The sequence below is a fragment of the Zea mays genome, chromosome 3 (genome assembly GCF_902167145.1).
Source record: "Zea mays cultivar B73 chromosome 3, Zm-B73-REFERENCE-NAM-5.0, whole genome shotgun sequence".
Lineage (NCBI taxonomy): Eukaryota > Viridiplantae > Streptophyta > Magnoliopsida > Poales > Poaceae > Zea > Zea mays.
Window position 1 is genome coordinate 30,452,936 of NC_050098.1, and position 288,358 is coordinate 30,741,293.

At 46.4% G+C, this 288,358-nt stretch overlaps 1 protein-coding gene and 1 pseudogene across 8 annotated transcripts; both read right to left on the bottom strand.

Annotated features, from left to right (window-relative positions):
* Positions 1–93,109: 93,109 nt before the first annotated feature.
* Positions 93,110–219,721, bottom strand: LOC103651852 (serine/threonine-protein kinase ATM). 8 transcript variants are annotated; one of them, XM_020550150.1, is made up of 79 exons: positions 219,505–219,721; positions 219,309–219,423; positions 218,980–219,123; positions 218,252–218,413; positions 217,979–218,174; positions 217,450–217,606; positions 217,213–217,343; positions 217,055–217,142; positions 216,796–216,899; positions 216,027–216,125; positions 207,445–207,501; positions 207,086–207,161; positions 204,547–204,630; positions 203,832–203,873; positions 203,637–203,707; positions 201,498–201,546; positions 198,237–198,308; positions 195,743–195,880; positions 195,551–195,643; positions 194,387–194,574; positions 193,234–193,840; positions 193,082–193,150; positions 192,804–192,965; positions 192,357–192,482; positions 192,139–192,266; positions 189,812–189,968; positions 181,211–181,257; positions 181,031–181,094; positions 180,785–180,859; positions 179,221–179,343; positions 178,702–178,887; positions 177,849–177,973; positions 177,344–177,413; positions 175,335–175,462; positions 170,519–170,660; positions 170,295–170,435; positions 170,082–170,180; positions 169,953–169,999; positions 167,698–167,896; positions 167,384–167,602; positions 155,149–155,220; positions 154,984–155,053; positions 154,161–154,269; positions 153,926–154,049; positions 153,707–153,838; positions 153,104–153,169; positions 148,917–148,964; positions 145,074–145,178; positions 144,880–144,966; positions 139,844–140,146; positions 139,643–139,755; positions 131,497–131,563; positions 131,336–131,410; positions 131,137–131,256; positions 123,829–123,993; positions 123,649–123,750; positions 118,826–118,977; positions 118,525–118,726; positions 118,400–118,447; positions 118,237–118,311; positions 114,921–115,004; positions 114,699–114,779; positions 106,161–106,250; positions 105,764–105,829; positions 104,680–104,820; positions 104,526–104,582; positions 104,387–104,446; positions 99,601–99,695; positions 99,398–99,506; positions 98,122–98,211; positions 96,087–96,166; positions 95,921–95,999; positions 95,784–95,830; positions 95,570–95,669; positions 95,354–95,485; positions 95,138–95,272; positions 94,988–95,053; positions 93,926–94,066; positions 93,110–93,842 (listed from the first exon to the last, which is right to left on the bottom strand). In XM_020550150.1, the coding sequence occupies exons 1-79, from the start codon at positions 219,580–219,582 to the stop codon at positions 93,765–93,767; spliced, it is 9,024 nt and encodes a 3,007-aa protein (XP_020405739.1). In that variant the 5' UTR covers positions 219,583–219,721; the 3' UTR covers positions 93,110–93,764. The 8 variants fall into 8 exon arrangements, with proteins under 8 accessions (XP_020405739.1, XP_020405738.1, XP_020405737.1 ...); XM_020550149.1 differs by having other exon boundaries at positions 105,764–105,826; positions 118,237–118,320; XM_020550148.1 differs by having other exon boundaries at positions 118,237–118,320.
* On the bottom strand, positions 219,600–221,523 carry LOC103651853 (2,3-bisphosphoglycerate-dependent phosphoglycerate mutase-like; annotated as a pseudogene).
* Positions 221,524–288,358: the final 66,835 nt, after the last annotated feature.

The window sequence follows — 288,358 nt, forward strand, 5'->3', positions numbered from 1 at the left end:
TAAACACACGACATGTTAGGGTACTCCAACCCCACACATGACAACCGTCCCCATCGATTCCCCGTTCGCGTCCAGGCCTCACCGCCTTGGCATACAATGCTCCACTGACCCCGGCTGCCGCCGTGCAGTGACCGCACTTGTACCCACCATAACTAGCATGGGAGACCCAGTCTCAGGTCGCATGAGGGATAAAGTCTGCGACCGGCTTCACTCAGGTACTAGGTTTACCGGTTACCATTTTTCCCGGCATGTGCTTAGTATGTTCAAAAGCTTGACTCAGGTATCCACACATTAATCCTTAATTCCTTTTTCCCGTCTCATGGACAAGGCATCCTCCCTAGATCCAAGTCCATAGACTAACATATATCCCGTTATCAAGATGAATACAATCAATTCCTGACCCCGCGCGAGTGCTAGAAAAATCACTCGACTTCTACCGAGATCCTGATTAGCAAGCAGCTACTCGACCTAGCATACTAGTATTCATCTCAAAAAGGAATCCTAAGTTCATGCAACTAGAGGTTTCAAGCAAATCCTACACTTAAGTGCACATTACAATCCTACAAGCATTAAGTGTAGTAAAGTAGCATAATAATACGGTTATGCATAAAACCAGGACTTGCCTTCAATTGCTGGGGCTGCGGGGAGATCCTCAATAGCAGCCTCTGAAGCCTGCTCCTGGTCCTCCTCTAGGACAGGTCCTTGCTCGAGGATGAGCACGTACTCTCCGTCGGCAAGATTACAATCTAATGAATGCAATGCGTAAGATATGTGCATGATATGATAGGTGCTTTAGAAATTACAACTTTTGACGGTGTATGATCTACTTGAGTTAAACAAGGTTAACTTTACTTATGTAAGACTCTTGGGTGGTATACTTGGTAAATTGGGTCAAGCTTTATCTAAGGTAAGTGGTAGGTTTATTTTTGGGGTTCCACTGAATTTTTTTTAAACCTTAGTGAGAATTGATAAGTACTCAAGTTAGACTTATTGGGGTGAGGTTTATTTCTTCTTTCCTTTTCTTTTATTCTCTTAAATGTTTTGGAGTGGGTTTGAACTACAAGTTGCTTTTATAAAATTCTAAAAATTCTGCAAAAATTACAGTGGCTTGGTACTGGTGTATGTTTCTCTGTATCAAAATTTGGGGATCAGAAAGCGAATGGTTTTCTCTGGACAAAATTATCAACTTTTAGGGCAGAAGGGGTGCCTTGAACTACAACTATTATTTAATAGTGGGTAATTCTCTAAAACTTATTTTTGCTGGCTTTTAGGTGCTATAACATGACTTGATACAAATTTCTAGCCATTAATACCTTTTAGCTATTTTACTATGGTTTTCTCAAATTTCTAGCCAAATAGGTGCTCTCTACTACCACTATATTTGAAAAATATCAAACAACAAAGTTCTTATTTTTCTTAGTCATTGTTTTGTGCAAGAGCAATCATTCTGAAGTTTGGCATCTTTTTGCTTAAGGTAAGAGGTGGTATGCATTATTTGAATTAAGTGGCCTTTCTCTTAAATCATTAGCAATAGGTATGAGTTTGCTCCTTTTTCATAGGTTTGCATTTTTCACTGGTGGTTTATCTCATTATGGACTTAGCAAATTTTTGGTTGCCCATTATTGAATCATTAGGGGTTGTTCATGATTTATTTGGAAAATACCTCATTATCATTTTATATTTATTTTCTTTACTTAAAATGTTGGGCTGAGGTGTTCATTATTTTTGTAGTGGGGCTCTAGTGGTTGTAAGTCCACTGGATTTTTATTATCCATTTTGAGTATAGTTTTGTAACTCTAATAATTGATTTTCAGTTCAAATAAGGCTAAATAAAATATTTTAATTTAAAACTGATCTGGACTAATGGTCTCTTTATTTTTCCTAGGTTCTCTGTTACATAAGCAAACTAGGAAAAATAATTTCACTCACTATTCATTAACTTCTAATGCCTTTCTGATTTTTTCTAAGTTTTGGGCAAAATAGCTTTAAATGAATATCTACATCATATTTTTCAATGTTAGGGTTCCTACTATTTTTAAACAGTGTCTAAATGAAGTTTGAATACCTACAAATTTTCTTAGGTTCAGTACAGAAGAAAAACTAATTTTCCTTAATTAAACAAGGTTTGGTAGGTTTCTGTTTTTAATTTTAAACTCAAAAATTCAGAACAGAAACATAGGGTTTATCATTTTTAAATGATAGTTCATAATATTCAAAATCTAGCAAAATTAATTTGACAACTTTTTATTAAGAATTCATCAAGTTATGAATTTTCTAAGTTCTCTGGTCATTTTAAAAAGATTACAGAATTGATTAAATGGAAAACCACTTTGCACTGGGGTCCCTGGCGGGTGTTTTAAGTTTTCTTCGCGGATCAGTCCCTAGGCTACTATTCACATGGGTCACTGACGTTACAGAAAACCCCTCGGGTTCTTCTAATCCTAACCCGAGGTCCTTCTCCTAACTTAAACAGTAACTGCGGCGGAAGAAAGGGCGGAGGGGCTTACCGGCGGCGAGATTGCTCCGGTGAAGTGGTCGAGGACGTAGGGGAGGTCTCGGGGATCACAACGGTGTGCGGGTCGCTGTAGGGGATGGCCGGAGTTGGTCAGTCCACGTGCGCAGGCGGGGGTGCTCGTCGGCGGCGAGGAGTCCGGCCTGCTCACGGCGAGATAGTTCAATTGGACGGGTCAGAGAGATTCACGGGATGCCAGAGAAGATATGGGTGCAAGGAATTGGACGGAGACTCACCGGTTAGTTCTACCCACGCGCGGCGGCGAAAGACCGAAGTCCGGTGAGGTCGATCTCGGGCCTCCGGTGAAGTCCGGCCTGGTCCGAGGGCTTGGAAAGCTTTACGGGCCACTGGCGGAGCTAGCCGAAGCACTGGCTCGACTTGGGGGTGGCTGGAGTGGGCTGGCCACGGTGGCCGAAGCTCTGGCGGCAATGGCGGGCGGAATTGAGCTCGCTGGAGCTAAGGAGAGGTGGTTGGCCGGTGAAGGTGAGCGCGGGGTGAAGTGAGGCGCGCCCGGGGAGGCTTTATAGGCGCGGGCGAGCACGACCGAGGGCGGGGCTCTGACATGCGCTCGGGGCGTGCGCGGCGAACGCCAGTGCGCGCTCTGGCGCCTGGCACAGCGTCGAGCACGAGGCAGCGCAGAGAGAGGTCAAGTTCAAACGCGGATTGGGCCCAAATATTTGAGATTAAGGCAGGATCCCGTTGAGAGATCTCTTCCTCTCAGGTCCCTTTGTCGTTTGTGTGTGGAGGCTAGCAAGTTTCGCTGACTGGATTAAGAGATAGAGAGGGGAGAAATCCTGTTTGTCTCACTGCCACACACAGGGAGAAGATCTCTGGTTTGACGTGTCCGAGGCACGCGTCCCAATGCCATCTCCTGGCACATGACAGAGGGGTTAATTAGGCACATTTTTGTCAATGGGGCCATTAGGATTCGAGTTAGGGATCAAGGTGAACATCCTTGATCTTTGGCTCAAGGTCTGAATTTTAGAATTCTGAAATTCAGAATTCCCATTAAGTCCCCACATGAGAAGCTTGATTTGGGGTTTTATTTGAGTTATTTTGGCCAAGCTTTCTCAACCTTTCTTGTTGCTCATGGGGCTCAAGTCATATACTTCAATTTTCTTGAATTTTTATAATTGGCTCAAGTCATAATTTTCTTGAATGGGGCTCAACCTTTCTTGAATGTTGCTCATGGGGCTCAACCTTTCTGAAATATACTTCAATTTTTATAATTGGCTCAAGTCATAATTTTAAAATTTTCATACCCTTTTCCTTATTTTCTTGAATTTTGCTCATGGGGCTCACTTAGGGTTTTTATTAGGGTTGCAACATTCTTACCTTTTGAAAGACCCATTTGTTTGATCATGATACTTTTAAGTATATGCTTGGTGAATTCTATATTCTTAGGTTAATTTGATGCTCATGCTTACTTTGGTTCACATAAAATGATGGTTCTTGGTTTGGCATTTTAAGAGAAACCCTAGGTGACACTGGGTTGTCACAGCTCCCATTGATCTGAGTTGTAAAGCGATCAAGAGCCTCCGAGGTGTTGTCACACCCGGGTTTTAGGGGCACCAAGACCCGGGCGCGAACATAAACACCAGATATGCTGGGACCAAGTCTCACACATATGATGTATAGTGGCACAGGATCGAATGTCACATCTTTATATATAACAGGAGTTCTATACAAAATAAATAATTACATTATAAGGAGACAACGGTCCAGCAACCCAAAGTTGACTGGGAGACGACGACCTAGACCTCTCACGAACACATCGCAGCATCCTCCAAGCGCCTCATCCTGTGGTACCTGCTCTTGACCTGTGTGGGGGGGGGGGGGTGTGAGACAGCAAGAGTGAGCTCACATACGTTCATCGCTCAACAAGTTGTGGGGAATAATGTGCATGAACTCGCCAAAGGTGGGAGCTCACGTGAAGTGTAAGGCTTACCAAAGAGGATGGTTAGAGCTGAGCATTGCTTTTAAAGTTGGTCAAAATTTTATTAGCAATTACTAAGTATAAGTAAATACCAACCCAATTAAATAGTAGAACAAAATTAACAACCTCACCTGCGATGCAATGCATATGACAAATTGAGTTTAAGTTCCATAGATTAATCATGTGAGTGTCCGAGCTGCTCCTGACCGTGAGCACGGCTAGTATACCAGTTTTACACTCTGCAGAGGTTGCGCATCTTTACCCACAAGTCATGTTACCCATCTGCCAAGGGATCGCGACTTCCCATACACCTCTACCGAGGAGGCGAGGCAGGGTAACACTACGAGGCCTTTACAAAGTTCCACTAGCTTCAGAAAACCCGCTACAGTTTATAGGAAGCTCCAATGCAGGAATCCCTTGCAGGACCGCCATCGCAGCAAAATCCTCCCGAGGGCCTCCCTACACTGACCACTCCCCTACTGCCCTTGCCCCTTTCGGGTAAGGTAGTCTTCCACTAGCTTTCCTAATTAATCGGCCAAGGGCGTCCCATTAAACCCTTGTGGTAGCACTGTTTTCCCGGGTGGTTCTCCATGTTCCAATTAACATAATGATCTTAACATGAACAATAAATAACAACTGATAACAAAAGTATAATCATGAATAGTGTATCTTCATACCCAAAACCACATAAAGCACTAGCAAGTACTACCCAAAAAGTTCAGTGGTAACAAGGTATAAAGATAATCAAACTAGGGTAACCTATTGGGTCCCATCAAAATTAACCTATGTAGATCATTATGATTAATCAGAATATGGCTGGGTAAAAAGAAGTGATCAAGGGCACAACTTGCCTGGCACTTGAGATTCCAGTTACCAACTTGCTTTTCAGATGACACGTGTCCTCACGCTAGTCGTAGCATTACAAACAAACAGTGTATAGGCAAAATTAACATTACATCAAACATAAGTACAAACTGAATAATAATGATCTACGCGTCGTAACTTTATCCTCGGTTCGAGAACCACTAATATCGGAGTTACATTTAAAAAGATATGATTTTCCGAAGTCATAGGTGATTAAAGAATAAAACTATATTTTATTAATATAAGTTATGTGGGAAAAGACATAACTAACTCAACTTTTAATCTAAGTTACAACATAATCCTATTTAAGAAGCTGATCTATACTGAAATCCCATATTAACTCAGATTAAACATGTTAACCTTATTTAGTAAAATAGATCTACTATTCTTAGGGTACATGAATGTCTAATTATAAAAGTATGTGATATAACAAAATAAGGTTCGCCACCGTGTAGACAATTTTATTACAAAGCCAACGCAACTTGAACGGGCTAAATCGGAGTTAAAATGCACAAGTTATGAATTATCTAAGTTTATAGATTTATTTTTTTATATTTAAAATCGATTTTCCATTTTTATTTTCTATATTCTGACCTCTCTGGACCGCGCACAACATTTGCACAAAGATCAGGGGCTAACCCGCAAGATTCCTAAGACTCATTACATAGTGAATATGGACGGCGGGTTAATTTGTAAAAATTACGGGGTCTCTTTAGCAAATAGGCCAGGGCAAAGGGGTATGAGACAATCAAGACCGTCAGATCTGACCCAGATGGTCCAGATTAGATCTCCACTTTTAAAGAAGTAGTCCGCGACCACGACCCCAGGATCAAATTTCCACGGTGCAGATCTTGCACCCGAGGCGGTATGCCAAGGATGCAATCCTAGCCATCCGATCCCATATCAACGATTTAGGGTTGATCTCGCGAAGGGAGTAGCTTTGATCAATCGAAGCTGTTCATCCGTAGATCGAGGGCTCCCGCGCGTCTTCATCCCCAAGCCAGCACATGGTGGCCAGGGAGACGGCTCCCGCGGCGGCATCTCACCGGAGAGCGGCGCCCCAGAGCCCCAAGCCCTCACTGGAAGCGAGCTACGCGCAGAGGAGGTGTTAATGCGAACAGGGTGGGGAGAATTTTACCGGTCGATCAAGACGGCAAGGCTGAACCGCAGCGCCCTTCGAAGCACGCCCAGGTCCGCGACTCGACGGCGTCCGCGCAGACTTCAAGCCCGGCGAGGAGGCCCGGTCTGCTCCACGCCGCATGCACAGGGATGTCCTAGACGTCCAGTGCGCGGCTTCGTTGAACTCCCTCCCGACGGCAACACACCCATTCTCTCGCTCTTGCGGCCCTTCTCTCTCCCGTCAGTCGGCCATGGTGGATGCCCTTCGCCGGCGAAGAACCCGACGGGACCTGGCACCAGGCGTAGGGCGTCGGCGTCGGTCGTATTCGTCGCCACGAGAGGAAGAGGGATGAACGCTTGAACGGGAGAAGAATCCCAAGAAATAGGAATCGGCAATTCTTCCTCCGTCGATCTCTCTGTCTCATGGCAGTGGACATCTCCCTGGCGCACGTGAAGACCCAACGTCCTATGCATCTGGGTGCGGTAGTATGAGGGCACACTTATATGCAGGTTTGAATCGAATTCCGATGGGATTAGCTAGGCCGTGATGCTCGGATTTCTGTTGCGCGCGCGCGATTCCTGCGGAGTCCGTGCTTTGCGGCTTGGTGAGGACGACGTACCTGAAGCGTGGTCCCACGGGTCAGTCGGTGAGGGCGGCGTGTGTGAGAATGAGAACAAGGCCCCAGGATGACCACGACGGCGCGACAAGGAACGACCTTGCACGATGATTAGTAGGGAGATGGGCCGGCTAAGTTCAATTTGGTCCAATGAACAGATTAGTGTTCTTTTTTTTTCTTTTCTTTTCCTATTTTATATTTTCATTTCTCATTTCAACCCTAAGTTTGATTCTGAATTTCAAACATGTATTAGATGCATCAAACAGAAATCTCAGCATGACAATGCAGGTATATTTATTTATACTGATTCCTTTGTTCATGCCACAAAACATATAATTCAATAAAGTATAGTTTATGTATAATGTCTCATCACATATATGCTTTAATGAAATGATTTGTATTGCACAAATTTATTAATATTTATTTCAGATAACATTTCTAAACATTTTTTTAAACAAATAATAACTTATTTTATATAATATTATTAAATCTTTTAGTATTTAGCTGTATTTATTTAAGAAGATGTGACTTAAAAGATGATATAATTTGCATAAAAGAATATCATGATTCAAATCTTCATATTATCCTACTAGAAATCCATAATACTATTTTGGGTGCTACAAATTTTACCCCCCTTAACAGAAATCTCGTCCTCGAGATTTGTAAGAAGGAAGATATAGGAAGAGTGATTTGTAATTTAGCTTTTAGTTTCTAATTAGTTTAAAAATCAAGAGTCTCTCTTTTTTCCATTAGTGAGTGATTTAAAAGAGCATGGGTATATATATGTATGTCCACTTTATTATGTAGGATAGAAGATGTCTTTAGAGCATAGATAGGTTTGGTTAAGAAAGGGTAGGGCTAGGAAAGACTCTATCCAAGATTGTGAATCCTGATTCCTTTGAAGATCTATCTTGAATCTTAACCTTCCTTGATTTGATGAGGTCGATCATCTTCGATATTTGTTCTTGAAGTCTTTATCCGAATTAGGGGCATGTACTTAGGATAACTTGTAGGTAAGGACAGATGGTTAACAGGTTGGTGGCATAAGATAAGTGTATTATGGCAACATCTAGGATGGGATGGATGGTCACCATGAATATGCTGGTATTTATTTGTTCATGGGTGGTTTGGTTTGATGTACTAATTTAAGTTAAAACATGGCCAGCAGGGTATAATCTATTTCACTAGTATTAACTGGTCCGTTAAGTATTTCACTTTAGATTAGACCATATTAGATTAGATGGGATCTAGATTAGATTGGTATAACTAGATTAGACTAGATAATATCTAATTACTTTGGATTAGATCATGGTTGTTATTCTAGAGTGGGATAAATATGCTAATTAGGGCATGATGAATCCATAAGGATAAGGTACCCAATCTTTTGTGGTCAGTTAGATCTATTAGGATGACATAAAAATCTTTTTAAGATAAGATGAATCTATTAAGATAAGAGAGAATCTGTTAAAATGAGATGGATCTATTAAGTTAAGAGAGAGTCTTTTAAGATAGCGTGGATCTATTAAGCTAGATACATTTTTTTAATGACGGACAATCTAAGTTTGATTAGTTATCTTATATATATTTTTTATGCCTAAGTATATGTAGATGCAATTGTGGACACTACTCCACAACTCATCACACTCAATCAAAGATCCAAATCAGACAAGTATCATAAGAACAAACATTCAAGTTCATAGATATCTATATAAAAATAGTTTTGTTTTTGTTCCTAAGAGTAGGTCTCCTATTTCTAGGGTCACTTTAGGTGTAGGATTTCAAAGTGTGAAATCCACTTTTGTCTTTAGAAGGAACATGTAAGAATAATCAGAGTGAAGCGGAAATAGATGAGAAAAGATTGAGATAAGTTTAGATAAGAATCAGAGTAGCAAAGGTAAGTAAGTATTGGTTGTCCAGTTCTATCTAGGTTTCGTCCTACAGTCAACATTCCTCTGATACCACTTCTGTCAAACCCGGGTTTTAGGGGCACCAAGACCCGGGCGCGAACATAAACACCAGATATGTTGGGACCAAGTCTCACACATATGATGTATAGTGGCACATGATCGAATGTCACATCTTTATATATAACAGGAGTTCTATACAAAATAAATAATTACATTATAAGGAGACAACGGTCCAGCAACCCAAAGTTGACTGGGAGACGACGACCTAGACCTCTCACGAACACATCGTAGCATCCTCCAAGCGCCTCATCCTGTGGTACCTGCTCTTGACCTGTGTGGGGGGTGTGAGACAGCAAGAGTGAGCTCACATACGTTCATCGCTCAACAAGTTGTGGGGAATAATGTGCATGAACTCGCCAAAGGTGGGAGCTCACGTGAAGTGTAAGGCTTACCAAAGAGGATGGTTAGAGCTGAGCATTGCTTTTAAAGTTGGTCAAAATTTTATTAGCAATTACTAAGTATAAGTAAATACCAACCCAATTAAATAGTAGAACAAAATTAACAACCTCACCTGCGATGCAATGCATATGACAAATTGAGTTTAAGTTCCATAGATTAATCATGTGAGTGTCCGAGCTGCTCCTGACCGTGAGCACGGCTAGTATACCAGTTTTACACTCTGCAGAGGTTGCGTATCTTTACCCACAAGTCATGTTACCCATCTGCCAAGGGATCGCGACTTCCCATACACCTCTACCGAGGAGGCGAGGCAGGGTAACACTACGAGGCCTTTACAAAGTTCCACTAGCTTCAGAAAACCCGCTACAGTTTATAGGAAGCTCCAATGCAGGAATCCCTTGCAGGACTGCCATCGCAGCAAAATCCTCCCGAGGGCCTCCCTACACTGACCACTCCCCTACTGCCCTTGCCCCTTTCGGGTAAGGTAGTCTTCCACTAGCTTTCCTAATTAATCGGCCAAGGGCGTCCCATTAAACCCTTGTGGTAGCACTGTTTTCCCGGGTGGTTCTCCATGTTCCAATTAACATAATGATTTTAACATGAACAATAAATAACAACTGATAACAAAAGTATAATCATGAATAGTGTATCTTCATACCCAAAACCACATAAAGCACTAGCAAGTACTACCCAAAAAGTTCAGTGGTAACAAGGTATAAAGATAATCAAACTAGGGTAACCTATTGGGTCCCATCAAAATTAACCTATGTAGATCATTATGATTAATCAGAATATGGCTAGGTAAAAAGAAGTGATCAAGGGCACAACTTGCCTGGCACTTGAGATTCCAGTTACCAACTTGCTTTTCAGATGACACGTGTCCTCACGCTAGTCGTAGCATTACAAACAAACAGTGTATAGGCAAAATTAACATTACATCAAACATAAGTACAAACTGAATAATAATGATCTACGCGTCGTAACTTTATCCTCGGTTCGAGAACCACTAATATCGGAGTTACATTTAAAAAATATGATTTTCCGAAGTCATAGGTGATTAAAGAATAAAACTATATTTTATTAATATAAGTTATGTGGGAAAAGACATAACTAACTCAACTTTTAATCTAAGTTACAACATAATCCTATTTAAGAAGCTGATCTATACTGAAATCCCATATTAACTCAGATTAAACATGTTAACCTTATTTAGTAAAATAGATCTACTATTCTTAGGGTACATGAATGTCTAATTATAAAAGTATGTGATATAACAAAATAAGGTTCGCCACCGTGTAGACAATTTTATTACAAAGCCAACGCAACTTGAACGGGCTAAATCGGAGTTAAAATGCACAAGTTATGAATTATCTAAGTTTATAGATTTATTTTTTTATATTTAAAATCGATTTTCCATTTTTATTTTCTATATTCTGACCTCTCTGGACCGCGCACAACATTTGCACAAAGATCAGGGGCTAACCCGCAAGATTCCTAAGACTCATTACATAGTGAATATGGACGGCGGGTTAATTTGTAAAAATTACGGGGTCTCTTTAGCAAATAGGCCAGGGCAAAGGGGTATGAGACAATCAAGACCGTCAGATCTGACCCAGATGGTCCAGATTAGATCTCCACTTTTAAAGAAGTAGTCCGCGACCACGACCCCAGGATCAAATTTCCACGGTGCAGATCTTGCACCCGAGGCGGTATGCCAAGGATGCAATCCTAGCCATCCGATCCCATATCAACGATTTAGGGTTGATCTCGCGAAGGGAGTAGCTTTGATCAATCGAAGCTGTTCATCCGTAGATCGAGGGCTCCCGCGCGTCTTCATCCCCAAGCCAGCACATGGTGGCCAGGGAGACGGCTCCCGCGGCGGCATCTCACCGGAGAGCGGCGCCCCAGAGCCCCAAGCCCTCACTGGAAGCGAGCTACGCGCAGAGGAGGTGTTAATGCAAACAGGGTGGGGAGAATTTTACCGGTCGATCAAGACGGCAAGGCTGAACCGCAGCGCCCTTCGAAGCACGCCCAGGTCCGCGACTCGACGGCGTCCGCGCAGACTTCAAGCCCGGCGAGGAGGCCCGGTCTGCTCCACGCCGCACGCACAGGGATGTCCTAGACGTCCAGTGCGCGGCTTCGTTGAACTCCCTCCCGACGGCAACACACCCGTTCTCTCGCTCTTGCGGCCCTTCTCTCTCCCGTCAGTCGGCCATGGTGGATGCCCTTCGCCGGCGAAGAACCCGACGGGACCTGGCACCAGGCGTAGGGCGTCGGCGTCGGTCGTATTCGTCGCCACGAGAGGAAGAGGGATGAATGCTTGAACGGGAGAAGAATCCCAAGAAATAGGAATCAGCAATTCTTCCTCCGTCGATCTCTCTGTCTCATGGCAGTGGACATCTCCCTGGCGCACGTGAAGACCCAACGTCCTATGCATCTGGGTGCGGTAGTATGAGGGCACACTTATATGCAGGTTTGAATCGAATTCCGATGGGATTAGCTAGGCCGTGATGCTCAGATTTCTGTTGCGCGCGCGCGATTCCTGCGGAGTCCGTGCTTTGCGGCTTGGTGAGGACGACGTACCTGAAGCGTGGTCCCACGGGTCAGTCGGTGAGGGCGGCGTGTGTGAGAATGAGAACAAGGCCCCAGGATGACCACGACGGCGTGACAAGGAACGACCTTGCACGATGATTAGTAGGGAGATGGGCCGGCTAAGTTCAATTTGGTCCAATGAACAGATTAGTGTTCTTTTTTTTTCTTTTCTTTTCCTATTTTATATTTTCATTTCTCATTTCAACCCTAAGTTTGATTCTGAATTTCAAACATGTATTAGATGCATCAAACAGAAATCTCAGCATGACAATGCAGGTATATTTATTTATACTGATTCCTTTGTTCATGCCACAAAACATATAATTCAATAAAGTATAGTTTATGTATAATGTCTCATCACATATATGCTTTAATGAAATGATTTGTATTGCACAAATTTATTAATATTTATTTCAGATAACATTTCTAAACATTTTTTAAAACAAATAATAACTTATTTTATATAATATTATTAAATCTTTTAGTATTTAGCTATATTTATTTAAGAAGATGTGACTTAAAAGATGATATAATTTGCATAAAAGAATATCATGATTCAAATCTTCATATTATCCTACTAGAAATCCATAATACTATTTTGGGTGCTACAGGTGTGGAGTGCCTTGCAAGACTCGGTCTCACACTTGAGAAAGGAAAAGGGGACTCAAAGTTTGATCTTACTTAAGTGAGGAAGGGTTGAAAGAGACCTGGTCCTTAGTGACTCCTCAATGGAGACATAGGTTTCGTTGTAAAATCGGACTCCGGTAAATAAATTGCCATGTTCTTGTGTTCATTTGTTTACAATTTGTTTTCTCCTTTCCTCCCTAAGTTCTATAGCACCAATCTTCATCTAAATCATTATCTGTTGCTCTAAGTCTTGATTCCGCACATTCATAAGAGCAACACAACGTAAGTTGAGCTTGTCCCTTACTCCAGTTGACTTACATCTTGTTCTAACCATTTATATTGGGATCAAGTTTTTGTTTCACCTATTCATCCCTATCTAGGTGACTTTCATTCTTGTGCTTAGAAAATATTTTGTTGAAAAAAGTTTAGGTCATCTTATTCGATGAACCCTGACCAATTTTACAAAATCACATGGGATACCCTAAGAATAACACAAAAGTCTATTGCTTTGCATGATCTAGGATGACCTCCAATCATAGAGACCACAATCCGACAACCCCAATTAGGGTAAGACTGGTCACCCCGATCTAATATCCCTGACCTAAATTTTAGAACTAGCCACCATGACCAAAACCAGGTCCGACCAGGGGCAGAGCTAGCTAACATTCCCAGGCCAGGTTACCATTGGACCCGATCATGACATACCCAACATACCCGACCACCTAACCACAATGAAGCCTACCTATTTCCCTGACCAAATCACCCTGACTAGGTCAGGACCAAGAAAACATTACCAATGAGTTCCTCAAAATGGGTTCCCCAACTAGGCTTCCTCAGCAAATCCCAACTTAAGTCTCCTTGGTCAATCGGTCTAGACCTTGGTTGTGTCAGACCTGGTCAGTCTAGACCATACGCCCCTAATAGGACATCACATCCCAGAGGTGTCGTAAGCCTCTAGAAAGGGATACCACATTTATAGTCCCCTGACCGTTCGATGCATCTGCATGGTCGAGGTATGCGGCTGCAAAGAAAGGCACATTACACAAGGCCCTAAAGTCTCCCTATCTCCCCTCTAACAAAGGCCCTGCTAGTCATGGAGGGCCTCACTTCAAGAAAAAGAAAGTCAACAAGGACATACATGATGAAGACAAATAGGAGTTCCGAGGCGAACTGCTCATAGGAAAGTGTACCCAGGGGTAAGGCTTTAGACGCCTATATGACTCAACCACCCCCTTGGCCAGATCAGTTCAAGGATGACAAAGCATACACACGTGCGGTGACATACCAGAAAGATCGTACACCCAAAGATAGGAATGAAGTAACCCATAAAATTCTTCATGTAACAAGGGCTGCTCGTTCCTCTACCTATATAAGGAATGAGAGCCAAGCTGTAATAAAGGCAAACTCAGTTTGCATACTTCTCACATAAGTATGATAGTCAAATGCTCTATGTCGTGGTTTCTAGAACCGGGGGACAATAAGATTTGTCTTCGGCAGGGGTGTTAGTGCGGACTCACTCCGAATGGTGAGCTACGAGGGCTTGAAGGTGGATTTGAGGCGAAAGGGTTATACTGGTTCAGGCTAGAGCCCTAGTCTAGTGCAGCGCTGATAGTAGTATTGCTTGAAGCGTGTTATAGTTGGGTGTTTGTGTGAAGCTGTGGGATATGGGGTGTGTCTGGATGGGGGATGTCTTGCCCTTTTATAGCTCAAGGGTAGACGTTACAATGAGAACTTGTATTCTACTGGGGTGGAGTTCGGCCTCCTGCTTCTAGGCCTCGTAGCCCCTATGGTCTCGTCTATTGGGTCATGCTCCTGGGCCTCGTAGCCCCTATGCAGTCATGTGCCGAGGCATGCGCCATGGTACCTCTAGTATGGCATTGTGTCTTGTACGCCTTCCTGTAGCTACTCCGATTTAGACGTGGCGGTGCTTGGTGGGTTCTGTTGAGTTAGTTCAAGGTGTGGTTTAGGGATGACTTTAGTACAACTTCATCTTCTGTCATCCCCTTAGCGTCATCTTTGATCATGCGTAGGCATATGCCTGATATGTCATATTGCCCTGTCCCCTCTAGCGTAGGGGTCACTGTAGAGACCCTGATGCCGAGGTCTCTGCGGCTGGGGTTGTCCGATCCCACTAGTCAGCGGGGATACGTATCCGGCGTCGTGCCTGACATAAACTCTTTGGTATCTGTCGGGGGTGATAATTAGGGATACCCGAATTATTCCTCCAAAGAGCGCACTTAGGAGAAGTAAAGACGTAACTCCCGAGGGGAAACAACCGAGGTACTTATGAAACGAGGCTTCTCCCCGAGAGTCTCCCACCTCGGGCAGAACTCCACCTCGCCCGAGGTCGCCTCGCTCCATCCATCTCGCCCGAGCTAATCCTAGACAGATAAGACAAAAGCACCCAAAAAGAGGAGGGGAACACCCACATTTAATGCGCATACCTACCCCACGCCGCGACGATAGGAGCACAGTGGCTAACAAGACATCAGTCATATCTGGGCACAACAACATGATTACGCCCCCGCTACAGTATGCGCACTCCGCCTGCCATCCCTTGATGGGACATCTAATACGATAGGCAAAGCAGACCGGCCCTTGGGCACAAATCTCTAGCTCGCCCAACGCCGAGACTAGCCCTCGGGCGCAATCTTCACCTTGCCCGACGCCGAGTCCGGCCCTCAGGTGATTTCTCTGCTTCGCCCGACACTAAGTTCGGCCTTGGGTAAATTCTCCGCCTCGCCCGAGCTCGGCCTCGGTTACCTACTCCGCCGCAAATCCCGCGGGCGGCCACTCCACTAACTGTGGCACACATCAAGGGATGGCTCATCCAACACCTCGGGAAGACTTCCACCTAGCCCAAATAGGGCTCTGACCTCGATAAACACTGTGAAAGGGAAATAGGGTCAAACCTTTTCCTAAATGATTTTGGTGGTTGAATTGCCCAACACAAATAATTGGACTAACTAGTTTGCTCTAGTTTATAAGTTCTACAGGTGCCAAAGGTTCAACACAAACCAATAAAAAGTCCAAGATTGGGTTCAAAAGAAAGGAGCAAAAGAAAACCGAAGGCTGCCCTGGTCTGGCGCACCAGATTGTCCGGTGTGCCACCGGACAGTGTCCGGTGCACCCGGGTAGATCAACTCCAACTCGCTACCTTCGGTTTCTGGAAATGCCACTCTACTATAATTCACCGGACTGTCCGGTGTGCCAGTGGAGCAACGGCTTCCAAGCAGAATGGTCGACTTCAACGGTCGGCTGACAGGTGCACAGTGCGTGGACAGAGCGCATAGAGTCAGAGCAGCGCTAGAAGGCACACCGGACAGTGTACAGTGGCTGTCCGGTGCACCACCGGACTGTCCGGTGGCCCCACCTGTCAGAGCTCCAACGGTCGAACCCTAACGGTTGGGTGACGTGGCTGGCGCACCGGACTGTCTGGTGCGCCCATCGACATTAGCCCCTCCCAATGGCCATTTTGGTGGTTGGGGCTATAAATACCCCCCAACCACCACACTTCAAGGCATCCAAGTTTTCAGCCATCACATTCAATATAAGAGCTCTAGACTTCACTCCAAGACATAAAAGCAAAGATCAAATCCTCTCCAAGTCCCAAACACATTCCAAAGATTTAGTGGCTTGTGAGAGAGAGACATTTGTGTTCATTTGAGTTCTTGTTGCTTGGATCGCTTTTCTTCTTCCCCATTTCTTGTTCTCAACACCGTTGTAATCAAAGAAAGAGACACCAATTGTGTGGTGGTCCTTGTGGGGACTAAGTGTCCCAATTGATTGAGGACAAAAGCTCACTCGATCTAAGTGACCGTTTGAGAGAGGGAAAGGGTTGAAAGAGACCCGGTCTTTGTGACCACCTCAACGGGGAGTAGGTTTGCAAGAACCGAACCTCGGTAAAACAAATCACCGTGTCACACTCTTCATTTGCTTGTGATTTGTTTTCGCCCTCCCTTTCGGACTCACTTTTATTTCTAACGTTAACCCTGGCTTATAGTTGTGCTTAAAGTTTATAGATTTCAGATTTGCCTATTCACCCCCCTCTAGGCGACTTTCACACTCCAAAGGAATCACGACATCACTCCAAGCAAGGACGATGACACACCCCATAAGCAGGCTTTTTACCCATACCGAAGCCCTATTACAACAACTACGGTATGGGCATCCCCTCCCCTGGGGGCTCGGGCGTATGGCCAGCCCCTCGGCCTCAGCTCTCAGTGGGAAAACAGCAAGCCCAAGTCAACAATGCAGTGCATCGTCATGTCACCCATAGGACGCCAAGACTTCTCCTCTAGAAACACGATGGCCCCTGGTTCAACAACGTGCATCTCCTAGGTGTATAAATAAGGCAGTCATAGCTCCTCCAAGGGATAGGCGAACATTTAGTAGTTTTCCTCCAAGTCTTTTGGTATTGGCAATTGCCTCAATCAGTTCTAGGGACTTGGGGACTTCCCCTCTCCCGTTGTGCTTGTAATCCCTACTGCAGGCACCTTGGTGCGAGTAATATAAGCCTCATCCCCCTCTACTGGAAGTAGGGCTTTGCGTTGCCCGAACCAGGATAAATTTCTTATGTCAACTCGCACACCATCTAGACTCTGGCCACGCGACATTATTTACTAGTTGGTTAGTACCCTTAGTCCAAACACCGACAGTTGGCGCGCCAGGTAGGGGCTTGTCACGTGAAACACTTCCAGTTCCCGCCAAGACTCTAGATGGCAGGCTTTCATCATCCACTTAGGCTTGGGACGGTGACCAGGTTCGGGAGCCTAGAGTTCATGTCACTCGACATCGAGTATGACATGATACTCCTCTCGCCTCTCCCTCTTGAGCGCCCAAGCTCCCGTCGCCGCCCTTCTCGTCGCAGGAGGCAGAGATAGAACAACCGTGGCCATGCCACTCATGGCACCTTGTGCCCTGACAGAGCCCTCGAGAACCAGTTTCCCATGCCGTTGAGCGAGCGATACCAGCCGCACCGGTCCTCCCACTCGTGGGTCAGGAGGAGCCGGTCGTTCCTTGGAGAGACATGGCAAGGGTCGGGGGAGAACCCTCCGTGTTCAACCCCATCCCCTTCTAGCCAAGTTTTGACCCAGCTCCGTCACCAGAATGTATGCCGGGCTTCCTTTCCCCTCGGGGTGCTTGGACTCCGAGGAAGAAGACGGTTCGAGCTTTGGCTTAGACTTCTCCGGGCTGCGAGATCCTGAGTCCATGCTGCAGTTCTTGTATACATGCGATGAAATGCTCTTTGAGAGCTCGGAGGATTATAGCTCTAGAGAAGAAGGCTATGACCTGACCCGGGAATGCCTCCACATTGACTCGAAGATCCCAGACGAAGGAGATCACCTTGGCATGCCACAGGAAGGTAACCAGCCTCCGCCACGCGTTTAGGAAGCAGTGGAACCAAGCGGGGCCCAGACTCTTCCTAGGAGCCACATGGCTCACCTCGAGCAACTCCGAGAGCTGTACAACAAGCTTGGGGAGGAACAACAACGGCTGCAGCAGCTACGAAAAGCTCTGGAGAGGGAAGCCCCTGGCAAAGCCCTCGATGGAGGCACGCGAGCGAAGGCACATGATGTCCAACGTCACATCATGGAAGACGCCGATGCCGCCGCGCCACCCGTCCTCAACCAAGCTAGTCAAAGCCTCGCAGCGGCAACACTCTTACTCCACACCATGCTGGAACCCTCCACCACCGAGGGACGCCGCATCCACAATGAACTTTGGGAGCTCTTGGAATGCGCCGCAGTCCAGCAACTCGAGAGCTCTACCTCTCGGCTCCAAGAACCTGCCTCAAGTCATCAGGCGGGGCCCTCTCGCTTAGAGAGGGAAGCCTCGGTGCACCCTGCACCTACCAGAGAGAGGGCACCCATGGTGCGCGATCGTCTCTAGGACAACCGCCAGCCCCAAGCGGTTCATGACCGTCTCGGCGGACACGTTTGACATCACGTGACATATGGCTACCGCCCTCGATGGAGTGGCTGTTACGACAACAAAGAGGATTGAAGCCCCTCCCCCAAGCCACCAGGTCCTCAGGTCTTCAGTAAGGCCATTCGTGGAGCACTGTTCCTGCCTCAGTTCAAAGCCCCGACCACTATCACTAAGTATTCGAGGGGAAACTAAGCTAGAACTCTGGCTTGCTGACTATTGACTTGCCTGTCAGCTTGGGGGGACGAACGATGATAACCTCGTCATTCGTAACCTCCCCCTCTTTCTATCCGACTCTGTCCGAGCTTGGCTCAAGCACCTTCCGCTAGCACAGATCCATGACTGGGAAGACCTGGTCAGGGTCTTTGGGGGAACTTCCAGGGCACGTACATTCGTCCAGGGAACTCCTAGGACCTCTGAAGCTGCCGACAGAAGCACGATAAAGGCCTCCATGATTACATTCATCAGTTTTCGAAACAGCACACTGAGCTCCCCAACAACACCGACTTCGACGTCATTGGGGGCATTCCTTGATGGAACCTCTTGTCGGGATCTGGTCAGCAAGCTGGGTCGCAAGACCCCGACCAAGGCCAATAAATTGATGGACATCGCCAGGAAGTTCGCTTTGGGGCAGGAGGCGGTCGAGGCTCTCTTCCACAAAGACAAGGGTGACAGGAAGCGAAAGGAAGGCACCCCTGAGGCGTCCACCCAACGTAACCCGAAGAAGGGCAAGAAGAAGAAGATGCAGCAGGGTCCGTCTGAGGCCCTTGCCGCCGAACTCGTCACCGCGACTGAGAAGCACAACCCCCGAGCTCCTCAAGGGGGGTTGGGGGTCTTCGACAAAATGCTGAAGGAGTCGTGCCCTTACCACAAGGGCCCAGTCAAACACACCCTCGGTGAGTGCGACATGCTACGTTGCTTCTACAACAAGCCCGGTCCCTCAGCAGAAGGGGGAAATAAGAAGGCTCTCGACAACAGAGAGGACGACAAGGGTGATGGATTCCCTGATGTTCATAATTGCTACATGATCTTTTGGGGGGACACCGTAAACCTCTCTTCGAGGCAGTGCAAGCAAGAACGCGGGAGGTTTTCTCAGTCGAGGTAGCAACCCCAGTCTACCTAGATTGGTCGGACCACACCATCACCTTTGACCGAGATGACCACCTGGACCATATCCCAAACCCTGGGAGATATCCACTTGTTGTTGATCCCATCATCGGCAACACGCGCCTCATGAAGGTGCTCATGGATGGAGGCAACAACCTTAATACCATCTATGCAGACACCTTGGATCTTCTAGGGGTTAGGCGATCGCAGATCTGGCCCGGGGCCGCGCCATTCCACGGGATCACCCTCGGCAAGAGGGTGCATCCCCTCGGGCAGATCGACCTGCCCGTCTGCTTCAGGACCCTCATCAATTTCCGAAAGGAAATCCTCACGTTCGAAGTTTTGGGGTTCTGAGGCACGTATCATGCTGTGCTCGGGCGGCCATGCTATGCCAAGTCCATGGACGTTCTGATCTATACGTACCTGAAGTTGAAGATGTCGGGGCCAGTGGGCGTCATCACCGTCGACGCCACATACCGTCATGCCTACGAGTGGACGTCGAGCACGTGGAATACGCCGTGGCGGTCGTCAACTCTGAGGCACTCATCGTCGATTTGGAGAACCTAGCTGGAGAGGTACTCGACCCAAGAAGCACGCTGGCAACTTTGAGCTGGCCGAAGCCACGAAGACCATCCCCTTCGATGAGAAGGTGATGCGGATTGGCTCTCAGCTCGAGCCTAAATAGGAAGCAGTGCTCATTGACATTCTCCGTGCGAATGTCGAGGTATTTGTGTGGAGTCCCTCGAACATTCTGGGTATACCGAGGGAAGTCGCCGAGCACTGGTTGTACATCCAAGCCAACTCCAGGCCGGTGAGGCAGCACCTGCACCGATTCGACGAGGAAAAGCGCAGGGTCACCGGGAGGAGATCCACAAGCTGTTGGTGGTCAGATTCATCAAGGAGGTGTTCCATCCTGAATGGTTAGCTAATCCTGTACTAGTTAGGAAAAAGGGAGGGAAATGGAGGATGTGTGTAGACTACACTTGTTTAAATAAAGCATGTCCAAAAGTTCCTTACCCTCTTCCTCGAATAGATCAAATTATAGACTTCACTGCAGGATGCGAAACCCTTTCCTTCCTTGATGCGTACTCAAGCTACCATCAGATCCAGATGAAAGAGTCCGACTAGCTCGCGACTTCTTTCATCACACCGCAGGGCATGTACTGCTACACGACCGTGCCCTTCGGGTTGCGCAATACAGGGACCACGTATCAACGTTGCATGAACCACATGTTCGGCGACCACAAAGGTTCAACGGTTAAGGCCTATGTTGATGATATAGTGGTTAAAACCAGAAAGGCTAACAACCTCGTCGCTGACCTGGAAACTGCCTTCGTGTGTCTTCGAGCTAAAAGTGTCAGACTCAACCCCGAGAAGTGTGTCTTCATCATCCCCCGAGGCATGCTTTTAGGGTTCATAGTCTCAGATCGAGGAATCGAGGCCAACCTAGAGAAGGTCTCGGCAATCACAAGCATGGGGCCTATAAAGGATGTCAAGGGAGTTCAACGGGTTATGGGATCCCTTGTGACCCTGAGCCGCTTCATCTCACACCTCGGCGAGAAGGGTCTGCCCCTATATCGTCTCTTGAGGAAGACCGAGCGCTTCACTTGGATGCCCGAGGCTGAAGAAGCCCTCAAAAACCTCAAGAAGCTCCTCTCCAACGCGCCAATCATGGTGCCTCCTGCCAAAGGGGAGTCCCTCTTACTCTATGTAGCCGCAACCACCCAGGTGGTCAGCGCCGTGATCGTAGTAGATAGAAAGGGGGAAGGACATGCCTTGTAGGTTCAGAGTCCTATGTACTTCATCAGCGAGGTACTGTCCGAGACAAAGATATGCTTCCCGCAAGTCTAGAAGCTATTGTATGCGGTAGTCCTAGCTCGTCGGAAGTTGCATCACTATTTCGAATCTCATCATGTGATGGTGGTGTTGTCCTTCCCTCTAGGGGAAATAATCCAGAGTAGGGAAGCCTCGGGTAGGGTGGCCAAGTGGGCGGTCGAAATCATGGGAGAAACTCTCTCGTTCGCCCCTAAGACGACAATCAAATCCCATGCCCTAATGACTTTCTAGCCGAATGGACCGATACCCAGTTGCCAACAACTCCAATCCAAGCCAAGCTATGGACCATGTACTTCGACGGATCATTGATGAAAACTAGGGCGGGCGCCGAATTGCTCTTCATCTCGCCCCTTGTCTTACATCTGCGATACGTTGTGTGGCTCCACTTCACCATGTCTAACCACACCTAGTACGAGGCCCTGGTAAATGGTCTGTGCATCGCCATCGAACTAGGAGTCAGGCGCCTCGACGTCCGAGGAGACTCCCAACTCGTCATTGACCAGGTGATAAAGAACTCGAGCTACCATGACGCAAGGATGGAAGCCTACTGTGAAGAAGTTCGGTGCCTTGAATATAAATTCTTCGGCCTAGAGCTCAACCACGTCGCATGCCGATACAACGAGGTAGCAGACGAACTAGCGAAGATCGCCTCAGAACAGACCATGGTCCCCCCGAATGTTTTTTCCAGTGACATCTACAAGTCCTCAGTGATGCCCAAGGAGGTGTCCGAGCTCGCCCCCCATGACGATACACCCCCGGCTGATGGGCCCGAGGTCATGTAGATCGATGGTGACAGCGACAGGGCAGCACTAGCCATGGACTGGAGGACGCCTTACCTAAAGTTCCTCCTCCGAGGGGAGCTCCCTCTATGGAATGCCGAGGCCCGACACCTCGCTCGCCGAGCAAAAACCTTTGTGCTGATAGGATATGAGAAGGAGTTGTACCGACGCAGCCCTTCGGGAATACTCCAATGATGTATACCCATCAGCCAGGGGCAGGATTTACTAGGAGGAATCCACTCGGGGGCTTGCGGGCACCACGCGGCGCCCTAGACCCTCGTCGGCAATGCCTTCAGGCAAGGGTTTTACTGGCCAATCGCGGTAGCTAATGCTATCAGGATTGTGTGGTCCTGCCGAGGATGCCAGTTCTACACGAAGCAAACACATATGCCAGCCTAGGCCCTACAGATGATCCCAATAACGTGGTCGTTCGTGGTGTGGGGGTTAAACCTCGTCGATCCTCTGCAAAAGACACCCGGGGGCTTTACACACCTAATGGTTGCCATCGACAAATTCTCCAAGTGGATCGAGGTCTAGCCCCTCGCCAATATTAAATCCGAGCAGGCGGTCGCATTCTTCATGGACATCATTCATCGCTTCAGAGTCCCCAATTAAATCATCACCGACAATGACACCCAATTCACAGGGAAAAAGTTCCTCGGCTTCTGCAGCGACCATCACATCCGTGTAGATTGGTCGGTGGTGGTTCATCCAAGATCCAACGGGCAGGTGGAACATGCCAACGACATGATCCTGTAGGGCCTGAAGCCGAGGATCTTCAATGATCTGAACAAGTTTAGTAGGCGGTGGCTCGCAGAGCTCCCCTCAGTGATCTAGAGCCTAAGGACTACTCTGAGCCAAGCCACAGGGTTCACACCGTTCTTCCTAGTCTATGGGGTCGAGACTGTCTTACCCACCGACCTAGAGTATGGTTCCCCGAGGCTTCAAGCATATAGCAAACACAACAATCAAGTCAGCCGTGAAGATTCGCTTGACCAGCTGGAGGAAGCTCGAGACATAGCACTCCTTCATTCGGCAAAATATCAATAGTCCCTTTGGCGCTACCACGAAAGGCGTGTCCGACCCCGAGGGTTCCAAGAAGGCGACCTAGTGCCTCGGATACGACAATACAACTGAGGGCATCACAAGCTCACTCCTCGTTGGGAAGGACCCTTCATCATCACCAAGGTGCTAAAGCCAGGAACATACAAGCTCTGTAACGAGGAAGGAGAAGCCTACGACAATGCGTGGAATATAGAATAGTTACGTCGCTTTTATCCCTAGGAATACATGCCTATTTGTACTACGTTCTCTATGATTAATAAAGAATAGCTCTCAAGAGAGGCTCGGCCTTGCTTTCAAAACCGAGCCTCCCTCGGGGGCTAGCAGGGGAAACCCCTCCTCTGTGTTGTTTTTCCTTGCAGTTTTGAAAAACGAACACGTTTCGTAGCCTCACCCTAGTCATAGTGTGAAAACCCTTAGGAACAGAGGACGTCCCGACTAAGGAAAAATAGCCGAGCCGCAGGAACACCTACGCATCAGGGATACGGTTTCCTCACTCACTATTCCCTCCCAAAAGGGTAACTCACGTTCTGACGGGAACACTGCAGTAGGACTAAAGCAACAGGCACAAAACAACAGAAAAAATCACACAGCAAACAACAAAAGCTTGATATCCAGAGTCAACTGAGTTCTTATCATATATTAAAAAAATCCCAAAAATCTCCGAAGGGTGATGACACGGTTCATGCGGTCGGAGGAGGTACGACAGCGGGTACGGCAGCAGTTGCCAACAAGGGAAGAGGAACCGCCTCGACCTCGAAGTGGCAGGCCAGCGAAGTCCCTGACCCCTCGACGGCGTCGTTCATGTGGCGGAACTACCCGAATTATTCCAACTTAAGTGCCTAAGTCCCGCCTTAGAGGCTAGACCACACTTAAATGGGAATAACCCGTCAATCCCTCGGATCTAGTCCGACAAGGCCACTGACAGGATCAAGTACCACAATCTCACTCGATGGTGAGTCACAGAGCAAATACAATAAAGCATAAAACCATGCATTAAAGAGTATTAATTTATTACATCATCATCGGAGTTTTGCAAAAGTAGTCATCATTGTTCGAAGTGCAGCGGAATAAAACTAACGGTAAATAAACAGAGAGATGGGGAAGCCTGTCCCATCACTCCTCATGCTCCTCCTCAGCCGAGGTAGGGTCCCACTCGACAGTCCAACCCGGTGGCAAGATGGACGGCCAAGTCACTCCAGCAACCATGTCCTCCAGAGAACCTGTAAAATTATGCCACAAGCAAGGCTGAGTATACTAATACTCATCTAGACTTACCCGGTGTGAGGAGTCTACTCCTCTACCTCGAGACATGCAGCTGTTTGGCTGTGGGGTTTGGTTGCCAAAAGCACTAGCTGAGTTTCTAAATCAAGTTTTAACTTTGTCAAATTAAGTGTGACTCTCTTAAGGCTAAAGATGTACTATCTACTCATACATAGTAGCAAACATTTTTAGCAATCAACATCTTGTATCATCTCATCACAATTTCACTCGTTACTCAATGTAGCAGCATGGATCAAGCAGTCTCATTAGCTGCGAGAAGCAGACGATTCGAATCGAGTTTCAACCTTGCAAGGTAAACCTAAACACACGACATGTAGGGGCACTCCGTCCCCACACACATCAACCGTCCCCATTGATTCCCAGGCAACAGATCAGGGCTCACCGCCTTGGCGTACAATGCCTCACTGACCCCGACTGCCGTCGTGCAGTGACCACACTTGTACCCACCATAACCGGAATGGGAGACCACATCTCAGGTCGCGTGAGGGGTAAAGTCTGCGGGCAGGTTCACTTAGATACTAGGCTTACCGATTTACCATATTTCTCGGTATGTGTTTAGTACGTTCAAACGCTTGACACACGGTACCACACCTTAATCCTTATTCCAATTTTTATCCCGTGGACAACCAATCCCCATGGATTGTTGTCCACAACCAGCATCATTATGAGAAGAAAGTGGATACAACCAATTTCCTGACCTCGCGCGAGTGCTAGAAAAAATCACTCGACTTCTACCGAGGTCCTAATTAAATAAGCAGCTACTCGACCCTAGCATACTAGTATCCATCTCAAAAAGGAATCCTGAGTTCATGCAACTAAGGTTTCAATCAACTTCTACACTTAAGTGCACAGTACAAGCCTACAAACATTAAGTGCAGTAAAATAGCATATATAACGGTTATGCATAAAACCGGGGCTTGCCTTCGAAAGCAGTGGCAGGCAGATCCTTTGGTGCAGGCTCGGGTGCTGGATCCGGGGCTACCTCCTGAGCAGCTCCTTGCTCCGGCACGAGGACGTACTCTCCATCAGCAAGGTTACAGTCTATCGAAATGTAATGAACATGTATGTCATGATTATGCAGGATTTAATAACATTACGCTAAGAGAAGAAAAACTAAGTTAATGAGTAACTTAGGGTTTCTAGGTTGTACGCGGCTTTTAGTGGTTTATGCTTATCACTCTAGGTTTAGGTTTTGTTAGGGCTAGGCATAGTGAATTGGTATTGCCTTTATATATTTTAGTGGACAGGTTATAAAGGGTTTTAGGATGACACTAATTCCTATTATTCATTTTTCCCTTTCTTTATTTTCTATTTATGGTTTCTAGTGTAGGTTTGAACTACAACAGTGGTTTAACTTTTTCCAAAAATTCTGTAAAAATTACAGTGGGTTGCCATTGGTCATTATACCCTGTTCTAGGAATTTGAGGTTAAAAATAAAAAGGCTATGCTTTAGACAAAAATAACAAAAGTTGTGTAAAGTGGGCCACTTTGCACTACATCTCTTAATTAGGGGTGGGTTCTGTCCTAAGGGTTATTTTTGTTGGCATTTTACAGTAATAATAAGCTTCTGTGCCAAAGATCACAAAAAGCTAAGGGATGGTTATTTAGTTATGATTTTCTAAAGTTTAATGCCAAAAAGGCACTTTCTACTACATTGTTATTTGAAAAATGTCAAACAGCAGATTTCATATTTTTCCTAAGTTCTTAATAACAAAACATTAATTATCACAAGGGTTGGGGTGTTTTCACCTTGGGGTCATTTTTGTAGGGTTTTTCTAGTTTTCCTTATTTTTCCTAAAATAAAAGGGATCCTACTTATTTTATACTAAACCAGGGTATAATAGATTTTTCTAGTGAACTACATTGAATAAGTACTCTAACAAAAATAGGAGTGCCCTCTGGTTCATCATTTTAATCACCTTTTCTATTTCTCTAAATCTTAAGCATATTGTAAAATAAATGGCAAAAACTAACTTAATGGGTTGGACAGATAAGTTTAGCATTTTTAAACAGGTCAGTAGGTGGACATAAGCTTCTCCAAATTTTTTCTAACCTTAGTCAAATAGTACAACCATTTTTAATCCTATTATTTAGCTTTTGGTCAAAACAATAATTAAATCAGAACCCTAAAGTTTTCTGTAGTACATAGGGGTTTTATATTTTTCCTAAGTAGTTCACATTATTTAAAGTCTAACAAAATTGGTTTGACTAAATTTGGATGAATAAAACAGAAGTTATGAATTATTCAAGTTCTGTTCAAAATTTAAATCAGATTTAATAAAGGTTTCCTGGAAAACTACTTTGCGCCGAGGACCCTGGGTTTAATCCAAATCAATCCACTCAAATCTACCCCTGCGCCACTATTCATTTGAGTCACTGACACTTCACAAAACCCCCCAGACTTCTTTCCTTCTCCCCCGCGGTCCTTCCCTAGGTTTAAACAGTACCCGCAAGGAAGAAAAGGGTGGCGCGGCTTACCGGCGGCGAGGGGCAGGGTTGGCTCGGGGAGGCTCTGGCGGTCACAGCGATGTATGGCTCGACGGCGGGGATGGCCGGAATCGCTCGGTCCACGTGCGCAGGCGGGTGTCCTCGTCGGCGGCGGGTGTGCCGGCCAAATCACGGCGACCTAGTTCAATCCAATGGCACGGTGAGCTTCACGGGGTGACGTAGAGACTGTGTGCACAAGGAATCGGAAAATGGTTCAGTGGATTACCCTGTCCACGCACTCCGGCGGGGTTGTGAACTCCGGCGACCGTGGACTGGCCTCTTCGGCGAAGCAGACTTCAATTCCTCGCTCGGGGAGCTTCACCAAGGTGTGCTCAGTCGTCTCCGAGGGTCGGATGGGGTTGGGAAAGGCTGGGCTGGCCGGTCTACGGCAGCAGGGGCTCGGGTGGCCGCGGACACGCCGTGCACGGGCAAACGACGGTGAGTTTGAGCTCCGGTGAGGTTGAGCGCGTGCGGAGGGGTGTGGTCGACGCCTGAGTGGGCTTTATAGGCGCGGGCGCGGGCCATGGCATCGGCTGGCCTTTGGCGCGATGTGGGGCGCGCGCGGGCGTGCTCTGGCGTGCACAGAGCGCGTCGAACACGTGGAGCTTTTCTTCTGCCCGTGTTCCACAGCTCGCCCAAGTTGCAAACGTGCGAATCTTGGCAAAAATCCGGCGCGAGTCTTTTCCTGGCACCTAGGGCTGTCTCTCATCCGTGAGTCGCCATGGCAGATATGCCCTAGGTAGGGAGATCTTTGGACACCAAATCAGGTATGTCTCTCTGCCCACCTCGCGACAAAAACAATGCCAAGGCATGTCAAACGTCAAGGTCTCGGGCTCAACTTTTTCCAGTGGGTGCCCTAGGTGGTATGCCACATTTTTGGTATAGAACTTAGGTGGTTTTGATGCCATCTTCAAGGTGAACACGGTTGATCTTTAGATTAGGTGTAGTTTTTGACTTAGAGAGAATTTGAGAGCTCTAGCTCTTTCTCTACTTAAGGAAGGGATTTGGGGTTTCTCAAGGGGTCTTTTTGCAACATTACCTTCCCATATTTGCTAGTTATAAAGTTACTTAAAGTTTGGTTAAAGATTAACTCATGATTTGCACATTTGCTTAATCTCTCCCCCTCTCCACCATGGTTTTGGGAGATAGGGTTCAAGAGGGGCCTAGGGTTTACTCTCCTCTTGCCCAAGGTAGTAAGTGCACAAAAGCTTGAGTGATGCTCTTAGGTCATTAAAAATCTTGATTAACACATGGTCTCCAAGGTTCTTATGTTCTCCTCAAGTTACTACCACATGTGATCACAGTCAGCAGTGCATAGATGTGCTCTAGCCATGGTAACACCTGAGGTGTTACAGCCCTCCCCCCTTAAAGGAATCTCGTCCTGCGATTTTAGGCAGAGTCCTCTAGAGGGTGCTACAAGGGCACGTTGATGGGCTACTCTTTCTTATACTCAAGTTTCTCTAGTTAACTGCTCTTCGAATGTCATTCTCTTTGCAACTTCAGAAGGAAGCCCTTTTTAAGTTAAATTCACAACTTAGACTATCCTTGTTATCTAAGTTTTTCTTATAATTGTATTCAAAGGACAGGTGGGGGTGGGGTTTTGGGGTTACGTACCGACTCCTTTGGGCAGAAAGTCAGGGAAGCGAGAGCGTAGAAAATCCTCAGTCTCCCATGTAGCTTCTTCTGCTGAATGGTGACTCCACTGAACCTTATACATTCGGATTGACCTTGCCCGCGTTGACCTTTCTTTCTGATCTAATACCTTGACGGGGTACTCTTGATAGGACAAGTCTGGCTCTATCTCAATGTCTGGCTCAGGTAGCACTTCAGTGGGTAGGCGGACACATTTCCGCAGCTGAGATACATGAAATACATTGTGAACTGCTGACATGTGAGGTGGCAATTCCAATTGATAGGCTACGGGTCCACAAGCTTCCTTGATCTCGTAGGGTCCAATGTAGCGAGGAGTTAACTTGCCCCTAATTCCAAATCTCTGGACACCCTTGGTGGGTGATACCTTAAGATAAACATGATCTCCACCTCGAACTGTAGAGGCTTCCGCCTGTTGTCATGATAGCTCTTTTGCCTGGCCTGAGCAGCTTCTAAGTTCTTTGTAATAACCCTGACCTTTTCCTCTGCCTCAAGTACCAAATCTGGCCCAAATATTTCCCTTTCTCCTGCTTGAGACCAATTCATCGGGGTCCTACACCTTCTCCCATATAAGGCTTCAAAAGGTGCCATCTTTAGACTGGACTGGTAGTTGTTATTATAAGAAAATTCTGCCAAGGAAAGACACTTGTCCCAATCTTTTCCGTAGTGCAGTACACATGCCCTTAACATATCTTCCAAAACCTGGTTTACCCTTTCTGTCTGGCCATCTGTTTGGGGATGGTATGCTGAGCTTCGTATTACATGGGTCCCAAGTGATTCCTGCAATTGTTCCCAAAATCGTGCCACAAATGGTGCTCCTCTATCTGAGACTATAGTCCTTGGTATCCCATGCAGACGAACTATCTGGTCAATGTAGATCTCTGCATACTTCTCTGTCCTGTGGGTGGTGTGTACCGGCAAGAAGTGAGCGGTCTTGGTCAACCTGTCCACAATAACCCAAATGGAATCATGGTGCCTGGAGGTATTGGACAATCCCACGATAAAGTCCATGCAAATGTCCTCCCATTTCCAAGATGGTATGGGAAGGGGTTGCAAAGGGCCTGCTGCCTTCAAATGACTAGCTTTGATCCTCTGGCAGGTGTCACACTCGGATATGTACTTGGCAATTTCTCTCTTCATTCTGGTCCACCAATATAAAGATCTGAGATCATGATACATTTTGTTGCTACCAGGGTGCATGGAGAATTTGGAAAGGTGAGCTTCATCCAGTATCTTCTTTCTGAGCTCAGGGTCCTTGGGAACAACCAATCGATCTCCAAACCATAGAATTCCCTTGCTGTCCTGACGGAAGCACTTGTATTTCTCTGCTTTCTGCTTGATCATTTCTTTGATAACCTGAACACCCTTATCCTCAATCTGTGCCCTGACTATTTGCTCTTGCAATGTGGGCTCTACCGAGATATAACCTAAGTCACCTGAAGGAACAACTTCCAGATTCAGCTTGCACAATTCATCGCACAGGGTGGTAACTCTTGCATCCATGCTCATACAATTGCACTGGGCCTTTCTGCTCAAGGCATCTGCCACAACATTGGCTTTACCAGGATGGTAATGCACCTCTAAATCATAATCCTTGATTAACTCCAACCATCTCCTCTGCCTCATGTTCAGATCTGCCTGAGTGAAGATGTATTTGAGACTCTTGTGATCAGTGTAGATGTTATAGTGAGCTCCCATCAAGTAGTTCTCCATATCTTAAGAGCATGAACCACAGCTGCCAACTCCAGATCATGTGTAGGGTAGTTCTGCTCATGGGGTCTGAGTGCTCGGGAAGCATAAGCAATGACTCTGTTATCTTGCATTAAGACACATCCCAATCCCGTACCAGAAGCATCACAATATACTTCAAATGGCTTGGTGTTATCAGGTTGAGCCAGCACTGGGGCTGTTGTCAAATGCTGCCTCAAAGTATGGAAGGCATCTTCGCACTTCTGGCTCCAATCATACTTGACTCCCTTCTTCAACAGTTCAGTCATTGGTTTGGCAATTCTGGAGAAATCCGGAATAAATCGTCGATAATACCCTGCTAATCCCAGAAAACTCCGAATCTGCCTCACTGTAGTCGGGGGTTTCCAATCCATCACCTCTTGTACCTTCTCAGGATCAACTGATATCCCATCCTGAGAAATTGTGTGACCCAAGAATTTAATCTCCTTAAGCCAGAATTCACATTTAGACAATTTAGCATACAACTGATGGTCACGCAACCTCTGAAGTACAGTATGCAAATGTTTGGTGTGCTCGGCTTCATTCTTGGAATAAACCAGAATATCATCAATGAAAACGACCACGAATTTATCCAACTCTGGCATAAATACTGAGTTCATTAGGTACATGAAATAAGCCGGGGCATTGGTCAGCCCAAACGACATCACCAAAAACTCATAAAGCCCATATCTGGTTGAGAAAGCAGTCTTGGGAATATCACTGGCACGGATCTTGATTTGATGGTAACCTGAGCGAAGATCTATCTTGGAGAATACCTTGGCTCCTACCAACTGATCAAACAGAACATCAATGCGGGGCAGTGGGTATTTGTTCTTGATAGTCACCGCATTGAGAGGGCGGTAGTCAACACACATTCTCAAACTCTCATCCTTTTTCTTCACAAATAAGGCAGGACATCCCCATGGTGAAGTACTTGGGCGAATAAACCCCTTGTCCAACAATTCTTGCAATTGCTTTTTCAATTCTGCCAATTCCGCGGGAGGCATCCTATAGGGTCTCTTGGAGATAGGAGCGGTACCGGGTTGCAATTCGATGGCGAACTCAATGTCTCGGTCAGGGGGCATCCCTGGCAATTCATCCGGAAACACATCCGGGTAGTCACAGACCACTGGGATCTTTTCCACTGGGGACTCTATCATAACGAAGGCACAAGAACGGGTGCATCCCTGGTCGGGCAAATATTGTGTAGTTTCACCACAAGTTGGTGAATGCACCTCAATGGCCCTAGCTGCAATGTCAATAACTACCTGATGCCTGGTTAACCAGTCAGTTCCCAATATAATATCCACGCTATCCAAACCCAAAATGAGGAGGGTGGTTTTAATTATTAGACTACCAAACTTTATGGGCACATGTCTGTTGATTTGATAGGTGGCAACCCTGCCTCCTGGTGTTGAAATTGTAATGCCCCCATCGGTGTGGTGAAAGGGCAACTGGCACTTGGCACTAAATTTGGTACTGATAAAACTATGCGATGCGCCAGAATCAAAAAGAATAATAGCAGGATAATTCAAAACTGTAAAGATACCAGTCATGACGGGTGCTCCCTCTAGAATATCAGCCATGGTAGTGAAGTTCAGCCTGCCCTGCCTCACTTGCACCTTCTGTCTCTTGCCTTGATTTTGATTAACATTCTGCCCCTGCCTCTGCTGGTTCCTGGGGCAATTCTTGGCATAATGTCCGGTGTTGCCGCATGTGAAACACCTGTTGTCATTTGCCTAGCGATACTGCTGCTGCTGCTGATTGTTCCTCTAAGCTGGAAACTGGGTGCGGTTGGGTGCCTGCTGCTGCTGCTGCTGTGGTCGGATCACCCATCGCCCTTGCTGCTGCTGAGGTCCCCTGTTCTGAGTGTCAGACACAATCCTGAAGTGTTGTGGCTGAGCTGAGGGTCCTGCCACAGGGGCCTTTCTTTTCTTCTCTGCCTGACGAGCTGTGATACAGTCCTCCTGGGAGATGGCCATGTTGACCAACTCATTGTAGCTGTTGGCCCTGACGGTGTTGAGACGGTCATGGAGCTTAGTGCTGAGCCCCCTCCTGAACATGTCTCTCTTCTTCTCGTCTGTATCAGCATGATACCCAGCATACTGACACAGGTGATTAAAAGCCTGAGCATACTGCAATACTGTCCTGTTGCCCTGGGTGAGTGCCAGAAACTCGTTGAGCTTTCGGTCCATAATCCTGGCTGGTATGTGGTGTCCCCTAAAAGCTTCCTTGAACTCTCTCCATTCCACCTCTCGGTCCTCTGGCTGCATGGCAAGAAAATGGTCCCACCAAGTCCTTGCGGGTCCGCGAAGCTGCTGGGTGGCGAACCTGACTTTAGTGACCTCTGAACAAGCTCCATGGAGTAGCGGGAATTTGGATTCCACTACTCTCAACCACACATCTGCATCAAGTGGGTCCTCTGCCCTTGTGAACAACGGAGGCTGGGTACTGAGGAACTCCTGGTAGGTAGCTGCCGCGGGGTGATGCTGATGGTCTCCACCACCATAATGCTGAGGTGGTGGCTGACGCTGAGCTAGCTGCCTCAAGATCTCATTCTGTTGAGCCATTAGCTCCTGCAGGGTGGGAGGCGGTGGCGGCGGTGGAGGAACGCGCTCATTCTGGCCACGACGCTGTCTCCCGGCCATCTGAAAAATCACATATATACTTAATACCATATCTCCAAGTTCAAGGTTTAATCGCGGTGAAGGAGTCAAAGGCGAATTGATAGATTCCGACATAACAAAAAGAATTTCAAAAGGCATAAACTTTCCTTCCAAATTTAACTAACAGCATCCATCAATCATGCTTCTAAAAGAGTTTATCATGATTACATCAATGGTCCCAAAAAGACTCAACTCTACCTAGCCTAGTACCCTATGGGTGCAAAAGCTAAGCTAGCTGCGAGGAGTCCTACCATCACCGACTTCTAACTCTATCCCTGCCACCTAGTGAGCGAACGAGGCAACACTCGACTCGGAGGAAGGTGGTCTCCCGGAGCCAGCAGTGTCCACGCTGGAGGCAGGCTCCTCTCCTCCCTCAATGTCGACATCCTCGTTGGCCTCCATGTCCTGGATCTCCTGGTGATGCATATCCAGGTGCTCATTAGCCTCGGCAAGCTGCTGCTAGGTGTTAATGAGCTGATCCTCGAGAACCTCGATGGTGTTCTCCCTGGTACCCACTAATTCCTCCAGCTCTTGGATCTCATTGGATAGTTGCTCCACCTGCAAGTCCTTTTCCACCATCTCAGTGGACAAATCAACCACAAGCTCCTCTCTGTTGTCCAAGGTGATCTTTGTTGCCTCCAATAGTGCCATCAGATGAGACATTGCCTCACCACGCATCACTTGCAGACGGTACAGAGCATTCATGCACCATACGGTCAAGTGCGCAGTCTGACCTGGGTAGATAGCCCAGATGTCCTTGGCATGCTCCACCCGATCCTTCCACATTGGGTCATCCTCCCTTTCCGCGGGGAACAAGCTAATGGGGTGGGTAGACAGCTCCAAGGGATGGAATCCGCAGAAAGTGGTAAACCCGTGCAGAGCAATCGCCTCGATCGTGTCCTCAGCCTGGTATCCAAAGGACTCAGAGTCCAGTGAACGCCAGCCTGGCTGTAGGGGATGAGGCTCCAAGGTCATCCTCACCCTACAGCGGGGCACTCGGTGCTTCTCGAACTGCTGCACCGCGTACTGAGGAGGCGTTGTGTATCTGGCCCCCTGAAGTACCTCCCACAAAATACGGGGAAAGCCCTCTCGTGCAAGCCCGTCAGTGTGGGACAGTGCATTTCCGTCGTCTGAGGATCCGTGGGAAGTCATCTGTGTACGGTTAAGCGTAAGTAAAAGAAAAAGAATTATAAAAAGAACAAGAAAATAAGACTCAGCTTCTCTCTAATAAAAATAAAAAAATGGTACTGGGGTACTTAGTTGGTCATCATTTTGTATTTAAATCTTTACTCAATTATCCATTTATTTAATTTAAGAATGCATGCATGCTTGTCCTGAACGACCTCACAACAATGTAAAGGGAAATAGGGAAGAACTCCCATCCCTTATAGTAGCATGTAGGGCTTAGTCACTTAGCCACCTAGCTACCCTTCTACCATCCTAAGGCTTCACGTCCTAGGTCTATCCTGATCGGCCTACGATCTATCCAACATTTGTTTCTATCAAGTTTTACTTTGGAAAAGGATGGTATTTATAGTTTATTGATTCCTCTGTGGTGGTACAAGCTCCGATACCAGCTGTGGCGGAACTGCCCGAATTATTCCAACTTAAGTGCCTAAGTCCCGCCTTAGAGGCTAGACCACACTTAAATGGGAATAACCCGTCAATCCCTCGGATCTAGTCCGACAAGGCCACTGACAGGATCAAGTACCACAATCTCACTCGATGGTGAGTCACAGAGCAAATACAATAAAGCATAAAACCATGCATTAAAGAGTATTAATTTATTACATCATCATCGGAGTTTTGCAAAAGTAGTCATCATTGTTCGAAGTACAGTGGAATAAAACTAACGGTAAATAAACAGAGAGAGGGGAAGCCTGTCCCATCACTCCTCACGCTCCTCCTCAGCCGAGGTAGGGTCCCACTCGACACTCCAACCCGGTGGCAAGATGGACGGCCAAGTCACTCCAGCAACCATGTCCTCCAGAGAACCTGTAAAATTATGCCACAAGCAAGGCTGAGTATACTAATACTCAGCTAGACTTACCCGGTGTGAGGAGTCTACTCCTCTACCTCTAGACATGCAGTTGTTTGGCTGTGGGGTTTGGTTGCCAAAAGCACTAGCTGAGTTTCTAAATCAAGTTTTAACTTTGTCAAATTAAGTGTGACTCTCTTAAGGCTAAAGATGTACTATCTACTCATACATAGTAGCAAACATTTTTAGCAATCAACATCTTGTATCATCTCATCACAATTCCACTCGTTACTCAATGTAGCAGCATGGATCAAGCAGTCTCATTAGCTACGAGAAGCAGATGATTCGAATCGAGTTTCAACCTTGCAAGGTAAACCTAAACACACGACATGTAGGGGCACTCCGTCCCCACACACATCAACCGTCCCCATTGATTCCCTGGCAATAGATCAGGGCTCACCGCCTTGGCGTACAATGCCTCACTGACCCCGACTGCCGTCGTGCAGTGACCGCACTTGTACCCACCATAACCGGAATGGGAGACTACGTCTCAGGTCGCGTGAGGGGTAAAGTCTGCGGGCAGGTTCACTCAGGTACTAGGCTTACCGATTTACCATATTTCTCGGTATGTGTTTAGTACGTTCAAACGCTTGACACACGGTACCACACCTTAATCCTTATTCCAATTTTTATCCCGTGGACAACCAATCCCCATGGATTGTTGTCCACAACCAGCATCATTATGAGAAGAAAGTGGATACAACCAATTTCCTGACCTCGCGCGAGTGCTAGAAAAAATCACTCGACTTCTACCGAGGTCCTAATTAAATAAGCAGCTACTCGACCCTAGCATACTAGTATCCATCTCAAAAAGGAATCCTGAGTTCATGCAACTAAGGTTTCAATCAACTCCTACACTTAAGTGCACAGTACAAGCCTACAAACATTAAGTGCAGTAAAATAGCATATATACGGTTATGCATAAAACCGGGGCTTGCCTTCCAAAGCAGTGGCAGACATATCCTCTGGTGCAGGCTCGGGTGCTGGATCCGGGGCTACCTCCTGAGCAGCTCCTTGCTCCGGCACGAGGACGTACTCTCCGTCAGCAAGGTTACAGTCTATCGAAATGCAATGAACATGTATGTCATGATTATGCAGGATTTAATAACATTACGCTAAGAGAAGAAAAACTAAGTTAATGAGTAACTTAGGGTTTCTAGGTTATACGCGGCTTTTAGTGGTTTATGCTTATCACTCTAGGTTTAGGTTTTGTTAGGGCTAGGCATAGTGAATTGGTATTGCCTTTATATATTTCAGTGGACAGGTTATAAAGGGTTTTAGGATGACACTAATTCCTATTATTCATTTTCCCTTTCTTTATTTTCTATTTATGGTTTCTAGTGTAGGTTTGAACTACAACAGTGGTTTAACTTTTTCCAAAAATTCTGTAAAAATTACAGTGGGTTGCCATTGGTCATTATACCCTGTTCTAGGAATTTGAGGTTAAAAATAAAAAGGCTATGCTTTAGACAAAAATAACAAAAGTTGTGTAAAGTGGGCCACTTTGCACTACATCTCTTAATTAGGGTGGGTTCTATCCTAAGGGTTATTTTTGTTGGCATCTAACAGTAATAATAAGCTTCTGTGCCAAAGATCACAAAAAGCTAAGGGATGGTTATTTAGTTATGATTTTCTAAAGTTTAATGCCAAAAAGGCACTTTCTACTACATTGTTATTTGAAAAATGTCAAACAGCAGATTTCATATTTTTCCTAAGTTCTTAATAACAAAACATTAATTATCCCAAGGGTTGGGGTGTTTTCACCTTGGGGTCATTTTTGTAGGGTTTTTCTAGTTTTCCTTATTTTCCTAAAATAAAAGGGATCCTACTTATTTTATACTAAACTAGGGTATAATAGATTTTTCTAGTGAACTACATTGAATAAGTACTCTAACAAAAATAGGAGTGCCCTCTGGTTCATCATTTTAATCACCTTTTCTATTTCTCTAAATCTTAAGCATATTGTAAAATAAATGGCAAAAACTAACTTAATGGGTTGGACAGATAAGTTTAGCATTTTTAAACAGGTCAATAGGTGGACATAAGCTTCTCCAAATTTTTTCTAACCTTAGTCAAATAGTACAACCATTTTTAATCCTATTATTTAGCTTTTGGTCAAAACAATAATTAAATCAGAACCCTAAAGTTTTCTGTAGTACATAGGGGTTTTATATTTTTCCTAAGTAGTTCACATTATTTAAAGTCTAACAAAATTGGTTTGACTAAATTTGGATGAATAAAACAGAAGTTATGAATTATTCAAGTTCTGTTCAAAATTTAAATCAGATTTAATAAAGGTTTCCTGGAAAACTACTTTGCGCCGAGGACCCTGGGTTTAATCCAAATCAATCCACTCAAATCTACCCCTGCGCCACTATTCATTTGAGTCACTGACACTTCACAAAACCCCCCAGACTTCTTTCCTTCTCCCCCGCGGTCCTTCCCTAGGTTTAAACAGTACCCGCAAGGAAGAAAAGGGTGGCGCGGCTTACCGGTGGCGAGGGAGGTCCGGCGAGGGGCAGGGTTGGCTCGGGGAGGCTCTGGCGGTCACAACGATGTACGGCTCGACGGCGGGGATGGCCGGAATCGCTCGGTCCACGTGCGCAGGCGGGTGTCCTCGTCGGCGGCGGGTGTGCCGGCCAAATCACGGCGACCTAGTTCAATCCAATGGCACGGTGAGCTTCACGGGGTGACGTAGAGACTATGTGCACAAGGAATCGGAAAATGGTTCAGTGGATTACCCTGTCCACGCACTCCGGCGGGGTTGTGAACTCCGGCGACCGTGGACTGGCCTCTCCGGCGAAGCAGACTTCGATTCCTCGCTCGGGGAGCTTCACCGAGGTGTGCTCAGTCGTCTCCGAGGGTCGGACGGGGTTGGGAAAGGCTGGGTTGGCCGGTCTACGGCGGCAGGGGCTCGGGTGGCCGCGGACACGCCGTGCACGGGCAAACGACGGTGAGTTTGAGCTCCGGTGAGGTTGAGCGCGTGCGGAGGGGTGTGGTCGACGCCTGAGTGGGCTTTATAGGCGCGGGCGCGGGCCATGGCGTCGGCTGGCCTTTGGCGCGACGCGGGGCGCGCGCGGGCGTGCTCTGGCGTGCACAGAGCGCGTCGAACACGTGGACCTTTTCTTCTGCCCGTGTTCCACAGCTCGCCAAGTCGCAAACGTGCGAATCTTGGCAAAAATCCAGCGCGAGTCTTTTCCTGGCACCTAGGGCTGTCTCTCATCCGTGAGTCGCCATGGCAGATATGCCCTAGGTAGGGAGATCTTTGGACGCCAAATCAGGTATGTCTCTCTACCCACCTCGCGACAAAAACAATGCCAAGGCATGTCAAACGTCAAGGTCTCGGGCTCAACTTTTTCCAGTGGGTGCCCTAGGTGGTATGCCACATTTTTGGTATAGAACTTAGGTGGTTTTGATGCCATCTTCAAGGTGAACACGATTGATCTTTAGATTAGGTGTAGTTTTTGACTTAGAGAGAATTTGAGAGCTCTAGCTCTTTCTCTACTTAAGGAAGGGATTTGGGGTTTCTCAAGGGGTCTTTTTGCAACATTACCTTCCCATATTTGCTGGTTATAAAGTTACTTAAAGTTTGGTTAAAGATTAACTCATGATTTGCACATTTGCTTAATCTCTCCCCCTCTCCACCATGGTTTTGGGAGATAGGGTTCAAGAGGGGCCTAGGGTTTACTCTCCTCTTGCCCAAGGTAGTAAGTGCACAAAAGCTTGAGTGATGCTCTTAGGTCATTAAAAATCTTGATTAACACATGGTCTCCAAGGTTCTTATGTTCTCCTCAAGTTTCTACCACATGTGATCACAGTCAGCAGTGCATAGATGTGCTCTAGCCATGGTAACACCTGAGGTGTTACAGTTCAGCCTCCGCATCTCGGCGGCGGCAAGCTCGGGCTCGTTGGGGAGAACATAGCCCTCGCACACCCGCTCGAGGTCGATCTTGTAGTGGGAGGAAACCATGTAAAGCCCAAAATTGGTAGCAGGGGATAGTAATAAAATAAATAAATAAATATATATTTATAATGGTGTTTTGAGAATTTTTGAAGCCTTTGGAAATTTATTAGGACCCTTCCTTTTCACAACCAATTAATGGAGTAAAATTAGTCAATTAACACCTAAAAAAATAAAGAAATGTGCATCTCATGCTTATGATATTGATGTGATGCATTTTATTTGACCTCAAATTATAAATGAAAATATAAAATAGAATATGAGAAAGGAAATTATAATAATAATCTATTATTGTTAGAATTAAATAATGGAAGGAGAATAAATAATAATATTAAAACTAGTGGGATTAATATTCATGTTGGGATGATATTTAGTATTTGGAAATCTGAAATTTAAACCAGGAATTTAAAAGTTAGTTTGAATCTTTAAATTTGGAACTTGAAAAGAAATAGAAAAGAAAAAAAAGAACAAAAGCCGCCGTTGGGCCAAAACCCTGAATTCAGCCCAGTCTTCTCTTCCCACGCACGCGCACAGCCCACCCGTGCCGGGCCCACGCGTCATCCACAGTGGCGTTTGCCTCGCGTCCTCGTTCTCACTAATTGTGGGCCACTTTTGTCAGCGAATGCAACCTCGCGCTCGGACTTGCTCCCTATCACTGGTGGGTGGGCGCAGTCAGCCACTCACCCGCGCCTGCATGATCGTCGCTATCGACTGACTCATGGGACCGCGCATCAGGATCGTCTCCCCAATATTGTCGCTGCAACAGACTGCCGACCCCCGTCTTGAGATCCTGCTTCCACCTCAACCACCCTGGTCTTCTAGCTCAGACTTCACCGTTGGGTTATAAATCGCAAGCGCTGCAGCCTCCTCGTCCTCCCAACCCTAGAGTTCTAGACGTCGAGCTCACCCAGGACCTGACTCGTGGAAAAGCAGAGAGGAGCATTGCCACCTGGTTACTCGCCCATGCTGTCGTTCTGAGCGCATGGTCGAGTCAAGGTGCATCGCGGGTGGTTGGTGAAGTCGTTCATGGGCTCGACGGCAAGGATTGACCATTGGGGCGGTGGAGATTGCTCACCGGAACCACTGCGCCGTCGTGGAGCTGCGTTCCATCATGGGCGATTGTCTCTACGCCCGAATCCGCGGTAAGGACCTTCTTATTATCTTAGGGGCATCTCCAATTCGATTTTGCATCATTCGGGGGTGAGATTTACGCTGGGGGGTCCGGTGCGGGTTGGTCATGGCGCCGCCGCGAGGGGGGTGGGGGGGGGGGGGGTGGGGGGGGGGGGGGGGGGTGGTACGCCGTCGGCGCCGGTGTCGCCTCGGGTGGGGGACGCCAGGAAGTGTTGATCTGGCAATGGACAACTAGGATTAGATTGTCACATACCAGTTCGTCTGGGTGATCGACAACCGTTGGATCTTGAGCTGATGTGTGAGATTAGGAACGCTTACACCGTCGCGCTTCATTAAACTAGGATCGTCCGATCGGCGATCTGAGGGCTGTGGGATGGCTTGGGTGTTGATCCTGGATCCAAGGGTCTGGGTCGCGTACCGGTTTGGGCGCGGATGGATCTAATCGTGACCGTAGGTTTTAATCCGTCGGTAGAGAAACACTCATACCGCTTCGCCGTGGCTGAAAGTCGCCTAGAAGGGGGGTGAATAGGCGAAACCTGAAATTTATAAACTTAAACACACACTAAGGTCGGAGGTTAGCGTTAGAATTAAATTTAAGTCCAAACGAATATCTCTCTTGCTAGAAGTTGCTCAAGGATTGCAGATAACGTATGTGAGCCAACTCAAATTCACAATAGCAAGGAAATGTTAGAGAGGGAAAACAAATCAAACAAGAATCAAGGCGAGTGAACACAGTGATTTGTTTTACCGAGGTTCGGTTCCAAAGAACCTAGTCCCCGTTGAAGAGGTCACAAAGACCGGTTCTATTTCAACCCTTTCCCTCTCTCAAACGGTCACTTAGACCGAGTGAGCCTTGTGGCGGAACTGCCCGAATTATTCCAACTTAAGTGCCTAAGTCCCGCCTCAGAGGCTAGACCACACTTAAATGGGAATAACCCGTCAATCCCTCGGATCTAGTCCGACACGGCCACTGACAGGATCAAGTACCACAATCTCACTCGATGGTGAGTCACAGAGCAAATACAATAAAGCATAAAACCATGCATAAAAGAGTATTAAATTATTACATCATCAAAGAAGTTTTGCAAAAGTAGTTGTCATTGTTCGAAGTGCAGCGGAATAAAACTAATGGTAATTAAACAGAGAGATGGGGAAGCCTGTCCCATCACTCCTTATGCTCCTCCTCAGCCGAGGCGGGGTCCCACTCGACAGTCCAACCCGGTGGCAAGATGGACGGCCAAGTCACTCCAGCAACCATTTCCTCCAGAGAACCTGTAAAAATTATGCCACAAGCAAGGCTGAGTATACTAATACTCAGCTAGACTTACCCGGTGTGAGGAGTCTACTCCTCTACCTCTAGACATGCAGCTGTTTGGCTGTGGGGTTTGGTTGCCAAAAGCACTAGCTGAGTTTCTAAGTCAAGTTTTAACTTTGTCAATTTAAGTGTGACTCTCTTAAGGCTAAAAGTGGACTATCTATTCATACATGGTAGCAAGCATTATTAGCAATCAACATCTTATATCAACTCATCATATTTTCACTTGTTACTCAATGCAGTACAATGGATCAAGCAGTCTCATTAGCTGCGAGAAGCAGACGATTCGAATCGAGTTTTTATCCTTGCAAGGTAAACCTAAACACACGACATGCAGGGGCACTCCGTCCCCACACACATCAACCGTCCCCATCGATTCCCTGGCAACAGAAAGGGGCTCACCGCCTTGGCGTACAATGCCTCACTGACCCCGACTGTCGTCGTGCAGTGACCGCACTTGTACCCACCATAACCGGAATGGGAGACCACGTCTCAGGTCGCGTGAGGAGGGCAATCTGCGGGCAGGTTCACTCAGGTACTAGGCTTACCGATTTACCATATTTCTCGGTATGTGTTTAGTACGTTCAAACGCTTGACACAGGTATCCGCACGTTAATCCTTATTCCATTTTCCCATCTCGTAGACAACCAATCCCCATGGATTGTTGTCTACCACTAGTATCATAATAGTATGAAGGTGGTTACAACCAAATCCTGATCTCGCGCGAGTGCTAGAAAAATTACTCGTCTTCTACCGAGATCCTAATAAAGCAACTACTCGATTTATCATACTAGTATTCATCTCAAAAGGATTCCTGAGATCATGCAACTAGGGTTTCAACCAATTCCTACACCTAAGTGCACAATCAATCCTACAATCATTAAGTGAAGTAAAATAGCATAATTAACAGGTTATGCATAAAACCGGGGCTTGCCTTCCAAAGCAGTGGCAGGCAGGTCTTCTGGTGCAGGCTCTGGTGCTGGATCTGGGGCTACCTCCTGAGCAGCTCCTTGCTCCGGCACGAGGACGTACTCTCCGTCAGCAAGGTTACAGTCTATCGAATGCAATGAACATGAATGTCATGATGATGTAGGATTTAATAACATTATGCTGAGAAGAAAACTAAGTTAAGGAGTAACTTAGGGTTTCTTGGTCATGCGGGGCTTTTAGTGGGTTGTGCTTATCACTTTTGAGGTTTGGGTTTTTGTTGAGGGTAAACATAGTGGATTTGTATTGTCTTTATACATTTCAGTGGGCAATTTACAAAGGTTTTAGGATGACATTAATTTACATTATTCATTTTCCTTTCTTTAATTTCTACTTAGGGTTTCTAGTGTAGGTGTGAACTACGACAGTGGTTTAATATTTTCCAAAAATTCTGTAAAAATTACAGTGGGTTGCCATTTGCTATTCTAGCATGTTTTAAGAATTTGAGGCTTAAAATATAAAGGCTATGATTTTAGACAAAAATAGCAAGAGTGGTGTAAAATGGGCCACTTACACTACATCTCCTAATTAAGGGTGGGTCCTGCCCTAAAGGTTATTTTTGCTAGCATCTAACAGTAATAATAGGCTTCTGTGCCAAAAATCACAGAAAGCTAAGGGGTGGTTATTTAGTTATGATTTTCTAAAGTTTAATGTCAAAAAGGCACTTTCTACTACATTGTTATTTGAAAAATGTCAAACAGCAGATTTCATATTTTTCCTAAGTTCTTAATAACAAAACATTAGCTATCCCAAGGGTGGGGGTGTTTTCACCTTGGGGTTATTTTTTGTAGGGTTTTTCTAAGTTTCCCTTGTTTTATTAGAATAAAAGGTATCCTACTTATTTAATACTAAAACAGGGTATGATAGATTTTTCCAGTGAACTACATTAAATAAGTATCCTAACAAAAATAGGGGTGTCCTCTGGTTCACTATTTAACTCACTTTTTCTATTTTCTTTAACCTTAAGCATATTGCAAATAAAGGGGCAAAAACTAACTTAATGGGGTGGACAGAAAGGTTTAGCATTTTTATTTGGGTTAGTAGGTAGATATAAACTTCTCCAAATTTTTCTAGCCCTAGTCAAATAGTGCAACTAATTTTTGCCCTATTATTGAGCTTTTGGCCAAAATTATAATTAAATCAGAGCTTTAAAGTTTTCTATAGTACATAGGGGGTTTTATATTTTTCTTAAGTGGGTTACATTATTTAGAGTCTGACAAAATTAGTTTGACCAAATTTGGATGAACTAAACAGAAGTTATGAATTTTTGAAGTCTCTGTTCAAATTAAAAACAGATTTAATAAGAGTTTCCTGGAAAAAATAGTTTGCACCGAGATCCCTGGGTTAAGGCTAAATCAATCTTCGCAGTTCTACCCTTGCGCCACTATTCCCCTAGGTCGCTGACAGTTCAAAAAGCCCCTGACCTTTTCTTCCTCTCACCCGCAGTCCTTCCCCCAATGTACACAGTACCCGCGGGAAAGAAAAGGGTGGCGCGGCTTCCCGGCGGCGAGATAGGTCCGGCGAAGGGCAGGGTTGGCTCGGGGAGGCTCTGGCGGTCACAGCGAGGTGCGGCTTGACGGCGGGGATGGCCGGAATCGCCCGGTCCACGAACGCAGGCGGGTGTTCTCGTCGGCGGCGAGTATACCGGCCAAACCACGGCGATCTGGTTCAATCCAAGGGCACGGTGAGCTTCCTGGGGTGACGTATAGGCTATCTGTGCAGTGAATCGAGAAATGGCTCAGTGATTTACCCGGTCCACGTACTCCGGCGGGGTTGAGAGCTCCGGCGATCGTGGGCTGGCCTCTCCGGCGAGGCAGGCTTCGATTCCTCGCTCGGGGAGCTTCACTGGGGCGTGTACACTCGTCTCAGAGGGTTGGATGGGGCTGGGGAAAGCTGGACTGGCCGGTCTACGGCGGCAGTGGCTCGGTGGCCGCAGACACGCCGCGCATGGGCAAACGGCGGTGAACTGAGCTCCGGTGAGGCTTGAGTGTGCGCGGAAGAGTGTAACAGACGCTCGAGCGGGCTTTATAGGCGCGGGCGCGGGACAGGGCGCCGGCTGGCCGTTGGCGCGACGCGGGGCGCGCGCGGGCGTGCTCTGGCAAGCTCAGGGCGCGTTGAACACGTGGAGCTTACAATCTGCCCGTGTTCCACAGCTCACCCAAGTCGCAAACGTGCGAATCTTGGCAAAAATCCGACGCGAGTCTTTTCCTGGCACCTAGGGCTGTCTCTCATCCGTGAGCTGCCATGGCAGATATGGCCTAGGTAGGGAGATCTCTGGTCGCCAAATCGGGTGTGTCACACTGCCCACCTCGCGACAAAAACCATGCCAAGGCATGTCAAACGTCCAAGTCTCGGGCTCAGCTTTTTCCAGTGGGTGCCTTGGGTGGTATGCCACATTTTTGGTATAGGACATAGGTGGATTTGATGCCAGCTTCGAGGTGAACACAACTGATCTTTAGTGTAGGTGTGGTTTTTAACTTAGAGAGAGATAGAGAGCTCTAGCTCTCTCTCCACTTGGAGATTTGAATTGGGGTTTCTCCAGGGGTCTTTTTGCAATATTTCCTTCCCCTAATTGCTGGTTATAAGGTTACTTAAGGTTTGGGTAAATATTACTCATGTTTTGCACACTTGCTCACTCTTCTTTCTCTCTTATCTAGGGTTTTGGGAGATAGGGTTTAAGAGAGGTCTAGGGTTCTTCTCCCCTCTTATCCAAGGTAGTAAGTGTGCAAGGATTAGAGTAATGCTTTTGGTTACTCACAATCCTTGGTTAAAACCTAGTTTCCAAAGCCCTTATACCTTTGCTCCTTAAGTTCTTCCACATGTGATCATAGTCTTTAGTGCCAAGGTGTGCTCTAGCCATGGTAACACCTGGGGTGTTACAGCCCTCCCCCTTAAAGGAATCTCGTCCCGAGATTTTAGGTAGAGTCCCATGGAGGGTGCTTGAAGGTGTGTTGGTGCTATTTTTTCTTTATACTCAAGTTTCTTTTGTTAACTGCTCTTCGAATGTCATTCTCTTTGCAACTTCAGAAGGAAGCCCTTCTTAAGTTAAATCCACAACTTAGACTATCCTTGTTATCTAAGTTTTTCTTATAATTGAATTCAAAGGGCAGGTGGGGGTGGGGTTTTGGGGTTACTTACCAACTCCTTTGGGTAGAAAGTCGGGGAAGCGAGAGCGTAGAAAATCCTCAGTCTCCCATCTGGCTTCTTCTGCTGAATGGTGACTCCACTGAACTTTATACATTCTGATTGACCTTGCCCGAGTTGATCTTTCCTTTTGATCTAATACCTTGACGGGGTACTCTTGGTAGGACAAGTCTGGTTCAATCTCAATGTCCGGTTCCGGTAGCATTTCAGTGGGTAGGCGAACACATTTCCGCAGCTGAGATACATGGAACACATTGTGAACTGCTGACATGTGAGGTGGCAATTCCAATTGGTAGGCCACGGGTCCACAACTTGCTTTGATCTCATAGGGCCCGATGTAGCGAGGAGCTAACTTGCCCTTGATCCCGAATCTCTAGACACCCTTGGTTGGTGATACCTTGAGATAAACATGATCTCCCACCTCAAACTGTAGAGGCTTCCGCCTCTTGTCATGATAGCTCTTTTGCCTGGCCTGAGCAGCTTCTAAGTTCTTGGTAATAACCCTGACCTTTGCCTCTGCCTCAAGTACCAAGTCTGGCCCAAAAATTTCCCTCTCTCCTGCTTGAGACCAATTCAGTGGGGTCCTACACCTTCTCCCATATAAGGCTTCAAAAGGTGCCATCTTCAGACTGGACTGATAGTTGTTATTGTAAGAAAACTCTGCCAAAGACAGACACTTGTCCCAATCCTTTCCGTAGTGTAGTGCACAAGCTCGCAACATGTCTTCCAAAATCTGATTCACCCTTTCTGTCTGGCCATCTGTTTGAGGGTGATATGCTGAGCTTCGGATTACTTGGGTCCCAAGTGATTCTTGCAGCTGTTCCCAAAAGCGTGCCACAAACAGTGCTCCTCTGCCAGATATAATGGTCTTTGGAATACCATGCAATCGCACTATTTGATCAACGTAAATTTCCGCGTACTTCTCTGTCTTGTGGGTGGTGTGCACTGGCAAGAAATGAGCGGTCTTGGTCAACCTGTCCACGATAACCCAAATGGAATCATGGTGCCTGGAGGTATTGGGCAATCCTATGATAAAATCCATGCAAATGTCCTCCCATTTCCAAGATGGTATGGGAAGGGGTTGCAAAGGGCCTGCTGCCTTTAAGTGACTGGCCTTGATTCTCTGGCAGGTGTCACACTCGGATATGTACTTGGCAATTTCCCTCTTCATTCTGGTCCACCAATATAGAGATCTGAGATCATGGTACATCTTGTTGCTACCAGGGTGCATGGAGAATTTGGAAAGGTGAGCTTCATCTAGTATCTTCTTTCTGAGCTCAGGGTCCTTGGGAACAACCAATCGATCTCCAAACCATAGAATTCCCTTGCTGTCCTGTCGGAAACACTTGTATTTCTCTGCCTTTTGCTTGATCATTTCCTTAATCATTTGAACACCCTTATCCTCAATCTGTGCCCTCACTATTTGCTCTTGCAATGTGGGTTCCACCGAGATATAACTTAAGTCACCCGAAGAAACAACTTCCAGGTTCAGCTTGCACAACTCATCGCACAGGGTGGTGACTCTTGCATCCATGCTCATACAATTGCACTGGGCTTTTCTGCTCAAGGCATCTGCCACAACATTTGCTTTGCCAGGATGGTAATGCACTTCCAAATCATAGTCCTTGATTAACTCCAACCATCTCCTTTGCCTCATGTTCAGATCTGCTTGAGTGAAGATGTACTTGAGACTCTTGTGATCAGTGTAGATGTTACAGTGAGCTCCCATCAAGTAGTGTCTCCATATCTTAAGAGCATGAACTACAGCTGCCAATTCCAGGTCATGTGTAGGGTAGTTCTGCTCATGGGGCCTGAGTGCTCGGGAAGCATAAGCAATGACTCTGTTCTCTTGCATCAAGACACACCCCAATCCTGTACCAGAAGCATCACAATAAACTTCAAATGGCTTGGTGTTGTCAGGTTGAGCCAGCACTGGGGTTGTCAAATGCTGCCTCAAAGTATGAAAGGCATCTTCACACCTTTGGCCCCAATCATACTTGACTCCTTTCTTCAACAGTTCCGTCATTGGTTTGGCAATCCTGGAGAAGTCCGGAATAAATCGTCGATAATACCCTGCCAATCCCAGAAAACTTCGAATCTGCCTCACTGTAGTCGGGGGTTTCCAATCCATCACCTCTTGTACCTTCTCAGGATCAACTGATATCCCATCCTGAGAAATTGTGTGACCCAAGAATTTGATCTCCTTCAGCTAGAATTCGCATTTAGATAACTTAGCATACAACTGATGGTCACGCAGTCTCTGAAGTACAGTATGCAAATGTTTGGTGTGCTCGGCTTCATTCTCGGAATAAACCAGAATATCATCAATGAAAACGACCACGAACTTGTCTAACTCTGGCATAAATACTGAGTTCATCAAGTACATGAAATAAGCCGGGGCATTGGTCAGCCCGAAAGACATCACCAAAAACTCATACAGCCCATATCTGGTTGAGAAGGCCATCTTGGGAATATCACTGGCACGGATCTTGATTTGATGGTAACCTGAGCGAAGGTCTATCTTGGAGAATACCTTGGCTCCTACCAACTAATCGAACAGAACATCAATGTGGGGCAGTGGGTATTTGTTCTTGATAGTCACCGCATTGAGAGGGCGGTAGTCAACACACATCCTCAAACTGTCATCCTTTTTCTTCACAAATAATGCTGGACATCCCCATGGTGAAGTACTTGGGCGAATAAACCCCTTGTCCAACAACTCTTGCAATTGCTTCTTCAATTCTGCCAATTCTGCGGGAGGCATCCTATAGGGTCTCTTGGAGATAGGAGCAGTCCCGGGTTGCAATTCGATAGCGAACTCAATGTCTCGGTCAGGTGGCATCCATGGTAATTCATCCGGAAAAACATCCGGGTAGTCACGGACCACTGGGATCTTTTCCACTTGGGACTCTATCATAACAAAGGCACAAGAACGGGTGCATCCCTGGCCAGGTAAATATAAAACAGTCTCGCCATAAGCAGGGGAATGAATTTCAATGGCCCTGGCTGCAATATCCAATACTGCCTGATGCCTGGTCAACCAGTCAGCTCCCAATATAATATCCACTCTATCCAATCCTAAGATGAGAAGGGTGGTTCTAATCACAAGGCTACCAAATTTTATAGGCACTTGCCTGTTGATTTGATAAGTGGCAACCCTGCCTCCTGGTGTTGAAATGGTAATGCCCCCATCGGTGTGGTGAAAGGGCAACTGGCACTTGGCACTAAATTTGGCACTGATAAAACTATGCGATGCACCAGAATCAAAAAGAATAATAGCAGGATAATTCAAAACTGTAAAGATACCAGTCATGACGGGTGCTCCCTCTGGAATATCAGCCATGGTGGTGAAGTTTAGCCTGCCTTGCCTCACTTGCACCTTCTGCCTCTTGCCTTGGTTCTGATTGACATTCTGCCCCTGCCTCTGCTGGTTCCTGGGGCAATTTTTGGCATAATGCCCGGTGTTGCCACATGTGAAACACCTGTTGTCATTTGCCTGATGGTACTGCTGCTGCTGCTGATTGTTCCTCTGAGCTGGAAACTGGGTGCGGTTGGGTGCCTGCTGCTGCTGCTGCTGTGGTCGGATCACCCATCGCCCTTGCTGCTGCTGTGGTCCCCTGTTCTGAGTGTCGGACACAATCCTAAAGCGCTGTGGCTGAGCTGAGGGTCCTGCCACAGGGGTCTTCCTCTTCTTCTCTGCCTGTCGAGCTGTAATGCAGTCCTCCTGGGAGATAGCCATGTTGACCAACTCATTGTAGCTGTTGGCCCTGACGGTGTTGAGACGGTCACGAAGCTTAGTGCTGAGCCCCCTCCTGAACCTGTCTCTCTTCTTCTCATCCGTGTCTGCGTGATATCCAGCATACTGGCACAAGTCATTAAAAGCCTGGGCATACTGCAACACTGTCCTGTTGCCCTGAGTGAGTGCCAAAAACTCATTGAGCTTCCGGTCCATAATCCCGGCTGGTATATGGTGCCCCCTGAAAGCTGCCTTGAACTCCCTCCATTCCACCTCTCGATCCTCTGGCTGCATGGCAAGAAAATGGTCCCACCAAGTCCTTGCAGGTCCGCGAAGCTGCTGGGTGGCGAACCTGACTTTAGTGACCTCAGAACAAGCTCCATGGAGTAGTGGGAATTTGGATTCCACCACTCGCAACCACACATCTGCATCCAGTGGATCCTCTGCCCTTGTGAACAATGGTGGCTGGGTGCTGAGGAACTCCTGGTAGGTAGCTGCTGCGGGGTGACGCTGATGGTCTCCACCACCATAATGCTGAGGTGGTGGCTGACGCTAAGCTAGCTGCCTCAAGATCTCATTCTGCTGAGCCATGAGCTCCTGCAAAGTGGGAGGTGGTGGAGGCGGTGGAGGAACGCGCTCGTTCTGGCCACGACGCTGCCTCCCGGCCATCTGAAAAACCACATATATACTTAACACCATAACTCCAAGTTCAAGGTTTAATTGCGGCGAAAAGAGTCAAAAGCAAAATGATAGACTCCAACTTCAACAAAAGGATTTAAAAAGGCATAAATTTCTCCTTCCAAATTTAAAACTGATAACAGCATTCATCAAGCATGTTTCCAAAAGAGTTTATCACGGTTACATCATTTGTCTCAAAAAGACTCAACTCTATCTAGCCTAGTACCCCAAGGGTGCAAAAGCTAAGCTAGCTGCGAGGAGTCCTACCATCCAACTTCTAACTCTGTCCTGAACATCTAGTGAGCAAACGAGGCAACACTCGACTCGGGGGAAGGTGGTCTCCCCGAGCCAGCAGTGTCCACACTGGAGGCAGACTCATCTCCTCCCTCGATGTCGACGTCCTCGTTGGCCTCCAGGTCCTGGATCTCCTGGTGATGCATATCCAGGTGCTCGTTAGCCTCAGCAAGCTGCTGCTGAGTGTTAATCAGTTGATCCTCGAGAACCTCGATGGTGTTCTCCCTGGTGCCCACTAGTTCCTCCAACTCTTGGATATCAGTGGATAGCTGCTCCACCTGCAAGTCCTTCTCCACCATTTCAGTGGATAAATCAACCACAAGCTCATCCCTGTTGTCCAAGGTAATATTTGTTGCCTCCAATAGTGCCATCAGATGGGACATCGTCTCACCGCGCATCACTTGCAGACGGTACAGAGCATTCATGCACCGTACGGTCAAGTGCGCAGTCTGTCCTGGGTAGATGGCCCAGATATCCTTGGCATGCTCCACCCGATCCTTCCACATTGGGTCGTCCTCCCTTTCGGCGGGAACAAGCCAATGGGGTGGGTAGCCAGCTCCAAAGGATGGAATCCGCAGAAAGTGGTCAATCCATGCAGAGCAATCGCCTCGATCGTGTCCTCAGCTCGGTATCCAAAAGACTCGGAGTCCAATGAGCGCCAGCCTGGCTGCAGGGGATGAGGCTCCAAGGTCATCCTCACCCTACAGCGGGGCACTCGGTGCTTCTCGAACTGCTGCACCGCGTACTGAGGGGGTGTCGTGTATCCGGCCCCCTGAAGTACCTCCCACAAAATGCGGGGAAAGCCCTCTCGTGCAAGCCCGTCAGTGTGGGACAGTGCATTTCCGTCCTCTGAGGATCCGTGGGAAGTCATCTGTGTACGGTTAAGCGTAAGTAAAAGAAAAAGAATTATAAAAAGAACAAGAAAAATAAAACTCAGCCTTTCTCTAGTTAAATAAAAAGGCACTGGGGACCTAGTTGGTTATTATCTTGTTTTTAAGTCCTTACTCAGTTATCCATTTGCTTAATTAAAAATGCACGCATGCTCGTCCTGAACGACCTCACAACAAGATAAAAGGAACAGGGAAGAACTCCCATCCTGTAAAAGTGGCCTGTAGGGCCTAATTACTTAGCCACCTAGCTACCCTTCTATTACCCTAAGGCTTCACGTCCTAGGTCTATCCTGCTCGTCCTACTATCTATCCAACATTGTTTCTATCAAGTTTTACTTTGGAAAATGATGGTATTCACATTTTATTGATTCCTCTGTGGTGGTACAAGCTCCGATACCAGCTGTGGCGGAACTGCCCGAATTATTCCAACTTAAGTGCCTAAGTCCCGCCTCAGAGGCTAGACCACACTTAAATGGGAATAACCCGTCAATCCCTCGGATCTAGTCCGACACGGCCACTGACAGGATCAAGTACCACAATCTCACTCGATGGTGAGTCACAGAGCAAATACAATAAAGCATAAAACCATGCATAAAAGAGTATTAAATTATTACATCATCAAAGAAGTTTTGCAAAAGTAGTTGTCATTGTTCGAAGTGCAGTGGAATAAAACTAATGGTAATTAAACAGAGAGATGGGGAAGCCTGTCCCATCACTCCTCATGCTCCTCCTCAGCCGATGCGGGGTCCCACTCGACAGTCCAACCCGGTGGCAAGATGGACGACCAAGTCACTCCAGCAACCATTTCCTCCAGAGAACCTGTAAAAATTATGCCACAAGCAAGGCTGAGTATACTAATACTCAGCTTGACTTACCCGGTGTGAGGAGTCTACTCCTCTACCTCTAGACATGCAGCTGTTTGGCTGTGGGGTTTGGTTGCCAAATGCACTAGCTGAGTTTCTAAGTCAAGTTTTAACTTTGTCAATTTAAGTGTGACTCTCTTAAGGCTAAAAGTGGACTATCTATTCATACATGGTAGCAAGCATTATTAGCAATCAACATCTTATATCAACTCATCATATTTCCACTTGTTACTCAATGCAGTACAATGGATCAAGCAGTCTCATTAGCTGCGAGAAGCAGACGATTCGAATCGAGTTTTTATCCTTGCAAGGTAAACCTAAACACACGACATGCAGGGGCACTCCGTCCCCACACACATCAACCGTCCCCATCGATTCCCTGGCAACAGAAAGGGGCTCACCGCCTTGGCGTACAATGCCTCACTGACCCCGACTGCCGTCGTGCAGTGACCGCACTTGTACCCACCATAACCGGAATGGGAGACCACGTCTCAGGTCGCATGAGGAGGGCAATCTGCGGGCAGGTTCACTCAGGTACTAGGCTTACCGATTTACCATATTTCTCGGTATGTGTTTAGTACATTCAAACGCTTGACACAGGTATCCGCACGTTAATCCTTATTCCATTTTCCCATCTCGTAGACAACCAATCCCCATGGATTGTTGTCTACCACTAGTATCATAATAGTATGAAGGTGGGTACAACCAAATCCTGATCTCGCGCGAGTGCTAGAAAAATCACTCGTCTTCTACCGAGATCCTAATAAAGCAACTACTCGACCGATCATACTAGTATTCATCTCAAAAGGATTCCTGAGATCATGCAACTAGGGTTTCAACCAATTCCTACACCTAAGTGCACAATCAATCCTACAATCATTAAGTGAAGTAAAATAGCATAATTAACAGGTTATGCATAAAACCGGGGCTTGCCTTCCAAAGCAGTGGCAGGCAGGTCTTCTGGTGCAGGCTCTGGTGCTGGATCTGGGGCTACCTCCTGAGCAGCTCCTTGCCCCGACACGAGGACATACTCTCCGTCAGCAAGGTTACAGTCTATCGAATGCAATGAACATGAATGTCATGATGATGTAGGATTTAATAACATTATGCTGAGAAGAAAACTAAGTTAAGGAGTAACTTAGGGTTTCTTGGTCATGCGGGGCTTTTAGTGGGTTGTGCTTATCACTTTTGAGGTTTGGGTTTTTGTTGAGGGTAAACATAGTGGATTTGTATTGTCTTTATACATTTCAGTGGGCAATTTACAAAGGTTTTAGGATGACATTAATTTACATTATTCATTTTCCTTTCTTTAATTTCTACTTAGGGTTTCTAGTGTAGGTGTGAACTACGACAGTGGTTTAATATTTTCCAAAAATTCTGTAAAAATTACAGTGGGTTGCCATTTGCTATTCTAGCATGTTTTAAGAATTTGAGGCTTAAAATATAAAGGCTATGCTTTTAGACAAAAATAGCAAGAGTGGTGTAAAATGGGCCACTTACACTACATCTCCTAATTAAGGGTGGGTTCTGCCCTAAAGGTTATTTTTGCTAGCATCTAACAGTAATAATAGGCTTCTGTGCCAAAAATCACAGAAAGCTAAGGGGTGGTTATTTAGTTATGATTTTCTAAAGTTTAATGTCAAAAAGGCACTTTCTACTACATTGTTATTTGAAAAATGTCAAACAGCAGATTTCATATTTTTCCTAAGTTCTTAATAACAAAACATTAGCTATCCCAAGGGTGGGGGTGTTTTCACCTTGGGGTTATTTTTTGTAGGGGTTTTCTAAGTTTCCCTTGTTTTATTAGAATAAAAGGTATCCTACTTATTTTATACTAAAACAGGGTATGATAGATTTTTCCAGTGAACTACATTAAATAAGTATCCTAACAAAAATAGGGGTGTCCTCTGGTTCACTATTTAACTCACTTTTTCTATTTTCTTTAACCTTAAACATATTGCAAATAAAGGAGCAAAAACTAACTTAATGGGGTGGACAGAAAGGTTTAGCATTTTTATTTGGGTTAGTAGGTAGATATAAACTTCTCCAAATTTTTCTAGCCCTAGTCAAATAGTGCAACTAATTTTTGCCTTATTATTGAGCTTTTGGCCAAAACTATAATTAAATCAGAGCTTTAAAGTTTTCTATAGTACATAGGGGGTTTTATATTTTTCTTAAGTGGGTTACATTATTTAGAGTCTGACAAAATTGGTTTGACCAAATTTGGATGAACTAAACAGAAGTTATGAATTTTTGAAGTCTCTGTTCAAATTAAAAACAGATTTAATAAGAGTTTCCTGGAAAAAACACTTTGCACCGAGGTCCCTGGGTTAAGGCTAAATCAATCTTCGCAGTTCTACCCTTGCGCCACTATTCCCCTGGGTCGCTGACAGTTCAAAAAGCCCCCTGACCTTTTCTTCCTCTCACCCGCAGTCCTTCCCCCAATGTACACAGTACCTGCGGGAAAGAAAAGGGTGGCGCGGCTTACCGGCGGCGAGATAGGTCCGGCGAAGGGCAGGGTTGGCTCGGGGAGGCTCTGGCGGTCACAGCGAGGTGCGGCTTGATGGCGGGGATGGCCGGAATCGCCCGGTCCACGAACGCAGGCGGGTGTTCTCGTCGGCGGCGAGTATACCGGCCAAACCACAGCGATCTGGTTCAATCCAAGGGCACGATGAGCTTCCTGGGGTGACGTATAGGCTATATGTGCAGTGAATCGAGAAATGGCTCAGTGATTTACCCGGTCCACGTACTCCGGCGGGGTTGAGAGCTCCGGCGGTCGTGGGCTGGCCTCTCCGGCGAGGCAGGCTTCGATTCCTCGCTCGGGGAGCTTCACTGGGGCGTATACACTCGTCTCAGAGGGTTGGATGGGGCTGGGGAAAGCTGGACTGGCTGGTCTACGACGGCAGTGGCTCGGTGGCCGCGGACACGCCGCGCACGGGCAAACGGCGGTGAACTGAGCTCCGGTGAGGCTTGAGTGTGCGCGGAAGAGTGTAACCGACGCTCGAGCGGGCTTTATAGGCGCGGGCGCGGGACAGGGCGCCGGCTGGCCATTGGCGCGACGCGGGGCGCGCGCGGGCGTGCTCTGGCAAGCTCAGGGCGCGTTGAACACGTGGAGCTTACAATCTGCCCGTGTTCCACAGCTCACCCAAGTCGCAAACGTGCGAATCTTGGCAAAAATCCGGCGCGAGTCTTTTCCTGGCACCTAGGGCTGTCTCTCATCCAGTGGGTGCCTTGGGTGGTATGCCACATTTTTGGTATAGGACATAGGTGGATTTGATGCCAGCTTCGAGGTGAACACAACTGATCTTTAGTGTAGGTGTGGTTTTTAACTTAGAGAGAGATAGAGAGCTCTAGCTCTCTCTCCACTTGGAGATTTGAATTGGGGTTTCTCCAGGGGTCTTTTTGCAATATTTCCTTCCCCTAATTGCTGGTTATAAGGTTACTTAAGGTTTGGGTAAATATTACTCATGTTTTGCACACTTGCTCACTCTTCTTTCTCTCTTATCTAGGGTTTTGGGAGATAGGGTTTAAGAGAGGTCTAGGGTTCTTCTCCCCTCTTATCCAAGGTAGTAAGTGTGCAAGGATTAGAGTAATGCTTTTGGTTACTCACAATCCTTGGTTAAAACCCAGTTTCCAAAGCCCTTATACCTTTGCTCCTTAAGTTCTTCCACATGTGATCATAGTCTTTAGTGCCAAGGTGTGCTCTAGCCATGGTAACACCTAGGGTGTTACAAGCCTTTTCCTTAATCTCACGGATCACTTAGACCCCGCAAGGACCACCACACACTTAGGTGTCTCTTGCTTCAATTACAAGTCTCTTGAGAATAAGAAGGAAAAAAGAAAAGGCCAAACCAAGCGACAAGAGCAACAAAAGAACACAAGACACCCTCTCTCAAGTCCCTAATGGAATTGAGTTGATTTGGAGGCTTGAAGAGGATTTGATCTATTGAATGTGTCTAGGAGTGAAGTCTTTTGCTCTTGCAATGAATGGGATGTTTGGAATGCTTGGATGAATATGAATGAGGTGGTTGGGGGTATTTATAGCCCCCAACCACTTCCATAGCCGTTGGTGATGGCTGCTGGTGATGGGCGCACAGGACAGTCCGGTGCGCCACTGGACATCCATTGTGCACTGTCCGGTGCGCGCCATGTCAGCGCAACTGTTAGGGTTAGGAGCTGGTCAACCGTTGGAGCCTTTGTCGTCTTGCTGCACCGGACAGTCCGGTGCCACACCGAACAGTCCGGTGCCACACCGAACAGTCCGGTGCCTTCTGACTTCTGCGCTATGACTTCTGCCGCGGTACTGTAGCTCACTATAGCTTTTGCAAAGTCGATCGTTGGCGCAGGGAGTCTTTGCTCTGCTGGCTCACCGGACAGTCCGGTGAATTATAGCGGAGCGCGTCTCCATTTTCCCGAGAGTGGCTGGTTTAAGTCTGTACGGTCCTGGTACATCGGACAGTCTGGTGCGCCATTTTTCAGCACACTCAAGGTTTTGCTCTGGTTTTTGATTGAGTCCCTAACTTGATTTCTTTCTCGGTTTGTGTTGAACCTTATGCACTTGTAATACATGAAATCTAGACAAACTAGTTAGTCCACGTGTTTGCGTTGGTCATCAACCACCAAAATTAATTATAGGAAATAGTTAACCCAATTTCCCTTTCAATCTCCCCCTTTTTGGTGATTGATGCCAAAACAAACCAAAGCAAATAACAAGTGTAGAAATATAACTAGTTTGCGATTGAGATGATTGTGCATATGCTACTTGGAATTAAACCAATTGAAAGTATTACTAAGAATGAATAAGAGTGAATGGTTTGGCTTTCTTTTATTTGATATTTTGGACCACATTTGCACCACAGGTTTTGTTTTTGCAAATCTTTTGGAAATCTATTCAAAAAACTTTTGCAAATAGTCAAAGGTATAGAAATATGATTGCAAGAAGCATTTTAGGATTTGAAATTCCTTCCCCTGTTTCAAATGCTTTTCCTTTGACTAAATAAAAGCTCCCCCTGAATGAAGTTCTCCTCTTAGCTTTCAAGAGGGTTTTGAGATAGATACCAATTTGAAATTTTACTTTTACATATCAATTGTAAATTAGATACTAATTGAAAAATACACCAATTGATTTTTACTAATTAAAACTTCATTTCAAATTTTTTTGAAATGGTGGTGCGGTCCTTTTGCTTTGGGCTTAATATTTTCTCCCCCTTTGGTATTAAGCGCCAAAAACGGAGAACTTGAGAGCCCTTTTGCACTTTTCTCCCCCTTTGGGGCCTAACAATTTTTCCCAAATGGTAAAGTAAATATGGGTGAAGAGTCATACCATTGAGAGTTGTTGGAGTAACGACAAAGGGTAAATGATACCGTCAGAGTTGGAGTGGAAGCCTTGTCTTTGCCAAAAAAACTCCATTTCCCTTTCAATCTACGACTTAGTGTAGAAATATACTTGAAAACACATTAGTCATAGTCTTGGCACAAGAATAATAAGAAATATGTATTTGCACCAAATGAAAGGGATATGATCAAAGGTATATGAAATAGCTATGTGTGCATTGTTTCAATCAAAATTCTGAGAATCAAGTATATTTAGCTCATTCCTAAGTTTGTTAAAGGTTTTCTCATCTAGTGGCTTGGTAAATATATCGGCTAATTGGTTGTGGGTGTTAACATAAGCAATTTCGATATCCCCCTTTTGTTGGTGATCTCTCAGAAAGTGATACCGGATGTCTATGTGCTTAGTGCGGCTGTGTTCAATGGGATTATCCGACATGCGGATTGCACTCTCATTATCACATAGGAGAGGGACTTTGCTCAATTTGTAGCCATAGTCCCTGAGGGTTTGCCTCATCCAAAGTAATTGCGCACAACAATGGCCTGCGACAATGTACTCGGCTTCGACGGTGGAAAGAGCTACATAGTTTTGTTTCTTTGAAGCCCATGACACCAGGGATCTTCCCAGAAACTGACAAGTCCCTGATGTGCTCTTTCTATCAATTTTACACCCTACATAATCGGCATCAGAATATCCAATTGAATCAAATGTAGATCCCCTGGGGTACCAAAGCCCAAACTTAAGAGTGTAAACTAAATATCTCATGATTCTTTTTACGACCCTAAGGTGAACTTCCTTAGGATTTGCCTGAAATCTTGCACACATGCATACTGAAAGCATAATATCCGGTCGAGATGACACAAGTAAAGTAAAGATCTTATCATCGATCGGTATACCTTTTGATCTACAGATTTACCTCCCGTGTCGAGGTCGAGATGCCCATTGGTTCCCATAGGTGTCTTAATGGGTTTGCCGTTCTTCATCCCAAACTTTTTAAGTATATCTTGAATGTACTTGGTTTGGCTGATGAAGGTGCCCTCTTGGAGTTGCTTGATTTGAAATCCAAGGAAATACTTCAACTCCCCCATCATAGACATCTCGAATTTCTGTATCATTATCCTACTAAACTATTCACAAGATGACTTGTTAGTAGACCCAAATATAATATCATCAACATAGATTTGGCATATAAACAAGTCTTTTGCAATAGTTTTAGTGAAGAGAGTAGGATCTGCTTTACCGACTTTGAAGCCATTAGTGATAAGGAAATCTCGCAGGCATTCATACCATGCTCTTGGGGCTTGCTTAAGCCCATAAAGCGCCTTGAGAGCTTATACACATGGTTAGGGTACTCACTATCTTTAAAGCCGGGAGGTTGCTCAACATAGACCTCTTCCTTGATAGGACCATTGAGGAAAGCACTTTTCACGTCCATTTGATAAAGCTTTAAGCCATGGTAAGTAGCATAGGCAAGTAATATACAAATTGACTCAAGCCTAGCTACGGGTGCATAAGTTTCATCAAAGTCCAAACCTTCGACTTGTGAATAATCTTTGGCCACAAGTCAGGCTTTGTTCCTTGTCACCACACCATGCTCATCTTGCTTGTTGCAGAATACCCATTTGGTACCTACAACATTTTGATTAGGACGTGGAACTAAATGCCATACCTTATTTCTCGTGAAGTTGTTGAGCTCCTCTTGCATAGCCACCACCCAATCCGGATCTCTTAGTGCATCCTCCACCCTGTATGGCTCAATAGAGGACACTAAAGAGTAATGTTCACAGAAATAAGCAACTCGAGATCTAGTGGTTACCCCCTTTTGAATGTCACCAAGGATGGAGTTGACAGGGTGATCTCGTTGAATTGCTTGGTGGACTCTTGGGTGTGGCGGTCTTTGATCCCTTATTTCTTGATCATCTTCCTTGTTTTGATCATCTTCATCTCCCCCTTGATCCATGTCCTCCTCTTGAGGTGGCTCATCCTCTTGATCTTCATCTTCATCATCTTGAGCCTGATCCTTGTCTTGAGTTGGTAGAGATGCTTGCATGGAAGATGATGGTTGATCTTGTGCTTGTGTGGGCTCTTCGGGTTCCTTAGGACACACATCCCCAATGGACATGTTCCTTAGTGTGACGCATGGAGCCTCTTCATCATCTAATTCATCAAGATCAACTTGCTCCACTTGGGAGCCATTAGTCTCATCAAACACAATGTCACAAGAAACCTCAACTAATCCAGTGGATTTGTTGAAGACTATATATGCCCTTGTGTTTGAATCATACCCTAGTAAAAAGCCTTCTACAGCCTTAGGAGCAAATTTGGAACTTCTACCTCTCTTAATAAGAATAAAGCATTTAATCCCAAAGACTCTAAAATATGAAACATTGGGTTTTTTACTAGTGAGGAGTTCATATGATGTTTTCTTGAGGATTCGGTGAAGATAGAGCCGGTTGATGGAGTAGCAAGCGGTGTTGATTGCTTCCACCCAAAACCAGTCCAGAGTCTTGTATTCATCAAGCATGGTCCTTGCCATGTCCAATAGAGTTCTATTTTTCCTCTCCACTACACCATTTTGTTGAGGGGTGTAGGGAGAAGAGAACTCATGCTTGATGCCCTCCTCCTCAAGGAAACCTTCAATTTGTGAATTCTTGAACTCCGTTCCATTGTCACTTCTTATCTTTTTGATTCTCAATCCGAACTCATTTTGAGCTCGTCTTAGGAATCTCTTTAAAGTCTCTTGGGTTTGTGATTTTTCCTGCAAAAAGAACACCCAAGTGAAGCGAGAATAATCATCCACAATAACTAGACAATACTTACTTCCACCGATGCTTATGTAAGCTATCGGGCCGAATAGATCTTGTGGAGTAGCTCGAGCGGCCTGTCAGTCGTCATTATGTTCTTGTGTGGATGATGGGCTCCAACTTGCTTCTCTGCTTGACATGCGCTACATATCCTGTCTTTCTCAAAATGAACATTGGTTAGTCCTAAAATGTGTTCTCCCTTTAGAAGTTTGTGGAGATTCTTCATTCCAACATGGGCAAGTCGGCGATGCCAGAGCCAGCCCATATTAGTCTTAGCAATTAAGCAAGTGTCTAGTTCAGCTTGATTATTATTAAAATCAACTAAGTATAGCTGACCATCTAGCACTCCCTTAAAAGCTATTGAATCATCACTTCTTCTAAAGACAGTAACACCTATATCAGTAAAAAGACAGTTGTAGCCCATTTTGCATAATTGAGAAGCTAAAAGCAAATTGTAATCTAAAGAATCTACGATAAAAACATTGGAAATAGAATGGTCAGGGGAAATAGCAATTTTACCCAAACCTTTGACCAAACCTTGATTTCCATCCCCGAATGTGATAGCTCGTTGGGGATCTTCATTTTTTCATAGGAGGAGAACATCATTTTCTTCCCTGACATGTGGTTTGTGCACCCGCTATCGATTATCCAACTTGAACCACCGGATGCATAAACCTACAAAACAATTTATGACTTGTTCTTAGGTACCCAAACAATCTTGGGTCCTTTGACGTTAGAAACAAGCACCATGGGTACCCAAACACAAGTCTTGGGACTCTTGTGTTTGCCTCCAACATATTGGCAACTATTTTGCATGATTTATTAGTTAAAACATATGAAGCATCAAAAGTATTAAATGAAATGTTATGATCATTTGATGCAGTAGTAATTTTCTTCTTAGGCATTTTAATATGAGTGGTATGCCTAGAGCTAGAAGCCTCATTTTTATACATGAATGCGTGATGAGAAACATTGTAAGGTTTCCTAGCATGAATCTTCCTAATTTTATGTTCGGGATAGTTTGCAGGATATAAAATGTAACCCTCACTATCCTAAACCATTGGAGCCTTGCCATTCACAAAGTTAGACAATTTCTTAGGGGCATTAAGCTTGACATTGGATTGGCTCCCTTGTTGGAACCCAATGCCATCCTTAATGCCAGGGCTTCTCCCATTATAGAGCATGCTTCCAGCAAATTTAAACTTTTCATTTTCCAGTTCATGCTCGACAATTTTAGTAGTTAATTTAGCTATGTGATCATTTTGTTGTTTAATCATGGCAAGGTGATTATCCATAGCTTCAATATCAACATCTCTACATCTAGTACAAATAGTAACATGATCAACAATAGATGTAGATGGTTTGCATGCATTCAATTCTTCTATCTTAGCATTTAAAATGACATTTTCATCTCTTAGACAGTAAATAGAATCATTGCAAGCATTCAATTTTTCAATCTTAGAAACTAAACTAGCATTCTCAGTTCTAAGACTTGAAATTGAGTCATAACAAATGCTAAGCTCCTTAGATAAGTTTTCATATTTTTCTATTTCCTGAGGATAAGCATTTTTCAACTTAACAATTTTTTTGTTCTCTTTAACAAGGAAGTCCTCTTGGATTTCCAAGAGATCATCCTTCTCGTTAATGGTTTCTATTAATTCATTTAATTTTTTTCTTTTGTTCCATGTTAAGGTTGGCAAAAAGAGCAAGTAAATCATCTTCATTATTGCTAGAGCTACCCTCATCACTAGATGTTGTATATTTGGGGGTGGCTCTAGAGTGTACCTTCTTCTTCTTGCCATCCTTAGCCATGAGACATTTGTGGCCAACGTTGGGGAAGAGGAGGCCTTTGTTGATGGCTATGTTGGCGGCGTCCTCGTCGGAGGAGGAGTCGGTGGAGCTCTCGTCAGAGTCCCATTCCCAGCACACGTGCGCATCGCCGCCCTTCTTCTTGTAGCATCTCTTCTTTTCCTTCTTCTTCACTTTCTTGTCTTCTTCCCTGTCATTTTGACTAGAAATTGGGCATTTAGCAATAAAGTGACTGGACTTACCACATTGGTAACACACCCTTTTGGAGCGGGGCTTGTAGTCCTTTCCCCTCCTTTGCTTGAGGATTTGGCGGAAACTCTTGATGATGAGTGCCATTTCCTCGTTGTTAAGCTTGGAGGCATCGATTGGAAGCCTACTTGGTGTAGACTCCTCCTTCTTTTCTTCCGTTGCTTTGAATGCGACGGGTTGCACCTCGGGTGTAGAGGTGGCGCCTTGCTCCAAGTTGACAATGTGTTTGGAGTCTTTGATCATAAGTTCAAAGCTCACAAACTTGCCAATAACTTCCTCGGGAGACATTAGCTTGTATCTAGGATCCCCAAGTATTAATTGAACTTGAGTAGGATTACGAAATACGAGGGATCTAAGAATAACGTTGACCATTTCATGGTCATCCCATTTGGTGCTCCTGAGGTTGCACACTTGGTTGACCATCGTCTTGAGCCGGTTGTACATGGCTTGTGGCTCTTCCCCTTTGTTGAGGACGAATCGACCGAGTTCTCCCTCGATCGTTTTGCGCTTGGTGATCTTGGTCACCTCGTACCCTTCATGCGCGGTTTTGAGGACGTCCCAAATTTCTTTGATGCTCTTTAACCCTTGCACCTTGTTATACTCCTCTCGACATAAAGAGGTGAGGAGTATAGAATTTGCTTGGGTGTTAAAGTGTCGTATTTGGGCGGCCTCATCCGAGTCATAGTCATTGTCCCTACTTGAGGTACCTGCGCTCCAAATTCAACAATATCCCAAATACTTTCGTGGAGTGAGGTTAGATGGTGCCTCATTTTATCACTCCACATGCAATAATCTTCACCATCAAAATATGGTGGTTTGCCTAGGGGTACGGATAGTAATGGAGCGCACTTTGATATACGAGGATAGCGTAGGGGCATCTTACTATACTTCTTGCGCTCATGGCGCTTAGAAGTAGTGGATGACTCGGAGCTTGATGTAGAGGGTGACGAAGAGTCAGTCTCGTAGTAGACCACCTTGTTCATCATCTTCTTCTTGTCACCTCTCCGATGCGACTTGATGGAGGAAGAGGATTCCTCCTTGTGTTTGTTGCCGGACTCCCTTGAGAGAGTCCTCCCCGAGCTTGTGGCCTTTTTGCCAGTCATGATCTCCCTCTTAGCGTGATCACTTCGAGTTGGTTAGACTCTTAATGAAGCACTGGTTCTGATACCAATTGAAAGTCGCCTAGAGGGGGGGTGTGAATAGGCGAAACCTGGAATTTATAAAATTAAACACACACTAAGGTCGGGGGTTAGCGTTAGAATTAATTCAAGTCCAAATGAATTTATCTCTTGCTAGGAGTTGCTCAAGGATTGCGGATAACGTATGGGAGCCAACACAAATTCACACTAGCAAGGAAACTTTAGAGAGGGAAAATAAATCAAATAAGAATCAAGGCGAGTGAACACAATGATTTGTTTTACCGAGGTTCAGTTCCAAAGAACCTAGTCCCTGTTGAGGAGGTCACAAAGACCGGGTCTATTTCAACCCTTTCCCTCTCTCAAACGGTCACTTAGGCCGAGTGAGCCTTTTCCTTAATCTCATGGGTCACTTAGACCCCACAAGGACCACCACACACTTAGGTGTATCTTGCTTCGATTACAAGTCTCTTGAGAATAAGAAGGGAAAAAGAAAAGGCCAAACCAAGCGACAAGAGCAACAAAAGAACACAAGACACCCTCTCTCAAGTCCCTAATGGAATTGAGTTGATTTGGAGGCTTGGAGAGGATTTGATCTATTGAATGTGTCTAGGAGTGAAGTCTTTTGCTCTTGCAATGAATGGGATGTATGGAATGCTTAGATGGATATGAATGAGGTGGTTGGGGGGTATTTATAGCCCCAACCACTTCCATAGCAGTGGTGAAGGCTGCTGGTGAAGGGTGCACCGGACAGTCTGGTGCGCCACCGGACAACCACTGTGCACTGTCCGGTGCGCGCCACGTCAGCGCAACCGTTAGGGTTCGGAGCTAGTCGACCGTTGGAGCCTTTGTCGTCTTGCTGCACCGGACAGTCAGATGACTTCTGACTTCTGCGCTCTAACTTCTGCCGCGGTACTATAGCTCACTGTAGCTTTTGCAGAGTCGACCGCTGGCGTTGGGAGTCGTTGGTCCGCTGGCTCACCGGACAGTCCAGTGGCACACCGGACAGTCCGGTGAATTATAGCGGAGCACGTCTCCGTTTTCTCGAGAGTGGCTGGTTTAAGTCTGTACGATCCTGGTGCATCGAACACTGTCCGGTGGCACACCGGACAGTCCGGTGCACCATTTTTCAGCACACTCAAGGTTTTGCTGTGGTTTTTTATTGAGTCCCTAACTTGATTTCTTTCTTGGTTTGTGTTGAACCTTATGCACCTGTAATACATGAATTCTAGACAAACTAGTTAGTACAGGTGTTTGCGTTGGTCATCAACCACCAAAATTAATTATAGAAAATGGTTAACCCAATTTCCCTTTCAGTGGCAGATTAGCATAAGAGCCCCTAGAATTTACCGAAATGAACCCGTGGTCCATAGGCAGTTAAGGGAGATTTAATCCATGTCCCTAGAACTTACAGTTTGGCCCCTATACTTGTAGGAAATAATGTCCACAGTCAACGGGTCACCAGGAAAGTTGTAAAATAAATAGAAATCGATTATGGTATGAAAATAATTCCCTAAACATTAATAAATTCATAACTTCTTGAGGTTAACCCCAAACTGATCCATTCTAGTTGCATTAATTTTGTTTTAATATTGTTTATCATCTAGTAACTCTATTCTATCACTTAACATAGACTAAAATTATGCACTTAATCTATTCTATATCAACCACTTAAAACTTTGGAAAATCATAACTCATTAACCGTAACTCCAAATTAAGTAGTTCTCGAACCTACGATCTCGTTTCGATGCGTAGAATATTATCATGCATTCTGTTCTGATGTGTGGTGTGATGTTAATTTCTTCTATACCATGTTTGTTTGTATTGCTTCAAGTAGATGAGCAAGTGATCGAGGACCTCGGTACCCTGTGGGTGGAAAATACTGAGCAGGAACTCGTTGAAGGCAAGTTGTGCCCTTGATCACTCTTCGTTACCTAATAATGTTCGATGTTAATCACTGTGACTTGCTCATGTTAATTTGATGGGATCTAATAGCTTTCCCTAGCATTGTTTATCCCCCACCTTGCAAACAGATGAATTATTGGATAGATTTGCTATTGCTCTACCTGATTTTTGGAAATTAATGTTTTATTATTATCATGTTCCAATTATGTTGTTGTTTAATATTGATCATGATAAGATCATATTGTTAATTGGAACATGGAGAACTAGAAGGGAAAATAGTGCTACCACAAGGGTGGAATGGGACGCCCTTGGCCAAGTAATTAGGAAAACTAGGAAGATATTACTAGGAGGGAAATGGGTTTAAAACATTTCCTATAATTGATTTTGGTGTTTGACGTCCATCACAAACCACATAGACTAACTAGTTTGCCTAGTTATCATTTATCTCATGTGCATAAAGTTCAACATAAACCAACAAAGAAATTAAGTTGGGGACTCAACAAAGATTATAGCAAAGACTAGCATCGGTGCTGCCAGTGGCGCACCGGACAATGTCCGGTGCCCAGGCCAAGCACTCCACGAACTAGCCACTCTTGGGATTCTCTGGGAGACGCTCCGCTATAATTCACCGGACTATCCGGTGAGCCAACGGAGCAACGGTAAACTGCGCCAACGGTGGACTGTGTGAACAGTAAAAAGTGCACAGTGCAGAAGTCAGAAGTCAGAGCTGTGAAGTCAGAATGTACCAGACATGTCCGGTGTGCCACCGGACTGTCTAGTGCAGCAAGAGGACAAAATACTTCAACGGTCAACTGCTCCAAACCCCAACGGTCTGCTAACATGGCAGGCACCGGACAGTGAACAGTGCCATGTCTGGTGCACCAACGGACTGTTCAGTGTGCCCATCGACAACAACGACTGGAATAGTGGTTGGGGCTATAAATACCCCCAACCACCACCATTCAAGCCACCCAAGCCTCCTACACTTCTCATTCAATACAAGAGCAAAAGGTAAACACTGCAAAGACACAATCAAAGCACTCAATCCACTCCAAGCTACAAAATCAACTCAATTGTTTAGAGACTTGAGAGAGGATCATTTGTGTTCTTTTGTTGCTCTTGTCGCTTGGATTGCTTTCTCCTTCTCATTCTTATTTTTCTAAGTGCTTTGTAAAGCTAGCAAGAGACACCTAAGTGTGTGGTGATCCTTGCGGGGTCTTAGTGACCCAAGTAATTAAGGAGAAGCCTCGACCGGTCTGTGTGACCGATTGAGAGAGGAAAAGGGTTGTAATAGACCTGGCCTTTGTGGCCTCCTCAACGGGGACTAGGTTCTTTGGAAACGAACCTCGGTAAACAAATCACCATGTTCATTTGTGTTGATCTCCATTTGATTTGTTTCCCCTTCTTTCCTCTCTCTAAAAGTTCCCTTGCTCATATTGATTTGAGTTTGCTCCCAAGGTTATTCGCATTGATTGAGCAACTCTTGGCAAGGAGAAATATCTTCGACACTCTGATTTATTTCTAACACTAATCCCAGGCATAGGGCGTGTTCAAAGTTTATAATTTTTAGGTTTCGCCTATTCACCTCCCTCTAGGCGACTTTCAATTACCTTACCCGGAAGGGGCAAGCGAGGAGGCATCGCTGCTAGAGTATAGGGAGGTCGTCGGGTCGAACTGTCTGTAAAGCTTTTTGGACAAGGGATTCCTATGCTTCCTTCTTCCTAAATCCGTAGCGGGTTTTCTCGAACTAGTGGAACTTTGGGAAGGCCTCGTAGTGCTACCTAGCCTCGCTTCCTTGGTAGAGGTGTATGGGGTCTGTACAACCCCGTGGCAAATTAGTAACACGACTTGTGGGTAAAGATGCGCAACCTCTGTAGAGTGTAAAACTGGTATATCAGTCGTGCTCATGGTCATGAGCGGCTAAGACACTCACATGATTAATTTATAGAATTAAACTTAATTTTTCATTTGCATTACATTGTGGGTGTTGTTATCAATCATGATCTCTTATTTAATTGGGTTGGTATCTACTTATACCTAGTAATTGCTAATAAAATATTGACCAACTTTAAAAGCAATGCTCAGCTTTAACCACCCTCTTTGGTAAGCCTTACACTTCACATGAGCTCCCACATTTGGTGAGTTCATACACATTATTCCCCACAACTTGTTGAGCGATGAACGTATGTGAGCTCACCCTTGCCGTACTCACATTCCCCCTAGGTTAAGATCAGGTACCGCAGGATGAGGCACATGAAGGATGTTGTGATGAGTTCGTGAGTGGTCTAGGCCGTCGTCTCCCAGTCAACTTTGGTTGCTGGATCGTTGTCTTCATATGATGTAATTATTTAATTATTTTATACAGAACTTCGTTATATATCAAGGATGTGACATTCGTTTCTGTACCATGAGTCATCATATGTGTGAGATTTGATCCTATCACACTTGGTGATTATTTTTTTGCTCGGGTTTTGGTCCCCTAAAATCCGGGTGTGACAAACCATGGCCAGGGCTCGCTTCACCCTGAGGTGGACCACGTTGCGGAGCTCACCCCACACGTAGCCACTCAGGGCTTGCACGTGGGGCCGCAGGGGTTGAAAGGGAAATGGCCTCAACCATTTCCTATAATCAATTTTGGTGCTTGACGTCCATCACAAATCTTATGGACTAACTAGTTTGCTTAGTTGACCGTTTCTCAGGTGCATAAAGATCATATACATCAATTCCAAGTCGACTTTCTAGAATACCGTAGATTATTCCAGACAGGAGAAGCTTTTTTTGGAAAATTCACCTGTGCGTGGACCGTCCGGGCCCTTGCAGCGGACCGTCCACGACACCACGGTGAGCCTCAGACAGGAACACTGCGAAAACAGGAGTTAACACTACGAACTGTCCGACAGAGAAGCAAGCACCGTCCGAGACCAAGCGCGGACCGTCCGACCGCTGAAAAACCAAAAAAACCCGAAGGTGACGGGTTCAGTAAAATGCATTATTAGCATCCTCGCGAACCGTCCGAGGTTCACGGCCGACCATCCGCGACCGCTTTATGTGACATCTGACGATGCATTAAATGCACTATAGCCGTTACTGCTGACCGTTGTGATTTTAGTTGTTTATGTGCAGGGGCAGACCGTCCATGGTCGGCAGAAAAGGAGCAACAACTAGGAAGTGGTTGGTGGCTATAAATACAACCCCAACCACCTCCATTAAAGACATCCAAGCATTCCACTCATACACATTCAATACAAGAGCTAGCAATCCATTCCAAGACACATTCAAAGCTTTCAAACCTCTCCAAGTTCCACAATTGAGACAAGTTATCATTAGTGATTAGTGACTTGAGATAGTGTGATTCGTGTTTAATTTGTTGCTCTTGTTGCTTGATTTTCTTAATCGTTCTTTCTTCATCTCCTTCTAAACTCTCTAGTAACTTGTAAAGCTAGCAAGAGACACCTAAGTGTGTGGTGGTCCTTGTGGAGTCTTAGTGATCCTTGAGATTAAGAAGAAACACTCAACTGGTCTAATTGATCGATTGAGAGAGGGAAAGGGTTGAAAAAGACCCGGCCTTCGTGGCCTCCTCAACGGAGAGTAGGTTCATTGGAACCAAACCTCAGGAAACAAATCGTTGTGTTCATTTGTGTTGATCTTCACCTTACGATTTGATTCCTCCTCTCCCCTCTCTTTAAGTTCTCTTGCTCACAATCGTTTGAGTTAGCCCCCAAAGTTATCTGCATTGATTGAGCAACTCATAACAAGAAGAACTCTCTTTCGCATTCCGTATTCATTATTATTTTGTTTCTAATCCTAACCCCGAGTGAAGTTCATGTTCAAAGTTTATAATCTACAGGTTTTACCTATTCACTCCCCTCTAGGCGACTTTCAGGGGTCCACTCCGAGGGACGTCCACCACGTCAAGATCCCAAAACAGGTCCGCCACCGTGTCGAACAACTCCCTCAGCTCAGTCCCCTTCTGCTCCACGGTCCAGGACAGGGTCCAAGAGGTCTAGGTTGCGACATCTAGATCCCGAAATAGGTCCGCCACCGTGTCGAACAACTCCCTCAGCTAGGTCTCGAGGCCTGGAAAGAGGACAAGGGCGTCAATCCATGGCTAAGAAAAAATATCGAACCCAAAAAATAAAATGAGGCTTCGGCAAGATACCTCATATCCAGGCATTCAAGGCCTGGCCCTCAGACCGTTCGTCCTCCAGGGACTTGGAGAGGGAGTCGACACGGAGGGAAACTCGTCCCGCTCCACCATCATCGCCTGAAGGTTCTCCTTCACCCGCCGCATCTTCTCCTCGTGACGTTCCGCCTCCGCCTTCAGGTCGCAGACTTTGTCCCTCACCCGACGGACCTCCTCACGATCGGTCGCACCTTTTTCCTTCAGCCCCTCACACCGGGACATCAGGTCCACCACTTCGGTGCTCCTCCATGCCAACTGCTCGTTGGAACAAAGCAGCGCGACCCGATGGCGCTACAACATGGCCTAGACATCTCGTTCGGGGCAAATGAAGATGGATTTGGACATCGACCTTGTCATGAGCTCCTACAGGAGAAGGAAAACTCTTGTCATCACACCGCAAAAGGACAAATAATTCCTAAAAAGGAAGCAACAACCTTACCTGGGTCACCGCCCTCATCTCATCCCATAGCTCCCGCTCCTCGAGGTCGTCGAGGATGAAGTACGGGCCACCCTCGGTATACATCCACGCCAGGGTTGGCCCTCCCCATATCGAGGGGTCTGGCGTGGTGTGGACAAGGTCACCGCTACCCCTTGAGAGAGGGGACTCGATGACGATCTCGTCGCCGAGCAGCCCCCCACCGAGCGCAATCCTCGGCGGCTCTGAGGAACCGGCCTCCTCGCCGTGCCACGGCCCCGAGCTCGATGCAACTTTGGGGGTGTCGGGGATGGTGCGTAGGAGTTTAGAGACCGTAGAAGACACCGCACCCGACGCAACATTAACCACCTCCACCTCATCCTTGGAGGAGACGATGATGGCCTCCACCGGTGACGCGGGGCGTGCGGGAGCCACCTCAGCCGCGACGGTGTCGGGCTCGACCGGTGCCCCAGGAGCGAGCATAGCCACCTCAGCGCCCTCCTGAGGCGTCTCCTGGGTAGAAGGGAGCGGGACGAGGCCCCCCGCGGATGTCCCAGCGGCACACTTCACTGCCTTGGTGGCAGTAAAGGTCGATGCATTGGCTTGACATTTGGAGCTAAGGACAAAACAACAGTCAGATAAAAATCCTGGCACACAAGATGTTCTCATATTTCGACAACTTACCTGGAGACAGGCATGGTGGAAGGCCTCAGCCTCTGGCTCCCTGGTCCTTGCTGCCCTGCCAGAGACATAGACGGCGAGGTGGTGGCCCTCTCTTCTACAAGCCACAACATAGGGGCTAGGGCAGAACGATGGTTGGGGCCACTATGGGCCCCGAAACGACTGCATGAGGGGGGCCCTCCTCCGTGTTCCCCGCAGCGGCCGGTCACTGAGGGGTTTCAACTTGCGCACCCGTAGGCGCCCCACAACTTCTTTGGGGAGAGGGGCGACTTCCCCCTCCATGGCCGCTACCTCTTCCATCGAGGCAGGGAAAGGGGTAGGCTTGGTCGATGCCCACGTCCTGGACAGGGACGCTGCCGGCCCCTGCACAGATGGGACTGCACCGCTAGAAGGGCCCGCCGAGACCGGCGCCGACCCAGGCCCGACCTCGGGGTTGAAGCCCATGCGGACCTCCATCCCCTCATCATCGTCGTCATCCTCCTCATCCTCGATGCTGGGAGAGGCCTCGAGCAGAAACCCCTCCCTCGCCTGCGCTCTGCGGCGTTTTTCCAGTGAATCGTGGGTCAACATCTTCTTGCGAGCCCACCTTTTCTCCTCGTCCCTTTTCCTCTTCTTCTCCTCGGCCGTCAGCCGATGCACCTCCCTGGCAGCCGTGTCCTCTAGGACCGTGGGTCGGGTGGTTCGAAAGCCATGCAATCCCTGTAGAGGAGATGAGAAGGGTAAGACGAGAAGAGGGAAAACCCAAAAACATAGACAAAAGCAAGAGACTCACCAGGGACACGTGGGTGCATCGGCACCATGATGGAGTAGTCCGCCTTCTCCACCATTACACTCACCCGCCGGAGGAGTTCGTCAATGGGGAGGGCGGTCGAGGCCATCCGGGTGCTTTCCACGGAGGCCTCGGGTGTCATATCGTCGAGGCGAAGCCGGTGGTCGGTCAGCAGTAGAACCCACCGTCGGTGGAAGGCCGCGATAATTTCGGCCGCGGTGAGACCGCGGTCCTGAAGCTTCCGTAGAGCCTCCAGTAGCGACTTTTGGTGGGTCTGAAGCTCCCGAGGCAGACCCACCTCCATCGCTTCTCCGCTCCGAGGATGACGTGGTGCATGAACGTCGGTAGCCGCCCGTCATCGTTGTGGAGGTAGAACCACTGACTCTGCCACCCCTTATTCGACGAGGTGAGGGTGGCAGGGATGTACAACTGCGCTCGGTCCGAGCGCAACTGAAGCGTGCAGCCGCCGGCCCGGACGGCGTGGCACACCCTCCTCATCTCGGTGGGGAGAGAGAAGGGCTCCACACGGAAGAGGTGGAGCCATGGGTCCCAATGGGGCTCAATCCCTAGATACCCCTCCCAGACGGCGATGAAGATGGTCGCCTGAGCGATGGAGTTGGGGTTGAAGTTGTGCAGCTCCACCCCATAGTATTGCAGCATAGCCCACATGAAGCGACTCACCGAAACTCCAAACCCCCGTTCATGGAACGAGGTGAAGCTCACTATGTAGCCCGCACACGGATTCGACATCTGTAGGCCGGTGGAGCGGGGGCGGAGCAGACCGGCTTCAACCAGCGCCTCCAAATCCTTATCGGTGACGGAGAGATGGGCCATGGGTTGCGAGGAGGAAGAACGCTGATCTTTTCTGCCATAGGGAAGAAGGAAGAAAGGAGGAGAAGGCGAAAGGCTCTTTTTGCAGAAGGTGAGAATGGTGTATGAAAGCAAGAAGGCTGAAGAGGTAAAGGTAACAGTCCGAAGCATCAGTCTTGGTCGACTTTATAGGAATGGGCGAAGCCACCGAAGTGTAAATCGTAAAGGCCGGATGACGGTTGTTTCGAATCCCGCGCGCACGCGCGCCGCAAACGATAGGATGACCGATAGGACGTCCCGTCGCATTGAATGGTCGTGCCCCCTTCAAGAAGAAACATGCCGAGCACCGTTCCGCATTCCACCTCAAAAGGTACGCCCTCCGCCCTCAGCCACTCCACCCTTTATCCTGTCAGCAGTTAACCAGAAGAAGGCGTCTTCTGCCTCGGGCGACTCACCTCAGAAAGGAAAAAGGCGACGAATAATACTGTTCAGAGGTTCGAAGGACCGGCCCTTGGCAGGATATCGAAAAAACTGCCTCAGGACACCAGGGCTCTGAGCCCAATACTGATCAGGGGTTCGAAGGTTGGCCCCTTAGAAGGGCTCCATAACTGCCCCAGAGCACCGAGTCAGGGATGACTGTGGGTACACCCATACATGGCCCTAGCTCGAGTTGTGACCTGAGGTACCTTAAGACATATCCGAGACCCCCGGGAGCGATTCGTGATGGTGTCCCATCGTAGGGAGGCATCGAGCCCTCAGACCCCATCAAATGGGTTCGAGACTAGGCGAATCACCCGCAGGTATCTTTTGGGGCATGTCTCTGGACCACTAGCCAACTCTTATCAGAAGGAGCTCGGACCCCCGCTCGGATTACCCAATAACAACTCAACAGAAACGTCCTGCTCGTCGCCCATCGAGGGTAGCATGACACATTCCCCCCTTCCTCCTCGCGGAGAGGCGATGCAATGGCGTATGAACCAAAAGTTGAGACATCCCTCGATCAACCTCTTGCCCCGTGCAAGGGCTCGAGGGCTATCCTTGCAAAACCACGCCAAAGGTTCCAACATATCGACTGAAGATCAAACATGACCTATTAAGAACAAAAGCCCCTGAAGGAGTCAACTACTCCTTTGGGGCCTCGGGGGTCTACTCCACGGGTGCACTCGCGCGTACCCGTCGAAAATCAAACGTCCTACTCCTCAAGAAAAATACGACACACTTACGAGCAAGCAGCAGAGCCTCCAAACAAGTACCAAAGTACTTCCTTGAAAGGCTCAGGGGCTACTATCGAGGGTGATAATTAGGGATACCTGAATTATTTCCCCGAAGAGCGCATTCAGGATAAGTAAAGACGTAATCCCCGAGGGGAAACAACCAAGGTACCTCTGAAACTGAGGCTTCTCCCCGAGAGTCTCCCACCTCGAGCAGAACTCCGCCTCGCCCGAGGTCGCCACCGCTCCGTCCGTCTCGCTTGAGCTAATCTCAGGCAGATAAGACAAAATTGCCCGAAAACAGAAGGGGAACACCCGCATTTAATGCACATACCTACCTCACACCGCGGCGATAGGAGCACAGTGGCTAACAAGACAACAGTAATATCTAGGCACGACAACATGATTACGCCCCGCTACAGTACGCGCACACCGCCTGCCATCCCTCGATGGGACATCTAATATGATAGGCAAAGCAGACCGACCCTCGGGCGCAAATCTCCACCTCGCCCGACGCCGAGACCAGCCCTCGGGCACAATCTCCGCCTCGCCCGATGCCAAGTCCAGCCCTCGGGTGATTTCTCCGCCTCGCCCGACTCTAAGTTTGGCCTCAGGTAAATTCTCTGCCTCGCCCGAGCTCGGCCTCGGCCACCTACATCGCCGCGATTCCCACGGACAGCCACTCCACCGACTGTGGCACACGTCAAGGGATGGCTCATCCAACACCTCCGGAAGACTTCCGCCTCGCACAAGTAGGGCTCTGACCTCGACAAACGCTGTAAGGAATCACGATGTCACCCCAAGAAAGGACGATGACGCACCCCGTAAGCAGGCTTTTTACCCATACCGAAGCGCTGTTACAACAACTACGATATGGGCATCCCCTGCCCTGGGGGCTCGGGCGTATGGCCAACCCCTTGTCCTCGGCCTCGACTCTTAGTGGGAAAACAACAAGCCCAAGTCAACAACGCAGTGCATCATCATGTCACCCACAGGACGCCAAGACTTCTCCTCTAGAAACATGACGACCCCCGGTTCAACAACGTGCATCTCCTAGGTGTATAAATAGGGCAGTCATAGCTCCTCCAAGGGGCAGGCAAACATTCAGTAGTTTTCCTCCAAGTCTTTCGGTATTGGCACTTGCCTCAATCAGTTCTAGGGAATTGGGGACTTCCCCTCTCCCGCTGTGCTTGTAATCCTTACTGCAAGCACCTTGGTGCGAGTAATATAAGCCTCATCCCCCTCTGCTGGAAGTAGGGCTTTGTATTGCCCGAACCAGGATAAATTGGTTGTGTCAACTCGCACACCATCTAGACTCTAGCCACGTGACATTATTTTACTAGTTGGTTAGGACCGTTATTCCAAACACCGACAATATTGTTTCCATGGTTTGGGCATGGCTCGGTAATGTCCCATCGTGCCAACATGGCTCGATAGTATCAGGTTGGCTCTTCCTTTCAGTAGGGGTGTTGACCTAAGAGCTGGCTATCGTCTTGCTAGGTTGCTTGGCGGGCTGGTTGCTCGGCAAGCCCGCTTAGTTAGGTTGCTCGATGGGTAGTTTGGTCGGCAGTCCCACCTCACTAGGTTGCTCGATGGGCAGGTTGCTCGGTAGCCCCACCTCGCTGGGTTGCTCGGTGGGCAGGTTGCTCAGCGGGTATTTGTTCGGTGGGCTGGTTGTCCCTAGAAAGCCTTTTGGACCTTTACGCTAAGCTGTTTGGCAGGTGGGCGGCCAGTTTGTGGGCAGTATTTGGGAGGCCTTTAGGTCTTCTTTGGGTACCCCGTTCTCAGATACTCGACAGCAGCCCTCGAGCCTTTGTGTAACTCCTTGGAGTTGCATAGAGGTTTTTCTTATGCGATTTCTCTTTTGGGTGCGCGCAAGTGCATCTGTTAGATGTATCCCCCGAGCTCTTGAGTAATCCATGTGGATGGCTCGGCGGTTTATGCAGTGTAAGGGGCGGACCCTTTCATACGATGGTTTGCCATGCACCGGGCGTGAGTCCATCGGTCTCTCGGGTGCGCGTGAGCGTATATGCTAGATGTAATCCTTCAGCCCCTGAGTAATCCATGTGGATTGCTTGGAGATTTATGCAGTGTAAGGGGTGGACCCTTTCCTACGATGGTTCGCCACGTACCAGGCGTGAGTCCATCGGCCTCTCGGGTGCGCATGAGTGCATCTGCTAGATAGTCCTTCAGCCCCCGAGTAATCCATGTGGATTGCTCGGAGGTTTATGCAGTGTAAGGGGCGGACCCTTTCCTACGATGGTTCGTCACGCACCAGGCGTGAGTCCATCGGCCTCTCTGGCGCATGTGATCGCATCGGCCAGGTGTGCACGGGGAGCAGATCTTCTTCTGGTCTTGGTGTAGATCTCCTGGCCTGTCGTGCCCTTGTCTCGTATAATCGAGGCAAAGCACAGGAATAGGTTGTGGCATCGGCTGAAGTGCCACTAGCCGTCGTGCCCTTGCCTCGTCTAATCGGGGCAGAGCACAGGAGTAGGTTGCGGCGTAGACTGAAGTGCTACTGTGTTTAGGGACGCTCAGGTGACGTCATCCTGTCTTCTCCGCCTATCACCCTTCGCCTTGGTGACTCGCACGTTACAGTGGGGCCATGATGGCATCAGCCCATGCGGTGCAGAGAGTCAGATGTCCCGCCTCTGTAACACGCAATCCATTGTGTCGTCCGTGTACTTCGGTCGTAGCGCCCGCCCTGGAGTGGGCAGGTATACGTCTTATCCGCATTTAATGCTAAGGAGCATTGTACTCCGAAGGTCGATATCGGGTTTCCCCGGTGGCCCATGCTATGTGTCGTAGGATACGCGACAGCAGTGTGCTTTTCCTAGTGAGGGGAGCAGCGGTCGGCACCGCTCTTCCTTGTGTCAGCTCCAATTTGCCACCTCACCTAGTAACCTATAAAAAGGTGTCCCTGCATGTGGCCTTATTATGGTGCTCAACAGTGTATCTGTGGGTCGTTGTTCCGAACGTTGTCAATCTTTTGGATTTTGTTTCTGAACCTCGCTGAGCAGGGTCTCATGACCTGTCCCCCGGTCAGGATAAGGCCTAAGCCTTTAGGGGCTAGTCCTAGGTTCTGGAACAACCATCCTAGGATGGTGGAGTGTGCGGTCTTAGGGTGCTGGACCAGGCTAAGCGGTTACACGGATCCGGATTACCTCTGAGAACGTGTCCCTCTCCCCCCGGACCTGGCCCTTCATGATCCAGGCCTTATCTGTTATGAGGGAGGATGAGAAACCGGATGACAAAGTGGAAACATAATCCAGGTTTCATGAATGTATTTAGAAATCAGATCCCACTTCGAGTGTGACTATAATTAATTAATCAACTAATCCTTCAATAGTAGTGCTTATTCTAGCCAACCCTACTTTGGAGCATCTCCTGAGTTTGGATGAGGCCTAGGCCTCTAAGTATTCATTTCGAGATACTCGGTTAGCTGTTCCAAGGTGATGGAGTGTGTTGGCTTAGGGTGCAGGACCAAGCTAAGCGGCTACGCGGCCCCGAACCATCCTTGAGAATGTGGCCCTTTTCCTGGACTAAACATTCGGTTGATCCGATCCTCATTCATTTGTCAAATGATATTCCAAACTAGGTGCAATAATAGGCACTATTATTCGATTTTTTTGAGTACAACAGAAGTTTAGATCCTCGAAGGGGGGATAATTAACATGCGTAAACAGAAAAAGAAACCGATGGATGAGGACTATCTCTTCCTTCACAACGGGGTACATGTAACACCCGTGTTCATGCTCATAAGGGCGACTCTAACCAGAACAGGCCTTGGATGGCGCCAGAAACCGGGTTTGCGGAGGCCGACCTTATCGGACTGGGACATTGACAAATGCAACCCCGTTACACAGGAAGAGTTCGTTCTCATGCTACCTTCTAGGCGTAAGGTTCGGGGCTGACCTAAACCATCTAATCTGTTGCACGTTTGGCTTGAGGGGTAAGCAGCGCCTGGTGGAGGCTGTTGGCTGCTACCCCTAATGCCATGGAGCTTGTGGCCATCGGGTCGGGTCTGGGCAACACTAACTTGCATGGAGAGCTTCCATGGGCCCTCCTCATCGTGGCTGGCCACCTCATGCGTGATGAGGTTGCCGAAGGCAAAACCCATTAATGGATTGCTTGCTGGTCTACACCGATACACTGAGGGATTTGGGACACAACCCCCTTGAGTGTGGGTGACGGTGGAGACTCAGCGCACCATGAGTTTGTGCGATGGCAGGCGATGGCCACCGCATGCGCTAAGGGACCAGGATACAGATCAGGACAACGGACTGCACTAGCCCCTATTTCTAGCCCATGGGGTCGTACCAATAGATTCCGGGGAGGTTATGTTTACGAATGCATAGCCTTCGTCATTATGACTTCCCAAAACCCATTGACAGGTAGAATAAGTCACTCCCCACGAGCGGGGGAGGTGACTCCACTTACTATGGAGCATAGCGATCAATAGCCAGCTACGACCTTGCTTGTGCTTAGCTACCGGATGACAATGGCAACCTCGTATACCATCGTGCTCTGTTAGGGGTCACTGCCTGCGATCCCGGGCATGACGGAGCCTAGGGGGAGAGCCTATGGTGGTAACCTCAAGCAAGGTTCTTGAGGCTTCCAACACCTTCTTCCTGATGGTGTCGGCGTGGCTGTTGAGGCACAGCTTGAGATCAACGACGATCATCTTGATATGTCACCTTTCTCCCTTTCGCTATACATCGGCGAATCCTCCTCAATCGTGCTCGTCGGAAGATGAACAAAATGTCATTGGTAAGGGGACAGGCTAAGCGATCTGCCCCCTACCTGGCACGCCAACTTTCGTGGTTTCTAGAACCGAGGGACAATAAGATTTGTGTTCGGCAGGGGTGTTAGCATGGACTCACTCCGAATGGTGAGCACAGGGGCTCGAAGGTGGATCTAAGTCGAAAGTGTTATACTGGTTTAGGCCAGAGCCGTAGTCCAGTACAGTGCTGACAGTAGTTTTGCTTGAAGCGTGTTACAGTTGGGTGCTTGTGTGAAGTTGTGGGATATGGGATGTGTCTGGATGGGGGTTTTCTTGCCATTTTATAGCTCAAGGATAGACATTACAATGAGAACTTGTATTCTACTGGGGAGGAGTTCGGCCTCCTGCTTCTGGGCCTAGTAGCCCCTATGGCTCATCTATTGGGTCGTGCTTTCGGGCCTCATAGCTCCTATGGAGTCGTCTACCGAGGTGTGCGCCACCGTACCTATGGTATGGTGTTGCATCCTGTCTGCCTTCCTGTAGCTACTTCGATTTAGACATGGTGGTGCTTGGTGGGTTCTGTTGAGTTAGCTCAAGGCGTGGTTTACGGATGTCTTTAGTACAACTTCATCTTTCGTCGCGTCACCTTTCATCATGCATATGCGTCTGCCTAGTATGGTGTATTGCCCCGTCCCTTCCGGCGTATGGTTCACTGTAGAGACCCCGATGCTGAGGTCTCTACGGATGGGGTTGTCCGATCCCACTAGTCATCGGGTATACGTATGGGTTGTTCAGCGGGTTTATTTGGTGGGCGGGCTGGTTGGCTTGGTGGGCCGTCCCCGAGAAGCTTTTTGGACCTTTACACTGAGCTACCTGGTAGGTGGGCCAACTGGTTTGTGGGCCGCTTCGGAAGGCCTTCAGGCCTTCTTTGGTTGCCCTGTTATCAGGTACCCGACACTCCGCCCTGTAACCCACGCAAAAAGAGCAACAAAGACTTCAACAACATAATAGACGTAGAAGTTCTCTCCGAACCAATCTAAAAACTCTCCCCTGGCTCATTTCGAGCATGGCCATCGGGACTGTAGCATCGTAAGCCCCTTCCCAACCTACAATTTTGAAACATAGCAACACTTATTTTAGAATGAAAGGGATACACCTCTAACTTACTGTCTAACCATCTATTAGCACTTGACAACCAACCAAATTTTAGTCTAATAGATCTAAATAGGCATTAACTGTGATATCCTGGCCCTTGGGATGGTGTTGTCCTGGCCCAAGGCTTAATAGAATTAATAAAGTATCCATAGCAACAAGGTGCATCTTATTTTTCGGAAGTCTATCTCGAAAATACCTCCAAGTTAAGCGTGCTTGGCTTAGAGCAATTTGGGATGGGTGACCGACTAGGAAGCTTTTCTCGGGTGCACATGAGTAAGGATAAAGTGCGCACAAAATACTCGTGTTGGTCTGTGGAGACGATATATGATCTTAGAGAGCTGCCAGGAGTAAGTACCGCTGGTACAGGGATTGAACGGGGTGTTACATTAACACTCTGTTTCATCTTATTAAACTAATATTAGCTAAATAACTATTGGATGGATATCTATTAGGGCGTGTTTGTTTTAATCTCAATCCATATGAATTGGACAAGATTAAGAGTGTTTAAAGCCCTAACAAGTCAAAGTTCTTCCTATTTTTTTTTCAATCCCATCCAATCCAAGTGGAATAGAAATATCTGAATAAAGCCTTAGCTAGAGAGTGTTTGATACACACTAGAACATCTCCAACAAGGTATCTTAAAATAGTGCCTAAAAATTAAAATATTATATCCTCTAAAGTGCTTATGGTACTAAAAACAAATTGAGCTACAACAATTAAGCCTTAAATCATGTATTTTAGGAAATAAAATGTTGAGGATGATGTAGAAAATAAGGACATAACACTAATTTATGGTGTAGTATATTTGAGTCATTTCATGGAGTGGCTTATATCTTTTTTTATAAAAAGTTACTCCATCTGTCCCATAATATAAATCATTCCAAGATTCTTGGAGAGTCAAAGTTTTTAAAGTTTGACAAAAAAACATAGCGAGAATCTTAAAGATTTATGACACAGAATAGATATAGTATGAAAATATATTTAATAGAGAATCTAACGGTATACATTTTAATATCGTAAATGTTATTACTTCATTATATAAATTTGATCAAACTTGAAAAAACTTTGACTCTCCAAAAATCTTGGAATGACTTATATTTTGAGACGGAGGGAGTATGTAATAAAATATTGTTGGAGCTGTTTTTTTAAGTTGAGTCCTATATTTTAACTCCTTTAAGACACTATTGAATATGTTCTAACAGTTAGTTTTAGACGATGAATGAAGATTTCAATGGACTGTTATGCACCTGTTTTTGGCGCCAAGACAGCGCTACTGTGCCCTGCTGCTACTACGCTGCAATTACTTCATTGGCCGCCAATTGCTTCAACTCTATCTAGCTATCGATAGCAAATATTTAGCTACCTAAGAGCATATCGCATATCTAAGGGACTCTTCGTTTTAGATCTCTATTTGACTCTCTATTTATATTTTATAAAGATTATATTTTATATATACCATCTCACTCCAACAGACTATTTATCTATTTTGGTTGGTTAGAATGACTAGCTAAGTTTAGCTAGTGAGGAAGCCAATTTAGAGATTCGGATAGCTTGACGAGTCATATGACTAATCTGTTAGAGATTTATTTTACTGTTTAGTAGCCAAAATTTTGCTTGATAAGCCATTTAGCTAATCTATTAAAAATGCTCTAATATTAATTACGAGTTATTAGCAAGCTAATTATTAGCAGCTAGTGGATCTAAACATAGTCTTAGTGTTTATTTTCCAGCTAGCTAATTTTCAATAGGAGGTCGTTTGGAGCCACATAATAATATGTGGTTGGATAATGAGTTAGAGGTGTGCTCCTCCACTCCTAGGATTAGTGCTGCTATGATATTCGTGTCGGTTAAATTTTGTTAAGTTTAAATAGGTTTGTAGAAAATATTAGCAATATTTTTATTTTCAAATAAGCTTATTATGAATACAGATTCAATAATTTATCTAATGTAAATGTAAATATTTTCTTATATTGGCCTATCCAAGTTATACTGATTCACATACACTTGTTCTTGTCGTATGGACTTCTAACTAATATGCATGTCACTTAGATAACCCTGGTAGTATGCGAGGTATCCTTGGGGACCTTGAACAATCCACTTTTATAACTGTGGGATGACAATATTGCAGTATTACAATAGCTGTATACCAAAATATATTAGATTAGATTTGAACATTCCAAAGTATTATGGCCATAATCTATGAACTATTTATTCAAATATTACAAACCATAGGTTTTGTATTAACAAATCGAGTAGAGTAGCATATTCTACATAATTGCACATCATGCAAAAGCTCATCCCGCCCAAAGATGATATACAAACACACCTTTGTATTATTGGTGCTCCTCATCAAAAGCCTTCATGCAACACAAACAAAGGTCCACATACTGTTGGAGTTCACCTACAAAAGGGGTTAACAAACCCTAAGTACTAGATTATACTCCATAAGACTTATCGGGCAAAAGAAAAGACACCAAGGATATGGAGTCTTAAAGGGTTACAAGGTGGTATGAAGCAAGTATCAAGAATAACTTTGCAAAGAAAGATTACTCTAAGTGGATCCTTGCTTTCAAGTGTTATTTCAAAATTGAATCATTATCAGTATCTGTTGGGGACCTTCGGCATCCGAAGGTCCTCAAAAACAGGATTTAATAGTGTTTCTGGAGTATAATGTGTGAACAGGTATCTTCGGACTCAAGTCAGGCATCACAGTAGACCAGAATAATACGAAGGTTGGTGAAGCGCCGAAGGTGTAAGCAGGAAAGCTTCGGCGTGACAGCAGCAGGTGAAACCGACTTAAAGATGAAAAGGCTATTTAGACCTCGACAGATTACTATAGAATTATTATCGAGTGTAAAGGGCATTAATGTAATTTTGCACGGGCTGCGTCCCGTGCCTATAAATAGGTGAACAGTACTCCCGTACTGTTCACGCTGACTTGGCATTCGCTTTTTGCGTCACGCTTGTACTATCATCTCCTTCCAGTTGAAGGTACACTTGTAATTCAACGATATTTCTGTTTATGCTTAATAATAATACATAATTGTTCATGTTGTCATTTATATTCCTTACATTTCACCCTTCGTCATTATATAATGAATTTGTGAAGGTATACCCTTCATAACCTTCGTCCGAAAACCATTATACCCTAAGGGAAATAATGTTTCGAAGGACGAAGGACTTTAACGATTAACATTTTCTATGTTGTCTTGTTCTTAACTCATAGCATTTGAGAACAAGTCCCCAACATTGGCGCCCACCTCCGGTGAACTCACTTCCACTCTGAGTTTTTTGAACACCTTCGGCGATCATAAACCTTCGTTATGGCGCCGAAGAAGGCTTCAGCAACTGGGGCTGCAGCTCTGCAACCACTGGACCACAATCAGGAGACAGTCTCCCTGCGGGAGGCCCGAAGCCAGAAAAGGAAGGCTGTCAGCCCGACACCACCAGAGGACGAGATAGATCAAGAAATCAGAGATATGGAGATGCTTCATCAACAAGTACAGAGGAAGAAAGAAAAGATGGCCAGGCTAGCTGAACTGCAGAGGCAGATAGACGAAGCTTCTGACGAAGTTTGTCATCTTGCTCAGGATGAGCAACACCGAAGGCCTCAGTACCAAGACCTTCATCAGAAGGGTTTTCCCAACGAAGATGACTGGTATGACAATTTCCATCATGGGAATTTTGTTTTTGATGATGCTTCTCCTCTATCCGCTGAGCTGTAGGCTACACCTTGGCCTCCGTCCTACAAGCCGCCTCAGCTTCCCGTATTCGATGGCCACTCAGACCCGAAGCAGTTTTTAATGAGCTACGAAGCAACAGAATCTTCGTATGGGGGAAATGCTTCAGTCATGGCCAAATCTTTCGTTATGGCTGTCAGGAGTGTTGCTCAAACCTGGTATTCCTCCCTTCGACCAGGAACGATCACTTCATGGCAGAAGCTGAAGGACTTGTTGTTAACTAGCTTCCAAGGATTTCAGACGAAGCCGGTCACTGCTCAGGCTCTGTTCCAGTGCACCCAGGATCACGAAGAATACCTTCAGGCGTATGTCCGAAGGTTCTTGCGTTTGAGGGCACAGGCACCAACGGTGCCCAATGAAATTGTCATTGAGGCCATGATCAAGGGGCTTCGGCCAGGACCGTCAGCTCAGTACTTCGCTAGGAAGCCTCCTCAAACTTTGGAGAAGCTGCTCCAGAAGATGGACGAGTACATTTGAGCCGATAATGATTTTCGCCAAAGAAGGGAGGAGGCTTTCAGGTTTTCTGAAATGACCAGGGGCTTCGGAGGGAGGTTCTACCCGAGGCACGTAAGATCAATTCATAACTCTACACAAAATGATGATAGAGGAAGCCAACAGCAAAGGCCACAATGTTCCTCACAGGCTTCGGGGCAACAGCAAAGCTCCTTCCGACCACCAGCTCCAAGAGGCAGAGGCGCCAGGGGCTTTGGAGGAAGATTTGGCGATCAACCGAGAAGAATCTTTTGCTTATTCTGCGGTGAGAACAAAGGCCATACTACCAGGATGTGCCATGTTACTATTCAGAAGCAAAAGGAAATAGCTGAAGCAGCAGCACAACAAGCTCAGCCGAAGCAGGTCATGCATACAGCTTCGTATCATTCGCCCTACATCCCAGAATATGTGGGCAATCATCCTGCAGTTTCTGTTGCTTCGGCGAGTCAGCCTCAAGCTTCCTGGCAACAGCCTCCGCCTCCACCTCCGTTGCAACAAGGCCAGCAGCCAGAAGGGAGCCAGTATGCTCCACACCAGAGGGATTTCAGAGAGCAGTCCGAAGCTCGTACAGTCAATAGCACTGTGCCAGAGTCAAAGCACATCTATTGACAAATATCCTACCTTAATAGCAATCTTTTTCATTCAGTTTTATTTTCTGTAATAAAGGACATTGTTTAGGTTTCATGTAATTAGTTTCGTTGATTCCTACAAGGAAAATATATTTTCTTCACAGGCTTATATTGATTAAAGTTCAAAGACTTGTGATAACAAAGAGGACCTTCGAAGCAACAACAAGTCGTTCTAAGGAACGCAGAGTAAGTTTGCCGAAGTCACAAAAAAGTCGTTCCAAAGGGAGCGCAGTGTAAGTTTTCTGCTCCAAAGTCATTCCAAAGGGAATGCAGAGCATACAGCGAAAAGTCAACGCTGATACCGCCTAAGTAAAAGGCGAAGCGCGAAAAGTCAACGCGAATACCGCTGAAAGTAAAAGGCGAAGAAGCTCCTAAGGGAGGCTTACAACGAAAAATAAACGCTGATTCCGCTGAAGTAAAAGGCGAAGAAGCTCCTAAGGGAGGCTTATAAAAGATTGTGTTTTATTGCAGGGATGCGTATGTATCTTCGGAATAAACATCATCTCACATAACATAACACCATCGCATCATTTCGCATAGCATAAGCATCATACATCATTTTGCACATGGCACAAGAGGTGGACACATTATCAATCTACAGAAGAACGCTTTGAAAAAAGGGAGAAATCATAGTCACAAAAAGATACATCATTGATCTTCGGAAGTGTAGCTTCGGAAAATATTTTCACGAAGCCTGGATATTATTCATCAGAACATTGGATATTGTTGTGACAAAGAAGAATTCTTCTTCACGAAGCATGAAAAGAAGGGAAGGTGTTTTTTCGTCAAAGACTCAAAAGCGGTACGTGTAAAGTTTCATGCATCGTAAAGAATTGACTAACAAAAATAGGTATATTACATTTGGGGTTACAAAATGTTACAGTATATTACATTTCAGAAGTTTTCACAAAAATACTTAATCTTCTCTCAAAACGACTTCTGCAGCCTCGTTCAGGAGCCGATTGACGACTTCGTCCATAATATCTTCAGCCATCTTTTTAATTTCGTCGTCTCCTTTCGGCTGAGGGCCCGAAGACGCTTTAGCAGGATCTGAAGTAAGACAGGATACGGCTACATTGCTATTACAAATCGCAAACAAATCTTAAAGCCTAAGATTACAACACAATAAAAACTATTAGTTAATACCTAATTGACCTTCGGCCTCTGCGCTCTTTTCAGCAGCCTCAGCTACTTCTCTAGCATCGTGAATGCCCTTTTCACTTCTTCGAATAATTTCTCCGGCCATTTCTCGGCCACCATTATCCCAGATATCGGTAAAAAATTTTCCACCAATTATACTAGCTTCGGCCGAAGGATCTCTTGCATCTTCAAAGGACAAAGCAGCTTCGGATTGTGCTAAAATTTTTACATGTTCGCAGCCCTTTTTCTCTAAGATGGTGGCAATCCCTCTGGCACCAGAGAAGGCACATATATCTCCTCGGCTATTTAAAATTTCTTCGAAGGCCTCAGATTCGTGGTCGATCCATTCGATGGGACCTTCGGGATTGCCTCTCGTAAAGTTTTCTTCGCTTGAGAAGGCGCCGACCCTGGCGAAGCTAGATTTTAACTTCTTAACACACTCTATAGATTTGTTATAGCATCTCTTTCTGGACGAACGAAGCTCTTCAACAGTTATTTCTAGGTGATCGGCCCATTGGTCGCTGAATTCTCGCTTTGTTTCTTCAAGTATGCGTTCTTCCTTGGCTCTGGCCAGTTGTTTCCGAAGATCTTCAATTTCGCGCTTCTGAGCTTCAGCTTGACCTTTAAAAGCAGCTTCGTCTTCCTTTATTTTATTTATCAATGAGTGTAATATTTTATCTTTTTCAAGACCTTCGTTCCTCAGTTCAATAACTTCGGAACGAAGGTTGCTCAGGGCTATAGAACACCCTTCGTCTTCAGCATCTTTCTGTGCCCTGAGGGCATTGCTAAGTATCAGGCCCTGCAAAGAGAAATATGTGTGCGTCAATAGGTTTAAACAAACGAAAAATTTTGGACTCAACAAAAAATACAAGGATTTTATTTGTCGCACCTTTAAACTATTGTAAGCCAGGCTGTCGGCCAGATCGTTCTTCGATAGCACCGAGAGCCCGTCTTCTAAAGTTGGGAATCCGAAGCTCTTGCTCATCTCCCGACAGACAGAAATTTCCTTGCTGTCGGGGAGACAATACAAGAAGTCTTCTTCTCCACTGCCATTGAATATTAACGCCCCCTTTGGATATTTCAGTTTTTGGGCGTAGTGCTGGGCCTCTTGCTCTTCTTTTTCTGATAGTTTTTTCCCCGAAGCATGACGAACAATATAATCACGAACTTTGGGGGATGCTTCGGGGGCAATGACACCGGTTTCTTCAACTTCGGCTTCAGTCTCTTGCCCTGGAGCTTTAGAACCAGAAATTTCAGTTGTTGTTTCAGGAATGACAGTAGCCCTCTTCGGAGGTGTGCTTGAAGATTTGATCGTTTCCAGTACATCTAGCACATTAGCCATTCTCTTTCTTTTCGGAGTCACTGCTGGCACTTTTTGATTTTTTACTGTCTCAATGTTTGCTGCAGGACTCAAAACTTCTGATGTTTTGGATCCCTCAGTTGCTTCTTTTACCTCTTCCATTTTTTCTGTGGACGGCGCTTCGGCCTTCTCTTTCGTTTCTGATAACAAAATCTTTGATTGTTCCAATTTTATCTTTGTTGGCACTTCGGCCGTTTCTGCGACTTCTGGCAGCAAGGTTGGCTCGGTTGGTTTTTCAGCTTCGGTGTCCGAAGAAGTTTCTCTGGTAAACTCAGGCACCGAAGCTGGTTCAATATAGCGCGGCCGATGTGTAAGGACCTTTATCTTCTTTCTTTTCGGTTCTGGCTCGCTAGGAGCAGTTGCAGCTTCTTCTTTTGCAGAGGTTGTGTTTTTTCTCTTCTGCCTTCGAATGGGATAGCAATAGTCAGGGTAGACAAACCCGATTGCATCAAATACTCGATTCAGCCTCTTCTTTTTTCGGCCTCCGAAGGCTGCTGACATTGCAGTGTCTTCGGCCTTCGAATAAGCCCCAAGCAGTTCATCACTTAAATTTTCAATACTTTTTAACCAGTCATCATCTGGCTCAACGAATTTATCTCCAAATTTAAAAGTGTACTTCAACCTGATAAGTCCACCTTCGTCGGCCTCTTTTACGGTCTCTTGTGGCATTTCCCATTTCTCCGCGAGCGGCCATACCCTGAAGGCAATATGCTCTTGTACTAAGTCTCTCGTTCCAATGAAAGAGCAGACTGCGCTGAAGGCCCTCTGGCATTCTTCGGCAGCTTCATTCATTTCAACCTTCGGCCTCCGAAGGCCGAAGCTTTGCCAAATAGGGCGCATAATTATACCTTTGATATCTTCTCGTATTGTCAGATCATTCTTCACATAAAACCATTCTGTCATCCAGTCACCGGGCCATCTCTTCCGAAAGGTTGGCACGGGGCAGCTTGACCCGGACCGAGAAACGAAACTGTAGCAGCCAAAATTATTGTGATACTGTTCCTTACCCCAAGGTTTTGTCTCGTATGATAATTCGTGTATATTACAGAAGCTTTTTGCATCAGGCTTCAGACCTTGGCTTCTCACGGCCCACACGAAGATATTCAGCTTTATAATTGCCTCGGGGGTAAGTTGATGGAGATAGATTTCGAATATTTTCAGCACCTCCACAACGAAGCTGCTCAAGGGAAATCGCAGTCCAGCTTTCAAAAAGCTTCGGTACACTACGACTTCATTCTCTTCGGGATGTGGGCAAGTTTTTTCCCCTTCGTCCGCCCTCACAATGGACAAATCCCGGAAATACTTTCCTCTCATATTGACAAGATGATTTTCTTTGATAGTTGATTTACCATAAACTGAATGGCTTGGTCGCCAGGGACGATCTTCGGAGTCTTCACCACCACTGTCCACATCATAGCTGTCACTGTCACCAGTATCCTCAGACAAACCTTCCAGAATCTCCTTGGTGATTTTTTCTGTGTTGGTCTTTGACATCGCTATAAGAAACCCCAAATTTTTCTCTTCGTCGAGGCTCAGCTTCGTCTCAGCAGCAGTCTTCTTATCTTCGGACATCTTCGGAGACACTAAAAAACTATTTTCAAAGCCGAAGCTTCAAAACTAAAAGCTTAGCAAATCGTAGTGCACAAGAGCTAAAAATTGAGTGAGCGGGAGCAGTTGACCAGAGAGCGTGTCAAATGCGTTTGCGGTATGGCCGTATTTATACGCCAAGTGCGTTGAAAATTGAAAGACCCCGCTTGTCAGTGAATGTTGCTATTCTAGCAAAGGGAAGGTGTTTTTTCGGACCTTCGGCGTAAAGCCTTCGTCCAGGTCGCAATCTAAATTTATTATTTTGAACAAATTAATATTGCGAGGGGCTACTGTTGGGGACCTTCGGCATCCGAAGGTCCTCAAAAACAGGATTTAATAGTGTTTCTGGAGTATAATGTGTGAACAGGTATCTTCGGACTCAAGTCAGGCATCACAGTAGACCAGAATAATACGAAGGTTGGTGAAGCGCCGACGGTGTAAGCAGGAAAGCTTCGGCGTGACAGCAGCAGGTGAAACCGACTTAAAGATGAAAAGGCTATTTAGACCTCGACAGATTACTATAGAATTATTATCGAGTGTAAAGGGCATTAATGTAATTTTGCACGGGCTGCGTCCCGTGCCTATAAATAGGTGAACAGTACTCCCGTACTGTTCACGCTGACTTGGCATTCGCTTTTTGCGTCACGCTTGTACTATCATCTCCTTCCAGTTGAAGGTACACTTGTAATTCAACGATATTTCTGTTTATGCTTAATAATAATACATAATTGTTCATGTTGTCATTTATATTCCTTACATTTCACCCTTCGTCATTATATAATGAATTTGTGAAGGTATACCCTTCATAACCTTCGTCCGAAAACCATTATACCCTAAGGGAAATAATGTTTCGAAGGACGAAGGACTTTAACGATTAACATTTTCTATGTTGTCTTGTTCTTAACTCATAGCATTTGAGAACAAGTCCCCAACAGTATCCAATTTACACCTAATATAAATCGACCACTTCATTAAGAATTACAACTCATGTTCATAAGTACCATTGTTCCATTGATTTAACTATGATGACAGTGTTAGGATCAAAGGGTTCTTATCCAAAAGACGATGATTCAAATCGATGTACATCCATTTGGATGAACCTCATGATATATGTAGGTCTTTGACGTACATATATCAACCATTGCTTCAAATCATTCAAAATGACAAGCACCATGATGCCTAAGAGAGGGATGAATTAGGCAATTTAGAACTCTACTACTAAAATATGGCCTCTAATTTACAAACTAATAAAAACATATGCAAGAAATAAACTATCTAAAAGTGCAATCAATGTTTTGCTAGATGTGTGGCTATATCTAATACAAAAGGTTATGCAACCTATGTTCCATTCGTATCAACTAGCCTATCAACTAAGATAGGAAGGTAAACCATATGACCTAAGTACATAATGTAATACAAAAGGTAAGGAATGATAAAGATGCAAACTCTCGTTCTATAGCGCCAGTATTTATTATCGAGGTTTTGAGAAGCGCGCAAGCTTCCCCTAGTCCTCGTAGTACCCCACACATGGGTAGCCCACAAGCTCCCGGCCAGGTAACTTCGTAGATAGCCCCAAGCCTTTTCCACGTGCATGTGGTGCTCTAATTTTGGCCTCTCTCAAATGATCCCCATCATTACCACTATCAAGCTTAAGACTAAAATGTCGTGGGGTTTGTTCTCTCTAGTACATGGTGGTGGCCACACCATAAACATAGTTGGTGTGATCTTGTAGGACAATTGCCCCTCTCAGTATAACTATAATGGTGTGCACAAGCACTGAGGGATTTTAGGATGTCTAACCACACTTCTAGTCACTAGGGATAAACCTAGACTAAATGCTAATACACCAGTCTAAGTAACCTAAGCACTTTACAAAAGCACTTACGCTAATCATCAAATGATCTCCCTAAGCACTTGGGTGTCTAGAGCTATAAGAATGGAGTCTCAACTCTCTAGCAATGCTTCTCAACTCCAACACCCATCAAATGGCTGATTGGGGTCATATATATAGCCCTAAGTCCAAAAGCAGCCGTTGGAAGCAGTATAGAAATCCCGCGTACTTACTAGAACTCTGGACCACCCACTAGATAGTATAGTTCATGTCCACATCACTTAGTCGTTGTCGATTGTTGAGTTTTAGGGTATCTGATGTTATCACTGGACATGTCTATTGCATTAAAACCTCGCTCACATTACTTTGCAATCTAAGTACCCTATTTGGTGGGGGTATCTAGTGTTACACTAGACATGTCATGTGCCTTATAGACTTTCCCAAACACGTTGTAGAGCTCTCTGAGTGTTGTATACGGTGCCCCATATGGTGCTATGTATGGTGCACACCTACATGTCTAGTGTACTAAAATTTCTAGTCCTTTGTCCAGTACATGTGCCTCTAATGTTTGGTGACTTATCTGGTGCTGTACCAGACATGTCTAGCATTGTTGAGCAATTTGTTTTATTCATTTATTTGCATCCCTTTGTTTGGGCTTCTTCCGTCTTATGTCTTGGGCTCTTGCATGATGTTTGTAGGTCTTCAATGAGTCTTCTAATATATTGCTTTGAGGTGTTGATCTTCTTGATCACCATGTTGCCTTTGTCCAAGTTCACGCTGCATCCTTTGCACTATATCCATAAACACTAGCAAACAACATTAGTTCAAATGATTATGTTGATCCTTAAACACCAAAATCCATTAATCAAACAGGTCAAGGTCCATTTTCCTTACACTACCTTCTACATAAGCCTTATGAGAATGATTGAGATCACAAAATTCATGGATTACTAGATCCTAATGAGGGCAACAAAGTCTAATCAACTCAATGCCTAGTTCACTTAGAGTTGTAACATGGCAGTCATCATCAGAATCAATGACACTTGCAAGCCTATAAGCCTCATCATTATCTATAGTTTGGACATCAACACCATTAGAGATCCTATTGACATGTCCATGAGAGGTGGATTGAGCATCGGAGGCAAACACTACATCTTTCACATCCACCTTCTGGTCGAGTAATGGAGGGCCATATGGTGCATAATTTACCAGTTTTGGTGAATGTCCATGAGAGGTGAGCTCGATGGATACCTTATGTGCAACCACGTCCAGATATTAGAACTATTCATCATCATTAACTACATAATTCTGCCACCGATCATTAAAAGTAATCGAGATCATTCGCCTTATAATTCTTTTTGAACCCATATGGATTACACCTTCAACTGAGATATCATCTTCATTTGCATGACAATATAATTCCTTTCTAGCTCTAGCAACTGAGTCACTAAACAACCAAGTAATGAATATCACAAACTCACTTTGCATTCCGACAAAGAAATTGTTTCTATAATCGTCTTTGTCTACACTACTGCCATAATATAAGGTTACTAGATTGCCCATCCTTTTCATATAGAAACTTAGTACCTTGAAATGAATTTAGATACGAATGACTAAATGTAAACTAAATACCATAGAAGTACTAACTATCTAAATAATATCTAACTCAATAAATTTTACCTAATTAACAAACTACACAATATCTTACTAAGTAACTAATGACCTAACTAGTAACTGAAGAATAAACTAACAAACTAAATAAGTTCCTAACTAACTTAATAACTAAGTTACTAAACAATTAATTAATTAACTTGCTACTAGTAACTAGGTATCTACCTATTTAATAACTACCTAAGGAAATAACTAATACTAACTACTATTGATGAGCTAATTAATACTAATAGATCACTAATTGTCTCATAACTAACTAAACCAAGTTACCAACTATCTAATTAAATTACTAAGCTATTAATAAAAAAAATCACCTTCACAAGGCCGAGCCGCTCGGACGACCACCAAACAATGGCTAGTGACGCACCGCGAGGCAAAGGAGAAAGAGAAAGAGAGAGAAAGAGCACATGCATTGGGGTGGGGGATCAACAATGGCAAGAACACAATCGAGAGGGAGTGAAAGAAAACATGCATGACACAAGTAAAAATATGGCATGAAACCAAACCTTAGCGCCATGGCTTATGGTGTCAAGGTCGACGTCATAGTTATGGCATGGAGGTCATAACACGTCAATATCCACGATGGCAAGTGACATGAGTGAGCTATCTTAACACCATAGCTAAGGCGCTATCCCCAAGATAAAAAAACCCGGTTATTGTTCCACTGGTGATCTAAACGTGACTTTGTTTTTAAAATAGGGCTAAAAGAAGAAAAAAATATCAGTTACACGGTGCATGCAGGAAAGTTGAGGACACGAATAAGGTTTTGTTTGGATCTCATTATTTAAAGTTTAACCACGAAACTTTAGACCAATTTAGTTCTTGAACTTTAATCGAAAATTCTAAAATATTAGCTAAAGTTTAGACAATCTTGCACAACACAAATGCAATGAAGTGGTAATTATGGAATGCCGGTGTCTGGACACGAAGCTTGCGCCATCTGGCAGCCGAAGACCTAGGTGCCACAGTGCTGCTACATGCAGATGAGACTAGGACGCCACTAGCACGTAGCTACTTCAAGTTGTCCACAAACTGCGATACATATACAAATTGTGCAAATGGTTGGGGATCATTTGCTAACCTATGTTTCCCGCAAACTAGTGTGGTAGAGGTAAACATAGGTGGCCTATTTTCTTCCAAATCGTAAGTTCCGTCATAGTTTTGCTAACCCGGGAGACGCTGACATGGTTTGCAGCTATACTAGTTCTGACGCACCCAAGAAATCCTTCAGCCAAGACGACTCTGAGCGTGGCGGCCAGGTGGTAGCTTCTGTTGATTTGTTTTTTGCTCAGGGGAGCACGGTATATTCAAATGCATCATAATTCTTCGTATTTCATGCTACATCGAAACAAGCCCTTTACATACATGACAAAACAGCCTCACTTCTTTACAAAGTAAATCCTGAACAAAAACTACGGTATGCAACCGTCGAAGCAGCTGAATGTACGCTGCACGATGGTGTGATGTATGGATACCGCCCCTATGGCCGGCCAACCATCGAAGCAGCTGAATTTTTGCGACATTACATATGCGTGTTTTGAAAATACAAAACGGCGCCAGATAATTAACTTCACAGCGGCTGCAATGCGGAGGGGCATCCTTGGTCTTGGTGCGGGACGCTTAAACGATGAGGACTTTTAGACAGAGGGGGTATTAATGAAGCTCAACAAAAAAAGAAAACTGTGGCCTCACTATGCAATCACCCATCCTCTAGTCTGGACATGCTCTAAAACAGGAGTGGTACAACCCACCTGCACTCAAATGTCGTCCTTGCCTTCCCATCAATTTACAGGGTACCAAAAGCCGTTTGCTGTACTTTGTAGGAATGTTGACAGGGTGGTGAGGGAAAAAAACACACCAAAGAATAAAACCTCATAAGCAGTGAAAAAAGTTGCTCTTGCCTTCGATCAAAATTTACATCCCTTTCAATGGAGCTTACAACCAAGGTCCCCAACCTGGAAACATTTGGCACAACCGATCAACATCCACCGCGTCCTGTATGAGTTGTTGGACCTACAAGGCAAACATAAATATAAAGTTGACTTTTGTAACAAAAGTATAAATATCTGCATGCTTCAGTATAACGATGATAAAACCTGGCCCTGCACACTTCTCATCTCGCCATCTTCATATCCATCCAACTTCTGTTTAACACGAAGTATAGCTCGAGCTGCATCCTTGTTGCCATCGTAAGGTTCTTGGGAGTCATCCAAACATGAATCAGTATCAACTGTTTCCTGCAAAATAAAAGTTTAAACAGTTGCCAGGAGAACTCTACACAGTGTATCTGTGTTAACAGCATGGTCAAAAGACCACTGCATTTCCATTTTTGTAGTCAGATCGGGTTCTTTAGGCTAACCTAACTTTTGCATATCTATCGACGAAAGGAAGAGCATAACCAAGTTCAATAGCTTTCGGTCCGCCATTTCATTGCACCTTAGGAAGGGAGAAAGTAAAGGTCTTCCCCCTTTGGAAGGCTGTGGGTGGAGCAGGCATTCGAACCCCGACACCATAGCGCATCCTGTCTCTCTACTGGATCTCCAGAGGGTACCCTCCAAACGGAACCTTCTTCACCTCAGCCATTTCATTTTTGGTTAAGATGGGAAAGTGTCTTTCTCTCTATAAGAATGCACTGAGAATGAAGAGCCAAAATTTTATCTTTTTTCCCCTTTGCCTCTCCCTAACTACCCGAGTAGTAAAGAGTTTCTTCAGCCTCATATTTTTTACTTTATATGAACTTATGACCTCATTCGAGTTAGAATAACTCACCTATCGATAACAGATTCAAGGTCCGATTTCAATGCCTCTGTATCTCAAATGTGACCCGGACTCATGACCCATGGAATAACAACTCGCGTCCAGCGATGATACGGAATCAGATTCCTATACGTATCGGATTCCATAGCAATGCACGGACATGTTTGCTAGTTACGACAAAAAAGAGATATTACTGTTGTAGTGTTGTTTATCAGGTCCTTAAATTTGCTTAGTATGTGAGAGTACATTTGGTGAGAAGAAAGCTACACATGCATAATACTGGATACAACTGGTCGTACTCGTTACCTGTCAAGTCCTAACAGACATATCAATAGTTTCAGTTGTATGGACCAAGGTGTGCTATGCAAAGAAAATAACATTAAGCAAATGTTCGTAGTTACCTTTTGACGCTGTAAGGCTTTCAGTGGTGAGAGTGCCCATTTATATAGAGGATCATGAACGAAGACCTAACACATTGGGTCCAGACTCAGGAGGAGCAAAAGTATTTAAGTCTCATAAAATTATGAAAAAATATTTGACAGCACACATACTTCAATAATAGTGAGCAATGCTTCTTTATTCGCCCTCATGACACAGAGAGTTTTCTCACAACATCTTCTGAACACACCTTCAACACCAGTAACACCCATGCCATCTATAATATCCCTTGTCAACCGAAATGGAACCTACAAATAGAGCAAAAAAAGTGTTCTACAGAGGAAGACTTGGCAATTGATATTCACAGAAGGTCATTTTCCATCGCATACCCGTTCAGGTGTTTTAAGCATGAGACCCTGTTCAAATGCAACACCAAGATCAATGTGTACAACCTCAGCTGTGTCTTGGTCGATGAGAATATTCATGGAATGGCGATCCCCAAGACCGACTATATATCCTACCTGAATCCATGAAAAACAATAGGCAACATATAGTCTCAGTAGTCCACGAAGCTCCTCAAGTTGCACATGACTAAAAGAAATTACCATCGAGCTTGCTGCTACACTCCTTGTGTAAGCAAGTCTACTTTGGAACCAATCAGCAGGCAGCAAGAATCTTTCAAGAAAGAAGTGGTGCATCACAGGCCTGGTTATTGTAAAAAAGGAGGGGGGGGAATAGTTAGAGAAACACTAGATATGGTTTTCATGGACGCATCATGCATGTATGTAAATGTTGGGACATTGGCAAATGGAAGTAGACCTAAAGTTGCTGCAGATTTTAAGAAATGCCCTCCTTTTGTCCTTTTCCTGCAAATTATAATTCCTTCAAATTGGAAATACATTCATCCCTCTATTAGAAAAAATAGAATACAAAACCTCTACAACACGTCAACATACACTCATCAGGTACTCTCTGCATTGAAGATATGTCCAGTCCCCAATTCCATATCGTCCATGTGCTCCACCACTTCTAGTACTGTACAACCCCAACAAAAAGTCAAATAAATATGAAGCATTCAGAATCTAATTTACATATAAAAACTGACATCATGTATACAGAGACCTCCCAATTAGATAATCGCCTAGTGGAACAGTACCGTTTACCCATTCAACAACACCAGCACTTGGGGTGAAAGGAACAACCTGAGTTAGAGAAAGTAATCACAAATTTGTCACAACATTCAAAATGAGCATCGCTGTATGGCTGGGTATGAATCTATGATTCATGAGCATGGTTTTTAAAGCGGTAAGGTGAGACAAGGCGTTGGACCACCGCCTGGACGCCTAGGCGACGCCTAGGCGAGGTAGGCGGGCAAGGCGCCTAGGCGTTGGACCTCCGCCTGGACGCCTAGGCGACGCCTTAAGAACAATGTTCATAAGGTTTTCCCAACATTACAAATTCCATTATGTAGTACACCAAATGTTGCCCTTATACATTTATTCTAATTGTCCCGAACAGGCTACAGATTCATAGATAGTGGCTGCCTACCTAGCATTATGCTAAATCTATACCAAGAAGATAAGATGCCGTGGAAAATAAATTAAATGGAAAAAATGCAAATCAGAAGCTAGAAGTTAAAATTGTGGAAGCAAAAGAAAGAAAGCTCAGAAACTATTGTTGAACGAGGGGAGAGTGCACAGCAATAAAATAATCTTCATTTTTTTAACTCTTCCTAATCTAATGTTTCAAAAGCCCTCCCCATCTATTAATAAAACATTTTAGAGCTTCCATGGCAAGATTGGGCTACAATGCAAAGGTCTTGGCGTGGTTGCCCTAGGCCACAAGGGCCTTGGCATGGCAGGCCATTTTGCAAGGATATGGTTGATGCTGTGAGCCTGTGACAAAAGGTGTTATAGGAAGGAGTCAATTATAAAACTTTGGATTTAAATAAAACTTTGCTCCACGACCAGCGCGTCGCCTACAACTCGCCCTCATGACTTCAATAATAGTGACAGTACACATACTTTGGTTCCACCGCCTCCCTCCAGGACCGGCATGTTGCCTACAACTCATTGCTCCTCCCCCCTCCATTGCGTGGTCCTTTCAAGAAAGAAGTGGTGCCATCATCGTCACCCTCCATGGTCAGGCGACCGATGTCCAGAACATCCGATCGCTTGTCTATGTCATCCACCCATTGGCGCATCCAGGTGCTCCTCACGCTCTAGCGCTACGCCCTCGACAACCATGTCCTCGCGACACTGTCTCCCTGCTGCTTCTGTGCTGGCACCGGATGGACAACATGGTCCTATCGTGGATTCTCACCACGCTCACCGTCGAGCTTCAGGACATCGTCCACAAGCAGGAGAGGGGGGGGGGGGGCACTCACTAGGCCTGGGTTGCCCTCGAGGTCTAGATCCTCGGCAATCGGGAAGCACACACTCTCCACCTTGATGCCGGTTTCCGACGGTTCTCCCAAAGGGACTTCTCCGTCAGTGAGTACCGACATCGGATGAAGGGCATAGCGGACTCCCTATGCGATCTCAGTGAGCCCATCCTTGAAAACACCCTCGTCCTCAACCTTCTGTGTGGTCTTAGTCAATGCTATGGCACCTAAAGGCCCTCATCAGGCGGTCCATGCCATTCCCCTCCTTCCACGACGTCGCCTCCGACCACACCACTCCTGCTGCTGGCACGCTACCTCACTCTCATCCTCCTCATCCCCCGTCCATCCTCTATTATTGTGGGGAACAGTTCCACCTTCCCGGCCACCTTAGTAGGTGACTCGGTTCTTTCAGGACCGTTCTACCTCAAAGACGTTTTTGTTGCTCCCCACATCATTCAAAATCTTCTTTTTGTTCGTAGGTTCACTACCGCAACTCTTGTTCCATTGAGTTCTCTCTGGCTGCACGTGAGTTGGGGTGTTGAAGTGTATAAGTGGATAAACTACCTTGTCCCATCAGCTTAAGCTTTTGGGTTGAACTGGTTAGTGCGTCCACTCTAACATCTTTCACAAGGCAATTCCTAATGTGCTTATACATTTGGGAATAGCAACACTGATAAATTTAAAGGCACACTAACGCATGATGAAATTTATGACAAAAATATTTGAAGAGCTGGATATAGAGAAGACTATCAAATTTATAGCATTCATAACTACCTTATATGTACGGATTTTCAATCTCCTTTTAGAAGTATCTCGGTGATTTTGCAAGAATGTATTTACCAAACTAAAAAATTGCTCCATCACCTGCACATGTCATATTGATGTCAAAATTTCATCTAGGCAAAATTATCAGATAGCATTCCTTTAGAGGAAGAGAACATGAAAGGGAAGAAATAAATAAGAAAAGTTGGTGCAACTAAAAAGGACATTCTGCAGGAGTCTAAAGCACATTTACTAAAAGGGGACATTTTACATATAATAAGATTAAATACTAGTTTAGCATACCAACATTTGTACTCTATACTCAATAGTGGTTGCAGCTAGAAATTTGGTGTATACTAGCTGTACTTATGCTAATGCACCTATAGGTAAAACACTAATGAAGACAACAATATCTGTAGCAGTGGTGTTAATGAAGACAACGATATCAGTGGCAGTACTACTACTACCAAACAATTAGAAATAATAATAAAATATGGAACCTTTCTGTAAAACTGTTGTTATTTTTTTCTATCAAACGCACAGGAGAGCTGCGCATCATTATATATTTTTTCTAGAACGCGCAGGATAACTGCGCATCATTATATTAAGAAGACAAAGAAGGGTCTAAAGAAGACCAGAAAAACAAGAAAAACAGAAAAAAAAACAACAAACAGAAAACAGGGGGGGTGTGCTGCGAGCAGCACCAACAACATCCAATTCTAGGGCCATAACCTCCTGAGATCCTTTGCACCAGTCATCCCCAAAATCTTGAATCTCTGCGAGGATCTTATTGATGTTTGGGGAGGCCCCCCCTCAAATACACAAGCATTCCTGTGTTTCCATAGCCACCATGCCACTAGAATCACCAAGAAATTGAAGCCCTTTTTTTGAGTTTCCATTATATTAAGATAGGAAAAAGAGGTCCAAAATGGACCAGAGTACAAACTGGACCAAAGCAACACCAGCCTAGCACCCCTGCCTCCTCTACAGCAACACAAGAGAAGAAACGGAAGCAAAGGTGCAAGCAGGCCCGACTAGACTAGACTGCAGCACTAGTATTAGCCAAGACCCTATTTAAAGCAGCTGCAAGCCCAAGATTTTCAAGATGTTTAGCACCAGTCTTCTCCCAACAGAAGGTTGAAAATGAAACTACACAGTTCCATGTTTGCAAAAAGGATAAAAAGGAGCAACTAGAACATTCTCTGTAGTAGGTAGAGCAAGCTTACAAAAATCTTTATGCCAAATAATCATATAAATCTAGTTATTAGAATGAAAGAGAAGAACATACAGCATCCTGTCGCAGGTCATCATTTCCAGATTTTGCAAGTTGACGGTATTTGTTACCATCCGAGCCAAAACATTCTATAACTTTGGGAGCATTAATTCCATTCATGATCCTGCCAAGAGAATGGCCATAACACTAAAAATATGACAAACACAACCTTCAGGAGAAACTAGCAAGTAATGTGTAAAACTAAAGATCCAACTTACATAATGGAGTCAGCCAACCCAGTGAAATGTGGAAAGGAGCCTTCCTCATAACGACAGCTAGGATCAATAGGAACGGTAGCAGTCACAACTGGAACCTGATGAAGTCAAAGGGGAAAGAAGAATTGTGAGTCTAAGTGTTTGAAAATTGATTAATAGGCATACAAACAACTAAAGAAGATAAAATAAATGAAACATAATAAATAAACAATAAACTATGGCTAAAACTGTTATGGTCGCTAGATCGGTGAGGGATTGGAGAGAAGTATCGATGGGCAGGAACTGAAAGGGAAATTGGGTTAACCATTTCCTATAATTAATTTTGGTGGTGAACGATCAACACAAACACATTGACTAACTAGTTTGTCTAGAATTCATCTATTACAGGTGCATAAGGTTCAACACAAACCAAGAAAGAAATAAAGTTAATGACACAACCTTATTGGAGCAAAAGGACTTGAGTGTGCTGAAAAATGGCGCACCGGACAGTGTCCGGTGCACCATGCCCATACAACTCCAAACCAGTCACTCTTGGGAATTCCAGGGCGCACTCCGCTATAATTCACCGGACTGTCCGGTGTGCCACCGGACTATCCGGTGCGCTAGCGAAGCAACGACTCCCTGCGCCAACGGTCGACTCTGCAAAGTGCTACAGTGGGCTACAGTGCCGCGGCAGAAATCAGAGCAGCGAAGTCAGAGGACACCGGACTATCCGGTGCCGCAAGAAGACAAAGTCTCAAACGGTCGACCAGCTCCGAACCCTAACGGTTGGCTGACGTGGCGGCGCACCGGAAACCGCATAGTAACTGTCCAGTGGCGCACCGGACTGTCCGGTGCGCCCATCGCCAGCAGCCTTGGCCAACGGCTACAATGTGGTTGGGGGCTATAAATACCCCCAACCACCACGACCTTTGGCAACCAAGTTTTTCAGAGATCACATTCAATACAAGAGCTAGTGCATTCACTCCAAGACACATTTCCAAATATCAAACCCTCTCCATGTGACATCTCAACCACTTAGTGACTTGAGAGAGAGTGTGTTCGTGTTCATTTGCTCTCTTGTTGCTTGGATTGCCTTTTCTCCTTCCTCACTTCTTTTCTAAGTGCTTGTAAGCAAAGCAAGAGACACCTGAGAGTGTGGTGGTCCTTGCGGGGTCTTAGTGACCCGTGTGATTAAAGGAAAAGCTTACTCGGTCTAAGTGACCGTTGAGAGAGAGAAATGGTTGAAATAGACCCGGTCTTTGTGACCTCCTCAACGGGGACTAGGTTCTTTGGAACCGAACCTCGGTAAAACAAATCATCATGTCTACTCGCTTGATCTTCACTTGATTTGTTTTCCCTCTCTATTAGTTCTCTTAATATTGATTTGAGTTTGCTCCCAAACGTTATCCGCATTGATTGAGCAACTCTTAGCAAGAGAAACATTCTTTTGACTTGAGTTTAATTCTAACGCTAACCCCCGACTTCTAATGTGTGTTTAAAGTTATAAATTTTAGGTTTCGCCTATTCACCCCCCACTAGGCGACTTTCAGGAACGTCGGCCAGGGGCCTCTGCCCACGGCCGAGCAAGAGGAGGGTCTCCCTTCTAATTCTTTTCTTCTTTATTTCTCATCCATTGATTACATAAATAGGTCGACTGGCCGCCCCTATCTAGCTAGAGATCCTTATCTCCTTAAAATTCTCTTAAAAACTCTCAACAAACTACTAACTGATAACCTTCCTAGATAATCTCAACTACTAAAAAAATTTTACCCCATAAGATAAGGCGGACACCCTCTGCGCATTGGACTTGCACGTGTGCAGCCACCTGGATCACATGGACGAAAGGGGAGCACATGGACGGGCACATGAAGTAGGTCGCAACAATAACCAGTGGAGGCGCCCTCGTGGCGGCAGGTAGTGGAATGTGGTGGCGCTAAATAGTGCGCCCTTGCCGATGACGAGGGGAGTGCCTTCCCTACCGGCGCTGCCGTAGAGTTGAAGTTCGTCGTGAGCGGGACACATACCATGCTCGCACTTGGAGATAGCGGCCCGGTGCCGCTGCTGATAGCCGTCCGACACGGCGAGGTCGCGCCCCCGTGTGCCGAGGTCAACCATCACCAAGGCTGCCTCGAGCATCTGCTGGCGCATCTCCCGGACTCTTCGTCGTGCAAGGAAGCCACGAGCAGCAGCTTGTATGCCCACAGCTGCCGACGTCTGGAGCCGTGCGGACAACGCCAGCTGGTGCTGCTCATGTTACACTGCTACCTTGATCTGCAATAGCCCTTGCTCAACCTTCTGGAGCGTTGCTTGCATCTTTGCGAGATCAGCCCTTATGTTGATCCACAAGTCCCCCATCGATAGAGCTGGTGATTGCTGAGCCGTGGCTGCCCCTGGTGGCATCGCCCATGGGGACGGAGACGCTGTCAACGAAGATGATGTGACGAAATTTGGCGTTGTCCCTGGAGATGGGCACGCCGGCGTCCAGGATGTGGTGACAAAATTGACAGGCGATGCTGCCCATGGAGATAGGGACGCTAGTTGCCAGGACGACGTGACGAAGGTGATATGCGGCGCAATCCATGGAGATGGGGACGCCGGTTGCCAGGATGACGCCGCGAAATTGGCAGCAGAAGTCATGGGATCAGATCAAAACCCAAGCTATCTGATACCAGATGTTATGGTCGCTAGATCGGTGAGGGATTGGAGAGAAGTATCGATGGGCAGGAACGTCGGCCGGGGGCCTCTGCCTACGGCCGAGCAAGAGGAGGGTTTCTCCCTTCTAATTCTTGCCTGCTTTATTTCTCATCCATTAATTACATAAATAGGTCGGCTAGCCGCCCCTATCTAGCTAAAGATCCTTATCTCCTTAAAACTCTCCTAAAAACTCTCAACAAACTACTAACTGATAACCTTCCTAGATAATCTCAACTAATCTTCTAATCTTATCTCTAACTATTCTTATCTAATCCCCTTGGAGGGCCCATGGTTGCTACTGTTGCAGCCCCTCCGTGGGCCTCCTTAGGCCCTGACAAAAACATACCGCTAAACTATGATACTACTAAACTAGAGTTATTGTGCATCGTCCAAGAGAAATAAGGAGGACCTCTTTGAACTAATTTGGTTTCATGCCCGAAAGGTTTGTTGAAGTGTATAAGTGGATTGGCTTCATTCTCCCACCATCTTAAACTTTTGGATTGAACTGGTTAGTACAGGGCCTGGGCTATAGGATTGGCTTCATTCTTCCATCGCTCTAGTCTTTAAGCCCGCGCCGCTGGACCGCCCCGCCCCCTGCGTCATGTCTTCCTCTCCGGCGCGCCCCAACTCCACTGAGCTCGCCACCAGGGCCTGGGCCCCGTTCCTCGCCGGCCTCGAGCCCCTCCCTGCTGTCTCCCTTCCGGCGCCAACCCTCACTGCCACGACAGTGGCTCTCTCTGGCCCAGCCGCCCTCTCCTCCGCATCGTCCGGCCTCCTCCCCAACATCGCTGCTGCTGCACATGTCCTCTCCGGCACGGCCGTGGCCATGAGCCCTCTTCCCAGCGTGCAGGGCTACACCGCGCAGCACGCTCGACGCACGCCCCCGGTTTCCCCACCTCTCGTCCGCACTTCACTGAAACCACGTGGGCCTCTCCGCTCCCATCAAGTGTGGTCGAGCCCACGACCAATCCCACTCTCGTTGCAGCCCTTGCCACCGTCCAAACTACTGTCGCCGCCTATCAGGAGCGCGAACGTGTTGCATCCTTCGCATTGGAGCGTGAGCGCGCCGTAGGCGCCACCTTGACCGCTTAGATGGCAGCCACTTAGAGCCTCATCCTCGACCACAGCGTTGCCCTCCCCCTAGCCCTTGAGGCTCACCACGTCACCGAGCTCGACGCCACTACCATCGCTGCTCTTCACGCTCAGGAGGCCGGAGTAAACAACATCCGGTCCCTGGTCTCCGTCGTGATGGATCCGATATCACCCCACTTCACCCGCTGGCGCGATCAGGTGCTCTTGACGGTTCAACGCTATGACCTTCTGCTTCGACCCTCACCGACGTCGGAGCTCGGGGTCTACACCGATGCTGACTGGGCTGATTGCCCCGACACGCGCCGGTCCACTTCCAGTTATGCTGTGTTCTTGGGCGCCAACCTCGTGTCCTAGGCTACAAAGCGGCAGCCCGTCATCTCCCGCTCTAGCGCTGAGGACTCCTGGCTCCGCCAACTTCTCCAGGAGCTCCAAGCCCCCTCGAGCACTCCACCCTAGTCTACTGCGACAATGTCAGCACGAGCTACCTCTCCACCAATCCCGTGCAACATTAGCGCACGAAGCACATGGAAATCGATCTTGACTTCGTCCGTGAGCGTGTTGCTAGAGCAGGAGATGACGGGCTGGAAAACAACTATCCATGTGCCTGAACCTTGACTTGTGGGTTCTATTGTAAGATTTGTTGTTGTTGTAAGTTTTTCATGCAAGCACATTTTCATTTATTAAATTTAAAAACTATTCACCGATTGAATAGTTCTTTTGAAATCAATTGAGATGATTTGGATATGCCAAATCAAGCATTCATTATTATCATGTTTCTACTTGAGATGGTTAGTTGATTGGAGATTGGTCTTTCCTCTACAGATTGAGTTTTTTTAGCATACCAGTGGCTCCCCTCCATGGAAGTTATTAAGCAAGCAAGATTTAGAGAAATCGAACAAAGCCATGTGCAGCCCATGTCCCCTGCCATGGGCACAACTCTAGCAAAAGACGACTTTATCTCCAATGATTACCGAAGCACAAACAAGTTCACTAAAGCAAAGTTCGCAAGATGTTATCTCACTAGTTCAAGCTGACCAATGCTGCGGGCCTCCCTGGGCAGCGGAATTTTTTTGTTAGTGTCCTGACAATAAGTTAGATGAAAAGAATGTTAACATTGAGAATAAAAAAAATCCATGTTCCTGCTTGAAAAGTGGACGAACCTCCTTCTTGGTCTCCAGTTCTGCTAACTTAATGTAGATCTCAACCATTTGTTTCATCTATAAGATGTCCAAATAAGGATCATAAAAATTATAACAGAAAATACATTTGATCCCATCAGAGATAAGAACATCTGAATAGAATTTTAAGCACAACCTGACAAATCAGAGGTCCATGACAGGAAGATAGCTCCTTTAACAAATTTTCAGCAGCAAGCTTCTTCTCCATATCTACAACAAAAGAACTTCTACTTCTTTGCTTGTCTTTGACACGATCACCATTTGCTAGAGCCAAAAGCTAAAAACAAACCAAACAACTATTTCTTAGTTCTAAAAACCACGAAGAAAAATCTGATATCTGAGATGAAGAGATACTGGAATAGCCTTAACATGCATAAACTAGACTTAAACAAACTGAACCTGGGGGGGGGGGGGGGGTAAGACAACCCCCCAGACACAACCCCCCAGACATTGTATTAAGAAGACCTTGGAATTGCCTTGACATGCATAAACTCGACCTGGGGTGGGGTAAGACAATCCCTACTATATTAAAAAGAAGACCTTATCACATGGATCGAGAAAACCTCCAAACCCCTGGCCCACCCAATGGCAGTCTTGAGATTTTAGGGATCCGGAAGAAGATTTAAAATGGGGACCTTTCTAATTATTTATATATATAAATGTTAACAATATAAACACTTAGATATATCTAAAAGTATTCATATCAAATAAAGAATAAGTAAAAAGATATATATATATATATATATTACAATATTGGCTTAAAATTTTCTTTTAACATTTTAATCTAACTAGTCCTAGGGGCCTGAAATTCGCTTCTGCGAAAAGTCGAACTCAAGACCTAAGGAGTGCTACTCAGACCACCTAACCAATTTAGATAGAGGCCTTTTTTTTCGAACGCGCAGGAGAACTGCGCCCCACTATATATTAAGCAGAAAAAGGGGTGGTCTTAAAAGACCAATACAAGAGGCCTCCTTACGGAGGCCAGTAGCAAACATACATAAATAAATTGTGGTTGTGTTGTAATGGGGCTGTGTAATGGGTGTGGGGGGGGGGGGGGTTAGATCTATTGTGGTTGTGTTGTAATGGGGCTGTGTAATGGGTTTAGGCCCAACAACTCTATTATAAATATATCACCCAACTCTGTTTAGGTTTAGGATTTCAGTTCCACTATATTTGATCAAGATTTTTCCATATGCATGCAAGATTGACAACTATATTACCTGGAATATTGTATGATATGGGTGATCAACAGCCATTTTCTTCAAAAGAGAAGCTAACGCAATCTGCTACAGAAAACCAATATTGTTTTAGTTTTGCAGAAAATCAATAATGCTGCGATTTTTTAAATCATCGTAAAATCAAGTTAAGTATTTTGTTACTGCCATCTAGATGAATTTCAGATTGACTTGTTGCAGCTATAACCTAAAAGATTATGCACTGGTTTTTTTTGAAACGTTCCAACATGGTAATTCTGACTAATGAGTATGCCCGCACCCCATGATACCAGAGCTGTACTGTCAGTCTGTCACGGAGGCACTGTTCACCGGGTGGACAGTGCCTCCCTGACATGTACTGTTCTTTCAATCTACAAAAAACAAGATAAAATGATACACGTACCTGAAAGTTAAATGACCCCTGAGCATCTTTGGTGCTCCCAAGTCTCGAAGCAATTTGATAAACCAGTGGTATGAACTTGTAGGTTTGGACCTACGCAACAAAATTGTAATATCACATTTAATGAAACTGATAGAAATACTAGCAACATGAACACAAAAGCCTTTTAGTCCCAAGCAAGTTGGGGTAAGCTAGAGTTGAAACCCAATAGAAGCCATGAATCAAGGTATAGACACGTGGATAGCTGTTTTCTATCGCTCCTATTCAAGGATAAATCTTTATGTATATTCTATCCTTCCAAGTCTCCTTTTCCTGCTTCTTCCCATTTTAACTTTGGTCTTCCCCGTCTCACTTACCATAGCTATTCCGCCTTAGGATCCCACTACGCAATGATGTCTCTAGAGATCTCTATTGCACATGTACAAACCATCTCAATCAATGTTGGACAAGCTTTTTGGTGTTAATGTTAGTGAGTATTGTTCCTATTAGGCCTAGGCCATGTATACAACCTTACTATGGTGCTGCTTTTTGTATCTACACCTATGTTCTAATATTCAATTCCAACTCTCCCTCTCCAATATGGTATCAGCAGCCTCTCGCTAACACTAACCCTAGTCGTTGGCCCTTCCTAGCCACCGCCACTGGAGGCCGCCACACCACCCCCTTCCCCCACCCCCTCATTGGCACCTCCTTCCGCCCATCCACACCACCTCCAGGCTCAGCGCTCCCTGGCCGACTGTCGTAGAGCCCTGGGTGCCTGGATCGCCTGCTGTTCTAGCTGCCAGAGGCCCGGCTGAGCAAGTCCTACCAACGCCCGCCGCTAGCGCCACAACTGGAGCTCCACCACGCCTTCGTCGGTCTACAGGAGGACGACTAGCCCCTGTCTGATACTTACGTCGGCTGGCGCGCCGACCGCCGCCCCGACTGTGTTGAGCGCGACGCCACCCTGCTACACCCCAACCCTCATGCAACCACTTGAACTCCCTGCCTCGCTCCTCCCTGAAAGGGAAATGGGCTTAACCATTTCCTATAATCGATTTTGGTGTTTGACGACCATCACAAACTATGTGGACTAACTAGTTTGCCTAGTTGACATTTTGTCAGGTGCATAAAGTTCACATACACATACAATGAAAATGACCTTGGGGCAATTCTACAAGTTTGGAGCAAACAGACTCGCTCCAGCCAGTGGCGCACCGGGCTGTCCGGTGTGCATCAGACAGTGTCAGGTGCCCTGGCTGGAGCACTCCGCGAACTGGCTGCTCTCGGGTTTTCTCGGCGCTCGTCCACAAAATCACCGGTTTGTCCGGTGCGCCACCGAACTATCCGGTGTGCCACCGGACTATCCGGTGAGCTCTCTGTGCAACGGTCGACTGCGGGACTGCACCCGCAGTCTGCAGCGCCAGAAGTCAGAAGACAGTCTGCGACGACAGGTCGCACCGAACTGTCTGTTGTGCCACAGGACTGTCCGGTGCACCAAAAGGACAGAAGTCTTCAACGGTCAACAGCTCCAAACCCCAACGGTTGGCTGACGTGGCACACATAGGACAGTGAACAGTGTCCGGTGCACCACTGGACTGTCCGGTGTGCCCATCGATAGAGCAGTCAACCAACGACTAGAATAGTGGTTGGGGCTATAAATACCCTCCAACCACCACCATTAAAGCCATCCAAGCATCCGACTCTCTTCATTCAATACAAGAGCAAAGAATACACTACAAAGACACAACCAAAGCCTCAAATCCTCTGCAAGTGCCAAAATCAAGTCAAGTGATCTAAAGTGTTTAGTGCCTTGAGGGTGATTTGTGTTTCTTTTGTTGCCTTTGTTGCTTGATTACTTTCTTCTTCTCTTTCTAATCTTTCCAAGTGTTTTGTAAAGCAAGCAAGAGACACCTAATTGTGTGGTGATCCTTGCGGGGTCTTAGTGACCCATGATATTAAGAAGAAGCACTTGACTAGTCTAAGTGACCGATTGAGAGAGGGAAAGAGTTGAAATAGACCCGACCTTTGTGGCCTCCTCAACAGGGAGTAGGTTCTTTAGAACCGAACCTCGGGAAACAAATCGCCGTGTCCACTTGTGTTGATCATCACCATTCGATTTGTTTCTTCCCTCTCCTCTCTCTAAAAGTTCTATTGCTCACATTGGTTTGAGTTTGCTCCCAAAGTTATCCACATTGATTAAGCAACTCATAGCAAGAACTATCTTCCACACTCCCAATTCACTATTGTCTATTTCTAACGCTATTCCCAGGTGAAGTGTGTGTTCAAAGTTTATAATTTTCAGGTTTTTGCCTATCACCCCGTCTAGGCGACTTTCAATCGATGGGGCTGCGTCGCCCTATGGCGCTGCTGCCGCCACGACTGTTGTGCCCAATGTGGCTAGGTGTCCAGCCCTGGCCTCTTCACTGATCGCGCCCCACATGACGAGGTTGCTATGGCCCACTCCACCCTTGCGTAGCCAAGTCAGCTGTCGCGACCTCGGTGCTATTGTATTGTACTGCATTTCATGTAATATATATATTTTTTTCTTGAATACGCAGGAGAGCTGCGTATTTTTGTATTAAGAAGAAGAAGAAAATGGGGAGAAAAAACCCCGGTACAAAGGTGTTACATTTGGTAAACCAAAACCAAAACACACCCCGAACAACTAAGACACCTAAGACACCTCTTCTAAATGGAAGAAAGAGAGCGCTTTGGCTCCAGCCATACGCCAACCCATTAACTCCTCCCTTGCAGCTGCCAACACCACCGCAACGCTAGGGTTACAATTATCAAAAACACACCTATTTCTATGTTTCCACAAAGACCATGCACCCAAAATGACTAGAGAATTGAATCCCTTGGATAAAGGTTTGCCCACCCTGGCAGCACTATTCCTCCACCAGGTTTCAAAACAGACGTCAACATGGGAAGGGCAGAGCTCCTGGAAACCACCTGTCTGCAGAAGGCTGAACCAAAACTGTTTTGCAAAACTGCACTGAACCAGCAAATGGTTGATAGTTTCTTCCATCTGGTCGCATAAAGGGCAAGACTCCGGGTGATCCAGGCCACGCTTAGCAAGTCTGTCAGCCGCCCAACATCTATCGTGCTCCACAAGCCAAAGGAAGAATTTACACTTTCCTAGAGCCCAGGATTTCCAAATGCGTTCAGCAGGCTCAAAGCTAACAGAGCCAAGAAGCAAAGTCCTGTAAGCCGACCTAGTCGAGTATTCACCCGATTCACTGAACCTCCAGGCATGCACATCGGGAACATCCGGCTGAAGAACCATCCCCTCTAGCATGTCACAAAGGTCCATGAGATTAGCAAGGGCTGTAACAGAAATAGCCCTCCTCAGATCAGCCAACCAATTGAGATCAGGCAAGGCGTCTTTGACCAGGCGCCTAGAAGCAATGCGCTTGGGCACCATACCCAAGACAGCAGGTGCCACCTCCTTAATACATTTGCCATTCAACCAACAATCCTTCCAAAAAAGAGTATCAGACCCATCTCCCAAATGAGTGATAACAGCCGCAGCCACCAAGCTTTGCACAATGTCGCAAGTTTGAATCTGAAAGTCCGACCATGGCTTAGTCCTATCAGATTTTTGCAGCCAAGGCCACCTAGCCCGCAGCGCCCAGCTCATGATCCGAAGGTCACTTATGCCCAGACCCCCCAGGTCCTTGGGTCTAGTGACTTTGGGCCAAGTCAGCAGACAATGGCCACCATTCACCTCCTTCCTCCCTCTCCACAGAAAGCCTCGTCTAATCTTATCAATTGCTTTAACAGCCCAAGGAGGGATGTCCAGCGCTAGAGCAGCATAAATCATTCTTGATGTCATCACAAATTGAACATAAATGACTCTACCAGCTTTTGTCATCAGATCAGCTTTCCACCCAGGTAACTAGGCTGCAGTTTTATCAACAATTGCTTGAATTTGACTTCTCCTAAGCTTTCCAAGAGAAAGCGGGTGGCCAAGGTACTGACAGGGAAACTCCGAAATGGAACATGGAAGGAGCTCCTGAACACAAGCAAGATCCGCCTCAGAACATCGAATAGGAAAAACATTACTCTTCTGAACATTGGTCTTCAGACCGGACGCATCCCAAAAAATCCTAAGGATTTCCAGAATCAGAATTATGTCTGAGGGCACCGGCTTGAGGAAAACCACCGCATCATCCGCGTACAAAGAGAAACGGTGCTGCAAACTATTCGTGGAAAGAGAGTGAAGCAGCCCTTCATCAGAGGCCCTCTGGATTAGCAAGTTGAGAGTGTCCATGACTAAGATCAAAAGCATTGGAGATAAAGGGCCCCCATGCCGAAGACCCCGCTGGTGAGCAATGTAGTCCCCGGGAACACCATTTAATAAAATTCTCGTCGAAGAAGAGGCTAACAGCCCACAAATGATGTCACGCCAGATCTGCCCAAAACCCAACTTCTGCAGGACTTCCAGCAAGAAAGCCCAAGAGACCGAATCAAAAGCCTTAGAAATGTCGAGTTTGAAAAGAATGCGGGCTTGCCTTTGACGATGAAGAAACCTTGCAGTGTGCTGCACTAGCATGAAACTGTCTAAGATAAATCTTTTCTTAATAAACGTTGTTTGATTAGGAGAAACCATATCATTCAAATGCCGAGCCAATCTGTTGGCCATCATCTTTGTTACTAACTTCGTGAAGCTATGGACAAGGCTGATTGGACGAAAATCTTTCACTTGGGCTGCACCCTCAACCTTAGGCAAAAGAGTGATAAACGCTGAATTGAGCAGCCCCATGTTTCTAAATTTTCGAGCCCAAACACAAGAGATCGCTGCCATAACATCAGCTTTGATTGTTACCCAACAAGCCTTGTAGAAACGACCGGTGAAACCATCCGGGCCCGGAGCTTTATCCGACGACATAGATTTTATAGTGCCCCAAACTTCTTCATCTGAGAAAGGCACATCCAACTCATTTAGATTGAAAGAAGGCATCCCAAGGGCATCAAGATTAAGAGAGTTTTCTCTCCCCAAAGCAGTCCCGAGCAAGCCATCATAGAAATGGAACAAATCATCAGCCTTATCCTCATGTGATGTCAAAATAAGCCCTTCACTTGTAGATAATGAACCAATAAAATTCTTCTTCTTTCTTAGTCTAGCCTGAGCATGGAACAGAGAAGTATGAGCGTCCCCTTCTTTCAACCAATTAATTCTGGACCGAAGACGGGCTATAGATCTCGACAAGGAGGAGAGCACCAAGATGTGCTTCTTAAGGGTACGCCTTAACCAATCCTCACTTAGAGATAGTCCTGCTGTCATGAGCCATCTCCAGCCTATGAAGGAGCTCCTGAGCCATTTCAAGTTGTAGTTTTAAATCCCCCACTTTATTATCACTCCAACGTTGCAAAGCCTTTGCCGTAGCTTGTAATTTCTTGGAAAGACTAACAAGAGGGCACTGGCCTGCGGGAATCGAACTCCATGCGTTAGCCACAACATCCTAGAAACCCTCCAATTTCACCTTCAACGGTCGCGATTAGATTAGAAATAACCTTTCGCTAAGGGGAAAATCTGACCGCTCAGTCTGAATCGGACGGTCATGGTGAGTCGAAACCTAATAAAATCTGGGGCGTTGGATCGGGATTGGGCGGTTCTACGTTGTCCGCGAATTTATAATGCGCAGGATCTAATCCGGGGCATCGGCTGTTGATCCAACGGCCAGATCCATTCCGTACCCCTTCGGGCTGGCATATTTACACTTGAAACCCTCTGGTTCTAATAAAATAACCCGCCATCCACAAGGATGGTTCCCTGTGTCTTGGAAACACTTACACCGAGACCCCTGCTGTTTTCTGTTATTGAGGCCCAGTCCAGTAAATAGAAAATCCAGGGAAATAAATAGAAAATGGATTTTTAATATAAAAATAATGGCTAGAATTTGTTTAATCCATAGAAAATTCATACTAATTCCAAATTGGTTCATTCCAGTTCCTAAATTTTTGTAATAATATTGTCTACCCATTAGTGCCTCTGTTCTGGCATGACAAACACATTAAAATTATTCTTTCACCTAATCTTGTATTAAGCACATAAAACATTAGAAAATCCATAACTTAAGATCTATAACTCCAAATTTAATGATTCCAGTTCCTGTGATCTTATTTTAATGTCTAGTTTATTACTGTATATTTTATTTTGCATGTTTGATGTGATGTTAATTTGTGCTATACTATGTATGTATTGTGTTGATGCGAGTAGACGGGCAGGCTACACAGGATTCTGAGGTTCAGCAAGTAGAGACTGCTGAGCAGGAGCTCGTGGAAGGCAAGTTGTGCCCTTGATCACTTCTTTTACTCATTCATGTTCTTATTATTCATAATGATCTGCATAGGTTAATTTTGATGGGACCCAATAGGATACCCTAGATTTTGACTATCTTTATACCTTGTTTCACCCCTGGTTTTACTACTAAAGTTTTGGGTAGTTCATGCTATTGCTTTATGTGGATTTGGGTATAGAGATATTTACTCCTCATGATTACACTTGTTATTATCTGTTCATTATTTTATATTCATGATAAGATCATTATGTTAATGGGAACATGGAGAACCACCCGGGAAAACAGTGCTACCACAAGGGTTTAATGGGACGCCCTTGGCTGATTAACTAGGAAAGCTAGTGGAGGGCTACCTTACCCGAAAGGGGCAAGGGCAGTAGGGGAGTGGTCAGTGTAGGGAGGTCCTTGGTCTGATTTTGCTGCGATGGCGGTCAGGCAAGAACCCTGCGCTGGAGCTTCCTATAAACTGTAGCGGGTAGTCTGAAGCTAGTGGAACTTTGTAAAGGCCTCGTAGTGGTACCCTGCCTCGCTTCCTTGGTAGAGGTGTATGGGGTCTGATCAACTCCGTGGCAACTGGGTAACATGACTTGTGGGTAAAGATGCGCAACCTCTGCAGAGTGTAAAACTGGTACACTAGCCGTGCTCACGGTCATGAGCGGCTCGGACACTCACATGATTAATATATGGAACTTAAACTCAATCTGTCATTTCATTGCCTCTGGCCCTACCATCTTGCAGCCTCTGGCCCTCAAACTGAAACAGTGTATTGCTATTAACCGACTGATTTCGTGGATTCTACTCATCCGGACATGATCTGCAAGCTTCACAAGTCGTTGTATGGTCTGAAGCAGGAACCTCATGCTCGGTACAATTGCTTTGATTCCTTCTTAGTCTCCCTATGCCTTGTCGAGGCCAAGTCGGACACACCACTCTTCATCTATCGCCACGGTGGTGACATTGTATACCTAATTCTGCAGGTCGACAACATTTTTCTCACGGCCTCTGGCCCTACCATCTTGCAGCGGACCATCACTGTCTTGCATGGGAGTTTTCTATGAAGGATCTAGGTTAACTTCATTACAATGCCGCTGAGCACCACTCCCACGACATGTTTCTTCATCAGTAGGTGTGCACTTTGGATCTACTTGAGCGAGCTAGCTTGCCAGATTGCAAGCTGCTGGTGGATACACAGGCTGTAAGTGACCCCACTATGTACCAGAGCCTCGTTGGCGCTCTCCAGTACCTCACTTTCACCAGGCCGAATATCTCCTACATTGTTCAGCATGTGAGCCTATATATGCATGATCTCTAGGAGCGGCACCTCACCTCTGTGAAGCGGATCCTCCGCTACCTCCGACGGACCCTAGACTACGACCTTCTCCGATGCTCCTCAACATTAGTACTCATCACCTACCTCGACACTGACTGGGGGTGGGTTGCTTGGCCACACGTCATTCTACTTTTGGCTACGTCAACTTCCTAGGCAACAACCTCATCTCCTTAACGTCGAAGCGGCAGCCAGTCGTCCTCCGCTCGAGTGCGAAGACCGAATATTGTGTTTTGGCTAATGGTGTAGCCGAGACGTGTTGGCTTCGGAAACTTCTGAAGCTTCATAGTCATGTATTGTGGCTAAGGGTTAGAGTCTATTGTTCCTATTGGGCCTACACCTTGTATCCAACCCACTATGTTCGCCACCACAAGCTTATGTTGAGAGACAACACACTCCTTAGGTATCACCTCACAATCCAAACATGCTCGTTAATCCTATCTTCTTGTGAGGACAAAGTCAACCTAACTTGAGTGTTAGCCACTACTATAGGTCACTAAATGGGATTCTCTCTTCCTAAAAGAAGTGTTGGCTTGGATATCAACAAGTCAAAAGCTATCGCAAAGTCCAAGATTCTCTCTTGGTCCCTACTACCATACCCAAATCTCCATGAACCGCTTTCATCGTGTCCTACTCTGGGCGGAGGGGGCATGACAAGCTTGACTAAGATAATCTTATATGCTTTCTTTCTCACATCCACCACACTGTTTATGAGGCTCTTATCAATCAAAACTCCTCCATTTCTATTAGCAACTGTCCCTATGTACCAAAGCTTAAAGCCGCTATTGTCCACCTCCTTTGCCTTTTGACCCTCCCATTTAGTATTTTGGCCGCATAAACTATTTACATGACCTCTAATTGCTCTCAACTAACTACTTTAACATGATAGAAGTACCAATGCAATCCAGAAATGAAAGTAAAAAGGAAAACCTCTTTTGTGGTTTTCAACATTGCTTTCACAACTTGATCCCTTGAGAAAAGACTAAACCACAACGAGACCAACCGAAAAACCTGAAAAATCAAATGTTAATGTAATGTAAATAAAATGAACTCCCAACAAAAATATAATAGGGCTTGACACAAAAAAAAATTGTGTAGCAACAGTTAGCAAGATTTGCATGGAATATGGATACCCAAATACAATTCACATACCACTTGTAGGTCATATTTGCCACCAACAACAATGGAACGTTGGTAGCCTTGAAGTGCTAGATTTAAGAAATTATCGTGATCATCCTAATAAGAGAAAACATGTCAAGAAAAGATGAAAATACAAATTGATTGGACACAATAACTAGGATATGTTGAAGAACTCTTAGCAAATACAACTAAACAATAAATACTAAAAAGTTAAATGCATCGATGGCCCCTGAACTTGTCAAGGGATACCACTTAGGTCCAAAACTTTGAAAATGCATTTTAGGTCCTTGAATCTGTTAAGTGATGGACCACACATCCCTAAACTTGTAATAATGGTGCATCACATGTCCATTTTTGGACCATACCACCATTGCAGTATGCCATTTAACAAGTTTAATGACCTAGAAATGAATTTTTAAAGTTCACGGACCTAAGTAACATCCCTTAACAAGTACATGGGTCACTCATGCATTTAACTCAATTTTAAATTAAAAGTTCTTATTTTGATCAAAATACATAAATGTGCTCCCTCTACGAGAACTGTTTTTGTTTTTGGGCAGTTTCTTCTCTAAGTCAAAGATATGAGACAGTGAAGTAGGGGAATTGGATGATTGATTAATGAGAGCAAGGCTCGGGTACATATAGGCAACTGATAGCGTGGAATACTGTGTGTTGTATTGCACTGAGTAGCAGGATTTCAATATATAGACCTCTACCAGATTGTGCTCCACCTGATTTATACAAACAATGATCAGGGAGTCAATCAGGGAGATCTCACACTAAATAGGAAACATCCATATAGGAAAGAATCACCCATTAGAACCTAATCAGAGGCAATCAGCCAACGCCTGATAGGGTACGGTATCACCTAATTAGGGACGGAAACCTCCTAAACATGGAAGGAAATAGGCTATCTACACCCCCCTCGCAGTCGAATCGTCGATGGCGCAGAGGTTAAGACTGGAGCGAAACTCGGAGAAGACAGAAGTGGGCAAGCCCTTGGTGAAGATGTCCGCAAACTGAGACGTCGTTGGGACATGAAGACACGAACATCACCAATGGCACCACACTCGCGGACGAAGTGGAGATCAATCTCGATATGCTTGGTACGCTGATGCTGAACCGGGTTAGTGGACAAGTAGACAACACTGACATTGTTGGCACGCAACACGTTTAGGACAAGGGTACGATCGTGGATGACCTCACCAAGGGCCTTGGCCATGCCCTTCATCTTGCAACAATAATCACCGACGGAGAGATCGCCCTGCATGAAAACACGGAACTCGGCGTCGAGGCGAAGTGTGCAAGCTTTGCGATTACCGAGGAATTGCTCCTCGATGGCCATGCAGGCGCGGCGTGAAGTGCCACCAGAGGTGCGAGCAGACTCATCAGCTCAGGGAGTGTGGCCAGCACCCAGGACAACACGACGACATTCATGCGTCGCCAGGATGGCATAGCGAGGCAGATGTCAGAGAGGACATGGTCGGTGAGGGCGTACCGCTCGTGGGTGAGCCGAACTAGATCGCGCCAACGATTGTAGTGGGGAGAAAGGATATCCAAAAGCACGGGCACAAGGGAACACATGTTCTGGATACTCGCCGCCTGCGCGTGAATGTTGGCGATGAGGGCGGCCTTGTAGTCGGGTCTTCAACAACACCGGCGTCGTTGTACGGGACGCCGCCCGAGGGTGGTGGGAAGGCGGCGTTGTGGGCGATGGCCGCAACGCGCTCAAGGTCCGAGCGGCCTGGCGTTCTTCGTCGAGGGCGTCCTGAGTGGCACGGACCCAGTCTTAGGCGGCGGCGACTGCCTTGGCTGCTGCATCAGCGGCAGCGACCAGGGCCTGGCGAGTTGTCTCCGGCGCCGCGTCCGCGTCGGCGACGAGCGAGGCTCTACAGAGGCCATGGTGGTGCAACACAGGCAACGACAGGCAGCGTAGGCAGGGAAGAGTTTAGCGGAAGTGATAGGTCAGAGTCTTGTGATACCATGATAGCGTGGAATATTTTGTGTTGTATTGGACTGAGTAGCAGGATTACAATATAGACCTCTACCAGATTGTGCTCCACCTGATCTATAGAAACAATGATCAGGGAGTCTATCAGGAAGATCTCACACTAAGTAGGGAGCAAAAATATAGGAAAGAATCACTTATTAGCACTAATCAGGGGCAATCAACCAATGTCTGATAGGGAAGGGTATCACCTAATTAGGGGCAATCAGTCAACACCTAATAAAGAAGGAAACCTCATAAACATGGAAGGAAATATGTTGTCTAACAGCAAGGATGTCCACTGGGATAGGAAACTGCCCAATCAGGGAGATCCTTGCCTAATACAAGCATAGGAAATATGCCAATTAGGGAGATCCTTGCCTAATACAATCAACTAACCAAAACAAAGGGAGGCGCATAAGGTAACATGCTTGTCCAGCCGTCCATTCCCTGACCCAAGGGACCTTCCTAACAAGACAAGATTCATACCAAATATAGCTGCTAACAAAAGATACATAAATGAGTGAGAATTTGGTGCCCCTATGGAAGTCGCATGGCTGCACCTTATTTATAAAAACTGCAAGACACAATGCTTCATAAATTACAATACATTTCAAGGAATGTGGTAACTAGTTCAACCCAAAAGCTTAAACCATAAACCCTAAACCTAAAAGCATGCACCAACTAGTCCAACTCAAAAGCTTAAGCTGATAGGAAAACGTGGGCAAAACACTTATAATATATTCCAACACTCTCCCTTATGTCGAGCCTTTCTTTTGGGTCTCAGACGTTGAATATGAGCGAACAACAATTATTTTATTTTAATTGTGTTAGTCATGATTCGAACCCATAACATCTAGCTCTGATACCACATTAAGTTGCATGCACCAACCAGTACAACACAAAAGCTTAATCTGATAGGAAGAGATGAACAATTTATTTATATTATATTCCAACATTGCTGTCAGGCAAGATGCATGGAATCCACCTTACTCTTTTGTTTGACACTTAAATTAAGCGTGTGTACGACAAAGCATTTAATAGATCTATGTTTTGATATAAACTTTTAGAACAGTGAAATGATATCCATATCAAGGAATTTCCACAAATGGAAATGCACAAATTTCAACATTTAGATGTTTGAGCGAGATTACTAATCATATATTCACTCATGCATAGTGCATGTATATGTTACACTTGAGTTGGAAATACAGCATTCAACATGGAGTGACAAGGTAAACATGATTAAAAAACAGAAAGTGACATTATTATATTTATTCAGAGGCCATAGAAGTGTAAATTTGATATACACATTGTGCTTGGGTAAACAAATGTGCACACCTGTATTTTCTCTGCTTCTTCTCTGTCAAGTGCAAGTTGTTTCTGTAACTCTTGGATTTTTACTGAGTAATCAGTCTTCACACCCTGAACAATTGAAAGATTAGCACCAAGAACAGAAGGATTGGGAATTCAGAAACATGAAAAGCTATAGTCATCTACTTGCCTTAGATGAACTTCTCAGTCTTTTAATCAGTATCTCCAACTCCCTAGTCTGCATTAAATAGAACTTCTGGTAAAAGAACTACAGTTTCTGTCAAATATTGATTGGAATTGCCATAATAATGTCACCTTGTATTTCCTTAATCGCAGAGCTGCTTGCCATTCGTTAGATGAGAGTCTTTCCTCATAGCTTCTGAACAAACTATATGTATAATGTGCTAGATGGAAATGTGTTCGACACTGCCTGGACATGTACCTTTTATCTGTACTCTTCTCAAATTCAGAGAGATCTATAGAAGGTCTTAAATAGTCCTCAATGATAGTTCTTGAGCTACAGAGTAACCATCATGAACAATAGCAGTATTACATGTGACAAAGTGGAAGTAATTCATGACAGAAAAAATACAAGGTACCAAGTGTGAATGATTACTTGCTTGATCTTGTTTCAGCCAGCCACTTGCCAACTAATCGATAGACATCTGACAGGTTTTTCTTGTCAGAAAGCTTCTGTAGTATGTATTTTCCAAGACTAATAGCCATATCATGCTGCCCTTGAGCTCTGAGCAATTTAGCGTCTTCAAGCTGGAGAGCAAATGTAGACTTATCAGAACATGAACACCAATTGGTCATAGGCTACAAACAGCCGTTTTATAAGCACAAACATGGCAACTGAAAGCATATCAACTTTTGTCTTCAGGCTAAGTTATTGCTTAAGCAAAAACTGAAATTAGGAAAGGCAGATTAGTAAACCAGCGACTATATCAGCTCAAATAAAGCTCAGATTGGAATATTTCCAAAACCAAACATGTTGCACTATTGTTAGCACAGAATAATCAAAAGTGCTGCTTGTAATTAATTGCACTATATATCGTATAGACGGCACTAGAAACATCCGTAACTGAGTCAATGCCCACAAGCACGAACATCGATCAGGACCTCCAAGGAAGTCTATCTAGAACAAATGGCGCATCTAAGTCATGTGATCTCTTGAGTGGCCATATGCACGTGTTGCATCACATGTCGTGGAATATAGCAACCCGGCAACAATATACATCTGGCCGCATAATATCAATCTATAACATAATGCGTAAAAGAAACAGTAGATTGATACTACACAGGATAACTAGCAGATCTTGCTAACAACCTCACTTAGTACAAGATCTACAAGAGTAAGGCGGTGCACGACACGACCCTAATGCGACCTGCTAGAGACCACATTAGGGTACCTACTAGAGAGTAGAGACCACATTAGGGAAGCATGACGCTTAACTTCAAAGACCCGGAGAAAGGGGTGGTGATGCACCTAAGATATGAGGAAGACACGCTGCTTGGGAACACACACACCTAAGATATAACACGGATTATTCATGAGAATTGTACATTTTATAGTCTGTACACACTAGAAGATAAGTAATCCTAACTAATTCTATCTGCTAATACTTATGTACAATACACGACCCATTGGGCCACTTTGAAACATTGGACGACCGACTTCTAGATAGTCCATTGAGCCCATGAGACAATGGCAATATTCCTGTTGCACCAATCCGGTCAGGATTTAGCGACAACAATTCATCATCATCGTCGCTCAGGTCAATGGCTAACACTGTCGTCCGTGTCAAACAAGCATTACTTTTTTGTATTCTCTCCCTCCCTCCTAAGGGTTTCCTATTAACACAAAAAATTGTTTTTCAGACATACAATTCATAGTCAACAGTACTTTCTCATGTACATAGCATATGCTTGATGAAATGCCTCAGCAATGAAACTACTATACGACAGTAGCTTTTAATTGATAAAAAGTAAAACTCTTATTAATGTAATAATAATTAAGTAGGGGATTCTATGTTGATTGATATCCTAATGAATTCTCTACCGCTCATTAATTATTTCAGATCCATAATATCTTACACCATGAATGCATTTCCTATATAACATCACAAAATTTCCACAGCAATACACGGGTAGTTGGCCATCAAACTCCAAAACCGAATATCTTTGGCCATTAAACTATCAAAATCAAACAAATTAGTTATGAGTTTTTATAGATTTAATCATATTTCCATTATCTTTTTTTTTTGAAACAAAATGGCAGGAGCTCTGCATTTCAATTAAGATAGGAAAAGAGTGTATATACAAGTTAGAAATTACAGTGCACCCAGGTACATGAGAGAGCAAAGCACAAAAACTTTTTTTTCCAAATACTACACTTCCCAAGATAGAGGCAACCTGTGCTGTTGTTTCGAAGGTGCTGGTGAAGATCCTTCTATTTCGTTCTTTCGAAATGTTCCAAATAGTGTTATATCACCACCCCATTAAAACACCTTCTATCATTTTTTGGAATCTTTGCTTGGGCATCTTCCCACCACAGGGACAGATGGGTAGGCACACCCATCGATAGGATTAGATTTGCGTCGAAATGCACCCAAGTTAGAGTTAGGTTCCATACTGCTTTGGCAAAAGGGCAACATAGAGCCAAATGGATACATGTCTCAAGCGACCCATTACATAATGCACAATGGTCATGCTATGACCAGCCCCTTTTGTGTGAGTTGTCTGCGGTGTGAATTTTCTCCCTTGCCATAGTTCATGCAAATACCTTGCACCTATTTTCAGCATGTGTTTTCCAGATAAGACCAAACCGGAAAGGCCCAAACTCCACTAACTGGGTAGCAGTGGTGATTCGGCCTCGCAGTGCATTGATCAGTTGTTCTCCCGGAGCTCCGTGTAGACTAATATGTTCTTCCTTCTAGACAGCGCAAACAGCCTAGGAGCTAAGTGTCGAGGCGTCTCGCCATCAAGCCAAGGGTCATGCCAGAAACGACATTTTAGGTAGTAGCATGGGAAGGATTCTCTGACCCCATTGAACGGTTCAAGGACATGCTCTAGATCAACGTCCTCACAACGAATCGGGTGTATGGAGCTCTTGTTCAGGTTTATGAGTAGGGGGTCTCCCTGGCGCACCCCTGACATGGTAGGAAATGGAACTTAGGCGTCGCCTCAAACTCCGAAGCACAGGATTGGCCGTCATTGAGAAATCTAGAATGCGACAAAGGTCTAGGCTCACATACATCCGTTGTGGAGACGCCAACACAAAGTTTTTCCACTTGAAAGCAAATGCACGGAGTTGGAAAAACTATATCCTCTGTTTACAAAATGAGGGGGGAATGGTCTTCTCCCAACAAGAGAAAGAGAAGGTTGCCGATGAATATTTCAGTGAATACCTGGGCAATGTGGTCAAGAACCACGGTCCTAGATTGTCAGGCACTAGGATACACATCGAGAGACCTATAGCAGCTGGAGATGCCATTATCTCAAGATGAAATACGATGCACCATCTTCCCCATGTCTTCTGACAAGGCCCCGGGCCCAGATGGTTACGGTTGCCTTTTTCAAGGCATGTTGGAACTCCTGTGCCATCTCCAACTGTAGGAGCCTTGTATTTCCTTATTTTCCTTTTTCCACCTCTTAAGGTTTTTGGCCACCCTGGCCAGCTTGATATGCAAACGTTTGATGGGGAGTGAAGTGGCTACTGGTCTGTCCCAGTCATCCTACACCACTTGGAGTGAGCCGTCCATTTTTGTCCAGTAATTTTCAAAGTGTAAGAAGGGGTTGCTGAAATGTTCTAGCTCACCCAGAAGCAAGAGAGGCATATGGTCTGACATGAGGGATGGAAGCGAGTGAAAGAAGCAAGTTGGGAATATCAGCTCCCACTCCAGAGTGCAAAGGAGACTATCAATTCTCGTCAGAGTTGGATTGTGTTGTTCATTACTCCATGTGTAACGACGCCCGTTCAGCTTAATTTCCTTGAGCCCCAGATCATCAATGGTTGCCTTGAAGGAGTTCATCAGGTGACGATTAAGGTTTGAATTATTTTTATCTTGCGCTTGATAGATGAGATAGTGGCCATGAGCCGAAGGGTTGATGTTCCTGAGCTCCTGGAGGAACTCTAGCTTGTCATCATCTCTTTGGGGGCCATACACTACCGTGATTTTCCACCGAGTCGCATCTGCACGCATTGTCAAGGTGGCAATTATAGTATGCGTAGAGAGCTGGATGCTAGAGATCTCAAAGAAATTCACATTTGTGGCCAGGAGGACGCCGCCTCTAGTTTGAGATGCTAGAAGAACAGCGAAAGAGTTAGCAAAGTTCTGCCCAATAATACGGCTAACCACCAACACATCAACATTATGTAACTTGGTCTCCTGAAGGCAAACAATGGTGGAGCCGGTGTCACGAACGAGATCGCTAACCACGTCGTGCTTGAAGCTGCTGTTGAGCCCCCTGACGTTCTAGTTTAAAATTCGGTAGTTACATTGCGTCATAATAACTTGAGACGATGGCTCGATGGGAGGGGAGGTGCCGAGGTGTAGGCGTGCATGGATGGCTACACAGTCTGGAAGACGTTAGGCGCTGGTGGTTGGCAGGGCGTGGCAGGATAGGAGCGAAGCTCACCCACCTGTGATTAATGGAGGCGCGGACAACCAGGATCTAGAGAGATACGAAGACAATGGATTTGAGGGGGTAGGATGCGGAGTGGGGTGGGGCCGCCGGTGAGGTGGTCGGTGTAGGGGATGGTTTGGGCGGCCGCCGCCGGCGGAACTACTCCCGACTGCCGTGAGCGTGGCGGGGATTGCAGACAGGGGTGGAGAGGCTAAGAGTAACTCCAGTAGTTCTCTAAAAGACTTCCTAAATCAATAATTTAGGTAGTTAACATGAAAACTATTCTCCAACAGTTCTCTAAATGAACTTTCTAAATTTAACAACTTGTCATCTAACCTCATTTCTCTCTACATTTGGCAACCATTTAACAACTCCCTAAACAAAAATGTTGACTGCATTATATAGTTTTTGTGACTTATTTTTTATGTGGATAAATACAAAACAAAATTACAACATATATTTAGAGAACTATTGGAGAACTCACATTTTTTTACTCCAAAAGTCATTTAACAACTTCTTAAATATGTGATTTAGAGAGCTAAAATTTACATAACTATTGGAGTTGCTCTAACGGCTCCATTCAATTCAAGGTAGGTCTCTACATCCATTATCTTTAAAAAACATATATATGCAAAGCCACCTTTTAAACCAGCCTTATGGAGAAAGTTGTGTGGTTTTGATAGCTCAATGGCCAAATATATCAATTTTGGAGTTTCATGGCCAAAATAGGACTTGGGTGATAGTTCGTTGGCAAAAAATAGACTTCTTCCTAAAATCAACAGTTGGATAACTCAATTGTAAGGTATATACCCGTGCAAGCAAATAGGTATTTGTCATAGTGCTCTCATCTCTGTGAAAACAAAGTTCTTTGAGTTCATATAAAGCTGCCGCTGCCAAAGAAAACCTTAATCCCTGAATACAAGAAAATAATCACAGTCAAAAAAGGAATATAGTGTGAAACAGGGTCACAACTGAAAACAAGGCAACCACCTTCCGGAGCGCAGAAGCAGATTGAAATAAATGTTTTACAAGATGTTCTTCACAACCTAAAATCTTAAGGAGGGCACGCCTAAATGCCAGAAAAGGTTCAAATAGATCAAGATTCCGTTCTGCTTGGAACATAATTAAGTTCCACTCTTTATCCAACAACTCCAACTGCACAGAAAAATGGGATATTAGCCAACAAGGGAAACAAAAATAATTAAGAATGGTATAGAATAAAAGACTTTCAGTTGCGTGCATTACGGATGAAACAGAACACCTCTTGGTGAAGGAGGATGAAATTACACATTGTTGGTATGAGTCTTTTGGCAAATTGTTCAATTGGGAGTGTTAGAGTATATGGGGCCCATGAGACCCATGTATGAATATGATATAGCCACCCTCTAGGGTTGGCCCAATTGGGGTTTCTATTCTATCCAACATGGTATCAAAGCTAGGTTTTCTTTTTCCTCCCACCAGCCGTCGCCGCCGGCCAGGCGCGCCGCGCCCTGCCCCGCGCGCTCCCAGGTCGCCCGCCCCTGCGCACTGGCCGCGCCGCGCCACGCCTGTCGGGCCGCCCAGCCGCGCGCAGGCAGCGCCCAGGACGCGAGGCCGCACCGCGACTCCGGTTGCCGCGCCCGTCACGGAGAAGCAGCGCCGCCGTCTTAGCCTCCGCTGCACCAAGCGCCCTGCCCCTGCTCATCCGGCCGGACCCGACGCCGCCCCGACGTGCATCCCACGCGCCAGGACGCCAGGAACCCGACTGCTCAGTCGTGCCCCTGCAGGCCCCAACACCGTCGCGCCGCCAACCGCCGCCGCCCCCTCCATGGCCGGCGACCAGTAGCCTCCTCCTCCCCCCTCCTATCTCCAAATGTTTCCTCCCCTCACCTCTTCCTCCTGGGCACGCGCAGCATCCCCTGCCGCTCTCGCCGCCGCCGCCTACCCTGCGCTCAGGCCGGCGTGGGGGGTAGGGACTCTCGCCTCTGCCCTTGCTGTTGTGGCGGGCGAGGCCTCAGTGATCGCTATACCCACCCCCGGTCGTTGATCATGCGCCAGCGCCCCTTCCCCACCTTCCTCCAGGTCCGCGGCCTCAGTGATCGCTATACCCACCCCCGGTCGTTGATCATGCGCCAGCGCCCCTTCCCCACCTTCCTCCAGGTCCGCGACGACCTTGCTCTGGAGGAGATCACTCTGGGTGCTCAGGTTGCATCGATCTCCGGCCCGGGGTCCTCGTCCTCCTCGACTGCGCTGGTGGCTACCACCCCAACCCGTCCACCTGGGCCAAGTGGGGGCGGCGGGTCCCGAGGTGGTAGAGGCGGGGGCGGTGGAAGCCGTCGTCGCCGTGGTGGACGCGGTGGCGGTGGCGGTTCTGGGGGGCAGCGCTGGCAGTGGTGCCTGTGGCCACGCTCCGCCGGCGGGACCCCAGCAGGGTGCGCCTTGGCCCAGTTTTCCACCACCCGTGGTCAGGGCGCATCTCCATGTGGCCGTTCCAGGGGTCTGGTTCTGAGGCTCGTCCTCCGGCGGCCATGTTTGCCGGTGCGCAGCCGGGGTTCACCTCGCCGCCGGGGTTCGCTTCCGCCTCTCCGTCGCCCTGGACCTCAACCCCTGCCGCTTCGTCGTGGCCCACGTCGCCGGCTGCTCCACCGTCTGGGCCGATTGGTTGGGACGCGGCCGCCCTGGCTGCTTCCTTCCAGACACCGGTGCTACCTACCACATCACTCCCGATCATGGTACACCGGTGCTACCTACCACATCACTCCGACGATGGGTCCCGAGTGGATCGCGGACACCGGTGCTACCTACCACATCACTCCCGATCATGGTATAGTCACTTCTGTTCGCCCTCCTTCCTCTCTTCCGTCGTTCATCATGGTGGTGAATGGCTTGTGTCTTCATGTCACATCTGTGGGTGTCGCCGGCACTCCAAGCTCTTTTCGCATTCCCGATGTTCTCGTCGCTCCTTCTTTGGTCCACAATCTTCTTTCTATTCACCGTTTTACCACTGATAATTCTTGTTCTGTCGAGTTTGACTCTTCTGGTCTTACTGTGAAGGACTCGGCTACTCGGCGCCCCCTCCTCAGATGTGACAGCACCGGCCCCCTCTACACCCTTCGGCTTTCGCATGCCACCTCTTCTTCGTCTTCGTCGCCTGACACAGCTGCTGGTTTTGCTGCCACCACACCTTCTACTACATGGCATCGTCGCCTTGGTCACCCCGGACGCGATGCCTTGATGCAGCTTACTCGTCGTGCCACTATCCCATGTACTAGATCACATGATGGCATCTTTGTCATGCGTGCCAGTTAGGCCGCCATGTTCGTCTTCCTTTTTCTTCTTCTTCCTCGCATGCTACTCATGCATTTGAACTTGTACACTGCGATTTGTGGACTTCACCTATTACCAGTATGTCAGGCTACAAATACTATCTTGTGGTGCTTGATGATTTTTCTCATTATGTGTGGACTTTTCCTTTGCGTGCCAAGTCTGAGACTTTTCCCGCCCTCCGCCACTTCTTCGCCTGGGTGACTACTCAGTTCGGCCTCACCATTAAGGCCGTTCAGTGTGACAATGGTCGGGAGTTCGATAACTCCACCTCCCGTGACTTCTTTCTCTCCCATGGGATGCAGTTGCGGATGTCTTGCCCGTATACCTCCTCCCAGAACGGCAAGGCTGAGCGCATGATCCGCACGACCAACGACACCATCCGCACTCTTCTTCTTCAGGCGCACCTACCGGCACGCTTCTGGGCCGAGGGCCTCCACACCTCTACCTACCTCCTCAACCGTCTCCCTTCCACTGCGTGCCCGGCTCCCACTCCTCACCAGGCATTCTTCGGTACCCCTCCGCGCTATGACCATCTACGTGTCTTCGGGTGTGCTTGCTACCCGAACACCGCTGCCACTGCTCCTCACAAGCTAGCACCCCGTTCCACCCTCTGTGTGTTTCTCGGGTACTCCCCGGACCACAAGGGCTACCAATGCTTTGACCTCTCCTCTCGTCGGGTCCTCATCTCTCGCCATGTGGTGTTTGATGAGTCTGTGTTTCCCTACTCCGCCACCACCACACCACCCTCCTCCGACCCTGACCTTGACCTCTTCACTCTTTTTCCGACTGATGCGGTGGTCGAGCCACCTATACTTCCTCTCTCTGCAGGTACTCGCTCGCCGCCTGTCGGTACTACTCCCGGTTTGGTGCCTTGCCCGGGTCCGGTGGTGTCGCCTACGGTGGTGTCGCCTCACCGCGGGGCCCCGTCTTCGACTGCCCCTGGGCCGAGCGGGCCTGCACTGCCTGCGGGCTACCAACGCCAGCCCCCGGTGCCCACGTCACCGGCCACGGGACCGCCGCCGCCGGCCCCTCCGGCACGCTTCGCCCAGCCGGTGCGCATCTACCAGCGCCGGCTACCGCCGCCGGGGTTCGCACCACCGCCGCCACCGTCGCCACCACCGCCATCGTCCCCACCGGTGACCTCTCCTCCGACGGCGCCCCCGGTGGCCCAGTCCCCGCCAGGGACACCTACACCTCCTCCGCGGCCACTAGCGGCACGTGTCGAGACGCCGGTGTACCACTCGCCGCTCCTTCACCGCGACCCGCGGCACGTCCACCCGATGGTGACGCGGCACGCGGCTGGTACCTTGCCACCCCGTTTCCTGGCGGCCACGTCCGGGGACTCGCAGGTTTCTCCGGTACCCTCCTCCGTCTGCGCTGCCCTGCTGAACCCCCACTGGCGTCGGGCGATGGAGGAGTACGCGGCTCTCGTCACCAACCAGACGTGGGATCTGGTGCCCCGTCCGCCCGGCGCCAACGTCGTCACCGGCAAGTGGATCTGGACGCACAAGCAGCGGGCCGATGGTACCCTGGAGCGGTACAAGGCTCGTTGGGTTCTTCGGGGCTTCACTCAGCGCCCCGAAGTCGACTACGATGAGACCTTCAGCCCAGTTGTGAAGCCGGCCACCGTCCGCACGGTGCTCTCACTGGCCCTTGCTCGCTCCTGGCCAGTCCACCAGCTCGATGTCAAGAACGCCATCCTGCACGGCGCCCTCACCGAGACCGTCTACTGCTGTCAGCCGGTGGGGTTCGTGGACTCCTCTCGCCCTGACATGGTCTGCCGGCTGAACAGGTCCCTCTACGGCCTCAAGCAGGCCCCCCCGAGCGTGGCACTCCAGACTGGCTACGTTTCTGGTGACACTGGGCTTCGTGGAGGCCAAGTCAGACACGTCTCTGTTCGCCCACCATCATGGAGCAGAGACTGTCTACTTGCTTCTCTACGTGGATGACATCGTCCTCACCGCCTCCAGTCAGTCACTTCTTCGCCGCCTCATCGACGTGCTTCAGCGAGAGTTTCCGGTCAAGGATTTGGGTGTGCTTCACCATTTCTTGGGGGTCACTGCTGAGCCTCGCCCCTCAGGACTCCTTCTCTACCAGCGGCAGTACATTCTTGACATTCTAGAGCGAGCCAAGATGATTGACTGCAAGCCCTGCTCCACCCCAGTCGACACGCATGCGAAGCTCTCTGAGGTCGAGAGTGACCCAGTCGAGGACCCCACCGGGTACAGGAGTCTTGCTGGTGCCCTTCAGTACCTCACCTTCATCAGGCCGGACATCTCCTACGCCGTGCAGCAGGTCTGTCTCCATATGCACGACCCCCGGGAGCCCCACCTCGCGGCTCTTAAGCGCCTCCTCCGCTACCTCCGAGGCACCGTCGACTACGGGCTGCTTCTTCACCGGTCCACCGCCTCCGAGCTGGTCGTCTACACCGACGCTGACTGGGCCGGGTGCCCGGACACTCGGCGCTCCACCTCCGACTACGCCGTCTTCTTAGGCGGCAATCTGGTGTCCTAGTCGTCGAAGCGCCAACCGGTCGTCTCCCGCTCGAGCGCCGAGGCGAAGTACCGTGTCGTGGCCAACGGCGTGGCGGAGGCTGCGTGGCTCCGCCAGCTCCTCGCCGAGCTCCATAGTCCCCTCTCCAGGAGCACGTTGGTCTACTGCGACAACGTCAGCGCCGTCTAGCTCTCCACCAACCCGGTGCAGCACCAGCGGACCAAGCATGTGGAGATCGATCTTCACTTCGTCCGAGATCGCGTCGCCGTCGGCGATGTTCGGGTACTCCACGTGCCGACCACCTCCCAGTTTGCTGACATCTTCACCAAGGGTCTTCCGTCCTCGACCTTCGTCGAGTTTCGCTCCAGCCTCAACATCAGTAGTGGCTAGTTGAGTCTGTGGGGGGATCCTATGGTGTGTTGTACTTCTTCTCTTCGAGTCCAGTCTGTGAAGTCCGCTGCGACGGAAGTTTAGACTGCGGGGGGTGTTAGAGTATATGGGGCCCATGAGGCCCATGTATGAATATGATATAGCCACCCTCTAGGGTTGGCCCAATTGGGGTTTCTATTCTATCCAACAGGGAGAACGAGGGCACAAACTTTCAGTTGGATGACTCTTTTGCTGACCAAGCGACGCTCTGTGCGCAGTATAAGCATTAAAAAGGATGTACGGGGGTAAGGCGACAACCCTGATGGTACTCAAATTGAGGCATCTCCATGCCTCAGTGACATAGCTATAGTATGGCTAGCCAAGTTGTTCAACCATATCTTCCGATCGAACAAAATGCCAAACGAGTGGAAAATATATTGGTACTGATCTACAAGAACAAGTGGCATTCAAAGATGTACTAAATTCCAAAGAATTAAGTTGATGAGCCATACTATGAAGCTATGGGAGAGAGTTATTGAGCATCGTCTGAGAGGAATAACGAGTATCTCTATGAACCAATTTGGTTTCATGCATAGATGGTCAACCATAGAATTTATTTTCTTAATAAGTGATTGAGCGATATAGGGAGCGCAAGAAAGACCTACATATGGTTTTCATTGACTTGAAAAAGGTTTATGACAAAATACCAAGGAATATTATGTGGTGGGCTATGGACAACGAAGTACTACCTTCATTCTCGAATATTTGTCGCCCACTAAGGATATATATAACAATGTTGTGGCTAGTGTTTGAACAAGTGATAGAAATATAGATGAGTTCTCGATTAGAATAGGAGTACATCAAGGATCAACTTTGAGCCCTATCTTTTTGCCTTGGTGATGGATAAGGTCAAATGGGACATACAAGGAGATACTCCTTGATGTATGTTTTTTGCGGACAATGTACTGCTAGTTGATGAAAGTCAAGCATGAGTATGTAGACAACTAGAGTTGTGGTGTAAGATCTAGAGTCCAAAGGTTTTAGACTCGGTAGAACTAAAACCGAATATATATGAGATGCAACTTCCGCACTACTACACATGAGGAAATGTTAGTTTTGAAGGTAATAGTCCTATGAAGGACACCTATCAGAATTTAGGATAAATGCTACGGAGAGACGAGATATCAATGTAGATGTTTGCCATAGAAATAAAGAAGAATAGATCAAGCGGCTTCGAGCATCTGGCATTGTATATGACAAGAGGATACCACAAAAGCTAATAGATCAAGCTGCTTCAAGCATCTAACATTGTATATGACAAGAGGATACCACAAAAGCTAAAAGGAAAGTTTTATAGGACAATGATTAGATCTGCTACGTTGTATGGTGCAGAATATTGACCTAAAAAGACGACATGTTCAGTAGATCAATGTTGCAGAAATGCATACGTTGCTTTGGATTTGTGGTCATACAAGGGATTGTGTGTGAAATGATGATAGACGTGATAGGCTAGAGGCAGCACCAATTAAAGAAAAACTTGTCCCAGACCGGTGCGTAGTGGGATCCTAAGGCGTGATAACAATGGGACAAGAGGTAGAAAAAAGCCAAAGTTGACATTGAAGAGGCAGTAGGAGACTTGAAAGCATGGAATATACCCTAAGAGACTTGAAACGCTAGAACATACTCAGATTTAACTTTGAATAGGAGTGCATGGAAAACAATCATCCATGTGCCTCAACCTTGACTTGTGGTTGGTTTCGGTTGGGTCTCAACTCTAGCCTACCCCAACTTGCTTGAGATTAAAAGACTTTGTTGTACTACAAAATAAAAGACTCTGCACTATTGTGCATTTATACAACATATTTCTTTCTACAAACGAAAACGTGTTGTAGTGGTATTTGGCCAAATGAACAACATTTTGAGCATACAAATTAAGCAACTAATGAGAATGAATCAATAGAAAAAATTGCAAGGAACATAACTGTTATGCCTAACTGAATATATGTCCCTTCTCCAGATTCTCAATACATCAATACAAAATATAATGCAAATTCACACAGATCCAAAGTTCCTAAATTGCATGCATCTGAAACAGAATGACACAAGTGGTAAGAGAGATGTGTGCAGAACCTGTATCCCTTTAGGGACAGTAGATATGTGAGAAAATTCCTTGGTTACAGGAGATTTTGAAGTTTGATTGGGATTAAGGTTCCAACGCAGGTCCCAAACCATAGTAGCATGATCTAGAATCTGCAGTTACCAAAGCAAGTGATAAGGCACCTGACTAATCCACCAACATGTACACCATCATAAGGTAAGAAGTCATCACCTGTAATTTAAGGATGGTAGAGTGGATGTATTTCGTGCTCTCCTTGCTAGTGTTTGACAAAGCCAAGACAAGATCCTAGAAGAGGACAAGTAAATAGTTCAAAATAACATTAACAGAATTTCACTAATAAAAGTGACTACAAAAGTGGCTGTGAACAATACCATCTTAGTTTGACAAAGTTTTGCATGGAACTCCTCAGAATCACCGTTCTGCAGAGCTCTTAAGCAACTGGAGCATGCACAATAAATAACAAATATCAGACGTTAGGAAACAGGTTTTTAAAGGTAAGCAAAACAAAAGACATATACACTTAAAAGACCCAGTCGGCTTTTGTTCTCACAGAAGAAGATTGCAGGACATCTCATTTCACTAGTTGCCTAGCTGGTAAGGCAATGCTATCAGAAGTTCCTAAGATGACAAAAGTTCTTAACTGTTTCATCATTCTAATCACCTGGGAACTGTTAAATGTCTATTATATGTTCATGTTGTATTGGGTCTCATATAGAGTCCTTGTTGTACATGGTCTCTATCCTGTATCAGTGTATATATTTGGGTCTATTGCCCTCGTACAATATTTGTGCTATTCATAACATGCTGAGTTGTGTGCTATGGCTCTTGCAACCAAAGGGGCTCGACAACTTGGGTAGTGGATGCTCTGGATTCTAAATTAGCCCCAGGTGCTAAGCCACCCATGTTGGCCCTGCCTGAACCTGGTCCTGGACCTCTGGTCCTTGCTTCGGATGATATGTCCCTAAGTGACCAGGCACCAGACTCTCTAACGAGTTATGAAGCAAGAAAGATGGACTTCTTCAACACAATCAGTAAAAGGCCAATTGAAATTCTCCCGATTCTAAAGCCCAGTCAGAGGAAAGTGACATCCTTAGGGCTGGCTGCTCCTCGTCGAAGCAGGAGAGTACCTGGGAGTAGGAATGGAATTCAGCATGCAAGACTGGGGTAGCAGATCTGTCAGAAAAGTCATGAAGACCCTGCCAATCATCAATGATTCTGGTGATATTAGTCCTCAAGCCCTTGATGAATATGCTAAGCTTTTCAAGCATCCCCTTCCACAAATCCATGTGGAGGCCCTGGCGGCTCTTTTTGGCTGGTCCTTTCAAGCATCCCCTTCCATTAGAGCTCTATCTTTCTTCTTTGGTGGTCTGGTTGTTGTGTCTTTTTTATGGATCCTTCAAAACTTTTGATCTGGAATGTGAGGGGTTTGAACTCTTCTGTAAGACAAGATTCGGTGAAAGAATTTGTGATTTCCTCCTAGGTGGATGTGATCTGCATTTAGGAAACTAAAATGCAAAGTGTCCCTAGAGGATCTATCATTTCTATGCTAGTTGCATAATTCACTGCTTATGTTTTTCTCCCATCAATTGGGGCAAGTGGGGGAGTGCTTGTAGCCTGGAAGCGGCATATTGGTTATACAGGACAGCATAGAATTGACAGTCATTGTATTTCAGTCCAATTTTGCAATGACAAAGGACATCTCTGGTGGTTGACTTGTGTCTATGGTCCACAGGGAGACAGTGAAAAGATTCAGCCAGGAAATCAGAGATGTAAGAGCTGCATGCCTGCATGTGAGGGACCTTGGATATTGGCCGGTGATTTCAACCTCATCTATAAGGCATCTGACAAAAATAAATCCAATATCAACAGGGCCATGATGGGCCGGTTTAGAAGAATGATTAATGATTTAGCTCTCAAGGCAATCCCTCTACATGGACGCAAATACACAGGGTCTAATCAACAGGATAATCCTGTCCTGGTTAAACTGGACAGGTGTTCAGCTCAGTTGATTGGGAAATAATGTTCCCAAATGTCCTCCTCCAGAGTGCAGCTTCTCTGGACTCTGACCACTGCCCCCTGATCTTGGGTCTTAGAGATAACATGTTTGGGAAACGTAGATTTCACTTCGAGTCCTTTTGGACCAAAATCGAAGGCTTTCATGAACCTGTCCAGGCAGCATGGGACTCGGTGGAAACTGACAATTCTCCTTTCCTGACCCTTGACAAGAAACTTAAGGTGACAACTAAAAGATTGCAGGGTTGGAGTGAGAAGCGGGTGGGTCATGTTCGATCTTAGTTGGCTTTGGCAAAGGAGTTGTTACATACGCTTCAGATGGCGCAGGATATTAGAACCCTCTCCCCGGCTAAGGTCTGGCTCAAGAATAAACTGAAAAAACAGACCCTGCTGCTTGCTTCTTTCAAGCGCACTATGGCAAGACTGAGATCAAGGATTACATGGCTTAAAGAAGGGGATGCTAACTCAAAGTTGTTCCACATGCATGCAAGGCATCGCAAAAGGAAGAATCCGGTCACTAAACTGGTGGATGGAGACCTTATCCATATAAACCATACTGATTGGTGGTGAATGACTTCTACTCCACTCTCATTGGTCAGCTTGGGAACAGAGAAAGGACAATTGATCTAGAGGCCCTTGGTCTGCCAAGACATGCACTATCGGATCTTGACTCCTTTCTCAGAGCATGAAGTTTGGGAAACCATCAGTGAGCTTCCTTATAAACCAGACTAATCAGGTTAAGGACTTTTGCCCAATAAGCCTAGTGCACAGTTTTGCAAAGCAGATTACTAAGATCCTGGCTAATCGGTTGGCAAAAAGATTGAATGCGATGGTTTCCCCAAGTCAAAGCGCTTTCATAAAAGGAAGGTTCATCCAAGATAATTTCATGTTAGTGCAACAAACCTCAAAGTTGTTCCATCAACATAACATGCCTAGAATGTTTTTCAAGTTGGACATAACAAAGGCTTTCGACTCTGTCTCTTGGCCCATCCTAATTGAAGTAATGCAGCAGATGGGTTTTGGACATATCTGGCGAGACATTGTCTGTGGTTTATTACCCTCTTCCACTACTCAGGTGTTGCTCAATGGTGTCCCGGGTAAACTGATTATGCATAGAAGAGGACTTAGGCAGGGAGATCCTCTCTCCCCGATGCTATTTATCCTTGCTATGGATGTTCTTGGCCTTCTGTATTCCAAAGCTGAGGGAGCGGGCTTACTCCAACAACCGTCAAGAAGGAAAAGGCTTCACAGAGTCTCGATGTATGCAGATGATGTGGCGTTGTTCTTGCACCCTACAGCTATAGACATTTCAACTTCTCTGGATATCCTCTTGCTTTTTGTGATGCGTCAGGCCTTTGCTATAATCCACAGAAATCAAATGTGTACCCTATCAAATGCCCCGAGGAGACTATTGACGAAATTGGGATTGCAGCCTTTGCTTGCAGATATCTGGGTCTCCCCTTGTCTTTACATAAATTATCCAGGAATCAGGCTCAGCAGTTTGTAGACAAAATTGCAGACCGCCTACCAAACTGGAAGGCCGACCTGATGAGTAGAGCAGGAAGAAGAATTCTAGTGCAGCATGTCCTCACTAGCATGACGGTCTATATGGCATATGGCCATTGAAGCAATTGATAAAATAAGAAAAGGTTTTCTCTGGCGAGGTAGAAAGGAGGTGAAAGGGGGGCATTACTTGGTGGCATGGGGAAAAGTGTGTCGTCCTTTGCAACTTGGAGGTCTGGGTATTGCTAGCCTTCCTAACCTCTGTTGGGCCCTCCACATGCAATGGCTTTGGTTGCAAAAAACTGACCCAAGACGCCCTTGGTCTAGCATGTCCATCCAAGTTCCTAGCACGACCCGTTCCTTCTCCAAGGTGCTGATCTCTGAGGTGGGGAATGGGACCAACATCATGTTTTGGACAGATAAATGGATCCATGGCAAAAGGGTCTCAGATATTGCTCCCAGATTATTCAGCATTATTCCAAAAATAATTATTAACAGAAGGACTATGCAGCACGCCCTATTGAACAGACGATGGATTGCAGACATCAAAGTGGCTCTTACAGTTGGAGCCATTGTAGATTATCTACACCTCTGGAATATCCTTGCAGATTTTGTGCTGCAGCCTAACACTGAGGATAGACACATTTTCAGCTTATCTTCGAATGGAAGATACTCTGCAAAGTCATCTTATATTGGTTTTTTCCATGGGTCTACCACATTTGGGCACTATAAAAGGGTTTGGAGATCTTGGGCTCCACCAAAGTGTTGTTTTTTCATTTGGTTGGTGGCACATAATAGATGTTGGACAGCTGATCGCTTGGCAAAAAGGGGATTGAATCACCCTATCAGATGTCCTTTATGTGACGAGCAAGGTGAAACCGTGAACCACTTGCTCGTGAATTGTGTCTTCTCAAGAGTTTTCTGGTACAACCTGCTAAGAAAGTTTGGGCTGCATAGTTTAGCCCCAAAGCCATATGCAGTTTCTTTTATGGATTGGTGGGAGATGGTATCAGAGACAGCAAATGGTCTGGTAAGGGAAGGTCTTGACTCCCTCATCATTTTAGGATCGTGGATGATTTGGAAGCATCGTAATAGAATCATTTTTTATGGAGGGCCTCCTAGCCTTCCTCTGATTATGGAGCATGCAGATGAGGAAAGAAGAGGCTGGGAAATTGTTGGAGCCAAAGGGCTCTCCCTCTTGGGTGCCCCCCTGCATAGGTTGCTGTAGGGAGTGTGTGTGTGTGTATGTTTATGGATCCTTTCATGTACGAGTGTTACTGGCCTGCAGCCCTCCATAGGGAGTGCGTTGTTTTTTGGGTCTATTTAGACCCTTGTCTCTCTCTTCTTAATATATATTTAAAACGCAGTCCTCCTGCGTTTTTCAAAAAAAAGGGCATTAACATGGTCTACAAGCAAACACTTTGACTAGTAATTTATATAAGAATATGATATTTCAAACATAGATGAAGGTCGGTCCTGTTGCAACGGTGAGACTGTCTCACTAAGTCACCAGACTGCGGGTTCGAAGTAGGATCTTCGCATATGCAGGGGAAAGCGTTGCCTCGTTTATCCCATAGAAACCCCTCACATGGGAGCCTCATGCACTAGGTATGCCCTTTTTTATCCATGACGAACCAAGTAAAATATAGTTTACTTTGTCAACAATTCTTTTTTTTTCTCGAACACGCAAGAGAGCTGCATATCATTGTTTTGTCCAACACGTAGGAGAATTGCATATCATTGTACTAACAATAAAAGGGGAAAGACCCCAAAACTAATATTACGAAGAGAAAACACCCACACACACGCACACTAGAAAACCCCACCTAGCCAGAGCAGGGCTAGAGCGCCTGTCAGCTGGCAGACACCACAACAATAACAACATAAAAACTATCCCACACGGCTTTGAGCTTGGAGGAAGGAAACCCCCTTAGCTCCAGCCAAGGACCACAGAAGAGCTTCCTCCCTGGCCAGCCGAATGGCCACATCCAGGCTTGGGGAGGAACCATTAAAGACCACACCATTTCTATGCTTCCATAGCATCCAAGCACCCAGAGCGACCAAAGAGTTAAAGCCCTTCTTACTCAGCCCATCTAGCCGAGCACTATTGGAACACCACAACTCCACGAGAGATCAAAATACTCAATATCATGCGCATCATTATATTAACAAGAAACAAAAGCCCATGTCTAGAAATGGAAATGGACCAAATACAACACCCTCCTTACGAAAGCCAAAAACAGGAATACAAAAATAGATCCATCAAGGAGGACAAAACAGCTAAGCGACCTCCCCCCTTTTCCCTGAACTATGGCCACAAGGTTCGCCAAGCCCCAAAGTCTAGCGTCCTCTTTGATATCTTCAATAACTTTTGTGATGCTTGGAGATGCCCCATAAAAAACACAGGTCTTCCTATGTTTACAAAGCCACCAAGCTAAATGAATCGCTACTGAATTAAAGTCATTCTTTTGGAGCTTAGGGACAACAATTTCAGAAATACTCCACAAATCTTGGAATTGTCAATAATTCTTATGTAATATGTATTCATGGTCAAAGTGTTAAAAAGGTTCAACAGGCAAAAATCCTAAAATCACGTGCATTGATGCAAAGGGGGTGATAACTCCCAGAGGACAATGCTTAATCCCTACGAATGATCGATTCTACAAAGAAAAGAAACATGCCTTACATTAGAACAGTCACTTGTTTTATGATGATCCTAAAAATTTTGGCATAGGAAGATGCCCCCCAAATTTCTCTTAAAAAGGGGAGTACCAAACCCTTTAGAGAGACTTACACTACTTCGAGCACCTCTAGTTTGAAACTTTGAATATGATTTCATTAGATGATGCTACTCCCACAGTATCCCAATGTATATACTATGAAACATCAATCATGTATTGTTTATGTTGTGTTCAACAAATCAAACTGCGCAAACCTCCTGTGCCAAACCGCTGAAACATCAGTCATTATATCCACTTTAATAATGTCCCAACAAGATTTATAGAAACCTCCTACAAACACATCTGGTCCCGAAGCCTTATCCGAAGGCAGCTATTTAACAGTTTCCCAAAATTCTTGCTCCAAGAAAGGCCGATCCAAATCAGTCAAATCAAAGGTCAGAACTCCCACATCTTTAAGATTTATAGAGCAATCTCTATCAATACTTCCTCCCAGAAGATTATAGTAGAATTGATTCATAAAATAGGCCTTCTCGTTATGTCCAGTAAAGGCCTAGTTGTCAGCAACCAATCTAGCCACAAAGTTTTTCCTTAAACGGACATGCATATGGAACAACTTTGTGTTAGCATTGTTAAGGCCCATTAGGCCCAGGCCTACTGCCTATATATATCATATAGTCCTTATGGACTTATTACCAATGGTTCATCCCAAGGTTAGTAACATGGTAACAGAGAAGGTTACGATTAGGGTTTCTGAAATTTTTTAGCCGCCATCGCGGCCTCCCTACCGGCCCTCCGACAACAAACTCTAGATCTTAAACGGGCAATGATTCACTTTAATGAGGCAAGCCCCAGAGAGTGCTTCTTCAATTTAACCTTGAGCCAGTTTTCACTTAGCGTTAAAGACCGAGCATCTTGGGCAAGAACAACTTTCTGGATTGGTGGGGCAAGATAAGTGAAATGACAATGGGTTAAACCAAGATTGGGATTAACTCTCTAGTTTCGCTTGGTGCTTGGGCCTTATGGAAACACCGAAACCAATGTATCATTGAGGACATCAACCCGAGTATTGTTGTTGTATTGGCGCAGGTTGGAGAAGAGAGAAGTTTGTGGGAGATGGCAGGGGCTAAATTTCCTAGCAGCAACCCTCTCAGCTGATTGTTGTTTATTGGTGTAGTTTTTTCCTTGGCTCGGTTTCATGGATATGTTCATTGTTATTAAAACGTCGCTTAAACGTCGTTTAAACGACAAAACGTGATTAAGAGTTGAAACGTCCGAACGTTTTACCAAAATGGAGTAGAACGCCCGTTTCACGCATTTAAATGTCGCTTAAACGTCCTCTTAGCGTTTTAAGGCGTTTTACTTGCGTTTAGGACGTTCTACTCGCCATGGGCTTTTCCTTTCCTGGGCCAAAAGATGGAAAAACCCTAAGTTCCTAACACCTAAGCCTTCCAGGCGGTCCATCCCCAGCAGCCAAAAGATACAAGTTGTAACTTGTGTGGTTGAACTTGTGTTGAACTTGATCTGTTTCCTTTTATGCTATTTGGTATGTGAACTCAAGTACTTATTTATATTTGAAGTTCTATGTCAAGTCTGAAAAGACGTTTCAACGTTCGTTTCAACATTTAAATGTTAAAAAGGTGGTTCATAACATTTTAACGTTTTATCGTTTTAATAACCATGGATATGTTCTTGTATTTGTGTTTTAGGCCTCCTAAGAGGGCTGTCTTGTACTCTTGGTCTATTTTGAACTGTTTGGCAAGGTTTATTAAGTTACTTTATTCTACAAGATCCTTGAGCTTGTGCGGTAAGTATTTATAGAGAATTAGGGAAAACCTCAACCATGAATATAGCTATATAGGCATACTGTACAAAGAAGATACAGATCTGATGTATGATGTATCAGATCATATCCACATCGTTCCTAGTCTAACAGATTATGTCCATATCCTTTCATAATAGCTTGTACATATTCCCTAATAGTATTGACTATACCTAACATTATATTCAATATAATGCTCAGGATATAAATGCTTTGCTTTGTCCTCGAAAGTATACTTAATGTTAATTTTATATAGTCCTCCATTCCAAATTGCAAGTCATTCTGGCTTTTTCTAGATACATAGTTTTTAAACTATTATGTATCTAGACATAATGTATATCTAGGTGCGTACAAAAGCTGTGAGACTCAGAAAGCCAAACTTACTTACAATTTGGAACGAAGGGAGTAAGAGTTAATAAAAAATTCAATAAACAAAGTAATCATGTTCTACCCAGAAGTGTAAAAAACACTGATCAATATGAGTAAATGGATATTATTAACCTATGTAAATTTTCATTGAAAAGACAGCTACTTCGAGAGCGGGTTGAAGACCAAGAAGAATATGGAACGAAAAAGGAGAAATCCCAATTTCCTGCCCTCCAAGCAGCTTCATACTGCAAGACAGGCGATAAAACATGGAACAAATTATGGGAGAAGTTTAGCGAAACAGTGCAACTATCATATAAAAGATGCAATACTAACTTGGATATCAATAAACTCCGCGTCTTGTTGAAGACACCCCTTTTGGTGAGATAAACCTTCACAGTAGACATCAAGCACATGACTACATCCAGTTTTCTGCAAGGATCTCATAAGACCTTTGTGCATTTTCCAGTTCAACATTGTATCTTCTGCTCTAGAAGACACGGTAGATGGTCCAGTCAACACCGACCCAGTTAAAGTGCCAAGGTGTTCCTTTGGCATTGACCTTACAAGTAAATCATAGTATTCAAGTGCGCTACTCCAATCACCTTCATGCTCATACCTAATAAGCTGAGACGCTATCTGTTTCAAAACAACAATAAAAAAGCCAAATTTATGTACACAACTTATAGGTCGCAATATATATCTGATGAAAATCACAAATAAAGCACCTAGAAAATACCTAGCATAGCCTGAGCTTTGCAGGTCAAAATATCTTGTGGAGATGAATAAAGATTATTGTTAGACTGCCATATATGATGTGTATATATATGGTTTGGGTACGTGTCTGGTATAGTAGGATGAGCCTTGTATATGTTTCACTGCCATATACAGTGTGTATATATGGTATGGGTACATGCTAGATATAACAGGCCAGCCCTTGTATATGATTAGAGATATATAGGGAGATCTCATTTGATTTTGTTTCATAAGCCACGAGCTCTCCTCTCCGACAACAACGTGGTTTGGGCTCCCTATTCAGGTATCCCACAATACTCACACTATGTTCGATGGGGCAGTGGTATCCATAGTTGGCGACGAGGCTTGATTTTTTTTCTAGTCAGATGGGTGACTGTATGGTAAGAGGATCCAAGAGGTGTCGCCAACCTTCCATAAATTAATTCTTAAGCGCACAATTAGAACTAGAACGGTTGCCCAAGCTTTGTTTAACAGGACTTGGGTGCATGATATCAAGGGCAGACTATCATTGCGGGTGCTGGTTGAATATCTTCTGCTCTGGGATCAGGTGGACAATGTGGAGCTGTAACAAAATGCCCCTGATCTTAACAGGTGGAAACTAGCACAATCTGGCACTTATCGTAGCAAATCGACCTATGGTGCGTTTCCTAGGCTCCATACAGTTTGGTCCTTGGAAAAGAATTTGGATGACCTAGGCGCCTATGTGTTGCTGGTTCTTCAAATGGTTGGCAATCAACAACAGATGCTGGACCGCGGACCGACTTGCTAAGCGAGGGTTACCACACTCGGATGTATGTACTCTCCGTGACCAGGACAAGGAATCGATTTAGCACTTTCTGATCTCGTGTATCTTCACTCGGCAGGTTTGACATATAATCCTCTTAGCACTTAGGCTTGGCAGCTCTGACACCTTCAGTTTTAAATTCCTGGTTCGATGCTTGGTGCAAGGTGGCTGTCAGAAACGTACAGAAGGAGCTGCGACAAGGTCTCAACTCTCTTATCATCCTCATGGCCTGGTAGGTGTAGAAACCTAGGAATGCCTGTGTTTTTTAGGGAGCTCAACCTAACACTCAGGTTCATCTTCAAGCTAAGATGGATGAGTGTAATTTGTGGTGCAAGGCTGGTGCTTTGAAGCTTCAGCTCTTGCTTTCTAGGTCGCCCTTTTTTACTGTTTCAAGTTTGCAGTGAGTGGGGGGGTGTTTTCAGGTTCACAACCTTGATGGTTTCTAAACCTTTGTAAGTTTCTCTTCAAGTTTGATGTTCCCATTCAGGCATTCCGGTGCCATAATGGCCACAAAGTCAACAACCACAGAAGCACCCGCACTTTCTTCCACCCCTACGACATCCAACTTAGTATGTCTTGCCCCTACACTTCACCCCAAAATGGTAAAGCCAAACGCATGCTTCGCACCATCAATGATGTTGTTCGTTCCTTGCTATTTCAGGCTAGTGTCTCTCTTGCATATTGGGTCGAGGCGCTTAGCACCGTTACGCTCCTCAATATTCTACCAACGGCACTCAACTTCTTCACACACCATCTCACTCTCTTTGGATCCCCAAAATCATATACTCATCTTCGTGTTTTCAGCTATCGATGCTACAACCTTTCTGCCACCGCTTCTCACAAACTCACTCTTGTGTTTTCCTCGAATACTGCCCTCATCATAAGGGTCACTACTACCTTGATCAGTCTTCCAACCAGACCATTATACTAGGAACGTTGTCTTCGATGAGACGTCCTTTCCCTTTTCGGAGGACTCCTCTCCACCAACTTCCAAGGATTTTGAGTTCTTGTTCTCCTCCATTGACCCTATGATGGCCCCTCTAGTGCCATCATGTTGTTTTCCTTCTGCATGATGCCCCGGTGACTCTTCCACATAGCCACATGTGACTGAGGCCACATATGGGGCAGCTAGGCCTCCAGTGGCCGACTGCTCCACGCTTGGGCTTGGCGCGATCGCCTCGGCTCCTAGCCTGACCTCGCCACAGCTTGGTGCAACCACCTCACCAGGGCCTGGCATGGCACCTGCTACTTCCACAGCGACACCTAGGCATGCCTTGCCTAGATCACTTGGGCATGTTTCCCCACCTTGGCTTTCTTATGGCCTAGCTCCGTCACTAGGACGGGACTCAATAGAACATGGCCCAACTCCGTTGCCAGGACAACCCTCACCAAACCATGGCCCAACTCCGACCACTCCGTCATCAGCATGGGCCACTTCGTACACGTGCCTCTTGCGCCTCTAGGACTTGTCCCGGCCTCCGTTCCGACTTCAGTAAATCGCTGCTGTTCTGGAGCAGGTTGGAGAAGAGCGAAGGTTGTGGGAGATGGCAGGGGCTAAGGGGCTTATTTTCCTAGCAGCTAACCTTCCTCACGGCTAATTTTTGTTCAAGGGTTGTTGTTTATTGAAGGGTTTAAACCTCAGTGTTATGGCTTGTAAGGGCTTTGGCCCGACTTTTTTCTTCTTCTTAAATATAATGATATGCAGCTCTCCTGCATATTCGAGAAAAAAAATCAGCACACCATGACAATGTGTGTTCTCGTCATTCGCCTCCCGACGCCCTTGTAGGTGGCTCCTCTGTAGCCCATCATGCGGTCTTACAACGCTTCTCTCACTGACCCCAGCCAGCTATGCAAGAGTTCTCTGCACTTCTTGCCAGCCATGAAGAATGTTTTTCTTCATGGCACCCTTTCAGAGACAGTCTACTACGCCAACCTTTGGGTTTGAGGATTCCTCTTTTCCAGACTTTTTCGATCACTTGAATTGGACACTCTATAGGCTGAAACAAGCTCCCCATGTCCGATATAGTAGCTCCGCTAGCTTTCTTCTTCATCTTGGGTTTGTGGAGGCTAAGACAGATACTTCATTGTTTGTGTTTCATCATGGTCTCCTACTCTAAGTGGATGACATCATCTTGACTCCTTCCTCCACGACTTTCCTTTGTCGCGTCATTGGAGCTCTTCAACGTGACTTTTTTATGAAAGATTTGGACATACTTCATTTTCAAGGTATGCATGTTCATCACACTTCTCTCTCAGCGAGAGTATAGGTTGGATATTCTAAATCAGGCCAGAATGGCTTAATGCAAGCCGTGCTCCACTCCTATTGACCTCAATCCGAAGTTGTTTGCTATGGTGCTCCTTATCTTTGATCCTACATACTTTTGTAGCCTCGCTAGTGCTTATTGCATACGCTTTACCGGATATTGCATATGTTGTCCAATAGGTGTCTTCATATTCACAATCTACGAGAGCCACACCTTGAGGCACTCAAGAGTATTCCACTTCGAGCCATGCTGTGTTCCTTAAGGATATCTTGAATTTTTTGTCATACAAACGTCAGAACATTGTCTAATGTTCCAGTGCAGAAGCAAAGTTGCCCTCTTTGTGACTAGGAGCCTGAAACCATCAACCATTTATTGGTTTCTTGTGTCTTTTTCAGAATATATTGGTACATCATCCTTAGGAAATTTGGTCTCCACAGTCTTGCTCCTCTTCTGGATGACACAAACTTCTTGCAGTGGTGGAAGCGAATTTCTGTTATTGTGTCAGACATGACTAGGAAAGGAGTGGATTCTCTTCTGATTTTGGGAGCTTGGATGATCTCGAAGCTCAGAAACAGACTGGTGTTTGATGGGATCTCCCCCAGTATCACTATGCTCTTAGATGCCACTACTAAGGAAAAGAAGAAATGGCCGTTGCAGGAGCTGAGGGTCTATCCTTTCTAGCCAGTACCATAGTCTGAGAATAGTTGTATCTTCTTAGTTGTGCATGGATTGTTTTCTTTATGCTTGTTTTTGGCCTCCATAAGGAGGTCCTTTTAACCGGGTCCTTTCTGACCCTTTTCTTCCTTCCTACTTAATATAATGAGGGGCAGTCCTCCTGCGTTTTTCGAGAAAAGAAAATGCAGAAGCAAAGTATCGTATTATTGCCAATGTAGTCGACGAGGCTTCTTGGTTACACTAACTCCTGGCTAAGATGCAAACTCCACTAAGCTCCACCATGCTAGTCCATTGTGATAATATTAATCCCGCTCAACATCAACGCACCAAACACATTGCGATTGATCTCCATTTCATTCGAGAACATGTGACCTTGGGGTTTGTTCACGTACTTCATTTCCAACGATGTCCCGATTCGTAGACATATTTACTAAAGGGATGACAGCTTCTGTCTTCAGAGTTTTGGTCCAGTCTCAACATTCGTCTCATCGACGTTGTGACTATGAGAGTGTTAGACTGCCATATATGGTGTGTGTGTGTGTATGGTATGGGTGTGTGCTAGGTATAGCAGGTTGGCCCTTCTATACATTATACTTTCATATATGGTGTGTATATAGATAGAATGGGTACGTGGCCAGATATAGCATGTCGGCCGTTTTATATGGTTAGAGAGATACGTAGAGGTCTCATTTGATTTTGTTTCCATTAGCCACGAGATCTCTTCTCCCCTATATGTACATCGGTCTCTCCAAGCAATCAATCCATTATTCTACGCTATCTCTATTGCTTTCAATTATAACGGAAAATGAGAGAACATATGGTCATATCCAACTTAAAAATGACTAGAACTCATAAATATGAATCTTCCCAAAAGGAAAAGGTTTTAAGATAACCTCATTAGATAGTGTGAGCCCATAAATGCTGTCTGGTTCATTTATACGAGTAAATGCAGCAACCAACAGATCAACATGAGGTGGCAACTGAAAAATGTGAGAAATACAAAAAAACAATATTAGCAAGTAACGAAGCTAAACCAAACACAAAATAAATCTAAAGAAAAAATTGGAGAAACGAAAAGAAGCCTGACCAACTCTTCATTGGAAAACTCTGGAGGTCCTAATACCAGCCTATTGAATTGTTCCTCACACCAAAGCTCAACATACATTAGTATGGCAAAGTCACATGAACATCGCTGTGAAGAAACAGATATTTCTATTTAGATGGGAGTCAAAATTGAATAAAATATCTTGTGTAAAAGCTTAAAGGGCAAGCATTTTGCTATTGCTGAAGGCTGCAACCTTGCAGACTGCAGATGCTGAGCTTTCCATAAAAATCGTCACAAAAGCAACAAGCTTCACGTGCAATATCTTATTTCAAACACGCAAGAAAGTTGTGCATCATCATATTAAGGAGAGAAAAAAGAGTAGCATAAAAGATCTTGTAGTTAAAGAGAATAATGACGATCACTTAGGAGGACATATCATTGCCAATTGTATTAGCCCTATATCAGCTACATATATACACACATATGTCTATGTATACATATATTTACATATGCGTATGTATATATGTGTGTGCGCACAAGCGCGATGAGAAGTCGATAAGGGCTAGTGGCCACATAAAACAAAAACTACCTGTGTGAATGTCTGCCGCCAAAGAAAAGCTAGTGTGTGTTTATGATAAAAAGTCAAGAGATGGACTCCTAGTTGTTAGGCATGTGTGTTATTATATAGCTAAATGGGCTTAGGCCCAGCCCACACACTTTTCCATCTATTAATATAGCAGCACAACCCTAATTAGGGTTTAGGAGTTTTCCAATATGGTACCAAGCTTGTCTCCTTCGCTCCCTTCCTCTCCCTGCCGAGCGGCGCCGCCAGGACATCTCTCCAAGGTCGGCCACCCCTTTCATTGCCGCTGTGTTGCCAACATTGCGGTTGCCATTCCCCGTCCCACGCCGGCCACTCCCCACCCCTTCCCGATGACAGGCGGTGCCCTCACCACAACGGGCCTCCCCTGGGTCACACCCGTCAATCCCCTCCTCTCCTCGGTGATGGGCAGTGCCCCTGCCTCTTACCCATGGCGACCCCACCCCGCGCCCGTTGTCCCCTGCCTTTCCCAACTGCGGATGGCGCCCCCACCTCCACGGCGGCCCCGCTCCGGCTAGCGTCCGTCTTTCCCCTTCCCGACGGCGAGCCTCCCATGGGCTGCATCCATCAGCCCCCTCCTCTCCCCGGTGACGGGCGTCGCACCAACCCTCACTATCATATTGCTCGGACCTGCGCCGACAACTCTGCCCTCTACCCCACAGCGGCTGACGACCCCACCTCCATGCCCGCTATCCTTGGCATCGCACTGCTGCGCCCAAACTGTTGGCCCTCGTTGCTAGTAGCTCCACCATTGTTGTTGGCAACCCCGTTGTGACCGGACTACCGGCGCCTGTAGCAAACACCTGCACCACCACGATCATCAATGCCACCTCGCCATCCTCCCTGGTGGCCACTAGCGTGCTTCCGGCAGCCATCGCTCGCCTGGCCCGACACATATTCTACGCAGCTCCCGCCTAACTAGCTGGAGGCCGCCTGAGCCGCCCATGCCCTGGCACTCCTTGCACCTGCTCCCTTGACACTCGTCCTTCAATCTCCTTCAATCTGCCACAGTCCATGCACCTCCCTACATCTTAGTGTCTCCCTTCATGACGGGCAATCTCTCCGGGGCACAATCGTGGCCTTTGATCGGGTCAAGAAATAGGGTCACTATGACTGCGTCGAGCTCGACCATCGTCCATCCCCAGGATGGCTGCCACGCTACATGGTAGTTTTTGTTCCGCAGTGTCGAGATTCTCTATGACGATCGAGTCCTTGTTCGTCACCACTATTGGAATGAGAGAAACCCTAACTCTAATCGGGTGTATTGATATTGCCGTGCTCAGGTGAGCCAAGGCCCATTACACTAGAAGTATACACAGTAACACTACAGTTACACTAACCCACCATCCATGCTCGCTGTCAGCATGCTCGCCATTGGCGGCTCCAGTGCCTCTCCCGGTGGCTCTGTGGGGGTGCCTCCACATGCTCTCTCCTCGTACCCCGCATCATCGCAGCCCACTCCTACTCCCACCGACTGATACATGGAGTTTGACACCTGGAGGCTCAACATACGGGACCTAACAACTCGTGTCGTGGTTGCCCGATGCGATAGCTTTGGCCTCGTATACCCTATTCGCTTTCTCGCCCCCTTTTCTTCATCCTATGTTGCCACACCTTACGCCCTCGCCGCAACTGCCTTTGCCTCCACTTGGCACCTTTGCCTTGACCACCCCGCCACAACGTCCTCCCTAGACACTCGCCCACCTCAGCAATTCCCCTCCCCCACGGCAACATTGCGTCGCATTGCCATGCTTATTAGTTTGGTCACCACACTCTCTTACCCTTCACCTCTTCCATGTCTCGCATAGCTCGCCCCTTTGATCTCATCCACTGTGACCTTTGGACATCCCAATTGCTAAGCCTTTTCGATTACCAACACTATGTGGTCTTCCTAGATGACTTCTCTCACAACCTATGGCCTTTTCCCATTCGTCGTAGTCTGACACCTTCCCCACCATATCTCACTTCTTCGCGTAGGTGTTGACTTAGTTCGGTTGCACCATCCAAGGTGTTCAGTGTTACAACGGGTGGGAGCTCAATAACTCCACGTCTCGTGCCTTATTTCTCTCGCAAGGCGTGCACCTGCGGATTCGTGTCCTTAAAGCTCCCCTCAAAACGCAAGGCTGAGCGCATGATTCGCACCATCACCAACCTCATTCGCATCCTCCTGTTTCAAGCCTCCCTTAGTAGGCTGAGGGCCTCCACACAACCACATATCTCCTGAACTGCCTCCCCTCTAAGGGCTGATTTGGTGGACAGGTAATTGAAGGGGATGCCTCCTCCATGTATCCCCTCCAATTCCCTGTCCTCCAAACTAGCCCTAAGGTGGTCAGTCATCCCGCTCCTTTCTTCACCCTCTCCGCATCTTTGGTTGTGCCTGCTATCCTAACACCTCCGCCACAAGCTTACACCTTGATCCACATGTTGCCTTTTCCTCAAGTATTCCTCTGATCACAAGGGGTATCAATGCCTCGACCTTCTTACCCACTGCATCATCTCTCAACATGTTTTCAATGAGGATGCTTTTCCCCTGCCCCGATATGCGCCGGTACAACTCTAGCTACGTCGTGCTCCTAGGTGCCAACCTTGTCTCCTAGTCTTTGAAGGGGTAGCCCATCGTCTCCCGCTCCAGCATTGGGTCGAGTATTACGTTGTGGCCAACATCATGGTTGAGGCGTCCCGGCTCTGTAAATTGATCCAGGAGCTCCATGCCCCCCTCGCACGCCACCCTCGTCTACTGCGATAACGTCAACGCGGTCTACCTCTCCACCAACCCTGTGCAGCACCAGCGCATGAAGCATGTGGAAATCGACCTCTACTTTGTCCGCGAGCGAGTCGCCGTCGGCGATATTCGCCAAGGGGCTCCCCTCTACGGTGTTCTCGAAGTTTCAGTCCAGTCCCAACATATGTAATGCCTAGATTTGCGACTGTTGGGGGTGTTACACATGTGTGTGTGTTATACAGCTGTAATGAGGTTAGACCTAACCTACATACTTTTTCCATCCATTAATATAGCAGCCCAACCCTAATTAGGGTTTGGGGGTTTTCCAATACTAGTATTCACATAAAACAACATTTTGGTTCCATTAATCAAGGCATAAAGTTATAAATCAAACAGAAAATTACCTTGGAGACCCTGGTTTCAGAAACAATTGAATGAAAGCTAAATAGACATGTAGTGAACTATAATCTATATAGTGGACGCCATATAATCAAAAGAAACAAACATCATAATAAGCAAACAGATAAAAATATGATAACAGAAGAAAAGGTGGCACACTTACACTAGCAGCTCTGGCAGCAACAAGATAATCAACAGAAAGCCAGTATACCTAGAGAATAAACATTTTAAAAAAGAGACATTGGGTCATAGTAAATAAAGCGATAAGGCGACATAAGGAAATCGACCCCTTTTTACCTTTTAAGCGGTAAAGCGTAAGGCGAGACGATACCTTAATTATATAGATAAATATAAAAATTAGACCAAATATTAGTCTAACAAATACAAAAAAACACGAAAAAAGAAAGAAAAAAAAGCCCATTACCAACTAGCCTAGCCCAGCCAAACACCACAATTTTAGGTTAACCCCAGCACAACAGTCGCAGTTCTTCCACGCACAACCGCTTGAGCACTTCTTTGTCGCAGATCCCTCGCCGCAGCCTCCCTATACCACCGCCGCCGTCTCTTCCTCGCACGCCTCCGCCTCTTCCCCGTGTGCCGCCTCTTCCCCTCGCCTTAACTTTGCTTCCTCCCAGTTGCCTTACCGCTTTAGCAACGCCTTAATTGCACGCAGAAATTGTCCCTATCTAATATCAAGATATACAATACCCAGAATTAATAAGGTATAAAGAGTTCACAATGGTCCACTAGCACTGGAATATTATCACAACCCTACTAGGGAGGGGTCATGGCCGCTGCAGTTGGTGTGGAAGAGGGGGATGGGTTGTGGCTAGGGCAGGGGAGGAGGCGTAGGGAGAGAGGGAGGTAAGCACATAGAGAGGGAGAATCAATAGCTCTATTTTGCTCAGATCAAAATCGTTACAATGTCCCCATACAATGTCCCCATATTTATGGTTTCCTAATCAAACTCTACTTTATTTATTACAAACTTATCAAAGGCTATCTCCGAATTTCCATCTATTCCCAATTTTGGATTCTCCCGACACGAGGACTCTAGGGGCTACACCCCCTTGCTCATGTGCCTCCCTAGTAGCACGCCAAGTGAGGTGGCGGCTCGCCAGGGCCCGGTGTTGGGTCTTTGTTTACCCGATAGGCTTGTTGCAGCGGCCCATATTTAAACCTATGACAAATACAGTACATGCACTGATGCATTTATGAGTACGACTGCACTACATGTGGTGTATTGTTAAAACAGGAAACCTAAACACAATTATAGCAAATAGCTACTCCAGTGTTATCAAATCCAAGAGTGCTCATAAATTAATGTTATGACACTTATCTTGAACATTTGGATGCTAGACCCTAATCATTGTTATGATAGACATGTAATCCCTAGCATTGTTTTCAGATCGTCCGACTAATCGCAATTAGTCAGGTTGATCGGTACTCTCAGCTAGATCATGGTGTTCGATTCGATCAGGTTAGCTGATCATCTGTATCGTCCGATTAGTCGACGATATGGAATGATTAATCGTCTAGTTAGCGATCAGTCACGATAAATACTCAGGGTCAGGGTAGTCCAACAGTAGAGTTAGCCCCACTAGATCCTCCTGTCTCTTCGTCTTCCCTAGAATCCCTACAGACATGGTACCTGTACCCTGCAGACCAAGAGCCCACGACGACTGCTGTGCTACAGGATTGGCGGCTCCCTTCTCTCTCCCTTGTTCACCGTTCTCTCTACACCGGCTGCCCAGACACACAGGAACTGGAGATGAGTACCTCGCTGAAGGTATATGTCTGTAGTCGCCCAATCTTTTCTCATTTTGTTGTTCGGTTCAGACTTCGGATCAAAATTTCAAACTTCAGTTTAGACTTCAGACTTCAGAGCTCCTGTCTTGGCAATGTTATGTACTTCAGACTTCAGAGCTTTATATAGACTTGTTGCTAGTGTTGTACTGCTGTTTGTACTATTCATTTCATACTAATGCCTTGTCTATACTATATACTTGTGCTTGTCCTGAGCAAGTCTCTATACTATATAAGTATATATCTATATATAGTATACATATATATCACTATGTATACTATATATAGATATGTCCTGGAAATACATAAGGTGACCAGGTGGACGATTAGGGTCGATCAGGGGCGACTAATCACCTTGATCGTCGCCTAATCGCGACTAATCAGTTGATTGTCCAGTAGCATCGATCAGACGACCAGGCGATCCGAAAACAATGCTCCCTATATTCAATCATTTTCATGAGTACTAGTAGTTGATACTGCTATCATATAGGAAGGATATCACTTTGCTCTTTTCTTTTACAAGCAATGGTCAAAAACAGTATGCAGTAAGGAATAGTGGAAGGCGAAGTAGTTGATAGATCAAGCTCAGTAGTTGGTCATTTATTTAGCCATGGCGGTGGACTTACGAGTTTGGGTGCTTAAAGCTATTGATAAGATTCACCGGGGTTATCATTGGCAAGGAGGCGAAAGGAGGACATTGTCATGTGGCTTGGGGACAGGTTTGTCGGCCTCTTGAGCTAGGCGGACTTGGCATTTCCAGCCTTAGGGATATAAAAAAAACTCGACCTGCGGGGGGTAAGACAGCACTCGGGCATTGTATTAAGAAGAAGACCTTCTCACACAGGTCGAGAAAACCCCCGAACCCCTGCCCCACCCATACACAGCGACATCGAAGCCCATGTGAGAACGACCACGACCGGGGCTGAGCCTTAGACCTGTGCTTTGGCGTGGGACAGACGAGGGGATTTTTTTTAACCACAGCCTGAAATTCGCTCCCACGGGGAGTCGAACCCAGGACCTGAGGAGTGCTACTTAGACCACCTACCCAACTCAGTAGAGGCCCTTTCAGCCTTAGGGATATTGCTTGGGCACTTAGAATGTGTTGGCTTTGGCTGGCAAAAACATAACCGAATCGGCCATGGGCTTCCTTAATTATTCAGGTACCTAAGGTTGTAAGATAATTCTTTTTGGTGACTATGCAAACTGAAATTGGTAATGGTGCCCAGCTCTATTTTGGTCGGATAGATGGTTGATGGGACACAGAATTAGGGACCTGGCACCCCGCCTATATGAGACTATCCCTAAACAGAAGGTGCGCAAGAGGATAGTTTTGGAGGCTCTCACAAACCAGGAGCTAGATTTCTGACATACAAGGAGGTCTCACTGTTGGAGTTATTTCTGATTATTTAACTTTGTGCGACTTGGTTGACTCAGTTCAGCTGTGGCCTAGAGGATTTGCATTCTTTCCGCCTTGCAGCCAACGGGAAATATTCTGTAAAAGAAGCTTATGAGGGTCTTTTCGTTGGGTCAACAAAGTTTGAACCTTTTCACGGGATATGGAAAACTTGGGGCCCCCCGAAGACCAAGTTCTTTTTGTGGCTGGTGGCTCAAAGGAGAGTTTGGACTGTTGATAGGCTGCAAAAAAGGGCATGGACCACCCTGAAAGATGCCCCTTATTGATCAAGCACAAGAAACTTTGGATCATCTGCTGATTGGTTGTGTCTTTGCTAGGGAATTCTGGTTTAAGTTGTTATCTCAACTGAATATCCAAAACACGGCCCCCAGCTAGGCAATGGAGCTTTCATGGAGTGGTGGCATAAGATCTGTAGTCAGGTCCATGGTGTGGCACAGGAAGGATGGAATAGATTGATCATCCTTGGGGTTTGGACCTTGTGGAAGAACTGTAATGGATGTGTCTTTGACAAAAACGACATGGTGTGCCTGATGAAGGTCTTCATGCGCTCAAACCACTTGTCGAGACCGCGAAGGAGGTTGAGGACGAGCAGACGATCGGACACGGCTTCACCAAGATCCACTAGGGCATCGACCATGCCCTTCATCTTGCGGAAGTAGACACTGATGGAGGGATCGCCTTGTACGAAGGTGTAGAAACAGTGTTAAGGTGGAGGCACGAGTCTCCTGGTTGCATAATAGAGAAGGATATAGACAACCAATCTCAAATGTTTGATGAAAATAAAAGTAGACACTTGGAATAGCACCCAGTGCTAGAGACTCCCACACGAGTGGGGTCTTCGAAAGGGATAAGCTAAAGCAAACCTTCATCCAGCAAATGCGGAAAGGTTGCTTCTAACCCGCGATCTGGTGACTCAATGAGACAGCTCTCGCCAATGCACCAGACATACCCAAAAGAAATAACATGACATGATGAATTGATGATAGAGTCTACAAGTTTGCAGCAGCCAGACAACATGATTCTCTCCACGGATTTAATATCGCATATCACAATTGAGAGCAACACGGTCAGATATCCCAAATAAATGTGGCATGCTCATTACTAGGAAAAAAGGATAAAGAATAAAGTACCTTCTTCCATGATGATGATGGGGTTGTCACTGGTGATCGACTTTTTGATCTAGCAGATCTACCATCCTAATAGTTCAAATGGTAGGTCAATGATGAGATAAATATGAATAACATTGTTCAGGCAAAATTATACAATAGACATTTAGACAAAGGTAGTGATAACTGACAATAACATTACCAATACTTTCTGGATACTGGCTAATGCAAAAAAAGGAAACATATGTCCCTTCCCTAGGAGAGAGCATCACTAGAAAATAGAATCAACAAAGGTTATACAAAATTAGCCAAAACTCAATTGGTCACTGAATAGTGCACGCTAGCAGTTTCAGGTAATCATCAACAGGGCTTCTTGAGGACAGATGAGATTCATGTGAAGAATAACAGTGGTCACATGAAGCCTCCTTGGCTTAAAGATGTTAACAATATAAGTAACAAGTCTAGTTGATATAGGTAGACAGATGGGAGGCAGCGATTAAGTATTCAATGAGTTTACTTGTTTTACAGTTGGTTATGGTATAAGAAATAGATCATTTCAATTACTACTTCAACATGAAATATGCAACACGTGGTGCACTTCAATAGAGAACAACAGTAACAACATACCTTGAGAGTATTAGAAGGGAAAGTTCTGGCTTTTTCAGCAACATAAAAAGATCTAATGACATTCAGTGCATCCAGAAACAGATGGATTGACTTCAATGAATGATTGGAGTCGGAAAAAATTATTTTCTCAACCTACAGCACATTGAATATAATCAAATCACTAAGACTAACCCTAGATTGCAACTGTAAAGTATTGAATAATTTGGGAATCCTACAAACCTTTGTTGAAATTAATTTGCAGATGGCAGTATTAGAATCAACATTGCCAGCAATGTTCACTAGAGTACTAGAAAGCAAAAGCTCAGCAGCCTTAACTTTGACAAAAACAATACTCCTACAGAGTCTATAAGAAGAATACCAATGTCAAGCAGTGATAGATGTTAATGTATTGAATAGTACTATCATATTTAAACTTGGTATGTGTTACAAATGTTTTCTTAAGCTGAAATGATACCTCAAGATGGTATCTTCACAGTGGCAAATAAGTGAGCTGACAAGGGTGCACAGCCATTGCTTGCAAGTTCGACCATCAGTGTCCCACACATCTGCATCATCAAGTGAAACTACAGAACCAAAGGTCAACAAACTGCATTTAACTTAATTTGCGTTAAATGGCATGAAACCACATACGTCCACCTTAGCAGAGAGTGCTCAGTTTTCATTATTCTAATAGTGTTTATACATGTAAAAAGTTAAGTTGTGCCAATACAAAGTATCAAGAAGCAATTTCAGCATTCCATAAAGAACCACATATGACTAGGCAAATGAGATATCCTGTTCTTCTGTGTTCTACTGTACAAATTAATAGCTCGCAAAATTTGGCCTGTGTAGCAATAGTCAGATTTAGGGCGTGCTTGGCATAGCTCTACAGCAAAACTCCCAGAGTTTGAGTAGAGTTGCTCTGAAGTAGAGCAGAGCCATTGCCAAACACGCCCTTACAATACCTAAATTACAAATATTCTATCATCTATGTATATTAATAAAATGGTACAAAATCAAAAGTTTTTTCTGATTGTAAAATGCTCATGCAATCTATAACCAACTTTAGTGCATGTGTTTTACCCTGACTTAAATAGAAATTAGCCAAAGCTGCTATTTACAAGACATTTGTAAACAACTGCCAAATTCAATATATGGTTGAATATTATATTCTGGTATATGTGGCATAAATATTCAAAACATCCATTAGGAAGGGTACATTCTGTAGTGTCATGAATTAAAAGAAATGGAGCGATATAGTCGCTTCAACTAATACAGAAAACCAAATGTACGCTCACCACCAGCACACTGTTCCATTTGTGATATAGTCTGTTCAACTATCTGAATGTTTACCCCTCTCGAATGAACCTGCAGGTGCAGTAATTTCAGAGCAGCGAACAGTATAACGAAAATGAATGTAGTTATCAGAACAAAACACATGAGATGCAGCGCTTCATGGATACCATGAGTAAAGACCTATCGGGAGAATCAAGAAACTGCAGAGCATTGAGCCCCCGTGCTGTTGACAGAATACCCTGTTTGATAAAAAAAATATTAATAGGAATCACAGTACAAAGAATACTAGAATTGATGCCTCCTAGAACTAAAATTGAATCCAATCTTCCTGCAATTTATAAAATTCTGAAACAAATATGAAATGTAAGTGGTATGGGTGTGTGGCTTTGTTAAGGGTTCTTAACCCTTTTTTCGAAGTGTGGGTATTCAAAAACTTCTGCTCCATCTACAAAAGAACATGTTTTTTTCTCGAACGCGCAGGATAACTGCGCATCTTTATATTAAGGAGAAAAGGACAAACTCAAACTCTAATACAAACCCCATCAAGCAGGCCAAAAACTAAGGAACCTAAACACACTCATTCACACAACCAGAGCTACAACCGACTAACCACCCCATTCAGCACCTGAGATACCCTTGGCTAAGCCACCCATAAATCACACTCCTCCCCTGCTTGCCTAAGCACCTGTGCCAAACTGGGGGCTAAACGATCAAAGACACACTTGTTTCTGTGATTCCAAATTGTCCAAGCTCCCAATGTAATAAGAGAGTCCAATCCTTTGTTAATGAGACTACCAACAGTTGCATTGTTACACTCCCACAAATAACAAATGTTGGACAGCAGACAGACTTAAAAAAAGGGGGGCTTGATCATCCTGAAAATTGTGTTCTATGTGACCAAGAAGACAAAACTGTGCAGCATATTCTATCTAATTGCGTCTTCACAAGACAGTTTTGGCATAATATTTTAACTCCAATTGGTCTCTCTTCTGTGGGTCCTAAGAGAAGAGATTCAGTTTTTGCTGAATGGTGGAGAAAGGCTTCATCCAAGATTCCCAAGAGCAAAAGAAAGGGGTTTAATAGTATGGTAATCCTTGGGGCTTGGAGTATTTGGAAGCAGCGAAACAGGTGTGTTTTTGAAGGAGCTCGACCCTGCCTTACTACCTTAGAGGACGGATTTAAAGACAAGATGAGATTGTGGCTTTCTGCTGGAGCCAAGAACATGCGCTCTCTTTTTGACCCTGGATAGAGAAAGGAAAGTCTTATAGCCTATTAAACGACTGGGGTGTAGGTGTGTCGTATGTGTCTGTGCGGTGTGTGTTTTGTAAGGGTAAGTGTGTGTTTGTGTTGTGTGTGTTCTGTTTGTCCCGGGCCACAGGCCCTTTTTCACTCTACTTTAATTTAATGATACGCAACCCTCATGCGTATTCGAGAAAAAAAAACACTCCCACTAGCTCCAGAAGGAGACTGTCTCAGGTTGCGGTGAAAGGTCATGCAAACCAAAAAGTCCAAGCCAAGAAAACCAAAAATCTCTTGTGAAGACGCAGGCAACAAGGATGTGATCCAGGGTTTCCTCAACTTGATCACAAAGGGGACATTTTTCATGATGATCAAGGTTTCTCTTAGCAAGCATGTCAGTTGTCCAACATTTTTTAAGCGCTGCTAACCAAAGGAAAAAACGACATTTTGGGGCGCCCACGTTTTCCATACTCTGTCATGATGAGGAAAGGACACCGACCTGATGAACAGCCCTTCATAAGCAGCCTTTATCGAGTAGATCAAGCTAGCGGATAGAGTGAAAATATGCCTATCCTGAGTGTCCGGCTGTAGTTGAAAACCTTCCAACATCTCCCAAAGCTGCAGGTAATCCACCAAAACACCAATAGTGAGGGCCCCTTTAATATCCCCAATCCATTTCCTATTTTGAAGAACCTCTTGAATCGTCCTTGTTTTCACTATTCTGTTTGGGATAGCAGCGAACAGCCTTGGGACCGTATCCCCTAGTCTATGCCCATGTAGCCACTTGTCGGTCCAAAAAAGGGTAGACGCTCCATTCCCTACCTCAGATATCAACACCGTGCTGAAGAAGTCCTGGAATTTGCTAGGAACCTGAATGGGAAACAAAGACCAAGGAAGATCTGGATCCGTTTTTTGAAGCCAAAGACATCGCATACGTAAAGCCCAACATAATTCCTTAAGATTGGAGATTCCCAATCCACCAAAATGTAGAGGTCTGCATACCCTTCCCCAAGCAACAAGACAATGTCCTTCTTTTGCATCTTTTCGACCTCTGCAAAGGAGACCTCTGCGGATCTTATCAATGGCCATGAGGGCACTTTGAGGAACATCAATTGCCATTGCCAAATAAACCAACGCACCAGTGAGGACATATTGGACTTGCACTCTCCTTCCGGCTCTAGTCATCAACTCAGCCTTCCATCCTACAAGTTGGTCTGCTATCCTGTCCACAATTGGTTGAGCTTGCCCCTTTGTAATTACGCGGAGAGAGAGAGAGGTAAACCCAGGTATCGACAAGTGAAGGAAGCAAACTCGCAATGCAACCATTCATGGGCCGCCGCCACATCCTCTTCAGAACATTGGATAGGAAACACACTAGATTTCCGATTATTGTTATGCAGACCTGAGGCTGCTCCAAATAAGCCTAGAATCTCCAAGGTAGCAGCAATATCAGAACTTGAGGGATGCACGAGAATAGCCACATCATCAGCATATAGATTGATCCGATTATATCTATGTCTGCTTGAAAGCTCCTGCAGCAAACCATCCTCCTCTGCTTTAGATAAGAGATAGCCCAAGGCATCCATAGCTATAATAAAGAGCATGGGGAAAGGGGATCCCCCTGACGTATTCCCCGCCTGTGCACGATACCATTCAGCATGACTTGAGTCGTGGATGAGGCCAATAGCCCACAGATAATCTCCCTCCAAATTAGCCCAAAGCCTAAATTTTGCAGAACCTCAATAACGAAGGGCCAAGAGACCGAATCAAATGTCTTGGTAATGTCAAACTTGAGAAATAATCTAGCATTTTTATGTTGATGGAAGGCTCTAGCAGTTTGCTGCACAAGCAAGAAGTTTTCCTAGATAAAACGTCCTTTAATGAAGGCACTCTGGTTTCGTGAGATCATACTATTTAGCCTTTTTGGCCAGTCTCGAAGGCAGCAACTTGGTAAATAGCTTGGCAAAATTGTGCACCAGACTAACTGGTCTGAAATCTTTGACTTGATCAGCCCCTTCCTTCTTTGGTAACAGAATAATGTAAGATGTGTTCAGTTTGCCAAGATTGCTAAACTTACGGGCCCAAATGGCAGAAACAGCTCTCATAACATCCCTCTTGATGATACTCCAGCAAGATTTATAAAAACGCCTAATAAAACCATCTGGACCCGGCGCCTTATCGGAAGGCAGCATTTTAATGGTATCCCAGACCTCCTGCTCAGTGAATGGGGCATCAAGCTCAGAAAGGTCGAAAGATGGCATGCCAATTTCGTCGAGATTGATAGTCGGATCCCTGCCCAAACAAGAGCCCATGAGATTGGAGTAGAACTGATGAATCAGGGAGGCTTTATCTTCATGACCAGTGAGGATTCTATCGCCATCAACTAATTTAGCCACACACAAAAAAATTGCGGTGACGGGCATGCAAGTGAAACAGCTTGGTATTAGCATCACCTACCTTGAGCCAAGAAATACTCGATCTTAAACGTGCTATAGAGCACTTGATGGATGACAACCCTAAAATATGCTTCTTTAGTCTAGATTTCAGCCAGTTCTCTGCGGGAGTCAACTGTTTTCCATCTTGTGCAACCTCAAATCTATGAAGAACCTCCCTCGCTAGCGCCAACTGGGACTGAACATGACCAACCTGCTTGCACTACAAGCATGGAGACCCCTGGCAGTGGCCTTTAGCTTCAAAACCAAGGTCTGAAAAGGGCAATCTGAAGTTGGAACCAAACCCCAAGCAGACTTAACAGCATCCTGGAAACCCTCTAGCTTAGTCCAGAACGCCTCAAAATGAAAACGCTGCATAAAGGACCTATTGTCCCGAAGGCCCAAAAGAAGCGGACAATGATCTGAGTCTTCAGAAGCTGTGCTTTGAAGCAGGATATTGGGAAAGAGCCCCTCCCAGTCAATTGTAGAGAAAACCCTATCCAGTTTCACCAGCACCAGAGCAGCTTGCTAATTTGACCATGTAAATTTGCGGCCAAGCAGAGGTATTTCCTTCAAAGCGAGATCATCAATCAGTCTTCTGAAACGGCCCATCATAGGCCTATTTAAGTTGGAAGTATTCTTATCTCAAGCTTTATAAATAAGGTTGAAATCCCCTGCCACTATCCAAGGGCCATCACAAACTGCCCTAATCTCTCTGAGCTCATGAAGGAATAAAAAAAATTCCTCATTATTTTGCGGCCCATAAACATATGTGAGCCACCAAGTATTCTCTCCAGAAATAAAAAATTGGATGGAGATACTATTATTATCCACTCTTTTTTGACCAGTGGGGACCAAGTGTCTTTTCCACGCTACCAGCACGCCACCCCTTGCACCTACCGAAGGTAGAGACATCCAATCACTGAAATTTGTGCCAAGCATAGACAACATTGTCCACCTATTAACCTCACCCATTTTAGTTTCTTGTAGACAGATTATATCAACCCCCGCAGAAGACGCTAACTCTCTGACTAGATTTTGTCACGCAGCGGAGTTCAACCCTCTAACATTCCAATTTCCAAAACATAATTTTTGACGGATCCATTGGACAGAACTAAGAGAGAAAACTACGGCAGGAGCCAAAACTCACTGAAAGCTGACCTCCACAGGAACAGACCACCCAAATAAGGCAGACAAGGCCTCAACCTGACATTGAGACAGGGGATGTTTGAAAACTTTAGCAAAATCTTCCAAAGTTTGTTGACTGCAACCATCAGCATCATTGATCACTTTAAAAGACTTCATAGCTTTCTTGACCGCCCTACTCTCCAAATCCTGCAGCTTGAATTAAGCACTAGCACCTGCCACCCTCCGACTTATGCGGGAGGGCAGCCTCACAAGCTCCGACAGCATTATTCCACGGGGTCAGAACTGGATGGGTCGGACACCTTAGCTGCACACATGTTAAGTATACGAATGTCCATCTAATATAGGCCCATATGGCCCATGAGGCTCCTATTGGTGTGGAATGATATTAGACTCTAATCCAAGGTTACCAAACATATTGGTGTGGATGTCGTCTTTACTCTATCTAATTGTCAACAGTATGTGCCTCCTGAGTTGCAGTTAACTGATTTTTTCACTAAAGCACAGACTTGAGAGCACCATAGGATTCATTTGATCAAACTAAATGCTTTAGATCCTCCACTTCCATCATGAGTTTGAAAGGGGGTGTTTTTTTCTTGGACAAGCAGGAGAACTGTGCATCTTTTCTTGGATGAGTTAGAGTGTTGGAGTCTAGCCGGTGCCAAGCATCGTGAGGGCTTGCGCCTAGGTGCTGCCATTATTAGGTCAGGGATCTTCTAGGTGAGTAGTGTAGTGCAGGTGTGCGTGTGGAGCCTGTTGGCACTTTTGGTGTTTGCCTCCTTTTGTGTCCTGTTGTTTTCATGCGCAGAAGGATGTTGGAGTATTGTGCGCAGCAGAAGTTTGGTGGTCTAGTGTTCTGCCTTTTAAGGCATTGTACTTTCGTCCTTTTTGGACTATTTTCTTCTCTTAATTTAATGATGCAAAGCTCTCATGCACGTTCAAGAAAAAAAGATAGAGAAAGGTCCAAAATAAATAGTGGAAGGGGAACCATCATTTTTTTCTTGAAAAGCGCAGGAGAACTACGCCCCATTATATTAAAAAAGAAAGGATGGGGGCCCAAGAGGACCCCAATACAAACCACTCCTTACGGAGGCCAGACACACGCATACATAAACCGATCCATAAACACACTGCTAAAATAACTACAGTCCTCCAATAGCAGTACAAGAAACAGCTAAAAAAGAAAAGCCCCTTACTCCAGCAACTTGTCATTTCTCCCTTTCCTCATGAACATAGTTATTAAGGCGGTAAGGCGAGTTAAGGCGAGCGCCCCCTTTTACCTTTTAAGCGGTAAGGTGTAAGGCGAGGTGACGCCTTAATTATATATAAAAATATGTAAAATTAGACCAAATATTATTTATATATCACTAATTCCAAGGTAATAAGCAAGATAGCATACCTATAAGACCTAGCAGGCCCATTTTAGCCTAGTAAAAGAGATAAATAGAAGAAAAAAAAGAAGCCCACTAGTCAGCCCAATCTTTTTTTTCGTGAACGCGCAGGAGAGATGCGCATCATTAAATTAAGAGAAGAAAACAGTCCAAAATGGACCAAAGTACAATGCCAAAATAGGCCAAACACAAGACCACCAATTCCTGCTACGCACAGAACTGCAGTCTCCTTCTGCGCATGAAAACAGCAGCACGCAAAAGAAGAAGAACAGCAAAAGTGTCAGCAGGCCACACACCCACACAACTGCTCTTCACTAAGCACTCAATAGAACCCTTGATCTGAAAATTGCAGCACCAGGACCCAAAGCCTCAAGATGTCTAGCACCGGCAAGCCTCCAGCACTCAAACTCATCCAAAAAAACTGATTTTATTCCATGAATGGAAGGTCCGACACCATCAAAAACCGCCTTATTACAATGAAGCCATAAACACCAAGCCCACAAGATGATGATACTGTTAAAGCCTCTTCTTTTAGATTTGTGCACTTGCTTACACACCTTCTCCCACCAGTCAGCAAAAGCGGACTCATTAGAGGCAGGGGAAAGATTAGCCAGTCCCAATGAAGAGAGAATGTAGTACCAAAATTGCCGCGCAAAAATGCAAGTGCAAAGGTGTTGGATATTCTCCGAATCTTGATCACATAAAGGACAAACCTCAGGATAATCCATCCCTCTTTTCTGCAGTCTATCAGTTGTCCAACATTTATTTCTTATCGCCAACCAAAGAAAAAAATTGCATTTGGGTGGAGCCCAAGTCTTCCATAACCTCTTCCATGGTTCGAAAGTAATCGAACCCATGAAGAAAGCTTTATAACACGACTTCGAAGAGAACTGTCCAGAGGAAGAATGAATCCACACATGTCAATCAGCCTCCTGAGTGAGCACCACTCCCCTTAATGCATCCCAAATGTTTAGATATTGCTGCAGTCCAGACAATTAAGAGGGGTCTCAATGTCACTGGCCCACTGCCAGTTTTCAAGAGCATGGGCCACCGTTCTAGAAGAAATAGCTCGTTTCCCAACATTAGCCACAACAGCAGGGGCAAAATCTTGGATACGAGACCCATCCAACAACCAACCTGTCCAAAATAATGTATTATACCCATTACCAACCCGGGTAACAATTGAAGAAGTAAAGAATCTCTTGACATGTTGTATAGGCAAGTCCAAACCAGACCACGGCTTGTTAGGATCAGTTTTTTCTAACCATAACCATTTAGCTTGCAGCGCCCAACTTTGGTACAACAGGTTAGAAATCCCAACCCACCGAGATTCAAAGGCCTTGTAACAATGTCCCACGAAACAAGGCAATTGCCACATTTACCTCCTTTCTTCCTTTCCAAATAAATCCTCTCTGACTCTTGTCTATAGAATTAATCACCCACTTGGGGATTTTCATGGCTATGAGAAGGTAGATCGGGATGGCTGAAAGCACAAAGCGCATCATAGCTGTCCTGCCAGCAAGACTAAGCAACGCCAATTAGGAAGTCGGTCCGCAACTTTCTCGACCCAAACCATGAGATAAGAAATCTAGCCCAACAGTTTTAGGGTTACTCACCCAACACCCCTCAATCAGCCGCCGCCAGCAATTCTCTCAGTCATCGGTCGTTATGTCCGCCCTCTCCCTCCCACAATTCTCCTCCCTCCCCATGGCTCTCCTTCAACTTGCTCGCCGCCGCCGCCACGACCTACGCGCCTCAACCGCCACGCCCTGCCGCCGGCAGGACCTGTGCGCCGACGTCGTCGAGCCACCGTCACCGACACCTGGGAGGGTGATTCAAGCCTCTTCTCTCCAATCTGTTGGCCAAAAACGAAAATACAAGAAATGATCCATCTAAACAAACTAGGGAAAAACTCATCAAGCTAACAGCCAACACTAAGGAATCTGTTCGGAAGCCCTTTTTCTGCAGTGGCTGCAACTCCATCTCACATGTTACTATAGAAACAGCAGTCGTAGCTGCAACAAACAGCTTCAAGGCTAAAAACACGCAGCACCGCAGTGCCCGCCAGGCACCATCGATGAGCATCGTGATGTTTTGGATAACATGATTGATGCTAGGAGAAGCCCCCTCAAAAAGTCATTTCGCCGCTTCCATAGCCACCAGCACAATAAGGGAATTATTCCCTTGCGCATCATAGTACCCACCATCCTTGGAACAATGAATCATCCATACTAGGGGTGTAGTGCTGCAATTAACCAAGAATTAATTAAGTCTTCATGTCGTCATGTGGAGTTGGTGCTACTACAGTTCTTTCGCAATTTTGGATGGGGGTCTTCGTTGCATTTAACTTTGTAGTAGCTTTGATTTAGTTGGTGTTCTTTGGTGAGGTCGTGTGATGGGTCAAAGCAATATGCTGCCTTCAGTTGTAATAATTGGTCGTAACCTCGTTTGAGGCCAAGGTCAGACTATGTTTCCATTATCTAAAAAAACCGTACCATAGGAACCACTCCTCTCCAGCGGGAAGCTATACTTCATCGAGGACTCGAGGAGCAATGTCTCGCTCGGGTAATAAAGAGGTCAAAAGTTGACGGTGGCCTCAAGACTGCCAAGTATAGTGGCAATGCGCAGCGGCGTCCGCGCAGTCCCCACAAGAAGCAGGGGCAACAAGACAATGCCAAGGGTAGCAAAAACCATGAAGACCACAATAAATGTAGAGATTTTGGTCGGTTTGGGCATTGAGCAAAGGATTGCCCCAAACCCAAGAAGGCGTAGGCTCACCTCACCCATGCATACGAGGAGGACGATGAACCGACACTACTCATGGCGCAAGTGTGCACACTCTCGGTCGCACCAGAATGTGTTCGCCTCGATGAGCCACACACACAAGTGTTCCTTGTAGCAACAGAGGACGATGTCAAGCGTCTTGAATGATGGTACCTCGACACAGGTCTTCTTCATCTCCCCCTGCGCAACTGCATCATTAGCCTCGGCACATCAATGACGACGAGCTCCATATTTGGGGGTCCGCAACAATGCTCCTCAACAAGGTGCAACACGGTAACATCGCCTCTACATTCTGCGCCACAACACCACGCGCTCGATGTGCCTTGCCGCCCACCACGTTAATGTTGTCTCCTAGTGGTGTCATGATCCACTCAACCACATCTCTTTCAACTACCTGCAACGCATGTCCAAGGATGACATGGTGTGCGGAATGCTGACGCTCGAGCATGTCAATCAACATTGTGACGCCGGCATTACGACAAAGAAGAGATGTGTGCCCATCCTAAAGAAGGCCAAGTACAGCGTGCAGCAATCATTCGATCTTGTCCATGGTGATGTCTGTGGGCCCATCTCTACACCTACTCCCGATGGACGTCGTTACTTCGTGCTACTCGTTAACGACCACATTCACTATATGTTGGCGGTGTTGCTCTCTATCAAGGGTCGTGCGGGTGACTCAATCCGATAAGTTCAAACAATGGCAAAAGCAAAATGCGAAAGGAAGCTCGAGTGATTCACCTCCACCAAGTTCGCGAAACACTGCAGTGACCATGCATCTTGCATCAGCTTATTGTGCCCTACATACCACAACAGAACGATATGGTGGAGTGTCCAAACCAGTCAGTGTTAGCGGTAGCACACGCACTGCTGAAACGGAGGGATCTGTCGGCCAAATTTTAGGGGGGAGTCAATCATTGCGGCAGTGTACCCGCTCACTCGCGCTCCAACTAAGAATCTTGATGGCATTGACGTCGTATGAGGAATGGCAAGAGTGGAAGCCGACAATCGACCTTGATATAGTGACAAAAAATCCACTTGTAGGTGACAATGTTAGTGCCAAGGGGACATGGCACCAAGTCTTAGGTGTGGTTGGAAAACAGGGTCGCATACTCCTTTATAGCACGACGCCAGTGCGGATCGGCGAGCGCGGTACGAACGAAGGAGGGTCAAGGCAAGGGACTCGGAGTGGTGGCGGTCGTGAGCACCACCGATCAGCGTGGTGCGCTCGAAGGTGACGGGGCCGCACGTGGCATGAATGAAGGCGACGAGGTCGTGCATGGCACGTCGAAGGCGATGACCCATGCATGGCGCCATCAAAACTGACAGGGCCACATTAGGCGCAGTCAAAGGTGACGGTGCCACGTAGGGCACGAAGGAGGTCGCCGGGACCGATGGTAAGGAGAGAGGGACGTCGACGGAATCGACATCGAGGAGAGTCGAGGTCAGGAGGTGGGGAACTAACAAGGGGGAAAGTGTCCTCATCAGAAACAACATGTCGAGAGATGATGCGATGGGTCAGACGATCGAGGCACTAGTACCCCTTATGATCAGAGTTCCCGAGGAAAATGCAGCAAGTGGAGCAGGGCGCAAGTTTGTGGGGAGCGGTGGCGGAGGTGTTAGTATAGCAGGCGCAGCAAAAGACGCAGAGTGCGTTTAAAAAGGTGTGGTGCTGAAGATGACGAAAAAAGGAGTGAGATGACTAGCCGCCTTACAGGGGAGGCGAATCCGGAGGTAGGTGGCAGTGTCAGTGTGGAGACCCCCATCCTAGTAACGAGCAGGAAGGGAGGCCTAAAACAGGAGGCTTCCAATGAGGTTAGTGATGGCGCAAATCATGCTCCCGGCCTTGCCATTCTGAGAGGTGTACGGACACGACATCCGCAGGTGCACACCGCGTGAGAGAGATGGCATGAGACATGAAGTTATCGAACTCCCGCCTGTTGTCACGCTGAACGCCCGATGGTGCAACCAAATTGATTCAACACCCATGGGAAGAAGTGAGATAGGGTGGCAAAGGTCTCTGACTTACAGGTAGTGAGAGAAGTCATCTAGGATGACCAGATAGTAGTTGTAACCAGAAATGCTTGGTAGCGAGAATGTTCAAAGGTCACAGTGGACAAGATCAAAGGGGCAAGCGGTTCGAGACATGGAAGAGGGTAAGGGTAAGCCAATGTGGTGTCCAAGCTGACAAGCATGGCATGGCGAGGCAAGGTTGTCATGGGGGCAAGAGATGGTCGAGGTGCTCGAGAGTCTGGAGAGAACGTTGTGGTTGGGGGCCCAAGACAAAGGTGCCAAGTGGAGCCGAGACAGCGACAGCAAGGGCGTAGGGTGTGGCAACACGGGATGAGGGAGGTGGGGTGGGGAAACGAATAGGATACATGGGACATGTGTTGTCGCATCGAGCGACCACCGCATGTGAAAAGATCCCGTGTGGTGAGCCCCTAGAGATCGAACGCCATAGAACAGTGGTTGTTAGTGGTGAAGCGACGAACCAAGAGAAGGTTGTGTACGATGTCGGGGGAAACAAGTATGTTGTTGAGGTACAATAGACCACGTATGACTGTATTACCTACTGAGGTGACAGGCAGAGTTGACCCATTACCGAAAATGACGGAAGAAGGGAAGGTGGTGTTGTGGGGATGAGATAAAGAGATAGTATCGAGGTCAAGAATGGTGTGGTACGAGGCGCCAGAGTCAGCAACCCAGTCGGTGGGAGTAGCAGTAGTGGGTTGCAAAGACACATGATACGAGGAGAGTCAGGGGAGGCACACCCAAAGAGTTGCTCAGATGGCCACTAGTGGCGAGCAGACTAATGGCGAGCATGGTTGACGATGAAGGAGAGCGAATGGTGGCAAACCTCTCACAGAGAACTGGGTTCATGACCACTATCGCAGCCTTGTCAGGCGTTGGCGAAGGCGGGAGGAGGTCGGCCGCGGGCATGGCAGCCAAGCACGCGGGTGGGAGGTGGCCACAGGGCCGAGCGTTGGGGAGGTTAGGGCATGGGCAAGTCGGGCTCGCGACTGCATCTTGGATGGGGGTAGACGAGGGGAGGAGGGGCACGACCGAGGGTGGAGCGGCGGCTAGTGCGGGATGAGGGGTTGCAACCACAACCATGGAAGCCCAGGTGTGGTGTAGGGAGGGAGAAGGGGGTGGGGTTGTCGACCATTGCCGGCATTGGGGGGAGAAGTCAGCGGATGGCCCTGGCGGCTATGGGAAGGGGAGGAGGGAGGAGAGAGTGGCAGTAACCATGTTGGATAGAATAGAAACCCCTAACCCTATTTAGAGTAGGGTTGTTGTATTAATAGATAGAAAGCTATATAAATTGGGCCTAAGCTCATTACACCTATGACACACACATATGTCTAACAGGAATTGTGCCCAGCAATTAATAAGTGTGCAATTTAATGGCATACCCTCAGTGTTTGTGAAGCAGCATCTATTATTTCAACAGATTCATCAGATAAATAAGTCTTCAAGAGTTTCAAAAGCCCAACCAGAACATCATCAGAAATACCATAGTTTGTGGATAATTTATCCTCCTTGGAAGCAGAACCAGTATGTAGTTGTAAAGAATAATTTTCGGTGGTAGTTGGCAGACGGAATATTACTTGATGTGCATCAGATATACCAGCCTGCGCTAGCATTAAAGAAATCAACTGACTGAGATGAAAAATTGTACATCACCAACATACTGTAGCATCAGAAAAGATTAAGGCCAAAAACATACCCTAGAGATAAAATCAGCAAGCACCCAAGAAGCTTCATTTGCTACAGATGATGAGCTACAAATGTCAACAAGAGCCCATACAGCAGAAATGACATCTGGGTCACTATGCCAGCAGCTAACCATGTTTGTATCAGCCGCAGATAGGTCACTTCTACGAATGATTTCTCCCAAAAATAACTTTTTGTGATACGCACGAAGACTGAAAGTATAAGAAATGAAAGAAGTGTTATAACAATAGAAACGTGTTTGGAAAAGAAAAATAATAATACAATACCATAAGGGTCTAGGCTAACATAATTTGCATTGGAAAAGAAAAATAATAATACAAAATATAGGAAGTGTTATATTTTGAAAGTATAAGAAATGAAAGAAGTGTGAGGTCACAATTTTGGCCAGCTTGTTTGGAAATAAAACAACGCTATCTTATGGGTTCATTTAAGAATGTGAGAAGAGCTTTAAGGAACAGGTTTTCGGAATACACGTGGTTAGGTTATCTCAACCAAATCGTGCATATGATCGGTAGACTGCACTGTTCATATAGTGATGTTTGAATTAGGAGATGTAATGAGAGATAGGATGGATAAGCCTTAGTACAATTTCGAGCTGGGTCCAAACATTTATTTGGAATTTGTTCTAACACTAATATTTGAGTGGCTAAATCTAAGGTATCAATTACTTCCTCGCCGTGCAGATGAATGAGTTAAAGTTGGGTCATTTTGCTTGTGTGTTAAGGGTGTGTGTGTGTGTTCTATTAGTTCATAGTTATTACCCCATTTTCCTTCTTAATATAATGAATAATGATACATGGCTCTCATTTGTGTTTGCTAAAAAAAGTGGCAAACACTATAAAAATATAGATGGACATTAAGCATTAGAAGAACACTGGCCATGTGGAGATGGTCGAATGGAAAGAAATGATACAAAAGTTGGAACATGTCAATTTGACAGATGGTCTGAGATCAAGTGCTAGCTAGAAAAATCTGTGAAATTCAGTACAAGATCGTTGTATAGAGACAGAGTTATGACCTTTGGAAGGTAGCAATCAATAAATGATGGGGTAGAGGACTAAAATTCCCACGAGTTCTAAATTTTCTAACCGTCTTTCATGATAAAATTCAATCAGCTGGACATCTCACAAGGAGGAAATCAACAGGTAATGAAATATGCAGGCTATGTGGGCAGAGAGGAACAACTGATTGTGTTACATTTCAACTCCAGTCTGATGCCACTTCCTTTGATGACTGGTGGGATCTATTAAGTTGCATGCACCAACCACTTTAACGCAAAAGCTTAAGCTGATAGAAAGAGCTAGGCAACTCATATTCTCTAACACTCTCCCTCACATCGAGCCTCTCTTAGGTCCCAGACATGGAATACGAGCGAGCAACAATTATTTTATTTTAGTGCTAACCAGGATTCAAACTCGAAACCTTTGGTTCTTATACCATTTTAAGTCGCATGCACCAACTAGTTCAATCCAAAAGGCTAAGCTAATAGGAACAGCTAGGGGGCAATTCACTTATATTCTCCAACAGGCTCAAACGAATGACAAAGTAGAAGAAATGAGCTTTACTTTTTTGGGTTGGGTTGATCTATTCTGTATCGCCAAGAGAAAGGGCCTCTAGCTGAGTTGGTGAGGTGTTCTGAGTAACAGTCCTTAGGAACTGAGTTCAAATCCCAGTGGGAGCGAATTTCAGGCTGAGGTTAAAAAAGGTCACTCGCTGGTTCCCTCGGTTGTGTGCACATGAGAGGGATTGACCTACGGGGGCGGATCCTCGTGTAGGGGCTGGGAAGGCTCAAAGCACGAGTAAAACTCCGACCTATAGGGAGCAGACTCTCTTGCTGCACGGAGGGCCAGATTTCGTGACCTTTCTCGGTCAGGGCTCCGATTGAGCTTCCTCTTAATATAATACCGTGGGGGCGGTCTTTCCCCTACCAGTCGAGTTTTTATTCTGTATCGCCAAATGTGTATGTTCTTGAGTTGTCCTAGGAGTGTGTGTGTGTTTTTTGTATGGGGTTTTTAAACCCTAGCGCCTTTCTTGATATAAAGATATGCAAATCTCATGCATGTTTGAGGGGAAAAAAACTGCACTGAAATGGTGGTATGGATGCAAATACCACACAACACGCTACATGTAGGACCATAACCCACATGTACAACATGCTACATGTAGAACCAGACCCCTACATGTCACTGACACAGACTGGTGGTATCAAATGATGGTATGGATGAAATTACACCAAGGAAATATTACCTCAACAAAAATAGTTCTGGTGGTAAATAAGGAGCCTTATTAACAAACTACAGGAAGTCAAAAGTGATGAGTCAGCTCATAATGAACATAAATTAAAAAAAGAAAAGAAAGGAATGGGAAAAATAAGACCTTTAAGAACTGATTCCTTGAAGAATGTGAGGCAGAAAGTGAAGCATGAAACTCCTGTACATCTTTCAAGCAATCAAGATCAGGAAGTGGTTCTAACTCCTGTACGACCAGTCAAAACAAAATAAACCAAACATAAATTACGCTTAATAACAACACACAGATACCAGTAAGAACTAAGAATGCAATTATATATGTAGAGAAGATGAAGCATACTCTTATGTAATCATAAAGCAGAGGATCAATCTCCACTGTCAATTGATGGAGTAAAGAAAGAACTCTTGATGAATCTTCAGTACCACTTCTTTCTTCTTTCTCATTAATTAGGCAGGAAAAAATTAATTTTGGAACTACTACCTGTGACAGTTCAGTTGTAAGTGCTGAGCAAACAGAAGTTCATTAAACAATTGTTTTTTCGGATTAGTGTTTGTAAAATCCACCTGAAGCTGTCTGCCAAGCACTTGCAGGGTTTCAGCAGAGGTGTTTCCATCAAAAGCAGCCAACAATTTAGACAAAATATTACAGCACTGGCCTTGCAGTGGTTTTTGCTGAATATAGTTCCCCACTATAGAAATAATATAGCTGCAGTAGAAACATACAATATCAAATGTTCAGGTTAATATAAGACAGGATAAACACACAACACAATAACCTCTTAACATATTGCTATCATGTCAATAGAACATAACAATAAACAATTGCACTTATGAGTACATTGTCTTATAAAGGGAGGTGTGTTATGGTCGCTAGATCGGTGAGGAAATGGAGAGGGGTATCGATGGGCAGAAACGTCGGCCGGGGGCCTCTGCCCACGACCAAGCAAGAGGAGGGTTTCTTCCTTCTAATTTTTTGCCTACTTTATTTCTCATCTATTGATTACATAACTAGGCCAGCTGGTCGCCCCTGTCTAGCTAGAGATCCTTACCTCCTTAAAACTCTCAACAAACTACTAATTAATAACCTTCCTAGATAATCTCCTAGATAATCTCAATCAATCTTCTAATCTTATCTCTAACTATACTTATCTAATCCCCCTTGGAGGACCCATGGCCATGGCTGCTACTGCCGCAGCCCCTCCATGGGCCTCCTTAGGCCTTGACAAGGTGCTTTTGCACATATTCCAATAATCCATAGATCATAAACCTTACCATAACTTTTTTTATTTTTATTAAAATAAATAAATACTGATCAGTGAATCAACGCAAAATCGGGAACGTCAAAATTCAGTTAGCAATGGCAAAAGAAATTCTGCATCAACTGGAAATTGCAAGAGACTCCCGTGTGCTACCACAAGGCGAGGAGTGGCTACAGAAGAAGCTTAAATTGCACTGTCTGGGCCTGGCGTCCCTGGAACGTACAATTGCTAGGCAGCGATCTAGAGTGCTGCACCTTAAAGGCTGATTTGGTGACAAGGGGATCACGGGAGGATTGGAGGGGATTGAGGGGGAAATGGACTAATTTCCCCCTTAATCCCCTCCAACCCCCCCGTGATCCCTTGTCACCAAATCAGCCCTAAAGAAGGGGATGCCAATACAGCATACTTCCATCAGCACTCACGTTTCAGGAAGAAGAAAAATTTCATTGCCAAATTTCAAATAGAGGACAGTTTGCTGGTCTCGCAGGAGGGCATGCAGGAAGCAACATTTGATTTCTTCAGTAATTTGTTGGGGTGTGCGGAGGAGAGGACCTTCTCTCTCAACCTTGCTGCTTTCCACCATCAACAGATGAACCTGACACACCTTGATGAGCCCTTCACGGCAGAGGAAGTTTGGGCCACGATTAAAGATATGCCTTTGGACAAAGCCCCGGGTCCCGATGGTTTCACCGGCAGGTTCTACAGGTCTTGTTGGAGATTCATTGGGAGCGATGTGCTCCGTGCTCTGGATGCCATCCACAGAGGCCATGTTTTCAAGCTCAGGTTGCTGAACTCAGCCTTCATCACTCTGATCCCGAAAAAAGATGCCATCACGGTGAAAGACTACCGACCGATCAGCTTAGTCCACAGTTTTGCCAAGTTAGTCACAAAGATTTTGGCGAATAGGCTGGCACCGCACCTCCCTGATCTGGTTTCCAATAACCAAACAGCAGTTATCAAAGGTCGAAGCATTCAAGATAATTTCCTGCTGGTTCATCAGTTGGCAAGGTCCCTGCACAGAAGCAAGCAGCCCCATGTGATGCTCAAGCTAGACATGACCAAAGCCTTTGATTCCGTCTCATGGTCTTTTTTGCTGGAAATCATGCAACACCTGGGCTTTGGCAGGAGGTGCTGTAATCTCATCAGCTTACTCCTCTCCACTGCATCTACGCAGGTCTTGATAAATGGGCAGCCCGGACAGACCATTTCTCACCTCCGTGGACTTAGGCAAGGGGACCCGCTCTCGCCCATGCTTTTTATTCTCGTCATGGATGTCCTTAACTCCTTGGTTTCAGCTGCCAGCCAAGAGAACCTTTTGCAGCCTATTCATGGAGGTCTCAGTTTACATCGTATATCGTTATATGATGATGACGTGGTCCTCTCTGTGAGACCAGCCAGCAGTGATCTGCGCATGGTCAAGGGGATTTTAGATTGTTTCGGTCATGTTTCCGTCCTCAGTTGCAACCTGCCTAAGAGCGCTGCAGCGCTCATACAATGTTCTGAGGAGGATATTGCCTTGGTGTCTGGTGAACTTTCCTGTACAGTCTCTAACTTTCCATGCACTTACCTGGGTCTCCCACTCACCCTTCGCAAAACACCGAAAGCTGTGCTCATGCCCCTGGTGGACAAGGTGGCGGCCAAGCTTCCTGGGTGGAAGGCGCCACTTTTGAATCGTGCTGGCAGATTGGTAGTGGTTAAAGCTGTATTGACCACAACTCTTATCCATTTAATGACTGCTTTAGACTTGCCGAGATGGATGATCAGATCAATTGATAAGCTTAGAAGAGGTTTTCCGTGGAAGGGTCAAGTGCAAGCTCGTGGGGGATGTTGTCTAGTATCTAGGGGTGGTAATGGATCATGATCCAAATGCTTCTTCACAAAATGGTAGGGCCTTAAATAAATTTTAGTTCAAAAATGAATAGAAATAAGGCCCGATCCTAATCTGATCCGATCATTAAATCTTATAGTGCAAAATTTAGAGCCCATTGTCACCCCTACTAGTATCCTGGGCGAATGTGCAGCGACCCCTTCAGTTTGGAGGCCTAGGGGTGCTTGACTTGGAGCGTTTCGGGTGGGCCCTGCGCACCCGGTGGTTATGGTTCAGGGTTTTGAAAATCCACGACTACGACGCGCCTAGGCGCGCCTAGTCGCTAGGCCACGGCCTCCCGCCTGGACTAGGGGGGTAGGCGGGCTGCTAGGCGTTGGGAGCGCCTAGGCGGCGTCGAGGGGCGATTCCACGTCGATTCCGCGCGCCCAGGAGCCAAGGCGGCGGCGTAGGCGTGCTAGGCGCGCGTGGGAAAAAAGGCGGGCGGGAAAAGTCGCGCGCGCGCAGAAGAAATTGGCGCGCGGGAGGATAGCCTGGCGCGCGCAGAGAAGAAAAAAGCGCGCAGAAAAAAGCGCCGCAGAGAACAGGCGCGCAGAGAAGAAAAGTGCGCAGAGAAGAAAAGGAGAGAAGAAAAGCGCGCAGAGAGGAAAAGGAAGAGCGCAGAGAAGAAAAGGAAGAGCGCAGAGAAAAGGACGCGCGCCAGAGAAGAAAATTGACCCCTGCTTGCTTCTCTCCTGTACGCGGTAAATCCTCCTTCTCTCCTCCCAATCTTGTAATTTGTTGACTATTGCTCCTGTCCTGCTTGGCTGCTTCTCTGTTCTCTCCTGTAATTTGTTGACTGTTGCTCAAGGCCTGCGGCTCCTGCTTTCTCTCCTCCCAATCTTGTTTCTCTCCTCGGTTATTCCCATAATCCATACATATTCAGTTTGTAATTTGTTGGCTGTTGGTTAGAACTCAGATGACAGAGGGTGAGGGTCAATCTGAAAGTGCAAGATAAAAGTATGTCTCCTCGGTTATTCCCTATTTTTTATCTATAAATGTATATATTATATAAGTTGGCAAAACGCCTAGAAAAACGCCTAGCATCGCCTAGGCAAGCCTAGGCTGGACTAGTCCCTAGGCTAAGGGTCATCGCCTAGATTCCGCCAAGCGCCTAGCAAAACTTTGTTATGGTTACAAAAGACAGACACTTCTAGACCTTGGGCTGGACTGTCAGTCATGGTCCCCATGAAGGCTGGTGCTCTCTTCGATATGGCAGTGTATACTACGGTTGGAAATGGGAGATCCACAAAATTTTGGACTGACCACTGGATCCAAGGTAAAACACTTGCTGAAATGGTGCCTAACCTCTTCAAGGTGGTTCCTACAAAGGCAGTAAAGCGGCGTACAGTGAGTCAGGCACTTGCTATCAGGAGTTGGGTGAATGATATTCAAGGAGCACTAACAGTTCAGGTCATTACTGATTATTTGCTCGTCTGGGATTTGATTGATGGACTAGAGCTGCAGCCAGATACCCCGGACCAACACCACTGAAATTATGTGCCTAACATCTTCACCAATGTCACCATTCTTTTGTAGCATCGATCCTAAATACCGACAAGACTCCTCCTTAGCGACCAGTTGCCCATCAAGGGTAACGTCTCCATCCTCATGTCTAGTCGCGTTGAAATCGCACATCATGTACTCGGTCTTGGTCCTAAGTCTGAAACCTTTCGACTCCAATGTGTGCTTCCACAGCTCAGCAAGAACACAGAAGCAAAAAAAACATTTGGATGCACAGCTAGATTGTCTCGTCAATGGTGCTTTCCAACTTTATCCTTGCTTGAGCAAGCGAGCCAATTTGTCTCATCTCCATTGGCAAGGTTAGTCTTGCTTAGCAAGGTGAGGCGTGGCAAGCTGCCAACAAATCTAGACACGCCCTAAGACCTTGATTGAAAACAAAGTATTTTTGGAGATTTCAAACATACCACAGCTATATGAAATACCTAGGTATTATAAAGCAAGGAGGGGTTTGGATAACACATATTCTGTAGTTCTAAAAATCACATGGATGTTAGGCAGAGATCATGCTCAATGCATGCACCTCCTTGCTTCTTTTATCAGAAATAACATCAAGTAATTGCTACAGTAGTATAAAGCAAGGCGGTGCTGCAGTTGTTGACTCTTTTGTCAGAATAGTATCCAAATGTTTGTTTGCACAGGTAATTGCATAAATGTAGTATTATTCAAACCCGCATATATCTTACAATCAAGTGGCACAAACAATAAAACAGGAAAAAGAAATAAAAAGACTCACAAGCAAGTGCTCTCAAGAACCACTCTGTGCCCAAGTACATCTATTAAAACCTCAATTGCACAAAGACGATGACCCATGTGCCTGGAATGGCTGGCATCTGCAACTTGCTGATGTATCGACAACAGGAACTGCAATAGATTAAGAGGACAGATGGAACTTGATCATAATCACACCACACTCTACAAGATTGTGTATATTTACATATCTAAGTCATGCTCGTTTAGTTTATACGCAAAAACTTATATTATTTGTTTTCACAGAAAGAAGACCATTTCGACCATTTCGTGCTATTACAATACTGTTTGTAGAGAGAAATGAGATAGAAAAGTGAACACCTTATGCCCACTAACAGGACAAGCTACAAAAATATTCAGGGAAACTCATTTTTTAATGAAGGACAAAATAAGTAATTATTTTAATCACAATGTAATCAAACCACAAGTACAGTTTTAAAGTTGCTGTTTAGATGTATCCAGCAAAAACAAACAAATTGGATAGTGATCTCTATGTAATCAAACCATAAATATCAAAACAAATTGGATAATGATGAATACGCAACTTATTGTTTAAATAAACATGCAAATGGGTTTCGTATTGATGTAGTGTATTCTTAGTTTGATGTTGAAATATTGTTTGTTTGTTTTTTTCCTGAATTCTTAATAGTTCATCATCAAAGTATGATATATCCTAGATGACAAATTCCATATCACCTTTCTTGTACTACAAGAATAAATTTAAAGCACATATGGGATACTGCAAAAGGATCCTCAGTTTGTTCATAGAGATATCTGGGAGCATAGAGTGTGATTTACTTCTCTACTTTCCTTGTTTGATGTGTGCCCCCTGGCCTCTCTGTTTGATTAGATGCACGGCATCTGCTTGATGCATGTAGATGTGGATCTGGTTGAAGACTAATCGCGACTAGTCGACTGGTCGGTAGCTATACGACTAGGGTCAACTAGACGACTTGAAAACATTGAGCCCTACACTAAGCTTTGCTCCTGAGAGCATGTATATACAGCATAAAATTTTGGACAAGTGTCACGATTATTTAAAGAAAGTACAAATTCTTTCAATCAAGTTTGCCATATGTCCAAATAAACTAATGTTTGTCTCGATTTACTACCTCCAACTACTTGAGTTGGTTCAATTTAGCCATTAACAAGATATGTTATTTTTGGTTCTAAAGCATACAAGTTTGAGTTTAATATCGTGAGGTTATATATGACATCATACTTTATTTTAAAAATGAACACATGTTAAATTTTTCATCATTATTTTGATAGCTTAGCAAATTTAATAATAAATTAACACTAGAGATATAAAACAGTACAAAACACTATAGAGGGGGTGTTAAGGTATAATAGTCAAGGGTATTAGTGTAATCTCCAAGTCCAGGGTATTAGTCCAATCTCCAAGTTTAGGGTTTCCCTCTTGTCTCTTTCATGTATCTATATATAGTAGTCGTATTGGGCCTCAATATTATCATCCAATTCAGCCTCTATATTACTAACAACTAACTGCCACCTGCTGGTTTTCCAGTGCACACTAAAAACATGACCAGTGAGCGAAGAACTGCCACCACGGCTTTGCACTAAATCAAACCAGCCAAGGAAACCCCAAACCCTGGGGTCACCCTATTGATCCGCACCATAATCTGGATGGTGGCCACTGCCACTACGGACGCCTTGCATAATCTGAGCGGTTACCACATATTCACACGCTGCCACTATTTTTGGTGTGAAGCACAGCACGGTTTTTTTCTTTCTTGCAGACGAGGATTTGAAACCCGGTATTAACAGTATTGTCATATTATACCACTTCCTCAACTCAATAACTGCATTCTCTAGTCCAGGTAAGGAACCCTGATCTATACCAACAAAGATAAAGGCATTGCAGCAGCTAGGGGCTAGGCAGTGCCCTCAAAAAAACATGAGGGTTAGACAAATGCATTATCCTTTGCAGAATTTGAATTCATAAAAATGATAATCATGAGACAAACAGAATACCTTAAAAACTCTGTCAGCACGAAATATATTAACTTTATCACTAACAACTGTATCAGCCAAGTTATCATCCCTGAAATGTGAAAAGTCAGTCCTGATACTGGAATAATGATTGAATTATAATGTAACTGGGCCGGTAGGGGAAAGACCGCCACCACGGTATTATATTAAGAAGCTCAATCGGAGCCCCGACCGAGAAAGGCCATGAAAGCTCATCTCCATGCAGCATGAAGGTCCACCCCCTATAGGCCAGATCTTTACCCGTGCTTTGAGCCCTCCGAGCCCCTACACGAGGACCCGCCCCACATAGGTCAGTCCATCTCATGTGCACACCAGGGAACCAGCTAGTGACCTTTTTTTTAACCTCAACCTAAAATTCGCTCCCACTGGGATTCGAACTCAAGACCTAATAGTACTACTCAGACCACCTAACCAACTCAGCTAGAGGCCCTTTCGCGAATTATAATTTAACCATTAGAACACATAGGGCGAAACGAAGAGGATATACATTGTGTCCACAAATCCATCAACAACCATTCTGACTGAAAGTGCAACATTCTTCTTGGAAAAATATGGAATTTGTGGCCCATGAGCAGATGAAGAAACAGAGAGCAAAAAGGCAACGATCGCAACCTATAAATAGAAGAATGAGCACGATAAGGATCCAAAGTTGAAACAACTTTACATAAGCATACATAATAAGCAAGAATGAAACTGGGAATGAACACAATTAGTAGTAGCACAAACATCACGCATCTAAAAAGCTCAGTTAGTATTTTTTGGTGTTGACAGATGTCAACAGACAGAATAATGTTATCTTATTAACTACAGCTGTAAAGATATTGCAAGCCTGAATTCAAAGGTCTGGAATCACCTCAACAATTCTAAAAATCTTTGTCATACACTCATACTTACTACCAAAATAGTCCAGCACTACCGTATCATGACACAATACTGATAGTTTTGAATCACAAATCTCCCAGATACTAGCTAGCCAATCAACTAACCTATCTTGCCAGCTAACAAGACAAATCCCTTGATCAATCTTATCAATAAGCCTCTTTATTTGTTGATTCCTTGTTCCCCATCTTGGGCTGTGAGCACCGCTGATACATGCACCCAACAAATGCATCCAACCATCCACAATAACACAATGCCATAATCGACAAAAAAAATAGCAACCTAAATCAACCACATCAGTGTGGTCGGTATATGATGCAACACATATAACCAAATTTGGCTGTTTTAAAAGGCTTATGGCTGATATATGTATTAAACGATATAGACAAGATAGAATACTACAGCAATGGAACATCAGAAAGCACGTGCAGATTAAGAGATGTTCTAATTGGGAAGCATACCATGTGTTTTTTAATGAGATCATCACGCTCAAGTTCAGAAATTTCACCAAGCTGCAAAACTGATTCACATAAGACAGTTTCAGCTAAGTCCTTCTCTGGCCCTGTGCCACATCTGACAGCAATGCACATTCCAAAGATTGGAACGAAGTATCTCTTGATAATGATTGACAAAGGTTGAGATAAAATCTGAGTAACAAATATATATATATATATATATATATATATATATATATATATATAAGAGAGAGATTAGAACATGGAAACAGGACTGTGAACACAAAAGTTTTTTTCTCAAAAAGCGCAGGAGAACTGCGCGCCATTATATTAAGAAGTGGAAAAAAAAGGTCTAAAGAAGACAAGATGGGGGGATGCTGTACTTAGTCTTGGATATTTTCCTTTGATGGGATGAGAAAATTTAGCTGTTGATATGCATTTCTATAGGTTTATATGACCCCTACGTATAAACTAATGATATATTATGCACTAACTAGTCTTTTTGGAATAACAGTAAACATTCACCTTCGATATCCAATTCATATCAGCACCATCACCCCTGAGAATGAGGAAAGGGAGAAGCCATGAACTACAATGTTCAACAAAGTTGTTTGGCTCAGCAGATCCATAACCAAACATTTCTTGCACCTGTTGCATTAGCAGTATTGGACACTACATATTAAATACAGAAAAACAAAACAAAGGTGATATTTAAATATAGTAACAAAAAAGTTACTAGCATATGGTCAACACGTCATCACTAATTTTGACTTGTATGTGTTCTGAGTTTTGCATGTGGCGTATGGGATAGATGTGTTTAACCACATCATTTTGTTATGTTGCATGATCATGTGGCTCTAATGTGTTGACATTGAGCCAGGTGGTTAAGAATGTGATTAGTTAGTACATGCGTGTTAGTGGATCTAGTATGTATGTCAAGTTGTTAGCTAGCTTCGCACTGTTTCAGTGTGTAGTCACTAGCAGAAAACCAAAAAAAGGTGTCTGCCACCACAACTGTACATTGGATCTAGTATGTATGACCAAGGAGAAGAACTCTTGCTTATCATCTAATTAATTACATCATCAAACACTTCTTTTTTTGCGAAAACTCCTCGGTATTGATGTTTTCGTATACATGCACCAGTCTTTTTTTCTAGATGATCTGCACGGGGACCTAAACAGTCATTTATATCAGATTTCGGACCACAACTCAAATAGGACTATGAAAAATGAAAAACTCAATTTTGAAAATAGGACTATCAAAAGTGAATGGAGGGAGTATATTAGAGTGCTAGCGTTTGTCACGTGAGTTTGATCCTTTGCCTGGTTCCAACATAACATCATGAAATCAAGCATAAATAATTTGGTTCCTTTGATTCCAAATATTTTCAGCAATTCTAAGTTCTGTTTTCAAGTCGTCCAACAAATCGCGATTAGTCGGCCAGGTCGGTTATTATGGGGCGATTAGAAGTATTGACCTGATTAGGTGTGCTAATCTTCTAGTCGTCCGTTTTGGACTACAAACCGACCATGCGTGTTAGGTATTTTTGGGCCTCCTATTTTTGGCACGGCCACGGCTACAGTTCCATATGAACAGCCACCGTCAACACCTCCGATTTCGCATAACCCTTCAGTTGCAGCCAGGAGGCCTCTACCACGCCATTGGCCACACGCAGTACTCGGCCTCTGCGCTGGAGCGGGAGATGACGGGCTGCCGCTTGGCGGTCCAGGTGACGAGGTTGGCGCCAAAGAACACGAAGTAACCGAAACTGTCTGATATTGGTGAAATCTAATAGTAATAGGATAGTTGTTGGATAGGTTTCTTAGTGCTTTTGTATGCAGGCCAACCCTAGCACTTCCTGGTGAATCTCATCACTTTATAAAAGCAGAGGTAACTCTTTTCTTAAAAAATCATGTAAATTGAGTTAGGCAAATCTCATAAACGGAATCATTTATATCACTCCACAGAGAAACCTCAATATCATATTAAGAATCCATGCCGACATTTTTCGTTTTTTGAAGGAAATTATGGGGGAGAATCTATGATGATATCAGAAACACATCCAGAAACATTAGAACTAAATGTTACCTCAACAAGTGAAATTAGATTCATCTCACAAGCAACCCATCGAAAAAGAATCGGGCCCATCACTTGGTCCAGATACTGCATACCAAAGAGGTATCAAAATATGTAAACTGTAATATGTCAAAACAATTCATTCTCTTTTACAATAAACATAAAAAAATCTCGGATTCAGTTGGCACATTTGACACACTATGAAAAGGAACAACAAAAAAACTGTACAGACTATACACTACAAAAGTGTCCAGTCACCTTGCTTCTTGAAGCATAACCAAGCCTCCTTGAAATGGAATCAAATAACGCAAAAGCTAATTCTCTGAAAAGGAAGTAACCATAAAACTAAATGAAGCATCAAATTGGTTTCTGTTTACTGATCTTAAAAAATATTTTTGTACACCAACATAGACATGCTCATTGCTTGTAAAGAAATACCGCTGAGAAGGCTCTATAGCAGCCGCAGCAGAAATCATGAACAAACACTGCAACATCAGAAAACAGAGGACACAACTTAGTTGACTGAACGACTAAAATGTGAACTGCATAAAGCATGTGTAGTATAAATCACTGATTGAACCAATACTTCTGAAACAATTCAATGTCGTAGAGAATTAGGGGACACCTCACACCCATTAATTGGGGGTGGATTTCATATATATGATTATATAGGCTTGTTGTGCAAGGAAGATAGATACAAATCTGATGCATCATTTCATATCCTAATTGTATCTGTATCCTTTCTAGTCTAACAGATCATATACATATCATTTCCTAATAGCTGGCATGCGGGACAATCATAGGTGTTGTTGGGGTGATGGTGTATAGGTCGCCCGAGCTATTTCAACAAAGAATCACGCGTCAGGTTATCCTTGACAAGATAACCAAAGGAGTCAATCTCTATGGAACAGGGATTTTTCTCGTACGGCGCCGGAGAGCTGCTTGTCAATTCATTAAGAAAGGAGTAAGAAAGGAACAAGGATACTGACGGACAGAGAGAAGGTTATGAACAATGGAAGGAGCTACTAGGACGTTGTGCAAGGAAAAAGAGTGGTGTCCTGTGGAGAGGACAGAGCCTTAGTAACCAGGAACTGGGAACTTGGCCACGTTCCTCGTTCTGGGAACGTTGGAACAATCTCGTTCCAATAGTGTTAAATCCTAGTTTTTGTAGCGTACTGCGTACCACGTTCCCGTTCCTCGATCCCATCGATCCGGGAACCTGGTTACTAAGGACAGAACAGCCACGAGAGGCAACAAGGATGGTAGTACAATTGCCTATAGGGATGGAGGAATAAGGTGGTGGGAGGCGGGAGATGACAATACCATCCGTCGGGGACATGTGGTTTGTCGTGCCAGAATCCATGACTCATGGGCCTAGGTTCTGAAGGGCAACTTAGTTCAAGGCAGCTACATGCCCGGCTTGATTCCAGGATTGAGACGATGGGGATACCTGCAGTGGTGCGAAGGCGGTGGGTGTCTGGTCAGCGGAGCCGAGCAGTCAAGGGAGTTGTGGCCATCAGGCACCCGGTCCTCCAGACTGGTACCGTAGAGTGGGGAGGCAGTGCATATAAGCCGGGTTTGGCGCATATAAGAGGACTGGAGGAGCAGCAGGACGCGGCGACGACTGCATCCTAGCGAAGGGGCTGCCGCAGGCTCGAGCTCTGGCTCCTGCAACTCTCTGGCCTGGTGAGTGGCTGCTATCATCCGGTTTGGAGCCAACGTCGTCAACCTTCAGTCCTCTCATGTGCCATGTGCGAGAACGGGCATGTGCATGATGTAGTAGACCTGATCAAGTTGATGCAGACTAAAGCCTTGGAGCCACTGGTGTGGACAAATCGATCACATCATCAATGGCTTCTGTAAGATCAATCGATCAGAGGAGGGCATAGCATGGTTGGCAGGTATGTTGAAGGACAACATAAAACCTCGAAGACAGACATTTGATTACCTGGTGGAATCGTTGAGCACCTCTAGCTGATTGGACAATGTGTTGTTGGTCCTGAACATAATAATCAAGGTTGGATTTGAAGTAGGTAGATTTGCTTGTACTGTGTGTACAGGCAATGTATCTTATTCCCACCAACTGGATAATATTTTGGTCAGCAATCAATTGCCTTGTTAATGATATTGTGTTTCCTTGGCTCCCCCAAAACATGTGTTCACGAAGGCATTGTTTTTGGGGTGTTGTATTCAAGTGCTCAAATGCCTTTCAGCGGAAGATTTTGGAGATGAGAAACTTTTAATGACATTGCTGGTTTGTAATCAGCTCTTACTCTAGCATTTATTTACAGTTGTGGTAGAGTGCAAATGGCATCAATTCATCAATTCAAATATGATGGTGTGCCTACATTCGCTGGTGGATGGAGGGAGCATCCTCGACCTGAGGCACGTGTCTCGGTCCGGAGGAGGCTCTCCTCGGTGAAATCTAAGCCGAAGAATCTGGTGTGGAGACGGAAGACTCATCAACATCTGGAGGTGGAAAGAGCTGCTCCCATTCTTCCTCGCAAGCCAACCTCTACGGCGGGAGAAGACTGGGGCCCTGTTTCTCATTTGTCGGGTGATTCAGGGGACTCTATGCGAGCTGATGATGCCAATGCCGATCTGGGTGAGGGCTCCGGTGTTGTGGCTGGCCGGCCTCGTCGACGTCGACCGCGCAAACGACGACGTTCGACTAGAAGGCATGCAAGCCCAACATCGGGCAACTCCTTGGGTGGCGGATTGCTGCAAGCTCTGGACATCAATGATCCACAGGCCTCCACCAGTATCGTCTCACCATGCATTATGGGATGGAGTAACAAGCTTTCGGCATCAGAGGATGATCTCAGGACTGCGGTGGTGTTAACTATTATTAGTGACCTTGTGATAGGTCAAGCAGAGATTGCCGCCCTTCTGGCTCCACGACTGAATATCATCGAAACATCATTGGTCATCCGCAGGATTTCCTCAAGCAGTTTGCTACTGATTCTCCCTGACATTACCATGATAGAGCTCCTCATCAGTCGTTGGTCTATCATCAGAACAGCTATGTTCTCTGTTATTTGTAAACGTTGGACAAGGTTTCTGGGCGCTTCGGGGGTTGCATTCCCATACTTAGTTGATCTGGAGATTGGAGGAATTCTTGTTCATGCTTGGGAAACTAGTACGGTGGAACATCTTCTTAGCCCTTTTGCTTGGATTCATCAGGTGCATCAGGATACTTTGGCGCTGCAAGATTTGTCCTGCTTCCGATGCTCTGCTTGGTGCACTAATCCGTCTACTATTCCTGCTTCAAGAGATTTCTGGATTGTCGAGTCTGTTCAGGTTGTTGAGGGCAACGTTGGAGAAACCATAGCTCTAAGTTACCCAATCACTATTCGTTTTTCCGTTGCCTTCCGACCGAACGATTCCAATTCGCATTCTGGTCCTCCTACTGATAATTTGGACGATGGTGCTCAAGATCATGCCCACCATGGACTGCATCAAGGGCAAGGTGCAACGGGGGATGGGAGATCTAACCCCTTCATGCGGGATGGTCGTAACTTATCCCTGGGACGTTCAGCCAGTCACCGATCAGGGCCCAGACAGTTGTTATCTCTCCCTGAGTCGTGCTCTGTTGACGCTTCTGAATTACAACACCACGCTGACCCACTTCTAGATTGCCTTCTTGTTGAATGGGAGATTCGTCAAACGTCCAGGATCTCCATTGATTCCTGTTGTTTTGATATATCGATGGAACTAGGGGGTTCTAGGTCACAGCCTTCGGACTTATTGAGGATTTCTACAGCCAGTCGGGATTAGAAAGGGCTGCAATTATGTCCACCCATAAAGTTTTTGAAGCCACTTCTGATCCCATGTAGGGACCAAGGTTATTTTAAAGCGATCCTAAGTGGGATACCTATGCTATCTGGGATGGCTTGTGGTGGTACAACAATAGTCAAACTCTTCTATCAACGGCGTCGAATAATCACTACGGGAAATACCACAACTGCAGATAATGATTGTGATGCTGTGGAGGTTTAGTCTATGGGATTGGGCCTGGATGTTGAAGTGACACCAGTTACTCCGTCCTATCCCCCCTCGGACGTGGAAGGAGTTGTTGCTACTCCGTCTGAGACCATCTCTAGGCTTCACGGGCCGTTAATGTTGGAGTTCAGTGGAACAGGGACGGGTGTTGAAGCAGATTCAACTGCTCCACTCGGATCTGAGTAGATAGTCTCTAATGATAGTTCCAGACTGCTTTTTGGGGATTCTTGTGAGCAATTACTGGACTCGTCTCCCTCTATGAACTCTAGAAGAAGATCCTTCATCGCCAAGGTAACAAAGGAACCTTCAAAACTTTTATCGGCTCCTGTTTTTTTCCAAGCGATCAACGGGTGCCAAAGATTCTGGTACTGCGCTACGACGGAGCCGACAAGTCGCTGGGCAGGGGTGGAATTCAACATGCAGGATCTGGAGATCAGAGCCACAAAACAAGTAATGCGGTCTCTGAAAGTCATCACAGAGAATGCAGGCATCAACCAGCAAGCCGTTGAGGATTATGAAAATCTTTTCCAACATTCCTTATCTCAAAGTCATGTTGAAGCTTTAGCGGCACTCTTTGGCTGGAAGACTCCGGGGAACCTCTTCCCTTAGTGAGTCTGTTTTCTTTTTGGGTCGCCTTCCTATAATTGTTTTGTAATGGAACCGGGCAAGATTATATGTTGGAATGTGAGGGGTTTAAACTCTTCTGATCGTCAAAACTCAGTTCGGAATCTGGTTTTGTCTTCTAAAGCCGATGTGGTTTGTCTCCAGGAAACTAAAATGACAGTCATCTCTACAAGAACTATTCTAGCAGCCTTGGGTTCGGACTTCTGCCAGTTCTCCTTTCTACCGTCTAGTGGTGCTAGACTGCTAGTGGTGGCATCCTGGTTGCCTGGAAGCGCCACCTGGGAGTTACTGGGTTGACTAGGATTGACAGACACAGCATCTCAATTCAATTCTGCAATGAACATAACCGTTGCTGGTGGGTAACTTGTGTTTATGGCCCTCAGAGTAACAGTGATAAGATGTTGTTTCTTCAAGAATTGAGAGACATTAGGGCTGCTTGCTTTGGACCTTGGTTGATTGCCGGTGATTTCAACCTCATCTACAGAGCTTCAGACAAAAACAACTCAAATCTTGACAGAGCTATGATGGGGAGATTTAGGAAGTTGATTGAGGACTTGAGTCTCAAGGAGATTCCACTATACAGACGTAAATATATGGGGTCAAATCAGCAAGACAGTCATGTCCTTGTTAAGCTTGACAGGGTTCTCTGTTCAGTGGAGTGGGAAGAGATATTTCACAATGTCCTTCAAAGCGCTGCCTCTGAAGGCTCTGATCACTGCCCCTGCTGCTTGGCATTAGAGACAACAAAATGGGTAAAAGACGATTCTGTTTTGAAGCCTTTTGGTCCAAGTTGGAGGGATTCCATTATGTTGTCCAGGAGGTTTGGGAATCTGTGGCAGCTGTAAATTGCCCTTTTATGACTTTGGACGTGAAGTTAAAAGCTACAGCAAGGAAGTTGCAATCTTGGAGTGGGAAGCATGTGGGACATGTGAGGACTCAGTTGGCTCTGTCAAGGGAAATTCTCCATAGGCTAGAAATAGCGCAGGATAGTAGATCCTTGTCCTTGGCTGAAATCTAGCTAAGAAATTTGCTGAAAAAACACTCCCTGTTTTTATCATCGCTTTAGCGTACCATTGCGAGATCGAGATCGAGGATTTCATGGCTTAAAGAGGGGGATGCTAACACCAAACTCTTTCATATGCACTCTTGACATTGAAAAAGCAAGAATTTTGTTGCACAGCTGATGAACGGAGATCATATCCTCACTAGTCATGATGAAAAAACGGTTGTGGTGGACAGTTTCTATGCCAAGCTAATTGGTGAATGTGGGGATAGGGAGCAGACTATTGACTTGGAGGTGTTGCATATGCCAACTTACAATCTAGCACATCTTGATGAGCCTGTTACAGAACTTGAACTTTGGAAAACAATCAGGAGTTTACCTAATGACAAGGCCCCAGGTCCCGATGGTTTCACTGGGCGCTTCTCTAAATCTTGTTGGAAAATTATCAAGATGGACCTTATGGCAGTTGTTTCTGCGGTTTGGAATAGGAAGTTTGACAACTTTGGCTTCTTGAACTCGGCCTACATTACTTTAATCCCAAAGCAACATGGGGTTGTCCATGTCAAAGATTATAGGCGAATCAGTTTAGTGCATAGTGCTGCAAAGTTGATTACAAAATTATTGGCCAATCGATTAAGTCAAAGTTTGAATGATATGGTGTCTCCGATTCAGAGTGCCTTCATTAAGGGACGTTTCATTCAAGACAATTTCATGTTGGTCCAACAAACTGCAAGACTTTTCCATCAACAAAAAAGGCCACGTCTTCTCCTAAAGCTTGATATTACTAAGGCTTTTGACTCGGTTTCTTGGCCTTTTCTCATCGAAGTTATGAAGCATCTTGGCTTTGGACAGGTTTGGAGGGACATCATTTGTGGGCTTCTATCCTCCTCTAGCACTCAAGTACTTCTGAATGGCATTCCAGGAGGACCTATTGAGCATCGGAGAGGACTCCGACAAGGGTATCCTCTCTCCCCCATGTTTTTTATCCTAATAATGGATGTTCTTGGCCTACTGTTTTCCAGAGCTGAACACGCAGGTCTGCTCATGGATCTTTCCCCCAGAACCCATCTGCATCAGCCATCGGGTATCTATGTATGCAGACGATGTGGCACTTTGCTTGCATCCATCTACTGTGGATATTGCTATTACTCTAGATATCTTACATCTTTGTGGTGAAGCTTCAGGTCTCCGCAACAATGAACAAAAGTCTAGTGTTTATCCCATTCAATGTGGGGATGTGGAGTTGGAAATGGTTCAGGGCCTCCTCCCATGTGACATCTCAACTTTTCCTTGTAAATACCTGGGGCTGCCGTTGTCCCTGAAAAATCTCACCAAGGATTAGGTGCAGCCTATTGTGGATAGAATTGTTGATCAACTCCCAGGTTGGAAAGCAGATTTGATGACAAGAGCAGGCAGAAAAGTGCAAGTTCAGTATGTGCTTACCGGAATGCTTATTTATCTCGCTATGACGGTAAATATCCCCCCTTGGGCTATCAAGGCTATCGACAAAATTAGAAGAGGTTTCTTATGGAGGGGGCACAAGGAGGTCAGAGGAGGGCACTATCTGGTTGCCTGGGGCAGAGTTTGTAGACCCCTCCAGCTGGACGGTTGTCTTAAGGAACTTATTTGGGCCCTGTGCATGCGGTGGCTTTGGCTCCAAAAGACTGAGCCTAACCGACCTTGGTGCAGCCTACCTATCCAAGTACCGGACAAAGCAAGGGCTTTCTTCTCGATGGTGTTGACTTCAAAGGTTGGTAATGGGGCTAATACTTTGTTTTGATCTGATAAATGGATTCATGGGCAGAAAATTGCAGATCTGGTTCCTAGATTATTTGATGCCATTCCGAAAAGAATCACTAACAAATGAACGGTTCAGGAGGCGTTGACAGATAGAAGATCGATCTCTTTTCTGTGGGGGTGTTAGTGGATTATCTTCATCTCTGGAATTTGATTTCAGATTTGGAGCTGCTACCAGATGTGGAAGATAAACATATATTCAGTATTGCTGCAAATGGGGCTTATTCTGCTAAGGCTGCATATGAAGGGCTGTTCACTAGGTCTGTTGATTTCGGTCACTATGAAAGAGTTTGGAAAACTTGGGCCCCCTCCAAATGCCACTTCTTCCTTTGCCTGACAGCGCTAAATAGGTGTTGGACAGCTGATAAGTTGGCAAAGAGAGGACTAGACCATCCGGAGAGGTGTCCTTTATGTGATCAGGAGTCTGAAACTTTGGATCACATTCTGGTTTCTTGTGTTTTCGCGAGGGAATTTTGGTTCCTGCTGATGCGCCAATTCAGATTGCATAATCTTGCGCCAATTCAGATTGCATAATCTTGCTCCTATTCCTGGTACTGGTCTTTTATGGGATGGTGGGAGAAGATTGACAAAAGTTCTGGAGATATGGCTATGAGGGGTCTCAATTCTCTTATTGCCTTAGGCGCCTGGATTCTTTGGAATCATCGGAATAGAATTGTCTTTGATGGATTATCCCCTAGTGTTTCCGCAGCTCTCTGTCAGGCAAGGGAGGAACAGCAGTTGTGGGAAATGGCAGGAGCTAAGGGTCTCTCCTTTCTTGCCGCCACCAACAGTGTCCCCTAGCTACTCGTTGTAGGGTTGTATTTGTTTTTTTTCTAGGATCATAGATTGTTTCCTTTTTCATTGTTTTAAACCTCCTTAGGAGGGTTTTTGTCTACTGGGCATGGTTTTTAAAGCGGTAAGGCGGTCCAAGGCGTTGGACCACCGCCTGGACGCCTAGGCGGCGCCTAGGCGACGCCTAGGCGAGGTAGGCGGGCAAGGCGCCTAGGCGTTAGACCACCGCCTGGACGCCTAGGCGACGCCTTAAGAACAGAGCTACTGGGTCTATTTTGGACCTTCTTTTCCTTCTACTTAATATAATGATGTGCAGTTCTCCTGCGCTTTCGAGAAAAAAAAACAGCTATACTTTTGTATAACACAAAAAACATGCCGCCCTCTTTTTTAAAATAAATTCGGAATGCAGGTAGGGGCAACGGCGCCTGCATGCATGTGCAACGTGGGGGTATTTGATAAATTCCCTGCATGGCTGCATGCATGTGCAACGTGGTACTAGTGCTGCATTCAAGTGGGAATTTGATAAATTAGGAAAATTAGAAATCCAGCAGTTAGCTGCATGCATGTACCAGGGATGGCTCGAGCCTGTTTGTGCGAGTGCGGCTCGCTGGTGCCAAATAGCGACTAATCACCTTGATCGTCACCTAATCGCAACTAATCGTCTGATCGCCCAGTGGCATCGATCAGACGATCAGGCGATATGAAAACAATGCTCCATAACAAAAACAGTTGGCAGAGAAAAAAATCAATCAAACACTAGCGACTAGCACATAGCTCTGTGCTTCTGTTGCACAATACAAGGTGTGACCACAAGGACATACCTCAACTTCAACATCCTCGCTATGCACAGCCAAATGAGCTAGTGTAATGAGAGCAGTTTCAATTACGAGAACAGATTGTGGACCAACAGCTAAGACTTCTCTAGCTGTAACTGGAGAAATATTTGAGAACTTCACCATCTTGGCACCAATGCTTGAGCTGATATAGGAAAACGTTGTTAAGCTAACAATCACACTAAAGAGTACTAATAGTTAGATGTAAAAACTCATCCTGCGGGGGTAAGACAAACACCGAACATTTTATTAAGAAGAACATGTTCTCACACGGGTCATGAAATCCCTGAACCCCCACCCAGTCATACACAGTGGTACCATATCCTATGTGAGAACGACCGTCAGGGCCAGGCCTTAGACGTGCTTTGACTTGGGGCATACGAGGGGATTTTTTTCAACCCCAGCCTAAAATTCGCTCCCACGAGGAGTCAAACTCAAAATCTGAGGGTGCTACTCAGACCACCTAACCAACTCAACTAGAGGCCCTTTTGCACTAGTAGTTAAAAGTCACAAGTATGATTCATTATCAGTTATCATTTCAGTTACAGAAAATTAGGAGATAAATTGTTAGAATCCCGTTTAGAGTTTAGGGTTTCCCACATGGTATAGAGCTAGGTATTTTTTCCTCCCCTTCCCAAGCCGGTCGTCAGGCCTTCCCTGGCCGCCACCCTTCCCCAGTCGGCCGCCAGGTCTCCCCTGGCCGCCACCCTCTCTCCCCCTTCCCCAGCCGGCCACCAGGCCCATCTCCTGGCCGCCACCCTCACTTCCTTGCCATCTCCCGCCGTCGAGCGCCCATGGCCTTCTCGATGTCCGCCGCGCCCATGGGCGCGGCCGCCGCAGCCGATCTGCGCACGCGTGCGGCTGGACTGGGCGTGCCCTTCGCCGCATTGGGCGTCACCAAACCGGAAGCCGTCAGCATGGACAATAGGCCACAGGTAAATGTAATGGAGGTGGGGGTTGGATGGATAGGTAACTTCGACGTGGTCCTGAACAATAGGCCACAGGTAATGGGGATGTGATGACACCATGAACTAACGAAGGGAAGATGAAAATTGATTGATCTCTTATTTGCTTCCCTTGATTGATATATCTCCTTTTTTATGCAGAGAGGCTTACCCCTAACCAAGATGGCTAATTTTATCTTTTACCTTAACTCAAATGGTCCTCTAAGAATATCTCCAGAAGTTTACTCATCTCATCCCCATATTCAAACTCCACTCTGCGAACAGTGCAAAACAGTGTTTTGCATGGCCATATGGGTAAGCTGCAAGAGGCGGTCTAATACAACTGTCCCAGCCCATAAGGCCTAACAGACTGCCCAAGACATAAACCAAAATATTTACCCAAAATTCTATATCAGCAATCCAAGAAAATATCCTGAATACAAGCTGCCATTTCATTCAAGGAAATGATAGCAAAAGCAAAGTAGTCTGTGCTTTAAATAATAAACTTCAAAATGTAAATATATAACAATAACAATTATCTAAATGATAGTTCTCACTTAGATTTGACAAGATAAATCTGTGTGCACTTCTCTAGCCTTGTCAAATGTGGGGGACAGGGATGATACCAAGTTCCAGCAATCACCTACATTCAATAGGTCCTAACTTCTACCTTCTATGTACAAAATGAATAACATATAAAATATCAACTGAATGTCCAACTGTCACCTTTTCAGATTAAACATTTTTAACTCTAGGAAATTAGCGGTGATTAGCTGCAGAATATTATAGAGAAACTGAGCAACACTCCTATCATTTAGAGCAGCAGGTACCTGTTAGCACTAACTGGATTGGCACTTTTTAGATTTGCGGTGATACCATGGTCTGGAAAAGGCTAAATGTACTCTACAAATTACATGTTTAAGATGATTGGTAATGAGTCGTAGGCCTCTAGTTGAGTTGGTTAGATGGTCTAAGTAGCACTCCTCAGGTCTTGAGTTCGAATCCCGAATCCCAGTGTGAGCGAATTTGAGGCTGAGGTTAAAAAAAGTCACTCACTGGTTTCCCTGGTTGTGTGCACACGAGATGGACTGGCCTATGGGGGCGTATCCTCGTGTAGGGGCTGGGAGGACTCAAAGCACGAGTAAAGATCTAGCCTATAGGGGGGCAAACCCTCATGCTGCGTGGGGGGCCATCTTTCGTGACCTTTCTCAGTCGGGGCTCTGATTCAGCTTCTTAATATAATACGTGGGGCAGTCTTTCCCCTACCGGCCTAGTTTTGAGTCAGAAGTCGGTAATTGTTCGTCATATGACTATTTAATTCCCTTCTAAAAGTTAACACAAAACCATCAAATCATAGTTGTCAATACCTACCAAACATCATTAAATAATTCATTGTGCCCTTCCCATGTTTGGAATAACACGACGATTTGCCTAGCCAAATACAACCTGACACGGTAATCAGCATCATGCAGCATGTCAAGCAAACATCCGATCAAATCCTGCAATTATAATAGAGATATCAAATTACTAATGTAGTGGAGTACATTTCAATGGCGACTCTGTTGATAAAAGCAAGATATAAGAATCACCTGGGCAACATCAGGGAACAGGCAAACAAAGGAGGAGACACAATCAATGAACTTGATGCGAGAAAACCAATCTACAGAACTTATGTCTGTAGCCCTATTTAACAAGTCAAATAAGATATCCTGGTTCTGCAGATAGTGGAAACATATCTATCAGTCAGTTGGAGGATAGAACATGTAAGCCACTCACTGAAATTAACAGCCAATCAAAATGATTGTGTTTCTCTAAATTAGTGGATATTTCAAGACTAAAGAAATGATAGCCAATCTAATCACATGATTTATTCTGACTTAAGTTTCTAATGGTTCACTCTGAGACCAAAATGTCCAATCAATAAAAAAAGAAACTGCACCAAACAAACTCGTGTTCAGTCATTGAAACCTTGAATGTATAAATAAAATATGACAAGACAGTAAATTATATAACGTGTAAAATACATAAATACCAACCTCACTGAAAAATACTTCGCGTCCTGGTTGCTTTCCATCAGCATTCTGTCCACCATGGATAGCTATCAACGCTTTTAATAAAGCATGTATGTGAGTTAAGCACTCTGCAGGTCCAAGTAATGAACTTGCACCTCTGTCCCTCATATCAACTATAAAATGGACCTGCATGATCGATGTCAACATGTTAAAAATCACATAAATGCCTGGTTGAATTAAACACGTAAGCCAACAGCATAAGTACTAATTTTGTCTAATTAAAGATATGAGCTATAGAGTACCACTAAAGATACAGTTTTAGATGACGCGGAGATGTTTCTGCAAAGGTTAAGCAAGATGGCCTGGCGAACCTGCAAAATGAAACCAGGTATTACCAGGATAGCATTGAAATAAAATTACAACAATATTAAGCAGCTATCATCAAAAAAATTACCTTCACGTCACCTTCTTTATCCACCAAGCTGTACAAAATTTCCCATGTATGAAGTGATGAAACTGAGAAAAAAGTTGAAATAATGCAAACTAGATCTAGCTTCCATTCCAAAGGTCGTAAGAAGCTACCCATACTTCCACTCGCACTAGCTGTGACAGAATCTACTTCACTAGAGTCCATCACATCAAGATCCATATCAGCAACACTACTTTTACAGTCCAAAACAGGATTTAGGTCCTCTAAATTGATACTAGATGTTGGTAGCATTTTACCAGTACTCTCTGCATCAAAATTGCTCACTAAACTAGAGATCTGACAAAACAGCTGAGAAATTGCCACCAAGAGTTCATCAAGTAATTCAGTAATGCTTTTGATAACAACAGAACAAACTCCATTATCAACTCTTGACAGATTAAATATTGGAGAAGACAGTAAGCTCTTGATTGAGGAGAAAGCAGAGCCCATTGTATCCAATGCTGAACTTATGTTAGTAAGACCATGAGAAAGTTCATCATTCTTCTTCACAACAAATGACACAATATGTTTTAAAATATTGGTGACATAATCTACTGTTTCTTGCAAAAGTGAAGATTTTTCTTCCATGGTCCTGAGAAAACATCACATAACACCAAAAGGATGTTAGGCATACTGAAAGATGACCACTATAAGACTCATGGGCACTACGTGACACTCAAGTTATAGCTTGAACCATAAACAGACTGACAGCAGTCAAACAAGAACCGATTGGTGCACTGATCTGATTTGCTAGAAAGACTGGACATGTGTGTGAACCTGGAATAAATGGGATGAATGCCAGTTTTATGGAACCACTGGAAAACAGCCTATTGAACAACCCGGTCAACCAGGCTGACAGTCGTGTGGACAGGACCCAGCCTAGGGCAAGACTTCAGGAAATAGATGCATAGGAATAGAAAAATGAGGGAGGATGGGTCCCACTTATGGGACATTGCCTCCCAATTGCAGCAAAAATTATGAATCTGAACACAACCATATCGCTGTCAGCTCAAGGCAAAACTAATTCTTGAAATACGGTGCTTAATTTCATTGGGTGCAAAAAAATTCCTAGAGATGTAAATGTTGTACCACTAACATTAAAATAAAGCAGACCAGGACACTAAAATAAAACAGATACCTTGACAACAATGCACAATGAATCAGATTGCAGAGAAGAGAACAAACAAGAACAAGATTATTCAAGTCCACTTTCTCAAACTGCTCATTTGAAGCCACAAATCCTTTCATGAATTCCATGAGCTCTAGGAGCATTGGTTGCTGGATAGTCCCCGGAAGATGTATAAGGTGGCATTTATGAGACATAACCTGTAACCAATAAAGCATCTTCTGTGACTTTATTAGTAGAAGTCAAACAAAAACTATGTTTCAAGAATAATAAAAACTCGGCCGGGGAGGGAAAGACCACCCTCCCGGTATTATATTAAGAAGAGACTGAAACAATGGTCCCGTCCGAGAAAATCCCCGAACCCTGGCCCCCCATCACTAACAGGGCGACGTCAACCGTCGATTCTGCAACGGTCCAACCGGAGGGTGGCACACAGGACATCGTAACCCGAGAGCGGTTGGGGCACAGCGAGGGGATTTTTTTAACCAAGCCTGAAAATTCGCCCTCAAGGGGTTCAAACCTAGGTCTTGGAGGTGCTACTCGAAAGCCCTTAACCACTAGGATAGAGGCCCTTTTCGCTGTTTCAAGAATAATCTCTAGGATCACCAAAGTCTGACTTACTAAAACAACAAACTATGGGTTTAACCATCGGTAAACTTTATTGAACCATACAAAATACCAAGCATTCCAGATGGAATCAACCACTACGATGGTGCTTGCAACAAATGACAGTATGGCACTAATAGCCACAATGAAAAGTTTGATAAAGTCTTTTTGATTAAACTGCTTCCAGTTGCTTCCTATAAAACCAAAGGAAACTCTCTTCTAAGAAAAACTGCTTCCATGCAAAAGTGGAACTTGTACATTAGTTAGTTCATGGTGAGTTCCAGGTTTGATGAGCTTACAATGACCAGCAAAACAGGGAAGGAAAAAAGACACGCTGCTCAAAGCATGCTTTCTTTTACATCATGTCGGAGGGTTTTATATCGTTTCATTGATGAAAGATATTCTAGTTACAAAACGAAAAACCTAGTTGTCAAAAAATGCTTCAACCTCAGGTTCAAACCAAACAAAGGAGAGACGAGGAAAATATAAAAGACTATACTGTCAGGCAAAGTGTTATTTAACATTCACAAGAACTAATAGCAGAGCTACAGAGAACAATGAGTAAAGCACCTTGGTACAAGTATCCAGAGTGATTTCTGACAAAGCTTCCACAGAGTAGGGTAGTTCATCTTTAAGAACCCAGTTATCATCCTCAAGAGACATCTAAAACAAATCAAATTGGCACTAAGTGAACAACAACATAAGTTCAGAAGCACAGTACTGTAATCTGTAAAATCTTGTGATGACAAACAAACAATATACCTTGGAATGAATTTTACAATGACCAAACAGTTGCAATATATCCGATGAATTAATTACTGGTGATGAAAAGCCAGCACACAGCGAGAAAATAGCTTCAGGAATGATAACAACATTTTGTTCATTCAAAAGAGAGAATTCCTGTCATAAAAAATGAACCAGTGATTCAGCTTGCAAATCTCAAGGAAGAAATAAAATGAATGACCCATTCCACATGAAGCTTACCGACGGACATAGTGGTGCATAGAATTCCTGTCATAATACACTATTGCTGTCCATTTCACCCCCCCCCCCAATTCGTTATTAGTGTTAACCCAAATAGCAAGCTTTTCTTGGAATTAAAGATGCAAACACACATTCGCCACTACACATGCACAGCAAACTCACCAATCCAGGAATGCCAATAATCAGAAAACTAAATACATACAAGGGAACATTCTTTAGCACTACATTGACCCACATGTGTGTAAGGGTGTCACCAGGATTTGGTAGTTGGAAACATACTCACAAATCAACTACTTCTGGCTCCCAATACCTAAACTATAAGCAGCATTGTTGTATATACACCTTCCGTTCCCAAATTTAGGATATTTTAGTTTTGTTGTAAGTCTAACTTCTCTGACTTCGACCAAGTTCACAGAAAAATGCGCCAAAACCCCAAATCTACAACATCAAAATAGTTTCATTAAATCCACCATGAAATATGTTTTGATAGTGCATTTTTTTGGTATTGTAGATGTCAATATATTTTTCTATAAACTTGGTCAATGTTAACTAATTTCTTGGACACCACATGTCATCAGTGGACCCCCAACAGACAGCCTTATCTCTTCTTCCCCTCTTGAGCGCTGCCCGCCCCACACCAGTGCCACCTGCCCACCACCCTTCCACGAATTTCCTGGTGTTTGGAATTGAACCCAACACAACAAGAGCACCATCAACTTTATTCCTGTCCTCAAGATCCTTTACCCTATCATGAATTAGCTACCACAAATGGGTAACTGAGTAGAATATTTAGTTCCATCTTTAAAAAAATAACCTAAGGCCAGGCCAGGTGGAGTGGTGAAAGTTGTCTCACTGAGTCACCAGGTTGCGGTCCGAAGCAGCCTCACCGCATTTGCGGGGGAAGGCTTGCCTCGGTTTATCCCCTTCCCTAGACCCCACTCATGTGGGAGCCTCCAGCACTAGGTCTGCCCCTTTTTTCTTTAAAAGAATAACTGCACAGAATGTTTTACAATTTCTGATCCAAAGGGAAGAACTACAAAACCGACTCATTCGTCTAGAACTTGTTTTTGATGAACAGATGGCATAAACAATACTTGCTGCTAGCACCGGAAGAAGGAATACTCAAAATGAAAGGAAAAAAGGACTTCCTTTTTGAATTGGTTGGATCATAATGCCAATGAACGGAAGAAAATAAGTACTCCCTCCGTTCTTTTTTATTTGTCACGGTTTAGTTCAAAAATAAACTAGTGGGCGACAAATATTCGAGAACGAATGTAGTAAATAACAAACTCAAAAGGTGGGGAAAAATTGCAAGGTATCTTCAATCCCGAAGCTACTAAATATGATTCAGAAAATTTACCTCTGTATATAAATGTTAAAAGAACAATTTGATGTTTATGACTATACTGTTTTATCTTTTTCCTAAATGGTGCACTATTGCGCATCAGTTCATTTATATACCACCATCGGAAACATGAACCTACACTCTAGAACATAAAGGGCAGACCCAATGCTACAGGCTCCCAAATGAGTAGGATCTGGGGAAGGGGTAAACCAAAGCAAGCCTCCACCCCTCCCCCCCCCCCCCCCAACACACACACAAATGAAGAGAGGCTGCTTCGAACACGCAACCTGTAGACTCAATGAGACAGCTCTCACCACTGCATGATGCCTGCGGCCTGCCCTTCATACTCTAGAACATATATGAAGCAAAATAATGAACTCACTTCTCAAAAGCTGGGGCTGCTGTCTTTGCCAGGCAAGTATGGGCTGTTGTCTTTCAAAAGCTGGGGCTTCCATCTTTGGTTCCGCGACCCACAGATGACTGTTTTCATCCTGGTGGAGCAGAACAAAGAGACAGATTTCCAAGGAATCGAGGAAAGGAATGAATACTGTCATTACTCTTGTCGCCTGGGAGCTCTGAAAGCGTAGAAATGGCTGTGTGTTTAATGGGCTGCAACCTGCTGTTGGTAGGGCATTACAGCGCATCTCATCGGAGTATGCTGTGTGCTGTGCTGTGCTGCAGGGCCCAGTGGGCTCAAGGAGTTGGCCCTGGGTCGTTTAGATTTGTAATGTTTTAGGGCTGGTGGGGTGTGTGGGGTCCCCCCCCACACTGTTTTGTATTGCCGTTTCTTCCCTTATTAATATAAGGCGCAGCTCTCATGCGGGTTCGAGAAAAAACTCACTTCTCAATAAGCATAGAACACTTGAACAAATTTGAAACCAAAAATATAACAAAAAAGAAGTTGCTTAGAAAATATCAAAAGATCACCTTTGAATGAATTAACTCCAAAGTTGACCTTAGCAGAGTCTTCCGAACAAAGATAGAATTGGATAAGTCACCCTGCAGGGTGCGATATTAAAGAATGGAATCATTCTTTTTGCATATTTGAAATAAAGAATAGATAAATAGTAACTAATCCACCAGTGACTGCAGTTGTAACAGGGTAATGTGATCAGATAATCAGAACTAGTATACCAAACTATTCGGGTGATTTGGCTTTTTGCTTTCGATTGTTTCTATTGATACACATTAGCACATTAGCTCTTATATGCAGTTATGCACTGATTTAGGGCTTGTTTGTTTACCCCCAAGATTATATAATCTAGCTTAAATAAGTGAGAGGTAAGCAAACAACCCAAATTATGTGGATTATGTAATCTAGATACCTAGATTATGATAATCCATAAGCAAGTCAATAGGTGCTTATATAATCTATAAGCTGGATTATATAATCTTGTAGGGAAACAAACAGGGCCTTACAATAATCAGTTCAAGATTTTAGTACACAGTACCCAACACTACAAGTTTAAACTTTTTCTCAGGCTAAAAGCAAACATCTGTGTTCTGTGTCAAGAGGGTACCACAGAAATTAAAAGGCAAGTTTTATAGGGCGGCAATTAGACTTACTATATTGTATGATGCAGAATGTTGGCCTAAGACGTCATGTTCAATAGATAAGTGTCGCGAAAATGTGTAAATCGTATTAGATTTGTGGTCATACAAGAAGTAATTGAGTCTGGAACAGTGATATACGTGATAGACTAGGGGTACCACCAATTGAAGAAAAACTTGTCCAACACCGATTGAAATAGTTTGGACATATCCAACACCGATTGAGATGGTTTGGACATATCCAACACCGATTGAGATGATTTGGACATGTCCAACAAAGACCTCCAGAGGCACCAGTGCATAGTGGCATCCTAAGGCGAGTGCGCGACGATAATGGGAAGAGAGGCAGAGGAAGACCAAAGTTGAAATAAAAAGAGTAGTAAAAGAAGACTTGAAATGATGGAATGTACCCAAAGATTTAGCTTTGAATAGGAGCGAATGAAAAATAGCTATCCACATGCTTGAGCCTTGATTTGTGACTTATATTGGGTTTCAACTCTAGCCTATCCCAACTTGCTTGGGACTAAAAAAGGCTTTGTTGTTGATGATGATGATTAGAGACAAATTAGGCCAATAATGACAAATGGCAGCATATGCATTGTACAATAACTCCGCAAGCAGCTAAGTGTACATGAATACATGATAGCTCTAAAATAACTAGCAATGCCATCTGTGATTGTTGAGCCATAAACAACAAGGTAAAACAACAAAGCTTCCATTTTAATAATAGCAAAGTTTGCTAGATAATCAAATCAACTGAAACTATTTCCGAATTCCGACACAAACTACAAGATTGGAAAATTGGTCTCAGGATGTTATATTTTATGTCCAGTTTTTGGTGAAGCCTCGGGTCTGAAGACCAACATTCAGAAGAGTAATGTTTTCCCAATTCATTGTGATGAGGAAGTTCTGGCTTCAGTGCAGGCATCTTTACCTTGCCAGTTGTCTAATTTCCCATGCAAATATCTTGGGCTTCCGTTATCCTTAAAACGTCTATCTAGGCCTCAATTGCAATCTATCATTGATCGTATTGCAGTCATGCTCCCTGGTTGGAAGGCGGTGCTTATGACCAAGGCTGGTCGGGCTGTTTATATTCAGTCGGTTATGACTTCCAGATTTGTGTATTTGGCTATGGCCCTGGACCTCCCTGCTTGGGCAATCAAGGCAATTGACAGATTAAGGAGAGCTTTCCTTTGGAAAGGCAGGAAAGAAATCAAGGGAGGGCACTGTTCCTTGGCTTGGAGTAAAGTCACTCGTCCTAAAGAATTGGGTGGTCTTGGTCTTTTTGATTTAAAACTGTTTGGTTGGGCCCTTAGAGTCAGGTGGCTTTGGTTGCAGAAATCAGATCCAGGGAGGCCGTGGGCTGCGTTTCCGCTTCATTTCTCAAAGGAAGTGGTGTGCCTTTTCAAGTCTGCTGTGTTCACTGTAATTGGAAATGGATTAAACACGCTTTTTTGGACTGATAAATGGCTGCATGGGCACTGCATCCAAGAGATTGCCCCGGCTGTGTTTGCCTCTATTCCTAGAAAGGTTACCAAAAGTAGATCGGTGAAGGAAGCATTGACTAATTTGAGGTGGGTTCAAGATGTTCAGGGAGCTCTTTCCTATGCTTTCTGGGTGCAGTTTTTGGATTTGGCTGAGATTTTGGAAGGATCCTTGCTGCAGCCCAATGTGCAAGATCGTCATGTTTGGAGGTTCTCTAGTTCTGGGGAGTATTCTTCAAAATCCGCTTACAGTGCTATGTTCCATGGCTCGGTGCTTTTCAAGCAGGCTGACCGAATTTGGAAGACTTGGGCCCCTGGCAAATGTCGGTTTTTTCTATGGCTTGTGGCTCACAACAAATGTTGGATAGCAGATAGATTGGCTAAACGTGGTTTGACTCAGTCGCTTCTTTGCCCGCTCTGTGATCAGCATGAAGAGACTATCAACCATCTGCTGGTGGGCTGCTCCTTTGCGCGACATTTCTGGTTTGAGCTGCTAAGGCCTTATGGTTTGCAGGACTTCCTTCCAGGACAGGATATAAATGATTTTGATCATTGGTGGTGCTTCAATAGTGCTCGGTTGGGTGGAATGAGTAAAAAGGGCTTTGACTCCTTGGTTGCTTTAGGCGCGTGGATGTTGTGGAAACATAGAAATGGTGTTGTCTTCAATGGCTCCCATCCAAATTTGATGGGGGTCGTCCGGTTGGCCAGGGAGGAAGCTTTCTTGTGGTCTTTGGCTGGGGCTAAGGGTTTTTCTTACCTCCTAGCTCAAAGACGGGTGGTGTAGTTTTTTTCTCTATTTTAGTTGGGGTGTTTGTCAGCTGACAAACGCTCTGTCCCTGCCCCTATTCCAGTTGTTCTTTCTGGCTAGGTGGTTCCGGTGTGTGTGTGTGTGTTTGTGTGTGTATGTGGGTCTGTCTGTTTCGGGGTATTTTTCCCCTTTTTCTTCTTAATATATTGATGCGCAGCTCTCCTGCGTGTTCGAGAAAAAAAAATATTTTATGTCCAGTCATGGTGATTTAACCCGAATTACAGGAGTATGATTTAGGAGTACTTATACTTTAAAAATAGAAGAATAGTTGAAACAGCATTACGAACAGTACTCACCATAGTGGCACAAAGGAGCAAAATAAGCAGTACAAGGTAGCTAACATACCTGAAAGCCTATCCTCGAGAAGTAACAGGCAACAAAATACAGAGCAGACCTGAAGGAAGAACAAGGAGCAATAAAGATTGTTAAATAACTTCTGTGGTAACCAAAATGAAATTCTAAACATTTAAGTCGGTATTATCAAGAACACTGGAAATGACTAGGTAAAAACATTTAGATCAGTAAAGTACTAAAGGAAAGGCGGAGCAAAGATGACAGACATATCACAGAATATTTAACAAATGAATCGATGGACCTATTATGCTGCCACGAAGGTGGATTCAACTGTTGCAAGGAATCAATGCTCAATGAGTTATTTATTTCCAATTGCAACCAACCATTCAGTTCTTGGTATAAGCAAACACTTCACAATAAGTTTGCAATTTCAATGTAGGTTCAAAGCCTTAAACTTCAATGAATCTATAAACTTAACTAGATCCTATAAAAAATGGTAACTTTCGGTTTCAGGTTTATGAGATTAAATTTTTCCACTAGTTCCTATAAAAAAATTGCCTCCATAGACTTGAAGAACCTAAATAGCTCACAAAATGGTAAGATTTACTTTTTTTCTCGAAATGCGCAGGAGTGCTGTGTGTCATTTCATTAAGGTAGAAAGGAAAAGTAACAAAACAAGTTGAGAAAGACCCAACTTAAAAAACAAAGACTCGACACCCACCCTTAAGGTGCCTAAAACTAATGCGCCAAAGGGGACACCTAAAACTCCATGACCAGTGCTCTGTTGAGAAGCTCCTGGAGCTTTTTTGCTCCTGCCCGACACCAAAGAATGCCTTCTGCGCTGACAGCCCTCAAGACCTCCTGGATATTTGGTGTATCGTTGTTAAACACACAAGAGTTGTGGTGTTTCTGAATTGCTTGGGCCACTGTCTGTCTTTTTGCTATTCGTTTTGGTACAGCTTTGAATAGGTTTGGGACTCAATCCAATGATAAACCGGACTCAGTAGATACACATACCCCTTGGCTATTTCGAATAATCCTTACAAAACATAAATAATAATCTTTATGAAACATAACTACATAAGTAATTCAATAACCTACAGTCCTACATAAGGCAATATCTTTACAGCACAACACTCAAAGGACTTACTACCGTTGCAGACAACAAGTAATCTCACAAAACTGTTTCTCTAAACTAATGGTCACAAAATTTATATCTTATAATATGTTCAGCAATTTTCTCACCAATTGCAGTGCAGTTTATCAGGTCCAAAACAATGTGAATTACTGAACTAATTGGTGGAACTTTTCCATAAACTCACAGCTACATAAAGCAGTCATTTAGAGGTTTCAGTAAAGAAGCCAGTAGCATTCAAGAAGTGGAACTTTCTGCTACATTTTCTGCCTGTAATCATCTAGAAAACTAAAAATAGGTGCAGCCTGTATGCCATGTACAACTGCCACACAAAGAAACTTCTACTCCTCAGAAGAAAGGGCGTACCTAGAAAACTAAAAATAGGTGCAGCCTGTATGCCATGTACAACTGCCACACAAAAAAACTTCTACTCCTCAGAAGAAAGGGCGTACCCAGTGCCGTAGGCTTCCCGCACTGTGCGGGGTCTGGGGAAGGGTATCTTTAAGCGCCAAGCCTTACCCGCATAATATGCAGAGGCTGGGGCTCGAACCCGGGACCTTCCGGTTACAGACGGTAGGCTCTACCGCTGCACCAGACCCGCCCTTTTCTACTCCTCATAAGAAACATAAGGATATATTATATGGACCATTTGGTCATGAGCAGAAATAAAATAGCTTAAAAATATTGATGCCACAGTAAACCCCAATTATTCAAGTACCTAGGTTACAAATGGTATACAACTCCAATTAAAGATCTACTGCATATATCATCCTAAGATAATGGTAAGATATTATCTACATCTGCAACTTATTTTTGCCAGATTATTTATGTTTAGAACCTCTGGCTTGTCCATTGAACTCTGCTGTATTTCAACATCATTGTTATCTCTCATATTACAGTAGGGTTCAGCCCTACCAATTTCATAAGAAAAGAACCAACAAACTCAATCAACGAGTAGGTAAGAAAAGAAGTGGAAGTTCCAACAAAAATAGAGCTATTGTAGAAACACAGTCCATTTTTAAACCAACAATTACAAAAGGAGGAAGAAGGCATACGGCGATGGAAATTTTTTAAATATTTGCAGGTTCCATGTATCTTCTGATAGAAATGATGTATGAACTTGGTCCTGGAAGAAGAGGAAAAAAACATTAGAAACACCTAGTGGTAGCTATAAGTTACTCACAGGAATAGTTAGAGCTCATCCTGGATGGAAAGTAGGTAACTGACTGAACTGAGAGTGGGAAACCCACCCGCATGATCATTCCACCCAGCAAAATCAGAGCTGAATCAGCCTACAAAAGTGCACAACATTACACGATCAAAGGGTACTAGATAGGTGACACATAATGTAATGAGTTAAGATTATCTTTGTAAGATGGTATATAAACAGCTTTCAAATCATCTAATTTGGCAAATGTCATGTCAAATAAGCACTTCCAAAAAATTGATTAAGATACTAATAATATTTGCAGTCCTGACTTGTCCTTTCCAAAAATATATATTACGGGAGATGGATAAATCGTGTTGAGATCGCAGCTCCAGATCAAGTTTACAGTGATAAAAGTACTGCCAAACTTTCAGAATGAAGTTCTGAATTCCAATCTATAGAACATAGATTCAGTGAAAACTTTAATTGTATTCTAGCAATTATGGTGACATTTCACTAGTTCATAAGATACCATAAGCATAATGCAAGCAATTAGTAAAGAATAACTGGGAAATACATCATTCAATTTGAGAGACTAAAATCCCGAAAAATGGAGATACTGGAAGATGTAAATAGAGCAGATAACTCTTTTCTTTAATGGCCAATTTAATTTATAAGTGTTTCATTAATATTCAAAAAACACTATCCAACCAATAGTTGGATACCATTTCATTAGAACGAGTAATGATACGACAGAAAAAAAAAAGCAATGCAACAACATAAAAAAAGGCCATATAGTGTAATTTATTGGTGCTCACAACTAGATCTATGCTGCTTAACAACGGAAATGCGTGAACAAGGGAATTCCATATGGCTTGCCAACAATCTTCAACAATTGACATCTGCAATAAACAGGTAACTTATTGGATGACAACATCAACTTTAACTTTAAGTTCATGATGGATTACAAAAATGCCAAGACTTGATTAGGAAAAGCATTGAGGTACAAAATTCAACATGATAAAAACTATAAGCAAACAGCCTGCTCAGTACTGCTTGATGTGGCTGCAATACTGAGTGCACCCAAAATATAGAAAACAGTAAAAAAAAACAGGAAACAATTTGTTTTTATGAGTAATTATGTTAAACTAGAGCCACTATGGTTATCCAAAATTTAAAATGAACCAGTTGGAAAGCAGTATTTTCTTATATAATAAAGAACTAGTCCCATTCACAACATGTATATACAGACTAAAGCTATGTCTGCTGACTGTCCAAGAATAATAGGTTCCTTCAAAATTCTCCATAGTCTTGATGGCGTGGTGCCAAGCAACCAAAATCATTCTTTTAGCTAGATCTGGAATCAAAGGCAAAGGGGTACATAGATAGCTGGAGTGTGAGTGACCTGGTTGGTGCATGTGACTCAAAATGTATCAGGCAGTCACTTAAACTTCAAAAGTAGCACCTCTAATGTAATCATTAGTCCAGTGTTATTAAAACTACGTTTAAACGTCAAAACTCTAATTAGAGGTTGAAACCACGTTTTAGCGTTTTGGCGTTCTAAACTGTAAAACGCAGTGTTTTATGCATTTTAGACCATTAGCTACTTTTGGGCCCAGTCTATTAGTTACTTTTGGGGTTCAATCCAGCTCATGGGTGAAGTTTTGGTAAGCCACTTTTTTTTTTCTTGAATACGCAGGAGAGCTGCGTATTTTTGTATTAAGAAGAAGAATAAAATGGGGAGAATTACATTTGGCAAACCAAAACCAAAAAACACACCCCAAACAACTAAGACACCTAAGACACCTCTTCTAAATGAAAGAAAGAGAGCGCTTTGGCTCCAGCCATACGCCAACCCATCAACTCCTCCCTTGCAGCTGCCAACACCACCGCAGCGCTAGGGTTACAGTTATCAAAAACACACCTATTTCTATGCTTCCACAAAGTCCATGCACCCAAAATGACAAGAGAATTGAATCCCTTGGATAAAGGCATGCCCACCCTGGCAGCACTATTCCTCCACCAGGTTTCAAAACAGACGTCATCATGGGAAGGGCAGAGCTCCTGGAAACCACCCGACCGCAGAAGGCTGAACCAAAACTGTTTTGCAAAACTGCACTGAACCAGCAAATGGTTGATAGTTTCTTCCATCTGGTCGCATAAAGGGCAGGACACTGGGTGATCCAGGCCACGCTTAGCAAGTCTGTCAGCCGTCCAACATCTATCGTGCTCCACAAGCCAGAGGAAGAATTTACACTTTCCTGGAGCCCAGGATTTCCAAATGCGTTCAGCAGGCTCAAAGCTAACAGAGCCAAGAAGCAAAGCCCTGTAAGCTGAACTAGCCGAGTAATCACCCGATTCACTAAACCTCCAGGTATGCACATCAGGAACATCCGGCTGCAGAACCATCCCCTCGAGTAAGTCACAAAGGTCCATGAGATTAGCAAGGGCTGCAACAGAAATAGCCCCTCTCAGATCAGCCAACCAATTGAGATCAGGCAAGGCATCCTTGACCAGGCGTCATCTCTGTTTTGGTATTTAACTTCATATTATTGTCTGAAATTATGATGTATTGGTGTTTTTCCTATGTTGTTTAAAACTACGTTTAAACAAAGTTTAAACGTTTAAAAGTCAAAATTTCACCCACGAGCGTTCCAACGTTTTATCGTTTTAATAACCTTGCATTAGTCCTCCCGAGAACCGTAGTTGAAAGTTTTCACTACACTTCTAGAAATGAAACTTCACAATACAAAAAACTTGACCTGCCCCAGGTATTGTATTAAAAAGAAGACCTCACGTAGGTCGAAAAAACTATGAACCCCTATCTCATCCATACACAGCAGCATCTACCCCATGCGAGACCGACCACGACCGGGGCCGAGCCTTAGATCTGTGCTTTGGCATGGGGCAAACAAGAAAAAAATAACCCCAGCCTGAAATTCCCTCCCACAGGGAGTCGAACTCAACTCAGGACCTGAAAAGTGCTACTCAAGCCACCTAATCAACTCAGCTAGAGGCCCTTTCGCAATAAAACTTAACAATAAGTGAATGCCACATCTATCTCATAAAGTTGTGTAGAGTCTTGTTATCACTTGAAGGGTATTCCCAGAAAATTACCACTTCAGCACTTTCTGAATGCTCTCAGTCCCTCTGGAAATTTACAACGTAAAAAAATGAGCCCAAACTTTTCTACGGCATGCTTATAGTAATCAGTAAGTGATTAAGGCAGGGCGTAACATAGATACAGATCTTCTGTATCCTGGAGCCAGTTGGTTAATGGTTTACTTTGAGAAAATAAGGTAAGCAGAAAATTGCCTAAAGTTCGTGAAAATAAAGATATGGATTTGAAAACTTAACCTCGCCTTTTGTTAAACAAAATTGCACTTTATCCCTAGTGTCAAGCATGAGCACTGTGGAGAACTCCTTGAATGTCCTGTTAAGAACAATGACAAGTTAACAACTATACTGATAGGACAAAGAAGTAAAAAAAATACTGCAGTGGGTAATTGTTAACTCTATATCATTTTATTTGATGGCCATTTACACTTCAAAAAACAGTAAATTGTGATAACCTTGTACATTGAACATCATAGAATGGTATCAGATGCTATAAGCCATAAATAAACACCACCACTACACACCCCTACCCACACAGAGAGAGAACAAAAGGGGAAAATAGGAGGGGCAAAATGTAGTACTTGTAGAACCAAACAAACCTGAGAAGCCAGAGTAGTGAATCCTGAAAACGTATGGCATTTGCATGGATCAAGATACTGTGTGAAAATAGTAGAAGTCAATGAATCATATATATTGCATCACAGAAGTACCACAAGCCATCATAGAGAACCCTTCACCGTAAAGAAAGAAAACGAGTAAAATAAGCAACTTCTAGGAACCTACTACCCCCTTGTTCGACATGTGTGTGTGTGAGTGTCTTAAGTGTAATGGGCTTAGGCCTAGCCCATATCTATTAATACAGCATCCCAAACCCTAGTTAGGGTTAGGGTCTCCACTTCTATCATGGTATCAAGCTTCTCTTCCTCCCTCCCCCTAGCCGCCGGCCAGCTTCCCCATTCCTTCGGCCACCAGCCGCTGGCCGGCGATACTCCCCATGACCAGCCACACTCCCCTCTCTCGCACCTGGGCGGCAGTCCCTGCTCCCGCCGCGCCCTCCCTCCCCGAGCCTGGTGTGCCTGTGTGGCTCCCCCATCTCCCATACGCCACCGCCGACGTATCGTGGCACTCTCCTCTCCCCTGCACCGCCAGAGGCGAGCCACGGTGGAGGAAGCTGGTAGTCGGAGTGTGCACAGGGCTCCGAGCTATCACAACTGACGAGAAGGGTCATGGTAGCCAAATCCTTCATAGATAAACCAAAAGGGTCAAACTCAATGGAACAAGAGTTGGTGGTGGTGAACCGACAAATAGAAAGAAGATTCTGAATATTGTGGGAAGCAACAAGAACGTTTTTTAGATGGAACGGTCCCCGAAGAACTAAGTCACCTACTAAGGTAATCGGGAGGGCAAAACCGTTCCCCGCAATAATAGAGGATGGAAGGGATGGATGAGGATGGGAGTGAGATAATGTGTCGTCATCAAGAGTAATGTGGTAGGATGCGCCAGAGTCGACCACCCAATCTGGCAAGGTGGGAGGTGGTGTCAGCGCCATGGTGCTGAACGAGTCAGCGAGAGACGTCTGGTCCCAACCTCCACCCAACAGGGACCAAGTGGCTGAGGCGGGGGTCCCTCAAAGCGAGAGAAGAGGCAGAGCTAGGGGTGAAAACGAGCCGAGCCAAGCTCAGCTCACTGCGACTCGGTCAAGTAACGAGCCAAACCCGACTCGGTCAAGTAACGAGCCGAACTCGGCTCGGCTCGCTCCTCTCACGAGCCTGAAAAGTTGACTCGGCTCGTCAAGCCAAAGAGCCTAGTCATAAGCGTCAACTCAGCCGCCGTGAATTCGCCGCCGTTGTCGGTGCGCAGCACGCGCAACTTGCGGCCGCACTCCGCCTCCGCAGCGACCTGCACACGCCTGATGGCGTTCGCAGCCTCTCCCTTGCTGCCAAGGATCATCACCCACATGTAGCGGGAGAGATCGTCGACGAGCAGCAAGAAGTATCGTCGTCCTCCTGGTGTGGCTGGTGTCACCGGGCCACACAAGTCCCCATGCACGAGCTCGAGCCTCTCCTTGGCTCGGAAGCTCGACTGTTGGGGAAAGGGGAGTCGTCTCTGCTTTGTCAACACAGACATCGCAAAATTGCTCCACATGGTCAAGGCACGGCAGGCCTCGTACCATCTCCTTGGCACTGAGCCGCTTCAGGGCCTCGAAGTTAAGGTGCCCGAAGCGCTCGTGCCACTGCCATGCCCCTTCGTCTCGACGAGCAGCAAGGCAGCAAGGTTGTGCCACCTTCACATTGAGGATGTAGAGTCGATTTGGACTCCTGCGTACCTTGGCAAGAAGGCGACGAGAGGGATCCCAGATCCTCATGACTCTGTGCTCGACCTCCACGCGCGAACCGTTCTCATCTAGCTGTCCCAAGCTGATGATAAGAGTTCCTCAACGCGGGGATGTAGTAGACTCCGGTGAGCAGCCTGTGCTCACCAGACGCGACGGTGAAGACGACTGAGCCGGCGCCCTTGATCTCTACGTCGGAGGCGTCCCCAAACTTGACGGAGCCTCGAACGCTAGAGTCAAGCTTGGTGAAGAACTCCCGTCGGCCGGTCATGTGATGAGTGGTGCCGGTGTCGAGGCACCATCCTTCGATCATGTCCTTGTTGGAGCCGTCGTCGAGGAAAGCGCGTGCTTTCGACTCATCAAGGTGGAGGAGTGTCGCTGCGGCCGGTGCCGCTGGAGATGGCTCGATGCTTGCATGTGCCAGGAGCAGGGCCTCCGCCTCCGCCTGTGCGAAGTTGGCCTGACCACGTCGTGGCTGCCGACAGTCCCTGGCCCAGTGGCCAAGCTTGCCGCAGTTGTGACAGCCGTCGTCTCGTGCCGGCTTCTTGTTGCCGACGGCGCCACCTTGGGCACCTCCACGTGCACCACCCTCAGCATGTCCTCGCGCCCCGGCCTGGGCGCCTCCACGCGCCTTGTGCTGCTTGCCGCGTTTGCGGCCTCGTGTCGAGGAGGACTCCCCCATCTTTTTGTCACCCTGGCAGGCCTCCCACTGCTCCCGAGTGAGATGTAGCTTCCCGCCGATAGTGATAGGCCCAGAGGGAGCCTGTGGTTCGTCGCTGTCGACCACCTTGAGACGACCTATCGCCTCTTCGATCGTCATCGTGGAGAGGTCTAGCAAAGACTCGATCGAGCGAGCAATCTGCTTGTACTTCTCGGGGATGCAACGGAAGAGCTTCTCAACAGCTCTCTCCTCATCGTAGGTGTCGTCGTCGAACTGCACCATCTTCTGCAACAGAGTGTTGAGGCGGAGAGCAAAGTCATCAACATCCTCACCTAGCTTGAAGGCCAGGTTCTCCCACTCCTTGCGAAGTGTCTGCAGTGTGGTCTTGCGGGCACGGTCGCTGCCGATGCGGGTCGCAGCGATGGCGTCCTAGGCCTCCTTGGCAGTTCGCTTCTGGGAAAGCGAAAACTGCATCTCGGGCGGGACTGCAGCAATGAGGGCATCCAACGCCCGCCGATCCTCGTGGTAGTCGACGTCGCCGTACCGAACTGCTTCCCACATTTGGCGAACCTGGAGCCGTACCCTCATCACCGCGGCCCACTCGACGTAGTTGGTCTTGGTGAGGGTAGGCCACCCACCGCCGGGACCGATGTCCCTGACAATGGCCTGGGCCATGCGGCGACCATGGTACCGATCCGGGGAGGGAGAGTCGCGTCGCCTGTAGAGGCCGCGATCTCCGTCGACTCGGTCGCCGCCGCCGGGAGCACCACCGGCGCGTCTACGCCCGTCTAGGCTGCCGCCGCGTGCACCCTCGCCCGGAGCACCGTCAGCGCGTCGGCACCTATCTGAGTTGCCGCCACGCGCGCCCCCATGGGGGTGCGCGGCTGCCCACTGTGCCGCCTGCTCTCGCGCTGCTTCCCTCGCCAGCCTGAGCTCTTCGTCGGTGTTGTCGTCGACAGAAGCAGAGCTGCCAGCTCTACTGCCGCGCAGAACCTCGAGCTCTGCTGCCGCCGCACGTGCAGCATCTGCCGCCTCCACTGCTTCTACTTCCGCTCTCGCTGCTGCCAGTTCCGCTGCCGCCAGCCGTGCTGCCCTCGCCGCTGTCGCTGCAGCCGCTGCTGCTGCTCGCTCTCGTTCTTGTGCCGCGGCGACCTCGGCTTCCTGCTGGCGCCGCGCACTCGAAGTGACCGAGCGTAGGGACATTGTAACACCCTATAATCTTGATTTTGGATTTAGTAGATTTTTTTTTCCTCGAAAGAAATCAAATTAAAGTGTCCGTTATAAATTTATGAATGGAACTAGTTTCTTAAAATTAAATAAGTAGTAAATATTTGTTCTGTATTTGAACTATGTTCTTAAATAGATATATGGTGAAGTACTCTACATGGTTTATTCATATCGAATTATATATATATATAGGAGCATTTGTCTAAATAAAATAAATAAATAAAATTATGTGTTGCATTCATGCTGGAGATTTTGATTGTGCATTTAATTTGAAGCTAAAACTCGAACTCAAATTGAAATTTAGAATTTGTGAATCAAACTAGAAAACTAAAATAGAAAATGAAAATATTAAAAAAAAGAGCTCACCGAAGCCTTACTTGCTACCTGGCTCACGGACACAGCCAGGGCGTGTCTCCCGCCGGCCTACTCCTTATCTCCCCCTACCCGCCCATCTCACTTCAGCGTTAGCCCACATCTTCTTTTTTCCTTTTATTTTATTCCCTTGCCGGATGTCGCATCAGCAGGACCTCGTAGATGATGCCACGCCACATTTACAGGAGCAAAATCCGCATGAGATCTTGCCAACTGCTCCTGCACGGACTCCGTATGCCTGGGGTATAAAAATGGTGGTGGAGCTACCTTCTCATTCATCCAGGATGACACGCCCTCAATGGAACCTGGTGCGGCATTGCAGCGCCCGCCGTGGTAACGTGTTTACCACCGCCGCCGGTGTCAATGGCAAGGTTCCAGGCTAGGAGCGCGGTCTGGGGGCTTTGCGCGTTCCAGGCGCCGCCTCGGTGCTGTTCCGTCTGCGCAGCCGTGCCGACCGTGTGCAGCGTTGTGGTCGTCTCCTCCACAAGCACTGCCTGTATTATGGGTAGCAACATCGGCACCATCGTTTCGGGTAAGATCAAATCGACTTGCGTCGCTATCCCTTCAGCTTCGTGCCATACAGAGTTTAGGACACTAGTTGGCAATCTGGGCAGTTCATTGGGTATGACCGCCGCAGGGGTTGAACAGGGAGGCACCCCTTGTTCGGTCGTAAGGAAGAAGACAGTCTGCTGGCCATCGGATCGATAGCGGACGGCTTAGATTGGTCGCGCGAATCGTTTAGGCAAGGGTTAAATCCGGGCCGTAGGATCGGATCGGATGGATCCAGAGTGATCTCGTCTTCTTTAAATCCCCGCCCTTGACTTTAGATCCAAGGGTTCATGTTGCGTACCGTTTCGATATTAGGGCAATCTAATCTAGGCCGTAGAATTAGATCTGGGCGACCAGGATCGCTGCGTACCCCTTCGGCCTTGGATAATTGCATAAGAGCCCATGTACTTGTGTTAAAACAACCCGCAGTCCACACTGTGGGAGTTCTCAGTCTTGGTGTCTTTTGCGCAGAACCCCCTGGGTTTCTGTTAAATAGTGGTCGTAGTCCAAGTAACTCAGAAAATTATTAGATTTAATTCAGAAATTCTTTTTAAATGCAAAATAATATCCCAAACTTAGGAAATTCATAGTTAATTCATTTTAACTCCAAATTGATTCATTCTAGTTGCAATAATTTTGTATTAATATTGTTTATCACCTAGTACCTTTGTTTAACCATGAAACTTGAATTAAAATTGCTCAATTGAATTAATCTATTCTAGGTGCTAAATGATTTTAGAAATTCATAACTTAATAACCGTAGCTCCGAGTTTAGTGGTTCTTATTTCTACGATCTCGTTACGGCGCGTAGATTATTATCACACAGTTTATCCTTATGTTTGGTGTAATGTTAATTTTGCCTATACCATGTTTGTCTGTATTGCTACGTTTAGCAGTGAGGTCACGAGCACCTGAAGATCATCCTGGTACCTGGAATCTCAAGTCCCAGGCAAGTTGTGCCCTTGATCACTTCTTTTTACCCAGCCATGTTCTGATTAATCATAATGATCTGCATAGGTTAATTTTGATGGGACCCAATAGGTTACCCTAGTTTGATTATCTTTATACCTTGTTACCACTGAACTTTTTGGGTAGTACTTGCTAGTGCTGTATGCGGTTTTGGGTATGAAGATACATTACTCATGATTATACTTTTGTTATCCGTTGTTATTATCGTTCATGATAAGATCATTATGTTAATTGGAACATGGAGCGACCACCCGGGAAAACAGTGCTACCACAAGGGTATAATGGGACGCCCTTGGCTGATTAATTAGGAAAGCTAGTGGAGGACTACCTTACCCGAAAGGGGCAAGGGCAGTAGGGGAGTGGTCAGTGTAGGGAGGCCCTCGGGATGATTTTGCTGCGATGGCGGTCATGCAAGGGATTCCTGCATTGGAGCTTCCTATAAACTGTAGCGGGTTTTCTGAAGCTAGTGGAACTTTGTAAAGGCCTCGTAGTGTTACCCTGCCTCGCCTCCTCGGTAGAGGTGTATGGGAAGTCGCGATCCCTTGGCAGATGGGTAACATGACTTGTGGGTAAAGATGCGCAACCTCTGCAGAGTGTAAAACTGGTATACTAGCCGTGCTCACGGTCATGAGCGGCTCGGACCCTCACATGATTAATTTATGGAACTTAAATTCAATTTGTCATATGCATTGCATCGCAGGTGATGTTGTTACTTTTGTTCTACTATTTAATTGGGTTGGTATTTACTTATACTTAGTAATTGCTAATAAAATTTTGACCAACTTTAAAAGCAATGCTCAGCTCTAACCATCCTCTTTCGTAAGCCTTACACTTCACGTGAGCTCTCACCTTTGGCGAGTTCATGCACATTATTCCCCACAACTTGTTGAGCGATGAACGTATGTGAGCTCACTCTTGTTGTCTCACCCCCCCCCCCACAGGTCAAGAACAGGTACCGCAGGATGAGGCGCATGGAGGATGCTGTGGCGAGTTCGTGAGAGGTCTAGGCCGTCGTCTCCCAGTCAACTTTGGGTTGCTGGACCGTTGTCTCCTTATAATGTATTTATTCATTTATTTTGTACAGAACTCCTATTATATAGTAAAGATGTGACATTCGATCCTGTGCCATGATTCATCATATGTGTGAGACTTGGTCCCAGCACACCTGGTGATTATGTTCGCGCCCGGGTCTTGGTGCCCCGAAACCCGGGTGTGACAGACATGGTGGGCTAGTGAGGGGTCGTTGCGTGTGGAAGAGGCTATCTCAAACGAAAGGTTGCTCGTCAGAGCAGGAGAGGAAGGAACAGTTGGAGCTCTTGCTGTCGACTGAGTGTGGGGAGAGGCGCGGGAAGGAGATGAGCAAGAGATGTTTAGGCTGCAGGATAGTTTGGCTCTGATACCAATTGTAAGTAGAGGGACTCTAACTCTCATCAAGAGGATGACACTATGAGTTGGGGCAATTTTTCTGTTTATTTCCTCAAACACTACACAATGCCATACCCATCTAAGGGTTGGAGACCCATATTTATAGCCCTAGAGGCTGCACTACCACACCTTCTCACACACACTACACAACAGGATTGTCCTCTAGATGCTAAAGAGACTACAGAGGACAGTCAAAAAGCGACTGTTGTCCTCTAGATGCTAAAGAGACTACAGAGGACAGTTAAGTTGTCCTCTAGATGCTAAAGGACTATAGAGGACAGTCAAAAGCGACTGCTGTCCTCTAGATGCTCAAGGACTACAGAGGACAGTCAAAAGTGACTGCTGTCCTCTAGATGCTCAAGACTTATTCCATCAAACTGTTCCTTCCTCCCCTGCTCAGACGAGCAGCCTTTCGTCTGAGACAGCCTCTTCCACACGCAGCGACCCCTCACTAGCCCACCATGTCCCTACGTGTCGGGTACCATAATTAGGGGTACCCCCAACACTCCTAAACTCGGCTGGTAATCACCATCAGCACAAACTGCAGAGACTGATGGGCGCAATTCAGGTCAAGGCTTCGTCTACTCAAGGGACGCAATCTCGCCTCGCCCGTAGTGGGTGGTGGATGTGGCATGTGGGGTTGAGGACGATAGAGACGAGTGACCAGATGTTCTGGACACCGATCGCCTGAGCGTGGAGGTTCGCGATAACCATAGCCTCGTACTTAGTGGGAGGGGTAGCACTGGGGCCACCGGAGAGGGCTCGGTGGACGAGCCGTGGAGGAGAAGCTTGGCCTTAGCCAGGTGAGAGAGCATCAGGTGAGAGGAGAGCATCAGCCGCGGTACGCTCGTGCTCCCAGACGAGAGCCATAACGTGTCCGCGATCGCGTGCAGCGGCCACGACGGCCTTTGTGATGGCGAGGGTAGACACTAAGGTGGAGTGGGCGATGGAGACGTCAAGGTGGTGTTGCATGAACGCGGGCGGCAGCGCAAAGGGGTGTGCGGTGGAGGCTGAGGAGAAGAACGGCAACGCATGGGAGGAGACGCTCGATGGCACGTGTTTGGGCGATGAGGGAGGCGCGGGTGGGGGAGAAAGGGCCACGGGCGACGGTTGCCCAGCCGCCATGGTGGCCCACCAACGGGGGGGAGGGGCGTCGAACATGGGGAAGGGCCCAACGGCGCTCAGCAGGAAGGGAGGGAGAGGGAGGGAAGAGGAAAAGATTTGTGGCTAGATACCATGTTGGATAGTGAAAACCCTAACCCTAATTGGGCATGGATATATTAATATATATCCAAGTGCATGGCCTAAAGCCCATTACAGTGACACAATAAACAATACACTAACATTGATACCCACCATGTGATTTGTTTTACCTTATTGTCGTATCGCTGTTAAGCACAATTACAATATGATATTCAGATCGACATTAACTATGTATTCCAAAAGTTGAAGTACCAATGATTACTGAACTAAGGGACAAAAGCTAAATGTGTATTGTGTACACTATATTTCTGAAACCATAAAATATAACAACAGAAGTACTTGACAAGGAGGCATCAGACAACGGGAACCAAAGTAGGCATTCCATTTACCTTCTTTAGGAAATCATTGCATAAAAAAACTAAGAAATAGAAATGTAGAATTACCTTCTCAAAGCTTTGCAACTTGCTTCAAACCAACTAATTAGCAAAGATTTCTCTAGATGATATCCATACTTGTGAATCAGAAAACAAACAGAACCACTCCTGTGGGAGAAAAGAAGTGTAAAGAGAAGCTAATAGCGTGTGCATAAAATGGAAAAGTTGTGAACTCTCACTACTTCTGCACCAAAAATGTTATTGATAGTAAGTTCTACTAGATAAAAATCAATGTAACAGTAAGGTTATCAATTGTGGGGTCATCAAATCAAAATAATAGAACAAATGGAGCAAGAGACAGCAGTTTGATGCAAGGGTGTTTATGGGATGATGAAAGATGCCCCAAATACTGAATATCAGGCTCCCAACATGTATTAAAGTATAATAGCGCCCAAGATTTAACTCAGGGGGGTTTGGGCAGCAACACATGGAAATAGTAAGACTTTACAGAAGACAGGAGATTTTTTTCAGGGAAGAGACTGGAATGAGCTTTCTGAGGGAATAATATCACATTTGGCTTATACAGATACATGTAAGGAAACTGCATACTCTTGTCAGAAGAAGCTATAGTCACCAGTCACCACACAAACTAGGAAGCATCATTTAAAGGCATGGAGAAGTACAGGAAAAAGGGCACAGATTAATAACAGGTGACTCTGGGGGCAATGTACTTATCAGTCATACCTCGGAAGAGGATTTCAAACCTGGGACAAGTGTAGAGTTGTCATAAATGACCAGATAATTAACTTACCAAGAGCATTATGTATAATTAACTTACCAAAACAAAGATCCTCTAAAAAGGCCATCAACGATAAGGTTCATAATGTGTTCTTTCTTCATCCTTTTCTCCCTGTTTGCTGTCTTTGTTGTGCATTTGCAGGCCTAAATGTTTGTAAAGTTATTTGTAACGGAGCAAGGATATATTGCATTGAGTAAAAGATCGGCAAATCTAATTAGTGAGTGCTTGCATGGCTATGCATGCAATGGGGGAGGAGGGGGTATGTTGTGTAATAGGCAGGTGAGTAGGATCCAAATACCAGATAAAAAACAGTAGCAGAGAGATCCATCCATTCCTCTTGGAAACACCTTAAGGACACAGCTTTCTCATCTCTTGGTGCCTCACACCTGCAATAATTGAATTCATCAGTTAAGAACTAAAAACATAAAATACTTTAAATAACAACAGTTGCATTACCATAGAAGTCCAGGTCCAGTGTTAACATTTTTGTCTAGTTCCTTAATGATGACATCAATAAGTTTTTCCAAAATCTCTGGAATATTCCTGGCAATCTTCAGCTGAACTTTCACGTAGGTTATGAACAAACTCTGGAAGCAAAAACGTATTTCAAATATGTACCGAAAAATGCAATTGAGTTTTTGTAATCAAAACAAAGATATAAAGTTACAAAACTGCAAGTCAGATCACCAGAACCTTCAAGGCCTGATCATGAGTTGTCATCCAACAACGGAATATAAACTCTTGAACTGCATTATGGATCTTCACAGATTTGTATCCCAGATTTGGCCCATCCTTCAGTAAAAAGGTGTTAATGCATTCCATAAGTTTGCGAGTCAGCTTTCCCTCCTCCCTGATTTTACAGAATCGATTTATCAATTTCATATCATATTATTTGCCATTAGATGACCAGTCTACAATGCACATCTTTGACTATAACCTTTTCTATATATATATATATATATATATATCACCAGGAACTTAAATAAAATATTATAATTTAAATAGCTTTTTATGATAAAGTTGTCAATCTAATTCTCATTGGCAAATCTAAGTGATTTTAAATACAATGATGGTCAAAGTTATAAAAATTACACTGCAGCCATTCTAAAACAAAAACCTACTTTCGACCAGAGATGGGAATTCACAACTCAGTGAAGTTAAAAGGAGATAATAAAGTCAAGGGATCTGAAAGCGACACAAGAACATGGGCCAGAGTACTTGCCTAATATGTAAGAAGATTGCACTAAATCCATTAAGAACCTCCTCCCGCATAATATCAGGGTAATCACTTGGTGGGTTTTCAAGTAGAACATGAAGTGTCAATGTACAGCGGAAGGATTCATCCTTGGAGCTCGCCTGATTGCTGAATTTTGCATCAAAAGCACTAGCAACCTTCTTCATGTAGAGTGATACAAAATCTGAGGAGAATGCATGGAAATTAAAATAAATGGGTGCTACAATATGATAATACATCACCTCTGATGACAAAACTCACTGCTATATGTTCGAGGTTTCATCTGATAGCGGTACTCCTTCACATTTAGAAGCTGTCTAAGGATTATGCTGTACTCTAACTGAAGGCTAGGGCCATCTTTTATGACCTCCCAAATATGAACAAAAAGTTGCTTAGCAACTGAGAGCAAATGTAGTGAATGCCCTGCAAAGACAGGTACCACTTCTGTAATGTCATGCAGAGTATATTCCACTTCAAAGCAACTGAAAAATTGATTGTGCACACATCAGGAATCTGGGTAAAAAAGAAACATGTTGCTAGAAAGTGAGAATATATACCAGAGTGCTGAATCACACAAACCCAACAAATGCCGAAGACTATGAAATTGCCATCATTATAAGACCAGGCAAGGATCAGTGTTAGCAAAAATATACATTGGAACATCTCAAGGCAACTCCGTCAAATACTATACAGGATCCAATACTGTCAAAATCACTTGTAATTTGCGCAAAAATCAACTACGCTGTTAGATGATAAAACAATTTAAAGCTACATGCTATTTGAAACTTCACATGAGCAAGCAGATGTGAACAAAATAAATATCAGAATGTATTAACAACTAGCAGTACTCAGATACACACGTCTCAGATTATCATCAAAAGTTGGGCTGGTTGAAGTTCAATCAATCACAGTACAGCACAGCATAGCACACAAGACAACAGCAAACTGATTACTGGTCAATACGAAAAGTCATCCGAATCAGAGCCAACCTGATAACTTGACATCTTCGGCACACTGGACAGCAACGCGGAACATCCGGGCGGCAGCGCTCTTGGTGGCGCCACGCTTCTTACCCGAGATGTCCTCCTTGACGCAGTTGAGGAGCGCCAGGACGAGGAGTGGCCACGTGGTGGCTGCAAACAAATAGCATCAGCGCCATCAATAACAAAAAACGTGAAACCATCAGCCAATGATGTGAGATGTGACTTGTAAATGAAACCATCAGCCAATGATGGGAGATGTGAGGGGCAAGGGAAATGCATGCGAGAGGAGTAAGGGAGATGCATGTGGGAGGGGTATGGGAAATGCACGAACTGACCTCCGGTAAGGTTCCCGTGGCCGGGCTTGAACCTGACGGTGTTGCGGCCGAGGAGGCGGCAGAAGGACGCAGCGCGGTCACCCTGCAGCCATGTCCCCAGCAGCTTCACCCCCTCCTGCGGTGCAAGAAGGAATTGGTCGGGAAGGAAGCAGGCAGCAATGCTTGCTTGTCTCTGAGTGATAAAAGGGGTTCTCACGTCGCGGACTCTGGCCCGATCAGACTGAAGCTTCTGGACGACCTCCTCCACGTCGCGCGCAGTGGCCACGGCCGCCATCGGTATGGGAATCGGAGCTAGGGTTTCGGCTGGGAGGCCGCGGCGGGGGGCGAGCGCATCAGGGAAGCCGCGCGGCGAGAGGCGGAGGGGACGAGGCCCGAGGGGTTTGTGGGGGCTTTTGGGAACGTGTGGAGAAACTACCGAGAAAAGGCATGACGAAACTACCAAATATAATAACATAGTATATGAGTGTCCGTGCGTTGTAACGGAAACATATAATAACATGATAACTTATATATAAAATATGTCTTATATTATTATAAAAAAATGTTTCATAATCCCTCTGTTTAGCCAAGTCTTTTTTTATGAAAAGACAAAACCGACGGTGAATTACCTCCTGAGAAGTTAATTTGTCCAGATGCATTATAATTGAACGAAGTGAATTCCCATGTGCAGCAACCATCACATGTTTTCCAGCCACAAGTTGTGGAACAATCTATTACGGAAAAATTACTATATGTCAAATCGAGCTAGAAAAACTGCTTTTTTAGAGTCGAACATAAATAAAAAATTCAGGTTATAAATTTGATATGAGCTAGCACAATAGAAAGAAAACTAAGCACATGCATTTCTGCATCCCATAGTAGAGGAATTCATCGATTCAAGAATAACCTTTAGCATGCATACTAATACTGTAGCAAGACCAATAACCCAAGTAAAAAGTGTATCTTCCAATTAGTGTAAAGTGGCCTTGCCACATGTACCTGATCTTTGAAATAAGCAACAGCTCTCTCAGCACACTTCTCTAGACTTTCTCCATTTGGCGGAGGAATATCATAACTGTTGCGCCACTCATGAACTTGTTCTTTGCCAAATCGATCTGCAGTTTCTTGCTTATTAAGGCCTTGTAGCTCACCATACCTAGAAATGTCAAGGAATATTTAAAGAGAAGCACAGTCAAACAACTATTATAATCGTATACTCCCTTTGTCCCAAATTAAAATTGGTCTTAGTAAATTAATAGATTCATATAATACTTGATGTATATGTTTTATATATGTGTCTAGAATCTAGATTTATCATCATCTATTTGAATATAGACATAAAAATCAAGAGCTAAAATTAATACTATTTTGAGACAGAGGGAGTAATTAGCAAATCAAAAGTATGGAGAAAGTATTACATTCGTTCATTCAATTGCCAAGTTGTGATGACAGGAATGGAGTGTTTCATTGTCTCCTCACTGTATATCTGACTCCACCTGTGAGCTTGTTCACTCTAATTATGCGTGATAACTGGGATCTATAAATACATATATCACCAGCAAAGCATGATTTCTCCGGCAAGTTAATACACATGCTAGAAGAAATTACTGGAATTTCAAAGGAAAGACACAAACCTTCTTGCGCAGATGCTGCATCATGGCAAGCATTGCAGTCATCTGAGCACGAATCAGTGATGAAATATATATCACATCGATTGGGATATTGCATATCCTTTTACCTGCCTCAATGGCCTCCTCAACACCCTTCGGTGTCAGGGGTACATCGGCGCAGCCAGTAAACAGATTTTTCTCGTTCCACAGGGATTCACCATGCCGAATCAATATAAGAGCGCTTTCACCTACAACGACACAGAGATAACAGATTAGCAGATCTTATTATATGCCCCCAAATTCTAAGAAGCCCAAAGTTAAATGTGTCAAATGGACAGTTTTCTCAAATTAAAAACAAATAACCACCATAGGAGGTCGTTAAAATTACTTGATTTCTTTGGGGTGTGGCCGCTGTTGCCATCGGATGGTAGGTGCCTCGGCTCCATGACAGAAGACTGCGAGCTCGAGGCCCACATCAAACCCAGTTTTTTGCTGCCTGAACCACATCTTCCTTTTAGATAAACCAGGCGAGCATTGCCCGTCCTCTTTCCGAATCTAGAGTTCTTCGCACTGCACCAGTGGGATTGCGAAAATGCTAGCGCGTGGTGAGAGATAGCCCCAGCCATTCTAATCCAAGAAAAAGAAAAGCAGTTAGTAACTGGTTCTACTGGTAATGAGTTCTAGGAAGAGGCTGAACAATTATTCGCTCGCTAACTTTATAATTGAACATGCTCAATTCGACCATTTAGCCATAGAGCAAAACTGATCCAAGAAACCAACATAAGATTGATGAACTCTTCTAGTGAAAACATTCCTCCCTTTATTCCACAAAATGGCAGAGCAGTAAAATGGAATACATGACCAACAAAAATGAACAAGTCCTCAACGAAGCGCACCTCAAGAACTCAGCAATGCGCGGCACCAGGGAGATGGAGTTGGTTACCGCTCTTATAGCGCTGGGGACCGCGGCGGGGTGGGGGTGGGCGGACGGGCGTGCGTGTCGTCGAGGTTGGGGCTTGGGCGGCGAGGAAGGCCGTGCGAGGCGACCAAGGAAGGCGGCGGTAGATAGTAGAGATCGGGGCTACGGATAGGCGGTGGCGGATTGGTGATGGCGCGTGCGCGGCGAGCAGTCGAGGTGCACGGATCATGCGGATGTGGCGGTTTGTGCGGGCGAGGGGAACAGAGCGTTTGCGAGCGCGGAGGGGAGGTCGGCGGGATGCGCGGTGAACAGGCGGGCGTGCGGGGATGGCCGTTGCGGTAGCGGAGGTCGTGCGGCGGGATGCGCGGGGAACAGGCGGGCCGCGGGCGTGCGGAGGTTTCGCTGGCGCGCGGTGAACAGGTAACGGGTCGCGCTGGAGATGCGGCGGGGTATGCTCGGTGTCATTGCGATGCTTGCGGCGCGACTCGTGGAAGGATTTGCGGACGGGCGTGCGGGCGGTTGGTAGGCGACGAGGTTTGCGGCGGGGGGGTTTCCGGTGCTCGGTTGGGCGCGGGTGGGCGGCTGGTAGGCGGCGAGGTTTCGCGGCAGCGGTGGGCGTTCGGTTGCGCCGATTTTCGCGGGGGCTGGGCGCACAGTAGCAGGAGGAGTTGGGTAGCGGCGGGGGCGGTATACACTCCCCTCTTAATAGTTGTAGAGATTTATTAAGACGGTATTTGTTAAGACTGCAAGGTTAGCCTGCCTCTGACGGTTCTGCTTTCCATCAATCTTAATCGTTCAATGTTCCGCGAAGCCCTCCTCCGTCCTATGCGCGTGCTCCCTCTCCCGGCGCCCACCCGCCCACAAACCCCCCCGGTCTCCCACAAGTCGTCACCTTCAACTTGCCCTACTTGCTCGTCCCTCGACCGCCTCACCTCACCTCTGTCGCTGCCTTCGAGAACGAGGCATAAGGTGATATTTGATGTGGCAGTTGATATGGTGATGTTAATCTCTTGTTATTCCATATTTTCACTTTCTATTCAATGCCACTTTCTAATACTTGTTTGGGCTTAATTCTCTCAGTTTATGACCCTTCCTGCCAGGATTGAATTGTTAGTTAAAATCTATAGTTCAAAAACTGTTATATTTTTTGAAGTGTAGATTGTCATAGGATTTCTGGTTACTCGTCACTGTTTATTAGCATGATTCCATACCCCAGTTTAGATGCTACTTCAAACATGCCACCCCTCCCTCCCACTCGTCGCCTCCCCAACCCAGCCGTGCCCCGCCTCCAGGCCACCGTTGCGGGCGTGACCGTTGTTGACGTGCGTTGCTATCTTCGTTCAATGGTTGGCCTGGTGATGATCTTGATGCCATGATACTTTATATTTGAAGAAACAGATGTGACACTGGATTGACATAAACCAGTTTCTTTGCAATTTTAGTGAGACCAATGGTGATACTGTACCCACCTGTAGTCTGGTAACTAGTATAATCATCCACTTCACTTATCTTTAGGGTTTTGTCAGATGCTATTGTTTTCACAAAACAAGTTGAATAGGCTGGAGAATTAGAGGGGGAAATAATATTTTGTTGTTATTTGATTATTTGGTTTTCTTAATACTTTTGATCTAATCATGCGGCAGGTGCGCGAAGGCCAGGGCTTGTCACCAAGGAGACTAGACGAGGTCCCACGACCGACAGTTGGCTGCCAATGGCCCTGCTATGCTCCCCATTGGAAGATTGCCTTGCGAATCAGAATAGGATATGCAGGGGGCTGGTTGTAGAGTTTATGGCTCATACAGAGAATGCCAAACAGTGCCCCCTCGAGGAATCGACTAAAACTTCAATAAATCATAGAAAATCATGGAAAGATGCTAGAATGGTGGATAATCAAGTTTTGTTAAACTTCTATCTATACAATAGACCAATTATATGACATGTTTTAATAGAAAGATTTTGCTATAGATGGTGGCATATGCTTGTAAAGGAAAAAATCTTTTCTATTGTTACGTTGATCCAATTACTATAAAATGTCTATGGTAGGCTACACATGTCATGCTTATTCTGTGGTAAAATGTTGAGTTTGGGTTGGTGCATGTATGACTTTTTTTATTTACTTAGGCTTATAATTGTTAAATGGTTTTTAAATAATATAAATATATACAAATATAAAATGTGGCTCTGCTGTCTTGGTATGGTGTTATTGTGTCATATTAACAAATAACATTGCTATGTTTTACAGAAAAATGAGTTTTTGATTATCTTACGTTGTTCCATTAGGTTGGCATCCAAACAAGCCCACAAGCAGATGCAAAAACTAGTCACGTGTTCAAAATACATTTGTAGGATGGCCTAATAATTTGCTTGGCTTCAATGTATTATTTGCTAGCCTATGTGAACTTGCTTGATAATAAAATGATTTTATTCATGTGGTTTCTAGTGACTTATTTTCATAATATACGATGTGATTTTGGTTGCTTCTGTGTTGCAGCTTGATCCAATAGCCCCACCCTTGTCCTTTAGGACACCACAACGTGGAGTAGGCACTTATTTGAGGCTTGGTCGAACCACAATAAAAATCGTCGTGTCTTGTGTGCTTTATTCTTTTTCGATTTGTTCTTCCTCTCGTGTTCTAAGTTCTTGATTTCACTTGTAATATTGATCTAAGTTATAATTCCACATCTAAAAGAGCAATCAAGTGAAAATAACTTATTTTCTCTCTCTCACTATGACTTGATTTTTTTGCTAACATCTAATTTGGATCAAGATTGTTTTTAAGTTATGAATTTCAGACATCACCTATCCACCACCCCTCTAGGTGATTATTACACCTAGATGGCCCGAAGTTTATGGATCATTGAGTGGCTATTGAAGATTGTTATTGGCTCTAATAATTGATTGTAAGAGGCTCTTGTGCTCATTCCCCATAGGAGATTCATGAAAACAACCTTGATAGAATCATAACTTGTTGGAGTGACACTTTTGTGTGGTTTTTATGAAGTCCTAATTATAGGCCTAACATGTGATGACATTTAGCTTGTGAATCATCTAGGTTGGACTTATCACAACGATGACGTAGGTTATCGGTGAGCAACCAAACTTTGAGGATAAATCATTGTGTTCAATCACTTGCCCCAATTTGATTTGATAGATATCACACTTACATCTACTACACCTTTAAAGTGCGAATATTGTCATGTGTCATCCTTGTATCCCTCATGCGCTCGAAAATCCTCCCGCGTAATCCCTCCCCGTCTCCTACGCGTGCCTCGCTTGAAATCTCGTCTCTCCTCCGCGTGCATCGAAATAACCAAAACATGCAGCTGTCGGAACCTCATCTTCATCTATATCAAGATCAACTTGCTCTCTTGGAGAGCCATTAGTTTCATCAAATACAACATTGCTAGAGACTTCAACTAATCCTGATGATTTGTTGAAGACCCTACACTTTTGTATTTGAGTCATACCCTAGTAAAAAACCTTCTACAGCTTTGGGAGCAAACTTTGAATGCCTACCTTTCTTTACCAAAATGTAGCATTTGCTCCCAAATACATGAAAGTAGGAAACACTGGGTTTGTTACCAGTTAGGAGTTTGTATGAGGTCTTCTTGAGGAGGCGATGCAAATAGAATCGGTTTATCGCATGGCAAGCTGTGTTCACAGCTTCCGACCAAAACTGCATAGACGTCTTATATTCTCCAAGCATCGTCCTTGCCATATCAATTAGCGACTTATTCTTCCTTTCTACTACACCATTTTGTTGTGGTGTGTAGGGAGCAGAGAATTCGTGCTTGATGCCTTCCTCCTCAAGATATTCTTCGACTTGAAGATTCTTGAACTCAGATCCATTATCGCTCCTTATCTTCTTTACTTTTAGCTCAAATTCATTTTGAGTTCTCCGTAAGAAGCGTTTTAGTGTTCCTTGGGTTTCAGATTTATCCTGCAAAAAGAACACCCAAGTGAAGCGGGAAAAATCATCAACTATAACAAGACCATACTTACTTCCCCCGATGCTGAGATAGGCAACGGGCCCGAAAAGATCCATATGTAGGAGTTCCAGTGGTCTTGACGTCGTCATCACATTTTTTGCTATGATGAGTACTTCCCACCTGCTTTCCTGCTTGGCACGCTGCACAAGGTCTATCTTTCTCAAAACAGACATCGGTTAGTCCTAGCACATGTTCTCCCTTTAGAAGCTTATGAAGGTTCTTCATTCCAACATGTGCTAGATGGCGGTGCCAAAGCCAGTCCATATTAGTCTTAGCGATTAAGCATGCATCTAGATCGGCATTCTCTTTTGAGAAATCAACTAAGTAGAGCTTGCCATCTAATACACCCTTAAAAGCTAATGAACCATCACTTCTTCTAAAGACATATACATCAATATTTGTAAATAAACAATTATAGCCCATATGACATAATTGACTTACAGACAGTAAATTATACCCGAGCAATTCTACTAAAAGTACATTTGAAATTGAATGCTCGGTCGTGATGGCTATTTTGCCTAAGCCCTTAACCTTGCCTTGATTCCCATATCCAAAGATGATAGTATCTTGGGAATCCCTGTTCTTGACGTAGGAGGTGAACATTTTCTTCTCCCTCGTCATGTGGTTTGTACATCCGCTATCAATAATCCAGCTTGAGCCCCCGGATGCATAAACCTGCAAGGTAATTAAGCTTGGGTTTTAGATACCCAACTCTTGTTGGGTCCTACAAGGTTAGTTACAACAAATTTTGGAACCCAAATGCAAGTTTTGTCTCTCTTGCATTTAGATCCCAACTTTCTAGCAACTACTTTAGTATTTTTACATGACAATACAAAAGAAGCATTACATGTCTGATAAATAGTAGTTGGACTAGTGCAGACTTTCCTAGGCACATGAGAAACAACATGATTACGCCTAGGCCTACTTCTACCATGAGCATGAGAGGAGCTAGTTGCAAACATGGCATGAGAATCATGATAAGCAGGTAAAGTAGCATGATTATAACACTTATCATGATAAGCACCATTTGAAATATTCTTGACATGAGCATAAAGATAAGCATGGTTCTTTTGGTCATGTGAAGAGTAAGAACTACTAGCCATAGGAGCCTTACCTTTCTCCTTTTTGAGACTGGAAGTCCTTTGGCTTGTTAAGTTTTTGGTTTCTTTTCGGAAACCAAGTCCATCCTTAATAGAGGGGTGTCTACCAACGGTGTAGGCATCCCTAGCAAATTTTAGTTTCTCATAATTATCCTTGCAAGTCTTAAGTTGAGCATTAAGACTTGCAACATCATTGTTTAACTTAACAATAGTAGAAACATGTTCATTGCAAGAATCAATATCAACATCTTTACACCTACTACAGATTACAACATGCTCTACACATGAACTAGCCATATTAAGTTTTTCTAGCTTAGCATTTAAATCAACATTCAAATTCTTTAGACTAGAAATAGAATCATGACAGGTAGACAATTCAGAAGACAATAGTTCATTCTTCTTAATTTCTAGAGCAAGAGATTTTTGAACACTAATAAACTTACCATGTTCCTCATACAGTATATCTTCTTGCTTTTCTATAAGTCTATCTTTTTCATTAAGAGCATCAATTAATTCATTTATTTTGTCTACCTTAGATCTATCTAAACCTTTAAAAATATCACTATAATCTATCTCATCATCATCAGAAAGTTCATCATCACTAGAAGAAGTGTACTTAGGTGTATATCGTGTACGTACCTTCTTCTCCTTGGCCTTGAGACATCTGTGGCGTTCATTGTGGAAGAGGGAAGACTTGTCGAAGGCCGAGGCAGCTAGTCCTTCATCATTAGAGTCGGATGAAGAGCAGTCAGAGTCACATTCCTTTCCAATGTGCGCCTCGCCCTTTGCCTTCCTATAGTTCTTCTTTATTTCCTTCTCCCCTTTCTTATCTTGTGCCTGATCATCATCATTATCGGGACATTGTGCTATAAAATGACCAAACTTACCACACATGAAGTAGGAGCGCTTTCCCCTTGATTTGTTTTTATTGGGATACTCCTTGCGTCCCTTCAAGGCGGTCTTGAAACGCTTGATGATGAGCGCCATTTCTTCTTCATTGAGCTCGGTGGCCTCCACTTGTGCTACCTTGCTAGGTAGCGCCTCCCTGCTGCGTGTTTCTTTGAGAGCAACGGGTTGCGGCTCGTGAAGAGGAAGTGGTCCGTTTAAGGCATCGTCCACATATCTTGCCTCTTTCACCATCATGTGCCCACTTACGAATTTTTTGAGAATTTCCTTGGGCATCATCTTGGTGTACCTAGGATTCTCATGAATAAGATTTACAAGATGGGGGTCAATAACAGTAAATGACCTTAGCATGAGTCGAACGACGTCATGATCCATCCATCTTGTGCTTTCGTAGCTTCGAATTTTGTTGGTAAGGGTCTTGAGCCGGTTGTATATTTGAGTTGGCTCTTCTCCCCTTTATCATGGCGAATCTCCCTAGCTCGCCTTCCACCAGTTTCATTTTTGTAATCATGGTGGTGTCATTACCTTCGTGAGAGATCTTGAGGGTATCCCATATTTGCTTGGCATTGTCCAAGCCGCTGACTTTGTTATATCCATCCTTGCATAGAAATGCTAGCAAAACAGTAGTGGCTTGGGCATTTTATGTATTTGCTCATTGATAAATACAGGATTATCAGTACTATCAAAATGCATTCCATTTTCAACAATTTCCCAAATACTAGGATGGAGGGAAAATAGTTGACTACGCATTTTATGACTCCAAAATGAATAGTCCTCTCCATCAAAGTGTGGGAATTTTCCGAGTGGAATAGAAAGTAAATGGGCAGTCAAATTATAAGGGATGCGAGAATAATCAAAAGAATAGTTTTGATTAACCGTCTTCTTTTTCGACGAAGAAGCTTCGTCGTCATCATCCCTTGGTGAAGAGGAGGAGGCGTCACTGTCGTAGTAGATGATCTTCTTGATGCGCCTCTTCTTCTTCCCATCCATCTTCTTGTGACTCGAGCCTGAGTCAGTGGACTTATCATCTCTTGGCTCGTTGAACAGGGACTCCTTCTCCTTATCGTTAATCATCATCCCCTTACCCTTAGGATCCATCTCTTCGGGCGGTTAGTCCCTAAATGAATAGTACGACTCTGATACCAATTGAGAGCACCTAGAGGGGGGTGAATAGGTGATCCTATAAAATTCAACACTTAATAGCACAACTTGGTTATGAAAAGTTAGTAAGATTAAAGCCAAGTTGCTATAGCGAGAACTCTTGAGAAGAAACCAATCACAAAGAAAAGCGGCACAAGAGACATGGTGATTTTATCCCGTGGTTCGGCCAAGTAAAACACTTGCCTACTTCCACATTGTGGCGTCCTAATGGACCAGGGTTGCACTCAACCCCTTTCAAGTGATCCAATGATTCACTTGAATACCACGGTTTTCTTCCTTATACTTGTTTTCCCGTTTGTGAGGAATCTCCACAAGTTGGAGCCTCTCGCCCTTACAAAGTTGATCACAACAAGAGCACAAGAGTAAGGGAGGGAAAGAAACACACGCAAGAATCACAACAATCACATGCACACAAGTCAAGACGTGAGCACACAAACACGACGTAGGAGTACGTTTACAACTCAAGAAGTGCGCAAATCTCAAACACGATGATCCGATTGTGTGGTTTGCGGAGTCTAGGCGTCTTAGAATGTTCAATGGAGGCTTGGTTGTGTGCTCCATGCGCCTAGGGGTCCCTTTTATAACCCCAAAGCAGTAAGGAGCCGTTGGAGCTCCATTTGGTAGGCAATTCTTGCCTTCTGTTCGTCGGTGCACCGGACTGTCTGGTGGCACACCGGACAGTGAACAGTACACGCACAGTACACGACAAAGAATCCCCTGATTGGTTGATTTCCTTTTCTATGGTGCACCGGACCGTCCGGTGTGCCAAGTGACCGTTGGCCCCCGTCGACGTGGTAGATAGCCGTTGCACGGCTGGAGCACCGGACTGTCCGGCGCCTACCACGGACTCTCCGATGAATTATAGCCAACGTAGCCAGGGAAAAACCCGAGAGCGCAGAGTTGCGCAGATTGTGCACCGGACTGTCCGGTGAGTGGCACCGGACCGTCTGGTGCTGCGTAGTCAACACCTTTTTCTTCGTTTATTTGTCTGTTTTTGTCGGTGTTTCGACCCCGGGGGGTCCCTGGACCGACGAGTAAATTGTCGCCGCGTGTCCCAGCCCAGATGGGTCGGCGCGAGACGGAGCACGAAGGGGAAAAAGGAGACAGGCAAAAGGGCAAACCTACGGCCTTCGTGTTGTCCTGCGCTCAGGTCGGGTGCACTTGCAGTAGGGGGTTACAAGCGTCCGCGTGGGAGAGAGAGAGAGCCTTACGCGTCGGCCCGTCCTCCCGCGCGGCCAACCTTCCCGTACGAGAGCCCAGGACCTTCCTTTTATAGGCGTAAGGAGAGGGCCCAGGTGTATAATGGGAGATGTAGCAGTGTGCTAACGTGTCTAGCAGAGAGAAGCTAGAGCCCTAAGTACATGCCGTCGTGGCAACCGGAGAGGTTTTGGCACCCTGTTCATGTGATGTCGTGGCCATCGGAGGAGCGCTGGAGCCTTGCGGAAGGACAGCTGTCGGGGCTGTCGAGTCCTTGCTGACGTCTCCTTGCTTCCGTAAGGGGCTGAGAGCCACCGTCGTCATGGAGCACGCGGGGCGCCATCATTATTTGTTTACCGGGGCGAGCTAGATGGGACACCGGTCTTGTCCCCCGTAGCCTGAGTGAGCTAGGGGTAGGGTAATGATGACTCCCCCTGTGACGTGGTCGGCCCGAGCCCTAGGTTGGGCGAGGCGGAGGCTCCTCCGAGGTCGAGGTCGAGTCTGTCTTCCGAGGTCGAGGTCGAGTCCGAGCCCCGGGTCGGGCGAGGCGGAGACCGTCGTCCGAGGCCAAGGCTGAGTCCGAGCCCTGGGGTCGAGCGAGGTGGAGTTCGTCGTCTTCCGGAGCCGAGCCTGAGTCCGAGCCCTGGGGTCGGGCGAGGCGGAATTCGTCGTCTTCCAGGGCCGAGCCTGAGTCTGAGCCCTAGGGTCAGGCGAGGCAGAGTTCGTCATCTTCCAGAGCTGAGGCTGAGTGCGAGCCCTGGGATCGGGCGAGGCGGAGTTCGTCGTCTTCCGGGGCCGAGCCTGAGTCCGAGCCCTGGGGTCGGGCGAGGCAGAGTCCGTCGTCTTTCGGAGCCGAGGCTGAGTCCGAGCCCTAGGGTCGGGCGAGGCGGAGCTTCCTATGGCGCCCGAGGCCGGACTTGGCTGCTGTCAGCCTCACTCTGTCGAGTGGCACAGCAGTCGGAGCGACGCAGGCGGCGCTGTCTTCTTGTCAGGTCGGTTAGTGGAGCGGCGAAGTGACTGCGGTCACTTCAGCTCTGTCGACTGAAGAGCGCGCGTCAGGATAAGGTGTTAGACCATCCTTGCATTAAATGCTCCTGCGATATGGTCAGTTGGCGTGGTGATCTGGCCAAGGTTGCTTCTCGGCGAAGACTGGGCCTCGGGCGAGCCGAAGGTGTGTCCGTTGCTTGAGGGGGCCCTCGGGCGAGACGTGAATCCTCCAGGGTCGGCTGCCCTTGCCCGAGACTGGGCTCGGGCGAGGCGAGATCGTGTCCCTTGAGCGGACTGAGTCTTGACCCTAATCGCGCCCATCAGGCCTTTGCAGCTTTGTGCTGATGGGGGTTACCAGCTGAGATTAGGAGTCTTGGGGGTACCCCTAATTATGGTCCCCGATAGTAGCCCCTGAGCCTCGAAGGGAGTGTTGATACTCGCTTGGAGGCTTTTGTCGCACATTTTTGCAAGGGGACCGACCTTTCTCGGTTGCGTTTCGTTTCGGTGGGTGCGCGCGAGCGCACCCGCCGGGTGTAGCCCCCGAGGCCTCGGAGGAGTGGTTTGACTCCTTCGAGGTCTTAGTGCGTTTCGTGATGCTTCGGTCGGTCTGGTTGTTCCCTCATGCGAACTGGCCGTAGCTCGGGTGCACAGTCGAGTCCCAAGTTCTCGGGCTGGTATGTTGACGCTGTCAACGGTTTGGCCGGAGCCGGGTGTAACACCTCAGGTGTTACCATGGCTAGAGCACACCTTGGTGCTAAGGACTATGATCACATGTGGTAATAACTTAAGGAGAACATAAGAACCTTGGAGACCATGTGTTAACCAAGATTTCTAATGACCTAAGAAGTATCACTCAAACCTTTGTGCACTTACTACCTTGGGCAAGAGGAGGGAAAAACCCTAGACCTCTCTTGAACCCTATCTCCCAAAGCCATGGTTAAGAGGGGGGAGAGAGTGAGCAAATGTGCAAACCATGAGTAATCTTTAACCAAACTTTAAGTACCTTATAACCAGCAATTGTGGGAAGGAAATATTGCAAAAAGACCCCTGGAGAAACCCCAAATCCATTCCCTAAGTAGAGAGAGAGCTAGAGCTCTCTAATTCTCTCTAAGTTAAAAACTACACCTACACTAAAGATCAACCGTGTTCACCTCGAAGCTGGCACCAAAACCACCTAAGTTCTATACCAAAAATGTGGCATACCACCTAGGGCACCCACTGGAAAAAGCTGAGCCCGAGACCTTGACGTTTGACATGCCTTGGCATGGTTTTTGTCGCGAGGTGGGCAGAGTGACATACCTGATTTGGCGACCGAAGATCTCCCTACCTAGGCCGTACATCGCTGTGACCGCTAGAGCCTCCCCGAGCCAACCCCGCCCCTCGCCGGACCTATCTCGCCGCCGGTAAGCCGCGCCACCCTTTTCTTTCTTGCGAGTACTGTTTAAACCTAGAAAAGGACCGCGGGGGAGAAGAAAAGAAGTCTGGGGGGTTTTGTGAATTGTCAGAGACTCACATGAATAGTAACGCGGGGGTATAACTGAGAGAGTTAGTTTGGAAATAACCCAGGGTCCTCGGTGTAAAATGCTTTTCCAGAAAACCTTTATTAAATCTGATTTTAAATTTGAACAGAACTTTACTAATTCATAACTTCTGTTTTATTCATCCAAATTTAGTCTAACCAATTTTGTCAGACTCTAAATAATGTAAACTACTTAGGAAAAATATAAAACCCCTATGTACTACAGCAAACTTTAGGGTTCTGAATTAATTATTGTTTTGACCAAAAGCTAAATAATAGGAATAAAAATAGTTGCACTATTTGACTAGAGTTAGAAAAAATTGGAGAAGTTTATATCTACCTACTGACCTATTTAAAAATGCTAAACTTCTCTGTCCAACCCTTTAAGTTAGTTTTTGCCATTTAATTTACAATATGCTTAAGGTTAAGAAAAATAGAAAAGGTGATTTAAATAATGAACCAGAGGGTACCTTTATTTTTGTTAGAATATTTGTTCAATATAGTTCCCTAGAAAAATCTATTATACCCTGGTTTAGTATGAAATAAGTAGGATCCCTTTTATTTGAAGAAAACAGAGAAAACTTAGAAAAACCCTACAAAAATGACCCCAAGGTGAAAACACCCCAACTCTTGGGATAAGTAATGATTGATTATTAAGAACTTAGGAAAAATATGAAATCTGCTGTTTGACATTTTTCAAATAACAATGTAGTAGAAAGTGCCTTTTTGGCATTAAACTTTAGAAAATCATAACTAAATAACCATCCCTTAGCTTTCTGTGATTTTTGGCACAGAAGCCTATTATTGCTATTAGATGCCAACAAAAATAACCTTTAGGACAGAACCCACCCCTAATTAAGAGTTGTAGTACAAAGTGGCCCATTTACTCAACTTTTGTTAATTTTTGTCTAAAGCATAACCTTTTTATTTTGAACCTCAAATTCCTAGAATGGGCTATAGTGTCCAAGGGCAACCCACTGTAATTTTTACAAAATTTTTGGAAAAAGTTAAACCACTGTTGTAGTTCAAACCCCCACTAGATTTCATAAATAGAAATTAAAGAAAGGAAAATGAATAATGAAAATTAGTGTCATCCTAAAACCCTTTGTAAATTGTCCACTGAAATATATAAAGGAAATGCCAATCTACTATGCTCATCATTAACAAAACCTAAACCTAGAGGGATAAGCATAAACCACTAAAGGCCCCGTATGACCAAGCAAACCCTAAGTTACTTATTAACTTACTTTTTCTTCTCCTAGTATGATGTTACTTAAATCCTGTGTAATCATGACATACATGTTCATTGCATTTCGATAGACTGTAACCTTGCCGACGGAGAGTATATCCTCGTGCCGGAGCAAGGAGCTGCTCAGGAGGTAGCCCCGGATCCAGCACCCGAGTCTGCACCAGAGGATCTGCCTGCCACAGCCTTGGAAGGCAAGCCCTGGTTTTATGCATAACCGTTATATATGCTATTTTATTGCACTTAATGTTTGTAGGCTTGTATTGTGCACTTAAGTGTAGGAATTGACTGAAACCCTAGTTGCATGATCTCAGGAATCCTTTTGAGATGGATACTAGTATGCTAGGTCGAATAGTTGCTTTATTTAATTAGGATCTCGGTAGAAGACGAGTGATTTTTCTAGCACTCGCGCGAGATCAGGAATTGGTTTTACCCACTTTCATATCATCATGACACTAGTCTGTGGACAACAATCCATGGGGATTGGTTGTCTACGAGATGGGAAAATGGAATAAGGATTAACGTGCGGATACCTGTGTCAAGCGTTTGAATGTACTAAACACATACCGAGAAATATGGTAAATCGGTAAGCCTAGTACCTGAGTGAACCTGCCCGCAGATTGCCCTCCTCACGCGACCTGAGACGTGGTCTCCCATTCCGGTTATGGTGGGTACAAGTGCGGTCACTGCACGACGGCAGTCGGGGTCAGTGAGGCATTGTACGCCAAGGCGGTGAGCCCCTTTCTGTTGCCAGGGAATCGATGGGGACGGTTGATGTGTGTGGGGACGGAGTGCCTCGCCACGTCGTGTGTTTAGGTTTACCTTGCAAGGATAAAAACTCGATTCGAATCGTCTGCTTCTCGCAGCTAATGAGACTGCTTGATCCATTGTACTGCATTGAGTAACAAGTGGAAATATGATGAGTTGATATAAGATGTTGATTGCTAATAATGCTTGCTACTATGTATGAGTAGATAGTACACTTTTAGCCTTAAGAGAGTCACACTTAAATTGACAAAGTTAAAACTTGACTTAGAAACTCATCTAGTGCTTTTGGCAACCAAACCCCACAGCCAAACAACTGCATGTCTAGAGGTAGAGGAGTAGACTCCTCACACTGGGTAAGTCTAGCTGAGTATTAATATACTCATCCTTGCTTGTGGCATAATTTTACAGGTACGCTGGAGGACATGGTTGCTGGAGTGACTTGGCTGTCCATCTTGCCACAGGGTTGGGTGTCGAGTGGGACCCTACCTCGGCTGAGGAGGAGCATGAGGAGTGATGGGACAGGCTTCCCCATCTCTCTGTTTATTTACCGTTAGTTTATTTCCGCTGCACTTCGAACAATGAGGACTACTTTTGCAAAACTCCGATGGTGATGTAATAATTTAATACTCTTACATGCATGGTTTTATGCTTTATTGTATTTGCTCTGTGACTCACCATCGAGTGAGATTGTGGTACTTGATCCTGTCAGTGGCCGTGTCGGACTAGATCTGAGGGATCGACGGGTTATTCCCATTTAAGTGTGGTCTAGCCTCTAAGGCAGGGCTTAGGCACTTAAGTTGGAATAATTCGGGCGGTTCCGCCACAGCTGGTATCGGAGCTTGTACCACCACAGAGGAATCAATAAAATATAAATACCATCCCTTTTCGAAGTAAAACTTGATAGAAACAAATGATGGATAGATCGTAGGACGATCAGGATAGACCTAGGACGTGAAGCCTTAGGATGATAGAGGGGTAGTTAGGTGGCTAAGTGATTAGGCCCTACTGGCCACTTTAAGGGACAGGAGTTCTTCCCTATTCCTTTTACATTGTTGTGAGGTCGTTGAGGATGAGCATGCATGCATTTTTAATTAAACAAATGGAAAATTTAGTAAGGACTTAAATTATGACCAACTAAGTTCCCCAGTACCATTTTGTTTTAATTAGAGAGAAGCTGAGTCTTATTTTTCTTGTTCTTTTTATAATTCTTTTCTTTTACTTACGTTTAACCGTACACAGATGACTTCCCACGGATCCTCAGACGATGGAAATGCACTATCCCACACTGACGGGCTTGCACGGGAGGGCTTTCCCCGCATTCTGTGGGAGGTACTTTAGGGGGCCAGATACACGACGCCTCCTCAGTACGCGGTGCAGCAGTTTGAGAAGCACCAAGTGCCCCGCTGTAGGGTGAGGATGACCTTGGAGCCTCATCCCCTGCAGCCAGGCTGGCGTTCACTGGACTCTGAGTCCTTTGGATACCGAGCCGAGGACACGATCGAGGCGATTGCTCTGCACGGGTTGACCACTTTCTGCGGATTCCATCCCTTGGAGTTGTCTACCCACCCCATTGGCTTGTTCCCCGCGGAAAGGGAGGACGACCCAATGTGGAAGGATCAGGTGGAGCATGCCAAGGACATCTGGGCCATCTACCCAGGTCAGACTGCGCACTTGACTGTACGGTGCATGAATGCTCTGTACCGTCTGCAAGTGATGTGCGGTGAGGCGATGTTCCATTTGATGGCATTATTGGAGGCGACAAAGATCACCCTGGACAACAGAGAGGAGCTCGTGGTTGATTTGTCCACTGAGATGGTGGAAAAGGACTTGCAGGTGGAGCAGCTATCCAATGATATCCAAGAGTTGGAGGAATTAGTGGGGACCAGGGAGAACACCATTGAGGTCCTCGAGGATCAGCTTATTAACACTCAGCAGCAGCTAGCTGAGGCTAATGAGCACCTGGATATGCATCACCAGGAGATCCAGGATATGGAGGCCAACGAGGACGTCGACATCGAGGGAGGAGAGGAGCCTGCCTCCAGCGTGGACACTGCTGGCTCTGGGAGACCACCTTCCCCCGAGTCGAGTGTTGCCTCGTTCGCTCACTAGATATCAGGGATAGAGTTAGAAGTTGGTGATGGTAGGACTCCTCACAGCTAGCTTAGCTTTTGCACCCATAGGGTACTAGGCTAGGTAGAGTTGAGTCTTTTTGGGACCATTGATGTAACCGTGATAAACTCTTTTAGAAGTTTGGTTGATGGATGATGTCAGTTTTAAATTCGGACGGAAAGTTTATGCTTTTTGGTTTATGTCGGGATCTATCAATTTGCTTTTGACTCTTTTGCCGCGATTAAACCTTGAACTTGGAGATATGGTGTTAAGTATATATGTGATTTTTCAGATGGCCGGGAGACAACGTCGTGGCCAGAATGAGCGTGTTCCTCCACCGCCGCCACCGCCTCCCACTCTGCAGGAGCTAATGGCTCAGCAGAATGAGATCTTGAGGCAGCTAGCTCAGCGTCAGCCACCACCTCAGCATTATGGTGGTGGGGACCATCAGCGTCACCCCGCGGCAGCTACCTACCAAGAGTTCCTCAGTACTCAGCCTCCATTGTTCACGAGGGCAGAGGACCCACTTGATGCAGATGTGTGGTTAAGGGTAGTGGAATCCAAATTCCCGCTACTCCATGGAGCTTGTTCAGAGGTCACTAAAGTCAGGTTCGCCACCCAGCAGCTTCGCGGACCCGCAAGGACTTGGTGGGACCATTTTCTTGCCATGCAGCCAGAGGATCAAGAAGTGGAATGGAGAGAGTTCAAGGCAGCTTTCCGAGGACACCACATACCAGCCGGGATTATGGACCGAAAGCTCAATGAGTTTCTGGCACTCACTCAGGGCAACAGGACCGTGTTACAGTATGCTCAGGCTTTTAATGACTTGTGCCAGTATGCTGGGTATCATGCAGATACGGACGAGAAGAAGAGAGACAGGTTCAGGAGGGGGCTCAGCACTAAGCTCCATGACCGTCTTAACACCGTCAGGGCCAACAGCTACAACGAGTTGGTCAACATGGCTATCTCCCAGGAGGACTGCATCACAGCTCGGCAGGCAGAAAAGAAGAGGAAGACCCCTGTGGCAGGACCCTCAGCTCAGCCACAGCGTTTCAGGATTGTGTTCGACCCTCAGAACAGGGGCCCCCAGCAGCAACAAGGGCGATGGGTGATCCAACCACAGCAGCAGCAGCAGCAGGCACCCAACCGCACCCAGTTTCCAGCTCAGAGGAACAATCAGCAGCATCAGCAGTATCGCCAGGCAAATGACAACAGGTGTTTCACATGCGGCAACACCGGACATTATGCCAAGAATTGCCCCAGGAACCAGCAGAGGCAGGGGCAGAATGTGAATCAAAATCAAGGCAAGAGACAGAAGGTGCAAGTGAGGCAGGGCAGGCTGAACTTCACCACCATGGCTGATATTCCAGAGGGAGCACCCGTCATGACTAGTATCTTTACAGTTTTGAATTATCCTGCTATTATTCTTTTTGATTCTGGTGCATCACAGAGTTTTATCAGTGCCAAATTTAGTGCCAAGTGCTAGTTGCCTTTTCACCACACCAATGGGGGCATTACAATTTCAACACCAGGAGGCAGGGTTGCCACTTATCAAATCAACAGGCAAGTGCCTATAAAATTTGGTAGTCTTGTGATTAGAACCACCCTTCTCATCTTAGGATTGGATAGCGTGGATATTATATTGGGAGCTGACTGGTTGACCAGGCATCAGGCAGTATTGGATGTTGCAGCCAGGGCCATTGAAATTCATTCCCCTGCTTATGGCGAGACTGTTTTATATTTGCCCGACCAGGGATGCACCCGTTCTTGTGCCTTTGTTATGATAGAATCCCCAGTAGAAAAGATCCCAGTGGTCCGTGACTACCCGGATGTGTTTCCGGATGAATTGCCAGGGATGCCACCTGTTGGGGGCCTTCGGCTTACGAAGGTCCTCAAAAACAGGATTTAACAATATTTCTGGAGTATAATGTGTGAACAGGTATCTTCGGACTCAAGTCGGTATCACAACAGACCGGAATAATACGAAGGTTGATACAGCGCCGAAGGTGTGAGCAAGAGAGCTTCGGCGTGATAGCAAAAAATGAAACCGACTTAAAGATGAAAAGGCTATTCAGACCTCGATAGATTACTATAGAATTATTATCAAATGTAAAGGGCATAAATGTAATTTTGCATAGGCTGTATCCTGTGCCTATAAATAGGTGAACAGTACCCCCGTACTGTAGACACTGATTTTGGCATTCGCTTTTGCGTCACGCTTGTACTTTCATCTCCTTCAAGTTGAAGGTACATTTGTAATTCGACGTTATTTCTGTTTATACATGATAATAATATATAATTGTCTATGCTATCTTTTATATACCTTTTAATTCATCCTTCGTCACTGCATAGTGAATTTATGAAGGTACGCCCTTCATAACCTTCGTCCGAAAACCATTATATCCTGAGGGGAATAATGCTTCGAAGGACGAAGGACTTAACCGATTAACATTTTCTATGTTGCCTTGTTCTTAATTCATAGCATTTGAGAACAAGTCACCAACATTGGCGCCCACCTCCGGTGAACTCACTTCCACTCTTTGAGTTTTTGAACACCTTCGGCGATCATAAACCTTCGCTATGGCGCCGAAGAAAGCTTCAGCAACTGGGGCTGCAGCTCTGCAGCCTCTGGACCATAACCAGGAAACAGTCTCTCTTCGGGAGGCCCAAAGCCAGAAGAGGAAGGCTGTTAGCCCAACATCACCAGAGGATGAGATAGATCAAGAAATCAGAGACATGGAGATGCTTCATCAACAGGTGCAGAGGAAGAAAGAAAAGATGGCCAGGCTAGCTGAACTGCAGAGGCAGATAGACGAAGCCTCTAAAGAAGTTCGTCATCTTGCTCAGGATGAGCAACACCGAAGGCCTCAGCACCAAGACCTTCATCAGGAGGGTTTTCCCAACGAAGATGACTGGTATGACAATTTCCATCATGGGAATTTTGTTTTTGATGATGCTTCTCCTCTGTCCGCTGAGCTGCAGGCTACACCTTGGCCCCCATCTTACAAGCCGCCTCAGCTTCCCATATTCGATGGCCACTCAGACCCGAAGCAGTTTTTGATGAGCTACGAAGCAACAGTATCTTCGTATGGTGGCAATGCTGCAGTTATGGCCAAATCTTTCGTTATGGCTGTCAGGAGTGTTGCTCAAACCTGGTATTCCTCCCTTCGACCAGGAACGATCACTTCATGGCAGAAGCTGAAGGACTTGTTGCTAACCAGCTTCCAAGGTTTTCAGACGAAGCCGGTCACTGCACAAGCTCTATTCCAGTGCACCCAGGATCATGAAGAATACCTTCAGGCGTACGTCCGGAGGTTCTTGCGTTTGAGGGCGCAGGCACCAACAGTGCCAAACGAAATTGTCATTGAGGCCATGATCAAGGGGCTTCGGCCAGGACCTTCAGCTCAGTACTTTGCTAGGAAGCCCCCTCAAACTTTGGAGAAGCTGCTCCAAAAGATGGACGAGTATATTCAGGCCGATAATGATTTTCGTCAAAGAAGGGAGGAGGCTTTCAGGTTTTCTGAAATGACCAGGGGCTTCGGAGGTAGATTCTATCCAAGGCACGTCAGGTCAATTCACAACTCTACCCAAAGTGATGATAGGGGAAGCCAGCAGCAAAGACCACAGTGCTCCTCACAAGCTTCGGGGCAACAACAAGGTCCCTTCCGACCACCAGCTCCCAGAGGCAGAGGCGCCAGGGGCTTCGGCGGAAGATTTGGAGATCAACCAAGAAGAATCTTTTGCTTGTTTTGTGGTGAGAACAAAGGCCATACCACCAGGATGTGCCATGTTACCATCCAGAAGCAAAAGGAAATAGCCGAAGCTGCAGCACAACAAACTCAGCCGAAGCAGGTCATGCACACTGCTTCGTATCATTCGCCTTACATCCCAGAGTATGTAGGCAATCACTCTGCAGTTTCTGTTGCTTCGGCGAGTCAACCTCAAGCTTCCTGGCAACAGCCTCCGCCTCCACCACCGCTGCAACAAGGCCAGCAGCCAGAAGGGAGCCAATATGCTCCACACCAAAGGGACTTCAGAGAACAGTCCGAAGCTCGCACAGTCAACAGCACTGTGCCAGAGTCAAAGCACATATATTGACAAATATCCTACCTTAATAAGCAGTCTTTTTCATTCAGTTTTATTTTCTGTGTAATAAAGAACATTGTTTAGATTTCATGTGAATAGTTTCGTTGTTCGCCACAAGGAAAATATATTTTCTTCACAGGCTTAAGTTGTTGAAGTTTAAAGACTTGTGGTGACAAAGAGGATCTTCGAATTATCGAAAATTCTTCGAAGCAACAAAAAGTCGTTTTAAGGAACGCAGAGTAAGTTTGCCGAAGTCACAAAAAGCCGTTCCAAAGGGAGCGCAGTGTAAGTTTTCTGCTCCAAAGTCGTTCCAAAGGGAATGCAGAGCATACAGCGAAAAGTCAACGCTGATACCGCCTAAGTAAAGGGCGAAGCGCGAAAAGTCAACGCGAATACCGCTGAAAGTAAAAGGCGAAGAAGCTCCTAAGGGAGGCTTACAGCGAAAAATAAACGCTGATTCCGCTAAAGTAAAAGGCGAAGAAGCTCCTAAGGGAGGCTTATAGCAAAAAGTCAACTCTGATTCAAAAAGATTATATATTTTATCGCAGGGATGTATGTTTGTCTTCGGAATAAATATCACCTTGCATAGCATAACATCATCACACCATTTCGCATACCGTAAGCATCATACATCATGCTGCATATGGCACAAGAAGGGGGCACAATATCGAACTCCAGAAGAATGATTTGAAAGGGGAAAATCATGCTAAGTTGCGAGCAGATACATTATTCATCAGAGCACTACAAATATTGTTGTGGCAAAGTGTAGCTTCGGAGAATATTTTCACGAAGCTTGGATATTATTCATCAGAGCACTACGAATATTGTTGTGGCAAATGAAAATTATTCTTCACGAAGCATGAAAAGAAGGGAAGGTGTTTTTTCGTCAAAGACTCAAAAACGGTACGTATGTAAAATTTCATGCATCGTAAAGAATTAAACAATAAAAGCAGGTATATTACATTCAGGGCTACAAGATGTCACACATATTACATTTCAGAAGTTTAATTTACAATAGTATTTAATCTTCTCTCAGAACAACTTCTGCAGCCTCATTCAGGAGCCGATTGACGACTTCGTCCATAATAGCTTCAGCCATCTTTTTAATTTCGTCGTCTCCTTTCGGCTGAGGGCCCGAAGACGCTTTCGCAGGATCTGAAGTAGGACAGGATACGACTACATTGCTATTACAAATTGCAAACGAAGCTTGAAACCAAAAATTACAACACAATAAAAACTATTAGTTAATACCTAATTGCCCTTCGGGCTCTGCGCTCTTCTCAGCAGCCTCAGCTACTTCTCTAGCATCGTGAATGCCCTTTTCGCTTTTTCGAATAATTTCTCGGGCCATTTCTCGGCCACCATTATCCCAGACGTCGGTGAAAAATTTTCCACCTACCATACTAGCTTCGGCCGAAGGATCTCTTGCATCTTCGAAGGACAAGCCAGCTTCGGATTGTGCTAAAATTTTTACATGCTCGCAGCCCTTTTTCTCTAAAATGGTGGCAATTCCTCTGGCACCCGAGAAAGCACATATATCTCCGCGGCTGTCTAAAATTTCCTCGAAAGCCTCAGCTTCGTGATCAATCCATTCGATAGGGCCTTCGGGGTTGCCTCTTGTAAAGTTTTCTTCGCTTGAAAACACGCCGACGCTGGCGAAGCTAGCTTTCAACTTCTTGACACACTTTATAGATTTGTTATAACATCTTTTCTTGGATGAACGGAGCTCTTCAACAGTTCCCTCTAAATGATTTGCCCATTGGTCGCTCAGTTCTCGCCTTGTTTCTTCAAGCATGCGTTCCTCTTTGGCTCTGGCCAGTTGTTTTCGAAGATCTTCAATTTCGCGCTTTTGAGCTTCAGCTTGACCTTTAAAAGTAGCTTCGTCTTCCTTTATTCTATTTATTAATGAATGTAATATTTTATCTTTTTCTAGACCTTCGTTCCTCAGTTCAATTACTTCGGAACGAAGGTTGCTCAGGGCTATAGCACACCCTTCGTCTTCAGCATCTTTTTGGGCCCTGAGGGCATTACTAAGTATCAGGCCCTGCAAAGAAGAATATGTGTGCGTCATTAGATTTAAACAAACGAAAAATTTTGTCTCAACAAAAAATATAAAAATCCCATTTGTTGCACCTTTAAGCTATTATAGGCCAGGCTGTCGGCCAGATCGTTCTTCGACAGCACCGAGAGCCCGTCTTCTAATGTTGGGAATCCGAAGCTCTTACTCATCTCCCGACAGACAGAAATCTCCTTGCTGTCAGGGAGACAATACAAAAAGTCTTCTTCTCCACTGCCATTGAAAATTAACGCCCCCTTTGGATACTTCAATTTTTGGGCGTAAAGCTGGGCCTCTTGTTTTTCTTTCTCTGATAATTGTTTCCCCGAAGCATGGCGAACAATATAATCAAGGACTTTGGGGGATGCTTCGGGGGCAACAACACTGATTTCTTCAACAAAAGTTGGCTCTGTTATTTTTTCTTCCTCGGTTTCCAAGGATTTTATCTTCGTGGGTTCTGAGGACCCAGCTTCGGCTTCAGTTTCTTGCCCTAGAGCTTTAGTATCAGAAATTTTAGTTTTTACTTCGGGAAGGGCAACAGTCTTCTTCGGAGGTGTGCTTGAAGATTTAATTGTTTCTAGAACATCTAGCACGTTGACCATTCTCTTCCTTTTCGGAGTCACTGCTGGCACCTTTTGGTTTTTTACTGTCTCAATATTTGCTGCAGGACTCAAAACTTCTGATGTTTTTAATCCCTCAGTTGCTTCCTTCACTTCTTCCATTTTTTCTGTGGATGGCGCTTCGGCCATCTCTTTGGTTTTTGGTAACAAAATCTTCGGTTCTTCCAATTCTATCCTTATTGGCGCTTCGGCCATTTCTGCGACTTCTGGCAGCAAGGTTGGCTCCGTTGCCTTTTCAGCTTCGGTGGCCGAAGGAGTTTCTCCGGTGAACTTAGGCACCGAAGCTGGTTCAATATAGCGTGGCCGGTGAGTGAGGACCTTTATCCTCTTTCTTTTTGGTTCTGGCCCGCTAGGAGCAGTTGCAGCTTCTTCTTTTGCAGAGGTTGTGTTTTTTCTTTTCTGCCCTCGAATGGGATAACGATAGTCAGGGTAGACAAACCCGATTGCATCAAACACCCGGTTCAGCCTCTTCTTTTTTCGGCCTCCGAAGGCTGCTGACAGTGCAGTATCTTCGGCCTTCGAATAAGCCCCAAGCAGTTCATCACTTAAATTTTCAATGCTTTTTAACCAGTCATCATCTGGCTCAACGAATTTATCTCCGAACTTAAAAGTGTACTTCAGTCTGATAAGACCACCTTCGTCGGCCTCTTTTATGGTTTCTTGCGGCATTTCCCATTTCTCCGCAAGCGGCCATACCCTGAAGGCAATATGCTCTTGTACCAAATCTCTCGTTCCAATAAAAGAACAGATAACGCCGAAGGCTCTCTGGCATTCTTCGGCAGCTTCATTCATTTCAACCTTCGGCCTCCGAAGGCCGAAGCTTTGCCAAATAGGGCGCATAATTATACCTTTGATATCTTCTCGTACTGTCAGGTCATTCTTCACATAAAACCATTCTGTCATCCAGTCGCCGGGCCATCTCTTCCGAAAGGTTGGCACGGGACAGCTTGACCCGGACCGAGAAACGAAACTGTAGCAGCCAAAATTATTGTGATACTGTTCCTTACCCCAAGGTTTTGTTTCGTATGATAATTCGTGTATATTGCAGAAACTTTTTGCATCAGGCTTCAGACCTTGGCTTCTCACGGCCCATACGAAGATATTCAGCCTTATAATTGCTTCGGGAGTAAGTTGATGAAGATAGACTTCAAACATTTTCAGCACCTCCACGACGAAGCTGCTCAAGGGAAATCGCAGCCCAGCTTTCAAAAAGCTTCGGTACACTACGACTTCATTCTCTTCAGGGTGTGGACAAGTCTTCTCCCCTTCGTCGGCCCTCACAACGGACAAATCCCGGAAATACCTTCCTCTCATGTTGGCAAGATGATTCTCTTTGATAGTTGATTTACCATAAACTGAATGGCTTGGTCGCCAGGGACGATCTTCGGAGTCTTCACCACCGCTGTCCACATCATAACTGTCGCTGTCACCAGTATCCTCAGACAAACCTTCTAGAATCTCCTTGGTGATTTTTTCTGTGTTGGTCTTCGACATTGCTATAAGAAACCCCAGATTTTTCTCTTCATCGAGACTCAGTTTCATCTCGGTAACAGCCTTCTTATCTTCAGACATCTTCGGAGACACTAAAAAACTGTTCTCAATGCCGAAGCTTCAAAACTTAAAAGCTCAGCAAATCTTGGTGCGCAAGAGCTAAAAATTGAGTGAGCAGGAGCAGTTGGCAAGAGAGCGTGCCAAATGAGTTGCGATATGATCTTATTTATACGCCCAGCGCGTTGAAAATTGAAAGACCCCGCTTGTCAGTGAATGTTGCTATTCTAGCAAAGGGAAGGTGTTTTTTCGAACCTTCGGCGTAAAGCCTTCGTCCATGTCGCAATCTAAATTTATTATTTTAAACAAATTAATATTGCGAGGGGCTACTGTTGGGGGCCTTCGGCTTACGAAGGTCCTCAAAAACAGGATTTAACAGTATTTCTGGAGTATAATGTGTGAACAGGTATCTTCGGACTCAAGTCGGTATCACAGCAGACCGGAATAATACGAAGGTTGATACAGCGCCGAAGGTGTGAGCAAGAGAGCTTCGGCGTGATAGCAAAAAATGAAACCGACTTAAAGATGAAAAGGCTATTCAGACCTCGATAGATTACTATAGAATTATTATCAAATGTAAAGGGCATAAATGTAATTTTGCATAGGCTGTATCCTGTGCCTATAAATAGGTGAACAGTACCCCCGTACTGTAGACACTGATTTTGGCATTCGCTTTTGCGTCACGCTTGTACTTTCATCTCCTTCAAGTTGAAGGTACATTTGTAATTCGACGTTATTTCTGTTTATACATGATAATAATATATAATTGTCTATGCTATCTTTTATATACCTTTTAATTCATCCTTCGTCACTGCATAGTGAATTTATGAAGGTACGCCCTTCATAACCTTCGTCCGAAAACCATTATATCCTGAGGGGAATAATGCTTAGAAGGACGAAGGACTTAACCGATTAACATTTTCTATGTTGCCTTGTTCTTAATTCATAGCATTTGAGAACAAGTCACCAACACCACCCGACCGAGACATTGAGTTCGCCATCGAATTGCAACCCGGGACTGCTCCTATCTCCAAGAGACCCTATAGGATGCCTCCCGCGGAATTGGCAGAATTGAAGAAGCAACTGCAGGAGTTGTTGGACAAGGGGTTCATTCGCCCAAGTACTTCACCATGGAAATGCCCCGCCTTATTTGTGAAGAAAAAGGATGAGAGTTTGAGAATGTGTGTTGACTACCGCCCTCTCAATGCGGTGACTATCAAGAACAAATACCCACTGCCCCGCATTGATGTTCTATTCGATCAGTTGGTGGGAGCCAAGGTACTCTCCAAAATAGACCTTCGCTCAGGTTACCATCAGATCAAAATCTGTGCCAGTGATATTCCCAAGACGGCCTTCTCCACCAGATATGGGCTTTATGAGTTTTTGGTGATGTCTTTTGGGCTGACCAATGCCCCGGCTTATTTCATGTACCTGATGAACTCAGTATTTATGCCAGAATTGGACAAGTTCGTGGTCGTTTTCATTGATGATATTCTGGTTTATTCCAAGAATGAAGCCGAGCATACCAAACATTTGCATACCGTACTTCAGAGACTGCGTGACCACCAGCTGTATGCCAAGTTGTCTAAATGTGAATTCTGGCTGAAGGAGATTAAATTCTTGGGTCACACAATTTCTCAGGATGGGATATCAGTTGATCCTGAGAAGGTACAAGAGGTGATGGATTGGAAACCCCCGACTACAGTGAAGCAAATTCGAAGTTTTCTGGGATTGGCAGGGTATTATCGGCAATTTATTCCGGATTTCTCCAGAATTGCCAAACCAATGACTGAACTATTGAAGAAGGGAGTCAAGTATGATTGGAGCCAAAAGTGCGAAGATGCCTTTCATACTTTGAGGCAGCATTTGACAACAGCCCCAGTGCTGGCTCAACCTGATAACACCAAGCCATTTGAGGTTTATTGTGATGCTTCTGGTACGGGATTAGGTTGTGTCTTGATGCAAGATAACAGAGTCATTGCTTATGCTTCCCGAGCACTCAGACCCCATGAGCAGAACTACCCTACGCATGATCTGGAATTGGCAGCTGTGGTTCATGCTCTTAAGATATGGAGACACTACTTGATGGGAGCTCACTATAACATCTACACTGATCACAAGAGTCTCAAATACATCTTCACTCAGGCAGATCTGAACATGAGGCAGAGGAGATGGTTGGAGTTAATCAAGGACTATGATTTGGAAGTGCATTACCATCCTGGCAAGGCCAATGTTGTGGCAGATGCCTTGAGCAGAAATGCCCAGTGCAATTGTATGAGCATGGATGCAAGAATTACCACCCTGTGTGATGAGTTGTGCAATTTGAACCTGGAAGTTGTTCCTTCAGGTGCCTTAAGTTATATCTCGGTAGAGCCCACATTGCAAGAGCAAATAGTCAGGGCACAGATTGAAGATAAGGGTGTTCAGGTTATCAAGGAAATGATCAAGCAGAAGGCAGAAAAATACAAGTGCTTCCGTCAGGACAGCAAGGGAATTCTATGGTTTGGAGATCGATTGGTTGTTCCCAAGGACCCTGAGCTCAGAAAGAAGATACTGGACGAAGCTCACCTTTCCAAGTTCTCCATGCACCCTGGTAGCAACAAGATGTACCATGATCTCAGATCTTTATATTGGTGGACCAGAATGAAGAGGGAAATTGCTAAATATATATCCGAGTGTGACACCTGCCAGAGAATCAAAGCCAGTCATTTGAAGGCAGCAGGCCCTTTGCAACCCCTTCCCATACCATCTTGGAAATGGGAGGACATTTGCATGGCCTTTATCGTAGGATTGCCCAATACCTCCAGGCACCATGATTCTATTTGGGTTGTTGTGGACAGATTGACCAAGACTGCTCATTTCTTGCCAGTGCATACCACCCACAAGACAGAGAAGTATGCGGAAATTTATGTTGATCAAATAGTGCGATTGCATGGTATTCCAAAGACCATTGTATCTAACAGAGGAGCACTGTTTGTGGCACGCTTTTGGGAGCAGATGCAAGAATCACTTGGGACCCAAGTAATACGAAGCTCAGCATACCATCCCCAAATGGATGGCCAGACGGAGAGGGTAAATCAGATTTTGGAAGATATGTTAAGGGCATGTGCACTACACTACAGAAAGGATTGGGACAAGTGTCTTTCCTTGGCAGAGTTTTCTTATAATAACAGCTATCAGTCCAGTCTAAAGATGGCACCTTTTGAAGCTTTATATGGGAGAAGATGCAGAACCCAAGCAGGAGAAAGGGAGATATTTGGGCCAGATTTGGTACTTGAGGCAGAGGAAAAGGTCAGAGTTATTACAAAGAACTTAGAAGCTGCTCAGGCCAGGCAAAAGAGCTATCATGACAAGAGGCGGAAGCCTCTACAGTTCGAGGTGGGAGATCATGTTTATCTTAAGGTGTCACCCACCAAGGGTGTCCAGAGATTCGGGATTAAGAGCAAGTTAGCTCCTCGCTACATTGGACCCTATGAGATCAAAGCAAGTTGTGGACCCGTAGCCTATCAATTGGAATTGCCACCTCACATGTCAGCAGTTCACAATGTGTTCCATGTATCTCAGCTGCGGAAATGTGTTCGCCTACCCACTGAAGTGCTGCCAGAACCAGACATTGAGCTAGAACCAGACTTGTCCTATGAAGAGTACCCCGTCAGGGTACTGGATCAGAAGGAGAGATCAACATGGGCAAGGTCAGTCAAAATGTATAAAGTTCAGTGGAGTCACCATTCAGCAGAAGAAGCTACATGGGAGACGGAGGATTTTCTACGCTCTCGCTTCCCCGACTCTCTACCCAAAGAAGTCGGTACGTAACCCCAAAACCCCACCCCACCTGCCCTTTGAATACAATTATAAGAAAAACTTAGATAGCAAGGATAGTCTAAGTTGTGAATTTAACTTAAAAAGGACTTCCTTCTGAAGTTGCAAAGAGAATGACATTCAAAGAGCAGTTAACAAGAGAAACTTGAGTATAAGAAAGAGTAGCACACTCGCGTGCCTCGTAGCACCCTCTAGAGGACTCTGCCTAAAATCTCGGGACGAGATTCCTCTAAGGGGAGAGGGCTGTAACACCTCAGGTGTTACCATGGCTAGAGCACACCTTGGTGCTAAGGACTGTGATCACATGTGGTAATAACTTAAGGAGAACATAAGAACCTTGGAGACCATGTGTTAACCAAGATTTCTAATGACCTAAGAAGTATCACTCAAACCTTTATGCACTTACTACCTTGGGCAAGAGGAGGGAAAAACCCTAGACCTCTCTTGAACCCTATCTCCCAAAGCCATGGTTAAGAGGGGGGAGAGAGTGAGCAAATGTGCAAACCATGAGTAATCTTTAACCAAACTTTAAGTACCTTATAACCAGCAATTGTGGGAAGGAAATATTGCAAAAAGACCCCTGGAGAAACCCCAAATCCATTCCCTAAGTAGAGAGAGAGCTATAGCTCTCTAATTCTCTCTAAGTTAAAAACTACACCTACACTAAAGATCAACCGTGTTCACCTCGAAGCTGGCACCAAAACCACCTAAGTTCTATACCAAAAATGTGGCATACCACCTAGGGCACCCACTGGAAAAAGCTGAGCCCGAGACCTTGACGTTTGACATGCCTTGGCATGGTTTTTGTCGCGAGGTGGGCAGAGTGACATACCTGATTTGGCGACCGAAGATCTCCCTACCGAGGTGAAGCTCCCCGAGCGAGGAATCGAAGCCTGCTTCGTCGGAGAGGCCAGTCCACGGTCGCCGGAGTGCACAACCCCGCGCGGAGTGCGTGGACCGGGTAATCCACTGAACCATTTTCCGATTCCTTGTGCACACGGTCTCTACGTCACCCCGTGAAGCTCACCGTGCCCTTGGATTGAACCAGATCGCCGTGATTTGGCCAGCACACCCGCCGCCGACGAGGACACCCGCCTGCGCACGTGGACCGAGCGATTCCGGCCATCCCCGTCGTCGTGCCGTACATCGCTATGACCGCCAGAGCCTCCCCGAGCCAACCCCGCCCCTCGCCGGACCTATCTCGCCGCCGGTAAGCCGCACCACCCTTTTCTTTCTTGCGGGTACTGTTTAAACCTAGGGAAGGACCGCGGGGGAGAAGAAAAGAAGTCTGGGGGGTTTTGTGAAATGTCAGAGACTCACATGAATAGTAACGCGGGGGTATAACTGAGAGAGTTAGTTTGGAAAAAACCCAGGGTCCTCGGTGTAAAATGCTTTTCCAGAAAACCTTTATTAAATCTGATTTTAAATTTGAACAGAACTTTACTAATTCATAACTTCTGTTTTATTCATCCAAATTTAGTCTAACCAATTTTGTCAGACTCTAAATAATGTAAACTACTTAGGAAAAATATAAAACCCCTATGTACTACAGCAAACTTTAGGGTTCTGAATTAATTATTGTTTTGACCAAAAGCTAAATAATAGGGATAAAAATAGTTGCACTATTTGACTAGAGTTAGAAAAATTTGGAGAAGTTTATATCCACCTACTGACCTATTTAAAAATGCTAAACTTCTCTGTCCAACCCTTTAAGTTAGTTTTTGCCATTTAATTTACAATATGCTTAAGGTTAAGAAAAATAGAAAAGGTGATTTAAATAATGAACCAGAGGGCACCTTTATTTTTGTTAGAATATTTGTTCAATATAGTTCCCTAGAAAAATCTATTATACCCTGGTTTAGTATGAAATAAGTAGGATCCCTTTTATTTGAAGAAAACAGGGAAAACTTAGAAAAACCCTACAAAAATGACCCCAAGGTGAAAACACCCAACCCTTGGGATAAGTAATGATTGGTTATTAAGAACTTAGGAAAAATATGAAATCTGCTGTTTGACATTTTTCAAATAACAATGTAGTAGAAAGTGCCTTTTTGGCATTAAACTTTAGAAAATCATAACTAAATAACCATCCCTTAACTTTCTGTGATTTTTGGCACAGAAGCCTATTATTGCTATTAGATGCCAACAAAAATAACCTTTAGGACAGAACCCACCCCTAATTAAGAGTTGTAGTACAAAGTGACCCATTTACTCAACTTTTGTTAATTTTTGTCTAAAGCATAGCCTTTTTATTTTGAACCTCAAATTCCTAGAATGGGCTATAGTGACCAAGGGCAACCCACTGTAATTTTTACAATTTTTTTGGAAAAAGTTAAACCACTGTTGTAGTTCAAACCCCCACTAGATTTCATAAATAGAAATTAAAGAAAGGAAAATGAATAATGGAAATTAGTGTCATCCTAAAACCCTTTGTAAATTGTCCACTGAAATATATAAAGGAAATGCCAATCCACTATGCTCATCATTAACAAAACCTAAACCTAGAGGGATAAGCATAAACCACTAAAGGCCCCGTATGACCAAGCAAACCCTAAGTTACTTATTAACTTAGTTTTTCTTCTCCTAGTATGATGTTACTTAAATCCTGCGTAATCATGACATACATGTTCATTGCATTTCGATAGACTGTAACCTTGCCGACGGAGAGTATATCCTCGTGCCGGAGCAAGGAGCTGCTCAGGAGGTAGCCCCGGATCCAGCACCCGAGTCTGCACCAGAGGATCTGCCTGCCACAGCCTTGGAAGGCAAGCCCCGGTTTTATGCATAACCGTTATATATGCTATTTTACTGCACTTAATGTTTGTAGGCTTGTATTGTGCACTTAAGTGTAGGAATTGACTGAAACCCTAGTTGCATGATCTCAGGAATCCTTTTGAGATGGATACTAGTATGCTAGGTCGAATAGTTGCTTTATTTAATTAGGATCTCGGTAGAAGACGAGTGATTTTTCTAGCACTCGCGTGAGATCAGGAATTGGTTGTACCCACTTTCATATCATCATGACACTAGTCTGTGGACAACAATCCATGGGGATTGGTTGTCTATGAGATGGGAAAATGGAATAAGGATTAACGTGCGGATACCTGTGTCAAGCATTTGAATGTACTAAACACATACCGAGAAATATGGTAAATCGGTAAGCCTAGTACCTGAGTGAACCTGCCCGCAGATTGCCCTCCTCACGCGACCTGAGACGTGGTCTCCCATTCCGGTTATGGTGGGTACAAGTGCGGTCACTGCACGACGTCAGTTGGGGTCAGTGAGGCATTGTACGCCAAGGCGGTGAGCCCCTTTCTGTTGCCAGGGAATCGATGAGGACGATTGATGTGTGTGGGGACGGAGTGCCTCGCCATGTCGTGTGTTTAGGTTTACCTTGCAAGGATAAAAACTCGATTCGAATCGTCTACTTCTCGCAGCTAATGAGACTGCTTGATCCATTGTACTGCATTGAGTAACAAGTGGAAATATGATGAGTTGATATAAGATGTTGATTGCTAATAATGCTCGCTACTATGTATGAGTAGATAGTACACTTTTATCCTTAAGAGAGTCACACTTAAATTGACAAAGTTAAAACTTGACTTAGAAACTCAGCTAGTGCTTTTGGCAACCAAACCCCACAGCCAAACAGCTGCATGTCTAGAGGTAGAGGAGTAGACTCCTCACACCGGGTAAGTCTAGCTGAGTATTAGTATACTCATCCTTGCTTGTGGCATAATTTTACAGGTTCACTGGAGGACATGGTTGCTGGAGTGACTTGGCCGTCCATCTTGCCACCGGGTTGGGTGTCGAGTGGGACCCTACCTCGGCTGAGGAGGAGCATGAGGAGTGATGGGACAGGCTTCCCCATCTCTCTGTTTATTTACCGTTAGTTTATTTCCGCTGCACTTCGAACAATGAGGACTACTTTTGCAAAACTCCGATGGTGATGTAATAATTTAATACTCTTACATGCATGGTTTTATGCTTTATTGTATTTGCTCTGTGACTCACCATCGAGTGAGATTGTGGTACTTGATCCTGTCAGTGGCCGTGTCGGACTAGATCCGAGGGATCGACGGGTTATTCCCATTTAAGTGTGGTCTAGCCTCTAAGGCAGGGCTTAGGCACTTAAGTTGGAATAATTCGGGCGGTTCCGCCACACCGGGTTTGCGAGAGCAGCCCCCGAGCCTCCGCACAGAGCGAGAGGACGGTCAGGGACAGACTCGGCTTTTTACATACACCCCTGCGTCGCCTTTTGATAGTCGCCTAGAGGGGGGGTGAATAGGGCGAAACTGAAATTTACAAATATAAACACAACTACAAGCCGGGTTAGCGTTAGAAATAAAATCGAGTCCGTGAGAGAGGGCGCAAAACAAATCGCAAGCAAATGAAGGGTGTGACACATGGATTTGTTTTACCGAGGTTCGGTTCTCGCAAACCTACTCCCCGTTGAGGAGGCCACAAAGGCCGGGTCTCTTTCAACCCTTCCCTCTCTCAAACGGTCCCTCGGACCGAGTGAGCTTCTCTTCTCAAATCAAAGCCGGGAACAAAACTTCCCCGCAAGGGCCACCACACAATTGGTGCCTCTTGCCTTGATTACAAGTGAGTTTGATCGCAATGAAAGAATCAAGAACGAAGAAAGCAATCCAAGCGCAAGAGCTCGAAAGAACACAAGCAAATCACTCTCTCTAGTCACTATGGCGTTGTGTGGAATTTGGAGAGGATTTGATCTCTTTGGTGTGTCTAGAATTGAATGCTAGAGCTCTTGTAGTAGTTGGGAAGTGGAAAACTTGGATGCAATGAATGGTGGGGTGGTTGGGGTATTTATAGCCCCAACCACCAAAAGTGGCCGTTGGGAGGCTGTCTGTTCGATGGCGCACCGGACAGTCCGATGCACACCGGACTTGTCCGGTGCCCCCGCCACGTCATCACTGCCGTTGGATTCTGACCGTTGGAGCTTCTGACTTCTGGGCCCGCCTGGCTGTCCGGTGCACACCGGACATCTCCTGTTCATTGTCCGGTGCTCCAGTATGGGCGCGCCTGCCTTCTGCGCGCGCAGAGCGCGCATTAATTGCGTCGCAGGTAGCCGTTGGCGCCGAATAGCCGTTGCTCCAGAGTTGCACCGGACAGTCCGGTGCACACCGGACATGTCCGGTGAATTATAGCGGAGCGGCTGCTGTGCGTTCCCGAGGCTGGCGAGTTCCGAAGGCCGCGCTTCCTTGGAGCACCGGACACTGTCCGGTCTACACCGGACAGTCCGGTGAATTCTGCGAAATTCCCGAAGGTGGCGAGTTCGAGTTGGAGTCCTCTGGTGCACCGGACACTGTCCGGTGGTGCACCGGACAGTGTCCGGTGAGGTGCCTTCGGTGCCTCTTTGCTCCTTTGTTGAATCCAAAACTTGATCTTTTTATTGGCTGAGTGTGAACATTTTACACCTGTATAATCCATACACTTGGGCAAACTAGTTAGTCCAATTATTTGTGTTGGGCAATTCAACCACCAAAATTAATTAGGGACTAGGTGTAAGCCTAATTCCCTTTCAATCTCCCCCTTTTTGGTGATTGATGCCAACACAAACCAAAGCAAATATAGAAGTGCATAATTGAACTAGTTTGCATAATGTAAGTGTAAAGGTTGCTTGGAATTGAGCCAATATAAATACTTACAAGATATGCATGGATCGTTTCTTTCTTATTTACCATTTTGGACCACGCTTGCACCACATGTTTTGTTTTTGCAAACTCTTTTGTAAATCCTTTTCAAAGTTCTTTTGCAAATAGTCAAAGGCAAATGAAATAAGATTTTGAGAAGCATTTTCAAGATTTGAAATTTTCTCCCCCTGTTTTAAATGCTTTTCCTTTGACTAAACAAAACTCCCCTAAATGAGATCCTCCTCTTAGTGTTCAAGAGGGTTTTGATATATCCTTTTTGAAATACTACTTTCTCCCCCTTTTGAACACAATAGGATACCAATTGAAAATATTCAACACTAAATTTTTGAAATTGGTGGTGGTGCGGTCCTTTTGCTTTGGGCTCATTCTCTCTCCCCCTTTGGCATGAATCACCAAAAACGGAATCATTAGAGCCCTCGAAGTGCTATCTTCCCCTTTGGTCATAAATAAATGAGTTAAGATTATACTAAAGACGAAGTCCTTTTGCTCTCTCCCCCAAAGATGGAGAGTCTCTTGGAGTGACGGCGAGGGATGAGTTACGGAGTGGAAGCCTTTTTCTTCGCCGAAGACTCCAATTCCCTTTCAATACACCTATGACTTGGTTTGAAGTAGACTTGAAAAGCACATTAGTCATAGCATATGAAAGAGATATGATCAAAGGTATATAGAAGAGCAATGTGTGCAATCTAGCAAAAGAAATTGCGCGAATCAAGAATATTGAGCTCATGCCTAAGTTTGGTAAAAGATTGTTCATCAAGAGGCTTGGTAAAGATATCGGCTAATTGATCTTTAGTATTAATGTATGAAATCTCGATATCTCCCTTTTGTTGGTGATCCCTAAGAAAATGATACCAGATGGCTATGTGCTTAGTGCGGCTATGCTCGACGGGATTGTCGGCCATTTTGATTGCACTCTCATTATCACATAGCAAAGGGACTTTGGTTAATTTGTAACCGTAGTCCCGCAGGGTTTTCCTCATCCAAAGCAATTGCGCGCAACAATGGCCTGCGGCAATATACTCGGCTTCGGCGATGGAAAGAGCGACCGAATTTTGCTTCTTTGAAGCCCAAGACACCAAGGATCTTCCCAAGAACTGGCAAGTCCCCGATGTGCTCTTCCTATTGATTTTGCACCCCGCCCAATCGGCATCCGAATAACCAATCAAGTCAAATGTGGATCCCCTAGGATACCAAAGCCCAAACTTAGGAGTATAAGCCAAATATCTCAAGATTCGTTTTACGGCCGTAAGGTGAGCTTCCTTAGGGTCAGCTTGGAATCTTGCACACATGCATACGGAAAGCATAATATCCGGTCGAGATGCACATAAATAGAGTAAAGATCCTATCATCGGCCGGTATACCTTTTGATCCACGGACTTACCTCCCGTGTCGAGGTCGAGATGCCCATTAGTTCCCATGGGTGTCTTGATGGGCTTGGCATCCTTCATTCCAAACTTGCTTAGAATGTCTTGAGTATACTTTGTTTGGCTAATGAAGGTGCCCTCTTGGAGTTGCTTGACTTGGAACCCTAGAAAATACTTCAACTCCCCCATCATAGACATCTCGAATTTTTGTGTCATGATCCTACTAAATTCTTCACATGTAGATTCGTTAGTAGACCCAAATATGATATCATCAACATAAATTTGGCATACAAACAAATCATTGTTAAGAGTCTTAGTGAATAAAGTAGGATCGGCCTTGCCGACTTTGAAGCCATTTGCAATAAGGAAATCTCTAAGGCATTCATACCATGCTCTTGGGGCTTGCTTGAGCCCATAAAGCGCCTTAGAGAGCTTATAGACATGGTTAGGGTACTCACTGTCTTCAAAGCCGGGAGGTTGCTCAACATAGACCTCTTCCTTGATTGGTCCATTGAGGAATGCACTTTTTACGTCCATTTGATAAAGCTTAAAGCCATGGTAAGTAGCATAGGCCAATAATATGCGAATTGACTCAAGCCTAGCTACGGGTGCATAGGTTTCACCGAAATCCAAACCTTCGACTTGGGAGTATCCTTTGGCCACAAGTCGAGCTTTGTTCCTTGTCACCACACCATGCTCGTCTTGCTTGTTGCGGAAGACCCATTTGGTTCCTACAACATTTTGGTTAGGACGTGGAACTAAATGCCATACCTCATTCCTAGTGAAGTTGTTGAGCTCCTCTTGCATCGCCACCACCCAATCCGAATCTTGGAGTGCTTCCTCTACCCTGTGTGGCTCAATAGAGGAAACAAAAGAGTAATGCTCACAAAAATGTGCAACACGAGATCTAGTAGTTACCCCCTTATGAATGTCGCCGAGGATGGTGTCGACGGGGTGATCTCGTTGGATTGCTTGGTGGACTCTTGGGTGTGGCGGTCTTTGTTCCTTATCCTCCTTGTCTTGATCATTTGCATCTCCCCCTTGATCTATGCCGTTATCTTGAGGTGGCTCATTTGATTGATCTTCTTCTTCATCAATTTGAGCCTCTTCCTCATTTTGAGTTGGTGGAGATGCTTGCATGGAGGAGGACGGTTGATCTTGTGCATTTGGAGGCTCTTCGGATTCCTTAGGACACACATCCCCAATGGACATATTCCTTAGCGCTATGCATGGAGCCTCTTCATCACCTATCTCATCAAGATCAACATGCTCTATTTGAGAGCCGTTAGTTTCGTCAAACACAACGTCACATGAGACTTCAACTAGTCCAGTAGACTTGTTAAAGACCCTATATGCCCTTGTGTTTGAGTCATACCCAAGTAAAAAGCCTTCTACAGTCTTAGGAGCAAATTTAGATTTTCTACCTCTCTTAACAAGAATAAAACATTTGCTACCAAAGACTCTAAAATATGAAATATTGGGCTTTTTACCGGTTAGGAGTTCGTATGATGTCTTCTTGAGGATTCGGTGTAGATACAACCGGTTGATGGCGTAGCAAGCGGTGTTTACCGCCTCTGCCCAAAACCGATCCGAAGTCTTGTACTCATCAAGCATGGTCCTTGCCATGTCCAATAGAGTTCGATTCTTCCTCTCCACTACACCATTTTGTTGAGGCGTGTAGGGAGAAGAGAACTCATGCTTGATGCCCTCCTCCTCAAGAAAGCCTTCGATTTGAGAGTTCTTGAACTCCGTCCCGTTGTCGCTTCTAATTTTCTTGATCCTTAAGCCGAACTCGTTTTGAGCCCGTCTCAAGAATCCCTTTAAGGTTTCTTGGGTTTGAGATTTTTCCTGCAAAAAGAACACCCAAGTGAAGCGAGAATAATCATCCACTATTACAAGACAATACTTACTCCCGCCGATGCTTATGTAAGCAATCGAGCCGAATAGATCCATGTGGAGTAGTTCAAGCGGCCTGTCAGTCGTCATGATGTTCTTGTGTGGATGATGGGCACCAACTTGCTTTCCTGCTTGGCATGCGCTACAAACCCTGTCTTTCTCAAAATGAACATTTGTTAGTCCTAAAATGTGTTCTCCCTTTAGAAGCTTGTGAAGATTCTTCATCCCAACATGTGCTAGTCGGCGATGCCAGAGCCAGCCCATGTTAGTCTTAGCAATTAAGCATGTGTCGAGTTCAGCTCTATCAAAATCTACTAAATATAGCTGACCCTCTAACACACCCTTAAATGCTATTGAATCATCACTTCTTCTAAAGACAGTGACACCTACATCAGTAAAGAGACAGATGTAGCCCATTTTGCATAATTGAGATACAGAAAGCAAATTGTAATCTAAAGAATCTACAAGAAAAACATTGGAAATAGAATGGTCAGGAGATATAGCTATTTTACCAAGACCTTTGACCAAACCTTGATTTCCATCCCCGAATGTGATAGCTCGTTGGGGATCTTGGTTTTTCTCGTAGGAGGAGAACATCTTCTTCTCCCCTGTCATGTGGTTTGTGCACCCACTGTCGAGTATCCAACTTGAGCCCCCGGATGCATAAACCTACAAAACAAGTTTAGTTCTTGATTTTAGGTACCCAAATGGTTTTGGGTCCTTTGGCATTAGACACAAGAACTTTGGGTACCCAAACACAAGTCTTTGACCCCTTGTGCCTGCCCCCAACATATTTGGCAACTACTTTGCCGGATTTGTTAGTCAACACATAAGATGCATCAAAAGTTTTAAATGAAATGTCATGATTATTTGATGCATTAGGAATTCTCTTCTTAGGCAGTTTAGCACGGGTTGGTTGCCTAGAACTAGATGTCTCACCCTTATACATAAAAGCATGGTTAGGGCCAGAGTGAGACTTCCTAGAATGAATTCTCCTAATTTTGTCCTCGGGATAACCGGCAGGGTACAAAATGTAACCCTCGTTATCCTGAGGCATGGGAGCCTTGCCCTTAACAAAGTTGGACAGTTTCTTAGGAGGGGCATTAAGTTTGACATTGTCTCCCCTTTGGAAGCCAATGCCATCCTTGATGCCAGGGCGTCTCCCATTATAAAGCATGCTACGAGCAAATTTAAATTTTTCATTCTCTAAGTTATGCTCGGCAATTTTAGCATCTAATTTTGCTATGTGATCATTTTGTTGTTTAATTAAAGACATGTGATCATGAATAGCATTAATATCAACATCTCTACATCTAGTACAAATGGAAACATGCTCAATACTAGATATAGAAGGTTTGCATGAATTAAGTTCAACAATCTTAGCACGCAAGATATCATTATTATCTCTAAGATCGGAAATTGTAACATTGCAAACATCTAGTTCTTTAGCCTTAGCAACCAATTTCTCATTTTCTATTTTAAGGCTAGCAAGAGAAATGTTCAATTCATCAATCCTAGCAAGCAAATCAACGTTATTATTTCTAGGATTGGAAGTTGAAACAATACAAACATGAGAATCAACCTTAGCTAATAAATTGGCATTTTCATTTCTAAGGTTGTCTATAGTCTCATGGCAAGTGTTTAGCTCACTAGACAATTTTTCACATTTTTCTACTTCTAGAGCATAAGCATTTTTAACCTTAACATGCTTCTTATTTTCTTTAATAAGGAAGTCCTCTTGGGTGTCCAAGAGATCATCCTTTTCATGAATGGCACTAATCAATTCATTAAGTTTTTCTTTTTGTTGCATGTTGAGGTTGGCAAAAAGAGAGCGCAAATTATCTTCCTCATCACTAGCATTATCATCACTAGAGGATTCATATCTAGTGGAGGATTTAGATTTAACCTTCTTTTTGCCGTCTTTTGCCATGAGGCACTTGTGGCCGATGTTGGGGAAGAGGAGTCCCTTGGTGACGGCGATGTTGGCGGCGTCCTCGTCGGAGGAGGAGTCGCTAGAGCTTTCGTCGGAGTCCCACTCTGGACAAACATGGGCATCGCCGCCCTTCTTCTTGTAGTACCTCTTCTTCTCCTTTCTTCTCCCCTTCTTGTCGTCGCCCCTGTCACTATCACTTGATAATGGACATTTAGCTATAAAGTGACCGGGCTTACCACACTTGTAGCAAACCTTTTTGGAGCGGGATTTGTAGTATTTCCCTCTCCTTTGCTTGAGGATTTGGCGGAAGCTCTTGATGACGAGCGCCATTTCCTCATTGTCGAGCTTGGAGGCGTCTATTGGTTGTCGACTTGGTGTAGACTCCTCCTTCTTCTCCTCCGTCGCCTTGAATGCGACGGGTTGAGCTTCGGATGTGGAGGGATCATCAAGCTCGTTGATCTTCCTCGAGCCTTCGATCATGCACTCAAAACTTACAAAATTCCCGATAACTTCCTCGGGGGTCATTTTAGTATATCTAGGATTACCACGAATTAATTGAACTTGAGTGGGGTTAAGAAAAATGAGAGATCTTAGAATAACCTTAACCACTTCGTGGTCGTCCCACTTCTTGCTCCCGAGGTTGCGCACTTGGTTCACCAAGGTCTTGAGCCGGTTGTACATGTTTTGTGGCTCCTCCCCTTTGCGAAGCCGGAACCGACCGAGCTCCCCCTCGATCGTTTCCCGCTTGGTGATCTTTGTGAGCTCATCTCCCTCGTGCGCGGTTTTGAGCACATCCCAAACCTCCTTGGCGCTCTTCAACCCTTGAACTTTGTTATACTCCTCTCTACTTAAGGAGGCGAGGAGTATTGTTGTTGCTTGAGAGTTGAAGTGCTCGATTTGGGCCACCTCATCCTCATCATAGTCTTCATCCCCTACGGACGGTACCTGTGCACCAAACTCAACAACATCCCATATACTTTTGTGGAGCGAGGTTAGATGAAATCGCATTAAATCACTCCACCTAGTGTAGTCTTCACCATCAAAAGTTGGTGGTTTGCCTAATGGGACGGAAAGTAAAGGTGTATGTTTGGAAATGCGAGGATAGCGTAGGGGGATCTTACTATACTTCTTGCGCTCTTGGCGCTTAGAAGTGACGGACGCCGCGTCGGAGCCGGAGGTGGATGGTGATGAAGAATCGGTCTCGTAGTAGACCACTTTCCTCATCCTCTTTTTCTTGTCCCCACTCCGACGCGTCTTGTGAGAAGAGGATTTCTCCTTCTTCTCCTTGTGGTGTGAAGAAGACTTCTTTTCCTTCCCTTTGGAGGAGTTCTTCTTCTCCTTTCTCTTGGTGCGGGACTCTTCCGATGAAGTGCTCCCGTGGCTTGTAGTGGGCTTTTCGCCGGTCTCCATCTCCTTCTTGGCGTGATCTCCCAACATCACTTCGAGCGGTTAGGCTCTAATGAAGCACCGGGCTCTGATACCAATTGATAGTCGCCTAGAGGGGGGGGGGGGTGAATAGGGCGAAACTGAAATTTACAAATCTAAACACAACTACAAGCCGGGTTAGCGTTAGAAATAAAATCGAGTCCGTGAGAGAGGGCGCAAAACAAATCGCAAGCAAATGAAGGGTGTGACACACGGATTTGTTTTACCGAGGTTCGGTTCTCGCAAACCTACTCCCCGTTGAGGAGGCCACAAAGGCCGGGTCTCTTTCAACCCTTCCCTCTCTCAAACGGTCCCTCGGACCGAGTGAGCTTCTCTTCTCAAATCAAAGCCGGGAACAAAACTTCCCCGCAAGGGCCACCACACAATTGGTGCCTCTTGCCTTGATTACAAGTGAGTTTGATCGCAATGAAAGAATCAAGAACGAAGAAAGCAATCCAAGCGCAAGAGCTCGAAAGAACACAAGCAAATCACTCTCTCTAGTCACTATGGCGTTGTGTGGAATTTGGAGAGGATTTGATCTCTTTGGTGTGTCTAGAATTGAATGCTAGAGCTCTTGTAGTAGTTGGGAAGTGGAAAACTTGGATGCAATGAATGGTGGGGTGGTTGGGGTATTTATAGCCCCAACCACCAAAAGTGGCCGTTGGGAGGCTGTCTGTTCGATGGCGCACCGGACAGTCCGGTGCACACCGGACTTGTCCGGTGCCCCCGCCACGTCATCACTGCCGTTGGATTCTGACCGTTGGAGCTTCTGACTTCTGGGCCCGCCTGGCTGTCCGGTGCACACCGGACATCTCCTGTTCATTGTCCGGTGCGCCAGTATGGGCGCGCCTGCCTTCTGCGCGCGCAGAGCGCGCATTAATTGCGTCGCAGGTAGCCGTTGGCGCCGAATAGCCGTTGCTCCGGAGTTGCACCGGACAGTCCGGTGCACACCGGACATGTCCGGTGAATTATAGCGGAGCGGCTGCTGTGCGTTCCCGAGGCTGGCGAGTTCCGGAGGCCGCGCTTCCTTGGAGCACCGGACACTGTCCGGTGTACACCGGACAGTCCGGTGAATTATAGCGCGCCGGCCTGCGAAATTCCCGAAGGTGGCGAGTTCGAGTTGGAGTCCTCTGGTGCACCGGACACTGTCCGGTGGCACACCGGACAGTCCGGTGCGCCAGACCAGAGGTGCCTTCGGTGCCTCTTTGCTCCTTTGTTGAATCCAAAACTTGATCTTTTTATTGGCTAAGTGTGAACATTTTACACCTGTATAATCCATACACTTGGGCAAACTAGTTAGTCCAATTATTTGTGTTGGGCAATTCAACCACCAAAATTAATTAGGGACTAGGTGTAAGCCTAATTCCCTTTCACCTTTCCGCAAGGAGGAGGGGGGGGGGGGAGCGCCATGTTGCCCTCAGAGGGCGCCGAACATGGTGTCTCCAGTGAGTTGCTGACGGGTAATCCGAGTGGACGCCCATGCCCCATTCGTTACGGGTCGGCTAGTGGCCCGGAGGCGCGCTCCAAAAGTACTTGCGGGTGATTTGCCGGACCCGGTCCCCTTTTGACGGGGTCCGAGGGCTCGATGCCTCCCTCTGGTGGGATTCCGTTACAAAATCGTTCCCGTTGGTCTCGGAAATGTCCTAGGGTACCTCGGGAGCTTAGCCCGAGCCTTGGTTATGTATCGAACGTACCCAGGGTCATCCCTCGCTCTGCGTCTGAGGCGGCTATCGAACCCTTCGGGGGCCAGCCTACGAACCCCTGATCAGTAGTGGGCGCGGAGCCCGAGTGGCCTGAGGCGGCTGTTGAACCCTTCCGAGGGGTCAGCCTTCGAACCTCTGACCAGTAGTAGGCGCGGAGCCCGAGTGCTCTGTGGCGGCTGTTGAACCCTTTCGAGGGGCCAGCCTTCGAACCTCTGATCAGTAGGGGGGCTCGGGGCCCGTTTCCTTCGCGGAGAAGGATCCCTTTCGGAGTATCCCCTTTCCTGGTCCCTATAGAAAGAGAGAGAAAGAGGAAGTGGAAAGGGATATGAAATCGAACGACGTGGCACACCTTTTTTGACGTGGTCATCATGGCGGAGGTGAAGCGTCGCCTGCTTCGCCTGCCAAAGGTGCCGTCTGTCCTGCCACAGAGTTAATGCGACGGGACGAGTGGTTCGCGGGGCGGCCGTTGTGCGTGTGCGAGCCGTTCGAGGAACGGAACACGGGCGCGTCGTCTTCACGCCGTGGGAGACGACTCTCTCGCTGTCCCAGGAGGGGACGTGAGCTTGCTGACGACTTGACCGCTGCCTCCGCCCGCCTGCCTCCGCCATTACTGCCGGTCCATTTCTGGCCGTATCGACCGTAGCGCCTTCTCCCGCGGCTGACTGTCCCGTGACCGATGTGCTCGGCTGGCACTATTGAGTCACGCGCAGGGTCGCCTCGAGTCGCGGTACCGGTTCCGCAGTCGGGAAGGTGCGGTAGTGGCACGAGTGGCGGTGCAGTTTCTCGCACGTAGTAACCGGCGCGCCGGTTACATGACGTGTGGGCCTGGGCCTCCATGCTGGACGCGTCGAAGTTGAAAGGGTGCGCCCCCTTGGTGTGGTTGCATGCCGCCTGCATGGCGGTCCGCTCTTTCACCCGCCGGTCTGGGCGAAAGTGGAGAAGCGCTTGTAACCGCTGGGTAGTTACGCACGTCGCGCGCGACAGTTTGGCTTCTTCCGCCTTGGGCCCGCTTGCATGATGCGTGAGGCCCAGCCCCCGTGTCGTAGGGGGAGGATCTTGGAGCGTGTTGGAGAAGACTCGGTTCGCGACAGCTGAGGACGCAAGTGGGGAGAGTTGCCTTTAAAAGGAGGGTGACCCCCTTGGAAGGCAACCATGTTTTCGCACTCCCTTCATGCCTCGCGTCCTTCCACCTTCCGAGCCCCCGGATGGGGGCGCCCGCGGTTCTTCCGCCTTGTCGTCGTTGGAGGAACGCAACTTCGCGGAAGATGGTACCTTTCAGCCATCGTTCGGCTTCAAGGATTTTCATCAGACAGCCCGGCTGCATCCCCTCGCCGGTGGTCACCCAAGACGGTGACCACCAGTTTGATGGTGGGGAGAAGCGAGCCGGGCTGCGGCCTCTGCCCCGCCCTCAGCTTCAAGGATCTTCATCATCCTGGCTAGGGCGGAGGAGTGTGCCGAGTTGGGGCCTGTCTCCGCGTGAGCAGCGGCCCGCTCCTTCCCTCAGTGATCGGGGGGAAGGGCGTTCGCCGTTCGTGGCGCTGGCAGATGTCGCGTGTCCGGCTCTCCGGCTTAAGCGGCTTCGGCGCTGCTTTCGGTGCCACCTCCCACCGAGGCAGCCGGAAGAGGTTTCTCCACCGACGAGATAGCCGGCGCCACCCGCGGACTGACCTCCAACTCTACGGCCTTCTGCATGTCCTCGCCCCTTGGACGGGGACGCGGGCGAGGGCCTTGTTGCAGCAGCGTCTGCCGTGAGGTCATCGCTGCTGCTGTTTGGCCGCCCGGGGCGGAAGTCGTTGTCGCTGCTACCGGAGCGGGCGGCGGTGAGCCACCTAGAGTCTCATCGGCGTTCTGTTGCTCCGCAGGCCCTCCAACGTGGGGGGTTGTTCGTACCTGCGGAGGTGGAACCGGAGTTCCGCTTGTAATGGCACCTTGAGTGCCGGTGTCTGTTCATTATGGCTGTCGGGGCTTGAACATGTATGTATTTTTGGCACGGAGCCGTGTTTTTTCCTCATTTCGAGCACTAGGACTCGCCTATCGGCTAACTGAACCGCTTAACCAAGTGTGAGTTGCCTCGTGCGAAGGTGACAAGTGAGGTATCTGTATCCCGGAGGCGTAGGAGTCCCTCGGCTCGGTCGGCCTTGCCGCCCAAGGTTTCTCTTGCTTAGTTAAAGGAACCCTCGGCCGCTCTTCGATGAGCCGGAGCCAGAGGCAGCGGTGTTAGTGTGGACAGAGGCAGAGTTGGCTCAAAAAGAAGACTTCGTCGGCCGGAGCCTGGCCGGGCCGTCCACTGGCGGGACCAGCGCCGGAGTCGAGTTGCCGAGGCCATGAGCTGGGCTGATGTCCTCGGGGGACAGCTGGCTGAGGCTTCGAGGCGGCCGGCCGAGGCGTCTGCTCGGGCCGGATTCCTGGAGGAGACCCTGGCGGCAATGGCCCGGGCGTGGTGCTGACGTCGCCCTTCGGAGCGGAGATCCTCCGACCGTGTTGCCGTCCGAGGTTCGGTCGGACTTCGCCGAAGGTGGAGTTGACACCAAGGGTGCTGCTGCTCCCCCTCCGTCGACGTCTGAGCCTGCAGGATCGGTTCGCCTGTAGTATGCATATGTTTTTTTGCGGCTGCTGAGGCCCAAACATACTGTCATCGCGTTGTAAAGCTGCGTTTCTTTTCCTCTTGCTTCGAGTATCTGGACTTATTTGTCGGTAACAGAATTGTTTGTCCGAGCGAGAGTTACTTTTCACGTAAGGTGATGAGTGAGGTATCCGTATCCCGGAGGCGTAGGAGTCCCTCGGCTCGGTCGGCCTTGCCGCTTACGTGTACTCTTACTCGTCCGTAGGATTCTGCTATCGATATAGTCGAGAAGGCACGAAAAATCGTTTCGGTAGAAGAGTTTTCGAGCATTAAGACTTGTTCGGTCCGCGGGATCGCTTATCCGAGCGTGAGTTACTTATCGCAGAAGGTGATGAGTGAGGTATCCGTATCCCGGAGGCGTAGGAGTCCCTCGGCTCGGTCGGCCTTGGCTGCTTACGTGTACTCCGTCGTTTTCAGGATCCCACTTTCGAAGTAGTCGAAAAGCACGAAAGACATTCTGGCAGAAAGACCTTTTCCGAGGAAAATTTTGACGCAGAGGGGGTTCCCCCCTTCTAGCCCCCGAGGGAGGGTCGGGCTTTGCCGAGGCAAGGCTGACCCTTCCTTGATGGTTAGACTTTGTATGTGAACGAGGTGTACGAACAACTTGAAAGCATCTTAAGGGTAGAAGCGACGTAGCTGTCGGATGTTCCAAGCGTTGCTGTAGACCTCGCCTTGACTGTTGGCCAGCTTGTATGTCCCGGGCTTCAGAACCTTGTCGATGACAAACGGCCCTTCCCAGGGAGGCATGAGCTTGTGCCGCCCTCGGGCGTCTTGTCGCAGCCGAAGCACCAAGTCGCCCACTTGGAGGTCTCGGGACCGAACCCCTCGGGCGTGGTAGCGTCGCAGGGACTGCTGATACCGCGCCGAGTGTAGTAAGGCCATGTCTCGAGCCTCTTCCAGCTGGTCCAGTGAGTCTTCTCGGTTTGTTCGATTGCTTTGGTCGTCGTAGGCCCTCGCCCTCGGGGAACCGTATTCTAAGTCTGTGGGCAAGATGGCCTCGGCCCCATAGACTAGAAAGAACGGTGTGAAGCCCGTGGCTCGGCTCGGCGTTGTCCTCAGACTCCAGACCATCGAGGGGAGCTCCTTCATCCATCGCTTGTCGAACTTGTTGAGGTCGTTGTAGATCCTCGGCTTGAGTCCTTGCAGAATCATGCCGTTGGCACGTTTTACCTGCCCATTCGTCATGGGGTGAGCCACGGCGGCCCAGTCCACCCGGATGTGGTGATCCTCGTAGAAGTCCAGGAACTTTCTGCCGGTGAACTGGGTGCCGTTGTTGGTGATGATGGAGTTCGGGACCCCAAAGCGATGGATGATGTTGGTGAGGAATGCCACCGCCTGTTCGGACCTGATGCTGTTTAGGGGTTGGACCTCGATCCACTTGGAGAATTTGTCGATGGCGACCAGCAGGTGCGTGTAGCCCCCGGGTGCCTTCTGCAAGGGACCGACGAGGTCCAGACCCCACACAACAAACGACCAGGTGATGGGTATTGTCTGCAGAGCCTGAGCGGGCAGGTGGGTCTGCCTTGCGTAGAATTGACACCCTTGGCAGGTGCGGACAATTCTAGTGGCGTCGGCCACCGCGGTCGGCCAGTAGAAACCTTGTCGGAAAGCGTTTCCAACAAGGGCTCGAGGCGCTGCGTGATGACCGCAAGCCCCCGAGTGTATTTCTTGTAAGAGCTTCTGGCCTTCGGCGATGAATATGCATCGCTGGAGGATGCCGGAGGGGCTGCGGTGGTAGAGCTCCTTCCCATCCCCCAGCAAGACGAACGACTTGGCGCGCCGCGCCAGTAGCCGAGCTTAGGCTCGGTCGAGGGGCAACTCTCCTCGGTGGAGATATTGCAGGTATGGGGTCTGCCAGTTTCGATTAGGTGGGACCCCATTCTGCTCTTCCTCGACGCGCAGTGCCTCACCCTTGGGGGCCGAGGGTGCCTCGGGCTGAACTGAGGGCACCTCGGGCCGAGCCGAGGGCGCCTCGGGCTGAGCCGAGGGTGCCTTGGGCTGGGTCGAGGCCTTCTCGGGCCCGGGCGTGTCGTCGGTCTTGACTGAGGGTTGATGTAGGTCTCGAGAGAAGACGTCCGGGGGAACCGTGGTTCGCCCCGAGGCTATCTTAGCCAGCTCGTCCGCAGTCTCGTTGTATCGTCGGGCGACGTGGTTGAGCTCGAGCCCGTAGAACTTGTCTTCTAGGCGCCGAACCTCGTCGCAGTAGGCTTCCATCTTCGGGTCGTGGCAGTGGGAGTTCTTTATGACTTGGTCGATGACAAGCTGCGAGTCACCGCGAGCGTCGAGGCGTCAGACCCCTAGCTCGATGGCGATGCGCAACCCGTTGACCAGAGCCTCGTACTCAGCCACGTTGTTGGGCGCTGGGAAATGGAGACACAACACGTAGCGGAGGTGCTTCCCGAGGGGCGAGATGAAGAGCAGGCCCGCCCCTGTTTTCATCAGCGACCCATCGAAAAACATGGTCCAGAGTTCCGGTTGGATCGGAGCTGCCGGAAGCTGGGTGTTGACCCATTCAGCCACAAAGTCCGCCAAGACTTGGGACTTGATGGCCTTCCGAGGGGCGAACGAGATCATTTCGCCCATGATCTCCACTGCCCACTTTGCAATCCTACCCGAGGCCTCTCGGCATTGGATGATCTCCCCCAGGGGGAAGGATGACACCACAGTCACCGGATGAGACTCGAAGTAGTGTCGCAACTTCCGCCGTGTCAGAATCACTACGTACAACAGCTTCTGAATTTGTGGGTAGCGGATCTTGGTCTCGGACAGTACCTCACTGATGAAGTAGACCGGCCTCTGGACGGGCAATGCATGCCCTTCTTCTCGTCTCTCAACCACGATCGCGGCGCTGACCACCTGAGCGGTAGCGACGACGTAGATCAAGAGGGCTTCTCCGGCAGCGGGGGGCACCAAGATGGGCGCGTTCGTGAGGAGCGCCTTCAGGTTCCCGAGGGCTTCCTCGGCCTCAGAGGTCCAAGCGAAGCGCTCGGCCTTTCTTAAGAGACGGTACAGAGGTAGGCCTGTCTCGCCGAGGCGCGAGATGAAACGGCTCGGAGCCGCAAGGCGTCCCATGACGCTCTGTACGCCTTTCAAGTCCTTGATGGGCCCTGTTGGGGCGAAGGCAAAGACGCCACCCTTCGCTCAAGGCCTTTGCTGCAGTCGCTGGTCTGACAGAGACAAAACGGGCGGGGACACCCCTCGCTCCATTTGGCACCAGACGAAGGCCTGCGGCGACGCCATCCCGGAGCGCGGCCTCGTTCAGCTCTGAGGCCCACGTGCGATCGGGCCCATTGTAACGGGCCCTGCGTGGCCGCCCTTGCGTTACGGGCCTAATCTGTAAAGGCATGCTTGTAATTACAGCTTGTAACCCTGCTTTATGGGAATATTCTGGGGATAAACTAGGTGTCTGAGGGCACATGCGTCCTTAACACAGTGCCCGCACAGTGCCCGTGAGGGGCTAGATCAACAGAGCTATTGCCCCCGAGCACGTAACCCTGTTATCGCCACTGTTCACCCCTGTTGGCCTCCTTGCTGCAGAGAGCAAGTTCCAACATTTGGCGCCCACCGTTCGTGCTACGACAAAACCACCCGCGATGACACCCAAGAGAGCTAACCCGAAGGCTAACGAGGCCGCGAAGGCAGCACTGCTTGCCGCAAGAAAGGGCAAGGCCCTCGCCCTCACCCAATCCACCCACCAAGAGCCCACTGAAGACAATATTCCCCGCACCTGCGAAGATGACACCTTCCGCACCTGCGGGCCCGAAGGACAATCGCAGCCGCCCCCAGGCCTCGCCCCACTGGAGGGCGCGGATCTCACCGAGGACGGCGAGGTCCTCGGCGTCTCAACAGAAGAACAGTTACAGCTACGCGCCCTGCGCCTCAAGAACCGCAATCTCCAGAGGCAGAAAGAGATACTGGAGGCCAAGCGCCAGCGTGTGTCCGCACTAGCCAAGGTGCGGCAAATGATACGCGACGAGGAGCAGAAGGCCCAAGACCTCGAGCGCGAGATCGCGCTGATGCAGCGCGAAGGCCACCTCGGCCTACAGCAAGAGCCACCCCTCCAGCAGCGCGCACAACCGGAAGACACGCGCGAAGGCCACCTCGGCCTGCAGCATGGCCAACCCCTGCAACACCGGGCGCAGCCGGAGAACCCGTGTTTCCCCCAGCATGACTACGCTTTCCAGCACGGCGCGCCATTCCAAGGGGTCAACTACCTCGACGAGCGAAGTCCCCTAGCGCCACACCTGCAAGTGACGCCTTGGCCAGCTAACTTCCGAGCAGGGGCATATCCCAAGTACAACGGCAGCACCGACTCGGCGCAATACATAATGAGCTATCAAGTCGCCGTTGCATCCGCCGGAGGGGACGACGCCACAATGGCGAAGTCTTTCATCATCGCCCTAGAGGGACCAGCACTCACCTGGTTCACCAGATTGCCTCTGCTGTCCATCGATTCGTGGAGAAGTCTCAGGGACAAGTTCCTTCTCAACTTCCAAGGCTACCGTCCAGACACCGACGCTTTGGCCGAGCTCTCGCTTTGCAAACAGCTGGAAAAGGAGACTCTGCGGGAGTATTACCGCAAATTCTTAACACTCAAGTCACAGCTGCCCTCCGTCGATGACCAGATCGCTATCCACTACGCCATCAGCGGCCTTCGGGCCGGCGTCCTCTACAGCCACTGTATCAGAGATCCGCCCAAGAACCTCCAGGAGCTATATCAGCTCTTTGAAAAATATGCCAAATCCGAAGAGCTCCACCAGCGCAAGGTTGAGTCACAGCGGAAGCCCAAAGATGCCCCGCAGTCCAGCCGCACGTGGACAAGGACTCCGCAACCAGACTCCGGTCGAGATGGCCGCAGTCAACAGCAAGTGCACAATATTGCCAACCAGCAGCCTGCTGCTGACCCCCCTCGTCGCCAGGAATATCCCCCCCAGGGCCGTGGAAACGGAACTCGTGGCAGGGGCCGAGGGCGCGCGCAGCCGCCGCGCCGGTTCTACTGCCTTTTCCACGGCGAAGACTGCGCCCACCAAACCAAAGACTGCCCCAAAACGAAGGCCACCAGAGACAGAATGGCGCGGGCGCAGCCAGCCGACAATCCCAGAATTGTCGCGCATAATTACCAGCCACCCCCTCCACCATATATCCACGCTCCCGCTCCGCATCCACCGCACCACGCTTACCAACACCATCAGGAAGTACAAATCGTACCTCCTCCACCCCCACCACCACACCAGCAACACCAAAACATCCCCCATGCCCCAAAGCAGGAAGACTTCGCCGATCAACCATATCGCGGAGTCATTCACATGATAACAGGGGGGTCCAGCACTGATTTTGACACCAAGCGGCAGAAGCGGGACCACTACCGCAGCATCAACCATGTCGCGGTCACTGGCCCAGTCGTGCAGACGAAGTGGTCCCACATACCGCTAACCTTCGATGCGCGAGACGCCGACCTGCGCAGCGCCCCCCACATCGACGCTATGGTCATCAATTGCAGCGTGGCAGGCTGGGACTTACACAAAGTCCTAGTCGACAACGGCAGTCAGGCGGACATCATCTTCCTCCACGCCTTCGACCGCATGGGTATAAGTCACAGCCTGCTCAAGCCTTCGGACAATCCGTTTAAGGCTTCGGCGGCAAAGGCACCTTTCCCGTTGGCAAAATAGAGCTGCCCCTCTCCTTCGGTGTAGCACCCAATGCCCGAAGTGAGCAAGTAACCTTCGACATTGTCGACATGGTATATCCGTACAACGCCATCCTGGGCCGGGGCTCCATCAATAAGTTCGAAGCTGCCATCCACGGACTGTACCTATGTATGAAGATACCAGGTCCGCTAGGCGCTATCACGATCTACGGCAACCAGCAGACGGCGCGCAACATAGAGCGGGACTTCGTGCCTGGTCAGAGGAACGTACACTGTCTCACGACCCAGCGCGAGGTCCCTGCGCCCGCCAGCCCAATCGATAAGCAGCACGAGAAGGCACAGTTGCAGAGCCAAGACGGGACCAAGACTGTCCCCCTTGATCAGGCCACGCCCAAGCAGACAGTCACTATCAGCGAAGACCTTACTTCACATGAAGAAGAGAAGCTTCTCTGCTGCCTGGCCAAGAATAAAGATGTCTTCGCCTGGTCCGCCCTAGACCTGGTCGGAGTCAGCCGATCCATAATTGAGCACAGCTTGGGAATTGACCCTTCGGTGCGACCAAAAAAGCAAAGGCTCCGCAAAATGTCCGACGAAAAGACAGAGGCCGCCAAGGCGGAAGTGCACCACCTCCTAGAAGCTAAATTCATCGAGCCAGTGGCTTACCCCACGTGGCTCTCCAATGTCGTAATGGTGCAGAAAAAAAGCGGGAAATGGCGAATGTGCATAGACTTCACCAGTCTCAATAAGGCCTGCCCGAAGGACAATTTCCCGTTGCCACGGATCGACAAAATAGTTGATAGCGCGGCCGGATGCGAGGTCATGTCACTCCTCGACTGCTTCTCCGGCTATCACCAGATATACATGAAGGAGGAAGACAAGGCTAGCACCAGTTTTATAACACCCTTCGGCACTTATTGCTTCATCAGGATGCCGGAGGGACTCAAGAATGCAGGGTCCACCTTCTCCAGACTCACCAAAACAGTACTCGAAGGGCAGGTTGGCAGAAACATATTTACATACGTGGACGACATCGTCGTCGCCAGCAAGAATAAGGAGGACCATCTCGCCGACCTCGCCGAGACATTCGCGAACATGCGAGATGCACGACTCTGCCTGAACCCGGAAAAGTGCGTCTTCGGTGTTAGCCAGGGCAAGATATTGGGTTAACTGGTGTCACACCGCGGCATCGAGGCCAACCCAACCAAGATCCAAGCCATTGTCGACATGTTGCCTCCGCAGTCCGCCAGGGACGTCCAACGTCTGACAGGCAGATTGGCCGCTCTTAACAGATTCATCTCCAGGTCCACCGAGCGAAGTCTCCCCTTCCTCAAAACACTTCGCGGTGCGAAAGACTTCGCCTGGGGGCCGGAGCAAGCAGCGGCCTTCGCCTCACTAAAACAGTACCTGTCGGAGCTGGCCATCCTCACAAGCCCCGACTCCTCGCTCCCCCTATTGCTCTATGTCGCGGCTTCGCCGCACGCGGTCAGCGCGGCACTAGTACAGGAGCAGACTGTTGAGGGCGCAGTCAGACAGTGCCCTGTTTACTATGTCTCCGAAGTCCTGACACCGTCCAAATGCAACATGACAGAGCTGGAGAAGATCGCCTACGCAGTTATTATGTCCTCGCGCAAACTGCGCCATTACTTTGAAGCATTCAAGGTCCGAGTCACCTCAGACAGGGGGCTCGGCGAACTATTCAGAAACCCAGAGGCATCGGTGAGGATTGCCAAGTGGGCAGCCGAACTATCCGGCTACCACATCAGCTTCGAGCCCAGGACAGCCATCAAGTCACAAGTCCTGGCAGACTTCGTCGTCGACTGGACTGGGCCAATAACACAGCCGAACCCGTCCACAGAGAAGGTTTGGACCATCCATTGCGACGGCGCATGGTGCCATGCGGGGGCAGGCGTCGCTGCAGTCGTCACCTCACCAGCCGGAGTCAAACACAGATATGCAGCACGCCTCAGCTTCGCTCTGGAATCCGACAGATGCACAAACAATATAGCAGAGTATGAAGCGGTTATCCTCGGCCTCCGCAAGCTAAGGGCCCTCGGAGTCACCACATGTATCGTCAAGACAGACTCCAAGATAGTTGCTGGCCAGATCGAGAAAGACTATGCAGCAAAAGACCCCGCGCTCATGCAATACCTCGCGGCTATCCGAAGTCTCGAGAGACAGTTCAAGGGATTCACCTTGCAGCATGTGGATAGGGCCAAGAACGAGGAGGCCGATGCATTGGCCAAGGCTGCCGCCAGGGGCGAGCCCCTGCCCTCCGACGTGTTCTTTCACACCATCGGCACGCCTGCCGTCCGGAGCCCCGAAGGGCTCCAAATAACTAATGATAGCGAGGGCCACCGCATAGTCAACCTAATCATGACCGAAGACTGGCGGGCACCAATAACCCTGTTCCTACAGGGGTACTATCATCCAACCGACGTCAGCGAGGCCAAGCGCCTCAGACATCGAAGCCGGGACTTCGCGCTGATCGAGGGCCAGCTCTACAAGAAAGGGGTCAGTCAGCCAATGCTTAAGTGCGTCACCGAAACCGAAGGCATGCAGATCCTACGTGAAGTCCACAGTGGCACGTGCGGTTCGCACGCAGGGCCAAGGGCCCTAGCTGCCAAGGTGATCCGCCAAGGGTTTTACTGGCCCGCAATGATCTGCGCCGCAAATCGGGTCTCAAGGTCCTGCGAAGCCTGCCAGAAGTTCTCTCCTCGGTCAGGCAACCCCTCGCAGTATACAAAGCTGATTGCCCACACATGGCCTCTCCAGCGCTGGGGCCTGGACATTGTCGGGCCCCTGCCCACCGCTCAGGGGAACCTTAAGTTCGCCTTCGTAGCCGTCGAATACTTCACCAAATGGATCGAAGCGAGGGCTGTTTCTACAATAACATCAAAGACTGCCCAGAAATTCTTCTGGCAAAACATTGTTTGCCGCTTCGGAGTACCGTCCGAGCTAACAGTTGACAACGGCAAGCAGTTTGACAGCCAAGATTTCAAGGATTTTTGTTTTTCCATCGGCACCAAGCTTGCCTTCACTTCAGTCTATCATCCGCAGTCCAACGGGGTCGTGGAGCGCGCCAATGGGAAAATCTTCACAGCTGTCAAGAAAATGCTCCTCGATGAAAAAAAGGCAGATGGACCGATTTATTACCTGAGGCAGTCTGGGCGCTAAACACAACTGAGTGCAGGGCGACCGGGTTCACTCCTTTCCGCCTTCTATACGGATCGGAGGCCATGACCCCGCAAGAGATAAAGCATGGGTCCCCGCGTACAGTTCCGTCAGCCGTCCCCGACGTGGACGAGCCAACTTCAAAAGATCTCATTGACGGAGACCGGGTCTTCGCCCTACAGGCCCTAAACAAATACCAAGCCCAGACCAAAGCAAGGCGCGACCACGCAGTCATCCCGAGGGAGTTCAGCGAAGGGGACCTCGTACTCGTCCGAACAGCTCGGACGAAGTCCAGGGGAAAGCTGGAGCCCAAGTGGGAGGGCCCCTTCATAGTCAAGACAAAAGCATCCCCCAGCGCCTACAGGCTCACAACGCCAAACGGCGAGGACCTGGAGCACTCCTGGAACATCGACAACCTCCGCAAATTTTTTGTCTGACTCATCGGGGCTGACTTCGCCCTTGTAATTCGCCAAAAAAAAACCTTATACCGGCCCACACTCTTTTCCTCCCGGGGGGTGAGGTTTTTAACGAGGCGGAGCCATGTAATATATGTGTGAAAAAACCCCCGCAAAAACATGCGTCGAAAACAGACCGCGACGACGGCCTTCGACATTCGACCAATCCGAGGTCACCGCGAGGATAAGCGCTAGCCACCCTCGCGTGCGACAAATCCGCGCAGAAGTCGCCTAAGGGTGCAACCGGATTAAGCACAACAAGTGCGGGAAAAATCCGATGTCTATCGCGAAGACTATCCGCGCAGAAGTCGCCTAAGGGTGCAGCCGGACCAGCACAACAAGTGCGAAAAATCGAAGTCTACCGCGAAGACTATCCGCGCAGAAGTCGCCTAAGGGTGCAGCCGGACCAGCACAACAAGTGCGAAAAATCGAAGTCTACCGCGAAGACTATCCGCGCAGAAGTCGCCTAAGGGTGCAGCCGGATTAAGCACAACAAGTGCGGGAAAAATCCGATGTCTACCGCGAAGACTATCCGCGCAGAAGTCGCCTAAGGGTGCAGCCGGACTAAGCACAACAAGTGCGAAAAATCGAAGTCTACCGCGAAGACTATCCGCACAAAAGTCGCCTAAGGGTGCAGCCGGACTAAGCACAACAAGTGCGAAAAATCGAAGTCTACCGCGAAGACTATCCGCGCAAAAGTCGCCTAAGGGTGCAGCCGGACTAAGCACAACAAGTGCGAAAAAAAACCCGATGTCTATCGCGAAGACTATCCGCGCAAAAGCCGCCTAAGGGCGCAGCCGAACTAGTACAACAAAAGCAGAAACGACAGCATCAAACCGTCTGCGCTAAGACCGACTATTATCACACCAGCACAGCATAGCCAACCATACAAAGTACACAACGCCCTCGCAGGCACAGGCACGCGAGGGCACACAACCTCATCTTACAAGCCTTTACACACATACAAGCGAGGGCGCCACACTCTACATCGGCTCAACCTTAGGAATAATTCCCATCTCCCTATAATTAAACAACATTATCCTAAGCTCCTCACCCGCAAAAAGACTTCGCAGTTCCCCTTCCCCTGTACCCGCGGCGGCCGGCAAAGATAACAGCTCCTGACGACCAGCCCTACTCACGCGAAGCCGAGCCCCTTCCTCCGCGCTAACCCTACGCTTTGCAACCGCCCTTCGTCGTCGGCGCCCGGTGCTAGGGCCTGGCACGTCTGGCACGCCCACGGCGTGTGGCGAAGCCTCCGCCGCAGCCACGTCCAAGGCCGCAAAATAACCAAGTCCTCCTCCGACGACTCCTCAGTCCACTCAACCGAGCTCCCAGAGTCAGTAAAATCAAAAAACTCAGATACAGACCCACCATATTCATTCCCACCTTCCGCGGTCGAAGCCGCCAAAAACTCAGTAGTAGCGTTTGCGTGCGCAGGCCTAAAATCTTGAACCTGCGCAGCAACCAAAATTCAGCACAACATCCAAAAATTCCCCAACCCTAAACACCCACTACGCCACCTGCGAAGGCCCTGACGCTGCGGGAGCCCCCGCCGTTGGCTCCACCGTTGGTTCCGCCGCTGCCTTCGCCGTTGTTTCCGCCGCCGCCGCCGCGGGATCTTCAGCTCTCGGCGCAGCAGCTGCGGGGGCATCAGGGGCGCCTTCGGCCACCTTCGGGGGCACGTCTTCGCCGGCCGCAGCGGATGCAAAGGCAGCCATCGCGATCGCTGCGGTCTCCGGGGTTGGCTCCAGGGCGACCCCAGTCACAGCCTCCGCAGGGGTCGGCTCCGGGTCTGGCAGCGCGCTGTTCAGAGCCCCGAAGTCGTCCACCCGCTTGCTGCGCGCCGCCTAGGACAAGACACACAAATTCAGCAAACACGCGCACAGCCCGCATACAGCAACCGCCAAACAAACAACAACGTTACCTGAGCCCTCGCAGTCTCGGCCCGCTCCCTGACCACCTCACGACCATGCGGACCCCACATCCGGTCGTAGAGGGCCCCGACAGATTCCTTCACAACGGGGTCTTCGACCTTATAGACATCTCGCTCAAAATCTTCATCCGCCTGGTCGAAGACCTCGAAGTGCCGGCACCCTTCGCGGGAGAGTGCGTTCATCGCCCCCTCGCAGGTGACCAGGGAGGCGTACGACATAAACCCACCCACAACAGTGGGGAGTTCCTGCAGATCCTCCTGCACCCATTGCAGACAACGAAGCCCGGGCTCTCGGTCCGGCACCTCGAAGTTGCCGGTCCGCGCGCCCAGCTCGCGATATGTATCCATAAGCTGAACGCACGTCCGTTCAGCCTCCGCACGCATCGCCTCCTCGGCCCCCTTCGCGCGGCTCTCCAGGCGGCAAGCCGCTCTTGCAGATGTTCGGCGAGCTCCTTGGCAAGATTGCCCTCCGCCCGCGCCAGTCTGGCCTCCGCCTGCGCAGCCTGCTCCTTGGCGGTGGCCTCGTTTGCCTCCCTCCTCTCCGCCGCCAGTTGGCGCCGGAGGTCGGCCTTCTCCCTCTCCAGGGCGGCCACCCTGTCCGTCAGCTTACGACACTTGCTGTCGGAGGTTGATTTCTCACGGACAGCGTCAGCATGTTGTGTCCGAAGTCTCTCGACTTCGGCAGAAACAGCTGCCGTGAGGGCCCCCGACGCAGTACGGCTGGCGAAGTCCGCCACCTGCAGAGCACACGTAAGGCCGTTGCCCCAATAGAAAGAGGTGGGGGAGAGTATAACTCAACGAACCTGACTCAGCGCCTCCGTCGCCTGACTCAGCGCCTCCGTCACTCCCTTCAGCCGGCGGGTCGCTGCGCCCGCCTCGTCCCTGACCACCGCGAGGGCCGACACCTCGCCGCCGGCGCCAAGGGCCTCGCCCCTCGCCTTCGGCACTATGGCCGCCGTCGCGACCTCCGCGCCAGACGCAACCATAGCAAGCTGGCCCTCGTCCGAACCTGCAACGCATCTTCGAATTAAAAAATAATAATAATAATAATAGGCCAATGACTTACCACCAAGATAGTCGTCTACAGTAATATCGGTGCCGAAGTCGGCAACGCGCTTGCCTGACAACGGCAACGCTCGGGCCGCCTTCGAAGCCTCCGCCACTCCGCTGGCCGGCGGCACCACCTTCGTTGACTTGGAGCCTCCGGCGCCCGCCGTTGCCTCCGGCGCCTTGACAGGTGCAGAGACGCCCGCCTTCGCCGCCAGCGGCGGCTTGCCCCCGCCGGAGGCCGTAGCCTTCGCAGCCCCCCGCTGCCTCTTCGGCCTAGCTTCATGCAGCCTGACAGCCGCCTGGCGTTTTTGCGCCGCACCTTGGCGATCCTTGTCCATCACTGCCCACACAACAGCACCGATATTCCGCCCGTAAGGAAAAACTCTCCACTGACGAACCATACGCGATGTAAAACAGTCCTCGCCGGCCGCGCAGGGGATAGGAACATTCCTAGGCCAGCAACCCCCGGTAACCCTCAGCATCCGAGTCGAAGACTCCCGGAGCTCGGGCGAAGACATCCTTTCCCCCGGGGCCGCACACGTCCTCATTAACTCTCTAGCAAAACTATCAGACACCCCAAGTCCTCCCATCGCAGTACCTAATTTTCTCTTTTTTGCGGAAGGGGCGGCCGCCGGCGCAGGGTCGTCTCCAGTCTCCACCGCCGTTTTCTTCCCACGGCGGTCCGCTTCGTCTTGACCAGGATAGCCGTCGTACGGCAATTGATTTAATTCGAAGACCCTGTTCAAACGGTCATTTGACCCGCGGATATCAAAGCTGCGCTGGCCTTCCGTCCTCGGCACGTAACGCCCCACGAGCCGCACCACCCTGTCCTCCGCATCGCGCACAAAGGCGGCCGGGTCGCGGTTTCGCAGATTTAATGCGAAGGCAGGACTTCGCACCTCCCTTCCTCCGTGGAAGGGCATCTGGCGAGGGCACACTTCGCCCAACGCCCAGCCATGCGCCAAGGGCCACAACCCGCACGCCACGAACTCTTCAACTAAATCACGTCCACTGCTCTGACCGGCGGCGCACCGAAGGGCCCCTTCGTTTGCATCCTCCTCTGCCACTTCAAAGGGCGGATACGCAGAGTAATAATGAGAGCACATCTCAGACACGGGGAGTCCTTCATGGCCTTCGACAGTAGCCTCAGCAACGTAAAACCAAAATTCATTCCAATTGCCCCACTTGTTGCGGGCGCACGGAACCAACTCCACTACTTGCATTGTGGTCTTGCCGGTCTTCGGCGTGAATGTGCATGACCCGAACTGGGCAACTTCGTCCCCAATCATCCTCTTCTGCCAGTGCAAACAATAATACTTCGCAAAAACTTCAACCGACGGCTGTCCGCCGTACGAAGTCGTCGCCCAGACATACTTCGACAGTGCCACCACGGCATTCGGTGTCAGCTGATGTATTTGAACGTTGAATCTACGCAGGACTTCGCCAACAAACCGGTGTGCAGGCAAGCGGAGACCGGCGGCGAAGAACGCCTCGAAAACGACCAACTCACCCTCCGGCTCGGGGACTTCCTTCGTCCCCGGAGCACGAGCAACTCCGCCGCCAAAGTAGCCCAACCGCTGCATATCTTCAACGCGGGCTGACGTCATCCGCGACACACCAAAATCAACAGAGTCGCCGGCGCGCAACTCCTCCACCATCAAGCTACTCAACGTCTCCTCAGACGAGGCGGCGGCCGGCGGCGTAGTGGCGGCGGAAGAAGAAGAGGACGGCATTGCTACGTACCGTCGGCGGCGGTGGGCGGTCTGCTTCACTCGCGCCAGAGCTCCGGCGAGCAAGAGGGCAGCGGAAGAAGAGGAGCAGCAAGACGGCGGGCGGCTAGGGTTTTCACGGAGCGCGGAAGGCAAAGTTCAAACAGCGCCAACCCCCGCCCCCCTTTATAGGCAGGGCGCGGCTCTTCGGGAAACCCGCAATCCGACAGGGCGCGACGCTTCGGGAAACCCGCAATCCAACAGTACGCCGTCCATCAACGGTAACATCAAAAACCCCCGCGGAACCACTTCGAGCGAGGGCAGCGTCTCCGCCATCTAGCGACGTCTTCGGCACCAGGTGACTTCGTCGAACTGGTCCCTCGGAGGGCAAATGTTGGGGCGAAGGCAAAGACGCCACCCTTCGCTCAAGGCCTTCGCTGCAGTCGCTGGTCTGACAGAGACAAAACGGGCGGGGACACCCCTCGCTCCATTCGGCACCAGACGAAGGCCTGCGACGACGCCATCCCGGAGCGCGGCCTCGTTCAGCTCTGAGGCCCACGTGCGATCGGGCCCATTGTAACGGGCCCTGCGTGGCCGCCCTTGTGTTACGGGCCTAATCTGTAAAGGCATGCTTGTAATTACAGCTTGTAACCCTGCTTTATGGGAATATTCTAGGGATAAACTAGGTGTCTGAGGGCACATGCGTCCTTAACACAAGGCGCTGGGCACTCAGATACCTATAAATACCCCCGCACAGTGCCCGTGAGGGGCTAGATCAACAGAGCTATTGCCCCCGAGCACGTAACCCTGTTATCGCCACTGTTCACCCCTGTTGGCCTCCTTGCTGCAGAGAGCAAGTTCCAACAGGCCCCATGTTGGTGATAACCGCAATTTTCTCCGGGTTGGCCTCGATGCCCCGCTCGGAGACGATGAACCCCAAGAGCATGCCTCGGGGGACTCCGAAGACGCACTTCTTGGGATTGAGTTTTACGCCTTTCGCCTTGAGACACCGGAATATTGTTTCAAGGTCGGAGGCTTTCCTCATCTTGACTACGATGTCATCGATGTAAGCCTCGATCGTTCGACCAATGTGTTCACCGAACACGTGGTTCATGCACCTTTGGTATGTCGCACCCGCATTCCTCAAACCAAATGGCATGGTAACGTAGCAGTACATGCCAAAAGGTGTGATGAAAGAAGTCGTGAGCTGGTCGGACTCTTTCATCCTGATTTGGTGATACCGTGAGTAGGCATCGAGGAGTGGAATCCACGATTTGATCGATGCGAGACAGAGGGTAGGGAACCTTCAGACATGCTTTGTTTAGACCAATGTAGTCTACACACATCCGCCATTTCCCTCCTTTCTTTCTCACAAGCACAGGGTTGGCAAGCCATTCGGGATGGAATACCTCTTTGATGAACCCTGCAACCATCAGCTTGTGGATCTCCTCGCCTATGGCTCTGCGCTTTTCTTCGTCGAATCGGCGCAGAGGCTGCTTCATGGGTCGGGCTCCAGCTCGGATATCCAGCGAGTGCTCGGCGACATCCCTCGGTATGCCAGGCATGTTCGAGGGACTCCACGCAAAGACTTCGGCGTTCGCGCGGAGAAAGTCGACGAGCACTGCTTCCTATTTGGGGTCGAGCTCGGAGCCGATCCGTATCTGCTTGGAGGTGTCGTTGCTGGGGTCGAGAGGGACGGACTTAACCATCTCTGCTGGCTCGAAGTTGCCGGCATGGCGCTTCATGTCTGGCGCCTGCTTGGAGAGGCTCTCCAGGTCGGCGATGAGGGCCTCGGATTCGGCGAGGGCCTCGGCGTACTCCACGCACTCCACGTCGCATTCGTACGCGTGTCGATACGTGGGGCCGACGGTGATGACCCCGTTGGGGCCCAGCATCTTGAGCTTGAGGTAGGTGTAGTTGGGGACGACCATGAACTTGGCGTAGCACGGCCTCCCCAGCACCGCATGGTAGGTTCCTCGGAACCCGACCACCTCGAACGTGAGGGTTTCCCTTCGGAAGTTGGAGGGAGTCCCGAAGCAGACGGGCAGATTGAGTTGTCCGAGGGGCTGAACATGAGGGTTTCCCGTGAAAAGGCGCCGCGCCTGCCTGGACCGAGGACAGATCGATCCGCAGGAGCCCGATTGTCTCGGCGTAGATGATGTTGAGGCTGCTGCCTCCGTCCATGAGGACCTTGGTGAGCCTGACATTGCCGATGACGGGGTCGACAAGGAGCGGATATTTCCCCAGGCTCGACACGTGATCGGGGTGGTCGCCCTGGTCGAAGGTGATGGGCTTGTCGGACCAGTCTAGGTAGACTGGCGCCACCACCTTTACCGAGCAGACCTCCCGACGTTCTTGCTTGCGGTGCCGAGCCGAGGTGTTCGCCACTGGCCCACCGTAGATCATGAAGCAGTTGTGGACCTCGGGGAACTCCCTTGCCTTGTGATCCTCCTCCTTGTCGTTATTGTGGGCCCTGCACCTTCTGCAGGTGGCCCGACCTTGTGAAAGTGGCGCCGAAGCATGACGCACTCCTCGAGGGTGTGCTTGACGGGCCCCTGATGATAGGGGCACGGCTCCTTGAGCATCTTGTCGAAGAGATTGGCACCTCCGGGAGGTTTCCGAGGGTTCTTGTACTCAGCGGCGGCGACAAGGTCCGCGTCGGCGGCGTCGCGTTTCGCTTGCGACTTCTTCTTGGTGCCATGCTGAGTGGACGCCTCGGCGATGTCTTCCGGCTGGCGGCCCTGGGGCTGCTTGTCCTTCCGGAAGATGGCCTCAACCGCGTCCTGGCCAGAGGCGAACTTGGTGGCGATGTCCATCAGCTCGCTCGCCCTGGTGGGAGTCTTGCGACCCAGCTTGCTCACCAGGTCGCGGCAGGTGGTGCCGGCGAGGAACGCGCCGATGACATCCGAGTCGGTGACGTTGGGCAGCTCGGTGCGCTGCTTCGAGAATCACCGGATGTAGTCCCGGAGAGACTCTCCCGGCTGCTGGCGGCAGCTTCGGAGATCCCAGGAGTTCCCAGGGCGCACGTACGTGCCCTGGAAGTTGCCGGCGAAGGCTTGGACTAGGTCGTTCCAGTTGGAGATCTGCCCCGAAGGCAGGTGCTCCAGCCAGGCTCGAGCGGTGTCGGAGAGGAACAGGGGGAGGTTGCGGATGATGAGGTTGTCATCGTCCGTTCCACCCAGCTGGCAGGCCAGCCGGTAGTCCGCGAGCCACAGTTCCATCCTCGTCTCCCCCGAGTACTTTGTGATAGTAGTCGGGGTTCGGAACCGGGGCGGGAACGACGCCCGTCGTATGGCCCGGCTGAAAGCCTGCGGACCGGGTGGTTCGGGCGAGGGACTCCGATCCTCCCCGCTGTCGTAGCGTCCCCCACGCCTGGGGTGGTAGCGTCAGCGCACCTTCTCGTCGAGGTGGGCTCGACGGTTGCGGTGGTGGTGCTCGTTGCCGAGGCGCCCCGGGGCCGCAGGCGCTGTGTTGCGCGTGCGCCCGGTGTGGACCGAGGCTTCCCGCATGAATCGGGAAGTCGCGGCGCGATGCTCTGAGGGGTACCCCTGCCTTCGGGAGGCAGAGCTTTCGGCCCGTCGGACCGCGGCATCCTCCAGGAGATTCTTGAGCTCTCCCTGGATACGCCGCCCTTCGGTGGTCGATGGTTCCGACATCGCGCGGAGTAGTATTGCTGCTGCAGCCAGGTTCTGGCCGACCCCACTGGAAACCGGTGGTGGCCTTGCCCTGACGTCGTCGGCAATGCGGAGCTGGATGCCCTGGGGCAGATGACGCGCTTCTCCGGCCGGAGCTCGGTCTGCCCATTCCTGCCCGATGTTCCACCGGAACTGCTCAAGTGTTCTGCTCCCTCGTCGAGCCTGGCCTGCACCTCGCGGATTTGCTCGAGCTGTGCGTCCTGACCCCCCGCAGGGACTGGGACCACAGCTAGCTCCTGAAGGATGTCAACGCGAGGCGCAGGCCTAGGGGGGTTGCCATTTTCCGGCATACCAAGATGGTTGCCTTCGCCGGGACCCCCTAGATCGACGTGGAAACATTGACGACTTGGGCCGCAGTCCTCGTCGTCGAAGCTACGGCTACCGTCGGAACAATCGGAAAGGCAGTAGTCGCATGCGGTCATGAAGTCCCGCATGGCACTGGGGTTACCGAGCCCGTAGAAATCCCAACAAAAGTCGGGCTCGTCATCTTCCTCGGAACCCGAGGGTCCGTAGGTCGAGACGGCCGTCAGTCTATCCCAGGGTGACCGCATATGATACCCCGGAGGGTTTGTACATGCCTTTATAAAAGCGTCCACCAAAGCGAGGTCGCTCGGTGGGTCGCAGCTGGATCTAAAAGGCACGAGATGGGAACTGGTCGGTACCTCTTGGTCGACAGGCGGTGACGAAGTCGCGTCAGGGGCGGACTGCACCGTCGTCTCAGGTACGAGGGCGACGCCCAGCAAGTCCTTCGCGAGCGTGCTGGCGTCGTTCATCTGCTTGGAGTTGGCGTGTTGCGGGGAAACGACGCTCGTCTTCGTCTCAGACGCGAGGTCGACGCCCGACGTGTCCCTCGTTGGGGCGCCGGTGCCATCAACTTCCTCGACAGCCGACGAGGTGCCGCCTCCTGCTTGGCCATGGTTGCCCTGCCTCCTCCTCCGTCGGCGGGGGAAGTGACGGGACAAAACCGAATGTTGTTCTTCCGCCACGTGGGGAAGACGTCGTTGATTCCGTCGCCGGCGGGCGGGCTGTCGGCCGCCATTGTCGCTGTCGCACAGCGGAGGAAGGAGTATCATGTCGTAGCCGCCGTCGAGGGACATGAACTCAAGACTCCCGAAACGGAGCACCGTCCCAGGTTGGAAAGGTTGCTGGAGACTACCCATCTGGAGCTTGTCACACCCAGGCTTTAAGGAACAAAGCCGGGTGCATCTCATACATGCGCCAATAAGACAACATATATAATAACAGAGTATATAGAGATAAATGTCATAAACATCAGAGTATTTATTACATAGCGGAAGACTTATTACAAAATAAAATAATAAAGATAAAACGAACTTAAGGATCGTCGGCGCCAATGTCAACTGAGAAACGCCACCTAGATCAGATCAAACTCCTCGCCTTGTGGCTCCTCCTGAACCACCTGTTCTTCTCCTGTGGGGGGGGGGGGGGGTGAGACAGCAAGAGTGAGCTCACATACGTTCATCGCTCAACAAGTTGTGGGGAATAATGTGGCATAATCTCACCAAAGGTGGGAGTTCATGAAGTGTAAGGCTGATCAATGAAATAAAGGCTGAAGCTGAGCATTGCTTTTATAAGTTGGTCAAAATTTTATCAGCAGTTACTAAGTATAAGTAAATACCAACCCTTAGAAATAATAAATAAAAGTAATAGTGAAATAATCCCAGATGCAATGAAATGACAAATTGAGTTTAAGTTCCATAATTTAATCATGTGAGTGTCCGAGCCGCTCATGACCGTGAGCACAGCTAGTATACCAGTTTTACACTCTGCAGAGGTTGCACATCTTTACCCACAAGTCGTGTTACCCATTTGCCACGGAGTTGATCAGACTCCATACACCTCTACCGAGGAAGCGAGGCAGGGTACCACTACGAGGCTTTTACAAAGTTCCACTAGCTTCAGACTACCCGCTACAGTTTATAGGAAGCTCCAGTGCAGGGTTCTTGCCTGACCGCCATCGCAGCAAAATCAACCCAAGGACCTCCCTACACTGACCACTCCCCTACTGCCCTTGCCCCTTTCGGGTAAGGTAGCCCTCCACTAGCTTTCCTAGTTAATCAGCCAAGGGCGTCCCATTATACCCTTGTGGTAGCACTGTTTTCCCGGGTGGTTCTCCATGTTCCCATTAACATAATGATCTTAACATGAACAGTAAAGAATAAAACAGATAATAAAAAGTATAACAATGAGTAGTAAATATCTTTATACCCAAATCCACATAAAGCAATAGCATGTACTACCCAAAACTTTAGTAGTAAAACCAGTGGTGAAACAAGGTATAAAGATAGTCAAATCTAGGGTATCCTATTGGGTCCCATCAAAATTATCCTATGCAGATCATTATGAATAATAAGAACATGAATGGGTAAAAAAAGTGATCAAGGGCACAACTTGCCTTCAACGAGCTCCTGCTCAGCTATCTCTATTTGTTGAACCTCAGTTTCCACAGTGGCTTGCTCGTCTACTCGCATCAACACAATACATACATAACATAGCATAAATTAACATCACATCAAACATGCAAATAGAATATACAGTAAAAATCTACACATTAAAATGAGATCACAGGAACTGGAATCATTAAATTTGGAGGTATAGATTTTAAGTTATGAATTTTCTAATGTTTTATGTGCTTAATGCAAGATTAAGTGGGAAATAAATTTAAATGTGTATTTCATGTAAAAACAGTGGTACTATTTCATAGATAATAACATTACGAAATTATAGGAACTGGAAGGGTCCAATTTGGAGTTTATATGCATTTTCTATGAATTAAACAAGTTCTAACATTTATTTATGCATTAAAAACTAATTTCTGATATTAATTCCTGATTTTCAATACTACTGGATTGGGCCTCAATAATAGAAAACAGCAGGGGCTCTGGCGCAAGACTCAACAGACTCAGAGAGTCCCTGGTGTGGACGGCGGGTTGATTCTCTAAATTTATAAGGTCTTTTCTGCAAAATGGCATGGCGAAGGGGTATCGGGAAGTCCTGGCCGCCCGATCTAAAACGGACGCACCAGATTAGATCTCAATTACCCTGAATCGGTACGCTACGCAGATCCTTGGATCTAGATCCAACGGCCTAGGTTTTAAATAGCGCGGAACGTTCAACCACCACCCGATCTAGAATCAAGGGCTCTGATTACACCGAGCCCTAAATGAACCGGTACGCGATTAGGTTCATCGGATTAAAATCTAACGGTGCTAACACATTACGTGGAGATCTAATCGTGGCCCTTGCTTTCGGATCAAACGACCCAACATCATCCCCGAATGGACACCGCTGCTTCTAATCTCCATCGTTCAAACAACATCGGACGACACCTACACTTTCTTCTACCCAAAGCTATCCAGATGCAGCAGCGCCATCCTCCACGGCGGCCGCATGCCGGAGACCGCGGCGACTATGCAATCCGGACTCAATTCGCTATGATTCTCACGGCAAGGGCAGACTCAGGATAAATCGAATTGGTTTACAGATTTGTTACCTCAACACGAAGTGCCCAGGGCGCCGCTCACGTCGGGGCAGCGGGCACACGGCGGCAGACAACGTCGATGAGAAATTCCGCCCAGCCCGCGGCAACACTGATGCACCGGTGCCGCGCACAGTCACTCCGCGCACCAACGGAACACTCCACCACCACCGGCGCCAAACCCAAGCCTCACACGTCAGTCGGCGGCGCTAGCTCTAAATCTCGGCCTATGGCGGACCTGCGTCTACACGAGCGCTTGCAACAGAAGGCGAAGAGGGTCGCGCATGGAGGAAGAAGCGGCGGCCCTCCCTTATCTAGCCGCGAGGTGCGGGGTCTTGGGGCCTGAGTAGCCAGCACGGATTGCGGGGAGTTGGGTACAACGAACCCCATGGAGTCCACGCGGCGCCATCAGCCTATGACGCGCGGGTCCTGCGCGTAAGTGATACACGCGCGGTGGGGCTGAACGGGCTGCGCGCTGTGAAAGTGTTGACTGGGCCGAAATGAGGGGAGGGGCCCAAACAGAATAGATTTTGCTTTCCCTTTTCTTTTTATCTCTCAATTTCCTTTCTTTGTTTCTAAAGTCCATTTGAATTCGAATTTTGTTTCAAACCTTGTGCAACTTTGTTATCAAGTCATATTATGAAATGAAAAATACAAATTTTAGAAATATATTTATATTATTTATATTTTCATATCATTTCTCTTCTTACTTTCAAACCCTAATTTTCAATTTAGGGCTTAATCCAATTTCTAGTCATTTTTATATTATTATTATTATTTAATGCACAAACATAAAACTCCAACAAAATGCACTTTCTTTTATTTTAGAATCATTGGTTCTAATTAATCACTCTCAATTATATAGGTGTTCTTCTTATGATGCAAATAAGGCACATAAAATAAGGAACTCACCATGTATCTCTTATACACAATTTTGAGTATTACAAATCCTACCCCCCTTAAAAATAATCTCGTCCTCGAGATTTAGGAAGGACTACAGAAAAGATGGGGAAAATCTATGCGAAGCTCTTCTTCTCGCTCCCAAGTAGCTTCATCCTCACCATGGTGACTCCATTGTACCTTGCACATCTTAATCACCTTATTTCTTGTAACTCGAGTCAAAGTGTCCAAAATCTTGATGGGATACTCAGCATAAGTTAGATCATCTTGAACACTAAGGTCTTCCATTGGTAGTTGCTCCTCAGGTACCCTGAGGCACTTCTTTAGCTGGGACACATGAAACACGTCATGTACATCTGACAGATGATTGGGTAACTCCAGTTGATACGCAACTTCTCCCACTCGCTTTAAGATCAAGAAAGGTCCAATGAAGCGAGGGGACAACTTTCCTTTAACTTTAAATCTCCTCATACCCCGAAGTGGTGACACCTTCAAGTAGACATGATCACCCTCCTTAAACTCCAGTAGTCTTCTCCTATTATCAGTATAGCTCTTTTGCCTTGATTGTGCAATTCTCAAATTTTCTCTTATCATTCGGACTTGTTCTTCTGCCTCTTGAATAAGCTCAGGCCCAAAGAACTGTCTTTCTCCAGTTTGATCCCAATACAGTGGAGTCCTGCATTTCCTGCCATACAAAGCCTCGAATGGTGACATCTTCAAACTGGCCTGGTAGCTATTATTATAAGAAAACTC

Bases quoted from the DNA above. Each gene is read 5' to 3' on its own strand.
- LOC103651852 (XM_020550148.1), bottom strand. From the start codon at position 219,582: ATGGCGGCCGTGGCCACTGCGCGCGACGTGGAGGAGGTCGTCCAGAAG. The intron at 201,547-203,636 runs GTATGCCTTCTT...TTCTTCCTTCAG, and splicing joins TTTAAAAAATTTCCATCGCC to GTCTGCTCTGTATTTTGTTG. The intron at 115,005-118,236 runs GTGTGCACATTT...TTCTCTTATTAG, and splicing joins AAGAAGCAGAGAAAATACAG to GATGATCACGATAATTTCTT.